The sequence below is a fragment of the Carassius carassius genome, chromosome 15 (genome assembly GCF_963082965.1).
Source record: "Carassius carassius chromosome 15, fCarCar2.1, whole genome shotgun sequence".
Lineage (NCBI taxonomy): Eukaryota > Metazoa > Chordata > Actinopteri > Cypriniformes > Cyprinidae > Carassius > Carassius carassius.
This window is the reverse complement of record NC_081769.1, coordinates 14425951-14714308: the sequence shown is the minus strand read 5'-3', so window position 1 is coordinate 14714308 and position 288358 is coordinate 14425951. Positions and strand designations below refer to the sequence as shown.

The window sequence follows — 288358 nt, the reverse complement described above, 5'->3', positions numbered from 1 at the left end:
TAGCTTTTACAGGATTTTAAGACACTGCATTCATTTTGTCATTCAGGTATTATCTGGTAGACCAACAATGCAACATATTTCATATGTATATCCCACTGCATATCGCTGTACCAGAGTTGCAACATAACACTGTTGTTTTTTTATTTTTATGTTTTGTAAAAAGAATTAAAACTTCTTCATTGGGTTAATTTGCTTATCAGTAATGAACCTTTTTAAATGCAACATTTAAAAAAAAAATTTGAGTGTTTGATAATGTCTTAATGTATAATAAAAAGCAAAACCTAAAAAATAAGCAGTTATGGCCAGCAATACTGTTTTGAGCAACTAGCTTTATTAAACATAGTTGCTCAAAACAGTATTGTTGGCCACTCTGGCATGGCGCCATCTCGGCCGGGGACTCTGGCGTGGCAGCCATCTTGTGTGAAGGCTCTAGCATGACGTAATCAGACTCAGAAATGGCAGCCATGTTGTGACTTAACTCTGGAATGAGTAACCAACCAATGAGTAAACATAACTGATAATCACATGACAAGACAATAAACCAATCAGAACATGACACAATGAACAAGAGGAACCAATAGCATGAAGACAAGAGGGCAAGGGAAGCATGACACAAATAATAACAAAATAAAAGACATGAAAACATGAACATGACAAAACCAAAACATGAAACAAAACCCACATTACAACTGCAAGAGTGGCAAAACTGCGGTAAACAAATTAAAACAGAAAGAACTAACAAAATCATGGAGACATAAAATTGTTCTTGTTTCAAAGTGTAACCCTCGCAGTAGAGCCTTTATACACAAGGATAAATTCAAGATATCTAGCGATTGTATTCTTACCAGGAACAAGACTATTGTGTGAAAGAGTTAGAACAAGCATTTGTGCTTGTGTTGTAAGGCTATATTGTGCTCATTGTCATTATAAATATTTGTACATTTAGATACATATCAATGTATTTATGAGACGCTGTTACAGAATTTTTCTTTGTGCCATACAATGAAATACACTCACCTAAAGGATTATTATGAACACCTGTTCAGTTACTCATTAATGCAATTATCTAATCAACCAATCACATGGCAGTTGCTTCAATGCATTTAGGGGTGTGGTCCTGGTCAAGACAATTTCCTGAACTCCAAACTGAATGTCAGAATGGGAAAGAAAGGTGATTTAAGCAATTTTGAGCGTGGCATTGTTGTTGGTGCCAGACGGGCCGGTCTGAGTATTTCACAATCTGCTCAGTTACTGGGATTTTCATGCACAACCATTTCTAGGGTTTACAAGAATGGTGTGAAAAGGGAAAAACATCTAGTATGCAGCAGTCCTGTGGGCGAAAATGCCTTGTTGATGCTAGAGGTCAGAGGAGAATGGGCCGACTGATTCAAGCTGATAGAAGAGCAACTTTGAAATAACCACTCTTTACAACCGAGGTATTCAGCAAAGCATTTGTGAAGCCACAACATGCACAACCTTGAGGCAGATGGGCTACAACAGCAGAAGACCCCACCGGGTACCACTCATCTCCACTACAAATAGGAAAAAAAGGCTACAATTTGCACGAGCTCACCAAAATTGGACAGTTGAAGACTGGAAAAATGTTGCCTGGTCTTATGAGTCTCAACCCAATAGAGCATTTTTGGGATGTGATGGAATAGGAGCTTCGTGCCCTGGATGTGCATCCCACAAATCTCCATCAACTGCAAAATGCTATCCTATCAATATGGGCCAACATTTCTAAAGAATGCTTTCAGCACCTCGTTTAATCAATGCCACGTAGAATTAAGGCAGTTCTGAAGGCGAAAGGGGTAGTGATGTGTGGTTCTTGAACGATTCGTTCATTTTGAATGAATCTTTAATGTGACTCGGGAAGAACGAGTCATCTCGGGGGGTGATTCGTTCAGTTGCGCATGCGCAATATTCTATAGGTTCTGTTCTGCTAGTAGTAATTCACCTGTGTCAGTCAATGCAGTCTTGAGCCGGAAAGAGAATTGATTAGTTCATATTTCGGGTCTATCGGGTTTTTGACTCGTTCCTTAATCACGTGACAGCCCCATACGCTAAACCTATGCAGTCTGAGCCGGAAAGAGAATTGATTAGTTCATAGTTTGGGTCTATCGGGTTTTTGACTCGTTCCTTAATCACGTGACGTGACAGTAATTGGTAATTAGTTAATTTACAACCTTCCTTGCAAATGAGTGCATAGTACGTATTATTATTTTTTTATTATAATTATTGGTTATGCTTTAAATTTTATCCATATGATGGTGAAATCACTTTGATAAAGAAGAGATTTTTTATGTTTTTTTTTTTTTTTTTTTTTTACAATGGATTTTAATCTGCAAAAATGACATGTATGATTTATGTCTTTTGAGTTCACCCTTCAGATTAGACTATAGAACTGTAGTGTTACTTGTTTAGGATTCAAAATATTATTTGCTTTTAATTTATGTCATTATGTCCTTTTTGAGCAATCTTCTTGTACATATATTAGATCAAAATGTCAAGTTTGCCTAGGAAAAGCAATTATTATACCAGCAAACTCAAAATTGGATTAAAAATGAACAAACTAGGCTATTAATACTTTGTATTGTAGGCTTGGATTATTATATTATTATATAGTCTAGTGTTTATTTACTTATAGACAGTCAAAAAGACAAATTCATCAATATTTTATTTATTACAGGGTTTTATTTATTTATAAAATAATAACACACCATAGATCCTGAAGAAACAGTAACAAAAACACAGTGACAGAAATGTCAGAACTAGCGAATGGGTCTGTCACGTGATTAAGGAATGACTCGACCCGAAAGACTCATGAGATGAACTAATCAATTCTCTTTCCAGCTCGGACTGCATGGTTTAGCGTATGGGGCTGTCACGTGATTAAGGAATGACTTGAACCCGAAGACTTGTCAGACAAGAGGTGAGGTGAGCTAATCACAGACTGAAGACCCAGGTAAAAAAATGAATTAATCTTTTCTGTATCTTATGGCATTTTAGTTTTGTATTTTTTGTAGTGTAATCAACGTTTGCATTGCGTTGAAGTACTAGATGTGCTGGGGAAGTAACATTGTAATTACATTTTGCTAAAATGAACGAAATGAATGAAATGACTCGAAAAAAGATTAGTTCATTTTGCTGAACGAGATTTAAAAGTCGGTTTAAGAGTCGGTAAAATGAGCCGAACTTCCCATCACTAGAAAGGCGGTCAAACACAATGTTAACAAACAATGGTATTTGTGTGATTTCATAATAAAAGCATCTAAATTGTAACAAACTATTATATTTTATATTAAAACTTGATGAAAAATTGTTTAATAAAAAACAGTTGTGTAAGACTCAAACCAAAACATCTCATTAATGTGATATCAGTCCTGTTACACATATTTTGTGTACTATCAATTCTATATTGTGCATGCAGATTATGCTTTAAAGTTGTTATCAATGAGTTTATTAGGATGCTTTATTCTTTCTATAGACTTATACTTTAGACATGTAGAACACATCTGCTTTTTTATAGGTTTAGGGGGAGCTACGGCAGACAACAACGCAATCCTTACGAAAATGAACATGATTCTACTATAAATCCTAAGACAATGGTTACTATTGTTAAACCATGGTAACCACAACTTAAAAATTAATTTTTAAATTAATCTATTTAAAAATAAATACAAATGGTAATAATAATACAAAAAAACATGGTTGATGTAGTTCTACTATAATAAAAGAATGGTTCATTTTTGTATGGGAAAAACATGACTCGTTCAGTTTTTGGATTTTTCTATAAAGATATTGTAGTGATGTACTAATTTTGACATGTAGGCTATTTAGAAAGTATAGTTCCTCTTCAGGAACCTGAGCTGCGTCAAGAACGAATGGGGAACGCATCCAGCGTGACGTCACTGAATAACGTGCATAATCAGTCCAATGGAAGGGCAAGACGTCATAGGCGGGTGACGTCAGAGACCAGGAAGCATAAAAGCATGAGCGGCGAAGCCGGTAATCAGCCTTTTGTCTTCAGCAAGCGCTCTGTGTGTGTGTCAGTCGCTATCTGTTTGTGAATCTTATTTAGTGTCGTTTGTCCACTGATAAACTCCATTGTCAAAGCTTCAATCAAGAGAAGTTTTGGGCGAGAACAGGCAGCGTTCAGGCTGTGTGTTTTCCCTGCCAAAGAAAAAAGGTAGGGACACACGCAGCTCGTGTGTTGTCTGCTTGAGAGTGAAGCGCGCAGTGTCAGCTCTCGAGGGAGTTGACGGCTGTGATGCGAGCCTTTGCTTAACTCTCAGAAGGCTCTCTTTGAGGAGAGAGCTTTCACTGGCGTTTCTCGCGATGCCAGCCCCGCTTTCGCCGAGGCGGAGTGTTGGTTGGTCTCGCGGGATTCGCTTTCGGATCTGCCGGAAGGAATGTAAGACGGGCAAGCCCCTATCTTCTTTCTTAGCCACCAGATCCAGCGTCCGCTCTTGGGGGTTCGGAAGCCCGCGTTTGCGGTACACAATATGTTACACAAACATATTATGCCTAATATTATAATAAGCAGCATTAATGAAGAGTGGAGCTCGCGCAGTCGACTCTCGGGGGGCTGATTGTGCTTTTCTCGCTGTTAAGCGCTCAGCTTTCGCCGGGCACTCTCCGAGGAGTATGTCCTTGCCTGCGATCTTGCGGTTGTGGTCGCGCTAGTGCTGGGGCACGGCGGTGACCGCGATAGCGGGAATCGCACATGATCTGGCGAATGGTTTGGAGATGGCTCGTCCTATTTCCACCCATGTTCACTAGATCTAGAGCTCGTTCTTGAGGCTTGGAAACCAGCGCTGTGGTTTCTTAGCCCTCTGAGACAGCTCGCTGCAGCTGCTGCATACTCTCTCGCCGGGCACACTCCGAGGTGTGTGTCCGTGCATGCGATCTTGCAGTTGCGGTCACGCTGTTGCTGTGGCATGAGGCAGAGGCAACACGTGTATTACTTTGTTTCATTTTATGTGAGTTTTTTCTACACCAGACCGTGTTGACTCGTCTGGTTGTTGACTACATTTAATTCTAAGGAATAAAATGACATATTTATCTGACTATGTGAAGTTAGATGTACAGGGGCTCTAGGGATGTAATTTCTTGTGTGAGAACACGTGTGTACCGTTCTTCCTCTGAGGAGGTTGAGGCGGTCAGGGGCTGCTGGGCGGAGCAGTCCCAACCGTGTTCCAGCCCCTCGTGCCGGGGGTGTCACTTTGTACTCCGCAGACGCTAGAGTCAGAGTGGCGCTCCCAGGCCGAAGGCTTCTAGCGGAAAGCAGTTCAACGGACCATTGTTTTCGCTGGATAGCCTTCATCATAACGTCCTGATGCCTAAGGCCAAGGACGTTTTGAGGGCCAGCTCCCTCTGGGGAAGAGTGGTTTACACCGCATTACACGGTGCCCGTCTCTCCTCAGTGCCCTCAGGAGATCGTTCTGCTAACCCTGCCGGTGTTCCAGGGCGCAGCGATCTCTGGCGAGTGCTTCTCTCAGTTACCGCCCGGAAACGTAGCGGTGCTGAGAGGCTCGCTACCTCTACGGAGGTCTCTAGAGCAGCTAGTATGGTCGTCCCCTGCCGGTCTGCCACTTCAGGGCACCGAGCTAGTGGCTCTAGGTGCACCAGAGGCCAGTCTCGCGAGACTGGTTCCCTTAGGAGGTCACATGGCGGTGTGGGAGCCCCTGCCAAGTGTACTTCACAGGGTCCTGCCCCGAGCAGGCTGTGGTCTAGTCTTCCTAGCAGACAATATGGGTCTGAGGACCGTCGTTTTTAGGAGACTTCAGCTACGAGAGTCCTGATGCTGCAGCTCAGGACCTCGGAGGGCAGGCCCCTCTGGGAAAGAGCGGTGTACATTGCATTACACGGTGCCCGTCTCTCCTCAGTGCCCTCAGGAGATCGATCTGCCAACCCTGCCGGTGTTCCAGGGCGCAGCGGTCTCCAGGACCGAGGAATGTCTTGGTTATGTATGTAACCCTCATACCCTGAAGGAGGGAACGGAGACATTACGAATGGGATCTCGCCCGAGAGCCCAATCACCTTTGAGTGGTACAAAACAAGCCAATGGTACACAAAGTACCTTGGTCTGCAGGATTTGCATCGCGAGCTCCGCCCCGCAGAGCGGGTATATAAGGAGCAACGCAAGCAACTCATATTCAAGTCTTGACACCGAGCAGGTCCTTACTGGCCCGAAGGGGCGAGTACCCGGGAGAACACGGGCTCTGCACGGAGATCATAAAATCTTTCGAATGTGTTAGGTGTCGCCCAGCCCGCTGCTCTACAGATGCCTGTTAGCGAGGCGCCATGCGCCAGCGCCCAGGAGGAAGCTACACTCCTAGTTGAGTGATATCTCACCCCTAGGGGGCATGGCAGGTCTTGAGCCTGATAAGCCAGGACAATAGCATCCACTATCCAGTGGAATAACCTCTGCTTGGAGGCAGCCTTTGCCTTCTGCTGGCCTCCGTAACAGACAAAGAGCTGGTCTGAGGTCCTAAGGCACTGAGTTCTGTCCACGTAGGTGAGGAACGCACGTACTGGACAGAGCAGTGCCAGGGCTGGGTCTGCCTCCTCCAGGGGCAGTGCTTGCAAGTTCACCACCTGATCCCTAAAAGGAGTGGTGGGAACTTTGGGCACGTACCCAGGCCGGGGTCTCAAGATAACGTGAGAGCTAGCCGGCCCGAATTCCAGACACGCTTCATCAACTGAAAGTGCCTGCAGGTCCCTGACCCTCTTCATGAAGCCAAAGCCGTCAGGAGTGCAATTTTCAAAGATAAAAACTTTAACTCTACTGAGAGCAAGGGTTCGAAGGGAGCTCTCTGCAGTGCCGACAGAACCACTGCGAGGTCCCAAGAGGGGACTTGCTGAGGGCGAGGCGGATTGAGCCTCCTTGCTCCTCTTAGGAACCTGATGATCAGATTGTGTCTTCCAATAGACTTACCTTCAACAGGGTCATGGTGAGCCGAAATGGCGGCCACATAGACCTTGAGGGTGGAAGGAGACAGCCTTCATTTCAACCCCTCCTGAAGAAAGGAAAGCACTGACCCAATCGGACATTTCCAGGGGTGAAGAACACCAAGTGACGAAGAGGTTCCACTTCAAAGCATAGGCGTGTCTGGTGGACACGGCTCTAGCTGAAGTGATGGTAGCTACCACCTGTGGTGGCAAGGTACATAAACCTTCCATGACCCATCCAAAACCCACACATATAGGTTCCACAGATCGCGACGTGGGTGCCAGAGGGTGCCCCGTCTGTGAGAAAGAAAGTAGTACAAGTTCGGGGAACCAGGTCCGGCCGGGCCAAAAAGGCGCAACCATGAGGACCTGCTCCTTGTCCTCCCTGATCTTGCACAACGTCTGTGCAAGAAGGCTCACTGGGGGAAACGCATACTTGTGCAGGCCCAGCGGCCAGCTGTGTGCCAGGGCGTCCATGCCGAGAATGCCCTCAGTCAGGGAGTAAAACAACTGGCAGTGGGAATTTTCTGGAGAGGCAAACAGTTCTACCTGAGCGTCTCCGAAGAGTCCCCGAATCAGCTGAACTGAATGGAGGTGGAGTCTCCATTCCTCGGGGCGAGACTACTGCCGTGAGAGCTCGTCGGCTGCACAGCCTGCCCGGAATATGAATGGCACGAAGCGACCTCAGATGCTTGTGACTCCACAAGAGGAGATGGCGAGCGAGTTGCGACATGCGGCGGGAGCGTAAACCAAACTGACGGTTGATGTAAGCTACGGTCGCAGTGTTGTCCGTACGGACCAGAATGTGCTTGTCCTTCAGCAGGGCCCTGAAGCAGTGTAGAGCAAGCCGTACTGCTAGCAACTCGAGGCAATTGACATGCCACTGAAGTCAGGGTGCTGTCCAGGAGCCCGACGCAGCATGCCCGTTGCACATGGCACCCCAGCCCGTGGCAGAGGCATCTGTTGACACAACAACACGTCTGGACACCGGTTCTAGGGGCACGTAGAAACGAGGGGTCCAACCACGGGGTGAAGTTTCGGCGCAGGCCGGAGTGATAATCACTTGGAGCGTGCCCTGTTGCCATGCCCATCTCGGGACTCGGTCGTGAAGCCAGTTCTGAAGCGGTCTCATATGGAGTAACCCGAGCGGTATGACCGCCGCCGCGGTCCCCATATGCCCCAGGAGCCTCTGAAACAGTTTCAGTGGAACCGCTCTTTTGCCCTCGAATTGTCTCAGGCAATTCAGCAGTGACTGAGCGCGCACATTCGTAAGACGCACGAAAATGGCGACCGAGTCTATTTCCATACTGAGAAAAGAGATCCTCTGCACAGGGGAGAGCTTGCTCTTTTCCCAGTTGACCTGAATACCCAGTCGGGTGAGGTGTCTGAGCACCAGATCCCTGTGCTCACATAACCGCTCTCGAGAGTGAGCTAGGATCAGCCAGTCGTCGAGGTAGATGAGGAATACGGACACCTTGTTCCCTGAGAGAAGCCAGGGCTCTCTCCACGACCTTTGTAAAGACGCGGGGAGACAGGGCCAACTTAAATGGGAGAACCTTGTACTGATATGCCTGCCCCTCAAAAGCAAACAGAAGAAACGGTCTGTGTCGAGGAAGAATGGAGACATGAAAGTACGCGTCCTTCAGGTCGATCGCTGCAAACCAATCCATCGGACGAATCCATTCGAAAATACGCTTGGGCGTTAGCATCTTGAACGGGAGTCTGTGCAGAGCTCGGTTCAAGGCACGCAAGTCCAGGATTGGCCGTAACCCACCTGTCTTCTTGGGTACTATGAAGTTAGGGCTGTAAAAGCCAGACTTCATGTCGGCTGGAGGGACCGGCTCTATCGCCCCCTTTGCCAGCAGGGTCGCGACCTCTGCGCGCATGACAGGGGCATCTTTGCCCACCATCGTCGAGCAGACACCACTAAACCTGGGGGGACGCGGGGTGAACTGAATCGCGTAGCCGAGCCTGAGCGTCGGGATGAGCCAGCAGGAAGGCCTGGGGAGCTCTAGGCTTAGGGGCCCTTCTGCGGCCATCTCCTCGCTGCGGCCGGGGTGAAGGCTGCTGCTGTGGCCGAGCGGGAGTGGAGGAGGCCGCACAGGGGCGCCCTCGGCAACGAGCAGGCTTAGGCAGCTGCGCCAGCGGCGGGGTGGAGGCAGCAGTGGGCCGCCGGGGCAGGATGTGTCTGATGGCCTCAGACTGCTTCTGGGCGGCAGAGAACTGCTGGGCAAAGCTCTCTACCGCGTCGCCGAAGAGGCCATCCTGGGAGACCATGGGAGTTGAGGAGCTGAGCCCGATCAGACTCCCTCATGTCTGCCAGGTTCAGCCATAGGTGGCGTTCCTGGACCACCAAAGTGGACATCACCTGACCCAAGGAGCACGCAGTGACCTTCGTCGCCCGGAGAGCGAGTTCGGTAGCAGTGCGCGCCTCCTGCAAAACCCCTGGGTCAGCACTGTCCTCGTGCAGCTGCCGGAGCAGCTTGGCCTGATAGACCTGAAGTGAGGCCATGGCATGCAGGGCAGAAGCGGCCCACAGCTCTGTAAGCCTTGGCCACAAGCGTGGATGAGAACTTACAGGCCTTGGAGGGCAGCTTGGGACCACCACGCCAAGCGGAGGCGCTCTGTGGACACCAGAACACTCCACCAGGGGCGATCGACATACGGTCCTCTTCGCGAGCCCCGAATGAGATGTCAGGAGCCTGAGAGGGTCCAGCAAACTCATCCGGAAACTCAACCGGCTGCGGCGTATGTGAGGGGGGTGTGGCCCGAGGAGGTTGGCTTGTCGGGGAAGCCCACACAGTAACCCTCAGATCACCCTGGCCACCAACCGAAGTAGCCCTCTTACGAGAACAGGGTGTGGCAGAGGGGACTCTATACCTTTTAAGGTAATCGAGTCTCGATCTCAACGCCGAGATGGTCATGTCCCCCGCAATGAGAACATGAGCCATCCACGAACGCAGACTCAGCGTGCTGGAAGCCCAGACACGTGACACAGCGATCGTGGCCATCACGAGGAGCGATATCAGATAGTGTGCCTATGGTTGCTAGGGAACCAGAGGCCTGTTCTGCCTTTTTTGGGGGAAGGGTCCATAGACCCTTTGATTAGATGAGGAGGTGTTAGATAATATTTGTTAAATACAACAAATAGTTGTGTGTCTTATTGGTCCAAATGCTACACTGGCATTGTTCATTGGTCAGGCATCGACCAATAAAATCTCTATCTTCACACCAAAGCCCGGCCCCCAGCTCTGCTCTCTCACATCTGCATATACAAGTGCACAAGTGAGTTTTGCAACAGGAATACTGCAAAAGGAGTAGCAAAAGTCAGAGCGCTAGGATATGAACTTGTACTGCCAGATCTGAGAGGTTGTAAATGTTGGCTTGACGTTATGCAGCGAAACTGAAGTAAAGTGCAAAAGTAAATATGTCGTAAAAATTTGTGTATGTCATTTTCTTTGTGTGAATGTCATTTTACACATTTGTGACTATTAATCTACAACTTCAAATTCAAAACACGGGTGTTTTGATCATTGTCTGTGTCTGTCTGTGTCAGCTTTTCACATCAGAGCTGTGAGTGTAAATTTCAACTTACAAATACAAATGTTAATAATGACAAGTTCTCACATTCAGATTTTCAACCTTTCAAATTATACTGCGTTCCAGGCAGGTTTTTGAGCCCGTAAGTCATGACTTCAAACCACGACTCACGACTTTGTAGCTTTCCATGCAAGTCATGCATAACTTCCTGAGCGCAAGGAATTGTAGCTAGATTATACATTTTATTGCAACGTTACATTGTCCTAAAACCATTTTTTCGACGTGTACCACTTGCATAAACACTGCATCCGTAGGCAATATTATCTATAGGGGCTGCCATAGATGTTTCGCGTGCTATGTGATGTCAGAGATCGGAACTGGTAGTGCATCGATCTAATACGAGTTCACGGGTGGGAAGTCATGGTTTTGACTGCTGTTCCAGTGCCCTTTCACGGGTAGAAGGTTGGAAAAAACCGGGGTAGAGGTTGCCTGGAACGTGGCATTAAGCTACTGATTTACCTCCATAGATTTATATGTGATGACTAATTCACACAAATGCAGTTAGGCCAATTGTAAAATTTGGAGAGTGGAGAGTTGGAGAGAGAGAGAGTGTGTGTGTGTGTGTGTGTGTGTGTGTGTGTGTGTGTGTGTGTGTGTGTGTGTGTGTGTGTCTGTCTGTCTGTGTGTTTGTTTGCGTGCCATGACTTTGTTACAGTTTAGCCACTGAGGTTTTTGTATTTATGTAATGTAATGTAATTCATTCATTTTTTGCAGAGTATTATCTTCATTAAAATGTTCTTCACAAATAATAGAAAAATAAAAATGTGCACAAACTGGAAATTATACATCTGTAATTTATTTCCAAAATTGATAAAGACACTCACTAGAAAATAACTCAAAATATGATAAAGCTAAACTATTTTAGTACATTATTACTAATGATTTTAAAATTATCACTGTCTTAACCCAATCCCTTATCCCCTTCACTCTTTTAAGAAAAAACTGATTTTGTTGTCTACATAGGATTTTTTTTATTTTTAATCTGGGAACAATAGCATTGAGACAGAATATCTGAGTTATCATTTTAGTTTCTCCTCCCCAAGTCCTCATCTTCCACCTCCGCCTCTTTCAGAGAGCAATAAAACCAGAGGCATGCATTCATTTCATCATTCTACTGTTTAACAAGAGCTTAACCTGAGACTCAGATAATCACTTCTCACTTTCCAACAAGGTAAGGTAATTACACACAATTCTACGTACTAACTAACTATACTACATAAAAACAAAAGTAATTTTACATTAAATAATTTAGTTAAGGCAAGAATATAAAAAAAATAGTAAATTCTATGTTAGTACTCAATTTAAGCTTGTATAAATTAAAGTTGGAATTCATAAGTATATTTTACTTGGAACTGTTTGTTATGTTTACAAGGATTCTTTAAGTAAATATTAAAGCTATGATCCCATATTTCCCATCATGCACTGGGGAATGAATAATTTAAAAAAAATTCAGTGTGTTCGAGTTGTATTTACACTGTTTTATGGTTGCTTTTGATGTTAGATTTAGTAACATACTGTACTTTTTGTGACATAAGAAGTTTATTTTCTACTCAAGATGACCTATTCATACTCAAACAATATTCACTGATTGTTACCATCACTGTGTGTGGTGTACCATGTATTGAGGTCTCTGTGTTCATTTGGCTATTCATTTTATAGTTTGAGCATATTATCTTAAAAGGATAACAGTCTGTCTACATGCTTACTTGCATGTTTGAAAGTAAACTACATGCTTTAAAAGCATGGTGGTTCTCTTACGAGAGTTCTCTCGTACTGCGATTTAGCTAAGATGCTACGGGAAAAGTCTCTTTTCACGAAATACTGAAGCAAAAAATTATCCTTAATTTAGAATTTATGTAAAGCGCATTTGCAGCAGGGACCTCCTCTCGCAGGCCAGGGGCTTGATTTGGCACCCTCAACCGGAGTTGTGGTCCCTCCATGTGTGGGCGCTCAGCGTTTACCCGTTACCCGCTGATCTCTCAGTGGGAGTGCTAAATACCATCACCCAGGCTAGAGCTCCGTCGACACGGCGGCTGTATGCCTCGAAGTGGTCGGTGTTCTCCAGCTGGTGCACGGCTCGGGGATGTTCTATAACCTGGAGGTTCCCGCCTTGCAAGCAAGGCTGCTGTCGGTATAGCCGAATCAGGGCCCTGATGGGAATTCTGAGTTCGTGAGCGTTATGCGCTGCCGACTGTTATATGGGCGGTATTGCGTAAGACCCGCATTGCCACATTGGTTAGGCCTTGCCTTGACTGTGTGATGATTGTATTGCCGCATCTACGGGTGCCGCTAGATATGGGACGGAGGGCTCCCCCCCTCTCCTGTCCTGGGTTCTCTGTGAGTCCCTCGGGTGACTGTGCACTGTAAATCCTGGGCGTTGCTTCAGGTTTATTGGTGTGTGATCCCTGCGCGCACGGCGTTTTACATGGGGTTCCCGTAGCGTCTTAGCTAAGACGCAGTACGAGAGATCTCTTGTAAGAGAACATACTCGGTTACTAACGTAACCTCGGTTCTCTCTAGAAGAGGGAACGAGTACTGCGTTCTCTGCCGTGCATACGATTCACTCTGGATCGCTTCGGCGATGAAATAAATCAGGTGAGTCAGCCTTTTCGAGCTCCTTTTATAAGTTGGGCCACACCCGTTTCGGCGGGAAGTGGCTTGAAGGGCGCGAAGCGCCCTTATTGGTCTGATATGGCATCAGCATGTGCTCGATAGGCTGTGCACTTGCCGCAGAAGCAGCCAATGAGCGAGCGAGCCGTCTCGCCTATGGCTGTGTACTGCTGCAAATGCGCTTTACAAAAATTCAAAATTAAGGATAATTTTTTGCTTCAGTATTTCGTGAAAAGAGACTTTTCCCGTAGCGTCTTAGCTAAGACGCAGTACTCGTTCCCTCTTCTAGAGAGAACCGAGGTTACGTTAGTAACCGAGTACGTTTTCCATTGTTACTTTGTTAAGGTTAATTTTATGAACTCAGATTTTATTTAATTAAATTATTATGTTTTACTTAAAACATATGAATGCAAAATTTGCAAAAGAAAGAAAAATTAAGTAAATCTTACTTTTTTTTTTTTTTTTTTACAGTGCAGTAAATTATTGATATTTAACAGCACACTTTTTTTTTACAGTGATAAGTATACAAACAAAGAGTCAACAAAATTAACTGGGAATTCCCAAGTAGACTTAACTTAAAAATGTCTGATTAAACCTACTTATAATTATGTTTAGGCTTTTACTTAAGCTTTTTTTTTCAAGTAAATCCTACTCCACATTTTTTTACAGTGTATAATAATCTTAACTGCAGATGTAAATACCGTAAATGTAGGTATTTTTAAAGGGGTTAAGAAATAGAAACACAAAATTTTCTTGATATTTATAAATATAGGAGGTTACTATATAGTAAAAACAAACTGCAAGTAGGCTATATTCTTTTCTACCTGTAGCAGGGCCATGTGTGGCCCAGTTAAATTAACAAAATACATTTAACCAAAATCCAGGGAAATATAATACTGAGAAATAATGCCTGACTACACCACCTTGGGAATCTCACCCAAAGATTCTAACTGTAAGACTTTGCACAGGTTCCCTGCCCAGTGGCAAGCAAAACATGGAGACACAGTTATCACTTAAAAAGTACAAAATCCTTTATTAGGAAAGTAAATAAAATTTCAATAAAGCGAGGGTGTGACACATCAACTCTGTGAAACACTTGCATTGACAAACCACTAATGGAGCTGCGGCCTAGATTAAAGGTAGACTCTTCAGTAATAAATGATCTCCTGACCTACACTGCACAATCACATGCAGGGAAAGAGACACTTTAACAACTAGTGTAACAGAAATAAATGCCACACAAACTAAGACAAACAATCAAAGCCTTTAGAGGCCAAACAATAACACAGAAAGAACAAGATTCTTTTGGCACATCTATACATGAAAAATAACAGAATTACTGGAATTAGCATGTACAGTATGAGGTAAGAACGCACTGACCGAAGAAGTCTGCTCAGGGCTATTAGTAATTATTATGCATCTTGTCTTTTTAAGAGCAACATGTCACTCAGAAGTTTACAAAAAAAAATATGATTTTGGAAACTAAATCACTTCTCCTCACCCAGGTGTCTTACCAGTTAAATGACAGAACACTGTTGCTCATGTGTACAGCACATTTGTGTATTTACTGGAAAAGTAATTCTAGTAAATTTACAGGAATTTACCAGGATCACTATGCGAAAGGGGCCACTAATGCATTTAATACTGTAAATTTGTTTGCTATTTCTATTTTAAATGCTATAAATTATGTGAGTTGACCAGAGTGCATTACAGACACAGGCAATAATTGTGCCAGTTACAACTAGTAGGCTATTCCAGTATGTTTCATATATATGCCTGAACTTGCTACTCCCCCTAATGAAAAATAAATGTACTTAATTGTATTTAAAATATATTTATTTCATGATAAGTAGACTAAAAATAGATGCAATACACTCTAAATGTAGTTATTTCATGCTTTCACCTAGGACAAACTTAGTGCAATTAATTTGTAAATAAATATCACACTTTTTACAAATGCATTTGGGGAAGGATGAAATATATACATTCATCCTTAAGAAAGTACATGGGATAGGTTATAAATTCCATCTACAACATGTTTAAAAAAAAAAAAAAGCTAAATATGACCTACGCACACACACCCATATGAAGTGAAGTGAAGTGACATTCAGCCAAGTATGGTGACCCATACTCAGAATTTGTGCTCTGCATTAAACCCATCCGAAGTGCACACACACAGAGCAGTGAACACACACACACACACACTGTGAGCACACACCCGGAGCAGTGGGCAGCCATTTATGCTGCGGCGCCCGGGGAGCAGTTGGGGGATCGATGCCTTGCTCAAGGGCACCTAAGTCGTGGTATTGAAGGTGGAGAGGGAACTGTACATTCACTCCCCCCACCCACAATTCCTGCTGGCCCGGGACTCGAACTCACAACCTTTCGATTGGCAGTCCGACTCTCTAACCATTAGGCCACGACTCCCCTATAAACCAACTGAAACCTTTGAAAGGGGATTCTCACTTCATAACCCCAAATTACATGTTCATGCTCATTCAGCCCAACAATTAGTTTCGGTAAGGGATTGATTGAAGCACTCATCTTATGATTCTGTACATGTATGAAGGCCATTTTAATGTATGTGGGGATTATTTGTACTGTATTTTGTCATATCATTAAGGCTGCTGTATGAGTTCTCACCTAAGACTTGACATTCTGTGTATTAAGACATTCTGTGTGATAAGTCGGTTTCTCCTCACCTAAATTTCACGAGCTGTTAAATTCACCAAGAATGTTTTTATTATTTATTATCATTTTCTTTTTTAACTTTTGCTAAATATCTGAACTCAACACTCTATTGTGAATCTGTGTTGCAGACTTGGCACATTTTTTTCAAAAGAATCCTTTAGATTCTAGAAACTCCTTCTAGCTAAAAGCACAAGTCTCACCATCTATTTCAAATCTGAGAATAATTAATGTATTTTAAAATGATGCAGTGTAATTATACTTGTTGAGTATAAAAAAGTATAGATAAAAATAAATGTTTTGAGTTGCAAATAATAATAATAATAATAATAATAATAAACTAATGTTTTGGCAGTCTATGCAATTGTTTCCTGCAGCGTTAATGACTGATCTGGTAAAAGTTTAGCAAAACAGATGATGTGCAGATTAGTTCTTATGTTGTTCCCACTGGCTTTAACAGCTTCAGGTTTAATGCACTTTCGTGTTCTCGGGCCATTTCAGGTTTATTTTCATGCACTGTTTACTACGCCTATAATAAGACTGCTCAGTAATTCACAGTCTTTAAATCCAAATAATATGTGATTTTGTCGATGGAAAATGTCTGTTTACCTATAGTTGTACTTGTAGCCATATGAAAAGTACACATAGGAACCACAGTTTTCTGTCTGCTTTGGTGGCGCAACCGGCAAAGCTTTGTGTGCTTGTGTTGCAGTGACCCGGATTTGAATCCAGTCTCAAACTTCTGTTTCAGTTAAATGTCTGTCCCCAGTGATGTTATTAATGAGCTGGGAAAGTTAATACAACTTGAATTGTAGAGCTGTGCCATAATTTATAAAGATTAATTAATATGAATAAGAAGCACACAATTTGATGCTAATAGAACACTTCAAGTTTATTTTGAATGTCATTGCAATGCATTTCAAAGTTACTAAAAGTAAAGGATAGTATGACCTCAGTTTGTTATTAGTATAATATTAATGTACAATTCAACACTCTTAAAGTGTAATTGTAATGTCAGCAAACTACACTTGAAGTTTATGCTGAGTGAATTCTGCATTTCAAAACTTAAATACAAGAAGGGATATTTAAGATGTACTTAAATATACATGAAATAGTTCCAATTTAGCACAAACAAGTATTTATTACAACTTTAATTGAACACTACTTTAGCACAGCTAACATGCATTTAGTACACAATTAGTTGTTTCAATTTAACAGACTTTAAATATACCAATTTATAGTGTGACACAAATTAATTTAGTTATACTAAAGTACATACAAATGAATTGTGCTTAAGTATACTATTTTTTTTTACTAGGGCCCGCCACCCACCACTTGTCGTTCTTTCATTCCTTGCAATGTTTTGCCAATATTTCTATAGCAATACTGAGCATTTTCTCTTGTTGGATTTATTCTGTGTTTTGATCCCTGCCTGTCTGCTTTGGATTTACATCTTGAGTTATTGTTCTTGGATGTATTATTTGGACTCACATTTTCATTCTCTAATATATCACACTAGGGTTCTGTCAATTAGTTCTCTTACGAGAGCTCTCTCGTACTGCGTCTTAGCTAAGACGCTACGGGAAAAGTCTCTTTTCACGAAATACTGAAGCAAAAAATTATCCTTAATTTTGTATTTTTGTAAAGCGCATTTGCAGCAGTACACAGCCATAGGCGAGACAACTCGTTCGCTCATTGGCTTGTTCTGCGGCAACTGCACAGCCTATCAAGCGCAGGCTGATGCAACAGCCTCGCGCCCTTCTTGCCACTTCCCGCCGAAACGGGTGTGGCCCAACCTATAAAAGGAGCTCGAAAAGGCTGACTCACCTGATTTTTCATCTCTTCAGCAAAGCTCACGCATCGCTGGATCACGAAGGAAGCAAGCGCCGTCTGAGAAGCATATCAGCGGGACCAGCCATTCTGAAACTGCTGGCCTTCGACGCCTTCCACTGCCGTTCCTACTGCGCTGTCCGGCGCCTATATCCTTTCAATTCTGTTATATCCAACTGTTCTTTATGTGTGTGTGTGTTCTCCCTGCGACACACACTCGTAAAAGAGCTTGCGTCTTTTTTAAGATGCCTTCCTGTGGCTCGTCAGAGCCCCACTCAGCGAGGGAGACCGGTACGTCATCTGTGTCACCTGCCTGGATGAAGATCATGCAGCGCTCGCGCTCACTGACGGCGGATGCCCTCACTGCGAGCTGTTGCCATGGTGACTCTGAGGACTCGCCTGGCCTTTTTCTCTGAGCCTGCATTCTCCGCTGCGCTGAGGCGCCGTAAAAGCGTTGCTTCCAGCGGATTCCGGAACCGTCTTCAGCTCAACCGAGCTCGCCGGTTCGCCCTGCTTCACCTGCCCCCCCTGCATCGCTTTCCGGTGGGCAGCGCCCGCTGTTTGCCGGCGCGTCATCCGAGGAAGTCGATCTCAGGGCCGCGTCGGGGGAAGAGGACACGCGCTCTCTGCTAGCTTCGGGCAGTGAGGGCTGGGCGAGCTCCGAGGATCTCGCGCCTTCTGCTCAGAAGCCCAGCAGACGAGCTGACATCGAGAAGGAGCCGGGGCGAGTGCTCACTTTGGCCACGACGAGTCTCGGCCGCGAGTGGTCTGCACCAGCGCCCCCCCTCTCGTTCCCGGCTGGATGGTATTTTCCTTTCGGATGAGCGTACTTCTCAAAGCCCGCCTCATTTCTTCCTGAGCTTCACGAAGAGGTGGCGAAGGCTTGGAACGCTCCTTATTCAGCGCGAACTCGTTCGTCTGTCTCACTAGCATTATCCACACTGGATGATGCTAAAAACAGGAACTACCAGTCACTTCCGCCGGTGGTTGCCATCTAAAGCCTGCTATGTGACGCTGCGGCTGCACTACTCGCGATGGCTGCTTCATCGAAGCGCAGGTGTACGAGTTCCGCTGTGGCCGAGCTCTCACCCAAGCGCGCCGCTGTTTCAGTTCCAGGAATTGTGACTGTCTCAGCGTTTTCTGCAACGCGCAAGCCTGCACAGTTGCCCGCTTGCCTGCACACAAAAGCCGTTATCACAACAGCTTCAGCAACGCAGCTCGTTACCCCCGTTCTCGCCCTACCGGCCGTCGCCCCGCGCCGCGGGGACCGCGGCAGAGGATTACGGTGAGGCCGGGACCCCCGAAGCCATCCTAGGAAAGCAATCTATGCCTGCTGCATGACGCTGCGTCTGCACTACACACGATGGCTGCTTCATCGAAGCGCCGGTGTACGAGTTCCGCTGTGGCCGGGCTCTCACCTAAGCGTGCCGCTGTTTCAGTTCCAGGGATTGTGACTGTTTCAGCGTCTTTTGCAATGCGCAAGCCTGTACGGTTGCCCGCTTGCCTGCACACAAAAACCGTTATCACGGCTACCGAGATATTTCCCGAAAAAGGTGTAATTTCTGGTGTCCCGGCCACGGCCGATGGTGCTATAAATGTAGTGACGATGCCCGCCGCTCAGTGCCCATCTCCACATATAAGCACAGCCCTTCACACAGGGCTCGCGACCATAAAAGCGACTCAAGTCGATCACGCGCACTACATAGTAAACGTGCCCACTCCTCAGTGCCCACAATCACTATGTGACACGCGTCATGTGGTTTCTGTAAAAACGAAACCCGTGCACGTTCGTCCGGCCACGGCCGATGGTGCTATAAATGTAGTGACGATGCCCACTCCTCAGTGCTCATCTCCACATGTAAGCACAGCCCTACACGCAGGGCCGGCGCCCATAAAAGCGACTCAAGTCGATCACGCGCACTACATAGTAAACGTGCCCACTCCTCAGTGCCCACAATCACTATGTCACACGCGTCATGTGGTTTCTGTAAAAACGAAACCCGTGCACGTTTGTCCGACCACGGCCGATGGTGCTATAAATGTAGTGGCGATGCCCACTCCTCAGTGCCCATCTCCACATGTAAGCACAGCCCTGCACACAGGGCTCGCGCACATAAGATCGGCTCAGATCGGTCACGCGCGCCACATAGTAAACGTGCCCACTCCTCAGTGCCCACATACACTATGTCACACACGGCGCGTGGTTTCTGTAAAAACGAAACCCATGCACGTACGCTCTGCCCAGGCAGACAGCGTGTCGAAAGTGGTAAATGTGCACGCTTGCAGCCCACAGTTACTCGCAGACATCACGAGTCCCACGGGACCCGCTCAGCCCTCCCCCAATCGGTTAAGCACCGGGATGGGGTCGAGGACTAGCGATCTGCCCGCTGTGATCAGCGCGCTCCCCACCTCAAATGCCACAGGCGTAACGCCCATGGTGCAGTGCACCCAAGCGCCGCCGTTGCCCAGTGAACAGAGCGCACTTTGCATCCAGGCTCTAGCCATTCATGCAGATGCATGGTCAGCGCTTCCAGGGGTTTTGGATTGGGTGCTAGGCATTATAAAGAGAGGCTACTCACTACAGTTTTTTTTTTCGACGTCCTCCGAGCTTTTTAGCGCGCGTCGAAACTACGGTCAAAACAGAAGTAGCACACATACTTCGGGCCGAAATATCAAAACTGTTGAGCAAAGGGGCTGTAGAGCCTGTGTCTCGAGCTCAAAGCGAGGGGGGGCTGTACAACAGATACTTTCTGGTGCCCAAGAGAGACGGGGGTCTCAGGCCCATACTGGATCTAAGACAGCTGAACAAGGCATTGATGAAACGCAGTTTCAGAATGCTTACGACCAGGAAGCTCCTCGCGCAGATTCGCAGAGGGGACTGGTTCATCTCAATAGATCTGAAGGACGCGTATTTTCAAATACAGATAGCGTCACAGGCGATATTTGAGATTGGGTAAAGTTCTGAACTCGTGTTCCATGACGGCACGGCTGTCACCACAGCGCGCGTTGGGCATTCAGCGCGCAGCGAGTTCTTTCCGCTGCGGCGCGACCGTTTCGCTCAAACACTGTCAGAAGGTGCTGGGCCTCATGGCCTCAGCATCTCCGGTTCTGCAGCTGGGCCTGCTCCGCATGCACCCCCTGCAGCTCTGGCTGAAGGCGCGGGTGCCGCGCAGAGCGTGGGTGTCTGGCCGACTGCGTCTCAAGGTCAATCAGAGCCCTGAAACCCTGGACAGCATACGGCTGGTACCAATCGGGTGTAAGCCTGGGGACTTCCCCGAATGTGAAGATGGTGTCGACGGACGCCTCCACTTCGGGATGGGGAGCGCTGCTCGAGGGCAGACCGTCCTTTGGCCCGTGGTCAGAACGGGAAAAGCTCTATCATATCAACTGTCTGGAAATGCTGGCAGTGGAGAATGCGCTGATGCGCTTTTGTCCCCAAATCAAGGACCAAATCAAGGACACCACATGCCTGTGGTGTCCTACATAAATCGCCAGGGCGGTCTCGGGCGCCGAAACCTGTACAGGCTGGCAGAACGCCTCCTGGTTTGGGCTCAGCGCAACGTGCGTTCGCTGAGGGCAGTGCATGTGCCTGGGCTACAGAATCTGGGTCCAGACAGGCTGTCCAGAGGCAATGTTCCTACGGGCTAATGGTATCTACACCCGCAAACAGTCCGGCTGTTGTGGGAGAGATTTGGCAGGGCGGAGGTGGACCTCTTCGCGTCCCACGAAAACGCTCACTGCCCCGCGTTCTTTTCCAAGAACAAAAGCGCACTGTCATGGAAATGGCCGTGCTGCCCGCTTTATGCTTTCCCTCCCGTCTCCCTCCTTCTGCAGGTGATGGAACGGGTGAGAGAAACGAGATGTTCAATACTGCTTGTAGCACCTCTTTGGAAGAACCAACCATGGTTACCAGATTTGATGCAGTTAGCAGATGACGCCCCGTGGCCAGTACCGTTGAGGAGGGACCTCCTCTCACAGGCCAGGGGTTCGATTTGGCACCCTCAACCGGAGTGGTGGTCCCTCCATGTGTGGGCGCTCAACGGTTACCTGCTGATCTCGCAGTGGGAGTGCTAAATACCATCACTCAGGCTAGAGCTCCGTCGACACGACGTCTGTATGCCTCGAAGTGGTCGGTGTTCTCCAGCTGGTGCACAGCTCGAGGATGTTCACCCCTTAGTTGTGAGGTGACGGAGGTTCTCTCCTTCCTACAGGAGCTGTTGGATAAGGGCAGAGCCCCATCCACGCTCAAAGTTTATGTGGCGGCCATCGCAGCGTTTTCTGAAACAGCGCTCGGTCAGTCAATAGGAAGGAATGATTTGGTCATCCGTTTCCTTAGAGGAGCTAGGAGGCTGAATCCTCCCAGACCTCCGTCAGTCCCTATGTGGGACCTCGCGGCGGTTTTGGAGGCCATGAAGGGTTCCCCTTTTGAGCCTATCCAATCAATTAGCCTTCAGCATCTGTCGTTCAAGACAGTATTCGTGTTGGCTCTCGCTTCAGTGAAGCGTGTGGGTGATCTGCACGCGCTCTCGGTGAGCCAGTCGTGCTTGGAGTTTGGGCCTAATGACTCAAAGGTCATACTCGAACCTAGGCACGGTTATGTGCCGAAATCCCTCAACACGCCATGTCTGGCTCAGGTTATTGCCCTGTCTGCCCTGCCGGTGTCAGGAGAGGATGGAGACTCGAGTCTTCTTTGCCCTGTCAGGGTTTTAAGAGCTTATGTGTCTCGCTCTGCTGCCTTTCGACAGACTGAGCAGCTGTTTGTCTCGTCCGGTGGACGTTCCAAGGGAATGGCTGTTTCGAGACAGACTCTATCCAGATGGATAGTTGACGCTATAGCGTTAGCTTACGCTTCCAGGGGCCTTCAGTGCCCGCTGGGCGTCAGAGCACACTCCACAAGGGGCGTCGCCTCGTCGTGGGCGTGGTCTACTGGGATCTCCTTGCAGGATATATGTATGGCGGCAGGTTGGGCCTCGCCGTCTACATTTATCAGGTTCTATAACCTGGAGGTTCCCGCCTTGCAAGCAAGGCTGCTGTCGGTATAGTCGAATCAGGGCCCTGAAGGGAACTCTGAGTTCGTGAGCGTTATGCGCTGCAGACTGTTATATGGGCAGTATTGTGTAAGACCCACATTGCCACATTGGTCAGGCCTTGCCTCGGCTGTGTGATGTCATATTGCCGCATCTACGGATGCTGCTAGATATGGGACGGAGGGCTTCCCACCTTCCTGTTCTGGACTCTCTGTGAGTCCCTCAGGTGACTGTGCACTGTAAATCCTGGGCGTTGCTTCAGGTTTATTGGTGTGTGATCCCTGCGCGCACAGCATTTTACATTGGGTTCCCGTAGTGTCTTAGCTAAGACGCAGTACGAGAGAGCTCTCGTAAGAGAACGTACTCGGTTACTAAACGTAACCTCGGTTCTCTCTAGAAGCGCGAACGAGTATTGCGTTCTCTGCCGTGCGTACGATTCACTCTGGTTCGCTTCGGCGATTAAATAAATCAGGTGAGTCAGCCTTTTCGAGCTCCTTTTATAGGTTGGGCGATACCCGTTTCGGCGGGAAGTGGCAAGAAGGGCGCGAAGCTGCGCTCGATAGGCTGTGCAGTTGCCGCAGAACAAGCCAATGAGCGAACGAGCCGTCTCGCCTATGGCTGTGTACTGCTGCAAATGGGCTTTACAAAAATACAAAATTAAGGATAATTTTTTGCTTCAGTATTTCGTGAAAAGAGACTTTTCCCGTAGCGTCTTAGCTAAGACGCAGTACTCGTTCGCTCTTCTAGAGAGAACCGAGGTTACGTTTAGTAACCGAGTACGTTTTCTCCAACTTACAAAAATAATCATTGGATATATTTATTTATTTTATTATTATTATTATTATTATTACATTTCATCTTTGTTTTGGGCAGGGACAGGAAAGTCATGGATTCTGCAATCTTAAAATCTACTCAAAATCTTTCTACTTCTGAGGAAATGAGGAACCAAACCAAACTTATAATGCAGCCTTATGCAAACTGGGAAGAGTATCTGACTCCAGCCCCTCTATCCATAGCCATCCTGGGAGAGTTGGTATTCATCTCGTCCTCAACAGATTTCTCTATCAATAAAAATCCCCCAAAAGATGGCTATAAATTCATCAAATACCCTGATTCCTTTCGTGCTTGCCTCATGCAAGTGTGTAACTCTGGCTGGTGGGCATTTAATGAAGCCCATAAGAACATGGATCAGATTCGCCTCTATACTGCCCAAGTTCCAGATTACATGAAAACTGCTGTGAAGATTCTGTTCCAAGGCAATGATGAAGTTGTCAAAGCTCATCTTCCTGATCAGCTGGAAAATATCCAAGACATTGCAAATGAATGTCTTGAGTTGTCTAATGCAGCTGAAAAACGTTTCACTGATGTCATCAATATCATTCAAGAACTGCTGGAAGCTTGTGTGAATGCAGAGCACTTTTATGGGGAAGAGTTGGAAGCAGTTAAGAAGAAGCTGGAAGAGAGCAAACTGAGGGAGCAGTCAGCTGAAGAGACCAAGAAAAGAACTAAGAAGGCAGTGAGTACCATGGAGAAGGAACTAGATCAGGCTCATGAGAGCTACAATGCAGCTCTCAAATCTCTCCCTGATGGTTGGGAAATGATTGGCATGGATGTTGTGGGTGGGATATCACAGAGTGTTACAGTCCTGGTTAATGGTCTGATAAACTATGCTACTCAGTCATCAATAATGATGTCTTTACCAGCATCTGCTATTGTTGACACTGCAAGCCACATTAATGTTCAAGAAAGGGCAAGAGATGTGGTAGCTGAAATAAACGCATATAGCAAGTCAATTGAAATTTTAAACTGTGCACAGACTATCCAGCAATTAATGAATGTAAATAGTACAGCTGATGACATTGACTGGATAAATATGTATGATCAGAAGAACAAAACTACAAAGACAGATTTCACAGCAAAACAGTTTGAAAGAATCAACGCAACTTTAAAGAAAATCTCTGACTGCCCGGCAAAGACAGAAGCTCAGGTGTTATGCAAAGATGGTATAGAAATATGCAACCAGCTTGTAAAATATGCCGCAGATGGCAAATGTGACAAAAGCACTGACATAATAAACAAGGTCTTGGGTCTGGTCAAGTTAGCTCATAGTTTTGATAGCAAAAGCAAAGCCATCACAAATTCTCCAGGCATTTTCCCAAAACCACCAATGATGCATAAAGAAGAAAACAAAGTAGATAGAGGAAGTATCTTACAGAAGGCCACAGAGAATGCACGATTCTCCATAGAGCAGACCCGAGCTCAGCTAAACAAGACAAGAGAAACTTATGAAAAGTGTTTGGAGAACCTAGAGAAGAACCAGAAGGAACTAACTGAAATCCTGGTCACTATGAGAAATTGTGAACTGAAAAAGATTGACTTCAATACTACCATAAAGATGCTGGTCAAAGGAATGGATGCCATGGGGAGAGTGAAGGAACAATGGGAGAAGATGGTTCCCAACATTGTGAAAACCAGCCTGAGCAAAACTCTCACAAACTTTGTCTCAACATCAGAGAAGACACAAGCCCTGACCTACAATGCAAAGCTCTTCTCAAAAGATCTGCTGTACACTCAAGCCTTCCAAGCCAGTAACATTGCTAGTCTGGTCCATATGATCTCTGCAACATACACAGATGTTTCCAGCAAGTACCTGATGGACCGCGTCAGTTCACTGGGCAAACTAATGGCCATGGATACAAGTAAGCCAGAATTCAAGCATGAGCGAAACCAGCTCCAGAACGGCTGTGATGAGGCACAGAAAGGCATCTTAAAGCTTGTCCTGAAGAATAAAGATGAGTATGACATCAAGAGCACCGCAAGACTAGAAAGGATTGATCGAGAATTGCTTGCAATTCTACCTGCTGCTCCTCCAGAAGAAATCAAAAGCATTCAAGAGGCAGTTCAAGCTGGATTCAATGAGGAAGATAAAGAAGCAGAACAGTACTATTAAAGGAAATGTATACCGATGTGTGTTTTTTTGTTTTACATTGGTAAGCACCAGATGATAGTATATAATTCAGACTGAAGCTTTGTAGTCATGATAAATCGTTTTAGACAATTACGTTTTAAAGCCATTTAAAAGATTTATCATATAATATGATTTGACATTCTGGATTTAAATAACTTTGTGTATTTCTCTTTAGAAAATATGTGACAAGAAAAAAGATTCATCTTTCAAAAGCAACAGCCATTCCTGTCAACGATGAACATCTGCATTTTTCTTTTTTTCTTTCTTTCTTTTTTTTTTACCAGATTAAGTGTGGAAAATTGGAAAAGATATAGGAGTATATGGGATTTAGTGGGATGGTGTTTGCTTATGGATTTCTCTTTGACTTTAGATATACATCTGTTTACTTTTCCATTAAGAGTGTATTTCTGATATTGACAATTGACAACATGTACTTTAGGCAAATATTTTAATATATAGGCATGTACTTTAGGCAAATATTTAAATATTTAGCCATGTACTTTGGGCAAATATTACTGACAATTTACAACATTTACAATTATTACATTAGTCCTGCTTTTTTCTTGCATTGTCATTCTGCTTCTTGATTTTAGTTACATACGTATAATGAACTCTTCTGCTTGCCAATTTTTGCTTCTTCCTAGTAACTGTACAATATGGTTTCATTAATTATGCAGAAATAAAGATAATGATATTTTTTATACAGCAGGACAATGTTTATGTTGGCACTTAATTTGTTGTTGGAAGTAGTAATGTACTGGATGCCTTTATCAAAACTGATCTACAGAAAATGTAAACCTGGAGCTTTCTTTGCTGAATTGCAAATAAATGGCTTATGATTCAGTCTTGATTATTAATTGAATAATTTAATTATTAATACATATTATATGGTAGAAATGTTTAAGCTCATATTGAGGCATTGTTATTAAGATCACTTCTGTAATTTAGAGGAGACAAATGTGAGAGTAATTTTATTTTATTTCTTAATCTATGTACATGTATTTTAATTGGTTATATTAATCATTGTTAACCATAACAGGCATTTAGTGATGAAAATACATAGGAATGAACAGAAGAATCAGCAGAACAGGATGTTATAATGATTAAACATAAAAAAAGTTCCTCTTTCAACAATTACTGCATTGAAGCTTCACAAAACTGCTCTTTTGCAACTATTTATGTTCAAGGCAACTTGAATATATATATATATATATATATATATATATATGTGTGTGTGTGTGTGTGTGTGAGTGAGAGAGAGAGATTGTGTCTGTGTGTGTACAACACAATAAAAATCTGTCTTTCAGTCGCTCCTCTTTTGTGGTTAGAACACATCAGTACATAACTGACAGATAAAATTAAGTCTTTCACTCTCTGGCCTCCCGACCCAACGGTGCCCTCCAGTGGACTCCATAGCTCCTGACAGCTCACACTCCTCATAACCATGTGGCCCATGACCAGGCGCCCAGTTCTGGTAGCAGCCCGCTTCTCTGTTCTTTATCCAGAACCAGAAGTGGAAGGTGCAGGTGTAACGGAGACCCAGCCATACATGAGAAGTGGAAGCCTGAGTGGCTTTTCTTGCTGCCCTGTTCTGAAGCTCCTCACTGTGAATGGAGACCAGGTCCACGTGGTGCTTTCTGCAGTAACTCGCAGCTTCGGTCCACGTCAGTTTCTCACGCACCAGAATCAGGTTATCTTTGGCACAGTTTGGCAAAAAAAGAGGAATGTTATAACAGTCCAGATAACCCACAACAAACATTTTATAAAAATTACTGAAAGAATGTTTGTTTAAATTTGAGTGAATTTTGCCAAAACATTTGGTAACAATTTATTTAGAAATTGTATTCTACTAACCTTAACACTAAGCTTACAGTTTACTAACACTCTGATGAGAGTTAGTTGACATTTACTGCAGTTGCAAAGGTAGTTATGGTCAACAGAATGCCTAAAGGGGACCATCAAAACGAAGTGTAACCAAACGTTAGCCAAAGCTCTGAGAACATTCCCTGTGAGCTGGGTTTATACACTATTTTACAGACTTTTGGAAAAATGTGTCTGCTCAGTACATAACACATCTAAGAGGTGCATTAAGGCAAGACACTGCAGGTGAATAGGGCAAAAAAACAAAAACTAATAGTTATCACCTTACTTACCCAGTTGATTGATTACATTGATTATTGCAAACATTTTTTGTATTACAAGTTTTCAAAAATGTTATGTTTAAATATGCAAATGAGGCATTATTTAATGAAATATGTGCTAATTTGCATAAATGTCTAGTACAAAAATCTGAACACTAGATGAAATCAGTTTCAAATTTTTTGTTTAATTTTTTTGACATATTTGAGTCAAATGTTTTTACAGAGGGAATTCTGGTTATCTTTTTTTGTCACTCCATAATTCAGAAAATACTTTGAACAGCCAGAAAACAATATATTTTCACAATTTTGGGGGGAATAAAATGTTGTAAATAATCAAGGAAAATATATATGAACAAATCCCTCTGTAAAAATCTTCAGAATATAGACAGGAATAAAAATGTCAAGTTTGGTGTGTGTAAGTGCTACTGAAGTGGAGATTTATGGCTCAGTGTTGAAGAAAAAACTCATTTTGAGAAAACGGGCTTTAAAAATATGTATTTTAATTGAAATCTCTTGACACAAACAGATAAAGTGCTATAAAAGAAACACTTAACAGTGTCTTTTGGATGTTTTCCTTCCACTAGTTTGAAAAAGCACTTTATGCAAAACCAAAAAGCCCAAAATCTCAAAATTGACAGGTGCTTGGAAAAACAGTGTTTTTGCCTGCAGTGTCTCACCTTAATACACTAAATGAGGCCTCAATAATAAGGATATGCGTTTCAGTACTGTTGACGGAACTGCCTTTCAGGCCAGATTCATTGTTCTTGTACATCCTTTTTTGCCACTGAAATGTAAATGTTTGGTTTTTCTGTTATGTATACATGGCCGTTTCAAATTCTGCTGATTTGAAATGTTATCTAGCAGGCTAATAATGCTTTGTAAAAATTGCTAAAGTTTATCATTTTTTTGTGAGGACAGTGGAATGTAATAATAAGTCCTATAAACAATGTAGGTCAACTTTTGCATAAATTCAAATAAGAAAAACTAACAAACATTCACAGTGAGCAAATCACTCACCTTGCTCTGCACCTGTAGTGAGTATTTGTGTTGTCTGACTGCTTGTATTTTCCACCTTGGTTGTATTTTGAAGTAGTTTGTACTGAGTTGTTGTTGATTCAGGAACAGCTGAGAACATTTGATTAATACACTGCATAAATATTATTTCTAGTGGAGACAGTGAAATACACTTAATTTCTTGTATTATGAACAATGTAAATATATGTATAAACAATCATAAATCTTTGCCTCAACATCATGCATTTACAATCCTTTAAACTGTTGATTATCCCTTACATGTAGAATGTTCTTTAAGAAGCTAAACAAAAAGATCAAATCTTTTCTTTTGTATTGAACTAGCTGCTGCGGATTTTATTGTTCTAGCCATTCTCATGTCACATTTTAGATTTATGAGGATGACAGTGAGGCAAATTACATTTGAGAGATGAACTTGGATTCTGTCTGGTTGTTGGTGCTGGTTTAGTGGTTGGTTTAAGATCTGTAAATGAGGCAGAATATAGAAATATTACATACATAGTTACAGTAATTTGAGTATGTCTTATCCATAGTCTTATTTTACAATTGATGAAAACCAAAATTCGTCATTTCGTGAATAATTAAGGACATTAATAATTAATTTAGCAAGAATAGACAGTTGGTTTGTATGTGATATATTCAAATGTAGTCTGTCACCATCTGTGTAGAATTAAATGCTATGACGCACCTCCATGGCAGATGAAGGGCAGAGTGGTGTTACACTGAACATCATTCCATCTCCCTGTTTGGTTCACCATCACTACAGTACAGTTGTGGAGTCTGTCAGTGGGTTTCATCAGGCTGAAATTCCAGAAACGAAATGAAATGTTGCTCTGATCTGACCACGACCAGAAGTCCTTAAATAGTCCAATCCATACGTCACCAACAGTATTGTTTGTGCAGGTTCTGCCATTGGCTAAATCTGTGTGGAAGGTTCTGCAATATTCTTGGGCCTCCCTCCAGGATTTGTTCTCCTCAATCAGTACATACTTTTTACTGGCTACAGACAAACAACAGTTAAAAATGGCATGTAATATTTATATGTGTAATGGCTGTTACAAAACCAGTGGCAAGAGTACGTCACAGAACTAATGTGTAATATATTTCATTCTTAATGCTAAATAGTTTCAATAGAAAATCTTACCATTAAAGCATACAAATTTTTTGGGGGAGTCACAGTCATCATTAAACCATTTCCGATTGTTGTCCATTGCAGCACAGCCCCCATTATTAGTTATATTCTTTCGGTTTTTGAATATCTCTTTATTGTAGAAACTGTCTGACAGGGTCCAGTGCCATTTGAATTTATCACTTCTATAAAGTCCAATATACACATCATATGAACCATCAGGTATGGTTTTGAGCAAGACATTCAACTCTTTTGCATTTTTCACAGGTGCCAGGTCAGTGTACATCTCACGGCAGAATCTCTGAGCCTCAGTCCAGTTCTTTCTGATATTTATGAAGTGATAATGCGGAGATATTTGGCTTGAAGAGAAGGACAAAAGCCCTGAGTAGAAAATAGGAGAAAAATGGATGAATTAACGGCTTGAAAAGAAACATAAGCAATATCCTTGTATATTATTGCAGTAAATTCAAAATTACAGAAGCAGTTGGTATTGAGGCGGTATTAAAAAAAAGCTTACCTAAGCCAGCAAGGAGTGTGAACAGCATGATGGTGCAGCATTCACGGAAATGACACCCTGTGTGTGTTAAAGCATATTACATTTCTCATTATAATCTTTCCCTTTAAAATAACAGATCTAGATATGCAAATGAAAACCACATTTGTGTACCTGCTGCTGAATGCAGGAAGGGCAAAAACTCAGATTTCTTTGATCCTCTATTTGTCAGACACAAGACAGGAACACAGACGTAGGTGAACGTTTAGCAGTATTTATTGTGACAGAGGTTTCAGACACAGGTGAAGTAACAGGAATGGTCTTGACACGAAGAAGGTTGGAACTTAACTCTGGTTGTGATGGAAGTAGATGACAGAATCGGAAGGCGGCACAGAGGAACTGACGATGAAGGAACAACGGGTATCCAGGGGAGCAACAATGATAGCGAGGGTTTAAGTAAGTACATGTGGGTCAATGCTAGATCAGACGAGGAGTGAGGGGAAATGATGGTCCTTATATGAGAGCCTGGTGATGATGGACAGGTGTTCAGAATTCTGGTAATTGGGAACGAGTAGGCGTGGCATGTGGAGAGGGTGTAGGCTGTGACTCCGTGACACTATTGAAAAAGTACCTAATTATAGCCTAAAATATTTGAATACTTGTCATTTGAATACTTACTGCCTGATAAATATACATTTGTGAGAAGGTCTAAAACCGCAGCTTTGACAGTGTCAGTTTTGACACGTTAGCATTATGCTGTGCAACAATCTTTTTGAGCAATTATTATATTTTATTTGTATAAGTACACCATTGTTGTACTTATACAAATAAAATATAATTATTGCTCAAGAAGTATATCTAAGTATATAAAAAAAATAACCCCCCAACCAAGATGGAAGAAGAAAACAAAACAACTAAATATCTATGCTGCTGCTATACAATAATGCAACGTGAATAATATGATTAAAATCATCTCTATTAAGGCAGAAGAAAAATAAAAGATAAAACGCCCCAGAACAAGGAGATCTATTGCCAAGAAACACTAACGCTAGTGAACTATGATGTGTGAACCTGATTGGTTGACCAGATAGCTTTAACTAGTTTAACTGAGTTAAATGTGTGTCTGGGCTAAAAGAGGCCAGATAAATTAACTTATGGCTTAGCAATGTGATCCTGGGTGCTGTACCCTTAGGTAAAATGTAAGTAATTACCTGAGTCAATAGCTCAAACTTTCCTAGGTATAAACACGCACAGTGTGTCATTAAAAACAGGAATCACTGTGGGCTGTTAGATGAAGTAACCCCCAGCAAACACCTGACTCAGGCTCAGGCTTGGACGGCCTAAACAAATAGTTTTAAATTTGTTATTCAAGAGCTGTCATTTTTTATTTTTTATTTTTTCCTGCCATTTATGTTCCAGTGACTGCCTACGTCACTGCCAAAGCTTCCTTTTACACAGTTGAATAATTTTCTCGGCCGGGGTCAGCTTCCTGTTAATAAACTGTATGGGATGTTCTTCACCTTCCAGTACTTGAGACAGAACGGCTCCCAATCCAATTTTGGAGGCATACGTTTGCAGTAGGAAGGAGCAGCTGAAGTCCGGGGCACGTAGGACCAGCTCGGAAGTGAGTGCCCGCTTCACCCCCTGGAAGGCCTTTTCAGTGTCCGTGTTCCTGGCTACTCATTCTGACTGCCCCTTTCTGGTCAGGTCTGCCAGAGGGGTGGCTAGAGAGGAGAAGTTAGGGATGAAGCAGCAATAATAGCCCGCCAACCCCAAGAAAGCTTGTACCGGAGTCCTTGCGCAGGGTCTCGGGGTGGCACGTACTCCCTCTACCTTTCTCTCCTGGGGTTTTATGAGGCCGTGCCCCACTTGAAAACCCAGGTACTTCGCCTCAAAGATGGCAGAGGCATCTGTTGAGACAACAACATGCCTGGACACTTGTATTTGGGGAACTCCTACCTGAAGAAAGGCAAGGTCTGAACATGGGCTGAAAGTCTGGTGGCAGGACGGGGAGACTGAGACCCGGTGAGTGCTGTGTTGCCATGCCCATCTTGGGATTAGGTCATGAAGCCAACACTGAAGCAGTCTCATATGAAGCAATCCGAGCAGCGTGACTGCGGCAGTGGATGTCATATGCCCCAGGAGCCTCTGAAACTGTTTCAGTGGGACCGCCCTCCTGCGCTGAAATGACTCAGGCAGTTCAGCATCTGCTGGGCATGCTCTACAGAGAGGCATGCTGTTAGATTGACTGAATCCAGTGTTTCTGCGTCAACATCCTGAACAGGAGCCTGTGAAGGGCTCGGTTCAGAACACGCAGGTCCAGGATTGCTCATAACCCACCGCCTTTCTTGGGTACAATGAAGTGAGGGCTGTACAACCCCATCTTCACATAGGCTGGAGGAACTGTTATGGTTTTGAAAAAAACTGTTCATCTCTTCTTAATTTTTCACAGTTGCCAGGTCAGTGTACATCTCACGGCAGAATCGGCAAATGAAAACCACACTTGTGTTTCCTGCTACTGAATGCAGAAAGGGGAACAAAACACAAAAGTTATTTGATCCTTCATTGTAAACTACCTCATAACAGTCCAAAATAAATTTATTTTGAGTATTCACTTCCTATGAAACATTTAAATGCTTCTGTGGGAAGGTTTAAAACCACAGCTTTGTCACAGAAGAGGCTTTACGCAAATATTTTACTCTAATTTTAGCAAAAGCTGGGGAGTTGACATGCTTGAACATAAGAGTGTACCTGTTTAGGAGGCAAGTTTGAAGGATAAAAATGGCATTTATAATTCAGGGTAAACGTTTAACATGCCTGTGATCCTGTCCAGTGTGTATGCACCTAAGTGGGACAACGTACAATTTTTCAGTGACTTCTTTTTGCTTTTACCTAGTCTTGACACATATAATCTAATTTTAGGATTATGTCCTACACCCAGTTTTGGACCACTCTAGCTCTACAATTAATCCAGCAATTAAGTCAGCGCCCTGTATCAACTTCTTTCTCCAGACATATGGTGTACGTGACCCCTGGAGATTCAAGTATCCATCATCCAAGCAGTTTTCCTTCCCTGGTGCATCAAACATATTCCAGGATGGACTATTTTCTCCTGGACAGGAAGCTACTGCCCTTAATGTCACAAGTGGAGTATGACAGCATTACTATTTCAGAGTTCTGAATTAGTAGTTTAATGCTTGTTTGGGGTAAGCTTACTGCTAAAATGTGCCTATTAGAGAACCCGGAGTCATGTATAGTGTTGGGAAGTACTAGTTACATTTAACGGTGTTACATAATTTAATTATAAAACGAATGTTACTGTAATCAGTTACAGTTACTAAGAAAGAAATGTGCAATTAAATTACTGTTACTTATTAAAATGTTAACGATTACAAAGAGGGCTACATTTGAAAATGTACACAAATCCACATACAGAATTTATATATTTATTTCCCAAATTGCACTGACTAGCTACTCTAAACTCGGACTGCTGGTTTGTAGAATCCAGTCATAAAAATGAAATTCCTATAACACAGAATGTCACGGAATATGCCAAGTTTTGGACAAATAAATCAAAAGTAGGTATGTACACTTGAATCAAAACTTGATGTGGACTAGCATCTGTGAATATTAAGCCAAAAATTAAATATACAATCAAACCAAAATTTATTCAGACACCTTCAACATTTCTCATTTTATCACAGTTTATTTGCTATAGTTTAAAAATGGTAATAAAATAAGAGAAGAACTCAAGAGTTAAACTGTATAAGAATAATAAAAAGTCAGATAACTTTAATAGGAAGGTATGTACTGGATTACAATCAACCAAAACTTCAGACAACTGAATGACAATATTTACACCACTCTCAATAATTTGTTGACAAATTACCAAGCAATGCTTAATTTTGTTCAGTCTGTGGTGTGAAAATATAAGCAAAACATGGTGAGGTTAAAGTGTCTGAAGAATTTGTGGTCCCAATTTTGTTTTAAATGTCTTTTTTTTATGACTTTCACTAGTAGTCCGTTGTATGAAGAATTTCTTGGGTATAATGTGTCACAGTTCATTTATTTTTACTTAAATAAATGAATTATAGTGTCCTGCACTTACTAGTAAAATACATCTGGTGTCTGAATAATTGTTGGTTTGAGTGTATTAATTCTTGTTAAAGCTACAATGTAATTCAGTTGAGAGCAGTGAGTGGTTTCCTTTCTTTCATTTTTTTTGGATTAACATTACAGCAGATAGTAGCTAAATTAGGTGTGGTCACTTTAAGAGACAATGAATGCATCCAATATAATACACATCCAATTTTTTGTTTACTTTTTACTTTCTGTTTACTTTAAGACTGTTTACTTTCACTTAAGACATAACCAACAGTTTTTTTTTCAAACATACTTTCCAAGATGGGTATTTTGACATATTTTATATGTATATGTCGGTACAATAACCAAAAGAAGCAAATTCGGTGTTCAAGCGTTTAGAGACGCATCTCTCTGCGTGAGCCCCGAACACCAGAACGCCGCGGGTGCTGAATTCTTTTTCGAAAAACAAAGCTTGGTTCAGTGTTGCTGTCTGTGAGACGCCGCTCTCTATGTGCTCACCGAACACACAACATGAGTAACCAATTACTAAGTTGAGCTTTTCCGAATCTTGTGTTTGAATGCTTTAAACTTTTGAATGTTTAAATTGGCAAGTGGCTCGCTCAGGCTTAAAAGCACATAAAAATGATAAGCTTTTGTGACGACACGCAGCAGTGGCCTGTCAACCGTCTTGGTCATCTTTTTAGGCTGGCATCTTATAGAAATACAGTTTTATAATTGAGCAGCATTAGTTAAGTAAGGCCACAGAGGCATAGGCTGCGACCAGCTGATGCAGTCAGCTGTCAAATAGCTCCAATCACTACCATTCTCCTATTAGACACGGGACATATATACGTGGCACTACTGCTCAGTAAGTATGTTCAAATGGCTCGCAAGGCTCAAACTGCTCGCAAGAGCTATCGCTTGCTCAGGAACTAATCAATGTTAAATAATTATGTTGGCAAACATGCTTCAGACATTGCTCATTGTCCAAGGCTAATTGTTTTGTTATGTTTGCTAGGCATGATATCATATTAACACACCGGTAACGGTTGTCAAGGCTGTCGATATGAACGGGCTGCTGCTTCAGGCTCATCTATTGGGGATGCTTTCATTAAACATCCAACTATTTACAACACACTGTGTTTAAATCAGTGATATGCTGTTGCTCAAGCTAACTAGTGTATCGATAAAGTGCTTGATACTTAAATGTACAGATCATAAATTTTGCTCGTATCAATGCTAAGCATTATCTGGACAAAGGCTAATGCTGTTTCCTAAATTCTAGTATTGACCACATGCTGTACTGCTTTAAAGGGGCATGTTGATCTTTTTAGCTGTTATAAAAGAGCACCCTTCGCTACTTCTGTTGTTCTGTAAGGGGATGCTGCCCATCATGGGACTGCTTCCTTGTTGAGGCTTATCTAGTGTCCAATATCATATTGTGCTAGACCTGCCATTGCATAAACGGGATTTATGCTTTCGACTGGCTCCACTTGCGAGCCTCCGCTGCGTGCGCATCTTCCCAAATGGTCAAGGTTTTATACTCGTTGCGTTCGCCGTCGTACAAAGTCATATGGGTGCTTGAAATCCTTGGAAATGCTCGAATTTTAGTGCAGTGTTTTCAAGGTTTAAAAAATAATTAAATAAAAAATGATTGGATTTAAATAAAGTAAGTAAGTACATTTTATTTATAAAGCACATTAAACATAGCAAAGCTATCCAAACAATGTAAAATAAAATTAAAAGAGAGAAGGAAACACAGAAAAGAAGAAAACAACCAGTGTTGGGAAGGTAACTTTGGAAATGTAATAGGTTACAGATTACAAGTTACCCTGTTTAAAATGTAATAGTAGTGTAACTTTTTCAATTACTTTATTAAAGTAATGTAACTAATTACTTTTGAGTACTTTTTGATTACTTTTCTAAATTTGTGAAAATTAAAGAATAATAAATGAAAGCATATACATCAACTTAAATACAGTTATCTAATAAGCATGTGACGTATTCTGTGTACTAAACTCCTGAAACATTGGTGTTTTTTTTTAAACTGCTGTCTCTTTGTATATGATGATAGTTTTCTCAAAATAAGTACAATGCACATGAAGTGACACAGAGCAGTTCTAGAAATTATGTTTATGTGCTCGTGTACTCCTATATTGAGATGGCAGAGGTTGAAAACACTGCGAGCTTCAGTAGGCCAATGTGTAGTAAATGAAACCATGTCTTTGCCATTAATTTACAGGAGGGGCGGACTGGGAAAAAAATTCTGAAAAATTCTAACTCATACAAACAAATTCATGGACAAAACTATTTTTTTGTATGGACCTGACATAAAAAAAGGTTTAAATCTTTAATTTGGGGACATGCAAAATAATTTAAAGTTCTCTCCTGAACTGCACCTTCACTTCCATTTTTCTCTTCAGTCTCTTTATTTTGACCTGTTATCCATCTCTCTCATGACTTCAATACTCAAGATTGAACAAAACTATACTTTACAATACAATACTCTACAATACTATAATATCTTTAAAGAAAAATCCTAATACTGTACACGAGTCATGTTTTTCCCTTACAAAAATTAACCATGCTTTTATTAGCCTATATAAAAGTAAAATAACATTGTTTTGTTTTTGTTTTTTTGCAAATGGATTTGTATTTATTTTTAAATAAATACATTTGTAAAATAATTTTACATTTTTGGTTACCATAGTTAAACAATAGTTACCATTTTCTCTGGATTTATAGTTAAATATTAAAATGTAAATTTTCGTAAGGGTTGTGTTGTTGTCTGTTGTAGCTCCCCCTAAACCTATAAAAAAATCTGAATTTATTTCAGCTAAATTACTGCTGTAACATTACAACAGATAATAATGATGTCCTTTATATAGTATTTTGAGTGATGACTGATGAGCAACGTGCTGCTGCTTGATTAAATAAATAAAAAAACAAAGACAAAAAAGCATCTTTACAGATGAAACTGACCTGAAACCCTGAACAGTAGTTCTGCTTCTCTGCTCCAGCTGTCCACTCTATTCTCATTCTCTCATTCTCTCATTCATTCTCTCTCTCTCTCTCTCTCTCTCTCTCTCTCTCTCTCTCATTCTCCCATTCATTCTCTCTCTCTCTCGCATTGATTACTCTGAGTCTGATCCAAACCGTTTGGCGGAGATGCGGAGAGCGTGCGAGTCATGACTAACACTTGATCGCTTTAGTATACAATAATGATATTAAATAGTGGGGCAAAATCGGCTGCCAGGCCACCGAGAATTGTCCCGGTTCTCCCGGTGTCCAGTCCGCGCCTGATTTCCACAGACAGGCAGAATGTGCAAGTCATATATTGCATTTTTGGGGCTTTATATTAACAGACACTAGTCGATGTCATGTTTTGATTCAAGTGTACTGACCTACTTTTGATTTAGTCATCCAAAATGTGGCATATTCCGTCCGCGTTAGGCATTTCGTTTTTATGACTGGATTCTACGAACCAGACTGTATTTCCGCATCCCGGAAATTATTAGGGCGGTATGTCTCAGAATAGTCAGTGCAATTTGGGAAAGAAATCAGTTAAATCTGTATGTGGATGTGTGTAAATATTCAAATGTAATCCCCTTTGTAATCGTTAAAAATTTCATAAGTAACTGTAATTTAATTACTCATTTTTTCGTAGTAACTGTAACTAATTACAACTGTAATTAGTAATTGTAGTAACTGTAACTAATTATTGTAATTAAATTACGTAACGCCGTTACATGTAACTAGTTACTCCCCAACACTGAAGATCTACTGGTAGAGGTGGTGGGGTTGCAATGGTTTTTAAAGAATCATATTCAATCAGTTTCTGTTCTAACTTTTTCATCGTTTGATGTACATTGTGTGGCATTACAGTCTAATGAGCCTGTCCTCCAACAAAAAACGACCATATAGGTCGTTTGTGCAACCTTATTACGACCTATATTTACGTTTTAAAGTTAAGCACCCTCTAGCGGGCGTAAAAATAATGACAGTATCGCGTTGCGTCTGTCGTCATGAAATGACGTATAACGTCATTACCAATCAAAACGCACGTTTATTTAAATGCAATGTTTGGGCTTTTTACACCGATCTCACAGTATTTCCTACATATTTTACTAGGTGGCTTATTCGTTCGAATGACCACACCTAACCCCACCCCTAAACCTAACCCTCACAGAAATCATGCTAAATTATGATTTATTGAGCATATACATTTTCGTGCACATCCGTTCCCTGGGATCGAACCCATGATAGCATGATTACCTATCAATGTATAGCGCAATAATCTACCAACTGAGCTACACGAAACGCAAATCAGAGTGCAAATAAAAGAGTACAAAACATTAATATGAAAACGATCTTTTGCCAATAGGGGCGCAATTGTAGTATACGCTCTGATGGGTCGTATTTCAGGGATTTGGACAAACGACCTATACGGGCGTATTGGTTGGAGGACAGGTTGAGTCCAATTCATCTCTGCTGTTCTGTGCTCTCATCTATAGGCCACCTAATTTTGGAAGTACTTTTACTAGTGAGTTTTCTGAATTTGTAACTTCTGTTGCCCCATTGTATGATCATATGTTGTTTCTAGGGATGTCCAGATCCGATCACGTGATCGGAAATCGGGCCCGATCGCGTGGTTTCAGACTCGATTGGAATCGGACGTTACCTCCCGATCAGGACTCGGATATATATATATATATATATATATATATATATATTCTCATTCATTTTTAACACATCTTTTGTTATGCGGTGGCACAGAGTTAGACCCTTTTGACTCCACACAGAAACAGCGACGCGTGCGGCATGACATCATTTTGTTTTCAAGAGCTGGTGTGAATAAATATAGATTCAAACTCAAAGAGAAATGATAGTTTGCGCATGACCTGATATTTCATTCGGACTCAGGATACGGCGAGATGAACATCACAGAGCGCTAAACTCTCATGCAGTGTGTGTTTCATTCATACTCGAAGCCGGAGCGCGCTCTCGCGCTGATATCAGGATATTCCTAATATGGACAAAAGCGTCCAGCTATGCTGTGGTGCGCACAGGAAAACAGAAACTTATGCAAACATGAAGACGTTAATATACGATCACGACAATAAATTGTTCTTCAAGTCATCTCCAGCAGGTGATAAATAAAGTATGAACAATGCAGTGCTGATTGACATAGTATTTATTACAGTATAGAAACTATTCTGCATTATTATGTGATAAACAGTGTTTGTAGTATATAAACAAATCATTATTATTTGTTATTGTCCAGAATTTATAGATTTCTAAGCCAATTAAAAGCTAGAAATTAGAGAAAAAATAAAGTTGCCTATACTACCAGTCAGAAGTTTTTGAACAGTAAGCTTGTTAAGGTTTTTTTTTTTTTTTTAAGAAGTCCCTTCTATTCACCAAGCCTGCATTTATTTGATCCAAAGCACAGCAAAACAGTAAGATTTTGAAGTATGTTTACTAGCCTATTTAAAATAGCTGTTTTATATTTGAATATATTTCAAAATGTAATTTATTGAACATCCTGGATCTGTTTTTTCGCTCTTCTTTATTCTTTTTTTATGTATTATAGAAGTATCGGATCGGGACTCGGTATCGGCAGATACTCAAAATCAAATGACTCGGACTCGGACTCGAGGACAAAAAAACCTGATCGGGACATCCCTAGTTGTTTCTGGGTGATTTTAATAAACATCGATTTGAACAGTTCACTCCACTTTGACGAATCTGTAAACGCAGAGGATCAGAAAAAATAGATGAGTGAAAATCCGGGGAAACCGGGAGATGTAAAGTATAATCCTGTGAACGTTGCGACAGGTGAAGACCCTCCAATCTCATACTATCCAGAGAAAACTCAATCGAAGACTGTATGGAAGATGCAATTGCCCTTCTGATTCTCAAACGAACACCACCACGATTACTTCTTTTCCTACGGTGCTTCCTTAAAGTGAGGAACACAGCATGGTAACCGGTGAGAACACTCCAGCGGAGGTTGTTGAACGAGGATTGAGAGTGAGATTGCAGAACAGGACACAATCCACAGTAATCTCCCATACAACTTTTGATATTAAAGCTTGGCGATCGTAGGTGAGCACTAAGACTGCATGCCGGGTTGGTTCATGAAATGCCAAAAGAATGCTTGAAAATGCTTTGCATTTGTTCAAAATAAATAATAGCTTTCTTACTATCATTGTTTTTCATCAAATAAGCAGCTCCGCTAGAGTCTACGTGTGTGGCAATAGTGTGCTCTTTATTAACAGGCGCCCTTCGATAGAGGAGAGAAAAAAAAAAAAAAAAAAAGAAAAAAAAAAGAAAAAAAACAATTCTTCCTGGAGGTTTCGGCTTCAGTCAGCAATGTCTCGAAAATGACAAATTATGGTTAAACCTGTCAATGTGAGACTTGGACTCAGTTGCAGGTGCCCAAAAAGGTCAGTTTATTTGACAGTCTTGAATTTCAAAAGGGAGAAAAAATATACAAACAAAAAACTCTCCAGGTACAGGGCAGTCCCGAGCAGATCCAAAAGAGCCTCCTGGACGAATTCCACTAGGAAAATCCACTAATGCAAGGCCCAGATAAACTGACAGAGAGGCGGGGAAAGCACACACAATAAGGGAAAAACAGACAGATCAGCCCGGGAATGTGACATTACCCCCCTCCTCAGGAGCGTCCCCTGGCGCTCCAGGGAAGGGACCTCCACGCTGCCGGTAGAAGTCCTCGATCAGTGACCGATCCAGAATATCCCGAGCCGGGACCCAACTCCTCTCATCCGGACCATATCCCTCCCAGTCCACCAGATACTGAAATCCCCGACCTTGACGTCTGACATCCAGCAACCTTCTGACAGTGAAGGCTGGGGAACCAGAAGGCCCTTGGTTGACAGCCATACTCTTGCAAGGAGTTATGGGCATATTCAATCCAATGGCAGCCTGAGATCTCCGAACCCCAGGATGACAGACTAACTTGGATGAATGCCCTCACTGGAGGACTTCAGGGCGCAGCACAGCCGGCACGAAAATCTACCCTCTGGGCACCCCCTTTTCCCCTCTCTCTCTCGTATGGCCTCCAGCACTCTCCTCTCCACATCCCAGGAGAGGGACCCCACCACAATTTCTCTAGGGATAATGGTTTCAGTCAATGCACCTGTTCTCTTAGTATCCCTGTAAAGACGGGAGAGGGCATCGGACTTTACACTTTTGGAGCGTGGGCGATACGAGAGAGAGAAGTTGAACCGGCCAAAGAAGAGTGAAGGGCTAACCAAGAAGGGCTGTACTGACCCCTCCAACCAGTGACACCAGTCACCCAAGGCCAGCCTGACCACCAACAGCTCCTGATTCCCTATGTCATAGTTCCGTTCTGCTGGGCTCAGGCGGTGAGAATAGTAGGCACATGTATGTACCTTCTCATCTCTGGGGGACCTCTGAGAAAGGACCGCACCTACTCCAATCTCAGAAGCATCCACCTCCACAATAAACTGACGTTCAGGGTCTGGAAACAAAAGAACAGGAGCAGAAATGAATTGGTACTTTAGGTCATTAAAGGCCTCTTGAGCTTTCAAATTCCACCTAATCGGTACCTTAGTGGAGGTAAGAGCTGTCAAGGCTGCAGCAACCTGACTAATGTTTCTGATGAAGCGCCTGTACAAGTTGGCAAATCCCAGAAACCGCTGCAGTGCCTTGCGTGAGTCTGGAGGTGGCCACGGCTACGGCCCTTACCTTAGCGGGATCTGCTTTGATTACCTCCGCCGAAATTATATAGCCCAGGAAGGGAACTGACTTGGAGTGGAAAATGCACTTCTCCGCTTTAACATATAGCTGGTTCTCCAGCAGCCATTGTAGGACCTGGTGCACGTGTTGGGTGTGTACCTAAAGTAAAGGAGAAAAAATGAGAATGTCATCAAGGTACACAAAGACAAACTTGTTAACCATGTTTCTCAACACGTCATTAACCAGGGCCTGGAAGACAGCTGGGGCATTGGTCAGGCCAAAGGGTAGCACCCGGTACTCATAATGTCCTGAAGGAGTGATGAATGCTGTCTCCCACTCATCCCCCTCTCGAATCCGAACCAGGTGATAAGCATTACGGTGGTCCAACTTACTGAAGACTTTGGCTCCCTGCAAAAGTTCAAAGGCAGATAACATTAAGGGCAGGGGGTACCTATTCTTAATGGTAATGTCATTCAAACCTCAGTAATCAATACAAGGGCGCAAGGAGTCATCCTTCGTCTTAACAAAGAAAAATCCTGCACCAGCAGGAGACGAGGAGGGATGGATGAGACCAGCATCAAAGGACTCTCGAATATTTTTGTCCATAGCCTCTCTTTCAGGGCCGAACAGGAGTGACTGGAACCTCCAAACTGAACACCCACAGGAAGGAGTGTGCGGGAAGAGTGGGGGAAATTAAGAGGAGATGTGCCCACCAGAATCCCCCTGGCTACTGATGGGCCCTGGCTTTGAACGGGCATTTTCCGACAAAGTGTCTGGCCCTCCCACAGTAGAAACATAAGCCCCGGGTGAGTCTCTCTTGCTTCTGCTGAGGAGTGAGACGCAGATGTCCCACCTGTCGAAGTCCTCAAAAGAGGAAAAGTGGGAGACAACGAGGCCTCCCGGGCCTCCCACACTGAAGTTCCGCAGTCACAGACCCTGCCTGTGAGGAGGGTTAAAACATAAGCCACCTTAGTCTCCTCCTGGGTGTACCGGCGGGGCTGGAGGGCAAAGATTAGGGACCACTGAGACAGGAAGGCTCTGCAGGAGTTAGGGTTCCCATCATAGGGAGGTGGGTTGTTGGCATGAGGCTCAGGGTCATGACAGGGAGAGGAAAGGCTAGTGGGGTCCTCCGTTCTGGCAGATGTCTGTCTTCGAAGTTCTTGGAGCTGGGCAGTCAGCTCAGACAACTGAGCATTAAGGAACTCAACCTCCCAGGACGTGGATGTTAGCTGGGAGGCATGCTGGCCCAAGAGAATGCCCTGCTTGGTGACTGCTGATCTGAGGGGATCTGCACCTGCTGAGTCAGATCTTTATGTCAATACGAGAATTGGACTCAGTTGCAGGTGCCCAAAAAGGTCAGTTTATTTGACAGGCTTGAATTTCAAAAGGGAGAAAAAATAAACAAACAAAAAACTATCCAGGTAGAGGGCAGTCTGGAGCAGAACCAAAAGAGCCTGCAGGACGAATTTCACTAGGAAAATCCCAGATAAACTGACAGAGAGGGATCGGTGATCACGAGCACGGGAAGGGCTGAAGAGTAGCGCTGCCTGAAAGTAGGAGGAAGAGGGCAAAAACAAAAATAAAGGATGAAAACAAAACTGGCACGATCTCTGTCCAGGCCAAACGTCACAAAATATGGACAGAGCTAAGACATAAACGAGTACAACACGTTGATCTGACAACAGACAGCACACATGAGGAGACTAAATAGAGAAGGAGTGATTAGGTGATAGTGGCCAATAACAAGACAATAATGAAACAAGAGGGCGGAGATGGGCACCACGGTGACACAGAAGCACATGGTAAGTGTAAACAACCACACAAAAGCACACACAATAAGGGAAAAACAGACAGATCAGCCCGGGGACATGACAAAATCGAGAAATAAATACTTCAGTAGCCCCCTGTTAAATTTGCTTGGTTTTGTTTTCCATGGGAGAGTGTGCACTTCGAGCATATAAAGGTAAACAAAAATACCCCTGCTCAGTTAAAGTAAAGACTTTTCACTTTAACTAAATCTGAAGACTCGCGATTAAAGTGAAAAGTGAAAATGACTGAAAAGTATTATTGTGGTTACATTTAAGATCGGCCCACAATGCATACAATCTTTATGCAGGGTTCCCCAGCATTAGGGTATGTATTATTGGCATTATAACTAATCACACACGGCGTCGAATGCTAATGTGTTCAGATCATGCGCTCACTGGACTTGACTCTCACAAAAAATTGTCATCATAAACAGCGGAAACGATGTAAACAAGGATTCATTCGTGGTGTAGTCCTTGAGATGCAGTGGAATCATCAGTCATTATCAGGAATGTTTGTTGCTCAGTTCCGTATGTTTAAATCCCGAATTAAATAACCATCTGGTTTCATGCTACTAAAATTACCTATTGAAGGATGTATGAATATGACATGTCATTCCCCCACCAAAAATATAATCGACATTAATCGTCATTGTCACTAAAATCTAAGGACATTCAAATGTAAAGGACATTCATACAAACTGTTTGTACCGGTCCAAATGCGCGGCCTGCTGGCAATTTGCCGATTTTGTTTAGAACAATGCAAATTGCTAATGTGCCTTAAAAAAATCCAAACGATTTACAAAGTAAGGTATATCTGTGTTTGTATCGTGTGTGTGTGCTTTAAACTTAGACAAGAGTATGTATGTAAACAGGTAATTTACCACAGTCGTAAATTGCTGGAAAATTTAAATGTCCTTGGAAGCACTTGAATTTACTTTGGAAGGTGTAAGAACCCTGGTGTACTATTCTCTGAAACAACAGGGGGCGACGAGGAGTAATTGTCCTCTCAAACCATCAGGAATCACCAGCGATAAGTTATTGGCTGCATCCGAAACTTTAGACAACTGACTCACTGTGTATTAGGCAATAGCCCCTTTCACAATGCGATTCCGGCAAATACACGGGTAATTTTTTCTGGCAATTGTTCCCGGGTTGCTAGATTTTGCACTTTCACACTGCCAGTGATTACCCGGAATATGTGCATGCATTTACACACTACCCGTAAAGACACGTGACATCAGGTCGTGACGTGTAATGTACCAGTCGAAAATGCTAGGCACGTTAACTTTCACTTTAGCTGGTGAACGATCTCAGCTTGGAACTAACTGATCTCTGCTTCATTAAAGGAGGAACTAACTGATCTCTGCTTCATTAAAGGAGGAACTAACTGATCTCTGCTTCATTAAAGTTTGCACATATTTTTTTGTTGCGAACGTTGATCTTCCTTCAAAACACCCAGTAAAAGAGTCGCGTGATAATGTGCATCATCACTAAGACACGGCATTAGTTCTGGCTTTTGTTCACACAGCGCTCGTTCCGGGACTGAACCCGGCAATGTTACTAGGTCCCCGACCTGGGACCAATCCCAGGACGTGTTTGCATTCACACAGAAGTCGACCCGGAAATATTCCGGGTCCAACGTACAGTGTGAAAGGGGCTAATGACTTGCAGGCAGCGTTGTTTGCACAGAAGGCACCTCATGAACTGATGTTGGACAGGCTTCTGAGGCAGAGTAATGGTGTACAGCATGATCTACAGCTAAATATAAAAAGTTTTAGTGATGACTAAGTGGATATTTCGTACAAAATGTACATTTACAAAAAACAAATAATAAAAATTACAATCGACTGCACCTGAGACGCCATTTTTATTTTGGGCTTAACAGTCACAGAATTGAATGCACAGGATTATGGGATATCAAAGGCAGCAAGGATACATCTATGCTGCCTTCAAAAAAAAAAAAAATCGGCCAGATGAAGGCATCTCAAGAGACAAGATCTGAATCTAACATTGAATTCGGAACTGCCTTGATGCCTTCCAACCTTGAGATGCATCTTCCGAAGGTAGTTTTTTTTAGTTCAGATGCAGCCTTCGGTTTCCCCACACCGCATCTCTCAGCCCTTAGAACGTTTCAACTCACGACATGTGGTATAGACCCCGTACTTTATACCAGCCATTCATTCCGCATAGGCGCGGCAACCACCGCAGCTTCAACAGTCTCCATGCTCAAGCAATGGGTTGATGGTCATCATCAGTGTATCAGCGATGCATTAGGCCTACAACTCAGGAGGTTATATTAGTGGCATAGTGTGAGTGGCATAGTGTGGTTTCTTCGGCCACTTATCAGGAGCGTGCAGAAGGAAGGATGGCCCTTTATGCCATCTGCTGGGTCCAGAAAGCTCTAGAAGCTTTTATCCTATTGTCAAGTCATAAGACGGGTTATTGAGTAAATTATTATAACGGCATGATCGCAGATTTGTTATCTCCTGTATTTCTGATACAAGAGTGAACACAAGTACTTTAAACTTGCATGATTCTGATTGTAGCAATTAAACAGTTAAACAGTTGTAGAGTTGAGACGGATCTGAGGTGTGGTAAGAATAAAGAATATTGCATCTGGTTGTATGTGGCATGATAAAACCCAAAAGTTCATAATGACTTGCTAATATCTTATAAAATGTATGCATTGTCCATGTCAAGTGCTTAATATATTGTTATCTGTCCTGGAATTCCAAAAGAGTCTGAATGTGGGCTCTTGAGGATCACACCAATTGTGTTCCAGCCACAGTTCCATGTCTCGAGATCTAGCATTAGTTAGTAACTGAGCTAGCAGTGCATGTTAGTAATCCACTCTAGTCTGGGCTGCTGCAGCTATAGGGTGGCTATCCCGATAATTGTTAACATAGAAACTGGATTCAACTGACTGGATTATGATAGTAGTGCTGCATGGGTGTTGTTTGATGTTGTTGATGAAATTGCAGCAAACCCCAAATGAGGAAAGGTCCAAGGCCTGGTCCTGGCAGGAGCTGTTCATTGAGAGAAGTGCCCTTTTATACAGGTACTGGTCATACAATTAGAATATAATCAAAAAGTTGATTTATTTCACTAATTCCATTCAAAAAGTGAAACTTGTATATCATATTCATTCATTACACACAGACTGATATATTTCAAATGTTTATTTATTTTACATTACATTATCTCAGAAAATTAGAATATTACTTAAAACTAAATCTTGGCCAACTGAAAAGTATGAACATGAAAAGTATGAGCATGTACAGGACTCAAAACTTAGTTGGGGCTCCTTTTGCATGAATTACTGCAGCAATACAGCGTGGCATGGAGTCGATCAGTCTGTGGCACTGCTCAGGTGTTATGAGAGCCCAGGTTGCTCTGATAGTGGCCTTCAGCTCTTCTGCATTGTTGGGTCTGGCATAACACATCTTCCTCTTCACAAAACCCCATAGATTTTCTGCTGGCCAATTAGGAACAGGGATACCATGGTCCTAAAACCAGGTACTGGTAGCTTTGGCACTGTCTGCAGGTGCCAAGTCCTGTTGGAAAATTAAATCTGCATCTCCATATAGTTGGTCAGCAGCAGGAAGCATGAAGTGCTCTAAAACGTCTTGGCATACGGCTGCGTTGACCTTGGACCTCAGAAAACACAGTGGACCAACACCAGCAGATGACATGGCACCCCAAACCATCACTGACTATTGAAACTTTACACTGGATCTCAAGCAACGTGGATTGTGTGCCTCTTCTCTCTTCCTCCAGACTCTGGGACTCTGATTTCCAAAGGAAATGCAAAATTTACTTTCATCAGAGAACATAACTTTGGACCACTCAGCAGCAGTCCAGTCCTTTTTGTCTTTAGCCCAGGTGAGATGCTTCTGACGCTGTCTGTTGTTCAAGAGTGGCTTGACACAAGGAATGCGACAGCTGAAACCCATGTCTTGCATACGTCTGTGCGTAGTGGTTCTTGAAGCACTGACTCCAGTTGCAGTTCACTCTTTGTGAATCTCCCCCACATTTTTTAATGGGTTTTGTTTCCCAATCCTATCCAGGGTGCGGTTATCCCTATTGCTTGTACACGTTTTTTCTACCACATCTTTAACTTCCTTTTGCCTCTCTATTAATGTGCTTGGACACAGAGCTCTGTGAACAGCCAGCCACTTTTGCAATGACATTTTGTGTCTTGCCCTCCTTGTGCAAGGTGTCAATGGTCGTCTTATGGACAACTGTCAAGTCAGCAGTCTTCCCCATGATTGTGTAGCCTACAGAACTAGACTGAGAGACCATTTAAAGGCCTTTGCAGGTGTTTTGGGTTAATTAGCTGATTAGAGTGTGGCACCAGGTGTCTTCAATATTGAACCTTTTCACAATATAAAATTTTCTGAGTTACTGAATTTGGGATTTTCCTTAGTTGTCAGTTATAATCATAAAATTAAAAGAAATAAAAACTGCAACTGGCCATACCTGACTGTCTACATGAACTGTCTTTACCACAGTGAAGCTTGTGCTATTATCTGAGCCAATCAACATCAGGGGATGAACATTCTTATATGACTGCAAGGGAATACCTCTTAAGTGGACATGCATTGAGGAGCCTTGACTGGGTAGTTCTGTTCCACAAGATATAAACCATCGACAGTGAAGGCATTTTGCATGTTGTATCTGACTCCTGGATTAATCTTTGAGGACACATCAAAGGTAACAACTGAGCCAGCTAGGATTGTGACATTGGGACAAATTGTGTGTAAGGCTACAGTAGAATTTCTTCTTTCCCTTCTAGCTGTAGCTTTTAAACAGCAGTAGGTAACAAAATGGTATGCTCAGCACTATCATCTAATATTGCAAAGGTCTCAATCATTCTCTTATTATGCAAAAGCACTGGCACTACTTTCAATAATATTTTACCCAAAGGGCTCGTAGTTGCAAGGTAGATCCTAATATTCAATGCAGTGGTTGGCATGATAACTGTTCGGCAACTCCATGGAGTGTATTACATGGGGTTTCTTTAAGTTACAGCTCTCTGGATGATGGGGAACGACTGCACTCCAGCATTGTTTTCCCTTTGCTACCCATTGCATGAGGTTTCCTGTTGATTGCTCATTTATTAATGAGCACTGTGTTATTTAAGACTCTTTTCTGTGACAGAACAAACAATGCACTATGGATTTCCTCCACTGAGAGGTCTGAGGTTCTTGCTAAGGAGCTCTAACACCTTGACGCTCTTTACCGTGGTAAACTGAAGTACTCTGTCCTATTGGTCGAGTTGAAGACTTACCATGAAATGTGGAGGAGAATTTCTCCTTCTGATAACATTCAGATAGTCTACTGGATAGACGCTGCTGTTGAGCTTTAATTTGCAGCCAACCAGAAAAAAGAAAGTGATGAAAATTATATTGGTTGAGGCTGGCAACATTCAACTTGCCTTGCATCAATAAAAACTCAACTGTGTCTCTGACACACTTTGGGAGTCTTCTGAGGTGCCTTTCTATGTGAACAGCAACTAAGCAACTAAGTTCAATGCCTCTTGGACCTTCCAAAGGACAACAGCTTACAAGAAGATGAACTCTTAAGGTGAATTACTAGAAACTATTAGAATCACCAACTTTCACATCTGGACACACTTTCACATTGAGTATAGCTGTTATTTCACTCTGCTCTAACTGATGAGGCTGTGGCAACTGTAGAGCCTGCATCGCTGAAAGAAAATGAAAGTGCAAATAAAAAGTGTAGCCACACTGGGTTGTACATTATAATTAACTCAAATTATATATTGGGAATTTTAATAATTAATCAGGAATATGATTAATATATATATCTCATATGACAGTTACATTAAATTTATTGAAGATGAAAAATAGGTCAATTGTACATATCAATAACTCATTACTCATAACTCATAGGGCACTGTAATTTACTCATTAATATGTCAATATTCCATTCTTCATATCAATTATAGTGATATCTCTTACTGTAAATTACCGCAAATCAAACAGTGGTTTGTCCAGCAAACGGTCGTAAGATTAACTTATAATTCAAGGAAAAATATTCTCTGGCCATGAAAACATTATCCTATCATTATGAAATTTCGGTTACTAAAAAGTAAAGAGCTTGTAGCTAAAGATCAGACATTTCATTGACTCGTGAGGTGAGCGTTTCAGACAGAGGCAATCATGAATATATATTGGTTTTTAATAATTGAACTAATAATACATCAAACTACAAATCACACAGAGTAAATACGCGTACGACAATACAGACAGTAACTTTGTACAAGACATAATGGAATCCAAATGAGGGAGAGAGAATGAGTGAGAGAGGGGATGAGAGAGAGAGGTGAGAGAATTAGGCGTGATCACAGAATTTTGCTCAGTTATGCAAACTCACAGACAGTAACCCTTGAAAGACAACAACGAATCAATGAAGTTGTCTCTGACACACTTTGGGAGTCTTCTGAGGTGCCTTTCTATGTGAACAGCAACTAAGCAACTAAGTTCAATGCCTCTTGGACCTTCCAAAGGACAACAGCTTACAAGAAGATGAACTCTTAAGGCGAATTACTAGAAACTATTAGAATCACCAACTTTCACATCTGGACACACTTTCACATTGAGTATAGCTGCTATTTCACTCTGCTCTAACTGATGAGGCTGTGGCAACTGTAGAGCCTGCATCGCTGAAAGAAAATGAAAGTGCAAATAAAAAGTGTAGCCGCACTGGGTTGTACATTATAATTAACTCAAATTATATATAGGGAATTTTAATCATTAATCAGGAATATGATTAATATATATATCTCATATGACAGTTACATTAAATTTATTGAAGATGAAAAATAGGTCAATTGTATATATCAATAACTCATTACTCAAAACTCATAGGGCACTGTAATTTACTCATTAATATGTCAATATTCCATTCTTCATATCAATTATAGTGATATCTCTTACTGTAAATTACCGCAAATCAAACAGTGGTTTGTCCAGCAAACGGTCGTAAGATTAACTTATAATTCAAGGAAAAATATTCTCTGGCCATGAAAACATTATCCTATCATTATGAAATTTCGGTTACTAAAAAGTAAAGAGCTTGTAGCTAAAGATCAGACATTTCATTGACTCGTGAGGTGAGCGTTTCAGACAGAGGCAATCATGAATATATATTGGTTTTTAATAATTGAACTAATAATACATCAAACTACAAATCACACAGAGTAAATACGCGTACGACAATACAGACAGTAACTTTGTACAAGACATAATGGAATCCAAATGAGGGAGAGAGAGAATGAGTGAGAGAGGGGATGAGAGAGAGAGGTGAGAGAATTAGGCGTGATCACAGAATCTTGCTCAGTTATGCAAACTCACAGACAGTAACCCTTGAAAGACAACAACGAATCAAATTACCTTGAAAAGGTAATAGACAAACTTTAAGCAGCATTTAAATCTCCATAGAGAATGATACTTGAATAGGTATTTGAAAGGTCCAACAAACATAATGATTCCAGAATTCGTCTTCCTCGTGTAGAGAGGAACTTAGTAAGTAAAAGAAATGAAAACAACGGAGATGAAAGCTCCCGCAGGAGCCATGAGAACGGCTGTTCTCTCAGCCGCCGTGCTGAGATCAAAGGCGATAGAAGAGCGGACCAAGAGCGCGAAGAAGAGCAAGAAGAACAAACAGAAGACTGGGAGGAACTTCCTGGGTCAGTTCTTATGGCTTGACTGGTTCACGCCTCTGTTTGCACGAATAACCAATGAAGGTCCGAGATCTGAAGCGGGAAAAACGTTCCTTTGTCTCTGGGGAACCACCCACTCTAATAAGTTATGGCTTATCAGATTTCAGCAGTGATATTCTAGCAAGTTCGTAATTCCAGATTAATACATTTTACACACCTTTCCTATAGGTGGATAGATTGGTCACAACATGACGATTCCACAGACACCAAAAATGACATATATAACTGATAGAAACACGACGTTACATTCATATGCAGATTTACACCCATTTAAAGTTTGATTAACACATGATAAAACGTACTCGGTTACTAACGTAACCTCGGTTCTCTCTAGAAGAGGGAACAAGTACTGCGTCTTAGCTAAGATGCTACGGGAAAAGTCTCTTTTCACAAAATACTGAAGCAAAAAATTATCCTTTATTTTGAATTATTGTAAAGCGCATTTGCAGCAGCACATAGCCATAGGCGAGACGGCTCGCTCACTCATATTGGCTGCTCTGCGGCAACTGCACAAGCCTATCGAGCTTCGCGCCCTCCATGCCACTTCCCGCCGAAATGGGTGTGGCCTAGCCCTATAAAGGGAGCTCGAAAAGGCTGACTCACCTGATTTATTTAATCGCCGAAGCGAACCAGAGTGAATCGTACGCACGGCAGAGAACGCAGTACTCGTTCCCTCTTCTAGAGAGAACCAAGGTTACGTTAGTAACCCAGTACGTTCTCTTACGAGAGTTCTCTCGTACTGCGTCTTAGCTAAGACGCTACGGGAACCCCATGTAAAGCGCCGTGCCCGCAGGGATCACACACCAACAAACCTGGAAGCAACGCCCAGGATTTACAGTGCACAGTCACCAGAGGGACTCACAGAGAGTCCAGGACAGGAGGGGGGAGGGGGACCCTCCATCCCATATCTAGCAGCGTCCGTAGATGTGGCAATATGACATCACACAGTCACGGCAAGGCCTGACCAATGTGGTAATGCGGGTCTTACGCAATACTGCCCATATAACAGTCGGCAGCGCCTAGCGCTTGCGATCTCAGAGTTCCAATCAGGGCCCTGATTCGACTATACCGACAGCAGCCCTGCTTGGGAACCTCCAGGTTATAGAACCTGATAAATGTAGACGGCAAGGCCCAACCTGCCGCCATACATACATCCTGCAAGGAGATCCCAGTAGACCACGCCCACGACGAGGCGACGCCTCTTGTGGAGTGTGCTCTGAAGCCCAGTGGGCACTGAAGACCCCTGGAAGCGTAAGCTAAGCTAGCTCTTAAAGCCCTAACGGGGCAAAATAGACTCGAGTCTCCATCCTCTCCTGACACCGACAGGGCAGACAGGGCAATAACCTGAGCCCGAAACGGCGTGTTGAGGGATTTCGGCACATAACTGTGCCTAGGTTTGAGTATGACCCTTGAGTCATTAGGCCCAAACTCCAAGCACGTCGGGCTCACCGAGAGCGCGTGCAGGTCACCCACACGCTTCACTGAAGCATTTATTTGATCAGAAATAGCTAACTCCACCTAACTCCAATCTTCAGTCATAATTTTTTTCCTCGATGAATAGAAATGTCTAGAGACTAGAATTGATTTGAAATAGAAATTTGAGCAAAAGTAATTATAGTATCATTTTAACATGTCAAAACTTATATAGATAAAACTTACATAGAATATCACATTATGCAGTATTTCTCTACAACAGGTACAATAGCAAAAGGAGATGTGTTGAAAGGAACCTTTCATGGCCTCCAAAACCGTCACGAGGTCCCATACAGGGACTGACGGAGGTCTGGGAGGATTCAGCCTCCTAGCTCCTCTAAGGAAGCGGATTACCAAATTGTTCCTTTCTATTGACTGACCGAGTGTTGTCTCAGAAAACGCTGCGATAGCCGCCACGTAAACTTTGAGCGTGGAGGGGGCTCTGCCCTCATCCAACAGCTCCTGTAGGAAGGAGAGAACCTCCGTCACCTCACAACTAAGGGGTGAACATCCCCGAGCTGTGCACCAGCTGGAGAACACCGACCACTTCGAGGCATACAGCCGTCGTGTCGACGGAGCTCTAGCCTGAGTGATGGTATTTAGCACTCCCACTGAGAGATCAGCGGGTAACCGTTGAGCGCCCACACATGGAGGGACCACAACTCCAGTTGAGGGTGCCAAATCGAGCACCTGGCCTGCGAGAGAAGATCCCTCCTCAACGGCACTGGCCACGGGGCAGTGTCTGCTAACTGCATCAAATCTGGAAACCATGGTTGGTTCTTCCAAAATGGTGCTACAAGCAGTTTTGAGCATCTCGTTTCCCTCACCCGTTCTATAACCTGCGGAAGGGGAGACAGGGGAGACAGGGGAGACGGGGAGACGGGGGGGGGGGAAGCATAGAGCGGGCAGCACGGCCACCTCCGTGACAGCGCGCTTTCGTTCTTGGAAAAGAACGCGGGGCAGTGAGCGTTTTCGTGTGACGCGAAGAGGTCCACTTCCGCCCTGCCAAATCTCTCCCACAACAGCTGGACTGTCTGTGGGTGTAGAGACCATTCGCCCGTGGGAATGTTGCTTCTGGACAGCCTGTCTGGACCCATATTCTGTAGCCCAGGCACATGAACTGCTCTCAGCGAGCGCAAGTTGCGCTGAGCCCAAACCAGGAGGCGTTCTGCCAACCTTTACAGGTTTCGGGACCAGAGACCGCCCTGGCGATTTATGTAGAATATGCGAATATGCGAGGAGTCTCCTGGTTGTAAGCATTTTGAAACTGCGTTTCGCCAATGCTTTGTTCAGCTGTCTTAGATCCAGTATGGGTCTGAGACCCCCGTCTTTCTTGGGCACTAGAAAGTATTTGCTGTACAGCCCCCCTTCGCTTTGAGCTTGAGATACAGGCTCCACAGCCCCTCTGCTCAACAGTTTTGATATTTCGGCTCGAAGTAGGTGTGCTACTCCTGTTTTGACCGTAGTTTCGACGCGCGCTAAAAAGCGCGGAGGGCGTCGGAAAAACTGTAGCGAGGAGCCTCCCTTTATAATGTCTAGCACCCAATCCGAAACCCCTGGAAGCGCTGACCATGCGTCTGCATGAATGGCTAGGGGTTGGATGCAAAGCGCGCTCTGTTGGCTGGGCAACGGCAGCGCTTTGATGTGCTCTAACATGGGCGTTAAGCCTGTGAGATTTGAGGCAGGGAGCGCGCTGATCTCAGCGGGCAGATCGCTCATCCTTGACCCCTCTACGGTGCTTAACCGAGTGAGGGAGGGCTGAACGGGTCCCGTGGGACTCGTGCTGTCTGTGAGTAATTGTGGGCTGTAAGCGTGCACATTTACTGCTTTAGACTCGCACATTTACTGCTTTAAACCTCTGCTAGGTTTTTTGTGTGCAGGCAAGCGGGCAACCGTGCAGGCTTGCGCATTGCAAAAGACGCTGAGACAGTCACAATCCCTGGAACTGAAACAGCGGCACGCTTGGGTGAGAGTTCGGCCGCGGCGGCTCGTACACCGGCGCTTTCCTAGGAATGCTAGGATGGCTTCGGGGCTTCCGGCCTCACGTAATCCTCTGCCGTGGTCCCCGCAGCACGGGGCGACGGCCGGTAGAGCGTGAACGGGGTCTCGAGCTGCGTTGCTGAACGCTGTTGTGATAACGGCTTTTGTGTTTAGGCAAGCGGGCAACTGTGCAGGCTTGCACGTTGCAGAAAACACTGAGACAGTCACAATTCCTGGAACTGAAACAGCGGCGCGCTTGGGTGAGAGCTCGGCCACAGCGGAACTCGTACACCGGCGCTTCGATGAAGCAGCAGGAGGCGGGTGGTGTGGCTGAGAGCTTTGTGGGGCCAGTCTAGCACGACTCGCTGCAGAACCGGAGCGCTTGCCATGTCTGAGAGCGTCAGCCATAGATGCCTTTCAGCCACCGTAGCGGAAGCCATAACTCGCCCCATGGCCTGTGCAGCGGATTTAGTAGCGAAGCACTCCTCAAATCCGCGAGACAGATAGCCTCAGGTCCCATCTCGTCCAGCTTACGGAGGAGATCACCCTGGAATATCTGCAGCCATCGTGTGTAGTGCAGACGCAGCCTGCCCAGCAGCAGAAAAGATTTGCGCGAGCAGAGATGACGTCATGCGGCAGGCTTCAGATGGCAACACCACTCAGGAAGAAATGAGGCGGGCTTTGAGTTCGTAGAAGTACGCTCATCCGAAAGGAAACTACCATCCAGCCGGGAACGAGAGGGGGGGCGCTGGTGCAGACCACTCGAGGCCGAGGCTCGTCGCGGCCAACGTGAGCACTCACATCGGCTCCTTCTCGATGTCAGCTCGTTTGCTGGGCTTCTGAGCAGAAGGCGCGAGATTCCCGGGGCTCGCCCAGCCCTCACTGCCCGAAGCTAGCAGAGAGCACGTGTCCTCTTCCCCCGACGCGGCCCTGAGATCGACTTCCTTGGAAGACGCGGCGGCAGACAGCGGGCGCTGACCATCGGGAAGCGATGCAGGGGAGGCCGGTGAAGCAGGGGGAACCGGCGAGCTCGGTTGAGCTGAAGACGGTTCCGGAATCCGCTGGAAGCGGCGCTTTTTACGGCGCCTCAGCGCAGTGGAGAATGCAGGCTCAGAGAAAAAAGCCAAGCGAGTCCTCAGACTCACCATTGGCAACAGCTCACAGTGAGGGCATCTGCCGTCAGCGAGCGCGAGCGCTGCATGATCTTCACCCAGGCAGGAGACACAGATGACGTAACGGTCTCCCTCGCTGAGTGGGGCTCTGCACGAGCCGCAAGAAGGCATCTTAAAAAAGACGCAAGCTCTTTTACGAGTGTGTGTCGCAGGGCAAACACACACACACACATAAAGAACAGTTGGATATAATAGAATTGAAAGGATATGGGCGCCGGAACGCGCAGCAGGAACGGCAGTGGAAGGCGGCGTTGGCCAGCCGCTTCAGGAATAGCTCGTCCCGCTGAGATGCTATCTGACGGAGCTTGCTTCTTCTCATGATCCAACGATGCGTGAGCTTCGCTGAAGAGATGAAAAATCAGGTGAGTCAGCCTTTTCGAGCTCCCTTTATAGGGCTAGGCCACACCCGTTTTGGCGGGAAGTGGCATGGAGGGCGCTAAGCGCTTCATTGGTCTGATGTTGCATCAGCCTGCGCTCGATAGGCTTGTGCAGTTGCTGCAGAGCAGCCAATGAGCGAGCGAGCCGTCTCGCCTATGGCTGTGTGCTGCTGCAAATGCGCTTTACAATAATTCAAAATTAAGGATAATTTTTTGCTTCAGTATTTCGTGTAAAGAGACTTTTCCCGTAGCGTCTTAGCTAAGACGCAGTACGAGAGAACTCTCGTAAGAGAACTGCAGATACTCCAATTTATATGGGGACACATCTACTGCACAAAAAGGCAATACTCAATACATTTGGAATACATTGAGAAAATAAAAGGGTACTGTTCTCTTTTCTAAGAGTTAGCTTAACTGTCCTGTTTTTCCAGTGGGATCATAAAGTTTTATGAGCTGGTCAGGAGTAGGGTTACCGAATCATGACTCTTATTTGAGAACCTTAAATTAGGAGAAGCATTTCCAATTTACAAGACAGCAATTTATAATCCTCGCATAACAGGATTAACCACTTATGCAACACACAATATATATTCAAAATACATATTATTAAGGACTTACATAAAGAGCGTAAATTGTGTGTGTGTGCTTATGTGTGTGTGTTGTGGAATGTGTTTCGTTTCTCTTTTGAGGCTGCTCATGTGACTCTGGAATTTCTGTCCAGAGTGTCGTAAATAATTTAAATCCAGCCAGGCTGGCGCCAGGCCAGGCATTTAGTTTAGAGAGAGTTGGGTTTATATGCCTGAATTCAAAATCTACAAGCTTTGGGTTTGCATTGTTTTAGATTCAACGAACCGTGATTCATTAGTTCAGAACCCATGAATCGATGAACTGCATATCCATTACAAAAGAAATCAAACCGGAATGACAGAAATCATGAATAAAATAAATACGATTGATCAGTTGCACTCAACATTATTGTAACCATACAAACTCTATGGTCACGGGAAGAAGGAGGCGGGAACTGGCGGACAATCAAAAAATAAACTTTAATTACAAAATAAAGACAAAACAGCGCGTCAGCCCCTCACAGACGACTGACGTGCACAAATAAAAAGCAAACACAAACTAAAGCCCAGGCCTGGTTCTCTCTCGTCATTCACTGTCGTCGCTCCGGTTTTATATCCCTCCATCTCCTCCGTGGGACTCGAGACCGGTGGGTCGAGCAGGTGTCGCTCATTTCCAATCACTCCACCGGCCTCGCTCCTGTTCCCACGTCTCTCGGCCCCACCCCACTCGTCACAGTTATTCTCCAAAAAAAAATAAAGTGCATAAGAAAAGACTCTTGCTTCAAGTGTGTTTTGGTGTGAAATTAGGGTGACCACCTGCTAATAAGCCCAAGGGGGGACAAGGGGTATGTTTCTGAGGGACAATGTGGGACACTGCCTTGCGCGGCGGTGCCCCCACCCCATGGGCAGACTCACTGATAGTGGTTTACCCATTTCTAGCACATACCACCTTACATGGTATATTAATAATGCCCTATTCCCTTAAACATGTGTAATTGCTGATGTATGCTCATGACAGAATTGACAGATGCACTTCCACTTACGATTTACTTTAGCTATTTTATTTATTTTTCATTTAAATTTATTCACTTTAAATAAATTATAATATAAAATTATAGGATTAAAATGAATTGTAGTTGCTCAACACCACAGGAACAGTTAAAAAAAACTCACAACTCCAGAGGTTCACGGAACGAGAAGGGGGAGAAAGGATGGTGAACTTGCATGTTAGTAAAGGCAGGCGCATGAAAAAAAAACAGTTTTAAACAGGACACACCTTCTCTTTTTTAATTGATGATGGCGGTGCCTCACTTTCTCCATTTTTCGAATTGGAAAGCATGCATCTAAAAGTTCCTTCCCAGTGTGTCTGGTATGCACGTGTGTGGGCTGTCATGACAACAACGAAAAAGTTGACAACAACCTAGTCAGCAGTTCAACTGAGGGGTTGGTGTGGCAACAGTAGTGTTCTGAACTGTCAAGTAATGTTCGTTTGGCTGCCTGGGGCTCGAGGATATAGAGCGACCAACTTTTTTTGAGCAAGCATTCATTATGCGTGACACAGTCTCAATTTGTGGGACGCATGAATTGGGCTTCAAACGCTGTGCGCACACGCGCTACGCGGGACGGGTGGTCACCCTATGTGAAATATGTCTAGTTAAGAAGAATGCTGTATATGTTTGTGTGGTTGTGATTGTTGTATAGCCTAATGATGAAAATCAATAAAATTATTTGGTTAATAATTAACATTGTGTTGTGCAACAAGCTTCTTGAACAAATATAATATTTAATTTGAATTTGCACAATGTTATCATTTCATTATATTAAAATTGTAAAAGTTATGATTCATATTAAAATATACAAAATGTATTATTACAAACATACAGCCATGTTCAGAATAAGCATATAACAATTAAAGTGTATAAAAGGAGCCTTAATCAGAAATGTGTTCTGATACAGATCACACATTTGCTGTTAATAATTATAATCAAAAGTGCTTTTTACATTATCTTATGAAATTAAATCACTATTTTGCCTTTTCTTCACATGGCAACTGTTCCCGTTGACCCATTTTAAATTTAAGACAAATAAAGAAGGAAAAATACATGATTTCATAGACCAGATGAAACATAATGTAACATTGTGTGTTTTGATTACAGTTTATGTTGGATATCATGTTTACATGGAATAACATGTAAATCTCACAGTATACTTTAAAATGTATAGGATTAAATAAAAGTGCAAGACAAGCAGTTTCTCTCTAACTGCTTCTTCATGGTGTAAGGGAAACAGGTCAATTTAGCTGAAAGGGAATCGTTTAAGATTTTAAAGGGAATTTGAACAGAATCACTGTTTCACAGCTGATCACTGAGACGCCCTGCGATTCACTGAACGAGCCGTTTAACATCAAATCTGCGATGGATATTAATATCCAAAGTATAGTGAAAACACTATCAATTAGCACAGTAACAAGATCGGCAGTTTAAGACATTAACTTGTAAGCACAAAACACAAGATACTTCTCTTGTCAATGTGAATAAGGCTTTATTAGATAAATCTAAGACATATAAACTAATCTAACACATGAACGCACGCACTCACACATTCACACAAGTTGCAGGAAGATTGAAAGTTAGGGAAAGAATAAGTTTAAAAGAATGGAAATGTGGAATCCCAAGTTTACAGCAATACGTTAAATTGCATAGACGTGATCAACCATCAATAACTTAATTAGCCCTCGCATTGAGTTCCTCAATGAGGTTAAAATTATATAAGATACACCAGTAGAGGTCACAGTCTGGAGGTAAAGTTACTTGCGTCTCCTGTGAAAAGGGAGTCCCCTTTGTTGTCGTTGAAAGGGGTTTCCTGATGTCGCTGATTGGCTGGAAGTTCAGTAGTTGCTGAAGTGACGTCTTGGGAAGCCCGTGGCTGGGCGTTGGCTGAAGACGCAGAGTTGTGTGGCTGGTTGAAGTTGAAACGGGCACTCGAGGTCAGACGTCGGAGACTCGATGTTACAAAACTTAACTCAGAACACGAAACTCTCAAACGGAAAAGAAAAGAAGTAAAGTTTGGCGAGACTAGGTGGTGTTTCTTCTCATCGTGGCTAAGTAGCAGCAGGCTTGCAGGCCGAAGCACGCTGGAACAGCGCTCAAAGAACAGTGATGACTAACAGCATGGCTAAAAGCTAAAGCTAAGAAGCAAAGCTAAAAGCTAAAAGCTAAAAGCATACTGATAGCAAAAGCAAAGCTAAAACTAAAAGCATACATGACTAATAGCAGAAGCATAGCTAAAAACTAAAAGCAAGATTTTATGGTGTCCTAAGTATTTAAACTGGCCTGTTGGCCACACCTCAAATGTTGTCTTGACCAATCAGATATTGTCTTGGCTCCGGGGTATCATAAATCATATGTTATCTTATCAAGCATGTGGTCCGTATTTTCTCGCTCTTGCAGGGTCTAATTTTGGACATGATTCCTATGACAAGAATATGATACATTTGACAAATAACTGATGGTCATGACTGTTTCAAGCTAACAGATTCAAACACGTACACACTAAACACGAATATGTATCTTTAAGCTATCCAATAGTTATTAAAAGACATACACAAAAAGTGATTATAACATGATAGTCAAATGTGTGGGTTACACATAAATGAATATGGAGTGAAGCGATGGACTGATATTCATTTATAAGTCCTTTTGAGTTCATTTTGGTCCATATATATGTAGAAAAGACAGTTATTATCTGACAAAGATTTCTGTGGAGACCAGAGGTTCAAAGCCCACCCCCGTTAGGAATTTCAGTCTGGTTCTGCTAGGTGGGGGAAGTGTTTAAGGATATGGTGTATAACTCTCATGGGTTTACATGTGATGTCCAGCGTTGCATTTCAATTACGAAAAACAAATTTGACAATCTCTTCTCCGAATTGAAATTGTCAATAATTGTTCTAGTGGTGTTAATGTTGAAAGCTGTTCTGTGAAAAAGTTGGTTGGTTGGTTGGTTATCTTGCTTGGGACTTGTGGCACAGAATGTTTTATGACCTCCGGTTGCCTCCCTGAGGAATTTGGCTCATGTTTCAACCACAGCCCTGATCGACTCTTTAATTTGTCTGGTTCGAGTCAGATTGGCTGCAATGGTTTTCCATTATTCTTTAAAGGTAGGCGATTTCGGAAAGGTTAGAAATAGCAAGTTAGCTTTGAAAACAAGATCCCCACCCTCCCTGCATAATAACTCTGCAAAGCCACGCATCCTCCAAGACGCATGGACATGCTCCATCAGAGCAGAAACTTACAGTACAAAGCATAATATTACAATAATAGCGCCTTTCTCACTGAAACGTGCTGATGACATATCAAACAGGGTGCTCAGAGGTATGCAAATACATATTTTGACAGGCAGGCAGGGCAGCCTATTGTAATGTTCAGACCGAACATTTTATGGTCCTACACCTTCCACAAACTACGTATAAATACATTTAGACCACTTAACTTAGTGGTTGCAATCAGGATGTGAAGAGACTTTCAACCAACATAACAAAAAAAATGTTTTAACCACATCACCTACCCTGCCTCTAAAATGCATTAGTACATATTTTGCAGATGAAATTGAGTCTTTCACTCTCTGGCCTCCCGACCCAACGGTGCCCTCCAGTGGACTCCATAGCTCCTGACAGCTCACACTCCTCATAACCATGTGGCCCATGACCAGGTGTCCAGTTCTGGTAGCAGCCCGCTTCACTGTTCTTTATCCAGAACCAGAAGTTGAAGGTGCAGGTGTAACGGAGACCCAGCCATACATGAGAAGTGGAAGCCTGAGTGGCTTTTCTTGCTGCCCTGTTCTGAAGCTCCTCACTGTGAATGGAGACCAGGTCCACGTGGTGCTTTCTGCAATAAGTCAGAGCTTCGGTCCACGTCAGTTTCTCATGGACCAGAATCAGGTTATCTTTGGGGTGATTTAGCAAAAATATGGATTATGAGTTGTAAGGGTGACAATAAGGAAAATGGTATGATACTCCATTATATTGTATAACATAAGACAATTAATTTAGGAATATTATTGATTCAACTGCATTGACTTCATTCTGCAACTTTAAAGCAAAATGTTATTTTCCTGTTTATTTCTGTGAAGATGCTTTGACAAAATGTGTATTATATTAAGTTCTAATATAATAAAATTTGACTTGATTTGGTAAATGGTAATAAAATAGTTAAGTTGGCTTGAAAAAGCCAACTTACTGATCTACTTTTTAATCGTATTATTATTTTATATGTACTATTTATTGAAGCTTGAAAATGTGCCTTCTCAGGGAAATTCAATTATTCTTTATAATAAAGGGTGCAAGCCTACTAATAAATAATATAACAATATTACACAAGCAAGTGTAAGGCCAAGCATGTCTCAGGGCAACAAATTAGTGGTGTTTGGTTCCTGAATGAATCTGTGTCTTTTAACAAATCAATTATTCATTTATAAAGATGATCATGTGTTCCTGTCTACTGGTATTATCTGCAGAAATTACACTGTAAAAAATTGCTGTAGTTTCTACAGCAAATTTCTACAGAATTTTACTGTATAAACATTTTACAAGATGCAGCTGTAATTCGCAATGCATTATAGGTCAAATAAGGTTTTACAGTTGTTAACAGTATATTTCCACATCAACTGTAATTCATTTACAAGAAGCAGGTGTTGTCACTGTAGTTCCTGCTTTTTACACTAATATAACTTATAATGTATAAGTGATATCATGTCACAATAGCCTCTGTAGGAGCCATTTGTGACATTTATGTTTAAGTTACTTTAATGACCCCTGCTGGTGAATTATGACTTTGCGGCCTTGGAAGGCCTTGGAACAGAAAGAGTTAAAATTGCACACCTGCGCCAATTAGTGGCATAGAGGTAGACAAAGGAGGAATCCTTGAGGTGTTGGAAAGTTTGGAATTGGATGTTGGAATTGCATGGACGCCAGCAGGCATATGGTTTTTCAATGTATTTACTTCTCGGTTTATTTTTTATTGCAAGTATTGGATGGGTGACGTCGTTCGTCATCCATATTTATGTTTTCGATTTTGAGTTTATTTTGAGAGAAACAAAGAATAAAACGAACAATCTATTGAAACTCCTGAGGCGTCCGAAGTGACTTACTGGAAGGCACTACATAGTTGAAAACCTCTGCTATTGGAAAGTGAAACCTGCTGCATTGGAACATTGAAAGTCACCTGCGTTTGGAAAGTTTGATTTACGGATTTACCCTTAGGATACTTGGAAGATTGGGAGCTGCATTCTCTAAAGTATGTGGATTATACACGTTTATGCTGATGACGTTAACCTTTATCTCCTTGGACGTTTGTGAGTAAAACGCTGAGTTGGAGTGAGCCGCTGCGCTCATACAATGACTTTGAATGTGAGCCGTCATGCTTACATCACAAACTGAACCTTTCATTTGCGTTTGTTTTCTCATTAATGTGTTGACTTTGAAATGCTATCGATTTTTTTGTGTTGAACTTTTGAGTTAATCTTTGAAAAAATGTCAGACAAAGAAGGGCCTGAAGAGCAGGATTTGTACGAAGAAAAAGAACTGTTTAAGTTAATTGCAACACGTAGGGGGAAGCTTGGTGTTTTAACACGCAAACGAAATGAAATCAATAGTCTTATTGAAGCTGGACAGGACAAAGAAACTGTTAGGAAACAAGTTAACTCGTTTGATGGATTTTTCGCTGAGTTTATTAGTTTGTCTATCCTGACATTTAGACAAGTGGCCTTGGTAACTTCTGTGCAGTAAACTGGGAATTGCTATAATAGCATACCATATTTTCCGGACTATAAGTCACACTTTTTTCATAGTTTGTCCTGCGACTTATAGTCAGGTGCGACTTATTTATCAAAATTAATTTGACATGAACCGAGAGAAATGAACCAAAAGAAAGCATAATGTTTACTCTTGGTTCTTGGTTCTAAATAAATGCGACTTATAGTCCAGTGCGACTTATATATGTTTTTTTCCTCATCATGACGTATTTTTGGACTGATGCGACTTATACTCAGGTGCGACTTATAGTCCGAAAAATACGGTAGTTACACAGCAAAATCCCCAGTGTTAATTTAACACTCTGAGTGTGGACACATATAAACACTGAAGCAGTGTTAAAAGTAACACTGAAGCAGAGTTGAAGTTAATGAGATAATTAAGAAGTTAATTGAGTTATGATTGACCATTATTGAAGACACCTGATGTTAACAAGCAGAATCACCAACCGAGAAAATCACAATTTGTGTATCACCATTATAGTGGTCAGTGTTTGCTTTAGTTGGTATCTTGCCTTGTAACTTCTTAATTTTCAGATTTGTGTGTCAAGCCAAGAGCAAAAATCATCGGGTGGTGATAATTATGTTTTAATGTAATTGTTGCTTGACCTTAATCATTGAACTCATTTACAGGCCCTTCTCTTATTATCGCTCATTATTGATTGTAACAGCTTTGATTCCACAACAAAAGAGTCTGTATTTTCTATACATTTTGTAAGCATCTCTTGTGATACTGTGATTTTTTTTTTCTTTTTATTGAAGAGTTTGAATTTTAGGCACACACAGATAACAAAAATCAGCATATGAATCTTAACAACGGTGACAAACAGCATATTCAGATAAACAGATCTACTCTGAACGTCACAAAACTAGATATTATAAAAGCTCATAATTTATTTATGCCGCAATGCATGATGGGAGCCATGGATGAGTTTTTATTGGCTACAACATGCTTTTTTGATGGTCACCGTTGTTGTGATGCTCACGCTGATTCTTGATGTCTGTGTGTCTAAACTAAAGAACTCTTTCTTTATGTAGAACTAACTTTTAAAAACATGTCATATTATGCCAGAAATGCTGGATCACTTTTTTATGCACCTAATTTATATACACAGTAAAGAAACCTGAACTCAGGCATTCAGGTAACTCCATGAAAATTAGTCCAAACCACAATCAAGTCCATAAGATCGCCTTGGCTCTGGTCTGTTTGTATGCTTCAACTCAGTTACCACAGCCACACAAAATCTCAAGTTAATAACTGAAGGGTCAAGACCAACTAAAGCAAACACTGACCACTATAATGGTGATACACAAATTGTGATTTTCTCGGTTGGTGATTCTGCTTGTTAACATCAGGTGTTATCAATAATGGTCAATCATAACTCAATTAAATTCTTAATTATCTCATTAACTTCAACTCTGCTTCAGTGTTACTTTTAACACTGCTTCAGTGTTTATATGTGTCCACACTCAGAGTGTTAAATTTTCGATTTTTGGAAGTTACATTTTCTTATTGAGAGGATTTAAAGTAGTGTTTACCTAACTTTTATCATAAAGCCCAATGCGAACGATTGTCATAGTAACTACTATCTGTCGAAATAACTGACGAACAGCAAAATATGTGAAATTTCATTTGTTTATATGTGTTCATTTGTTTATATGTGTTCAACTGTCCCATATTGGCGTGACGCCTTACTATAATAAGTGAAAGACATCTTTATATCCTCGACTGGACAAGTTAGCCTGATTTAAAAAAAAAAAAAAAAAAACACAGAAAAAAAAGACTGAGGAAGCATCGAAACGCAAGACTGATTCTGATTATATTAACGTTTCATTCAACATCAAAACAAGCTTCACGGCACACATAAACTCCCGGTTTTCATCCAGAATATCTTAAATTGTGTTCCGAAGACAAACGAAGCTTTTACGGGTTTGGAACGACATGGATGTAAGTGATTAATGGCAAGATTTTCATTTTGAGGTGGAGTAACTTTTTAAATACTGGTAAATGCTGATTGTATTGTATAAGTGGCATTTTGACATTTATTTTATTGAGCTAGTTTCATTTGATACATAACTTTATCCTGATGCTTTTGCTTGTTTTTATGTGCAGATGTTTTCTTGGAATCACAACACAAACAGGAATATTCTTAATTTAATAGAACATAAGCTCAAACAACAGAATTTGTGATTTAATGTTGATTCCAGCATTTTATTTTAATAATTTTCTTTAAAACATTTTTTTTTTTTTACAAAAAATATGCAAATTCTGTTGATTGACCTTCATTTTTATAGAAAGTTAATTTTCTACTCTGAGTATGGCTTATTTTTTTAACATGTATTTGTAGTTATTTGTGTTGCTGTGTTATTTTTATGATAAGATTTTAACTGTTGAAAGACTGACATTTTTATTTTACCAGTAAAAGCCTTGCAATGTCTTTCTGCCAGTTTTAATAAATACTTATTTGCAACATCATTGACTTTATTCATTTTTATTCATTTGTAAATGTATTAAGATAGAGCTCATGATAATGCATTTATATCAGTATTTTATAGTTTCCTGTTAAAATTATTCTTTAAAGCAGTTTCATTGTTAAATTATTACAACATCATATTGTATTTAGGGGTTTTTACAGGATTTTATTGGCAACTTTTTTGCCAGGTAAATACTGTACTTTAGTGAAATTACAAAATATTGCTGTAAAATATATTTACAGGACTTTGTTGGCAACTTTTTTGCCAGGTAAATACTGTACTTTAGTGAAATTACAAAATATTGCTGTAAAATAAACTACAAGTTAAATTCAACGTTACTGTAAAAAAAAATACTACAAACTACTGTATTTAACATACACTGTGCTTTGGACACAAACTTTCAATAATAAAAAAGTTATTTGACCCGTGTTATGGTTTTGTATTTATTTAGACTATTTGAGCAATATAAAGTTGTGGCCTAGTGGTTAGAGAGTTTGACTCCTAACCCTAGGGTTGTGGGTTTGAAACTCGGGCCGGCAATAACACGACTGATGTGTTTTTTTTTACAGTGTACAGCAATTAACTGTAATTTGCTTTGCAGTAATTTCCTTTAATCCATTTTACAGCAATTAACATCATTTTTACAGGATTTTATTGGCAACTTTTTGCCAGTAAAATCCTGTAAATTATACCGTACATTTTTTACAGTGTATGAATAAAAGCCCCACTAATAATACACAGATTATGAGAGTCTGTCTTGAACATGCACACAAGCGGAAACATGACACAAACCCTGAAAAGTCTTTGCCCAGCCAATCAAATTCAAGGACCCGAATTAACTGTTGTAGTAAACACAGGATCAGAAATATTCAGAGTGTCTTACCTTGCTCTGCACCTGTAGTGAGTATTTGCGTTGGTTGTGTGCTTCTGTTTCCCCCCTCAGTATCAGTAGTAGCTATATCAGTGAGAACATTTCAGTTAATAAATTGCATAGTTAATTCTTTAACTACTTTAAACGCGTTAAAAGGTTCAAAGGATAGTATGATTTTGACTGCAGTTTTAAATGATACTCCACCCAAATATGAAAATTCTGTCACCCTCATGTCAAACTTTATGCATTCTTTCTTCTGTGGAGCTTAAAAGAAGACAGTTTGAAAATATTTTTATTTATTTTTTAATTTTTAATTATTTAATTTTATTTTATTTTTTATGGGCTTCTATGCTGCATAATAACATTGTTCAAAATGCCTTCTCTTATTGCTCTGCAGGAGATAGAAATACAAACAGACTTAAATAAATGATTAAATAAAATATTTGTGCTATAAAAAAACTTAGTTACATTTCGTCCCCAAATTGTCCATCCCTATTTGGAACCAATTTTTTTTTTTTTGTGTGTACTATCCCTTTAATGTTGGTGTTGGCAATATACAGTACCTGGTTTAGTAGTTGATTGAGATTTCAGATCTGTAAAGGAGTCAGATTAGATGCATATTATACAGAGATGAAGGAAACTGAATTATTCTGTCTCATTTCTGAGCAATTTTTAAGACAAAGAAGAGAAAATGAGGAACGCACCACCATGACAGATGAAGGGCTGAGTGGTGTTACACTGAACGTCATTCCATTTCCCTGTTTGGTTCACCATCACTGTAACACAGTCGCGGTCTCTTCTGTTGTTACTTAACTGACTTGAATTCCAGAAACGGAAAGAAGAGCTGCTCTGATCCGACCACAACCAAGGGTCTTTAAATAGTCCAATCCATACATCTTTTTTTGCAGTCTTCTTGACATCTTGATTCTCTGAGGAGTTTCTGACATTCACTGGATCTGTGTGAAAAGTTCTGCAAAATTCTTGGGCCTCCCTCCAGGATTTGTTCTGCTCAATCAGGACATACGTTTTAGTGGCTGTAACAGACATATGACAAGAAAAAGACATGAAAATAAGTATATGAAACTGGAGCACCATTGTATCTTATATTAAATGAAGGTAATGCTGTAAACTACAGTATGTATAGTCACAATACAATGAACAGACAATAGTACAATAAAAAAATCTTACCATTAAAGCAAACAAATTGCCTTTGTGTATCACAGCTATCACTAAACCATTTCCCATTGGTGTCCATTGCAGCACAGCCCTCATTATTATTTTTATCTGGTTAATTTTCTTTCCAGTCTTGGAATGTCTTTTCGCTGTACACACTGTCTGGCAGGGTCCAGTGCCATCGGAACACTTCACCTCTATAAAGTCCAGTATACACATCATATGAATTATCAGTTATGGTTTTGAACAAGCTGTTCATCTCATCTTCATTATTCACAGTCGCCAGGTCAGTGTACATCTCATGGCAGAATCTCTGAGCCCCAGTCCAGTTCTTTCTGATATTTATGAAGTGATACTGGTGAGATATTTGACTTGATGTGAAGGACAAAAGTCCTGAGAAAAAAAATAAATAAAAAAATAACCATGCCTTTACAAAGAAATATACCAGCACATGTACCACACTGTAATTCATTGTAGGCCAAGCACGACAAACCTCTGAAAACATCCAGGCTACATGTGGAAATTTGAAAATTTAAAAATGTTTTTGAAAAGCTCACATTACAACAGAAAGAATAATTAATTTGTGTCCCTCTTTTTTTTTCAACAGGTCAAAAACAGGTAACATATAAATCCATGTTTTGCTTAAACACTTACCAAAGACAAGAAGGAGAAAGTAGACCATAATGTTGTAATTTCAGGAGCAACACTGAGCTCAGTGTGTGAGTATCACATGGTCCATACAGCCTTCTTTTCCTCCTTTTAAACACAATCTGACACCATCAAATCAAAATCACAAGTTGACATGGCACGTAATGTCATAGTTCTCAACTCAAGAAAAGTAAACTCTCTAAAATCCCAATTAAAGCATAACACTTACATGTGACAGGATATTTCAATCTGGAATGTAGAAATATAATACTTCCAACAGCTTAAAACGTCCTTACTCCTTGATTGTGTGATTGGAGTCTGACTGTTTTAAAAGCAGTCTATGTTTTAAGAATGTTGTTTAGCCTGTTTTCTACTCTACCCTTGAGAAATAAATGCTGTCATGTACTCCCACAATCTGTTGCAACATATTTCACTAGTTTAGAATGAAGCTGCTGCTTACAGTATTGAATGCCGAGTACATATTTTCAAAGATAATTATGAAGTTCCTGTGACAGTTGAAAACCGTTCATGCGGGCATGCATTCTGTGTGGGAATGAGGGTGAACAGGTCACGCTGAAGATCAGACTGAATGCAATTTCACAAATGAGGAATGTGTGTGGGCCTGGGCCCTAAACAGTCTAATAGATACTTTTTTTTTTCATAAGAAAAGGTGGCCCGTTCACCATATCTCCTCAGATGACCCTTCTGTCTAGGATTTAACAAAATGTGTGACTATTCAACCAAGCAATAGGGCAAAACATCATTGGGTTCTCAGAAACTGCTAAATACTCATTAAAAGAAATGTATGAGAAATTTGCTAAAATGTGGAAACCAATAAAATATGTGTTTTAAATGTATGTTAAGATATATGAAATAGGTACATATATTCATGTACATTTTTACTTAACCCTTTATGGGACTAATTGTGAATTCACAGCTTGAAAAAAAAAAAAAAAAAAACAATTGACTTAATATTTTGCATGTATTATTTAGGACAAAATATGTCTGAAATTTAAATTCAAATGCATGTTCACTATATGAAAAGAAGTGAAAGGGTCTTATTGTTTCCATTTCCTCCTGTGCTGCTTTATTTGATTTGTTTGAAAATGTTGAACAATTTAAATGCATTTAGATGCAATTTAACTGAAAGTGTTTCAAAGCATTAAAACATCTTCAGTGTCGTGTTTCATTACTATAAATTTATATAAATATATAATTTGTATTTAGCCTGGTGGTGCCTTGAGAGTATATGAGCTAACGTGCTAATATAACATGTGGAAAATATATTTTAAATTTACTGGTTAAAATGTTATGGGGATGTTATCTGACACTACTAAAATGAAATGTTATTGGCTCTACATTATTATTGTATTTTAAATGCAATTTTCTTAGCGCCATTTAGGCTACTACAATGTCCCATAGAGAGCTTGACTTTATATGATTTTTCTCCTTTGCACTATATGCAGTATATTTTCATGAGAAATAAAAGTGTCTTTCTATCATGCATGAATTTAATAATAATTAAAGAGAAAAAAGCAGAAACCTTTATTTGTTTATTCTAAAATAGGCCTAATATTTGTGAGGCGTTCAGACCAAATGACACATTTTAATAACCAAAAGAACATGTAGTAATTTCTGCGTGTATATTTATTTAATTATTTGTTTATTTATTTATTTGCTTGCATTTATTTCTTATGTGAACAGACTCTTAGTGTCCACTAGGAGGCTTGAATAACAAGGTATTTGTCTGGACGCAACATTTATGGAGTAAACTGTAAAATATAGATAAAACGATGCTTTAAAGAACACGAATCGTTGCTGTCGGAGAAATCGGCGTTTAATGGGTGAGACTGGAGTCGATATGCTCATATAAACTTTGCAAACTTCTGTAAAAATGACGGAAAAACAAACAAACACTTGGACGAGCTAAGCTAACGTTAAGCTAAGCTAAGACGGGCTTGGGCTGGCCGTATTATTTCGTCTGGCCATTTGTGTTTTAGAGTACAAGTGTTTGTATTTTTCAAAAAAATAAATTAAAATAATTATACTTCAATAGATTCTTTTGTGCGTTTTAAACAGGGTATCGCGAGTGAATGGGAGTGACCAAACGGTTTTCTTTTAATCATAAACAGTCCGTTAGCCGCCATTAGCATTTTAGCTAGGCTCCGTGCTAAATAATCCAAACGTTGTCAGGAGCATCAAAAAATCGCTTGTTATCGAGTTAAAATGCGCTTATAGAACATATTTTCCCGTTTTAGTTATATATTATCAATTACATATGGAGTTGGCAAACAAGCGCTGATAGTGTCAGTTTTGGTGGGGGTGATGGAACAAATTTGGGGTGCGCCTCAAAATCCAGTGAGCTCCCTACCAAGACAGCATTTTGGGCGACAAGGGCGTGTTCGAAGTTTCGAAACTAGTGAGCTAAGTTACCTATCTAGACTGCATTGTAGGCCATAATTACTGATCTATTATAGACCAGTGGTCATAACAGACTGTTATTAAAACGTTTGAACACTCATGATTCCCCAGTGTGCTGTCTAGGTAGGCAATTTCTGAGGTTTTGATACATACCCTTAGACATCGTCTAATCTGCAGCAGGGTTAATAGAGCAGTAAGCAGCAACAAAACGCCTTATTTTCTTTTTTTAATGTACACATCGCACTTTTTCCCCCCATATTTTCTGAGATACCCAAGAGGAAACACATTTGAAAAGGTGGATATTGTGAGTATGGCACCAGTTTTGCTTTCTTTTCCATTCTTCACTGAAATTACCATCTTGGGACTTTAATGACATATCTAGGAATATTACAGAAATCTTTCATTGCACTCAGTGTATTGTATCTAAATCCCTTTTTGTGTCCACTCTCTTTCAGTAGATTATCAACGATCAACAGTCCCCTCTCTATTGGCCAATTTAGTGTGCATCTATGAACTCCATACCACCCACTTCTGCCGTCAGTAGCCCTGTCAGCTCTGTAGATTCGCCACTGTCAGCTGTCAGCTCGTCCATCGGCTCTCCTGGCGTTCCAGGCACGCAATCCATTGGCTATGGACCCATCAGCTACTCTCAGGTGAGCCGCATGTTCAAGTACTTCTGGACTTATCCATATGATAACATGGCTGAATTGATTGTCTTTTACTGCGCTGATGACTTTGGTTTTCTCATCACTCCTTGTCTATTTACCTCATGCAGATAAACTCCTCAATGTCTGTGTCTGGGTTACATGCTGTCAGCAGCTCTGATGATGTGAAACCCCCTTTTGGCTTGAAGTCTGTCAGTGGCTCTGGGCCAATGCTATCCCAGAAATGCATGTGCGCCATTTGTGGGGATCGTTCCTCGGGTATGTACTAGAACATAGAGCTTTCAGATTGTTTATTAAGTGATGCACCCAGTTCTTTTTTTGCACCCACATTTATATTTAGTGTAAAACTCTGGTTTTGGTTTTGAAATGAAATTTAAGTGTGAAGATATTAATTAAATGTATATTTATTCTAGCATCATTTTTGGTCACAAAGATGTTTATTCACCAGGGCTCTTAATTTGATTCAGTTTGATATAGGGGTGGGCGATATATTTGCAATAACGATATTCATGACGATATAGAAAAAAACATGGAACATATCAAGATACAGGTGTTGGTTTTCCTGCTGGACATCACTGCCTGACGCACCTCCTCCAGTGCCTTTTGAACTGGTGTGCCGTGACACCTCACTGAACACTTCTGTAAGCCTGAGTGGGTCGTCAGCTGGGGACCACCACTCATCGACGTTTCGCTCCTTTAACCCCAGTACGTCTCATGGTGGCGGAGCGATGGCAGGGATCTCTCCCTGCCACCCCCTGCTGATGCCCTAGGTATTTACCCCCCAACCCTTCTCCTTCCTCCTTAGCCACAGCCAGAAGCTGCCTTTCTCTGCCTCCTCTGCCAGCTCTTTCATGGCTTTCCGATGCCTCGCTCCTGTGCATCCCATGCCACGGAGTAGGCGAGCGGTTGAGGAACCTACGAAGCCCCTACACCCCACTTCTACAGGGCATATAACGGCTTTCCAGCCCGCCTCCCTGCACTCTGCCGCCAGATCAGAGTACTTGGCTCGCTTCCGCTCATACGCAGCCTCCACCCCTCCCTCCCATGGTACAGTGAGTTCCACAAGGAGGACGGTCTTGCAAGCCTCTGACCACATGACGATGTCGGGCCGCAGGGATGTTTCCACTATCTCCCTGGGGAACTGGAGCTGCTTTCCCAAGTCGACCCTCATGGTCCACTCACTTCCCGGTGGGAGGAGCCTTGCTGTATCTCTCTGGCGGGAGGGTCTGACACTCTCTCCAGCCCTCGCGAACTGGATGGAATGTCGTCCTCGAGCGAAAGGTCTACTGTTCGCCTCCTTTCTGCATGACTCTGACACCTCTGCCAGCTTTTTCAGTACTTGGTCATGTCGCCACCTGTAGCGGCCTTGGGACAGTGCCGTCGTGCAGCCCGACAGGATGTGCTGGAGGCTTGCATTGCTGGTGTTGCAAAGGGGACAGGTCTTTTCAGCACCAAACCATTGGTGGAGGTTTCGGGGACAAGGCAAGGTGTCATAGGTTGCTCTGATCAGGAAGCTGAGCCTAGCTTGGGGGATCTTCCATAGGTCGGACCATGACATGGACCTGTCTGTGAGACCTTCCCATGACGTCCAACGTCCTTGCTGGCCCTGGGACACCGCTTTGATGTTAAGGCGTTCGTGCTCAGTTCTTGCCACTTCCGCCACCACCATGGCTTTCCGGTCTTCTTTGGAAGCCTTTGACCAGAACAAGGGAATATCGCCCCTCCCAAGGCCTGCTCGACCCTCCTGGACTCTGCCGACCACCTCGCGGTGCTTCAGCCTGCCGATTGCCATGTCGACCTCTTCTTGGGCTTTCCACTTTCTTCCCGTTCTTATCTGGGTGCCCGCTGCTCTCACCAGCTGGTCAGTGGTTTCCCTCAGCTCCAGCACCAGCCGAGCCTTCTCTTGCTTGTATCCCACGCTGATGGATCGCAGTGGTAGTTGTAGCGTGTTCCTCCCGAAGAGGCCTACCTCCGAGAAGCATCTTGGTAGACCCAGCCACTTCCTGATGAACGAGTTTGCCAGCCCGTCCATCTTGTTTACCACTGATGAGGGGATTTTACTCATCTTCAGTGGCCACATCACCCTTTGGTACAGTATGGCCTGGTAACACCAAACTTTGTACTTTCCGGGAAGTTGGCTTTGGTTGATCTTGGCCAGGCCATCTGAGAGCTGCTTCCTCACCGTCTCCCCCACCTGCCTGTCTGAGAGCTCTGCTGTGTAGGTACGACCCAGGCTACGGACAGGTTGATCTTTCAGCAACGGGATATTCTCACCGCCTGTTCTTGATCGACAAACTGCGTGACTTGGAGGGTTTGATCTTCATCCTCGCCCAGCCCACAAGCTCGTCGATCCTCTTGAGCAGCCTTGTTGTGCATGCTGCTGTCCGGAGTATGGTGGTAATATCGTCCATGTAACCTCTAACTGCTGGTAGCCTTTGTCCTGACGGCAGTTTCACTCCTCCGACCATCTTCCTAGCCCCTATGAGGATGATCTCAAAGGCTGTGATGAACAGGATGGGCGAGATTGAGCATCCCATGGCAATGCCTACTTCCAGCTGTTGCCAGCCTGTTGTGAAGTCCTGGTGGGTGCAGCACATCTGGAGGTCTCCAAAGTACTTGGCCACCAGGGCTCTTATGCCAACTGGGATGTGGAAGAAGTCCAAGGCGAACTCGATGAGTTGGTGGGGGACTGACCCGTATGCGTTAGCAAGATCGAGCCACACTACGTGCAGGTCACCTCTCTCTCTCTTTGCCCTTTGGATCTGCTCCCATATTACTGCTGAGTGTTCCACACACCCTGGGAAGCCTGGCACACCTGCCTTCTGACAGCTGGTGTCATTGTATCCGTTTCCTGTGAGGTAGCTGGTCAACCTCTTGGCTAGGATGGAGAAGAAGATCTTCCCTTCGACATTCAGGAGGGCGATACTCCTAAACTGGCCGATCGTACTGGAGTTTTTTGCTCCTTTGGGATGAAAACTGTGACAGCTCTCTGCCACTCTGACGGGATGACTTGGTTTTTCCAAGCCACTCTCAGCAGATTCCAGAGGTGTCTCAAGACCCCTGGGCAGTACTTGTACAGCTTGTATGGTATCCCGTTAGGGCCTGGGGCTGAGGCTGTTCTTGCCTTCCGGACCACCGCTGTTACCTCGCTGAGTTTGGGGAGGGCAGCATCAAAGAGGGAGGTTGGGGGAGCTGGGCAAGGAACATACCCAGGGGATCCCAGCGGAGTTAACAATGTTTTATTGGTCATTAAAGGGATAGTTCCCTTTCAAATTAAATGTTGGTATGTTTAAGCTTAACTCAAGGACATCCAAGATGCAGGGTTTTTTTTTTCGCAGTATTTCCCATTTTTATATTTTTAGGTCAAACCGTTCTTGTCTGTGACTCATATAATGGAGGTCTATGGTCACTAAATAAATTAAATTTAGATCAATTCTTGTTAAGACTAGTAGTTCAGTAATTCAGTAAAGAGCAGTGAGTGGTTTTCTCCCATTTCATTTCTTGGATTAACAGGACATTTCAAGGACATTGATAGTAGCCAGTAAATTAGTCACTTTAAGAGATAATATTTAGAATATGATATACATTCCATTTCCTTCACAACTGTTTACTTTCACTTAAGACATAACCGACCATTTTTTTCGAGGTGACAATTTTGTATGTATTTGTCATTTCAAGAGCAAGAAGAGACGAAACTTAGTTCAGTGTAAGAGCTGTAGACGCGGCTCTCTGCATGCACACTGTACGCACCGAACAGCACGCGGGTGCTGAATTAAGCTTTTCATGTCTTTTTGTGCTCGTATGTTTAAACTGGCGAGGTGTATTAGTTCGTTCAGGCATGGGAGGAAATGAAAAAGAGCTCGGTTTTGTGTTCGCACCGAACTCGGCACGTGATCTCTGTTGAGTTTTTCCCGCTTCTTCTGTTTGAATGCTTTAAACTGTTTTAAATGTGTAAATTGTCAAAGCAATTTAATAAGTTTTACAATTTTACAATTGATAAGCTTACATGACAATTCCCAGGCTGTCTTTTTACGCTGGCCTCAGGCAGTCTGTTGAAATCACCCCCCCCCCCCCCCTCCATGCTGCTTTACTAAAAATATGCTCCTCGCCAATTTTTCAAGGTAAGAGTGTGTGCTTGAATATGTTGTAGAACCCTTCTCGCGATACTTTGATGTCATACACCGATCATTCATTGCAGCGCTGCTTCAAGTCGAATACACCTATTGGGTTTGTGGTTATGTTGCTGTGCATGCTAGGGAACGTATATCCACAATACGTCATTGCGTCGATATGTCATTGACATCTTGATATGACACTTTTTTTTTTATCATGTAAAAATTTATACCGGTATTATCGTGGACATGATATGGCAAACCCCTAGTTTGATACCAGTTTCAGTTATGTATCAGGAATAGGACATGTCAGTTACTATTAAGAAAAAAATCACTTACCCCCATGTCGTTCCAAACCCGTAAAAACTTTGTTCGTCTTCGGAACACAATTTAAGATATTTTGGATGAAACCAGGATTGTGACTGTCCCATAGACTGCCAAGTAAATTACACTGTCAAGGTTCAGAAAAGTATGAAAAGCATCTTCAGAATAGTCCATCTGCCTTCAGTGGTTCAACCGTAACATTATGAAGCAAGGAGAACACTTTTTTTTTTTACATGAAGAAAAAAATAACGACTTTATTCAACAATTCGTCTTCTGTGTCAGCCGCGTCACAAGGATGATCATTTCCTGCTGCCACTTGAACTGAGGCGCTACAGCCATCTGTCATGCCACAGTAAAGATTGTCCATTTTGTGACTGTCCATTTATTGTTTGAATATCATGATAAAGTTGGCAAAATGTTAAAAAAATATAGATTAAAATTGAGAAAATGTTGACAACCCAGGCCAAGCATCCACACATGTGCATGAAATCGATGCTTACACAGAAAGCACCACCGAAGATGTGCTAATCAAAGGACATTTTCAGAGCAATTAAAGCCAAACCTGAAAAATAATTTTGTTTGCTGTCTCGGTTTTAATTGTGGTGCATCAATACTTTATATGGATATGTAAGGGTCAATGACATAATGCTTATTATTGCCTGGATCTAGTCAAATAATTTATTTATTTATTCATTAAACAATCATTCATTCATTTCTTAAGTATATTATGAATCTAAGTCATATTCACTTAGATCTCATCTGCAAACAGATGAAACAAAACAAAATTTAACAAAATCAATTTAGATATTTTTTGGAAGGTATAAGATCAAATATGCCAAGGTATTATGACTTTCCTGACTTATAATAATAATAATAATAATAATAATAAAGCCTCATTAAAAGAATTAAATTTCTTGAAAAGAAAACTGTACTAAGGAATCTCACATTTTCTATATATGTTTATTTCTTAATAATAAAAATATATTTGAACAAACTGCATAACCAGTTATTAACACAACTTATTGATAAATTGCTGAATATTTTTTAATAATCAAATAATGATTTACAATATATGATTATTACCTTTTACATTAAATATATATATATATATATAAGATCTTTAAACTCACATGCATTCAGAATGCAAGAAAAACACTAGTTACACCACATGAGATTTTTCATAAAGTTGAAACTTTTGCTTTAAACTGGACTTCTGTTGCATTTTTTTTTTTTTATTGCGAATGTTTGTATTTGCCATTGACCCTAGTAGGCCATTGTACTGGGGATGTTTTTTACAGTGAATATTTTGAAAAAATTATATTTCTTTGCAGCTCAGAGATAATATGGGGATGATTTGTGTGTGCAGGGAAGCATTATGGTGTGTACAGCTGCGAAGGCTGTAAGGGTTTCTTCAAGCGCACAGTCAGGAAGGACCTGAGCTATACCTGCAGGGACAACAAGGAGTGTCTGGTCGATAAACGACAGCGCAATCGCTGCCAGTACTGCCGCTATCAGAAGTGCCTGGCCATGGGAATGAAAAGAGAGGGTGGGTACCTGTCAGCCTTCCACTAAAGATATAGCACCTTAGTGTGAAGTAATATGTAAGCTGTACGTTCAGTAAAATATAGGCTAGATACTGTAGGTGGAGAATAAAGTCAGGTGAAATGCATTGTAGCAGCATTATGTAAGGCAACTGGTGTTCGAATGGGTTTAATGGTAGATCAGCATTATGTAATGCTAAGAGGAGCACAAAGATCATCTGGAGTTACAGTGACAGCGGCGGATTGATTGGGTTTTGCTAAACAATGTAAGAACAAATGGGTAATTAGTCCACAGCACCTGACAGCTGATGGAAAGCATGTCGTGTGTGGGTGGGGAACAACCAGCAGGACAAAAACTAGGGTTGGGAATCGAGAACCACGCATGATTTTCATGACATTTTGGTTCCATTTATAGCTCTTGAATATTTGTATTTAGTGCCTCACTCACTGAATCCTTTGTGTGGTCCATGAATTATTATCTGAAGAGCTGAGAACTATTGCTGTGGGTTAAAAGGTTGATGTGTAATTAATTAATGATTTTTTGACATGTACTTACTAAGTGTTTATAATGGTCAGCCATTAGGGATTTTAAATGGACAATACAGGAAAATTGTGCCCATGCACGCAACATTGCTACAATAACATGGATATTTATTTTACATAATATTTGCTCAAGTTAATATATATGTGACCGTGGACTGCAAAACCAGTCATAATATATTAGTAAAATATATAATTAATAAAAAAAAATACATAATATATATATTATAGTTGTCAAGGTACCAAAATTTCAGTATTCGGTACCAATACCATTGAAAATCCATGGTTCTCTGTACCAATTTCGGTACCAAAGCAAAACATGAAAACATGCTAATTAAAAAGAAATTGAGCGGCTAAAGAAATGGAAGTCTCACCCATAGGCTTACTTCCGCGTTGAGGAAAAAGGTGGATACATTCATTTAATCCAAACTGTCTTCATATTTAATTTTAAAGGGCTTTTGAAAACCTTCTAGAGTTATTCAGCCAAGAATAACGACTAAGTTAGCTAAAAAAAATTATAAAAATAAAAAAAGCCCAGAACTGCTTTTCTGACTGATATTACACAATGTTAACCATTTGTACATTCTCTAACACGCATCTTTTAGATTCACAATTCATTTAAAAGCCTCTGGTGTGTAAAAATAGTAAATAGCCTTTTCATCAACTAATAGTCATTGCTTTTAGTCATTACTTTTTAGTTAAATTGCAGTTACCAACATTTTTTTTGTAGCTATTTTATATTTAGTCTTTAAACAAAAATAGTTATTAGTTCTTCTCTCTATAGACAAAATCAAATAAGCTTATGAGAAATTTGAATCGAGTATTGAATTTGGGAAAACTTGATAACAATTTTCAGTTTAAAAGGAGCAACTTATTATTATTAATAATAAGTAATATTATTGTTATATTTGTTAATATATAATATAAATATAAGTTTTAAATATACATTTTTTATAAAGAAGAAGAAAAATACAAATAAGAAAGAAATACAAATTAAACTCATTTTTCAGATACAGTAGGTTTACTTAACATCTTTTGTTGGTTAATGTTAATGACACGGATAGGTACTTTTAGGTAGGTAATTAGGAATGCTGTCCCTTTAAGACGGAAGGCATGCATGTAACACTGACACACGTTCAGGTTTCACCCACCTGTTTACATTCACTTCATAACCGACTGTATTTACGTGAGAGACTCTACACATAGATAGATATTTGGACTGCTGTGTGTGCATTTGAGCACTGTGAACTGATAGAAGTATATCAGTATATCACGCTGTATATGAGAAGTGAAGAAGTGGAGAGTGCGCGAGAGAGAGCACTTCTATTAGTGCGATTCTACTTATCCCGCCTTCATTATCTTTAGTTAATCAACAACGAATTGGGATTCCTGGGAAAAACGGGACTTCTGCTCACCTTATTCCTACCCCTTCAGGTGCTGTGGCCATTGTTTCAGATTGCTCGTTCACATTTTTGGTAGCCTATCCATCCACTGTAACTGCCATACTGAGACTAGATATGCAAATGTCCCTTATCCGATTGCAATCCAATGACAGGAATGCACATTTTGAAGGACAAGAGACTAGCCTATAGGATGCATTTTGAATGTCTGGTAGTCCTCAAATAACATTAAAGTCCCATCTTGTCTCGTTCACGAAGACACAGCATAAATTTCATCATAGTATTTATAATCAGATATTAGTTTTAGCTTGTCAACGTCACAGAAAATGTTTTCGTTAACAAATATTTTTCGTTGACGTCTTCATTGACGAAATTAACACTGTTCTAGGGCAGATCTTGTACCACTAGGCAACATCACCCAGTGGCTATTTTACAGATGGCTGGGCTGATTCCTTGACATTTATGAGTTTCCCCTCATTCATTCTCCCCTAGCTGTTCAGGATGAGCGTCAAAAGAATAGGGAACGGGATGGAGACTATGAATGCAGCAGTTCGGCCAATGAGGAGATGCCTGTGGAGAAGATACTGGAGGCTGAGACAGCTGTAGAGCACAGATCAGATTTGCACTCGGATGCCACTGGTTCAGTGAGTATATTTACACACCACCCAGGGCTGTGTATTATCCTTGTTGTAATAGGGATTCAATGATAAATCGAAAAAAAAAAAAAAAATGAGTGAGAATTAAATAAACCTGCGAGATTAGAGGGTTAGATATAAAGATTTAGGAAAAGAAACAATCCCTTGTTTGTGGAAATTCGTGATTATCCAACAAACCAGAACAAAGCCACATAAATGTAGGCTATATGGGCTCGAACGGCATCCAAAATCATGGTCGTGATGTAACATTTTCCAGCTTACCAGTTATTCCTCTAATAAACAAAGCTTTTATACCACACTTTTCATAATCAGAGCTTATAATTTGTAAATAATTAATTGCTGAATTAAAAACAATTAAAAGGCGCTGTGACCGACACTGACAATACATTTTCACGGAGCATTCAGTGATGTCACTAAACGGTGCTGCCACAACTAAGAGCATAGTTTCTGCATGGACCTAACCAGCCTAGGACACAGGTTTTCAAGCCCTGGGACAAAATGGGATGCTTTAACGAAAATGTATAGCCTATTTAAGTAAAAAGGCAAAAGAAATAATAATAATATCTTAATTAAATAAATTATATATCTTACTAAAAGGGGTCATATGATGCGATTTCAAGTTTTCCTTTCTGTTTGTGGAGTGTTACAAGCTATTTGTGAATATGTAAGATCCCTAAAGCTGCAAAGACTAAAGTCTCAAACCCAAAGAGATATTCTTTATAAAAGTTAAGACTTGTCCACGCCCTCCTGAAACACCTTGTTTACACTCGCCCCCACATGTCTGTGTCACAGTGTGCATAACACCCAAATGTTTACGCAAAGAAAGAAAGCATAACTTTGATTCTCGTTGTAGTATTGTTGCCGCCGCCATGTCGTGGAGATGCTGTGTGTTTCATTTTGAAAGTGAAACTACTTTGTTTTGCCTTCCAAGTGAGGACACAACTAGAAATCAGTGGTTAAGTTGTATTAAAAACATTGTTCCAGAATAGTTTAAACCAGGGCTTCCCAACCTTTTTCAACTCTCGGCCCACACAACCACACACATATGTTTGTGCGGCTCACTTCAAAAAAATTAACTAACCCCGCTATTGCTGGGTTAATAACTTAGTACTCAGAAGCTAGATTGTTAACTGTATTTATTGAATGAACTAGGGCTATGCGATATGAAAAAAAACTATCGCGATTTCTTTGATCAATTTTGCGATTGTGACACATACCGATATGCTTTTACAGTCATAAATGCATACAGGATTAATTTGAAAAGTTGTAACGTCTCTAGAACAGACATAAGTCAAAATTATCACTATAGTAAAGATGTAACAAAATCTATAGACTTATGGCAAAAAAACAACCAAAAAAACATCCCGTGTACAGGGACTTTTCTTTTTTTCTTTTTTGCCATGCATTGTTCATAGAGCTCATTAATTGTAGCGGTGCCTCAGGTGTTTGCAGTGTGTATACAGTATGTGTATGCGGTCAGCAGCGAGAGCGCATAAATATAACGCGAAAGCACATTAAAATAATGCACAAGTGCGAATCTCTCTGTCTCAAAACCAGACGTGCTTGCTCAGATACACGCTGCTCTGCGCGGAGAGAGTGTGCGAACTTAAAATGTGTCTCCTCTCACTTAAACTTCGTCCTGTGCACTCACAATTCTCTCTATGCTCATGTGTTAGATATTAATTATTTTCGCACGTTTTTATTTCTAGCCTTTTACCGCGTGCAGTGTGAACGCTCTGATCCGTTAACATGGGCTTGGAAAAAAGGCGCATCACAGACAGTGTGTGAACCTGGAGTTAGGCATATGCCCAGTCTGTTCTGTTCTCGCGCTAGGCGCAATGCATTCTGATTGGATCAGATAGCATACCACGGGAGGTCAAGGAAAATCGTGCTATAAAGCGATTTAGAAATCGCGCATGATCAAATCGTGATTTTATGACTATTTCTTTTAATCGCACAGCCCTAGAATGGACTGGAAATGAACAGAAAATAATTGGTGGCACACCTGCAATACCACCGCGACCCACTAGGGGACCGTGGACCACAGGTTGAAAACCACTGGTATAAACCAAATATTTGTGTGTGTGCAACGCATTTTATAGAGGAATTTTTCTTGAACCTGTGGGAGTACCCTACAATGCTGGCGGTGACTCTCAGCCTGTAAGTAGGCCTATGTTTTCATATTTAAAGGATTTGCCACTGATGATTCAAACATGAGTTTTGAGCAGTGTAGAGTAGCACTTGTTTTTTTTTGATCCTCCGATCACAAAAGCAGACATGGTTTTATGTTTACGAGGCACAATTCAACGCAACACGTAAAAAGACAGTACAAGTCATTATAATGTGTATATATTATGTCTCCACTGGATGCTACAAATGCCTTGTTTGTCATGGGTTTTATTGGTTTTGTCTCATCTTGCCAGGACACAGCATCTCAATCGAACTGTAAGAAGAGAGAAAGCAATAGTGATCACGTAATGGAAACAGTTACTCACACTAGTGTTGCGACATTACTGTCGGATTCAGTGTAACCAGCACAGCATCATCTTTTAATTTTAATCTTTTTGAAACTGAAATTGTCCCTTGTTTGTAATGAATCTGTGGTAAAATTAAGTGAACATAGGACAAAGTTCTTACTGATGCAGTCTGGATCTTCATTAAAAATAAAGTTTATCCATGAGATAGCTGCGTCTGTGATACCAGGATGCACTAAGTGATTTTTGCTTAACGAAGTTGATATTTGAAAGCACCAAAACAAACATACCCATACCCCAACAGGATCTTGCCCCTGTGTTTATATCTCCGCCCCACACTTACGTACACAACCATGGCATAATGATGATCGCGGGAACAAGCGAAAATGAAACACAAGCATATTCAAGCAAAAGCCAAAACGGATAACTTGTGTAAACCAATGTAAAATCATTGTTACTCACCTATCAAAAAGAAAAGAGTTTCTCTCCACCACTGGAAAGCTGCTTAGATATTTATGCTGGTTCTACCTTGCCTAGTCATAACTCTTCTTTTTAATGTTTTGTTCCTCCAATATTTTTCTCTTTTTATCTTCCAGTTCTTTCTATCTATAGTCGATGTGCTAACATCTGTCCTGTGCACTCAAATTGAGCGCTCTCTTTTCTCTATCAGTACAAGACATACTCCTTACTGCTGATTGGCTACAAGTGTGTTTTGGGACTCTGAAAAAAATTGTTCCAGGCCTATATTTTTAGCTTTTACTGGTGTCCATGTAAACATGCTCATTGTCAGCTGTTGCCTTGTAATAAAATTTGGTTAAAAGGTTGTAACCGATTCATTTCCAAAGTTATGCCAAGCATTGATTTGTTTTCGACTGTTGCCAGGCAAAGTCAGGTTCCTGCTGGGTGAAAAACAGCCCTTATTTAAAGCTGTTTAAATGCTGGTATTCCCAGAGCTGGTTTAGAGATTAGGATCTTTTGAATTCTCAGTGTTTGGAGCTGAATGTCCCCATAGACAGACTGACAAAAATAAAGCACACAGACATTTAGCAGCTCTGAGATTCTCTTTTATTTGTATGCATTTGCTCTCACTTTCTCTTCTCCACTGACTCTGTGACTTCTCTGTTCTCCAGCCCAATGATCCAGTCACTAACATCTGCCAGGCTGCAGACAAACAGCTGTTCACTCTGGTGGAGTGGGCCAAGAGAATCCCTCACTTCTCTGAGCTACCCCTGGATGACCAAGTCATTCTGCTTAGGGCTGGTATGAGCATCTGACATTATCACACTCATTTTGTCGCTGTCTTTTTCTTTGATATTGTTTTGTATTGGAATGCAAATGTATAAATGTACACGAAAGCATTTTAATATGGATTGTAATATTTTTTTTACAGGATGGAATGAGCTCTTAATCGCTGCCTTCTCTCATCACTCCATCAGCATGAAGGATGAGATTCTGTTGGCCACAGGTCTACATGTATCCACAGACAGCGCTCACAACTTGGGCGTAGAGGCCTTTTTTGACAGGTCACAATGAACTCTGTGTTTATCATTTTAGTAATGTAGTCGATTTAGAGGCTTAACATGTTCAAAATGTGTTCATAATGTGCAGGGAAAGTGCACACAGTGCAGAGGTGGGAGCCTTATTTGACGGGTAATACATGATTCTCTTGTGTTTACTTCATACATGTGTAGATGTTTTGTGGGATAGGAACCCACCCTGCAATTCTGTCGTTTGGGTGATTTATGATTATTAGTCTCATTTTTTTTACACACCTGCAGGGTGCTGACTGAACTGGTCTATAAGATGCGTGATATGCAAATGGACAAAACTGAACTTGGTTGTCTGCGTGCCATAGTTCTGTTTAACCCAGGTAAAGCATTTGTTTAGGTTTGTCAGAAAATGATTTAGAAGCCAGAAGTCTAAAAGTTTGATTGACATTTCTGAATTTGACTTGTTTCTTTTTTAGTTGATTGATTGATTGTAATTTTTTCAAGGGATCGTTCTAAAATGTAAATTACATAATGTATTCATCCTTATGTTGTTACAAACATGTTTGACTTACTTTCTCCTGTGGAACCCAGAAGGAAGGTTTTTTTTTTTTTTTAACGTCTCAATATTTTTTGTCCATACAGTGAAAGTCAGTGGGGTCCAAATTCCAAAAAACTTGGGACACTGTACATATTGTGAATAAAAACAGAATGCAATGATGTGGAAGTTTCAAATTTCAATATTGTATTCAGAATACAACATAGATTATATATCAAATGTTTAAACTGAGAAAATTTATCATTTTAAGGGACAAATTTCATGGCATCAACACATCTCAAAAAAGATGGGACAAGGCCATGTTTACCACTGTGTGGCATCCCCTCTTCTTTTTATAACAGTCTGCAAATGTCTGGGAACGGAGGAGACAAGTTGCTCAAGTTTAGGAATATGAATGTTGTCCCATTCTTGTCTAATACAGGCTTTTAGTTTCTCAATTGCCTTAGGTCTTCTTTGTCGCATCTTCCTCTTTATGACGCGCCAAATGTTTTCTATGGGTGAAAGATCTGGACTGCAGGCTGGCCATTTCAGGACCTGGATCCTTGTTGGAAAATGCAAGGTCTTCCCTGAAAGAGATGATGTCTGGATGGGAGCATATGTTGTTCTAAAACTTGGATATACATTTCAGCATTGTTGGTGCCTTGCCCATGCCACATGCACTCATGCAACCCCATACCATTAGAGATGCAGGCTTCTGAACGGAGCGCTGATAACAACTTGGGTTGTCCTTGTCCTGTTTAGTCCGGATGACATGGCGTCCCAGTTTTCCAAAAAGAACTTCAAATTTTGATTCGCCTGACCACAGTACAGTTTTCCACTTTGCCACAGTCCATTTTAAATGAGCCTTAGCCCAGAAAAAAACGCCTGCGCTTCTGGATCATGTTTAGATATGGCTTCTTTTTTGACCTATAGAGTTTTAGCCGGCAACGGCGAATGGCACGGTGGATTGTGTTCACCAACAATGTTTTCTGAAAGTATTCCTGAGGCCATGTTGTGATTTCCATTACAGTATCATTCCTGTATGTAATGCAGTAATGTCTAAGGGCCAAAAGATCACGGACATCCAGCATGGTTTTCCGGCCTTAACCCTTACGCACAGAGATTGTTCCAGATCCTCTGAATCTTTGGATGATATTATGCACTGTAGATGATGATAACTTCAAACTCTTTGCAATTTTTCTCTGAGAAACTCCTTTCTGATATTGCTCCACTATTTTTCGCTGCAGCATTGGGGGAATTGGTGATCCTCTGCCCATCTTGACGTCTGAGAGACACTGCCACTCTGAGAGACTCTTTTTATACCCAATCATGTTGCCAACTGACCTAATAAGTTGCAAATTGGTCCTCCAGCTGTTCCTTATATGTACATTTAACTTTTCCGGCCTCTTATTGCTACCTGTCCCAACTTTTTTGGAATATGTAGCTCTTGTGAAATCCAAAATGAGGCAATATTTGGCATGACATTTCAAAATGTCTCACTTTCAACATTTGATATGCTATCTATATTTTATTGTGAATAAAATATACATTTATGAGATTTGTAAATTATTCCATTCCTTTTTTCCTCACAATTTGTAGAGTGTCCCAATTTTTTTGGAATCAGGTTTATACCTTAAACATTTCTATAATCAGGTTAAGGTAATAAACAGTTTAGGCAAAACCTGACTTGCACATCTTAATATTGGCCCATTACTTTAAACTGACTTTGCATGTAAACACCTTCACAGGCATCTTGGCGGAACATTATGCACACCTTTGAAATCAAAATTGGAGAAAAAATGAAAGAGTGGTGTATGTTTGTACCGAATATTTCCAATATTTCTTAGATGCCAAAGGTCTGACTAGCAGCAGTGAGGTGGAGCTTCTCAGAGAGAACGTGTATGCGTCCCTGGAGACCTACTGCAAACAAAAATACCCAGATCAGCAGGGGAGGTGAGTGTTCTGTACTGTTATGGGGTGAATTTCCTAGAAGTTTTATGTCTCTCTGACCCTCAGAATTAAACTTGTGTTGTGCCTTTAAATCTACTACATGTAAATGACCTCTTTTATGATTGACTGGCGTTATCGTCACATGTGGCTGTGAGAGTATGGAAGAGGCCAAAAAAATTCAAATAAATCAGCTTCCTTGCTAATTCACAGGTTTGCCAAGCTTCTCCTCCGACTTCCTGCATTGCGTTCCATTGGCCTTAAGTGTCTGGAGCACCTTTTCTTCTTTAAACTGATTGGAGACACCCCCATTGACACTTTCCTAATGGAGATGCTGGAGTCACCCCACTAGCTGTGGCAAAGGACAAATGGGAGATGGGGGTTTTCTACCCTAGGTCCTGGAGATAACTGTGACTGCACTTTTTCTTCCCAGGCGAATTACAACAATTGGTCAGCCTCGGGTCTGGGTTTTTTTTTTGTTTTGTTTTTTTGAGTTCGGATATTACTTTTCTTTTTCTCTTGACTATCTCTTAAGTGCACCATAGAATCTAGAGACCCAAAACTTGCCATAAAAAATTGTTGGTGCTACATTTCAACAGTAAGCTAATTCTTCATATATATATATATATAATATTGTAATGTATTAAAAAAAAAAACAAGTTTAAAACTTGTTACCTGGTTTAGAAAAGTGGGGTTTACATTTTGATAGAACCATTTGAGCATTTTAAAACACTGTGGATGATAAGCTTTAATCTTATGTAAGTGTGCTTCACCATCTCTTAAGTTTGGGTGCTTTCTTCCTGTACGGCTAATTTATTTTGCCACGACCTGTAAGGACTGGTCAAGTGGGTAGATGGATGAATGAATTCATTGGGTATTATAGGTTTAAATTGACATTTACTTTGCTAGTGTGAGAAATCTGGCAAATAAATCTATATGCAATGAAGCTTGAAATTATGCAAAACTAAAAAAAGCTTAGATGTTTAATCTCCAAAAAAGCAATTTATGTGATATTGTGCAATTTTAAGCCTAAATCCAGAGGTGGAGGTGAGGGAAATGCAAGCACTCTTTTTATAATCTCACGCACTCATTTTATTATCACATCATGAGTGCCTAACTGACATGCTTGATATGTTTTTTTTATTTAATGTTTGACAGAAGAAAGGACACATAAAAAGATACATTTCTGTTCATGTCATCAGCAGTCATCGTATGAAGCAGGATGATTTTCTTTCACTTTCTTTTAGTTTTGCCTGAAGTGTCCCAGGCTGAAATAGTCTTAAACCTTCATTGGTTTTACTAGTTAACTGTCAGTTAATAATACACTCTCTTCTCTTATCACATATCAGGTAACTGTGTAAGAGTGATAATTCCTTAAGTAAACTGCACTACACACAAAAAAAGTCATTCCTTTTTTTTTTTTTTTAATCATATTTTATATTTTATATATTTTATCATTGTTATAAAAAGTGCACATGTAAAACTGTAAAAAGGAAAAGTACAGCTGTCCATTGGTGTGGACTCGCTGTTTGTATTTGGAAAACCTTCCAACTTGAAATTTCTACAATTAATTTCTTCTAGTACTGTGCAGACCTTACATTGTGTAGGGACATTGTGTAGCTATTGTCTAGACATAGACAGACTAGGAATCAATATACATTCTCTTGCTTTTCACTTTCTTTAGTTTTCTAGTTGGCATACAACTTGCAGTAAAGACATAATTTGCACTGGATTTTACCATGAATCCTAGACTTTGGATTTTGTCTTTTATTTTCTTTCTGTGATCTGACGTTATTCGCTTTTCTTTTTGACCTACCATTGAAATTTTTATTTTTGCCTTTCCATTGCATCTTTCTGTCCTTGCTGAAAAAGTTATGGGGACAAATGCAAGCTCACTTTTGCCATAGATATATCTAACAAACAAACAAAAAACACAAGGTTGTTTTTGTATGGTCTTGTACAACCAACATCTTTACTGCATTAGGCATGTTACATGTCTGTTGTTGCACTAAAATTGTCATACAATTATGATTGTAATGAGATTCCATCAGTTTCGATGTTGTCACAGCTCATTTTAGAGGAGCTCTGTGACACTACAAAAGAACCATCTGCTGTACATGACCCTAAATAAAGGTGGTGATATGTCTAACATCTCTGTTCTTGGAGAGTTTATGTAAATTGCATGTGCTGTTCTTTTCAATTGATTTTATTTGTGTAATCTCACAATGTGACAATAAAAAACTGTTACTCTCTCGTAATTGCACATTTACATCCGATTTTGGCTACATTTAGACTACTGCTATTTTTTGCTATGGTTATGCCGGTTGTTTACATTACTCTGCCATTTTCTACCCTCGAAAACGGAGTCTTTTGCAAACGCGGCAGACTCTGCTTTAGTTTGAAAATTCCGGGGTTGCGTTTCAGTGTAAATGGACTAAAGCGGAGACTTTTGAAAACGATGGCATGGCTGCCCACATTCGCTCAGTCTGCATATCCTTGATGACCATGTAAACAATAACATCATGCTCGTTGTACCTACATGAATGGTCATGTGACATGCATTTTCAGTTGTGTAGTGTATAGGTACATCTCAATTAGAATGTCGTGGAAAAGTTCATTTATTTCAGCAATTCAACTCAAATTCTGAAACTTGTGTATTAAATAAATTCAGTGCACACAGACTGAAGTAGTTTAAGTCTTTGGTTCTTTTAATTGTGATGATTTTGGCTCACATTTAACAAAAACCCACCAATTCGCGCTCTCAACAAATTAGAATAATTCATAAGATCAATAAAAATAACAAATTTTAGTGAATGTTGGCCATCTGGAAAGTATGTTCATTTACTGTACATGTACTCAATAATTGGTAGGGGTTCCTTTTTCTTAAATTACTGCCTCAATTTGACTTGGTATGGAGGTGATCAGTTTGTGGCACTGCTGAGGTGGTATGGAAGCCCAGGTTTCTTTGACCGTGGCCTTCAGCTTATCTGCATTTTTTTTTATTTTCCTCTTGACAATACCCCATAGATTCTCTATGGGATTCAGGTCTGGTGAGTTTGCTGGCCAGTCAAACACACCAAAACCATGGTCATTTAACCAACTTTTGGTGATTTTGGCAGTGTGGGCAGGTGCCAAATCCTGCTGGAAAATGAAATCAGCATCTTCAAAAAAATGGTCAGGAGAAGGAAGCATGAAGTGCTCCAAAATTTCTTGGTAAACGGGTGCAGTGACTTTGGTTTTCAAAAAACTCAATGGACCAACACCAGCAGATGACTTTGCACCCTAAATCATCACAGACTCTGGAAACTTAACACTGGACTTCAAGCAACTTGGGCTATGAGCTTCTCCACCCTTTCTCCAGACTCTAGGACCTTGGTTTCCAAATGAAATACAAAACTTTCTCTCATCTGAAAAGAGGACTTTGGACCACTGGGAAACAGTCCAGTTCTTCTTCTCCCATATTTTTCTTCCACACTTTTTCCTTCAACTCAACTTTCTGTTTACTAGTTTGGATACAGCACTCTGAACAGCCAGCTTCTTTGGCAATGCATTTTGTGTGTCTTACCCTCATTGTGAAGGGTGTCAATGATTGTCTTCTGGACAACTGTCAGATCAGCAGTCTTCCCCAGGATTGTGTAGCCTAGTGAACCAAACTGAGAGACCATTTTTAAAGGCTCAGGAAACCTTCGCAGGTGTTTTGAGTTGATTGGCTGATTGGAACGTCACCATATTCTAATTGTTGAGATGAGTTGAGTGAATTGGTGGGTTTTTGTTAAATGTGAGCCAAAATTATCACAATGAAAAGAACCAAAGACTTAAACTACTTCAGTCCGTGTGCATTTAATGTATTTAATACACAAGTTTCACAGTTTGAGTTGTATTACTGAAATAAATGAAAAAAAAAACTTGGAAAAAACTTTTTCCATTCTAAATTTTTTGAGATGCACCTGTATGTGGACGGAGATCATTTTTGAAATGAAGTGAAAACTTGTGTAGATGAGGAGGATATTTTTTCATTGTAAAATTAAAATCCACTAGTGTAAACAGGGCCTTATCTGATATGACCATACCTCCCAGCTATAACTTTTTTTTTTGTAATAGCAACTTTACGTCTCGTGGTGTTAATCTGTGTTTCATTTTTTTTTTGTAATTGTGACTCACAATGAGTTTATATCTTGCACTGACATTATATCAAACTTTTACTTTTTTTTTATTGCTTGTAATTCTTATAAATTGTACAAATGCAATTACAAGAAACTCAATCTCACAGTGCTACTTTATACTTCACAAATGTGACTCCTCTCCAAATTGTGACTGTATTTCAAGTTCATATCAAGGAACTTAAAGGGATACTCCACCCCAAAATGAAAAGTTTTTCATTAATCACTTTACCACCATGTCGTTCCAAACCCATAAAAGCTTTGTTCATCTTCAGAACACAATTTAAGATATTTTGGATGAAAACCGAGAGGCTTGTGACTGTTCCATTGACTGCCTGAGTACATTACACTGTCAAGGTCCACAAAAGTATGAAAGACATCGTCAGAATAGTCCATCTGAGTCTGAGTGATGAGAATACTTTTTGTATGGGAAGAAAACAAAAATAACGACTTTATTCAACAATTTTCTCCTCTGTGTCTCTCCACATCACTGTAGCACTTTTTGGAGAATATCCACTGGACGCAAGCAGCTTACACTCTTCTGTATCAGCTGTGACACAATGTTTTCTATGTGTATTTACGCTTTGATTTGAATGAAAACAGCACATCCTAGAGCACAGCTGACACAGAATAGTGTACGCTGCTTGCCTCCAGCGGATATTCTCCAAAATGGCGCTTTTTGGTCTATGTATCTTTTAATTTCCCAGAATAATTTAGTTCAACAGAATCATGTTTTCAACTAAAAACCAATAACCGTTACCAAGAAAGAAAGAGTCCAAACCAGAGCTCTGGGTGTTGCTGTAAAAGCTTTTTATTGCAAAGTACAGTAAATGCTTTTCCTTTTGGAATTTTGGAAAGTCAGATTTTCACATTCTCAATCTTTTTTTTTTTTTTTTTTTTTTCAAAACCAACTTTTTATGGCACTTGAAGCAATGGGTGAAACTCTGTATGCGAGTGCAATAATATCAAAGGCCATTTGAGCAGGGCTGCTAGGTGCATGACAATGTTTCAAGTCTGTGCTGCGTAAACACATGAAACAAAATCTACGTTCACAGGGTATCGAGACATCACAGGCTCTATCCATTTAGCCACAAAATAAAGACATTGCCTGCTGAAATCGTTATTGTTTGAATCCATGCATGGCTTATTTTCTCTTAAATTAGAATTTTCACAGAATAACACTGCTTGTGACCTATAATACACAATTTTATACAAAACACAAACAAAACATGAACACAACAAAAAATAAAAACGTTGAAGTGACATTTACACAATTGTACAGCATCTGTCTCATGTTTAGCCTCTACATCAACGTTCTACTTTACACGTATCTAATCTCTTATCCACATAATACTCAGAGTAAAAATCTGAGGGGAAAAAGGTGAAAAAAGTCTCTATAATACTCAATTTTCCAATTCCTTTCGAAATTGCATGCTACACATAAGGTGCTGAATGGTATTACTATTATTGACAGTGGACGTGTCTCTAGTAAATCTGTTAAATCCCCCCCCCCTCCAAAAAAAAAAAGAAAAAAAGATGATTGATCAAATTTATTGCAGTGAGAAAAAAAAAAAACCTTAAAGATCGCATTGACTTTAATTACTACACCTTTGTAACATTCGGTAATTTACTCTGTCCAAATCAATATGACTGTTGTGGGTCTGTAGAAATGCTCGATATTTTGAAGAATTATTATGAAGCTCTTTTCCCTACATCCATGGACTTTGACCTATTGTTACGAAAAAGCAACAAAACAAGAAGTCCATATGACTTGTGGGCTATTATTTGAAGTCATAATATAATGTTCTGTGGCAAACAGAACAAGTTTTTAATCACTGATCACTAGAATGTTAACTTTTAACTCACAACTTGATCAAAATATTAAATTTATATCCCAAATATCCAGATTAGTTCAGAATGATAATATAATAACAGAACTGTAAGTTTTTGTGTCAACTATAAATACATTAAACTGCCCTAAAATATGTCCCTCTTCCTTCCTTTCCTGACCAAATAATCAAATTTTAACAAAAAAATTTCAAGGCACTCATTTTTATAATGCCATCTTTTAACCAAGTACGGCTAGAAGTCCTTTCATTTAAATGGGTCATTGCCTACTTGTCCATGTTGCAAGTTATGAAATGAATGCATTACTATAGAGATAACGTATGAGGAAATAACACAGCTGGAGGGAAAAGAGAAAGATGACTTTCTAGTTGATTTGCAGCTGTGTGCAAAGTAATTTGATCATCTGTTAAGCAATGTTAAGCACGTTTTGATCACACAAGGAGACTTCAGCAGAAAATAAAGAACCTTAACTCTTGCTCAACCTCAAACTATCTGAAAGTAATTGGACATGTAACATAAGAAGCCCTGCTTTTTTTAAAAGCAGGCAAAACAAACACATTTTACCACAGCAGTGAACCAGAGAAGAATCGCTGCTGATTTACATGAGATATGAATGCTGAAGGTGCTACTATCAATGCCACCTGAATTCAAACAAACAGCCAGTACAAACACAAATGGTGAGAGGGCATACAGTCAACTTCAAACACAGTTCTTTGGGATCATTCTGAAGGCCACAGCAGTAAGAGACAGACATTTGTCTCTGTACTGGAGAACTGGACAATCAGCATTCTGCAGGCTGTGTGTGTGTGTGTGTGTGTGTGTGTGTGTGTGTGTGTGTGTGTGTGTGTGTGTGTGTGTGTGTGTGTGTGTGTGAGCGAGCATCTATAAATGTTGTGCATTAGGAAGTTGCACTGCAACTGTGCTTGTTCTCTTTCAAATATGCATTAAAATGAATGTTTGTGATATCATTAATAGTCCGCAGGAACAGTGAACATGCACCTGAGTGGTTTCAATGATGCTCTTAGACCACCTTGGGACAAAATGCATAAGCTAGTAAATGGAGTAAGGTCTGACTACACGTCCCAGGATAAGTGAAGTATATTGGGTTAGTGATTATAGTCCCTTTCACCTGTGAGAATACAAATAGTCCACAGCAATAGCTGCTGTAAAACACAAACCCAGAAACATGCACCTGCTCCAGAGGAAAGCAAACTCGAGCTAAAGTGACCTGTTCCAGCACATTTGTGTTTGGATGTGTGTGTGCCGAGACCCTGAGCGGACTCTGTCTCACACTTGCATCTCAGAGCTGCTGGCCAATCCCAGTGCCTGCGCCTCCTCTGGAGTAAGACCGTTCTTCAGTGTTCTTCTTACTGTAGAGTAAACGAAGGGCCAACTTTAGTATAGGGACAAATTCTCAGTATATTCGCAAAAAAATCAACTTCACTTGATTTGTAGGAGATTTTTGAGTTTTCGCAACTTTTTGTTGTATAAACTGAAAACGAAGTTGAGGAAACTCAAATATCTCCTGAAGATGGTTACCTTAAACTTGAAAGTTTTCACAACTTTTATTTATTTATTTTTATTACTATTATTTTTATCATTTATAATTTTTTTTTTTTTTTTTTTTTTTTACAGTGTATTAACATAGTGGCTGTTTATTAGTACTTATAAAGCACATATTCTGCATGAGCATACTCTGCATCCCTAATATCTAAACTTAACAACTACAGTACCTTATTAACTATCAATAAGCAGCAAATTAGGAGTCTGAGACAAAAGTTGTAGTTAAAGGTTTGTTAATAGCGAGAGTTGGACCTTAAAATGGAAATGACTAAAAAGGAAATGAATGAGAGAATGAAGAACTGTTGAGACACAAACATACTAGAAAGAAGAGAGAGAGAATTTTAAATATTAACTTTTTTTAATTATAGTATTATCATCATATCAACATACCATCATTATCTGTTTTCAAAACAAGAAGGGTGATTACATAATATATATGATATCATATATATATATATATATATATATATATATATATATATATATATATATATATATATATATATATATATATATATATATATATGATATATATAGATGTTTTTCGTTTAAAGTCCATTTATTGTTTACATTTTAATTTAAAACTGTCATTATTTACAAAGATTCATAAAACAATTAATTACTACAGTATATATTATAGACTCATTTTTTTACTAATTATTTTATTCAGCAAGGATGTCTAAAATTGACCAAAAGGCAACATGTATAATGTTACAAAGATATATTATGTTGTTTTGAATTTTCTATATATCAAAAAATCCTGAAAAAAAAAGAGAGAAGGGATTAGGGCAGTTGTTTGTGGTTCCACAGACTCACAGGATTTGCGGTTGGCCCTGGAGCGTCTCCTCTCACGGGGCTGTGTGCACTGACTGGGGCCCTGAGTGGCTGATTTCACAATGCGTTCCATGATCTCATCCGCTGTATCATTTGTGCAATTAGAAGTGTCTTCATTTGCAGCAGACAAAAGTGCCGTATGGCCTGGAAATGAGAACATGGAGACATGAGAAGGAGAGAACTGGTTTCAATATTTTTGTGCCGACTACAGCTACTGCAAATCAGCATCTGTATCCTTGAACATATGAATATGAATACCTCGAGTGGCTCGAGTCCGTGTGCGGAGGCCGGGGAGTACAGAGGACGGACTATCGCCGCCCTGCAGGCTGGTGCGCAGTACTGCAGTCATCTGCTCATGTTCAGCGACGTCCTCCGTGTAGCCCAAACCCTGTGGCTGACTCTCCTGACCCTCCAGAGGAGATCCTGCAAACTTCCCACTCTGAGGACAGAAAAAATAAAGAAATGATTTCATCATGAATAAAAATTACACTAAGTAGGAGTAGTTGCAGTTGTATGCTTACTTTGTTTGGTTGTGCGAAACATTAGTTTATAGTTTTCCATATTATTTACATTTAGTCATTTAGCAGACGCATTTATCCAAGTGACAGAGGACAACAGAAGCAATCAAAACGAACAAAAGAGCAACAATATGTAAGTGCAAATGACAAGTCTCGGTTAGCCAAACGCAGTACACATGGCAAGGTATTAATTTTATTTACATTTTTTTTCTTACTATTAGTTTCACTTCAGACAAATATATTTTATATATATTTTTTCAATATATTGTTAAAAGTAATCTTATAAAAAATAAAAATAAATGCATATCACCCCAAAAACATCTTCATTCATAGTGGCTTAGTATATTATTCACACATTAGTCATTTGTTAGTGCATCAATTAAGACTTAAGTCAGTGTCACATAATCAGTGATACATCAATTATAGTTTAGAATTATTAATAGCAGACTTTTAATTCAAGAGTTGATTTTGAAATAGCTTTACTGCATCAGCGCTGTTCAACATCATGTTACATTTATAGTAGTTTAACATGCTCTTATCTTCTGTCCAAATCCACATGGAGGAACGCAATGAAATGCAAAGAAATTAATGGATATTGATCACTGAATCACTTATGGCCTCTAGATACAGTACAACTTGCATATTCTCTGGTAATGCATACAGGTCAGTAAAGTCACAAAAAATAAAACATGAAACCCATCCATGCACAAGGGTAGAAAAGCACACAGATACACGCATACCTCATCATCCTCTTCCTCATCACTCTACAGAGAAGAAATTAAAGAAGTCACATGGTGGAGAAGTTGAGCAGGAAATGTTGGGTTGAAAAACGTTTTTGGCATTTGGTTTCACACCTCAAGATTTCGAAAACAAATTCCAAAATGTACTATCCTGAACTTCATACTCTTTAGTTGGTGTTGTTTTTTTAATCTGCCAAAACTGTCCAGGTAATATATTACCCCAAATTTAAATAATAAAAAAGCAGCCATCAAGTTTTTTTGTACATTCTAATGACCATAAAATAAAACATATATACATGTGTGTGTGTGTCTGTATGTCTGTATGTCTGTATATATATATATATATATATATATATATATATATATATTTATATGCACACACTAAATGGTAAATTATGTATACACTGTGGCAATATTTATGCAATGTATTATTATTATTACTATGCAAAGATTTTGGGATAAAATGTGACCTAGATGTTTTTTTGCTGATTTATTTATTTATTTAAATGATATAAAAAATGATTAAAAAAAACAATAATTTAAACTTGTAAATGACAAAAATGCATTACAATAATGAGAAGTGTGTGTGTGTGTGGGGGGGGGTTTGCTTAACTGCCAATAAACAATGTCACAATGCAAAAATATTAGTTTACTTTATGTAGAATATGACTACTTTCCTCCTCTTTTGCTTGTGTTTTAAAATTACCTGTGCACATTGTAGTGAGATTCATCATATTACTGCATGTGTTAAAAACAACAACAAAAAAAAACACCTTTAACATAAGCACACAGTTACAAGGTGTTCTCAGAACGAGGTTTCAGAAATGTAAACACAAATCTCGTTTCTACATAATCCACTTGGGCTTATTGTTTTCCAGCAACATGTGGAACTGAACTTCCTCCTTTACCTAAGCTCTACCTCTACAGAGCCAGAGTGCATTCAGCACTCCTACAGGGACATCCAAAGGTTTGGACTTTCACACAGAGATTGAATTAGACACCCCTCTTAGACTGAGGAAGACCCCCGCCAAGCATAACATGCCATGAAGGGCTATCCTGGCCATGACATCCCCCATGAGAGGCATTAAATTGGCCTCCTGGAGTAACAAATACCCAGGGCAAGTCCAGAGCTGCAAAAACCCATGACAATAGACTGCTTGGTTTACAGTGTTTAATTATTGTCATGCAAGTGCTGAGAGTTTTGTGGCCATTCTGAGCACCCTGGGGCAGACTAAGAGAAAATGAACTTACACAGGATAAGAATCTGACCTCACTGGTCTCAAGTGTGAACGAGACACTGGAAACAACTGAAAGAATAATGACTCCCTCTTGTGGTGCAAAGATGAAGCACAGAAATTAAGCAGCTTGTTCACTCGGGAAACTAGAGGAAAAACAAGCTGAGAGCTGAGGGCATTTTCTGTACATTAATTATAGGACAAAAGTGTTAAGAAAATAGAAGAGTTTTCAAACCAAATAGTTAAACATTTAAGACCCCAAAGTACAAGATATTAGTTAAAATGAGAATAAAGGCATAGTTATTCTATGTTATTCCATTCTATCTATATTCTATTTTTTATAATAATCCACTGTGTCATCTGATGTATCAGTGGTGTTATTAGCAGAAATATTTGATTTATACTTCTAATAAAAATGGAAGTCAACAGCTACCATCTGTTTGGTTTTCTTCAGAATATCTTCTTCTGTGTTTTAGATGAAATAAAGTCATACAGGTTTGGAACAACACGAGGGTGAGTAAATTATGACAGAATTACATATTTTGGGAGGAGCTATCTGTATAAACGGATCCTTGTACGGAAATCTTGTGCCGCAAATGTTCACACTCACCTCTGTGATCATTTTGCCCCGGGTCTTGTTCCTCTCGCGGTGATTGGCTCGTTTCTGTTTCTGCTGCAGCACTCGCTCTCGGGTGGTGCGGTACTCAAGTGCAAATTCACTCAGAATCTTACTGAAGCGGTGGATGCTCACCTCTCGTATCGCATAAGGTGGGTGGCCCAGGAACAGCAGGAATGAGTGAAACCTGTAGATCAAACACACAGACTTTCAATTTCCCTGACCTTCAGGCATCTCTACAACACCATAGTACAGAGAGATGTTTTGGCATATAGATCATCTGAACAACAAAAAACGTCCCAAGGTTACGTATGTAACCCTAGTTCCTTGAAGGAACGAGACGCTGCGTCGAAACGCTTTTGGGGAACGTCCCTGACGAGACCGACTCTGAATATCGTGTGCAATCAGTCCATCGGAAAGGCGTGACGTCACGGGCGGGGTGACGTAGCGACCAGGAAGCTATAAAAGCACGTGCCGTGCAGCTGGCTTCAGCTTCGAGTAGGGAAGCAAGCGCCAGCAGGGGTGCCGGGAGTATGGCTCTGCGACGCAGCGTCTCGTTCCTTCAAGGAACTAGGGTTACATACGTAACCTTGGGACGTTCCTTTTCAGGAACTCGAGCTGCGTCGAAACGCTTTTGGGGAACGATGTGCCAACGCTGCCAGACTTCCAAATCCCTGCCTAGTGTGTAGTCAAAAGAGCACAGCTAAGACGAGAGGACAGAAGAGCCCGGCGTGGCTCGCATGTCAAGATCGTAAAATCGGACAAATGTGGAGGGCGTGGACCACCCCGCAGCGTTGCAGATGTCCAAGAGGGACACACCTGCTGAGAAGGCCTTGGAGGCCGCCATACTCCGAGTAGAGTGAGCCTTGGCCCCCAAAGGGGGGGGGAAGACCAGAGGACTCATAGGAGAGGTTGATAGCCTCGACTATCCAACGACTAAGGGTCTGCTTGGTGGCAGGAGAACCCTTGTTAGAAGGACCGTAGCAAACAAGCAATTGGTCTGATTTTCTCCACAGGGCAGCTCTGTGGACGTATGCGTCCAGTGCTCGCACTGGACACATACAGTTTAGCTTCTCTTGGTCGTGCTCCCGAAAGGGAGGAGGACAGAAGGCCTGCAGTACGATAGGCTGTGGTGTAACAGAGGGAACCTTCGGAACGTAACCCGCTCGAGGGTATAAAAATGCTTTGGCCATACCAGGGGCAAAGTCTAAGTAGGTAGGGGCCACCGAAAGGGCCTGAAGATCTCCAACTCTCTTTAGTGAGGTGATTGCCAGTAATAGGGCAGTTTTAAGTGTCAGATGTCTATCTGAGATATCTTGTATAGGCTCGAATGGAGCTTTACAAAGAGCCTCTAGAACCACAACCAAATCCCAGGGGGGAACACGGGATCGTACTGGAGGTCTCAGCCTCAGCGCACCGCGGAGGAAACGTGTAACTAGGGGGTGTCTACCCACTGACTGACCATTGAAAGGGACGTGGAAAGCAGCTATGGCCGCCACGTAAACCTTTAAGGTGGAGTGGGATAACCCCGCAGAGAGCCTGGCTTGTAAAAACTCCAGAACTGTACCAACTGGGCAGTCTGCTGGGTCAAGCTGGCGGTCTCTGCACCATGAAGTGAAGAGCTTCCACTTCAGGGCGTACAGTTTCCTCGTAGAGGGAGCTCTGGATTGGAGTAGGGTCTCAACAACCTCGGTTGAGAGACCGGCTGCTAACAGCTGTGCCCCCTCAGGGGCCACACCCACAGCCTCCACAACTCCGGGCGAGGGTGAATTATCGTGCCCTGCGCCTGTGAGAGTAGGTCTGTCCTGATCGGTATCTCCCACGGAGAGCCGTCGAGGAGCGAGACTAGATCTGAGAACCATACTCGGCCCGGCCAGAACGGGGCTACTAGTAGTAGACGGGCCCCGTCCCGGCGTACTCTCGCCAGAACTCCCGGGAGCAGAGCGATAGGGGGAAAAGCGTACAGACGAAGCCTCGGCCAGGTCTGTACCATAGCGTCCAGTCCCAGAGGAGCTGGATGAACTAGAGAGAACCAGAGGGGACATTGCGATGTCTCCTGAGTCGCAAAGAGGTCCACCTGGGCTGTCTCGACAGTATGTCTGCTCCCACATTCAATCTCCCAGGAATATACGCTGCTCTGATCGAGAGGAGCTTGCCCTGGGACCACAGAAGGATCTGGTGTGCCAGCTTGTACAAGGGGCGCGAACGCAGACCCCCGTGGTGATTGATATAAGAGACCACTGATGTGTTGTCGGTGCGCACCAACACATGGTGACCTCTCAGGTCTGGGAGGAAATATTTCAATGCTCGATAGACCGCTAGTATCTCTAGGCAATTGATGTGCCATGTTAGATGGCGACCACTCCACAGACCGCGGGCAGGGTGACCGCTCATGACCGCACCCCAACCGGTGAGGGACGCATCTGTCGCTAGCGTTACACGGCGACAAGGAACTCCCAGCACCGGGCCCTGATTCAAGAACCAAGGTTCTCTCCACATGTCTAAGGCACGAAGGCACCGCCGCGTGACCTTGATAACTCGACGTGGATTTCCCCTCGGGGAAAGCCCTTGGACTTGAGCCACCACTGTAGGGGTCTCATGTACAGCAGGCCAAAAGGTATCACGTTGGACGCAGCTGCCATCAGCCCTAACAATCTCTGGAATTGTTTGACAGTGAGTGACTGGCCTTCTTTGACTCTCTCGACTGATGTGAGGATCGACTCGATCCGAGCAGGAGACAAGCGTGCCTGCATCGTGGTCGAATTCCACACTACGCCTAGATAGGTGGTTCTCTGAACTGGAGAAAGCACACTCTTCTTGGCGTTTAGTCTCACACCCAGCTCCCCCATGTGTGCGAGAGCCGCATCCGCGCGGGCAGGGTGGCCACTCATGACCGCACCCCGACCGGTGAGGGACGCATCTGTCGCTAGCGTTACACGGCGACAAGGAACTCCCAGCACCGGGCCCTGATTCAAGAACCAAGGTTTCCTCCACATGTCTAAGGCACGAAGGCACCGCCGCGTGACCTTGATAACTCGAAGTGGATTTCCCCTCGGGGAAAAGCCCTTGGACTTGAGCCACCACTGTAGGGGTCTCATGTGCAGCAGGCCAAAAGGTATCACGTTGGACGCAGCTGCCATCAGCCCTAACAATCTCTGAAATTGTTTGACAGTGAGTGACTGGCCTTCTTTGACTCTCTCGACTGATGTGAGGATCGACTCGATCCGAGCAGGAGACAAGCGTGCCTGCATCGTGGTCGAATTCCACACTACGCCTAGATAGGTGGTTCTCTGAACTGGAGAAAGTACACTCTTCTTGGCGTTTAGTCTCAAACCCAGCTCCCCCAAGTGTGCGAGGACGACATCTCGATGTCGAACCGCAATCTGCTCTGATTGAGCTAGAATCAACCAATCGTCGATATAGTTCAGAATGCGGATGCCCTGCATACGGAGGGATACCAGAGCCGCATCTACACATTTCGTGAACGTGCGGGGTGAGAGTGCGAGGCCAAAGGGAAGTACTCAGTATTGGTAGGCTTTGCCCCCAAAAGCGAACCTCAGAAACTTCCTGTGTTGTGGAAGGATGGATATGGAAGTATGCGTCTTGAGATCTATTGTGACAAACCAGTCCTCGGATCTGATTTGAGCTACAATCTGTTTGACAGTGAGCATTTTGAACTTCAGTGACATTACTGAGAGGTTTAGATGACATAAGTCTAAGATCGAACGCAACTCCCCATCCTTCTTTGGAACTATGAAATACCGGCTATAAAACCCGGACTCCCTGACTAGAGGAGGGACCACCTCGATGGCCTCCTTCCTAAAAAGGGTATTCACTTTTTTTGTTCCATAACCAGAGCCTGCAGGAGGCCGACTATTGTCTTTCCACTGTGCGCAGGACCCATTGAGATACATTGGCAGTAGTTTCCACGCTGCTAGCTAATGTACTAAGGGAATCAGTCTCTCGAGACTGATCTCTGGAGTAAGAGGCCCCCGAAGGGGAGGCGAGTATCCCAGCTCCGCTACGCTCACGGGCGGAAATAACTGAGTAGTGCTCGCTGGAGGCCGCTGCACCCTGAAACTCCGGCAGGGTTGGCAGACCCACCTCCCGAGGGCACTGAAGTGAGCCGGGCACCGTGTAATGAGGTGGACACCGCTCTACCCCAGTAGGGGCTGCCCTCTGTAGTCGTGACTGTTTGTACGCGGAGGGGGCTGCTCCCGCCCAGCAGTCCCTCCAGTACATCTAACTTCATGAGTCAAATAACTGTCATTATATTCCTCAGAATTTAATGAAATCAAGCAATCAGACAAGTAAATACGGTCTGGATTGTGATACAATACACATTGAAGTGATATATTGAACTTCTCGAAGTTAGATAACAGTCGTTAGATTCCTCAGAATCTAATGCAATCCAAATTCCTCAGAATTTAGTGAAATCAAACAATCAGACAAGTAAACACGGTCTAGATTGTGATAAGGTACACATATAGTGATATATTGACTTCTCAGAGTCATATTCCTCAGAATTTAAAAATAATTAAACAATCAGACAAGTAAACACGGTCTAGATTGTGATAAAGTACACATTGAAGTGCTAGAACCAACTCCTCGTTTTTAAATGGAGTTAAAATAACCAGACACGCGGTCGGGTATGGAAAAATTCACATCAAAACTGAAAATGATGTAATACACGCGTTGCCTCGACAGCGCGCGAATAGCTTAGTCACACAAACAATATTAATCCCCTCGGAGATTAAATAGCTGCTCACTAACGCTGCCCGTATAATGACACAGTTTGTTTTATACTGTGCTTATGCAACTTTGTTTGTGCAACTACAAGCTCGCCGACGCTCTCCGTGTCAATCTCCCCGGAGAAAGAAAGGCGGAGCGTCAAGCCCGACGCTCGGGGGGAAGAGCCGAAGCTCGGGCTTCCAAACCCCGGAATCAGGCAGATCTGGTGGAAACGTAGGCGATAAGGACGTGCCCGTCTCCATACCTTCCAGCAGATCGATCTGCGAACCCAACGAATGCCGGCGCGGCTTCGCCTCGGCGAAAGCGGAACCGGCATCGCGAGGAACGCTTGCGAAGGCTCACTTCTCGAAGAGAGCCCTGCGGGATCGCCCTTCATATGTTAGGTCTTTTGCTTTTGTTTTGGCATATTAAGCTGTTTTAGCGATCTTTTAATGGCTAAGGGACAGACAACAATAAATAGGACCAACAGGACAGACTTTGACATGCACACACAGAGCGCTTGCTGACAGATTCGAAGCTGAAGCCAGCTGCACGGCACGTGCTTTTATAGCTTCCTGGTCGCTACGTCACCCCGCCCGTGACGTCACGCCTTTCCGATGGACTGATTGCACACGATATTCAGAGTCGGTCTCGTCAGGGACGTTCCCCAAAAGCGTTTCGACGCAGCTCGAGTTCCTGAAAAGGAACTAAAAATTCAAACCACATTTTTGCAAACCACATTCATAGGTGGTTTGAAATCTAATAAAAAGCTGATTAAAAAAGATTCTCATAGACTGTGCATGAAAAACAAATTCAATTTGTGCAAATAGCTTTAAAGGTCTCACCTGTTTATGATGCGGCGATGCACAATTTTAAGGATGATAATTCTCTCAGCACAGTCTTTAAGGAAGTCTGACATGCGCTGCTTAAGGGCTGGTTTCATTTCATGTTTGGCGATGACCTTCAGGTGGTCCCAGGATGCTTTGCAGCGGCGCTCCATCTGACATAGGTTTTCCTGCAGCTGGTCGAAGTCAACCTGAAGAAGAGGTGATCAACAAAGGTATCTCATGATTGGTCCGTTCACTTCAAAAGCAATGCTTCACTTTCAGTTACAACACATGGAATTGTGAAGCCTTGATTTCTTCTTTTGTACACGGCACACTGCCATTGTTTGTACACTGGGGTCCAAACGTCTGAGATGATATTGCAAATATGGGATTTAATATTGAATTTAAATCTGGAAATAAACTGATAGTTCTGATATATTTAAAACAAAGAAATGTAATAAAGATCAAATAAGATTCTGCACTATTTCTAGGTCACTGATCAAATAAGCGCATCTGTGACCTGAACATATGACTACAAAAGGTCAGGTGTTTTTTCAAGAAGCACAATTTTTTTTCTATACCATATTAAATATAATGAAAGGCCCAAATCTACATAAAAAAAAAAAAACATCAAAAGTCCACTAAAATCAAAGGTGATGGTACTGTGGTATTTAAGCTAACCTTAGCAGAGCGAGTGATGGCTCCAATCTCAGAGTAGAGGTCTGAACTCTCTGGAAACTTCTCCACGACGATGGAGCAGACGTGATGCAGTAGAGACTGTTTGTGAACGGTGTCCTTCACCTCAGGAACTTTCTCTAGGTAACTCAGCTCAAAGCCTTTAGCCTGAGAACAATCACATCAATAAAAAGACCATAAATAAATCCACACATTATAACTTATATTGATGACATATTGCTTGTTTGTTTTTAGGAAGACATATATTTATAAATTTTTTAAGCAATTCGATTTTTTATTCTAAATAATTACTTGATGTGCCTATTAATTAAAGGTGCAGTGTGTAGATTTTAGCGGCATCTAGCTGTGAGTTATTACCGCTTAATCAATGTTATTGCTAATGTTAATGTACTTGTACATCATTGTGTCAGTGTTTTATTCGCAAGAACAACAAAGTGACAAAATGCGCTCTGTAGAGCAGTTTGCCCGTTTAGGGCTACAACATGATGGCGACTTCCGTGTAAGGGGACCCACGGTGTATGTAGATAAAAATTGCTCAATTAAAACATAACGGCTCATTAAGTAAGGTCATTATACAACTCTGAAAACATAGTTATGTATATTATATTGCATTTCTGTAAATAGATCGTTGTAAACATTACACATTGCACCTTTAATCTAATTGCACATACTTTTTGGCTGAGAAACTACCCTTTAAAAGATCCTTTGTAATTTAGATCATTTAAAAATCATTAAACCATGGATTCATTCAGTAACAAAACACTGCTTTTTAACAAAACAATTTTGTTGATTATAACAGACAGTATTTAACACAATATTAACTTTTTTGAAAAATTCATATTTGAATTTATATAACTGCATTATAATGGGCTACATGTGTAAATTTTAAAACCAATTCACACCAAATTAGCACATTAATCATGCTATAATAAATAAATAATAAATGTATTCTAGAATGTTGTGATTTTTCTTTGCAATAAAAGTATTTTGACTTTTACTATGTGCTTTTTATTTATTTATTTTGCGTGTGATAATTATTATTTTTTATTACAATTACATATAGAGGCAAAATATTTACTTGCTTTGCACATTGTGACTTTTGGAATTTTAAACATTTTTCTGTTTATACATTATTTATATATACATTATATACTATATTTCAGTGTGATAGCTATGTTACTATACATTTCATATTTACTGAAAAACCGGTATCACTTAATTGCTTTAAATATGTGCAGTAAATTTGCCACAGTTGGTCTCAGGGGATAAAAAAGGGGGAAAAAAACTAAAAGTGTAATGTGTGCTGGAATAGCAAGGAATTTTTATATCAGATAAATTTGAATGTGTAAATATGCAGCGCTGATGTGGAAAATCACATGCACCTTGAGAGCATTAGTCACTCTGGATCTGGTCCATCATCAAATCATTTCCTAAAAAAAGGCCTCATTTTGACATTATTCTGATGTAGTTTTGTTGATTAGCATCAGTTGCATTAAGATAAAAGTGCTTTTTAACGTGCGCACAGTCTATGAGCAGCTCCCATGGTGATTCTGACCAATGCTTCATTAACATATGATTAACAGAATCTCAATCCTGTCTGCAAGTCTGCAAGGCACGACAGAGCTGGGAAAGGAGAAATCCCCACGGACGGGACATGACTCTCGTTGGCTTTGTTCTGCTGCCCACTCTCAATGGTTTACGGTAACAAAAGAAATTTCATGCCAAACTCATCACCTTATCAGATTTATCTCCATCAGCCTTTTTAACATTATTAAGATCTAAGCGAATACAGCAGACAGACATAAAGAAAGACAGATTGAGATGGAGAGATAAGGCTTTTGAAAGAAGAGCTGTAGTATTCACTGGCACTTACATTGGTCCCATTGAGAAAGTTGCCAATAGCTAGCAGAGTTGAAAGGATGCAGCGCAGGGTCTTATTCTTTTCTAATTGGTCCATGCCCTCTTTCAGGTCCTGTAGTGGCTCTGCTACTTCCTGAGAAAGAGAAAAAGAATGGTTTTGAAATAAATTGCCTCTTGGAAAAAAAAAATTGCAGACCAGCGGCTTTGCTTCAAGATCTGCTGTTGCAACAATAAAAAAATGGTTCATCTTATAATAAATAAAATACTCAAAAAGCCCAAACATTGTTCTAACAACAACAAAACATTGGAATGTGTTATTTATTAATGCTAATAACTGTATATACTGTAATGAAGTAAATTAATTAATACCGAATTACTTCGAAATTAATACTTTTTAATATTTTTATTCTACAAGGACACATCAAATTGAGCAAAAGTGACAGCAAAGACATCACGTTATAATAGCATATTTATAATATCAACAAAAATCCTGGGAAAAGTATGATGGTCTCCAGGAAATTAAGCAGCACAAATGTTTTTAACCTTGAAAATAATAAGAAATGTTTCCTGAGCACCAAATCAGCATATTAGAATCATTTCTGAAGGATCATGTGACACTGAATACTGGAGTAATGGCGGCTGAAAATTCAGCTTGGACAGAAGCAGAAATAAATTACGTTTTAAAATGTAATATTTCACATTATTAGTTTTAACTGTATCTTTAATCAAACAAATGCAGCATTGCTCAGTATGAGACACTTCTTTTAAAAAAACATATGTATGCCTGCCCCAAACCTTTATGTGTATTAATGTGTATTTTATGTGTATTTTTTTTTTTTCAAGAAAAGGTAAATAAACTCATGTTTCATGGTTTTTGAAGATAAGGACATATCAAGAAAACCGTATACAGTATGTCTGATCCAAATTACATGATTATATTAGTTAATTGCACTTTATTAATAACATTTAGCATTGATTTCTTTCTGCTATCCATCAGAACCGACCCGCCACAGCTTGGGCCACAGCCTACTAGTACTGACAATATAGTAAAGGAGAGGTCAAAAACAATTGACTTGAAACCACTATTATGTCATTTAATTTAAGTGTGGTAACAGAACATGAGGCCGACCTTCTCCAAAGCGTCATAGTCCATCTTAAAGGCCCAAAGCTGCAATCGGGCGGACAGCTCACTGATGGAGGACAGAATGAGGAGGAACTGCTCTGCGCTGCCCAGCGGAGTATCGGGGTTCGCCAGCTGGGCCTCCTGAATCTTCTGCGTCTCCTCCTCCGAAGGAATCATTGTCAGGATTTTCTACGAAAGAACATGAAACCCAGCAGGGAGTGTTAGTATTACTGTCAGAAACCATTGTATATGGGGATTCACCCCTAAAGGCATTCGCTCCATCAATCATGTGAGCGCTAATAATAATAACAACACCTGGAAAGACACGGCATTACACAAAAATGTGGGAAATGATGACTATTTCATTGCTATTATAGCTGCTACGGGCATATCCCGCTATTGCACAATTGAATAATTGAATAAAAATGTAATTTCTCCTGACCAGAACAAAATTTCTGATAAAATCTTGAGAAAAATAAATTGCGGTTGTCTGTGAGAATATAACGCTCTCTGTAGAGAAATAAAGGGTGGAGAGAAACACTGTAATCCATTTTTCCCATGACGAAAGATTAAAAATTACAGATTTTATGAGAAAATGGGAGCTCCATTATTCACATGTTGATATTGAGACATTTACCTCAGATCTGTATCATGGGCTGTAACAGCCTAAATGAAGCATTTTTCTAACCTTTAATCTTTGAGATGTATTATATGGCTGCTGCCAAAACTGTTTCAGTTTTTGCAGGAAATCCACATAATATTAAGAGTCGCCGGTCAAACCAACTTGCTAAACATTAGTTTTAAGGGTAAAATCTATTGGTTTTGCAGAAATCCAAAGTAAATGTACATGCGCTCAGGTCAAAGAGGTTGAGTTATTTTGGACACGAGCTTTGACTCGATGCTTTTGCTTTGCCAACTCGACTTCAGTCTGTATGTCTCTGTCTTGTTGAACACAGTTGTAGAAAACCCATGTATTTTGGTAAAAATATGCTTCATGATTCATGTAGCAGTGTGGGGATGATCATAAATGCCTGAATGATTGATGTAACGAGAAAAAGAAAGAGAAATAGAAAGAAAGAGCGAAAGTGAACCATAGAGGGGTTCAAGGAATATGTGACTCACGTGGACTTAAAACAAGGTTGGTATTAATTACAGATGTGTTTTCTGCATGGTAACCTGTCTGGCATTCTCAGGATTAAAGTGTAACCATGCATTGTACTAGCTTTATAACTGAAACGTATGTATTGAGTTTTACTGTAGCTTTTCTTAATAATTTCATTATTTTGAATTTGCTACATTAAATTCGTTTGATTTGGCATAATTAGCGAAACAGAATGTGATTTTAAACCGGTGCAGCATTACCTCTATGCCCTCTTTGCTCAAGGCGTACTCATCAAAGTTGAGGATGGCTGTTTTGATGGTGCGAGGAGGCGGCAGAACCGTCAGGCCAATGTTGATGGCGTTACTTCTTTTGGAATCCAGAACGATGATCTCCTGACGCTTCCCATCTGCTGCCGTTTTCTGAAATATGATATATAAACAGATCATCAGAGTTATTCATAGTGACTGTACTTTGAGTGGTTAAGACTTCACGAGACAAAATAGAACTGTATTCAGACAAAATGCATTGCAAAAAAAAATAAAAAATGCAGATAGTCTATGACTTTGCCCAGTGAATTTCTATTCTAACAATGTCAAATGTTTCACACACATGCATCACGGGAAAATCTTAAGATTTTAATGATTTTTAATACTAGATCACCATTCATATGTTTTGAAGGACAATATTTTGTGCTAAAAATGTGCCATTTAAAAACTTTTTTTTTAATTTGAAGAGCCCTAATATCATGTCTAACATTTTACACATAAGCTAAGTAATGTTATCTTTATGACACAAATAAATAATATCATTACACATTTTCTGTTTTGCTGAGAAGTCTTGCCAGCCATGAGATATTTTATGAGATTTATTTTACGGGTTTGAATCACTCCACTTACACCAAACCCACTATCATTTTACAAATACTACTTTTGTTTTTTTCACAGAATGAATTTCTAAGAGTTTTTAGGAAAGACTGTAGTTGTGTAAACTTCAAATATGCAGTTTATTAATAAAGGTGGCTCCTATTGAAAATTAGCTTTGACGTTTTTGAAAAGGATGCATTAATCTGATCAAAGAATTCCTTTAACAATCATATCACAGTTTCCACAAAAATATTAAGCAGTAGAAATGTTTTCAACTTTAATAATAATAAAATAAAAGTTTCTAGTTCCCACAACAAGCATGCTTAGCCTATCACGATACACATCTATTCTCCCACACCTAAAATTAAATACGTATACGTCTGTTCTTACGCTCATGCTGGCCACTGAGCTGAACAGGAAAGGCATTTCTTTAATGTGGATAATTACCCCAAAAATGGCTTCCTGAGATATGAACACAAAACCAGGATATATTTAATGTTTGCTTGCCAAAAAGGCACGCAAGCACCTGAGGGCTATTTTGGGACTTTGATGGAGAATATTTCTTGTGGAGCAGAGCCATGATGGTACTCCATCTGTTGCCAAAGAGGGGGAGTGGAGGAGCTCAGAGGAAAAAGGGAGGGAGAATGGGTTGAAAATGAAAAACAGCTGGAAAAGGTTGCTCAGAGCAGAGAGGAGAGGAAACCCCATGCAGTCCACATTTCTGAGACACCATCTTAGAGCAAACATGTCAAATAATGTGATAGATCTTCATTTAAGAACATCAATTCATCTCCAACACTTAAAACCTGTGATGGTGAAGATCAGTGTTCATTTTATCAGGCCAGGAATTTATCTCTGTACATAAAAAGGAATGTACATGAAAGAATAAAATTAACTTTGTTATACAAACTTGAATGACAGTGCAGTTCATGTTTCAGTGTATAGCACACATGCAAACACATCTCATAACAGGATGTACTGATTAGGTTAAGAATGTTTAAGCCAAGCTATGACTTGTGAATTGACTTTGTTTTGAGTGGCAGCTGGATTTATGGATCCCAGAAAGCAAATTTGATGAAGCTTTTAGGTAATACAAGGAATCCATCATAGCCAATTAACCAACCTATTATTATTCTGACCTACATTCTGCAGCTCTTTTTTAAACACGTGCAATCATGTCATAAGAAAGAGCTGTGCAGGCTGCAAATGAGCAACGGAAGGTGTCAGAATTCATACCATGTGTTGCAGAAAAAAGGCCCAGAAAAGATCAAAGTAACTTCCTTGGAGCTATAGCTTTTGTTCATATGCTGATAAAAGCCAGGTAAAACCACAGTGTAAGTTTGAGATGAATTAGTGTAAGTTTCTTCCATTTTAGTGAATATTTACAACATCTTTTATTCTTCCATTCATTGAAAATACACTTGAGTGCGTTGTGTTCAACCAACTCTCTATGTTTCTTGTACAGAACAACCTCCTGGACAGCAACCAATCTGGCTTCAAAAGTGGCCACTCAACTGAGACTGCCCTGCTCTCGGTTACTGAAGCCCTGCGACTGGCAAGAGCAGCTTTCAAATCCTCAGTACTCATCTTGCTGGATCTGTCTGCTGTTTTTTACACAGTTAATCACCAGATTCTACTGTCCACCCTCAGAAAGATGGGCATCTCTGGAACCGCACTCATGTGGTTCAAGTCCTACTGTACCTCTCAGATAGATCGTTCAGGGTGTCTTGGAGGGGTGAGGTTTCTAAGTCACAACTTCTAGCTACTGGGGTTCCTCAAGGCTCAGTGCTTGGACCACTTCTCTTCTCCATCTACATGACGTCATTAGGATCTGTCATTCAGAAGCATTGCTTTTCCTATCACTGCTATGCTGATGACACTCAACTCTACTTCTCATTCCAACCATACAGCTGGGTTCATTAACCATAATTTGTTCCAGGACTGAGCCAGAAACCTAGGAGTTGTGATCGATCTTCAGTTAAGCTTCACAGACCATATTGCTACAACGATATGCAGATTTGCCTTATACAACAATAGGAAGATTAGACCCTTCCTGTCAGAGCAAGCCACCCAACTTATTGTCCAAGCTCTTGTTCTCTCTAGACTGGACTATTGTAATGCCCTCCTGGCGGGCCTTCCTGCATGTACTATCAAGCCTCTGCAACTGATCCAGAATGCAGCAGCGAGGGTTGTCTTCAATGAGCCAAAAAAAGCTCACGTTATTCCTCTCCTCATCAGGTTACACTGGCTACCAGTAGCCGCTCGCATCAAATTCAAGCTACTGATGCTTGCCTACAAGACGACCACTGGCACGGCACCAATATACCTAAACTCACTAGTTCAAACTTATGCGCCCTCGAGAAGCTTGCACAAATTAAATACGTATACGTCTGTTCTTACGCTCACGCTGGCCACTGAGCTGAACAGGAAAGGCATTTCTTTAATGTGGATAATTACCCCAAAATTGGCTTCCTGAGATATGAACACAAAACCAGGATATATTTAATGTTTGCTTGCCAAAAAGGCACGCAAGCACCTGAGGGCTATTTTGGGACTTTGATGGAGAATATTTGCACAAGAAGTGAACAACGCCTTTTGGTGCCATCCCAAAGAGGCCCAAAATCCAAATCGGCATCCAAATATTTTTATAAAACATGGGATGGAAACCACTAATATTGAAATTAAACTTGTTTACTTTTTTAGAGAAAGAAAATGCAGGGGTGTCCAAACTCAGTCCTGGAGGGTCACTGTCCTGCAGAGTTTAGTTCCAACTTGCCTCAACACACCTGCCTGTAAGTTTCTAGTATGCCTAGTAAGACCACGATTAGCTGGTTCAGGTTTGTGTAATTAGGGTTGGAGCTAAACTCTGCTGGATAGTAGCCGTCCAGGAGCAGGATTGGACACCATGGCATAGTGTTACCTTTACATCCCATTTTAACTAAGACCATCCAAATGGCTAGTGCAACCCTACCCTGCTCTATACTTATGGATAAATCTGGATCTACCACTAACTATAATAACACTGATGAGGAAATAATTTGTGTAATATTAAGTAAACAAATAATCTTGAGTATAATAACAACAAAAAAGCAGACTTGATTACTAAAATTTGGAAGAGATACTGAAAAGAGGTAATTTAACAGTACCTTTGTTACTGGGAGCTCCTTGGATTTTGTCTCAAAGAGGTTTTCCAACTTGGCTGTGTCCAGTTTGACTGGATCAAGTTTAGACCACAGTGACTCCCTGCATCTCTTGTGGTTGCTGTACTGCCAGTCTATAGGTCTGACCTCATTCCAAAACAGCCGGATGGTCTTCTTCTTCTTCTGGAAGAGAGGAGACTCTCCTCGACTAAGCTGAGGAGATCCGAGATGTGGGGGAGGTACTGAAGCCAAAAAAGGTGGTGGAGGGGGCATCATCATGCCAGGGATAGGGGGAGGTGGAGGGCATCCAAATAAAGGTGGTGGGGGTGGAAGGCCAGGCAAGCAGGGAGGCGGGGGAGGAGGTGGGGTGTGGTCACTTGACCCGATCACATTGCCAACATCCAAAATGTCTACATCATCCTCCTCTCCTAAGTCCGTAAAGTCCAGCTCTTTAATACGTAGTTCCCGTGGTGTGGCCATCAGTTGGTCCCATATGTGGTCTGACTCCTTTTTAGGGGGTGTTGGTGAAGGAGCCGGCAGAGGTTTTCCCTGTGCTTGCTGCTTTTCCTTTCCAGAATGCTCCAACTCATGAGGCGATACCAGTCCTTTCACCAAATCTCCAAATTTCTCAGCCACAGCCCTTACGCTTCCCTGGTTATCCAGATGCTCCACTTCCAGTTTCTTCATGTTGTCGTCACAAGCTTGCCGTCGTGCTTCCAGAGTGGAGATGCGACAAGCAAGGCTGGTAACAGAGGAATCCTGACCTGGACACTCTTTCTCATTCTCCTTTTCTTTCTCATCTTCCTCTGCCTTCTTGTTTTGAGCATAAAGCATGTCCAACATGAAGTGTTTGCTGTTAAGAACTTTTTTGCAAGGATCGTTCACATCCGCTGTATTCATACAGTCTGCCCACCGGCCTAAGAGTACAAATTCAGAACAAGTTTCAACAATTTGTACAATTTTTAGAGTCCATCTATTTGTATGTTGTAACCTGTCACTGATAAAGGAAAAACAGAAATGCTGAAACTGAAATGGATTTTCACTGCTAAAAAAAATCATCTTACAATGAAAATGCAGCCACTTTCCAAAACTAATTGTCACACCTGCCAATGACAGGTAATATAGGGAACTATATGTTGTATCATTACATCTGCCAATGATGGGTAAAGTGGAAAAATAACCTTAAACTGGGACAGAAGAAGCCATAAATATTTCTTTCTGACCACGAAGCTGTTTGCATTATTATTCTTTTAAAAACAGATGTATAATTTGATGTTTGGCAAACCAATGTGAATAAAAACACCAGTTGGCTGTTAAATTTATTAACTGTAACATAAAAGATCACTTCTAATCACTCTGACTTATTCTTGCTGATGCAAGTGATGTGAATGCTTCAAATAAAAGACACATGTCTACTAAATGAAACATGTGACTCTTCTAACTTTTACAACATTTTGACCATCATAGGTTTATCTAGGATGATTTTCTCACAGAACTCCATTTCCACATATGTGAAATAATCCTCGCAAAATACCAAGGCACGAAATCAAAAATGCGAGGACAGTCACTATTGGTCTGCACCTTGTGACAGGTGCAGTTTTAGATGTAGACGCAAGTATGCAAGGAAAATGTCTTACATTTTATTTTGAAAGTCCACTTTAGACATTCTGCCAACTAAAAGTAACTTTGCAACTACATATAACATATACATATAAGTCTCATTAATATGCAACTACATGTTATCTACCTCTCAGTAGATTCAGTGTATTGTTAGTTTAGGGTTAGTAGAAAAAGTCATTAGAATGTTTTTGGAGGACCAGAAATAAAATAAAATATTAAATAAAATAAAGTTTCATGGTGGATAAGAAATACTTGGCAGAAAGAAATGTTTACTATAAACCCCCTGGTGAATGTTAGACCCTCTGTGTTGCACTCACTCACAGAATTTGACTTGTGTATGTGTTGTTCTCACCTGAGTCACTGTCACTGACATGCTTCGCTTCTCGTTCTTCTCTCTCCAGAGTGCTGCTGGCTGAGGAGATGCTGGAGGCAGAGCAGTTATCTTTCTCATTCAGTTCCTCATTCTGCCTCTCTTTCTCACTCAGGACGGCACTCTCCTCTACATCCCTCTCTAACATCTGCTCTCTCACACACTCTTCTGTACCCATTTGATTAGTCTCTTCCTCAAAGTTTCCTTCTGCCTCTTCATTCTTTTCATCTTTCATTCCACTCACTACCAGTTCTTCACACTCTTTGGCTTCAGCTTCCTCTGCTTTCTCCACTGTCTCAGGTCTCTCTGGCTCAGAGTTTGTTGGAGACAGAGCGAGCGTAATGTCTGATGGTTCCACAGGTCTCTGTTCCTCTGGTTTGGAAGGCGAGAGCAGTGAAGATGCTGAGGCAGAGGGAGGCTCTGAGGAAGGCCACGCAACTGCTGCCTGCACAGGATGGCTTGTTTCAGACTCAGTTCCTGAGGGGGGAGGAAAGATTGGCTTGGTACACATTCCAGATAAGAAGCCCAACTTCCATGGAGCTATTGATGAAACAAGGCCATTTTAAAATAAACTTGTGATGAAGAAACCTCCATCCAGTGACAATCCTAAAGGCCTTACAAGTTATACTAAACCATGTCCTGATATAAAGACTACAACAAAATGTTCTCTGGCCTGTGTTGACATAATTCCTATTGAAACAGGAAGTTTGAGAGGGATATAAAGGAGGTTAATCTGCATTTTTTAAATTGCCAGTAGGTTTTAGCTATGTGAAGATACTTTCTAGACACGTAAAGCACAATTATTGGGAGAGACATTCTTGGTGTAGAGAGCATCAATATATTTCTGTAATGACAGAGGGATCAGCATGGTAATTTAAATAACAATGTTAATGTGTTTGGTCTTGGATAGATCTGTTATGCTGTTGCTGCTGCGGCAGAGCAAGAATTGAGACTTGCTACTGGCAACATATCCACAAAATGCTGCTGTGAGCATGTAAGAAATACTGCTACTGTACATATAAATATACAAAATAACCCCCATATAGCATACACAAATCACCCCATAGCAGATCTATACAGGTGGAGCTGGGGAAGGTACTGTAGAGGGTTTCTGAAGTGCACTGTAACTGCTTCAGCAAGAACTAGCCAAGTATTTAAATGTTAAACAGCAAGCTTTTGGATGCTGATACAAAAACAACCAATCAGCTGTGCCATCTGATAATGATGTCATTATGTCAGATTGAGTTTGACCTATTGGACTGCGCCATCTACAGTGTCATGACAGAACTTTGGATGTGTGTGTGTGTGTCTGTGTGTTTGATTGTTTGTTTTTGAACACATTGGTTGAGTGAGTGATTCAGTAAAAAAAATTGCTTTCCAACTAATTTAATATTACTTTAAAGACCAAAAATCTGCTTAAGGAAGAGTGCACAAACTTTGCATGCTACAATGCACGCACCCCTCAGCCCTCAAGTGCAGTCTGCACATCCACATACCCCTCTCCCTGTGTCTGTGTTACGGTAACCCCCGTAACATTACCACATATACTACTCCACATTCAGAAAAGCAAATAAATACAGGAAATGTGATCCTGCAGGTGAATGGATAAAAACAAAACAAAATTCCACATGACCATACTATCAAAAATTTTACACAGGAAAAATATAAAAGCTGAATGACTGAGGGCTGTTAACTGTAAATGTTATTATGGAAAAATATTATGGATATAGTATACAATATATTACACTTTAATTATGAAAATATATTAAGTATATAGGAAGTGTAATGTTGATATACTGCTGAAATCGCGCACACACACACACACACAAACCTTTTCTCTTTATAATAAGTATTTTTTCTAGTTAATCTGTCCTGTATTTCCAATTTATACTCTGGGAGGAGCTCAGACCTCTGAAACCACAGTCAGATCCCCACTGCTATCCTTTTACACACGGCTGGTCATGCTTTCATTCACTGACCAGTGTGTGACCAAAGCTCTAGCCTTCAGAAACCACATGAATGTGATATAACTAGTGCCTCACTGAATGGACAACCTCAAACCATTCCATTCAATTATTATGTCACGGCTGATGGATGTGTTTCTTTCTCTCTGATTCTGTACTATAATCAAATATGACCCTGTTATTCTAGAAAATATTCTGTCACACCACCACATTGTTTTTTGTTGTTGTTCACAGATCAGTCTAGGGTTAAGTCTCTTGCTCAAAGCTCACATCCTGTATGGTTTAAACCTTTAACCTACTGGTTACAAACCATTTATTTTAAACGCTAACTCAGTTACACTGCCTCAAATATTCATGGAAAATACATAATTTTAAAAAAATTCCTAACTGTAATAAAAACATTTTAACTGGCAGTCATATTTGATGTATTTTATTAAATTAATTTTTTTCAAGTGGACTGTCCTTTTTTTTGGAAATTTTTTGAAGGTATAGTTTACAAAAACTGAAATTCTGTCATCTTTTACTGCTCCTAATGCCATTGCAAACCTGTATGACTGTAGGATTTACAGAAGGCTTATTGTCCACACAAAGTCCATGGGGTTGAATGCTGTTTTGTAGAACATCTGAAGCATTCTTTAAAATGTCTTCTTCTGCATTCCACAGAAAATATAAAGTCTTATGGGTTTGGAATGACATGAGAGTGAGCAAATAACTATAAACTATTACTTTAAAACTTTAAAAACATGAAAATAAATATAATCCCATTTGCACAGTTCAAATTGTATTGAGAATGGGGATTTTATTGGAAAAACTAGAACTAAGATTAAAAGGCTGCTAAAATTACAATTAAGTTTAGAAGATTGAAACATTGGGTATCCAGCTGTGCTATTCTCATGTGAATATGTGTGTCTTAAGCTAGTCGGAAACTCCACAGTGAGACTGAGTGATTGACCAGGCTCCAGTCGTTCAGCCCGTTCATACCAACTCCAGCCCCTCAGATTCAGATGTGGCTGTATATGAAAGGCTGACTGACCACTGACCCAATTTCTGAAATTTTGGTTAATATTTGAGGTCAATAAACCTCAAATAAATGCAGTTTTTCCTAATGGCTGACTGCCCCAGTGGCTTTACATTGTTTTCTTTACAAAACATTTGTGTGGTAACAGCTTGAGTCCACACTTTGGACAAAAGATTAGGACCAGAGATTTTTCCAGAAATGCCACACCGTATTACTGTAGACAGAGTAATCTCACCTCGTGCTGGATGTGGAAAAGAACGTTTATCCTCTTGAGCTTCTACAGTCAAAGGGGTGGCAGAACGAGACAAAGAGCTACTGGATGATCGTGAACTCAGGCTGAGGGTGATTTCTGTTCGCCCCCGTGTCGTCCTAGACCGGTCCCTTTCATTTTCCTCTGCTGCCAGCCGCTCCAATTGCTTATATCTGCACACATCACATAAAAAGATGAAACTCACTAAAAAACATTATTGTAATAATGTAACTTAATGTAAAAATTTTACTTCTCCATTAAATTACCTAAATAAACATATTCTATGATGAGTATGTTTTTAATTTCTGATTTAAAATTCACTTTGATACTTTGCTGATATCATTAAGAAAATCCTTGCGGAAAAAAAACATTATGACTAAAATAATATAATTTTAACAAAACAGCTTTAATTATTAATTTTTGCAATATTATGGTCTAACCAAAAGATAAATGAATGAATAAATACATAAAAGTTGCAAAATGTCATGTGTTGTCACTTCCCTAAAACTTATCGCATTTATTATTTATATTTATGGGGTGGTGTTGGTGCAGTGGATAAGACACATGCCTTCGGCGTGAGAGACCCGGGTTCGAATCCACTGTGTGACACCAATGTGTCCCTGAGCAAGACACTTAACCCCTAGTTGCTCCAGAGGTGTATGACCTCTGACATATATAGCAATTGTAAGTCGCTTTGGATAAAAGCGTCAGCTAAATGAATAAATGTAATGTTATGAATTAATAATTAATTCCTAAAAACACTTTTGAAAATAGTGATTAAGATATGCATACTCACAAGATTACATTTATATGGCATGTGTGTTTTAAACCAGATTTTGTAATGATTTTAATGATTTAATGGTTAATATTTGATAAATGAAACAGAGACAATTTAAGTGCAATCAGCATGCAAGAGAATATGGATTCCAATTTTGTATATAAACTTCACTTCCAAATTCTTCCACACCAAATCCTCCCACTATGTTACTTATAGTTCTCCCTAAACAGGTGTCAAAACAGATACTGTCTGCTCTCCTCCTGTCTTACCAACCCCCAAAAGTGTGCCAGTTCTAATATACAACATTTGCTAAAAACAATTTATTTTCATCCACTGAAGTTGGATTATCCTTTAATTCCATAACATCATTATACTATACTGTAAGGTTCACATTAAATTGAAGGAAAAAAAAAAAGTTTGGAAGACTGTGACTTTTGATAAGATCTTGAATAAATGCAAAGACATTTCCATTTGCCAGAATGCATGTTTTTAACATTTACTGTAAATGGAAAAAGCCCATGTCTAAAGTCAATTACACACCTTGTCCTGCCGTCTTTAAAGGTCTTAATCTAAAGCAGGCATAAAGGGGCCCTGATGCCCATATTTCACCTGCAGCACGTGCCGACACGCTTCCCATCTGTTGCTCTGAACAATAAATGTTTTTAAGGTATATTACTACCATTGTAATGATAATTGATATTAAACACGGCACAAGGCTTTATGACATAATTGCATTGGGCCACAGTAATTTATCCAATATGATAGAAATCTTCTGTGTTACTGTATGAGAAATAATTGTCTGATATAAGTAATTATAAAGAAAATAGAAAAAAATTCTGTCCATCATTACAATGTTAGAAACTTAAGGATTTTTTTTATGAAATACTTTAGCAACAAAACAACCATTGCAACAACATTACAATATGAATTTACTAAAATGACAAAGTAATACCAAAGTCCTCCAATTTAGTAGCTACTGTAAAAGTTTGAGTCACAAGATGAGAGACATGACAGGACAATAAGCAGCCATGAACAATAGCCAAATATACGCTACAGTTTGTTGTACACTATTCAAAAATATTTGATCAATGGCCGTTATATAATAATATATTATATTATCATAAAATTCTGTTTTTCTATTCATCAGATTCCTGAAAAATTTATCAGAGTTTCCAAAAAAAGCAGTACGTTTTAATTTGTGATAATAATAAGTAATAATAAAATGTTTATTGAAGAAGCACCAAATTTTTTAATAATCAGACAGCAGTAATGGCCGCCGAAATAATAAATTACATTTTTAAAAATGCTAAAGTATATATTTTTTTGAGTTGTAATAATATTTTACAATATTACTGTTTAACTGTATTAAAATTAAACATAAAAAAACCTTATTGCCCCCAAACTTTTACTACTATATTATATTATATTATATTATATTATATTATATTATATTATATTATATTATATTATATTATATTATATTATATTATATTATATTATATTATATTATATTGAGTAATTCTGGAATTTACCTTTCTTCTCGAGCTTGTTTGACTTCTTCTCTCTTGTCCACATAATCCCGACTGCAAAAAAGAAAATCAACATGAGCAAACATGTAAAAAAGTATTAAAGAATGCCTTTTATATGTCAAAAAAATACATTTGGAGTTCGTGGGGTTAAATATTGTTAACATATTTTTTTATTTAATTTTTTTTATGTTTATTGTTAATCAAGTAGTAACCATTCAAGTATGTTTTTTTTATTTTTCACAACAGAAGAGGCTGACTAAAAGACTTAGTATATGGTATGACTGACAAGCATAAAGAGAGAACACGCATTTGTCTTCCTGCAGCCCACCATGATAATCCACTGTCTGGTCTGAATGCAGTTTTCATTTGAATGACCATAATAAGAAGGAATAACTTGTCCAGTCAGGAAAACTCCCAGATATCTGATAAAATTTGGATGTATGCCTTGTTGCTTTTTTAAACTGCTGGACAAAATTTTTCTCATGGCTATCTCCAACATAAGAGATACTATATGACGTCAGAAACGCTGATGTATTTGTCATATTTATAAAAGAATGTAGCCTAGGGTGAAAACACACACTGCATCAGAATAAATGCTGAGAAAGGCCACAAACTTGAAACGGTTTCTCTCTTCTCTTTCAATGCGCTGAAGTCTCTCCTCTCTCTCCAGGCGCCTCCGCTCACGTTCTGCATTCAGAGACTCCTGATGTTGCCTATAGGAGGAGGTTAACAATCCACCTAGAGTAGGCCTGGTGAACCAAAGAAACCAAAGGGGAACAGAATTTCAGAACAACTATATCTCAATATACCAAGAATTATAATCTTGGGCATTTGATGAGTCCGAATTTAGCTTGCCGACAATGTAATGTAATGATATGAGGAGGTTTCCCAATCCTAGTAGAGGACAGCTTTTAAATGTTTTGAAAATTCTCAGATGTTATTTTTATAATCATAACCATTTTAGTCTCATAACTGTTACATTCAAAGATTCCTGTGCAGAACAGAGCCATATGCACTTCAAAGGAAACAGTGCCTCACCTGTCGGGCTTACTGTCTGCAGGTGGACCTCCTGGGGGGCCGAAGCGGTTGTATGGTGTGGATGGGGCATTGGACACCCCAGATGACCTGCCAGGATATGTACCTGCGTAGCCATTGCTAAAGGACAGAAAAAGAGAATTTAATTCAAAGTTAAGCCATTTATAACCAGTTTAATTTGTAGGAGTCTTTATCCTGAAGTTTCCTCTAAACAGCATAAAGCTGAAAATCTCGATTTATCCAATATAACAAATGACCATATTTCTCATTCACATCTCATTCTCATCACATTTCTCAAAAAAAAACAGAGGTGTTAATTATAGGACCTAAAAAGTCTGCTTGTAATAAACTAGAACACTGTCTAAGACTTGATGGTTGCTCTGTCAATTCTTCGTCATCAGTTAGGAACCTAGGTGTGCTATTTGATCGCAATCTTTCCTTAGAAAGCCACGTTTCTAGCATTTGTAAAACTGCATTTTTCCATCTCAAAAATATATCGAAATTACGGCCTATGCTCTCAATGTCAAATGCAGAAATGTTAATCCATGCAGGAAGTATGACCATATTAGCCCGGTCCTGTCAACACTGCACTGGCTCCCTATCAAGCATCGCATAGATTTTAAAATATTGCTTATTACTTATAAAGCCCTGAATGGTTTAGCACCTCAGTATTTGAATGAGCTCCTTTTACATTATAATCCTCTACGTCCGCTACGTTCTCAAAACTCAGGCAATTTGATAATACCTAGAATATCAAAATCAACTGCAGGCGGCAGATCCTTTTCCTATTTGGCGCCCAAACTCTGGAATAACCTACCTAACATTGTTCGGGAGGCAGACACACTCTTGCAGTTTAAATCTAGATTAAAGACCCATCTCTTTAACCTGGCATACACATAACATACTAATATGCTTTTATTATCCAAATCCGTTAAAGGATTTTTAGGCTGCATTAATTAGGTAAACCGGAACCGGAAACACTTCCCATAACACCCTATGTACTTGCTACATCATTAGAAGAATGGCATCTACGCTAATATTTGTCTGTTTCTCTCTTGTTCCGAGGTCAACGTGGCCACCAGATCCAGTTTGTGTCCAGATCAGAGGGTCACTGCAGTCACCCGGATCCAGTACGTATCCAGACCAGATGCTGGATCAGCACCTAGAAAGGACCTCTACATCCCTGAAAGACAGTGGAGACCAGGACAACTAGAGCCCCAGATACAGATCCCCTGTAAAGACCTTGTCTCAGAGGAGCACCAGGACAAGACCACAGGAAACAGATGATTCTTCTGCACAATCTGACTTTGCTGCAGCCTGGAATTGAACTACTGGTTTCGTCTGGTCAGAGGAGAACTGGCCCCCCAACTGAGCCTGGTTTCTCCCAAGGTTTTTTTCTCCTTTCTGTCACCGATGGAGTTTCGGTTCCTTGCCGCTGTCGCCTCTGGCTTGCTTAGTTGGGGACACTTCATCTACAGCGATATCGTTGACTTGATTGCAAATAAATGCACAGACACTATTTAACTGAACAGAGATGACATAACTGAATCCAATGATGAACTGCCTTTAACTATCATTTTTGCATTATTGACACTGTTTTCCTAATGAATGTTGTTCAGTTGCTTTGACGCAATGTATTTTGTTTAAAGCGCTATATAAATAAAGGTGACATTGACTTGATTTACCACACTTATCATCAACCAGTACACACAGCCAAGGGAGGAGGGGGGGGGGGGGGGGTTTGAAGCTCTGATTCCAAATGATGTCATGTATTTCCTCCATCAGGACCACAACAGACACTTGCTGTGAAGCCTCACTCGACTGCCCAAACAACCAAGGACACACACACACAGGTGCTCTGCTAAATCAAGCTTTCACACAAGTGAGTGACAAAATAAACTCTTTTCCCCAAATAAAGCTGCTTGCCAGTTCAGATCACTGGCTGCAGATGTACACGATATGACATTGTATTGGAAGATATGATTCAAGACATGCAGGGGCTTGTTTTTCTGTGCAGTCCCACATCTTTATTAAAAGAGGTCAGTGACATGCGGTCATTTGCTCCCTACACTTGTCTCTATGTTTGAGTCTGTTGTGATTCATTACACATATTATCGGAGTAAAAACTCTGAATCCTCACTTACTACCAATTAACTTGTTTTTGTAATTGATTACAAATATTAAAAAAATATATCAGTATATAAAATTGGTTAAATATGGCACACCTTTATGCTTTTAAAACTTTAAAACATTTTCATGTAAACACCAAGAGACGAACAAGAAAAGATGGGATGAAGTAGGAAATGACACAAGCCAGATTTGAACCCATATGACCTTTTCTTTTCAAACTTTATACCAAAGCTCACAAAGTTGCTTTGCTTCCAACATGTTCCCTTACCTGCCACATGAACTGCATGAGGTGTTTGAGTATCTAACATCTGACAGACTGCACAGAAGAGACAGAACATGAAAAGAAGTTAGTAATCTATACATAAATTACAGAAGGATTAGTCTGACTGACAACTGGGATAGAAAAAGAGAACAGCGAGACAAGTGCAGCCGAGAGACAAGTACAGTGACAATACAGATAGAAAGTGAATCAAAGCAGTATCTGTTTATTAATTTAAATATTAGCGACCTTGTTAAATAGCCAGCAAGGACAGCAGAAGGGGAAAATAAATGCAAAGTCACCTTTACGAGCCCACTAACAATAATAATAATATGTCAGTGTTATGAAATCCACTACAATAGATTAGCAATTTTAGCATATAAAAAATATCAAATACAAGGCTAGTTTTGAAAGGTCATCAATGGAGAAATATGCTTTTTGGTGTAGTTACAACACCTACCAGCAGGGGCAAAATTGACCATGCTAACCAATCAAATCTTCACCATTGCTTGCCATTGCTAGTCCATGGCAGGTAAGTCGGCTGTGTCATCAATGGTTACCCAGCTTTCCCAGAAGAGAAGATTTTGATGTCATGTTGACTTTAATAGCGTACTGTGCCATAAGCATAAGACTGCTGTGTATTAAATATTAAAGTGTCCACGTTTGCATAGAGCCAGCAGACTAAAATAAAACTGTCTTTGATCCACTTTATAATCCAGATGGGTTCCTCAAGCTGCCACAGTCTTAATGTCAGACAAACATGCACATGACATCGCAAAGCATTTTCAGCTTTATTCTCATGAAATGTGGACCCTTACAGGCACTGTTCAGGGTGAAATATAATTGCCTCTTTATATATGACTTAATTTAAAGGCTTCTCTTGGCTTTGTAGTAGTACAATGCACCAATGAAAGGCAGATGAGCTGTAAATGTCAGTATAAGTTAGAATCCTTTAGGGAGTGCACTACAGTGGCTAGTGCAAGTGAAAAAAGGAGACTTTAGTTTATAAAACGATCTGTCTTTTTGCATTCCATCAAATATAAAGGAAGCAACATAAAGCCCAGAGAGTATAATGATTTACCAGGCTCTGATCATACTGGTATACATTTCTTCTTTTATTGGTCTAAAGATTTGATATATAAGACAGGATAAGCCACATATTGCACATGATTATAAGTTAAGACACAGTGAGCGTAGCACTTTTTATGAGGGTGCAATTTTTGGAAGATACAGGAAGTTTTACAGTGTTCTCTTGGAAGCAGATACAAAGGGATAGGGTGATGATCCACTGGGTGAGGGTCTGACTCTTTTCAGAGGTGGGCTTGATGGAACAGGCAAAACAATAAACCCTCGCCATTCACAGGAGATCCAGAGATCAAGCGAATCCCATGCCACACTTCCTTCTTATTAAAGGATGAAAGTTCCACAAATACTGTGGTTGTAGTGTTTGTGAGACTTGAATCCGTAAAAACAGACATAAGTTCATCTCTCAGGGATCTCATAGCTTGACTTACAGTATGTGGGAGTGAAAGTCATTCTCTGAATATGACATGCAGCTTTGAATGGCTCTATTCCAAACTTAACTTTACATAAGTGTCTCTCTTTCAAGACAAAAACCCAGTAGAATATGACTTGAAACACTTTACATAGGCAGATATATTTTGTGACTATATTAACCCCAAGGAGTACTTGAGAAGTTGCCTTAAAATTGGGCAAACCTTTCCTGCCTACCCTCAGCTGGAACAGATGTTGTGTAAAACAAAACAATCTGATTGCATAAGATCCCTAACTACGCAGGTAGCTCACTAAGGTTTGGAACAGAGCCCATCTGCACATGCATGGAAGGTATTCTGTGAGTGGCGAGAATCTACTGCATCTATCTGCACTACCTGCAGTGTTTGTCTGGGTCTCGAGCCTGCGGAGTGCCCACAGACAACTCGTCTAAATCCACTGGGCAAGTAGGAAGAAGTGTGGAAGAGAGTAGAGGAAGGGCAGGGGACAGGGAGTCGTCGCTTGGGGAGGTGGAGGTTGAGGAGGTGACAGAGGAACCCTGGGACGGGAGGGCCCCCAAGGACCTGACCGAAGCCCAAGAAGACAGTCTGGGTGATATCGGGGGGCCAAAATCTGGGGTAAAAGGAGGGGAGGACACTGGGGCCTTTCGGATAACCTTGATCCCAGACCTGTCCCGGAGGTTTTCCTCATTGTCTGTATCAGCGGCATTGGGAATGAAGTTGACCATGCACTTTAAAGGCAAACAAAAGCTAGAAGCTTCATCTACTGTTGATGGCATCCAGCTACGAACAACAAAATAACAGCAGAAGATCTAGTAAATGATGGTGAACACCATGATATGTTGGGAGACGTTTATGTTAGTCAAGTCGGGGAAGAGATAGCATCAGAAAATGGATAAGGATCTACAATCTGGTTTCTAGCTCTAAGACTTTACACCCTGAAATACTATTCCGCTGAAATACCTTTCGGATGCCTGTCTAGAGAGCTCTGTTTTCTGAAGCTCCTCATCCTTTTCCTCCTCTTCCTCCTCTCTGTGACAAAAAGGAGGGATTGAGGGTTTGAAGGAAGGATGAGCAAAGAAAGGAGAGGAAGAACAAATGAAAGGAGAGGACAAGAACAATAACCTTCACCCCATGCTCTGACGGCAAACAATATGACACAGGTGATCACAACACAAAAGTTTTTAGGAAAAGTCATGTTATGTTACTTGGTCAAACTTTATGCCACATCAACACAATATGCAGGAAACCACTGCGAATGTCGGAATAATCATACAAATTAGTTTCCTAGACCAGGGCTAGGCAAGGTTGGTCCTAGAGAGTCACTCTCCTGCAGAGTTTAGCTCCAACTCTGAAAACAAACAAAGGTGGCAGACCTCTACCTGACAGTCAAATCGGCATTACGCCATGAAAGTGTGGACTCAGAGGAAGATCCCAGGGTTTAGGGTGAGATTTGCAGGCCTCTGCAGGACAGTGGCTCTCTAGGACTGAACATGCCTACCCCTGCCCTACAGGAAAATTGGACACACATGGCTTCTCAAGTCGTATTTATGACTGAGAAACCCAAGAGATAATTTTGATACTGCATTTATGACTTTGGGGCGTAAAGTATAAAACATGGAGGAGGAACAAACCATTGCTGTAATGACTGCTATGTTTTGTCCATTTTTCCTCTATATTGCTATAAATTTTGCCCTCGATATTATTATCTATATTGCATTGTCATCATTACAGTCACATAACATACATATTGTAGGATGAAAATAGCATTTATTTGACCGAAATTATGGAATTGTGATTCCAAGATGATTATCTAGATTCGACAAGTAACAATTATCAACTCTTTGTCAGTGGTGAATCCGGGCAATGTTTATATGGTTACCAGAAAATGGGATAATTCACCTCAAAGATTTGTTGGATATTGACTAAATATTTTCTATCAAGTTTGGCTTTAATAAGCCTTTCCCCAAGATAAAGGCAATAATGAACTTGGTGTCCTCCGTGTTTCCTATTCTTTCACACAACAAAGCACTTGAACGTAACAAGTTTGTAATTACGACTTCGGAAGTGGGAAGTAGGAAATCACTGATAGCACATGAAAGCAGCATGAATCTATAGACCAAAATAGACAACATGATCAGTGTAGTTATTTATGATCCAATCCTTTTTCGTCAATCAAAAGCATACAGTGAGTGCATTTACATGCACACTCTTAAACTGATTATGCTTACTAAGACAACAACTTCTATGGTTATGTAAATGGGTTAAACTGTTTTCATTTATCGGCATAAGGTCATAAAAAAAACATCACAACTCACAGAACAAATGGAATACTCTGTGTAGAATTCATGGTTGTTTATTTTCTGATGTAACCTCTGGGAAATAAGCAGATTTTTTGATTAAAATATAGTTTACTTGCTTTGCCAGGTTATTTATATTTAAGGTTATCATTATGTTGGTCAACTCTTATGAGTCAGTTCTTTTTAATGAATCAAGCACATATAAAAAAGGCTGCAAGGTATTGCCACTAAGAAGAGCATGAAAGGTCATTTATTTTGCGGGAATCATTTTAAATGTATCATTTGGAAATTGTAATTGGATCGAATCTTTCAGAATATTTAATTTATCACAATTCCCATCGTCAAAACAGAACAATAACTGATTTTTTTGGGCCACGACCAACCAGTTGAGACCCACTGAGTCACACAGCAGTCAATACAGCAAAGGATTAAGACCTTTAGGGGGAAGAGAAGAAGTCCTGTGCCTCACTGCTTAAGGGTCTCACTCTTTCTCTCCATCTCCCAGTAGACTGGTATTTATTACTAATATGGAAAACACCACACTTCAAAGGTCCTTCTAATTTCCTGTGGTGGGTTAGCTAACAGACGTCAGGATCAGATGACTGACTGAGATTAATTCAACTATCTGTCAACCAAACCACTCAAAGAAAAATAACCCATGAAGCCCATCACTAACAGCAGATCCTGTCATCAATAATCAAAAGCACAAGAAGTCTGTTCAGCTCAACAAAAGTAGGAGAGTGATGTGAGATATAAAGAGATAGTGACAGGAGTATCGCTGGGTCTCAAACATATTCTTGCTTTTCTGGCCACTATTTGACTGCAGGTACTGAGCGGCTTTTAGACAGACACAAGTTCATAGCAACAGTTTTGTTAGCAGTTACAGTTTACAGATGTCGCTTGGCGATAATTATTTAGTATTGTGATGCCAAGGCTGAATTTTCAGCAGCCAATACTCCAGTCTTCAGTGTCACATGATCCTTCAGAAATAACTATATGCTGATCTGGTGCTTGTGAAATATTTCTTATTAATACCAATGTTGAAAACAGATGTGTTGCTTAATATTTTTGTGGAAACTGTGATACACTTTTTGTCTATAATGTCTTTTTTCTTTTTTTTTCTCAACTTTTGAACATCATTGATAAAAACATTTTATTCTTGCAATGTCTGTTTTTATTATATTATGTTACATTTATGTATACTTGCATTTTCTTCCTTTTTTTAAAAGGATTTTATGGTGTTTAAACACTTAAGAAGTTGTGATTAGATCTCTACTCTTGATTACAGGACTCACAGTGCGTTCTAATTACTCAAATGTGTAGGCAGGCACAGTAATTCAATATCACCTCTATAAGATCCTCTCAGAGACATAGAATACATCCAGACTCCTCAAAAATCCACTAACAGAGAGCGGCTGAACTGGCCTGTACTCTCTCTCTCTCTCTACCGCCTTATGTGACCTTACCATGTCCCTTCTTACGATTGACTCACTGGAAGAGAGAAAAACCATATTTTTCGGTGGCTGATATACTACTGTGTTTCACGGTTTGGATATCTATGCATTCACCTTTGTCCTTTGAAACATTCAAAGGATACGGATTAAGTTGTATTATTATAGTTTACAAAAAAATATACAAGGACAAGATCGAGCACCTCATGCTGTGCTACAGCCCTGAGAAGTATGCATTGCTCGAACCTCCATATTTCAGTAACTTCCTATTTCCTCTCAGCCTCACAGGTTCCCACCACCTCCCTCGTGTACATATGATTAATATGAATGTCTGTGCACTAGCAAGTGCTCTCTGTCTCTCCCTCGGAGCATTATTAAATTCTCCATCTTCTTTTGGGACTTAAAAACTGTCATGTCAAAAGTAACGTGACAGAACACCCAATATAAAACTGCTTCCTGTTCTTTAAAAATCAGTACATCCTGAACAACACAAAGTGTTTTATGGCTGAAAATGAATACATGTGGTCAGGGGAGGGTAAAAAATGGCTTAGTGTAAGGGTTTTCACTTTCACTTTTCCATAGATGCCGCAAAACAACAATTGAAAGTGTCACATATCATTAGTTTTACATTTTCATAATCTGTATATTGTTTAGTTGTCCAGTAAAAATATCTACACATACAAGATAAATGTACTTCAGAAGCAAAATTATCTAGTAGATACTTAATTTGTCAACTCTTCAAAATAGTCTAAATAAATAAACTGTCTAAATAAATAAATACACTGTCTAAACAAACAAACAAACAAATAAAAACTTTAAAATTGAAAGATTTTGAAAAAATAATCACACATAAAGTTGCTTCTCAAGTAAATGCATTTAATCTTTTGTATCATTTTTGTTATTTAAAATAAGTTATTCTAAGAAATTAAAAACTTTGATAAGTAATAAAAATAATACTTATTCCACAAAAAATAAATAATAATAATAATAAATGTACTATAGACACAATATAAATTCTTCAAGTGACCTTCTATCTCTCTTTTTCTCTCTTCTCACCTTTCGCTGATATCGTCTATCCTCTGGCCATTGAGGGGCAGGATGTTGGGCGTGTGGCTGTGACAGGGGGAAGAAGGAGCAGAGGTGTGGCCTTTCCCGTTTTGGAGTGAATGTCTTCGGCTGCGGCGACGTTCCAAACCCCGCCTCTCAGGTGTGGCTCCTACACTAGCACGACGCCGACTTTTGTGTCCGGATGGAGGAGGCTGAGTCTCATCATCACCGTCTTCATGACGTAGAGTTGACTTTGAATAAACATGACTATTAGACTAACAGCAAACAGCAAATATTGCATCTTTAATAAAAAAAACGGCACCGTTTTTTCAGAATTCCACTATGCTCTTCCCTCAACTTAGACGAGTTGGTACATACCTCTCCCGTCTTAGTGTGTGCACTCAATCACTGTAACGCGTGGTACCACTATGCTAGCATTTAGCTTTGCACCATTAATTCCCTATAGGATCCAAACAGTGATGAATTTAGAAGCTACCAAACACTTCCATGTTTTCCCTATTTAAAGACGGTTACATGAGTAGTTACACGAGTAAGTATGGTGACACAAAATAAAACGTGTGTCACCATACTTACACCATACTCACCATACATACATACATACTCGTGTAACTACTCATGTAACGGTCAATTAAATGCATGCACTGAGACGGGAGAGGTACGTTTCAACTCATCTAAGTTGAGAGAAGAACATAGTAGAAAATGGAAAAATGGTGGCATTTTCCTTTAAGGATTTATATATCAAGTATAACGTCTTGTTAATAAAATTCTTCATACATTTTAGTTTTGGTGCAAAAAAAACAAAACAAAACAATACAAAAAAAAAAGTCATAAAAAGCAAACTGAGCACATGCTAACCTCATAGATATTGAACTGTTCAACTAGGTCCAAATCTGTGCCCTTCCTATTAATGTGCCTCTGGGCCACAGCCTCCATGCCCTGCTCCTCCAGACTGTCAACCACATCATAGAACGTGTCCTGGTCAGGAAGACCAGCTAATGTCTGAAGGAATACCAGAGATACATGAGAATAAAAGTGCTAATGTAACTTTATATATAACACCACTTGACTGACCTTGTTGATAAGGGTCATGGCGTAAACCAACAGCTCTGTGTCCATTCCATCTTTTTCATCCAAGATTTCCATGGCATTAGACCAGGGCTTACAGTCTGTATACACGTAAATGAAAGGGTCAATGAAGATCAATGACACATAAGAGAGTATACATTTTTTAAGGTAAAGTGTATGCAAATATGCACAAATATCATTAATCATTCATTTATAAATATCACCACATGACATTTAATTTTAAAACCAAAGATCAAATAACCAGATATTTAATCATTATGTTTTGTAACAGTAATGACATATTAAATAATTTCCTGTTTTATGTTGTGTTTAGTTTTTTTAGTTTTGTTTTATTCTACAAAACTTTGTATTGCAAGCACTTCCTACAGTATGTTTTTTTGCCTCTTTATGATGAATCGCTTCTTGTATTCCTCGATTGCAAGTCGCTTTGGATAAAAGTGTCTGCTAAATGAATACATGTAAATATAACGTTTTGTTGTGTTTTGTTTTGTTTTGATGTGTTGTGTTTTTTATTGAGTCTTGTGCCACATGGCTTTTATTTGGCAGACAAAAGCTGTCTTTAAAAAAAAAAGGGGAAAAAAACCCTTACTGAAGACGTATTGAAACAAATGAATTGAATTCAAAGGAACTGTGGTTTAATAAACTTCTAAGGGTATTTGAAGTGAATTGGTTGAAATATGGCTGGTTCAGAGAGAAATGAGCAGCATTAGTTTGAGGAGAAAATGTCTGATATGTAGATTAATAGCAGGAGACGTTCTGCTTCATCTGCCAGCCTGTCTGTCTCTCACTGGGAGACCAGAGACAGCGTTCTCTCTACTTATGTAACAGTATTAATCTTTCATTCTAGCTGTCCTGTCTTAGTAGCTCTTGTCCTAATAGCCACTTATTTTTTTTCCATTCCATTCATCTTGATTTACTCTGCAGGCTATCAAAATTTGTCCACTGCCAATGTAGGGGCCGATAATATGAACAATTACGTTAAAAATATCTTAAAAAGCGTCAAGAACAATTTGTTAACTGTCATCTGCTTTTTATCTTCTAGGTAACCAAACCTCATCACCAAACCCCCCCCCCCCCCCCCCCCCCCCCCATACACACACACAGTAACATCCAGAGCTCAGCTTGGCCTCACATACAGAGATTGAGAGTTGAAAATGGATTTCCAGAGACACTTTGTGTGTGTGTGTGTGTGTGTGTTTAATGTGTGTTTGTTACCTTGCTTGGTGTCCACAGTGTTGATGGCCTGGATGAGGAGAGGTGCGTTGGTCTCGGTGTATTCCACAAAAACCAGCAGCAGCTTCAGAGCAGTTTTAACAACTAACCGGAACTGCACACATGTACACAGAGAATATCTTGACACATTTTCTTGAATTCGGTACCATGGAGGATATTGATAACAGCCTCTGACACATGACTGCACACTTACAGATGGAACTATTTTAAATGTCCTGCAAGTAGCCTGCAGTGTAAGCCTTGTATCCTGTCTGTTCTCTGTTCTCCTGGATTTGTAGTCCCCTTAGACATCTTAGTTTTAGATTTTGCAAAACTTTATGCCCATTATGTAAACCAGTATAATTTTATTTAAACATCAATTAAATAGTGGTGGTGTCACTGAAACACCCTCAAAACAAAACAAAACAAGACTTTATTTATTATATTTATTCTATATTTAAAAAAAAAAGATATTGTTACAGGAAAACAAAAAATACATTTTTAAAAATGATTAAAAAAAAAAATTTTTTTTGCTTTTGCAGAATTTTACATGATTTCTTAAATGCATTAGACATGGAAATATTGAGACATTGTATTTCTCTGATAAGGAAACTGTCAAAAAAAGAAGAACCACGGAAATCCAACAGACCAAAAAAAAAAAGAAAACAGGGTCAAGCATGTGAATGTGTAGATGGAGTGGAGAATGGGTGGAGAAACGAGAAACAGATCTGTTTAATAAACTAAGAGCTGCTCTATCAAACCATACTGCATCTTTCATATGTGCCATATAACAGAAAGAGAGAGAAGAAGAAATGCATTTACAAATGGCTGCACCCAGCAGAGAGCTGCATACTAATTTCTGTTGATGTGGTGATCACAAACATCCATTCATATCCAACCTCTTACACACACATACACATCAATGTGTCCTCATTATATGTGCTCATATTACCACTAGAGGGTTGGACAAGACTGAGAGAGGAAATCGGTCAAGAACATTTGATCGTGCCGTGCAAAACCGTTCCACACTTTGTGTGCTGGCACACCTCGAAGCTGCCCTGCTGAGTTAAAGCATACTTTACAAACACTGGCTTAAAAGAACATAAATACAGGGAGAAAACAGGAAAGTCAGTCATGAACACTGCGTGCAAAACTACGCCACCCTATGAGAATTGTTCAAGTTGGCACACCTGGAAGCTGCCCTAACTTAAAACATTTGCAAACATTGGCAAAAAGAACATGAATACAAGAAACAGTACCTTTCGGGCCTTATTGAATTCATTACGTCTGAACAAAATAATAGATCTGGATATTCAAAGCAAGAGTTTCTCATTTACTTTAGATTTTTGACTAGTTTTTAAAACCATTGTATTAACATTATATTGAAGTGCATAGGCCCAGCAATACGCAAAATTATACACACGCCATAGGCTAAATAAATAAATTTGCATTTCATTTTTATTTGAAATGTATTTATATAATTCATGCTATTATATAGATGGTTTCATCGGGCGCACACGCCTGGCCCTAAGTTAACGTCCGGTCTGTGTTGTGTATATCGGTCTGGCTAGCGGTGCCGTCTATTAAGGTGATGAGTATACTGCAGTTGGGCTCAGGTGGTTGTGCTGTGGGATGTGTTTCCCTTGTGGAGACGCGCCACGATTTTAAAACCGATCGATTTTCCAAAAGGCTTCGTTGAATAAACGTGAGTACGTACTGCACTTTTAATAATAATTATAATAATAATAATAATTCCTTACATTTATAAGTTTAAATATCAAAACGAGGCACAGGTGTTTTATATCTGAAGGAAGACTTGCATGTTATATGCCTGATAAAGCATCATTTGTGAGCGTAGCTCTGCTTTGCTTACAGCTGTTACTGGGGAAACCTCTATTTCTCGCGCATTAAAGCATTTCCTGCTGGCAAAGAATGAATTTGCATTTTCATTAAGTCCGCCCGATTTAGGCTGCAAACATATTCTGTCTTATTATATTATCTACTCTAGAGGGACTGTTGTTATTGATTCTATTTGGAAGTCTACCGGAAGTTAAGTTAGGGCCACAAAAGTGCGCATGCTCAGTAACGTTTGTTTATGTTGTTGCCGTTGAAACCGTCTATACATCAAGCATTATAAGTAAGGACGCACCGATATGATTGAAATTCTGGCCAATACCAATAAGCCAATTATTTTCATGTTATGGCTTCTATTTTGTTTAAATAATTTAAGAGTGAAACACCAACAAATAAAATCAACAGTTTTTTAATAAACTGTTTCAGCTTTTTTACTCTACAAGTGAATTTAGGCACCAAAACATGATAATCTATGTGAAAAAGTCATATTCCTTTTGAGGTTTGCTTAAAAATGACATTTAATGGTGTTATTCAATTATAAATGTTTTTGCATTAACGTTAAGTTAGAGACTTAATTAGAGATTAGAGATTTAATATTTCATTTTAGCTGATATATGTATCAATCCTTGCTATATATATATATATATATATATATATATATATATATATATATATATATATATATATATATATATATATATATATATATATACTGTATTTATTGAAAATAACTGATAACCAACATGGTACCATTATATCATGTATCACTTGACCCACTAGAAAGCTGGAAAATTTCAGAAATGTCACAAAGTGAAATACACACTCATTGATAATGTTCATAGTCAAATGTATTTTACCTTTGATCCGACCAGTGTGTAAAGCCACTGTACAGTTTCATTGTGTCCAATAAGCCCATTCATTCCATCCACATACAGCATGATTTGTCCAAGAGCTAAAAGAGGGAAGGAAAAAGAAATATATAAATATATTTACATCTCAGCAGTTTGACAAGTCCGACAACCCCACTACCAAAACTCCTAAATATTCAAGTCTTTTGTTATAGCTAGGATTCCAGTGTTCAAACCCCTATAAAAATACAGATAAAACAATATTAAATTATCTTTGAATAATTAAAAAAATAAAATAATAATGTAATGTTATTTTTTAAAATAAAATAATAATACAAAAAGTTGAATTATTGCTCTGAGTGCCTTGATGGACTGTTTACCATGTTTTATTCATTAGTTGCAATAGGCAGTAGGTTATAGGTTATAAGTTTTTTTTAGTTTTTATTATTATTATTTATGGATTTGGTCAACACCTTAATCCATATTAAATTCGAGACAAATTTTATCAGCTCAAGCATTTCTTGGGAATTGAACCCATGACCTTGCTGTTGCTAGTGCCATGTTATAATGTTTGAGCCACAGGAACACAATGAATAGATCACTGCTTTGAAGCCAAGTTAATCAATTACATCTACTGGATTACAATGAAATTTTAATTTAATTACAAAAGGATAACTTCATGCATGTTAGCGTGGATTTGAACCCAGGAGCATGAATTCAACCTCTGGCCCACCTCACCATTGCATAGTTCTTTTATTGCACTAGAAAATTAAGAAACTGTAAGTTCTTTAAGTTTTAAGTATTTAATATTCCTTAAGCAAAACTGTGTGTTTTAAAGATGATTGATTTTCACTTATACGCAACAATGAAGCAAAATTGTCTTGTTCCACTGATGTGCGTGAGCATGTGTGTGTGTCTTTGTATGTACACAGCAGTGATACAGCAGTGTGGTCAGTGTTTCCACTGTCTTCATAAAACATCATTGGCTCTCCTTAGCAACTCAGGGGAGGTCTTCTGGGGAGGGAAGTGTCGTGAAAGAGCCTGAACCCTAAAGAAAATGCTTCACACACCAATGAACTCTCACACATGTGTGCAAAGTTTAAAGCAATCAGAGTACAAACAGATACAGTGATCTATATGTGAAGAGCAGGATTTCGCTCTGATCAAAGAGAAAAGTGTCAATGAGATCCATCTGGAGCTGTCTGAATCACATCTCTGCTGCAAAGAGTTATTGTATTATACACACACACAGGGGAGCACTGCCTGAGACAGCATTATACAAGAAGATTAAACACACATAACTCACATGCTCCCTGGAAGATATAAGCTGTAACAGGTGAACCGTTATCAAATAAACAACTGAACTGTTACACTTTGAGACTTCACACAAACACACCAACTCAAAACCACATTTATAGGTTAATGCATTCAAGTTGCATTAAATCACAACATACGTGTTCTGGAACTAAATAATGATGGTGGAAGCAAGCATTACCAAGCAATCCTACTTTAACTGTTGATCATCATTTCCCCAGTGAGTGTTTATATAGTTTTACACTAAACGTATCTACATTTTGCAATTTAATGCGTATGCTACTAAATTAATGTCACTTAATTTAAGTATTAATCATCACAAATGGTTACTGAAAGATGTGGATAGTAACTCATAGTTTCATAGAGAATGTGTTATAGAAACATTAGGAACAGTTCTGTTCACATAAACAAATCTTATTACTCAAAATTGTGATTTGCAGTTATAACTGAAAAAAAAATCTTAAATTAGTTATAGCAGATTAGATTTACAGTACAATGTCATTCCAGCCGCATGTAACAAAACCATTCAGTGAGCAACTTTATGAGCGTATTTGACTGAAGTTCATCCTACAGTTCTACAGTTCATTTCTCTGGTGTTTTCTTTAAAACTTGACTGAGTAGAACAGCAAAAAATTAGTTCTGATTACAAGTTATAATGGTAAATGTTTACTGTAAAGCTTAGTTTCTACACATTTTAGAACCTGTTAATGAAAAACAGTATTATGTTATTAACTTTATGGGGTGACAGGCATAGTAAAATACATAGTATTTTTGCTCTTCTTTTCATTACACAAAAACTGCTATCTATCTGGGTCAAGTGACATTACCCATGTATCCATTTGATCCAAAATGACTTGAATGCACATCACAATTAAGATTTCCAAACTTTAAAAGTCAGAACTTCTGAAGAGGGGAAGGTAGCATATTTTCAAGCTGAGAGTCTCCATGGACAGGCAGGAGTCATAACAAACAGCTTCGCACGCACACATAGAGCAGTTTAAATATTGTTCTTGAAGCCTGAAATCTCAGCCTGTGTGGCAGTGCAGTGGGGAAAACATCTGAGCAGGCTGATCCACCCAAGCGTAACATGACTTCCATTTGTTGCAGGACACATAAAGTGGGTCATAACAAGAGCTCAGGGAACTCCATAGGAGGCCACTAAAATCACGGAGCTTCAATTTGACAGAAAAAACTAGAGGAAGAAATAAAACCGAGAGCTCTGACAAAGACACAAGCAACAAGAGGTGAAGGTCAATTTTACTTTCTGAGCTGTAGTCCAGCTGAAGAAAATTTTCTGGCTCCACTGTATTCAGGCAAATCTGCACTCATACATGCACTCTATGAAAAATGCCTGGCTTGCTTTTTTGGATGGATGAATGGATGGACGGACGGACAGATAGATAGATAGGGCATTTAAGGATCAAAAATGCTGCTTGACTTGAGACTGACACACTGTCTTCATTTCAGATCACTAAAAGAAAGATGAGCCCTACTGGACTCTATACTCACACAGTGAGGTTGTTTGATAAATAGCATACCTAAAACATGACTATATGTGTATACATGGACACAGGCTTTAATATGGAGTTCAGACTGCCTCCACATGCTCATACACTCTGCATTTTCAATCAAATCTGACAACAATAGCATTCTTAATGACTAAAAACTTGTATAACAGGCACTTCTCATGTTTATTGCACTTTTATGATGAATCACATGTTGTTTTCCTCAACTGTAAGTTGCTTTGGAGAAAAGCATCTGCCAAATGAATAAATGTAAATTTAAATAATGTAGGCTTTTATTTTATTAATAAAATTCACCTGGCAGCACTGACAACAAGTTTTTGTGTGCATGCAGCTCAATCTATGCTCTCTTACCTCTCTCTCTCTCTCTGTGTGTGTGTGTGCCTGTGTGCATCAATTAAAGCAGTGCATTAAAATAGAACGATGATTTAACTGACTTGGAACTACCTGAGCATTTAACTGGTTTAATGTATACCTACCAGTTAATCAGAATTGAAATTTAGAACTTAAATATTAAAAATGTTCTTTATAATAACAACGTCAGGGTGGTGCAACTTAGGACAATTAATATTGACCCAAAAGAATTACTAAAGGTTTACAATTACTAAAAGTTACAGTTACCCAGTTTCGCTACGAGTGGCCTGTCTGCTCCTCCTCATACTGTCTCAGTTCATCCAAAGCTAAAAAAGGATTTCGTTTTGGTCTGGCTTTGATGAAAAAAGTTCATTTATATCTCCTGACCCAACTGTGACACTAAAACCCATTTAGCAACACTGCTAAACGTTACTGTTTCCTGGCGCCATCTGCAGCATACAGCCCCGGCTTGTACCTGAAACGATTCCTCTTAGCTGGAGCAGAGCCTGCAGGACAAATGCTGCCAGATTCCCATAGCGAGGAAGAGAGAGAAAGACCGAAGGAGAGCAGAGCGGGGACCAGGCTGAACTCTGTCTACTGCGTCTCCACATGGGAGAATGAGGAGTTATGAATGCACCACACACAGGCCAAGATTCCCAGGTGCAGCCGTCTGGTGTTTGTGGCTGCTGGCTGCGGGACTGACGCTTCATCTTTTATCAATCAAGGCTAATTACTCAAAACATGTCAGTGACAACATTCCACATGGGTTTTTTTCTATTCGCACACAGATGCAAGACTACCGGAATGACATGCAGGGTCATTCCTACAGTTTGGTGGATTCTGGATTGAACAGGTCTGCTGAAAAGGGGTACAAATATTAATAATTATTTTCCTATCCAAGGGTTAAAGGGTTAGTTCACCCAATAATCAAAATGATGTAATTAATAACTCACCCTCATGTCGTTCCAAACCAGTGAGACCTCCGTTTATCTTCGGAACACATTTTAAGATACTTTAGATTTAGTCTGAGAGCTCTCAGTCCCTCCATTGAAACTGTGTGTACGGTCTACTGTCCATGTCCAGAAAGGTAAGAAAAACATCATCAAAGTAGTCCATGTGACATCAGAGGGTCAGTTAGAATTTTTTGAAGCATCGAAAATACATTTTGGTCCAAAAATAGCACAAACTACGACTTTATTCATCATTGTCTTCTCTTCCGTGTCTGTTGTGAGAGAGTTCAAAACAAAGCAGTTTGTGATATCCGGATCGCGAACGAATCATTCGATGTAACCGGATCTTTTTGAACCAGTTCACCAAATCGAACTGAATCATTTTAAATGGTTCACGTCTCCAATATGCATTAATCCACAAATGACTTAAGCGGTTAACTTTTTTAATGTGGCTGACACTCCCTCTGAGTTCAAACAAACCAATATCCCAAAGTAATTCATTTACTCAAACAGTACACTGACTGAACTGCTGTGAAGAGAGAACTGAAGATGAACACCGAGCCGAGCCAGATAATGAACGAAAGACTGACTCGATCTCGAGTCAAGAACCGTTTCTGTCAGACGCGTCCAATTCGAGAACCGAGGAGCTGATGATACTGTGCATGTGTGATTCAGCGTGAAGCAGACCGACACACAGAGCGTCTGAACTAAACTGATTCTTTTGGTGATTGATTCTGAACTGATTCTGTGCTAATTTTATGAGCCCAGGTAAACCGAAGGCTTGAATCAAGGGCAATCATCGCCAATGACGCCATTACGTCGAGTGCAAAAGAACCGGTGAACTGTTTTCTTCAACCGGTTTATTGAATTGAACTGTCCGAAAGAACTACTGGTAATCCGAAAACCGATGCAACCGGTTCTTGACTCGTGAACGAGTCAATGTTTTGTTCATTATCTGGCTTGGCTCGGTGTTTATCTTCAGTTTTCTCTTCAAAGCAGTTCAGTCAGTGTACTGTTTGAGTAAATGAATTAATCCGGGATATTGGTTTGTTTGAACTCAGAGGGAGTGTCAGCCACACTAAAAAAGTTAACAGCTTAAGTCATTTGTGGATTAATGCATATTGGAGACGCGAAACGTTTAAAACGATTCAGTTTGATTTGGTGAACTGGTTCAAAAAGATCCGGTTACATCGAATGATTCACTCGCGAACCGGATATCACAAACTGTTGTGTTTGAACTCTCTCACAACAGACACGGAAGAGAAGACAATGCTGAATAAAGTCGTAGTTTTTGCTATTTTTGGACCAAAATGTATTTTCGATGCTTCAAAAAATTCTTACTGACCCTCTGATGTCACACGGACTACTTTGATGATGTTTTTCTTACCTTTCTGGACATGGACAGTAGACCGTACACACAAGTTTCAATGGAGGGACTGAGAGCTCTCGGACTAAATCTAAAATATCTTAAACTGTGTTCCGAAGATAAACGGAGGTCTCACTGGTTTGGAACGACATGAGGGTGAGTTATTAATTACATCATTTTGATTATTGGGTGAACTAACCCATTAAAACACCTGTCTAACAGGAAACACACTTCTCAAGCTCATGCTATTGGACATAATAATCCTGACCAAATATTTCACTTGTGGTCTACAGGGAATTTGGTTGATGATCAAAACATTATATTTTTGCAGTGTGTAACAGGGTGGATATTTTATGCTAAAGAAGCTCATTACCAGCTAGGAAAGAAATGTTGAAATGTTTATATGTTGCTTTCCCTCCAATGAAATCATGTCACTTCCACCAAGTCATGTGATTTAGGGCATTTGCTTAAAATTTTAAAGGGCAAGTAGCACTAATTTAACAGGGTGGACTGGAGTGAGAGACAAAATAATTGAATGATTTTACACATTAAAAAGAAAAAAATATGTATCACAGTAAATTGCATTTGTATTACAAAAAGAATAAGTAAATGTATAAACTAGGGCTGGGCAAGTTAACGCATTATTATCATGTTAATGCATTAATTTATCAACGTCGACAACTATTTTATCGCGCATTAACAGTTTTTTTTTTATTTTTTATTATTTTAAAAGTCCATTGCTCACTGGCTCTGAATACACATTGGAAAGATGCCTGTTATGATGTTATGATCGAGGTTCTGGACCCTGAGCATAATTTGTTTTTCTATAACAAGCTATAAAATATTCTCTATAAAAATGTTAATGCCCTGGCAGTGGCAAATAGCTATGGTCATATTTAATTTGATTAAATCAACGTTTAAGTTGAGATTTACAATAAATATTTAAACTGCTACTATGCAAAAGGAATACTGCTGTAAAACAAACAAACTAACAAAAAAAGAAAATGCTTGTGTTTAAAGAGTTTTCAAACAAAATGTTATTGCACTTTTGTTCATATAGTATGTATATGCAGTATTTATAAATTAAAAAGTGTTTAATACACTACTTTTGAATTCATTATTGATTTTTTTTTCATAACATGCGATTAATCTCAGATAAATCATGCTATTAATCGCGATTCAAAATTTTAATCATTGCCCAGAACTAGTTTAAACTAATACTCAAAATTGCTAATTTAAATAAATATACAGTATATTAAACCTTATATATAACCTTTATTTCAAAAGCTGTTAATTATGCTTTGTTACTAAGACACACATCTATTTGCAATTAATAATAATCCTTTATTATTATTATTTAAATAGATTCTAAAAATGTAACAAATTAATAAATACATATAAATTAATATATTGAAATGTAGTACATTTTAATCATTTTAATTTCTATAATTATAATTATAATTATTATATGACATCACAACCTAATGGTTAGAGATTCGAGTCTAGGGCCGGCAGGAATTGTAGGTGGGGGGAGTGAATACCGTGATCTCGTCACCTTCAATACCACAACTGGGGTCCCCTTGAGCAAGGCATCGAACCCCCAACTGCTCCCTGGGCGCTGCAGCATAAATGGCTGCCCACTGCTCCGGGTGTGTGTTCACGATGTGTGTGTGTGTTCACTGCTGTGTGTGTGCACTTTGGATGGGTTAAATGCAGAGCACAAATTCCAAATATAGGTCACCATACTTGGCTACTGTATATGTCACGTCACTTTCAGCAATTACAGTACTTATATTATTACAAAAATATAACATGTTTGAAGCATACTTCATTTTTTAAATGCAAAGGAACACAGTGCAGTACTTCACTATCAAACAAGCAGTGCATCAGATTATATATTTATATAATTACAATGCAGACTTCCGTGATTTGATAATTGGGCTAAAACATATTGTGTTCTTGAATGTTGTTTCACAAACTTGCCAACGATGATTTCTGCTTGCATTTGGCACTTAATAAGTGTTAATTTTAGGGTACATCCATACATGAAAAATCATGGGCATGAAAGTTGATAACATATTGTTTCATGGTGGACATACAATCCAACTGTAGGAAGACCTTGCAAATAGTCGCTTGTTCATGGGATGCTGAAATGTCTCCATTGAGCAGAACAAAAGCACATTTTGTAATGAAGCAGACCACAGATTGTTTTTAAAGACCAGATTGATCCTGCAGACAGACACCAGGGCGTTCAGTGAGAGAGCTGCTGAGAGACAGGCAAGAGATATAATGAGTTGCTCTTCATATGCTTCATGGACCAGAACATTCCAGAAATCTCCCGACAGCATCACTCTAGCACACCAGCACTGAAGGATGGCGAACGAGCTTTAATCTGGGGCTAATGGGAGCTAAATCGAACTGATTCACATCTAAAAGATATGTTTGGATAGGACATTTAAAGGTCAAGTGTGAAACTTCTGCAGTGCTATTTTCACTAAATGTAACTGTAAAATATATTGCTTGTTTTCCATTTGTTGGGGGACAGCATTTCACAAGCTCAATTAACAGCACTTATGGCATAACATTGGTTACTGCGAAATTAATTTGGATTTTTCCTTCTCTAACCCAAAAAATTGGGTTACAGTGAAACAATTACAATGTTAATGAGGCCAATACTTACTATTTCAGTAGTATAGCTACAAAATAAAAAATCACATCTACCAAAACAACATAACACATAAAATACCGTAAATAACTTTACAGATCAAATAATACACTGGTTTTAATAGAAGAATAAATGTAAGTTTCACATTTCTGCTTTTCAATCCTCTAAAATTGGTCTCATTTACTTTTATTGTACATGCTTCCCAGTGAACGTGTTTTTTTATTATCCTTTTTTGTAAAGACAATGAGGGATGAGTCAAAATTATTGTTTATAATACTCAACATTATGCCACAAATGATTGGCATTAAATAGCATAAACAAATAAAAATATATAATTATCATGATTATTGGCTAAAATAGTACAATTAGAATTGAATAAAATAAGATAAAATTCCCTTAATTACATTAGCAATCCATGTCGCTATAGCTGAACGGCATTTTGGCATTGCCAGATTCCGTGAAGGATATACAATCACACTCATAGATGTTAGGTTTCTTAAGAGAAATAAGATATTTATTTATTTCTGAGGGATAATGTGACACTGAAGTATTTTTGATCAAATAACTTATTTTAAAGCCCCTTAAACGGTTAGTTCACCCAGATAGCAAATTTATGTAATTAATAACTTACCCTGATGTTGTTTCAAACCCGTAAAACCTCCAGTTATCTTTGGAACACAGTTTAAGATATTTTAGATTTAGTCCGAGAGCTTTCATGTCCCTCCATTGAAGCTGTGTGTACGGTATACTGTCCATGTCCAGAAAGGTAAGAAAAACATCATCAAAGTAGTCCATGTGACATCAGAGGGTCAGTTAGAATTTTTTGAAGCATCGAAAATACATTTTGTTCCAAAAATAGCAAGAACGATGACTTTATTCAGCATTGTCTTCTCTTCCGTGTCTGTTGTGAGAGAGAGTTCAAAACAAAGCAGCTGGATATCCGGTTCGCGAACGATTCATTCAGTTCACCAAATCGAAATGAATCATTTTAAACGGTTCGCATCTCTAATACGCATTAATCCACAAATGACTTTAGCTGTTAACTTTTTTTTAATGTGGCTGACACTCCCTCTGAGTTCAAACAAACCAATATCCCGGAGTAATGCATGCACTCAAACAGTACACTGACTGAACTGCTGTGAAGAGAGAACTTAAGATGAACACCGAGCCGAGCCAGATAGCGAACAATAGACTGACTCGTTTACGAGTGAAGAACCGGTTGCATCGGTTTTCGGATTACCAGTAGTTCTTTCGGACAGTTCGATTCAATAAACCGGTTGAAGAAAACTGTTCACCGGTTCTTTTGCGATCGACGTATAATGGCGTCATTTGCGATGATTGCCCTTGATTCAAGCCTTCGGTTTACCCGCGCTCATAACACTAGCACAGAATCAGTTCAGAATCAATCACCAAAAGAATCAGTTCAGTTCAGACACCCTGTGTGTCGGTCTGCTTCACGCTGAATCACACATGCGCAGTATCATCTGACAGAAACGGTTCTTGACTCGTGAACGAATCAATGTTTTGTTCATTATCTGGCTCAGCTCGGTGTTCATCTTCAGTTCTCTCTTCACAGCAGTTCAGTCAGTGTACTGTTTGAGTACATGAATTGCTACGGGATATTGGTTTATTTGAACTCAGAGGGAGTGTCAGCCACATTAAAAAGGTTAACAGCTTAAGTCATTTGTGGATTAATGCGTATTAGAGATGTGAACCATTTAAAATGATTCAGTTCGATTTGGTGAACTGAATGATTCGTTCGCGAACCGGATATCCAGACTGCTTTGTTTTGAACTCTCTCTCACAACAGACACGGAAGAGAAGACAATGCTGAATAAAGTCGTCGTTTTTGTTATTTTTGGACCAAAATGTATTTTCGATGCTTCAAAATATTCTAACTGACCCTCTGATGTCACATGGACTACTTTGATGATGTTTTTCTTACCTTTCTGGACATGGACAGTATACCGTACACACAGCTTCAATGGAGGGACTGAGAGCTCTCAGACTAAATCTAAAATATCTTAAACTGTGTTCCAAAGATAAACGGAGGTCTTATGGGTTTGAAACAACATGAGGGTAAGTTATTAATTACATAAATTTGCTATCTGGGTGAACTAACCCTTTAACTTTTAAAACGGTAGTGTACATAATGTTTTTGACTTTTTCTGTTAAGGAAAAGATAAGAGACTTACATTTTAGGGAACCTAATTTTTGTCAATGACTGAGGTACAAATGCACATAGGAGACAAATATCAAGTCAGATGTGCAGCTGAGTATGAGTATGAGTATGAGTTGTCAACTAGTAGGACGCTGCCTTGAGATGCCGTTACTGTCAGGGGTGTTTCACAGCTCTGATGGGGTGCAGGTATTCTGATCACATGTGCAAAGTGATTATTGTGGATGGGTGGAAGTAGAGGTTAAAATCTGGCTTTCAAAAGCCCTCTTTAATCCTATAATCATGACCAGCTCCATATTTGGGGATGCCCTGTCTGATTCTCAAGACTTTTGTTACTCTCTGTCCACATTCTTAACTATTATTTACCACCACATCCCAGATTTAATGTGCAGTGGCCAGAATTTGGCAACAATCTGCTTTCTCTTTCTAACTCCTCATGGTCTTTTCTTCTGCACCCCTCATTTGTTTCATTTACATTTTAAATTTACCCTAGAACTGGGTCAGCCAAAAATTGGACCTGTCTGTCAATGTGCTACATTTATTTTCATAGGGCCACAGGCCTTCTCTCAAGGTCTTGCTCTCCACAAAAAGCAAGGGAACTTTTAGTGCACTCAACACATTTCTTAATCCAGCGAAACAAAGTCTGGCACAGTTATCGGTGCTGTTAAAGTCAGGTATATTTCTTTTGTTAAACCACAAAGTAGAAACACACTGCAAATGTTTTTCTCCAACACCGGACATGACAGACTGGTTGTGCTTTTGGGGCAAACTGATGACGAAGAACTTTTTCCTGTAAACTTTAACTTATTCTGACTTCCTTTCTTGTCTGATTGGGTTTTGATTTAACCTCCCTGTTTCCTAATGAGACAGCTTTATTACCGGTGCCCATTAAATTTCCATTAGGAGCAGTTTCTGGATGTTGTAAATTCAGAAGGAGCTCATCATTACGCAATCAGCCGACCCCTCTGCAAAGCACTTGTGTCCTGTTCTTGTGGTACTGCCTTGCTCGTTCACAGCTAGAAGGTAAATCAAGGGGACACTGATTCAATCAGGCATACTACTTTAAGTAAACAAACCCAAAGTGCCCCAAACCTCTGATTTAAATTTATGTGCACCTGTGTATAGTGTGTGATGTAAACAAAATGTATTTAAAAAGGTTACAATTATGAATTATACAGTAGGGTCACAATTGTGTGAGAGATAAAAGTTACAGTTGAGTTGATGATAAAGTTGAATTGTATGATAAATAAAGTAGCAATTACGAGAAACAATTGCTTTGTAAAAAGAAAAAGAAAAAAATAATCAAAATCTAATGGAAATAAAATCAAGTCTCAACCAAAAGAGATTGCTGAGAAGTTTCATTTTATGAGAAATAATGTAGTAAATGTATGACATAAAGATACAGTTGTGAGAAATAAAGTCATAGCTGAGATGTAAAGTTACATTTTATGAGAAATAAAGTCATTTTTAAGCAATATAGCCAAAGCTGAAATGTAGTTGAATTTTACAAAAACTAAAATAGAAGTTATAAAAAAATAAAGACAACTGTGAAAAGTAAAGCTGAATTTGAAAAAACAATTGATAATTTGAGGGAAAAAAAAATCAAATTGCGAAATAAAGTGGCGGTGGAGACGTAATATTGAATTTTACAAGAAATAAAGTTGCAATTACAAGAAATAAAGTAACAATTATGAGAATCAAACGCACAGGTGTGAGAAATAAAGTTGTGGTTGAGATACAACATTAATTTGAGAAGAAATAAGTAGCAATTACAAGAAATAAAATCTCTATTGCTAGAAATAAAGTCAAGGTGGAGACGTAATACTGAATTTTACAAGAAATAAAGTAATAATTATGAGAAACTCACAGGTGTGAGAAATAAAGTCAAGGTTGAGATACAACATTAGTTTTAGAAGAAATAAGTGGCAATTACAATAAATAAAGTTAATTAAAATTAATTTAATTAAAATTATATTTTATATATTTTTACGATCACTCAGTATAATTTTAAATTCAGTGTAAACACCAGTGATTTTTTTGAGAAGTGATCAAAACATGAGCCATATTTCTTGGAATGTTTTTATGGATAATTATGCTTTGGCACACTTAATAAAATGGAAAAACTAAGCAATCAGCAATAAGAAAGACATCTATTCCAAGTAAACACTAAATGCTGTAGATCTGCAGGAGCAAACTGCTGAAGGATGAGCCTTGGTGAATTGTTACGACACTACAGAGGATGCTTACGATGCTTCGCGTCGCACGCCATATGATGAAACTGCACTCGGTAAAAGGTTGCAGTGTCTATTAGTCATTAGTGATATAGTTCAGCGCTAACATGGACAGTTCTAAACGGTTTGCAGCCATAAATCAAGCTTTGTATTCTCACCCTGAATCATTCCAACAATAGATTGATCTTCCATAAAGTGGCTGACTTCAAGTTTTGGGCCAGACCCAATTGCTCTCTTTGTGATTTATGTACATGCACAAATGTACGATTTTAGCCCAGGATGCATACATGCAAACATATGTATCTAAACACATGTGAGGTCAAGGTTTAAATTATTGGCTTCAAAGTGGTGACATGTAATTATTACTACACCTCCGAGACCTTACATCAGTGGCCTACAGTGGGGAAGATGAGAAACGTGAGACATCTGATGAAGGCCAAAGTGTTAGTGTGTATTTAGCATAGCCTAATCCTTGTGGTGCAAATAATCAGAGGGCAGGAAACACCACACATTCTTCTGCTTTAACACCTGCACATGGTGAAAAGCTAAATTTGAAATCTAAATGTATGCAACACACTATATGGTTTGTACAGTTATTGCATTGCGATGTGTGTTGACTAGCTGTTTGAAAACCGCCAATTATCAGGGCCAGATATATCCTGTCAATCAAAACGAGGTGGAAAAAATGAAGAGTTACAAGTTACAAGCTTGTGCGGTAAAAAACAGCAGCATGGAAAACAAAACTGTTATTCAAATCTTGAATAAATTATACACCAAGTTAACAATTCGACAATATTAGAACGCTCCCGTTTCATTATAATCACTCAAACTGCCACTCGTGCGACTGTTTACAATCATGTCGCATTCTACAGGGCACAATAAATGTTTTATTTGTACTGGATCTGGGAACTTGTTGATTATAATGTGAACATTCTGGTTTAGTTGTGTCACTAGTTACACATCGAAAACCGCAAACGAGCACTTTATCTTCCACATCACAGCGGGATAGTAGTTTCATAAAAATGCAGTTTTTTTTTTTTTTTTTCAACAAATATCAAGAATTCATAAGGCCCTGCACATGAAATGGAAAAAGATGCTATGAATTAAGAATTTGTTCCAACAATTAAGGTAAATTATGGCTGAGATTTAACCAAAACAAGGGAATAGAATTAATACAGTGTGGCCACAACTACCTCCAATTAGGGAACAAATTAAATGATGTGGGAATTAATTAAAAAGAAAAAAAAAAGTAATATTCATTGAGAAATGTAATTATTAGTTAATTCATATAATAGGTATATTCAAGTTACTGTAAACGTGAATTACATTTAACTATATTTTGGAACTAGGTTGACCATACAAATATCCTCTTTTTCCCAGAGATTTTATGGCTGGAATTTCTATATTTCATAAATGTCTGTTTTTTTATTTTTTTATTTTTATTTCATTGACATGCTCTCTACAATCCCCAAACTATTTATACCCACATATTTGCATTGCTTTGACGACATTAGATCCCACCTTCTCACATGATTGGTCATTTATGTACAATGCACGCATGCTATTGGTCAGACTACTTTTCAGTCATTATCTTCACAGCAAGTAAGAAAACAATAGAAAAACAAAACCGCAACATTTTAGGCAATTTACTGTTTTAATCCCAGTCAGGACATGTCATGAACAGATTCAGACCAAAAGTATTTAATGACATTGACCCTTAAAACAAGGTAGCAAAAAACCACCAACAATAGCGTCACTTGCTTGCTTTACCAGTATAATACAATGATTGGCCATTGTTACTGGCTCACAGATTTTGTAGCTAGCGATCACTCTCAAAAACTCTGAGCTGAACTATACAGGGAATCTCCAGTGGGCTGCTATGAATCGCTGGCTCAAAAAATGTTGTATATCTGGCTCAGACAGCAGCTGAGGGAGAAAACAGAACAACATCTGTTGAAAAGGAGCTTCACTTCATGTTTTCTTGCGTGTTGCAGCCAGCCAGAAGATTAAAGTCTGTATTGAAGAGCATGCGAATGGAAATATTTGGGTTTCCTCAGACAACTAAACTAGCAAGCTGTAATTATCAATCACCACAAATCGTTTTCTGTAAAACTGAGGGAAAAAGTTTTCTTAAAATTATGAAAATGTTAAATAGGTACAACCATATTCTGCAGAGTTTTCTTTTCTTTTCTTTTTTTTTTACCTAATTTTGGTCCGAAATTCTTGAAAAACCACGCTAAGATGTACTAAACAGCAGAATAATCAAATCAGCCAAAATATTAACAATATTTCTGCGTGCACAGATACTGTGTGGGCCTGATGTTAAGGAAAATTTTGCACATATGCTAACACTGTGTCGTGCAACGTTAAGGAAACTTTCAGGCACTTGGTGTGGGTCCGTCTGGAGCAGGTCCGTCAGAATGTAGGTCAGTCAGGTGGGGACAAAAACAAAGCTAAACTGAGGCTAAACTTCACAGCTGTGACAGAGGCTCTGGATCTAAAGTGTTCCCAACAGAGTAAACAGACTCCAACAGATGCTAACAAAAGCGCTAGTGCCACACACAGTCCAGAGAGTGTCACATGCCCTCCTGTTCCAGATATATGTTTCCAATCACCACGCTCTCTTTCATCAAATCAGGAAGTTAATGGCTTCACGGGATCATTAGAACAAACTCACGTTGAAAGAAAACAAAAGGATAAGAGAGGAAGTCTTATTTATTTTGACTCTACACAGCTTTTCTGGGTTGCTCATGCTTGGCAAGAGCTTATGTGTAATTAAATCTAATGGTAAAAATAGAAAACACTTTTTACAGAAATGAACTCAACCCGTGTTATTCATCACAATAATATACACAAGGCGGAAGTCCTTAATGACTAAAGACTGTTTCTGCTTTGATGCTCTGGGTATTTTCCTATCGATTCACGCTATCCCATCTAAACCACAAAGACTGACGAAAAAGTGAAAAGAAAGAACCCAGGATGTTTTTTTTTTTTGGTGTTTTTTTTTATGTTTCAATAAGACAAGAAAGGATACTCAGAACCCATTGGGAAGACTGTTTTAAAGAGGCATTTGAAATATTGATATCTTTTATGCAATTACAATTAAAGGGGAGTTTGCAGTTTTTAATATTCAAATAAAGATTCAAATATAAAATAGTTATCTTGAATTGTAAAAATGTTTCATAATATTACTGATTTTTGATTGCATAAATGCAGCATTAGTGAGCATGACTTAAAATCATTAAAAACATACCTAACCGACCTCAAACTTTTGAATGGTAGTGTATGAATTACATTTTAATGATTTTGTTTTAAATAAATAAATACATAGATTCAGACAGAACTGGTTGAACCACCAGGACCAGTATCAGTAAATGTTATTTTTACATTCAAGTTTATGTATTTTAATTTGTGAATGAATTCAGACTTGTTTCTGTGAACCGGATGAACAATTCTTTCAAAAGAATGATTCATTCACAAATTAAACTTTGCTACCGTGCTCCTAAGGGGACAATGTGATTGAAAAAAATGAGATGGGGAGGAAAAGATTTTTCCATGACAAAAGTTTAGTAAACTAATGCAAAGGAGAGCGCAGACATCTTGTAAGTACATGCAAAGTCTTTCAAGAGAACGCAAAGAGTAAGTGAAAAAAGTGAAAAAAAATTTCCGTCTGTCCTTATTCTGAGAAAAAAAAACCTAAATTTATGTCTAATTCTAAAAAAAAAAAAAAAAAAAAAAACCCACTATAGTATACTTTTGAAGACTTAGTAAATAGTGCACAAGTAATGAGGAAAACATTTATGACACTTTATGGTGCTTTTGTGAAATTGTTGCAACTTGAAAATTATAGTTCACTTTTTATTGTTGTTGTTGTTTGTATCTGCAAAAAAACTGACAAATATATATTTTTTTTTCACCAAAAAAAGAAAATCAAACTGGTTTGAGAAGACATAAGGGTGAGTAAATGTCTAAATTTTCATTTTTGAGTGTACTGTTCCTTTATGAAGTGTTTGAAATGCGATTTGAACCTTGAAACCATTAAGTCACGTGTTCTGTGAGCAGTAGAGAATTTGCAGTGGTTTGCTGTGTTTGGCAGCTGCCCAACAGGTCTTGTTTCGTCTGTGCTTTGGCTGTGTGATTCTAAGTCTTGGAGAGTGGGGTAAACCCTTCAGTAAGGCTCAGAGGAGGCCTGGTGCAAGGGCTGGACTGCACTATTTAGGATCCCCTCCCATATATTGACATTGACCTCATGAGGTCATCATTTCTCAAGAAAATATCATCTCTACCAAGAACTGGGAAAGCCTTCATCGGACACCTAAAGCATAACATTAAAACTTGCCTATCTCTGTAAACAGACACTAGAATATAGAACAAATAAATACGGATCCAAGTGACCTTGAAATTAGAGGGAGATTCTTAAAATTTGCTATAAAGAAAAAAAAAGTGTCTTATTCAATGGGAAAGTGGAAAGTTCTTGAAAGCTGTAGGCTGTAGAGTTTATGTGGAAAATATGTGCTCTTTTTCTCCTGGGAACTTGTTATGAGAACATGGCACTGGGTTCTGTTGTTGCACTTGTGCCAGTTCTGGAGATTCCCTCCTGGAACACCGTCTAGACTACTGCATGAGGAAAAACCTCCACCTTTCCGATTAACCGTACAGCATAAGTACATGACAATAGAGATGATGGTTAAAAAAACGGATTCATCCAGTTCACCAAAAAGAACCAGTTTAAAAGAATGATTCATTTGCGAACCAGACATCATTCTGGATTGTCTGAGATAATTTAATAATGTTGTAAATAAGGTTCAGTTTCTTGCACACACAGCATGTTTTGCTTCATAAGAACTCAATATATTGTCAGGAGCCATGGGTATTATATTTGGGTGAACTATTCCTTTAAAGGGACAATAAGTAACTTTTTAGGTATTTTATTATCTAAAATCAATATTTTTATTCATAAATATGCCCTCAATGGTGTACAAATACCTATGCCAATGTTTAAACTAATCCTCGTGAATGAAGAATTTATTATCTTTATATACATGGGACGGATAGGTCGACGGAGGCTTCCATGTAGTTCCGCCATCTTGCAAAACTATAATAGCAGAGAGGGACAAAAAGTACTAAGCCAACGCGTTTTCGGTCAGAGCCAGAAACGCAGGTGCAGAGCAGTGAGAGGCGCTTGAAACTGCACCGGCAAGTTTAAAAGTCTGGATTGCATTCTTATTATGGACCATACATATGCCACGCCACAGGAGAAGAAAACATCGTCGCCAAAACGAAGTGCTATTAGAAGACATCCTGTCAAAGCTTTTTGGTACATATCGCCTACCGTAGATGCAACGCGCATCTAGTTTGCAAAATACAATTTCACCACTAGATGGGACTAATTCCTACTTACAGTCCCTTTAATGCAGAGCCAACTAAAACTTATATTACAAAATTGATAGTTCCATTTCTTGATTATAATTGGCTAAGCCACATTCAAAGCCACTATAAAATACTCATGCTGTGTTGTTGAAGTACATTGCTGGGATTAAAAATTTAAATTATTATTATTTATTTATTTTTGCGTTTAAATGATTAAATGTTATAATATCTGAATTATTGAGTCTGTCTCTTTTTCTCAATTTCTTTGTTTAACATTAATTAAATGGTTGTGTAACTAAATTTACATTCCATTTCAGTCAGACTGAAATTAATGAATATGGCATGACAAAATACTGCCTAGATTCAAAGGATATTTCTGCCAAAATGCCAAAACCATGACTAAAGCAAAGTAATTGTAAAAATTCACACTGGCGGTCAATTGTTTGCAATAAATCATATTGTGTTAAACACACTGTACTATGTAAACAGAAATAAAATTTAAAGTCGAAATGTAGCTACTTACAGTGCTGTGCCATCTTTCAAACAATACACCATACACAAATATCATCAGCATGAATCTCTTTTCCATAAACATCTCTGTGATCACTGGAGAGGGTGAGGGAGACTTAGGGCTGGTAAGGGAGCAGTTCTCTGGCCCTCACATGATTTAAAATCAACAAGAGTCATGGCCTGATTCATCTCTGTCTCTCTCGGCCAGGTTCAGGCTACAAGACAGCCTCAGTTATTTTAGTGTACTACAGGCATGTCACAAGGACTGGTCTGGTTTGAGGAGTGGTGTTTGGTTTGGTTCAGTGTGGTTATTCTTAATAAAATATACAAACTTAAACTTAATAAAACATTTGGAAAAATTAAAATGTTGACTTGGCAAATAAGTGAAAAAAAATTATTACAGATATTGCTATTTCTATATATACTACGTACTATGTATGTAATGTCTTGCAAACACCTGTGCATAACAGGATTAAAAATCATATAGCAGCATGTTTACTTGAAGATTCAAGTGACGTACAATTTTTTTTTAGTGTTATCGTAATTATGAGCACAATGTCGGTATATTTGAATCTCATCTAAGAGAATGTAAGATAACCTTGTTCCAAACATGTATGACTCTCTTTTTTTTCTGTGGATCACAAAAACATTTTGAAGAAGGTTTAAACTATTTTTTTTTTTGTCCAAACAATGAAAGTCAATAAGGGTCCAACACAACACTTGAAACATTCTTCAAAATATATTTTGTGTTTCACAAAAGAAAGAAAGTCCATCAGGTTTGGAACGTCATTAGGGTGAGCAAATGCTGATATTATTTATTTATTTTATTTTTGGGGGGGACGGGGGGGGGGGTGAAACATCACTTCAAGTGTTTCTAATTTAGATGTTTTGCACCACCCAGACACATTACATAAGGCTCTTTGCACACTATTACACATTTTACAAGAAAGCTTTTACATGGACACTTAAAATCAATTTAATAGCATATCTATCTGTAAATCTGGTGATTTGAGGGCAGAACTGGCGGTCAGGGACTCTAGGGAGTTAGAAAGATTGCCATTGATGTTAACTGCTTACTAGTGCACTTCGTAACTCTGTCATCAGAAATGGAGTGATAAACATTCTCATGCTCTCTTCCTGCGAATTTCACCTTCCTCCGTTCACTCATAAAATTTATCTGGGCTGATCTGCTGCTTTGGTGGAGTCCAGATGGTTGTGGGACCCCAGGCACAGAAACTATGATGGGGTTATGGGGGAAAAGCTCCCTCAGGTCTCGGAACGGACAGCAGCCACTGAGAGGCCTCTTGCCCTGAGGCGCACGTGCTGTGAGGGGCCTCAATCACAGGGCCGAATTCAGCTCACAGAGGGACACTAAACGGGGAGAATGAGTGTGTGTTTTAGCAGGGATTTTATATGGGAACTGAAGGTTCTGACACTTCATATCCGTGATCAATATCTGCTAAAATTTTTAATGTGAGGAGCACATTTTAGTGAATCACAAAAATGCACCACCAATATTAAATGCACAACATTGGACACATTCCCATTCTGTGTGACTACTACTGAAAGTAGTAAAAATACTATTATCAAAGTAATAATTTTATATAAATAAATAAATGTATAAATTTGCTGTATAAAATGTCACGTTTGGATAAAAGCATCTGCTAAATGACTAAATGTAACTGTATAAATATATACCGCTGGCAGCCATATCACCCTGGAGCCCAAGACCGGTTTCCCACTGAAGCTAAGCAGGGCTGAGCTGGTCAGTACCTGGATGGGAGACCTCTTGAGAAAACTAGGTTGCTGCTGGAAGAGGTGCTAGTGAGGCCAGCAGGGGGTGCTCACCCTGAGGTCTGTATGGGTCCTAGCGCCCCAGTGTAGTGATGGGGACACTATACTGTCAACAAGCACCGTCCTTCGGATGAGACGTTAAACCGAGGTCCTCACTCTCTGTGGTCATTAAAAATCCCAGGATGTCTTTCGAAAAGAGTAGAGGTGTGACCTCGGCATCCTGGCTAAATTCGCCCATTGGCATCTGACCATCATGGCCTCCTAACAATCCCCATATCTGCTGATTGTCTCCTCTCCACAAGTAAGCTTGTGTGTGCTGGGTGTTCTGGCGCAATATGGCTGCCGTCTCATCATCCAGGTGGATGCTGCACACTGGTGGTGGATGAGGAGATACCCCCTGACTATGTAAAGCACTTTTAGTGCCTAGAAAAGCGCTATATAAATGTAATGAATTATTATTAATTATTATACATACCTAAATATGTAAATAAGTATTCAATCAATCAAACACTGCTGTTCAGAAGTTTAAGGTTGGTTTTTGAAAGTCACTAATGCTCAATCTTGCTTTTATCTGATCAAAAAATGCAGTATAAATACAGTACAGAAATCTTCAGAAATCATTATTTTATGCTGATTTGGTGCTAAAGAAACTTTTCTTATTATTATCAATGTTGAAAACAATTGTGTTGCATCATATTTTTGTGGAATCCATAATACTTTTTGTCTTGTCAGGATTCTTTGATGAACAGAAACTTCAACAGAACAGAATTAATTATTGTATAATAATAATAATGTAAAAGTATCGATTTCTTTTGTGATTATACTGTATATATTTGTTTTATATTTTTATAACAGTTTACAGATTTTCTAAGTGGCCTTACTGGACCACACTGTATATACCTGGCTAACACTTTAAATTCAATCTGTCATGTCGATCTATAAAGTTGAATGTATTCGGCTGACTTGATTTTTCATGGACAGAGCAAAATAGGATCACAAGCATGTAAATGTGTTGGACAGAACACAGAGTGTGTTAAGAGAGAAGGTGTAAACCCAGATTTACACTGTGGCACTGACCCAACATCTCCATGTGTTTTCATGCGCTTGGCTTGGAGTGATGGCGCTGAAATCTCAGGCCTCTAGTATTCCTATCAACGATCCCCCAGGTGCTCAAAGCAGCCAACACGAGCGGCCCAGCAGAAGAGCAGCCTTATCTCACCATGATATGACATATTTCCAAGAGAACATGTGCATCTGCATAGGCAAATGCATGTCTGAATAAAATGATAAAATGTGTGTGTGTGTGTGTATATATATATATATATATATATATATATATATGTGTGTGTGTGTGTGTGTGTGTGTGTGTGATATCTGAACAGAGTTGAAAACACTGGCATCATTCTTTTGCAGACTTGAAAATGGTTACAGAGAAAACTTATCATCTTACACTAAATGACTGAGGATCACACACTACCAAACATTCAAGTTCCAAACACAACAAATAAATGAAGAAAAATGCGCTTAACTGCTACGTAACACATGACAAACTGAAACAATATGTGTGCTAAATTGGCTCAAAATATCACACATTTGATATCTTCCAAAGTGAATGGAATCATAGGTCTGAAAAACGTGACATTTGCAAATTCTGTCAACTCCAACTTCGGGAAATTTGCATACTGACTTTGACATTTGACAACTATCGTCAACTTTTTCAAACTGTAAATAGTGAGAAGAATTTGGGTAAAAGCTGTGTAATGTATTCCAGCCTTAAAAGTGGCTACAATTTTCTGTTTTATTCTACGTGGACCCGGGTGCCTCACTGAGGGCAGTCATTTTGAGATCATATGATCATTTGAAAGCTTGCTTTATTCTTAAAGGTTCAGTTCACTGAAAAATATGACAATTCTGCCATTAATCACTCACCTTCATCTCATTCCAAACACGTGAGATCTTTATTCATCTTTGAAACACAAACTAAAGGCAGGGTAGGTGATCTGGTTCAAAAATATTTTTTGTTATACTGGTTGAAGTTCTCTTCACATCCCGATAGCAATCACTAAGTTATGTGGTCTAAATTTAATTATATGCATTTATTTATATGTATTCTCATAGCTTCATAAAATTAGGGTTGAACCAATGATGTCACATGGACTTTTAAATGTCCTTACTACCTTTCTGGGCCTTGAACGTATCAGTTGTGTTGCTGCTTTGCAGAGTCAGAAAGCTTTCGGATTTCATCAAAAATATCTTAATTTGTGTTACAAAGATGAAAGAAGGTCTTACGGGTTTGGAACAACATAAGTGTGAGTAATTAATGAATTCTTTTTTACAAAAGTGTCTCACATTGCTCACATTGCACATTGTAGCGAACTGATGCATTTTTGTAAGAAAATATCCATATTCAATATGTAATAATCACTTTAATCTAGCTTGTGCTCACAGTTGTAAATGAAGCAGTTCTGGGAAATGACGTATGTGGTCAGCTTTGCGCATGTGCCGCCCAGAAGTGACACACACAGTAACGCAGCGGAGAGATCAAAACAAAAAAGTTTTCCTTTGCTAAAGTAAGGAAACTTTGCTTCCTTTGCTCCTGTTAACAAACGTTGGTTTTCACGAGACTCACCAGCGCATGCACAACACTGACCTCATACGTCATTTCCTGGAACTGCTTCCTTTTAACAACAGTGAGCGCAATCTGGATTAAAGTGATCATAACGCTTTAAATACGGATATTTTTCTTACAAAACGCATTGATTCGCTACCCCCCGGAGCCGTGTGAGACACCTTTTTTAATGGATGCGTCGCTTTTTATTAAACTTCTCATGGACCGATGCAGTGCAACACCCGCTGAGTGGCATCAAACAACTTGAAAGATCAAAGACAATTTTTTAAATAACTCTCACTGGATTCGTATGAAAGAAGAAAGTCATATACACCTAGGATGACTTCAAGGTGAAGAATTTATGGGCTAATTTTCTTTTTTGGGTGAAGTAACCCTTTAAATGTCACCAAAACTTTCAGTCTAGAAACCATTATGGTTATTTTCAGATTCAGATGAAAAAATAACACATTTTCAGTGTGGTCTGCAGTGTACATGTGTGCATGTTCCCCAAAAGAACATTGCAAAAAAAAAAAAAAAGATCACCGCAGCGTGTGTTTCTTCTTCTGGTCATGAGAAACTAGGTCATCTGTGAGCCAGGTTGCAACCATGCTGCAGAGAGGAGAGGCTACAACAGCAGCTCTTTCCCACAACCAGACCGATCTATTCCAAACAAACAACCAACTTGCACAAAAACACCAAAAACAGAGACAAATTAAGTAAACAAAGTGCAAATGAGCGGGAATGAATTGAAGCTATCATTTAGACAGCTTGTCATCATCATCATCATCATCATCCTCTTGATCTCTCTCACTGTATCTCTCATTCTCTTTCAGTTTCGCTGTCCCAGATGGGAGTTTGGCATTTGGCGTCTTAATCAAGTGGGTTGTTTGTCTCAATGTGGGTTCCAACCTATAACTAGGGCACAAGCACTGATTGCAAGTAAACACACTGAAATCAGCTCCCACCAGGACAATGCAACTTTATTTCAACTGTGTGTTTTATATCGAAACTAATTTAACTGTAAACATAAGGACACACGACAAACCTTTAGAGGAGCATGAATGCTCAGTTTGAGATAATTATGGTATCCTGTTACCCAAAGGTGTGCTGAGACTTACTGAGAGACCATAAAAGCATAGCAGCAGCATGAATCATATGGGTGTGGAAACTAGGAAATAAAATGTGGAACTCTAAAAAGGAATAGGCACACTGTTACTGCCTATTTCAATGTATAAAACACCTGAAAAACTTTCACACTGAGAAAAAATATTTTGATGTTCGAAATTGAAGGTCTAGCATAACTATTGTACCAGTCATTCCTTCAAATGCACAAAATGTATTTCCATTTTGGGCTAGCTGAAATATTATACTGTGGGGAGCAATGTGTAGCTTTGTTTTTGTGTTACAGAAATCCGCTGTCATTGCGGACAGGCTTTAAATCGTACAGACTGCCAGTAAGTCTCAACATGCGGATTTAGTGTTTAGGTGTCTGTCGTCAGTCCCTGACCCTGTAAATCCAACTGCTTTGACTATAAACAAGCAGCAGCCAGTAAAGAAATCACTTTGAGCTCTCCCACAGAGCATGAAGACTGAATCCATGTAGCTTTTTGCTCCAACAAACAATCAAAACACATAAACAGCCATTTAAAACTTTGGGGTCAAAAAACTTTGTTTCTGAAAAAAAAAAAAAAAAAAAAACTTTTCTTTCAGGCCCACTATCGTCAAAATTATTAACACTTAGCATAGAGTTTGGATTGGCAGTGTGGTTCTGTTCTGGGTAAAAACTCTGCCCATACCTGCAGCACTTGAATGATTTAGGGTAAACCAAACTAGGGGTGACCCCGAATAGTCGACGAATCGATGCTTTGATTCGAGGAGCCTGATTCGACTACCAATCTAACAGTCGAATATTAGCGGGGTGTTACTGATTATGCCATTTTGACTATATGGGGGAGCTCAAACATCTGATTTCACATAGAACTACCGGTTTTCTCCCAATAAGTTAATGTACAGCCTATTATGATAAAGCTGTAAGAATCTGAAAAGAAAGAAGCTTCAAATTAATATTTGAAAGTGCGTGAATAAATCCAACCACCCCTATAGATTTATGTTTCACTTTCCATAATCCGTGACAGAGGAGCATCTTGGTGGCAGGGATTTAAAACTTATACCAAGACTCAAACTGACACAGGCAGAGACTGGATTTTTCTAAAAGGTAGGGTACAAGTGATTTCAAAACATTTCAGCTGGTGTATATATCGTGGTTATATTATTTACCTGATATAAGATGCATTTGGTTTTGAGTTAAGCGCTTCATTGTAGTACTACGGTGATATCTCTTCAGTGCACAGCGCGAGCATGTCAAACTACAATGCAGAATATTAATAACTATTACTGGGACTGTTATATACATACTATTATAATGAGAAGACCATTATACTAAAATGCTATGAATTTTTAAAGTTTAGCTGCCATGTTTCTGCACATTGTTTCATGAAGAACGCGTTCACAAAAGGAGTTCACATTCAGAGCCCCGCAGATATGTTCATGTGCATTCGGGCCCTTTTTGCAAATAGCCTACAAGTCTTAATATTAAAGTTATGTTGTATAAAGAATGAAGCGTATTCTATATGAAAATATGAGTTGAATCCCATTGATTAAAAACTTGCTATCAAATGCGTCACTCTACTGGTCATCTTGTTAATGTATTTTGCCCCGCCCCCAAACATATGATTTGACTATCAGTCAAATATCGGCAAGATTCGAAAATTCCGATTCGACTATGAAAATCCTTATTCAGGGACACCCCTAAACCAAACAGAACAAAAACATATCATTATTTTAGTATAACAACATCATTCAAGATAAAAAGGAGTCTGATTCGGGAAAACAAGGAATATCAGAAAATCAAGTCCTTACTGAGATGCAAGGTGGAGCTAGGGATGGAGGAGGTTAATTAGCTCAGAAGTAAGCGATAAAGCTTCTGAATAATACTGAATAGACCTTACCTGGTAATGCTGTAATAGACATTGTATTCCTTTAGGAAGGCGTGGATCAGCTAAGAGTCAACTGATGCAAAATTGACTCGCATGATCTGGCAGAACTATTGCTTGCTTTCTTCAGTAATAATGCACATTTACAATATGACAAATGATTTCTAGTTATATTTCTGAACAAATTCTCTTCTTTTGAAATTTCCTTTTAGCTAGGAATCCTGGTTTAAGTATCTAAGTATCATGGTTCCCACAAAAATATAAAGCAGCATGACTGTTTTTAACATTAATAATGATAAGAAATGTTTACTCTTATTAAGAACCATTATAAGTTTTATAATTTGCTTTTCAGATCCACAGAAATTCAAGAAAACTATTTTCATTTTGCACTTATAAAAATCACTTCCAACAATAAAGTTCATAAAAACTAAGATCCACTCTTTTTAAAAAAGGTGAAACTTACTGGTCATTGAGGAACATTTGTTTCCCACACGGAAAAAGACTTGCATGTGAAGTCTTTACCATAAAATTGGCATAGTGGAGCTGAAATTTAAATAATTGCTGGGTAACCATACATCCCATCAATCCCATAATTACACCACATCCAACTAGCCACATAACCTTTATGCATTCAAATTCTGGGAATTTTTTTTCTTACTATAGCGAAAAAAAGTTATAGCTATTCAAAGTGAGAAATAAAAATAATAACACGCCAGAGCAGCTTACACTAGATTCCTAACAATGCATTCAGTAAATACAGTACGTCATACGGCTCTAATGTAATGTTCTGCTTTTGTGTATTTGTGTACACATTTGTATACACACAGACGCCCCGCCACCCACATGCACAAACAAGCTTTTAAAAAGGGAAGCTGATACTCTCAAGCTTAAACATACGAGTATGCCACACAAATATGCTTCAGATGCCCAGATGTAACCACGTCACATTCGCGAACAACACAAGCACAGAAATGCACAATCACGCACACCATTCATTGAACCCAATAATTGCCATTAACAATCGCGTTGCTCCTGGTTGCCCTGGCTAATTAATTCTCTCCATGCATGTGAGGTGAAAGGTCAGGCATGTTAACAGGCCGCTAAGAGCTTTGCCTGCCAGGAGATGAGGTTGGAAACCAATGGGGAGGTCTAAAGGGGGCTGGAAACCCTCCCCAAGAGGTCATCCGTATTTCACAGCAAACTGCAAGAGGGCAGGGCAACCACATGCTTAAGCGCCCAATAAAAAGGCATGGCAGGATGTTGCAGATCGTAAACTGAATTTCAACAACCCCCCCGCCACCCCTCCCTCCGAGGAAAAGAAGACATTCTGATGCTTTATTGCCAATTAATAGAGTTGGGTGGAAAATGTTTGGTGCCTAACTTTTATTGTGTTGTAGTTATTTAACTCCTTGTGATGTGGTTTGGATGTATAGGTTCTCGGTACTGTGGTATAGTGTTAGTGGTTTGTAGTCACATCGCTGGGAGTTATGATGTGGTATAATGTAAAGACAGTCACAACAATCATTTCAGTCAACACTAATTCTAAACCAGATAGTTAAAAGCATTTACAATTATCATTTTAAAGGGGTCATATGATGCGATTTCAAGTTTGATTTCAAGTTTCCCTTCCTTTTTTGGGGTGTGAAACTGCATTTATTTGACAATTTACTGTCACTGCTGATCCGTTAATGCATCATTGAAGAATTAATGTATTAATTTATAAAAAAAAAAAAAAAAAAATTGACACCAACATTTTGAACATCTAAAGTGCTTGTTTTATATGTTTAGTAGTTAACGAATCACATATATTCATGTGTGGTGATGTGGTACCTCTGAGGATGTAGTTCTGGTAGTTTTGGTCAGCCTCAGCTCCCACTTTAATAAGACACGTGAGTCCTTCGGCCATCACAAACTCATGCACCAGATCTTTATCATCCTGCAAGAGAAACACAAGCAGTAGAAACTCAATCCGTTTACGAAATACCCAGAAGAAACACATAATCTACACAGACACAAAACAGGTTGTGGAGAAAAAATACTGATGTAGCTCAAAATTCAAACATCCAACAAAAATCAAGAAAATCACACCAAATAATGTCAACAGAAATATTGTTTTATTGCAACACACTTTCAGGGTGATCAAAGTAAATTGCAGAAAGGCCCTGTTGTGTTTTCATAAATGGGCTTGATTTCAACCTGACACAGCCCATACTGAAGCTTATGAATTCCCATCTGTCAAAAGCTCTGTCAGCATTTTCTCTACGCTCCCTAAAGGTTCCCCCTCCTACACCAACACATGTTGCATTGTTCTGCAAACTCTCTGTCCTCCAGGTGCTGGGAACGTCTTAAAATAACCTGAAAAGGAGCCCAACGTGCTTTCATGAACAACTGAAAGGTCAAATAAGAATAAGAAGAAAAGAAAAGAAAACAATTCATTAAAAAGCTTTTTAAATTTAAACTTCAGATGAAATATACAATTTCTTATGCAATTCCAATACAGCATTTATCTAAAATTCATATAAAATATAGCCATTTAATATAATACAATTATTTTACAGTATATTTCATATAATTACTGAATTTTATAAAACCTACTTTATGATATATTTTAAAGCTAAGATGCAGAGATATTTTAACACTTTTCTGCAGAGTGTTGTTTTATAGAGCAGTCTTGATCTCATCCCTGTAGAGTTCCTCCAGATCTCCCTCACTGAGCACTTACAGTTTTAAATCCTTTTCACTTCCTACCCATGGAAACCCTTTTTGTTTGGGCTTGAGTAAGTTTGGGTTGCTAAGTGCTGATCGACTGCTTTCCTGCAGTAAAGAACCCATTAAACACACTGTAGAAGAGGTGTGAGGAGCAGTACGTGTCTCCACTTGATTTATGGCACTCACACGCACACAGGCCCACGGCTGGGCACACTTCACTAATTCTCTGATTACAGCAAGCATCCTTCCTCTGTCCTGTGTGTCATGTGTGGATGTGAACCAGGCTCCTGCTTATTCCTTCTGCTTTGGGATTCGCAGGGACACACCCTATTGGCTGATCTGAAAATGATTAGGGGTGTTGGATTTGTGGAATTTATTTTGGCACAGCCAGTCTATAATGACACAGTATGCCCACGTCTGGAGAAATGCACTTTACGGCACATGCAAAATATACTTAAACTCACGACAGCATGAAAAATGCTATTCTTACCACAATTCTTCCTGAGTCGAGTGATCAATCAGATAACTGCTCACACATAATGTTCTCAAGTGATTCATACATCTTAGATTAAAATGCAGGGGGATTATGAGGATTATGAGATCGGTTTCAATAAATGGAACTGCTGAACTGGAATTCTGTCCAAGTCCTGGCTCTGTGTGTGTGTGTGTGTGTGTGTGTGTGTCAGTGTTGTGGGAGTGGCTAACTATAAGTAGCACTGCTATTAAACTAAACTACAACTAAGCAGCAGCTGTTTTTTAAAACAGAGTAGCTTAAACAGTAGCAAACTAATTTTTCAAAGAATGGCTGCACAACACTGCTAATTTAAATATATGTATGTTTTTGTATTAGAATTGTGATTTTAATTCCCCACAACTGCAACTATATATCTCACAAACTGACTTTATTATATGTCTCAAACATTTTTAACTTTCTTTCTTGTAATTGTGCCTTTTTGTAGTTGTGACTTACACTACCTCACAGTTTGACTGTATATTTCACAAATTTAATTTCACAACTTTAACTTTGTTTCCTCTAATTGTAACTTCATGTCTCATAATTATGACTTTAAATCTATCTATTGCAGGTAACAATTGCAACTTTGTATTTTACAGTTTGACATTGTCACTTTTTTACTTTGTTTCTCATTATTGTGACTATATCACTCAAAATCTAAAGATTGCAACTTTGTATCTCACCTTTTTAATTTAGTGTTTTACAATAGACCCAAGTTCACTGAATTTTCATAGTCAAATGTCTAGTGAGTGATGCAAAAGGTGCTTAAAACATCCTTATCTGGTTGTAAACATCGCTGTAATTTTAAAATTAAATGCCCGATGAGAAGCGTTAAAGGGTTAAGGTTCTCTCAGACTTGAAATGACATACCATCTACATTAAACCCTTCCTATGAAATTAAAAGCATTTTATAAAGTAACCATCTAAAAAAAAAAAGGTGCTTTAAGGACATAACAGTATTGTGGAAAGAACTGTGGGAATACAAGTCTTTATTAATCGTGATCTGTCATGTGATCTGTTTTTTGTTTGTTTGTTTGTTTTTTTGTCAGAGAAACTGCAAATAATTTTAAGTATATTTTAGTGTTGTCAAAATTAGAAGATTAATAAAATATGGAAATTTTTCTTACAAAAACTACAGAAGGCCTTTATTCACCCCCCAGAGCTGTGTGAGGCACATTTTAATATAGATGGATGTGGTTTATTTGACTACTTTTGGACTGTTGAACAAAAACACCCGTCTATGCCATTATAAAGCTTGGAAGAGCAAGGATAATTTTTAATATAACTCCGATTGGATTCGTCTGAAAGACAAAAGTATATTTTTTCCAGTTTAATGATGTTAAAAATATTTAACGCAGGGGCAGAGCTAGGATTTGCCACCCCACCCAGAGCTGCTGCTTTGGTCTCTTTTTTATTGAAAAAATTGTGTCTATTTACATGTGCAGAACATCTTTATGCGCACATCAAACGGGAGACTTTTCAGACACGCACCAAGCAAGAGTCAAACGAGCACAGAAATGGTTGACGAGGAGCTTCAGTAGAACAACTGAACTAAACTGTGGTCAGATGAGATGTTGTCATGCCATATGTCAGTAAATACGAATCTTCATTTCCTGTCTGCCATTACACTGTGCTTGTAACACGTGCTCTGTACACTGTGCTTGTAACACGTGCTCTTGTAACACATGCTCTGTTTATACTGTAATGTTGAATGGCTACAATCATCATATATCAGTAGTATTGGTATCAGTGATACTCGCCTTCAGTTATAAAAAAGATGCCACTAGACAAATCGTTAAAAAATATACTGTATTTGTGTTCTTTGTACATTCATCAAAATAATAATGACTTTATTATTTATAGTTTTATCTTACAATGACCTTTAATACTATTATTATTATGTTTTATTTTGATGTAGAAAAACAGGCTCCTATAGTTTTGTGACTCCATTATTAAGACAAATACAGTAGTGTGCATGTAATAATTGTTCAATTCCATTTATTGGCAAATTTTGTTCAGATTTAACATTATTACACAATTAATTCATTCAAAATACCCGTTTTGTACCAGCACTAATTAAATTCTAAATCATATACGTAGCTTCATATGTAGTTAGCTATTTTTGTTACCATTTTGTATTGTAGCTAATTAGTTTTTAGCGTTAAAAGGTTAGCTTCACTGTTGTTTAACTATGAATTATGAGTAGTTTGTGTATATATGCTTCAACAAGGCTAGCATGTATGTTTATGTTTGTTTCTGTTCCAGAGTATTTGTGTGTGTTTATGCGTAGCCTCTGGCAGGTTTAAATTACACACTTGTTGACAGGTGTGAAAGTTTCAGGTGCTTTTGCCATTAAAAATGCTAAAACGTTAGTGGAAAGACATTTAATCTCATACACACACACACACACACAATGCGGTGGTCAGACATGGTTTCTCTAGAGGAAAAACAGTAGCTTCCAGCACAGCTTTAAAATCAATCAATGATGAAGACTCCAGCTTTGGTATATGGCAATTTCTGTGCAGCGAGAGAAATTCCAGCATAGCCGTACAGCTGAAACATGCATGAAAACACAGATACACACTCACACACATGTGCTGCTGACAAAAAGACATTAGCAGGTGTTCCGCCCCTAAAGCTAAGTCTAAGTGGGAAAGCTTACCTGAAAGATTTGCTTGAGAGAGAACAGCGCTCTTCGCAGCTCACGTCCGGTCGAATTGTAGAGCTTTTCTGCAGGAGAAAACAGGGAAAAGATATTTGAGTTGATCTCCATGTGCTTTACTTTCTAACATTTGCAAGTTTAGATGGAGCCTTTGAGCTATTTTAATATATTAAGGGAACATATGCTCAATAACTCAAGCACTTTGGAGCCCAGATAAAGAACTGTGCTTGTGTCATTGTGTTTACTGTTCAAACTGCAGTGCTTCAGTCTGCCAGTGTGTGGCAGGGTTGAGCAGAGTAATGTCTGTGTGTATTAGTGCAGTAGCCAAAGACAGACTCAGCCTCTGACTCAGCACTTACATGAAATAATGGGCATGCATCTCTATCTCTCTCTTCCCTCAGTATCCTTGATTATCTCTTTATCGATGGCTCTGAGGAGTTGTATACTGAAACCACAGGCCGAAGCTCACAACATACTGTGCTCTCTCCATTTTTCTTTCTCAATGTGTCCCCATAGAGAACTCTCATTAACATTCCGACCTCAATATTGGCAGCCTGAGAGTCCAATTTAATCATGCCTACTGCTGAGTGTGTGTTTGTGAATGTCAGTCTCTCTCTCTCTCTCTCTCTCTCTCTGTGTGTGTGTGTGTCAGTGCAAGCTTTTGCATGCGTACATTATTATACGCATGTGAGAAGGAACACTAGTCTATTAAATAGCAAATATACTGTAATACCAAAGTAATGTCATCTACACCTTATGTAAGGAAGGTACGGAAATGTTTTGTCACAACTGCCAATGGAACTTTGCATTAACTGAATAAAATGCATAATATATAGTGGACACATAACATGTAAGCCTATGTAAGGCAATTTGTCTCACATTTGGCTCTTATTGATTGAATTCTGGTCTCGGTATGGAGGAAATAACTTCTAGTTTAATTCTCTAAATCCCCAATCGTTAAGACAGGAAGAGATTAAACTGCTAACATGTTTCATTGCTAATAATTACAGAAATACAATACTCCATACAGGAGCACCATATCCACCCATTTAATAAATATTCTCAAGTATTTCAACTGAAGTCTTGCGTTTATGTGCCAGAGAGGAATTTTTCTTCCGGTTTGGCTTTATAATTGGCCGGCACATTTCCAGAGCTTGTTTTCATATATTGTGACGGCAGGGTTTTGCGTTGGGTTTGACAGGACCACACCACTGTGATTTACCTCAGGCATATGTTTCTGTTGTGGGCCTCAACAAATCATGTGGAGCAAAGACAAGAACCGCATGAACCAAAGCCAGCCATCTTACTTTTCAACCAATGTGTCAGAACTTTAATCTGGCTTTACTCAGATGTAAATCAAAGCCACCTCTAGGGAGAAAAGACCTCTGGCACACCTGTACACCTCAGGATCCAGATTATAAACAACAAAACAATTATTTAAGTTAAACAAGTCTCTTTGAAACAACTTGTCAAAAGAATCCCAGAAAAAAGTCAAACTGAACATTGAAAGATTACCCAATCATTTTACTAATGTAAACATTCTGAATCCTGTTCAGATTCAGAACTTTTCATTCCAACTTTCATCTAAATATTTGTAAATATTGCAAAGACTACACAGTAAAATTCCCAACAGTGATGATTAGCAAAAATAACAGTTAATAAATAGACACTTTTCCATGATATTTCCCTATCAAATGCCAGTATGTAGAATGCAGGGCTCATCAAACAGATATTAAGTCCCACTCTGGGAAGTCGTGGCCTAGTGGTTAGAGAGTTTGACTCCTAACCCTAGGGTTGTGGGTTTGAATCTTGGACCGGCAATAAAACGTCTTAGGTGCCCTTGAGCAAGGCATCGAACCCCCAATTGCTCCCCGGGCACTGCAGCATAAATGGGCTGCCCACTGCTCCGGGTGTGTGTTCACTGCTCTGTGTGTGTGCACTTTGGATGGGTTAAATGCAGAGCATGAATTCTGAGTATGGGTCACCATACTTGGCTGAATGTCACTTCACTTTTAAAGATGAAGAGTGCCACTAACGGCATTAATGGTGATAATTTGATAGAGCATTAACCTTAGTGTCACCACTAATGTAATAAAATAATGCACAAATATATTAAAGGAATACGATTATTGTGATGATTTTATCAGCTATTTCGACTTGCTGCAGAGGATCCACTGATGAGCAAAAATGCTAAATTTCTCCTAATCTTTTCAAATGCAGGGAATCAAAAATGGTGTATTTGCAGCATTAGGATGCACAGTTTACACTTTTAACTCTTCATAACACAATACCTTTTGAATTGTGGACATACAGGCTGAAAGACTTGTGGAATGATCTGCAGACCTCAGCAGCATCTGGTGACAATTTGTTCTCTTCCTCACATTTAATGCCATGTCTTGTAAAATTACTCTCAGAATCAACATAAACAACAATAAAAGCACATTCTGTTCAAGCAAACCTTAGACTCCAAACTTCCTCCAACTCCTGCTGTCAAGAGCCTTGAAACCATCTCTGCTAAAGCCTCCATCCATCCTTTCCCCTCTCTCATTTGAGGAGACCAGAAAAAAGGACTGGAAACATTACTCAGGAACTTCCATATTTGGCCCTCACTTTCTCTCTTTTCTCTTTTTTTCATTTTCTCATTCAGAACTCAGTGTTCTTAAGAGTCAGCATTTTCTCTCTCTAACTCTACCTCTGATTCACCAAACTGGATTTCAACAAAACTAGCATTTTCAAGACTACTGACAAGAGCTTGCTAGTTCCCTTTCAAGGGAACTTCGAACTGCGTCCTCTAGGGGGTATTTTGGGGATCACCTCGTCGTGACCCTTGTCTGAAGAATACTTTGAAAAACACCAACGCGCTGCGCTGTCTGGTGACAGCCTCTGACTTCACTACCTGTGCGACTATAAATAAGCGCCCGGAGAGCACGTCATTTATCTTCTTCGTCTTCATTGACTGTTTTGTTTGAAGCGTGCATCTGAGAAACGACCACGGTAAGAGCGATCTTTCTCTGTTTATCATGGCATCCACTAGCAAGGCGTTTAAACAATGTGTACATCCGTGTCGCCGTTATTTGACACCTGATGACACACACAGTCTTTGCGTCTCTTGTTTGGGCGAAGGTCCCCTCGATGAGCGTTATTTTTCTGACCATAGCCCTCCAGCTCAGGTGAGCCTTCCATTCTTGCCTGATTTACATGCAGAAGTCGAAAAAGAATGGAAGAGGCTGTTTTCTTCTCTCATCCATCGGTTCAGCATACGAGTTATGCTAACATCGAGGGTATGTGCGAAAACGGCTATGAGAAGATGCCCCCTGTAGAAGAGACGCTGGCTAGCTATCTCTCTGTGGGGGAAACATCCTCTCTTAAATCTCCCTCTTTGCTATGCATCCGGCCTAAATGGCAGAGCATATGCAGCAGCAGGTCAGCCTGATAGGCCTGAAGCACTGTCATCGTGTGCAATGAAGCCAAAGCCTGATTCACTATAAAGAATTGACTCATAAGAGTCTTTCATTTAGGAATCACCTGGATTGGTAGAGCTTTATGCTTTTAATTCAAAAGAATCACTTCATTAGAGTCATCAAACGCATTCATTTGAGAATCAAACTGTTTGTACATTCATGTTCCTGTTCTATTTTCTCACTATTGTACCACCGACGTAATCACTGTCTCTCACGTTACCCAGAATTCCTCCTCAAACCACTCCACACTCACCCCAGACCTCCATCCTTTAAGCCAGTAAACTGGCAGGCTGGCAGCAGAGCTCTGTGATCACTGGCGGATGAAGGGTAATGAAGAGGAGGGTTGAGCGTGGGATCATTTCTCACGGACCCTCTTATACTGCCACACGGCCCAACGGAGACAGAGAGCTTCAGCGATCCGCAATCAGACACGCGCTGATTCAGCTAATCTCCAGTTCCTCTCTGCGGTTTCTGGATGAGTCTCATGAATGTGATTATCACAAAGATCACAGTGACAAAAACATTCGATCTCTCCACAGTCATAAAACCACAGTCACGACACGGATCTTGTTGTATCATGCAATGAATCTGTCTCTTGGAATGTGTGTGTGAGACCGGCTCAGTAATTTTGCTATTGTGTTTGCGTGATCTCTCTATATGTCGGGTCAGACAGCCTACTGTAATTCAGCCTTTCTCCAATAAACCTGTCAAAGAGTTATTCCCGCCTGTCATACAGTCATGCATATCTGCAGACCGACACACACACACACACACACACACACACTTACATTTACAGACACACACACAGCACAGGGAGAGTGAGGCCCTACTTTAATGAGAAATATTTCAGCTTTGATTAGTTCCATACCAGCTGGCAGGGATAAGTACCCGCAGTACTGTCCTCTGTCTCATCACGTTCAGGATGAAAAATAATAATAATGGACCGAGAGAAAGAGAGACAAAGGAGCCAGTCATACAGTGTGAGACAGAGAAAGCAAGGAAAGAGATGTACATATTTATAGCTCAGATATTTGCAGTGGTCCTAAATGTATTTGAACACTAAATAAAATAAAATAAAATAAAAATAAAATAACAGTACATTTAACAGTGTATATCAACTCATAAACTTTGCTGAAAATAAGTCTCTTTCATTCAAATTCAATTTAAACTCATTTATTTACATATTGCTCCAGCAATTATTATCCTGTAAACAGATTTATTTTATATAAAATACATAAATAAAAAATATATATATTCATAGCACTGTCCACTTGTATGTTCCAGGCAATTTTTAATTATTATTATTATCTGTTACAATTATGCAACATAAGTAAATGTTGTGTAAAGGCATAGAGTGCATGCTAACGTAATTTGCAAAACTCAAAACTTTTTTTTATTTTTTTTTTTTATTTTTTTTACAAGAGTACAAACCAGGAACACACTGTATTTCTATCCCTCACAGCCTTGTTTTCACTTCAGTCAAAAATTAAAAAGACCAATTTGCCAACTTACATTAAACACTAAAAAGAATTATAAATAATGCGGAACATAAAAGAAGATACATTATTATTTGATATTTTGTACATTCAGAGAAAATGGGGCCAATGATGTTGTTTTTTACCTCTTTTACCTCAAAAGATTTTGATATAATTTTGGGGTGAATTAACCCTTTAAGAGTGAAAGTGTGTGGGTCACATGTGACCTGAGCAGTGCAGTTCAAATATTATCATACCCATGCACCTGCCGCCCCTCAGCAGCCCTTATAAAAGCTAAAGGAAGGGAATGCAAGGATGAAAACATGAATCAGCATTTACAACTTTACACTCTTTTTCAGCGCTTTCAAGGTCATGTCTCCTCTGAAACAGTGTGTGAACGCCTCCGTCTGATGATGATAATAATAATAATAATTATCCGGTAATAAAAGTAGGAGCAGTAATTTTGCTGCCTCTCAGTTGCCGCAGGGGCTGCGGGGAAGCAATACATGGAATCTGAATGGAAAAATCTGAAAACACACACATACTCATGAGTGAAGTCTTCATAAATTAATGAAAATGTTCACTTTCATTGTCAGAACTCGTTCAAGCTTAGTAATAGGTTGTACAAGAATCATTCTTTTGAGTCAGATCGTTTCAGTGAATACTGATCTGGTTAAAGAAACCAGTTTGATTGATTCATTCACAAATGATTCATATTTGATTCAATTAATGACTGATTTAGTTCTTATGGACTCACAGCTGTTAACAGCTTAATTAAATGGAAGATTATCAGTGAATAATATCCTTAATTTTTTTTGTTTATATCTCATGTCAAGTTACTGTATGATTTCAGAAGACTTTCAGAAGACTTTGAATACAGCGTTTGAGTTGTGTGGATCACTTTTATAATATTTTAATAGTGCTTTTGCATTTATTTTGAAGCTTGACAGCTCCACTCTCCATTCATTGCATTCAGATGTAAAAGAACAGATGTAAGTAAGTCATATAGGTTTGGAATGACATGAGGGTTACTAAATGATGTCAAAATTTTATATTTGGGTGAATAACTCCTTTAGTAAACATGAAATTCTAAACTTATTGCTCTTACTTTTAACAATTCATCCATTTTTCATAATCTTTTCTTGTAATATTTATAGAATGATACACAGAACCAAGTTCTCACACCACCCCACAGGTTTTTTTTTTCCATAATCCATTCTATTTGGATTTCCTTAAAAACATGGAGGAAAAGATTTGACGCTACTTCCGCTGCATCGCAACTTTAAGACAAAACAAACAAGACTCTTCAGACCACCTGCATTAGTTCCTCTCTCTCCACCAATTTTGCTCTGTTCTTCATTTATGGAGAGAAAACAGGAGTTATTACAGTGAAAACCTCCCAAACATTAGTGTGGGCTCGTAACATGTCGCTTTATGGCCTGACAGGCTTCTCTGCTTTCATCCTCTCTGTCGGTCCAAACATGGAGTGGGTGATGGGTCAGAAAACACAGATAAACACAGGCAGGTGGGAAACATTAGGCAAAAATTCAGGTAATGATGAGATCACTCAAAAGCGGTGGAAACCAAAACTGGAGAGGACTTTCTGGGTGGGGCAGCGAGGGAAATAAACAGCTGTGTGTGCGAATGAAGATTTTAAAGAGGACGTTCAATGTGCATTTGTATGTGGATGTGCATAATGTGAACTAGACAGCTTCTCAAAACAGTGAGTATGGAAGCCCGGCAACTTTTTAATTAATTTGTTCCTGCCATTGAAGTTTGTTCAGATGAACGCTTTGCTTTGATGAGCACCAGATGGAAGTCTGGTACTTGATGTTTGATTAGCTTTAGCGTAGCATGGGCCACACAGGCAGAAAACAGCCCAACCGGCCATGGCTTCCACAGACTGTGTGCCATCACCTACCCAGAAGGTCATGCTCTCTTCCTGTCAGAAAACAAGAGAAAATAAGTAACAAAGAGGACAGCCATTCTTCAGTCCATTATTCATCAGCAACAGAGGCTGACAAGAAAGGCTCTCTCTTTTTATGGGAAACCTTTTGACTGGGAACAGAAGGCTTTGTGAAGGATTCATGATCAAAACGCCACCACGCCTGAATTTAAATAAAGCGTGAATTTGAAAACAACTCATAAAACATTTAAAACGGGGTGGATAAAAGACTTGGAACCACATATATATATATTCACAGTGTGCAGTGATTTATAAAAAACAACTGGCTAATTTTAAGTATCTTTGATGTACGGTATATGGTAGGGGTGGATGATCAGCAAAAAATCAGGATCTATTACAAATGTCAAACCAAAAAACAACATTTTATTTAAGTAGTTTAAGTCACAGTCATGAGCATTGCCAATTATTACACACACACACACACTTCCTTTTGATTTCTTCAGTTCTGAAGCATTATAACTTCTGATCACACTTTAAGGTCCAATTCTTGTTGTTAACAAACAATAAACTATATCTACTGCCTCAATAAACTCCTAATTTGCTGCTTATTAATAGTTAGTAAGGTAGTTGTTATATTTATGTATTAGGATTAGGATGTGCTTTATAAGTACTAATAACCAGCCAATATGTTAATAATAGGCATGCTAATAAGCAACATGTTAATAGTGTGAATTGGTCTCTATACTAAAGTGATTCCAAACTTGTTTATGTATAATATTTAAAACTCTACTATATGACAACAGATATTAATAATACCAGAGGTAATCCAGTCAATGTGATGACTTCCGCACACCAATGACAACAATTGAAGTTTTAAGAATCTTCAGGTAAGAAAATTTCTGAGACGGATATCAGTGAGCAAGGTTTGAGTGATTCATTAAAAATAACCAGGTTACAGAGTCATCTATTTAATCAATTCAAATTCAGATCAATCAATTCAAATCTTGTTCATATATATATAAAAAAGATACTCTAAAATGTCATCCACCCCAGTATTTAACACAGCCTCCAACATGACTTATTCCATTAAACAAAGATCCCTTGTGATTTTGGTGCTGAATCCAGTTCTTGCATTAGAGTCTGGAGAGTCTGTTTTATGACCAGCAGACTCAGCTGTAGGATGCAGTTACCAGACAAATGCACCATGCTGATACATGCTGACTCAACTGCACTTGTGTACAACATATTTCTCTTCCACTCCTCTGTATGCCAGAGAGGACTGTGGAATATGGACCCCCTGCTGAATAAGCCAGAGCTGATCACCTTTCCCTATTCCGATATCTTACCCTGGGATTGTTCTCGTTCGGCATACCTTTGCGAGGTTCCCATCAGACTGTGAAAAACCCTCTACTACAAGCTACCATTGTCTCTGCAGGAAACCCGAGACACCCATTATTTGTGTGTTAATAGATCAAGTATATTGTAAAAGCCCTTCCCAAGTGACTTACTGTAAAAAGGGCAGGGGAGAGTGCAGTAATCTTAATTGTTACTAGGTCAAAGATGGAGCTGCTTGTAATAAAACAGACATCCACAGGATCCCACCAAGATTTGTGGTAAGGTACAGTATGACCTCCTAAAGACTGCAGCTTTGGAGCTTCAAAAAAAGACACAAACATTTGAGTGTGGATCTTCAAAATGTTGTAGAGTTTGGATCTTCAATAAGGACACAAAAATATATAAATGTGTAATAAATGTAGTAACGCACTATATTCTGAGTCTCCTGAAGCCAATCCATAGCTTTGTGTGAGAAACAGACATAATTTATGAAAAGTTGGGAGGGAAAGACAATAATTAGAGGTTTTGAATTCAGTAAATATTATGACAAATAAATATTAATTTAATTGCTGCAATGTGGTAAATGCGTTATGAACTTATTTAATTTAATTAAATTGAAATGAACACATTTATTAAGTAGGATTCATAAAATTGATCAAAAGTAACGGTGAAGATATTTATAATAAAAAGAAAATGATATACATTTGAAGATTCTTTCCATAAAATAACGACATGCGTCATGGTTTCCGCAAATATTTTAAGCAGCACAACAATTTTCCACATATATAAGAAAAATAAATAAATGTGTCTGACCAATAAATCCTATTAGAACCATTTCTGAAAGATCACATGACACTAAAGACTGGAATAATGGCTGTTGAAAATACAGCTTTGCCATCAGAGAAATAACAATATTTTTTTAATCAAATAAATGCAGCCTTGGTGAGCAGAAGGCAGTTATTTATTAATAATAATTATAATAATGATAATTGAACACTCGTGTATACTGTATGACCATACAAAATTCACCCAAAAATTGGGCCCTCTGATCTCCGGGCCCTCAAAAATTTGTAAGCAACAGTGTAATGCAGTAACCCACAGATGCAACGACAGGCAAAGCAAGTACATACACACACATAACAGCATTAGATTTCCTTCCCCGTAAACATGTACCAGGATATGAAAGCACATGGGCAGCGAATAGACTTTAGTTCGAGTGTATGTTTAAGAGTGTCATTCAAGAACAACAGATCCACAGGGTTCTGCATCAAACGTCTGGAGCGCGGCCAGTCAGAAAGAACCTTTGGCAGCTCCTCAGTCATCCTCAAAAGCTGTAGCGCTTTTGTTGCAATAACAGATGCTGAAAGTGCTTAATTGTATTTCAAAGCCCTGCGGTGCATGGCCCACTCCTGCATGCACTTATTTTCATAGCAGGAGCCTCGTAAAGTGCCGCTGTCCCCAAAAAAAGCAGGTGCTCCCAGCCACAAAATGGAGATTGATCATAGAGAGGCTCTGAGATCGGGTCAACGAGCTGTTAAGAGTAACATCAACCTGTTTTCTCTCTCTGTCGTTTGATCAGACTGTGCTTAAAAAAGCACATTTGATGGACAGATTTCTGTCACTGAATGTGAATTGCAGTGTGGTGGTTTCTTAGAGTTTAAAGGAATGAGTTATAAGGCAGCACAACATCAGGAAATTGGCTAAAATGGAGATACACACATGCCACGGTTTGTATCGGAAAACAGATGGGGATTTTATACACACACACACACTCCAGCACATAAATATACACACAAGCCGAGAGAGTCATGTATTTAAGACACCTGGTGATACTGGAGAATCGTCCAAAAGTTTGCTCCAGTTTTCCAGTACGTAACTGTCAAAACGCTGCAGATCTGAACCAAAATCAAGTCTACAATTTCTGGGTGACTTATCTGGAACTTGCACTCAAGGCACCGATTCCCTCTTTTCCCTAGAAGATGTCATAATGGAACATAAGTTCTTCCAAGAGGAAAATAGTTCTGATAAGCTTCAAAGATCCTTTTAACACACAGATCCACTGACACAGTGCCAAGAAACCAGCGTTGCTCTGAACATTATTATATTGGTTGGTGTGTTACACAAATATCTGCATACATGGTTGTGCAATGTGACAGTTTTGCTCACATTTGCAATTAAAAATGTATATTTCAAAAAGAAACATTAATTTTAAATAAGAAATATGCAGGAAAAAAATGGATGTATTGCTACAGGGAACAATCAAAGCGATGCAAATATGCGCACGTTTTTGTTCGTTCATTTGACTTATGATAAAAAAAGATAAAAAAAGACATCAAAGTAGGTGCGAGAGCGATTCAAAAGCATAAGGTGCCGCCTGCTCTGCTCTCTATAGCTCTCATGAATGTCACATAATGATCGACATGCACCGTGCAAAAACGTGTCATGTATGAACGGCGCAGATGGCCACCCTAGCAATCTGTTAAATAGATGTGCTAGTTTTGTACCTCTCTAAGCTCTCTTTATTCTCATAAAATAAAATATTTCAATTCGAATCTATCATGTCCACAACCATTAAGATGTCTGCGGTCGTTTTTTAAATGTTTTCAATGTTTTCATTCCGCAAAATAAACCCCTCCAGGGTGTATCTGAGTCCTAATAATGCATTATATTGACAAGCTAACCATACAATACTCTTTCAGTAGATCAAGCTATTTGAGAAAAATACAGTCTATTCAACCTGACACCATACTATAAGAGACCCACATTGTGTCAGCATACACATCTCCCCTCTCATAGAGACCCAAGATAATGCATTCCACCTGCAGGATTCACTGATTCATCCAGCATCTCCTGTTCACTGATACAGATCTGCACTATGGAAGGCAGGAAAAGTCCAATTCGGAGCATTCATTCATTCTTCTGAAGGGTTTCACAAGTCAACCGTTGATCAAAAACATCTTTTGCACTGTCTACAGTATCTGCAAAGCAACAAAACTCAACCCACCCCCTCACCAAAAGCAGTCCTACCATAAATCACATGAGCAGTCTCTGTTTTACACAGAACAATACAGGACAGTAACTCTGTAATCTGGGCAGGGTTTTTGAGCAAGAATGCAAATCCTTTAAAATGGGACTCTGGGATCAAACACGGTCATAAATGGGGTACATCTGCATCTCAGGCCATGGGAGGGTCCCGGTTTCCATTGGGAATCCGCAGAGGAATAAACAAAGACACATGATTGACGACCCTGGCTTGTTGCGATTGGACATACCTAGCTGAGCACGTGCAGTAGACACAAAAACTTCTAGACTTCCCTGCTCTTGTTCAGTTGGCGAGAGAACTTTCACCTGTCAGAAAAAAGGTCTCCAACTTTCCAGAAATGGAATAATGTGAAGGAGATAAGATCTTTAGACAAAAGAACTTGTCGGCTCGACGACGTTCCAAGAGAGAAAAAGTTCCTGTGTCGTTCTTCAGCACAAACATTCAATGGTAGGACTGGGAATTGTTTGAAAAAATAATTCATTCCACCACTCGAGAATCGAGTCCAAAGTTTGGAATCGATTCAATCAAAGAGAATTGACTTCTCTTTAATAGAGTTTTTGATTTCAGTAGTTAGATCATTAATTCGTCTCTTGGTTGTTTGCTTATAGTGATGGACCGATTCATTTCCCAAATTGGTTCTTTAAAAAGGTTAATGCAGCCGATCTTTTATCTGTATTGTTAACAACTTTGTGTAATATTATATTACACTGAAACATTCACATAAAACCATATGTGTGAACGCATATTGCTTATTATTACCTTTCATTTACTTAAGTTAATGAGGTTTGCTTTCTCTGATGTGTTCCTGTTTGTCAAATATATTTATAAAAAATACTGATTAGTCTACACTTTGGACAAAGTTTTGCACTGAAGGAAAAAAATTATGCATAAACGCAGAACTGTTCTAGGTGTCTAAAGTATATAAATAGAATAAACTATTCTAATAAATTTCATGATTTACCTTAAAGGGTGAAACTGCCTTATTCTGTTGTCTACAATGGAAAGTTCTGAGCATCATTCCGGCCTCCAGAGATAACTGATATTAATCAGTGAATATTAAGGAAGGAGGCAAGTCTTCATATTATTTAGTCACAACAAATTTAGGTTTAATTTTACTCTAGTTTTTAAACAAAAAACAAAAATAATATCAAAAACAATCGAAAACAAACAGTGATGAATCAATTCCTCAATCAAATCCAGTTGATTCCAGAACCAGCCTACTCAAACACTAAACATTGTCTCTAAATATATTAAATGCAACTAAAAAGCAGACAATTAATGGAGGTAAACACTGCAAAATAATACAACTTTTTTTTCCCCAGACTAATTAAAACACTCTTTTTTCCACATCCTTGCAACTCTTGGCGAACTTTGATGCCTGGTCGGCCAAACATAAGACCCACAGAAGAAAAGTTGTTTCGGAATGTCTAATTGTTAATAAATAAGCATGAACCATGCTGCTCGTCAACTAAAGAAGCATCTGTCTTGAGACAAAGCTCTGGAATTGGCCGTGAGCCTGTGCTGACACACAGCAAGGGTACCATCAATACTACAGAGTCCTTCAGCCAGCGCTGCTGAAAGCCCTGTGAGGACACAGGGGCACACATGACTAACTGCCTTTCCAGTTCCCAGGCTGGATTTACAACCATGCAGCAAATCAAGCAAGATTCAAAATAAATCTGTCACAAATGAGGAAACGAAGGATCATACGGATTGCAGAGGGACAAGACAGTAATAACCGTATATTAGTTGCATTCCAAAAGTGGGTGATTCTCATGAAATCCAGATATAGAAGGTGTCTACCATCAGAATTTTTAAAATGCCCTTGAAGCCAATTTTCTTTTTGCACATATAAGATTGAGGTCTGAACTTACTATAACCATTATTTTTAGAAGATTTAAAAAAATATTTCCTATATAACTCTTACATTTTTTTAGATGAAGTCCATAAAAAATTATCATTACCGCAACATGACATTACATTAAATATATGGTTAAAAATTTGTATTTTTGGCTAATGTTAAAGTAGACCCTTATTACTCATGCTCAAAGCTATGTAAAACTCTGGAAAGATTACTTTTTCATATTTATTATTTTTTGTAATTTCCTTATTTTCTCTCATTACCGAAACATGCGTGATGATTTACAATTTCTTTTATTTAATTGTTTTACTAAAAGATACCGTACACATTTGTCATGTAGCAGACCTTAAATAAGCAGTGTTGTATAATATGTATATACATTTTAAAACAAAGTATGATTATCTAATTATTGCTTAATTTGTAAAAAAATATACATGTTGCGGTAATGAAAATGCCATTTCGGTAATGAGGATCAATGTTTCGGAAATGATATTTAGCTCACACATTCACTGTTGACAAAGGAGTTTGATGCTTAAACCTATTTTACATATTTAAAACTCATACAATTTTTAAAAGAACATTTATTTCATAAACAGTGTTTAATTTTCTCATTTATCGTAATCATCGCAGTACCATGCCTTGTGTTAACAAGTTACAATCTTATGCTCTTCTTAAGAATCATGTCATGTAGCCTACACTGAAGTACTAATAATTATACAACCATTAGTATACATTTTATCATTCTAGTTAAACATACAACCATGTGATGAGAACTTTTTCAATGTAACATATCGTCATGTGGTCCTGAGAACATTTAAATATAACAGCATCATGTGCTCTTGTAAAAATAATTTAGTTTAGCTAAAACACTTTGAATAGCAGCAACTCGATTTATGAGTTGGTCAAACAACTAAAACAAACAACTGGAACGACTGCTCTGTACCAATCACGTTTTCCCTCAACTGTAACTCATTCATGAGCATTTCTTGTGTTTTGCCCATATGTCAGGTAAAATGCAGAAATGTCTAGCAGAGGAGGTGACAGGAAGTGGTTCTGGGATTATGTCCCGTATGTCCTGACGATAGTACCAGACCCTTTCTCCTGGAAATCTGATGCTTGGTACATAGAAGCGGTTCTCCCCGGCACAATTCATGGTGTCGACTTCATACTGCCCTTCAGCAATCTGTTTTAAAAACATTTGTATAGCCTCTAGCCTCTTTTGACTGGACAGCATGTACTGTAATATAATGTAACTGAGAAATATTGACACATTAACAGAAATCTTGAAATTAAATTCACCTGTGTGACTGTACCAGGAAACAAGTCACCATCGTATTCAACCAGGACCCACTTTCCAACCTCTATGGTGGCCTCTGTTCTGTCAGGGTCCTCATCTCTTCCCTCAGAGAACATGTGGCAATTTGTAGAAAAGCACTGGCAATTTTTTCCACAAAAGCATGACACCTCCCGTGTATTTATGACTCCTGGTTTTGTGGATGTCAGCTGTTAGGGTTGAATTGAAAAAGACACAATAACTCAGTTACATTATTTTATGAGATTATTTCAGATACTGGTGTGGTCTGCTTTCCATGTTAATTACATGGAGAATTTAACTTATTTATTTAACTTCTGTAACTACATACTACTTAACTACATTTACCTATTAAACTACATTTCTTCATATTTAATCATATAATTACATAAATGTTGACTCACTTGGTGTATTTTCAGTGTCCCAGGAACTGCTTTCAGGTTGGGGGGAACCAATTCGCAGCTGGCCTTTATTTTCTCCTCTGATACTTTGTACAGAGTCACTGATGAATTGTTCTTCAGCTGCTCATACAGAGAGTCTGCATCAGGAATACTGGTCCCATAAGAAACAATTCTGTCCGCAAGATTCTTCAAGGCCCCACCAACTCCATCTGGTGCACCTTTGCCATGTGATGCCTCAGTATAGTTCCAGGTCACCCATTCAAATCCATGCATAAAGGGCACAGTGGAGGCTAGATAGAAAGATGTTTTGTTTCTATACTGGGAAGTTGGGCCATCTGAAATGAAATGTAGGTTGTGGACTTCAGGATACTTTCCTCGTATGTATCTCAGCACTGGGTCAAGATGAGCCCAGGTTGCCACTGCATCGTGCTGTAGAGATGATGAGAGGGATGCGAAGGCTTCCACTCTGCCCCTACTGAGATAGAGTACCCCGGTGTGGAGGGTTACCTGATCATTCCCAGTTCCAAAATGGGTGTCCTTGATTTCTTTGGCATATTTGCAGCTGTAATTTTCGCTGTAATCCACATGTACAGCAACAGCATCATCTGTCAGGGTATCTTTCATTGCTTTCAATGACAAATATTGGTTCTTGACATTAAACATGTGAATGGCAAAACCTGGAAGGTGTTCTGTTGTTAGGGCCAGCAACCGCTCAATGGATGAGGTACGTTTTTCAAGGACCGTTTTCTTTGTCTGCCTTTCCTCTGTAGATCCATCCTTGAGGGTCTTTGTTACAGTGACAGACCTTGTGACCCACTCTTGCCAGATGACAGTGTTCCCCTGAGTGAGAGGATCTAAGGATGTGGGAAAGGTCTTTTCAATGCATTTTTGACATCTGCTGTACATGCAGGACATGTTGCCAGTGTCACACACACTGGACTGCACAAGATCCTCTGGGCTTGATGTTTCAATGATACCCAGTTGCTGCATTCTTTTTAATTTAAAGCCAATGTTCTCATGTATTTTACATGCACACGTCTCTCTGTCTTTAACTTTAGGCCTAATAATCCAAAATGGCCTCAATCTAAAGAACTGAGCTTTGGACACTGTTTGCTCAGGATGTTCAACAAGGAAGCGTTGATGGAGTTTTGCCAAGGTGTCTGTGAGTGCTCTTTTTCTATAAATTTGTCCCTTGCGACGAATCTCTCCAGACTTGCCATTTATGATAGTTGAGACATCATCCCGATGTAGGAACATGCTCACAACCTTGTCAAGTTGTTTGCGCCTGCTATTGATCATCAGTCCCTTTTTAGCCTCTCTGATACTGACCCCCTGTGAAATATTTGCTGGTAGCATTGCACTTTTTGTTCTATTAGCCGCCAGCCTTCTAATTTTTCTGTTTAGTGTCAGCAGTTGTGTTTTCTTTGCCCTAAGTTTCTCTTCAACATACCTTAGTTTTGCTCTTAATTTGGCCACAGTCCTTGATGCCCGCTCTCTTTTTTTAATGACTGGCCGTGTTCTCTGGGGGGTGGATGCCTCAATTGGCCCTTTCAGGTCTAAACTTTCTTTTGCTGGTGTTCTGTTCAGACTTTCATTATTTGTGTCTAGTTCCTGTCTGTTATTTTCTTCATTTCCAAAGGAATTTTCTGTCTCACTTAATGAAGATGTTGGGGTTAGATCTAGAAGTGCTTGCTCTTGCTTTTTTTTTCTGTAATATTTTGCCGAATTTTTCTTCCACATTTTTTTTTTTCTCTCATGCTGTCTACTTGTGAGGTCCTGAGTAGTCTTAATTTTACCATTTTCTTTACGTTTCCGATACCTGAAAAAGAAAAAATAATGAAAGGTGAAATGCAGTAAGCACTGACATAAATACAAACTTTGGACACAATTTGCACACAATTTTTCATTTATGAATGGTAGGTGTGTGTGTGTGTGTGTGCATGCGTGTGTGATATTAGTGAAAGAGAGTGTGTGTATCTACAATATAGTGTATACTGTACAATTATGTCAGCCTTCACATTTGCATGTCAACAACTGTGTGTTTGTGTGTGTGTGTGTGTGTGTGTACTTATGTTTCTGTGCGCGTACATGTGTCTGTGTGGGAATGAGTGCAAGTGTTGGTCAAAACAATTAATCCAAGTTATATTTGCTCCCTATTATCGCCCTGTCCCCTGACCTTTCTCTCTCCTTTCTTCTGTACTCCTCAAGTAACACTGGATTACTATATATTTTTTCCCTATGCTTTGCAAGCCTGTCTTTCGCTGATGCCCTTTTCTTTTCAACTGATGCTTGCCTGTAACAAAATATACAATATCCATCTTGATTGAATGTAACATTTTATAAAAAAGACATAGAAATACATTGTTTTACAGTAAAATATTAAATAATTAAATTAAATATTACATTTATAGTAGGTGGCTATACTGCATTCATACTCCTTTTTGTGGAAGCACTTCATAAAAATGAAAAATTAGTGAGCCTTGCTGGGGGGGTTGTAATAGCTATTTTGTTTACGCAATCTGTTCAAGAAGTGTTTAAGGCAAATATCAAGTTATATTGAAATTAGCAAGAGTTATAGTGCACGTTCCTCCTTCATAAGTCTTTTTCTCATTACTGAAACATTGAGTATCTCCACCGCAACAGGCCTTCAATTGTTGCGGTGAATGATAATGGTGTTGCGGAGGATGAGCGACCTTAAACATTTTTGCTTACTGTGGAAGCTAAATGAGGGTTAGCTAAACTTTCCCTCTCTTTTTATATTTAGACCATAATGGGGTATATAGTAATCAAAAATTTAAACTGGCAACATTTTTTAAAACTTCACAAACTCATGTTTCGGTAATGAGAACTAAAATGTTGTGTAGGTACTTTGACAAACAAAATTTTAACTTTTATCTGGAGAAAAAAAATAAGAACTGCTTACCTGGTAGCCATCTTGAGTGTCACAGTCAATTATGTCCCTTCCAGCAAAACTCCTTGAAAATGTTAGTTCCTTGAGGACTTAAACAACGATTGAAAATTGTTGCGGAGGATGAGAAAATTGGTCTTGGACACATTTATATTCCTTATTATTTTTACTACATTTACCACTGATCACCAAATACCACATGTTTATTTACTGTAAATGTTTATAGTACAACATGCACTGAAGCTTTTTATTTTTTATATTTTTTAATTATAAAAAATTCCACCTCAAAGAACCCAAATCCAGTCATGGACACGTTGCGGTAATGAGAAATTTTCCCTTAAATGTGAAAAAAATAAATAAATTGGTATTTATGATGTAATTTGAAATCATGTGCAAAATAGTAGATGAAGAGATGTTTATAACTGTATCTTTCTTATTTTGATAGCATTTACTTTTATCATCAAAATGTTTCATGACACCTCATAAGTCTAATTTCGCGAGAATCACCCAAGTATGTCCAAATGCGAATGTCTTTCGAGTTGGAAATGTCTCTTTTGAAGAGACTGCACAGTCTACTTCAACATTTGAATGTAGTCTCAGTCCCAGACAGCTTGACCTTGAATCATCTCATGCAGATTTTGCAAATAAAATGCATGATTGGATGGATGCTATAAGTAGGGATGCACTGTTTTTTATAATTCTGCTTGGAAACAATGTAGCAGTTTAAAACTACTACAGGTACCTGGAAAGAATTAGTTGCTTCATTTTCAAGCTTAAAGTGAAAAAAGTGACACGACATACAGCCAAGTATGGTGACCCATACTCAGAATTCATGCTCTGCTTTTAACCCAGCCACTGCTCCGGGTGTGTGCTCACAGTGTGTGTGTGTGTTCACTGCTCTGTGTGTGTGCATTTCGGATGGGTTAAATGCAGAGCACAAATTCTGAGTATGGGTAACCATACTTGGCTGAATGTCACTTCACATCATTTATAGTTATGTAATTAAATATAAATAAAATTATTCACAACAAATAAATATAAAATATTTATATATTTATATATATTTATATAAAAATATCAATGTAAGAATCAGAATGCAGTCAATGTAAAGAGATAATCTGGAAGAACTGTACTCCAAAAAGTCAAGGCACACAGCTGTCATTTATGTATATATAATAAAAGCAAAACATATCCTAAAGCCCCTCATTAGTCCCTCCACTGAGGCTCCATGTCTTTTGGGAGTCACTGAGGTGAGATAATCTATTGGCTTCTAAAACTCCATGTGACACCAGCCCACCTACAGCTTTGACAAGCAACTCCCAGTGAATTCAAGCAATATATATTATCAGTCCCATTCAGAGCCATTTGAGAAGAGGGCGATTTTACTAGCGATACACACAGCCAACTGGCATCTAATAATGCCAAAGGCCTTTACAAGTTTCTGACAGCCAATTAGGCCAAAAAGCTTTGCTATTAACAACAGTAATCAATTTCCTCTTTGACAAAATAAATACAGCAATGGAGAAGGTGTTACAGCAGTCCTCAGGGAACCTCAAACGCCCTGGTCTGAGCCAAACTGCATATTGAGGTGCTGATAACAGTGCCATTCAGAAGAGCTTTGCTTGCGGAATAGGCTGCTTTATTTCATGATGTCACTAAAATGGACATAATGCACTCTTGGCAAAGACACTTGGCCAACACTCAATGGGCCTTTGTCTTCCTGAAGATAGTTTGCCCATTTGGAACAGATTCACATCCAGTGTGCCAGTCTGTATTGCGTCTGAAGGCCTCACACTCTCGCATCAACACAACTGAGAACAACTCTCATGGGAGGGTACATTGCATCAATTTCATACTTGGTAAATAACTTTATATTTGATATTTATTCACTTAAAGGGTTAGTTCACCCAGATAGCAAATGTATGTAATTAATAACTTACCCTCATGTTGTTTCAAACCAGTAAGACCTCCGTTTATCGTTGGAACACAGTTTAAGATATTTTAGATTTAGTCCGAGAGCTCTCAGTCCCTCCATTGAAGCTGTGTGTACGGTATACTGTCCATGTCCAGAAAGGTAAAAAAAAACATCATCAAAGTAGTCCATGTGACATTAGAGGGTCAGTTAGAATTTTTTGAAGCATCGAAAATACATTTTGCTCCAAAAATAGCAAAACTACGACTTTATTCAGCATTGTCTTCTCTTCCGTGTCTGTTGTGAGAGAGAGTTCAAATCAAAGCAGTCTGGATATCCGGTTCGTGAACGAATCATTCAGTTCACCAAATCGAACTGAATCGTTTTAAATGGTTCGCATTTCTAATACGCATTAATCCACAAATGACTTAATGTGGCTGACACTCCCTCTGAGTTCAAACAAACCAATATCCCGGAGTAATTCATGTACTCAAACAGTACACTGACTGAACTGCTGTGAAGAGAGAACTGTAGATGAACACCGAGCCGAGCCAGATAACGAACAAAACATTGACTCATTCACGAGTCAAGAACCGATTCGTGAACCGAGGAGCTGATGATACTGCGTATGTGTGATTCAGCGTGAAGCAGACCGACACACAGGGCGTCTGAACTGAACTGATTCTTTTGGTGATTGATTCTGAACTGATTCTGTGCTAGTGTTATGAGCGCGGGTAAACCGAAGGCTTGAATCAAGGGCAATCATCGCAAATGACGCCATTATACGTCGAGCGCAAAAGAACCGGTGAACCGTTTTCTTCAACCGGTTTATTGAATCGAACTGTCCGAAAGAACTACTGGTGATCCGAAAACCGATGCAACCGGTTCTTCACTCGTGAACGAGTCAGTCTATTGTTCGCTATCTGGCTCGGCTCAGTGTTCATCTTCAGTTCTCTCTTCACAGCAGTTCAGTCAGTGTACTGTTTGAGTGCATGCATTACTCCGGGATTTTGGTTTGTTTGAACTCAGAGGGAGTGTCAGCCACATTAAAAAAAAGTTAACAGCTAAAGTCATTTGTGGATTAATGCGTATTAGAGATGCGAACCGTTTAAAATGATTCAGTTTGATTTGGTGGACTGAATGATTCGTTCGCGAACCGGATATCCAGCTGCTTTGTTTTGAACTCTCTATCACAACAGACACGGAAGAGAAATCAATGCTGAATAAAGTCGCGTTTTTGCTATTTTTGGACCAAAATGTATTTTTGATGCTTCAAAAAATTCTAACCGACCCTCTGATGTCACATATGGACTACTTTGATGATGTTTTTCTTACCTTTCTGGACAAGGACAGTATACCGTTCACACAGCTTCAATGGAGGGACTGAGAGCTCTCGGACTATATCTAAAATATCTTAAACTGTGTTCCAAAGATAAACGGAGGTTTTACGGGTTTGAAACAACATCAGGGTAAGTTATTAATTACATAAATTTGCTATCTGGGTGAACTAACCCTTTAACTGTTAAGTAATTATGTATTTTTTTCTGGAAATCATCAGATATAATAGAGATTACAGAAATAAACCAGCTCTTCCTGTTATATATACTGATTATTTAACCAGGTTAAACACTTTTTAAACAATATACATTCATTGTGTGTTAACACTTTAATCAAGTTCGTAATGTCATGCTTAATCTTAAAGGACCAAGTCAATTGGCTAACTAAAGGTAAATGCACTAGCTGATATGGTGGTTATCTTTGACTTGTATACTGACATCTAGTGGTGTGGATGCAGCATGTGAAAATCTTCTGATATTACCAATTTGTGAAATTGGGATCACATAGATAAAATCAGAATTTTTTGTCTAGTCCTGTGACTTCAACATGGCTGCACACTCCATTTAAAATAATAAAGCTTTTAATAGGTCACCGATATGAGTTTTTAACTAATTTGAGTGCACATTATTTTAAACTGATTTTAAATGTAGTATTTAGAAAAATGTCTTGAGGAAATAAGTTAATTGCATTATACTGAAAAATAAAATTCTGTGATTAATGTTAGTGATTAATATTTAACGCATTAAAAAGTAATGCAATGGATCTGTTAAAACATTAATTTAAAGATTCTGCATTACTGTTTAACACATTTAATGTCTCTAATATTTCATGCATTCGTCATTCAATTCATTTTATTAGCTATACTTTGATATCGTGACAATTGCAATAAAATGAGTAATCACAGAAAACTGCAGTTAATTCAGTGTAATTAGTACACCTTTTTTAAATTTCACATCCCTAAGTAACACACAACAGTATATTGTGAAGAATTCCTACAAAACATTTAAAGGGAAAAAAAATCTGTATGAAATAATCTGAAACAGAATCACCGTTTATCACTGTAGCTGACAGGTACTGTTCCACTCAATCATTTTTCTTATACATAAAAAAAAAAGACTTACCAAGCCTGTTTGCCACAGGGCTTTTGTTCCTGCCAGCAATCACTCGCTACAGACTGCATTTAGTATGATGAAAAAGCTCCAGAAACAATAGGCCATTTCTCAGAGAGAGAGAGAGAGAGAATCTAAACAAGTCTACTGTATTAGTACATTCTCAGACTGATTGAACGCTGTAGTTAAAACAATATGTTCCCATCATCTTCATCCTCCATTCCCTATGTATTCCAGTTGTATTGGCTCAGATGGCAGCACTTCCGTAAGCACTTGTTGCAATACGCAGCAAAGAGGCTGTGAAACTACTATACGAGTCTCCTGCACAATAACTGCCCTCAAAGAGAGAGATGGGGGGGGAGGGGTCGGGCTGATGGGAAAACAGTGGAAAGGAATGAATGCAATCATGATGGATAAAGTTGAGAAAAATAACCCAGAAGACTGGAAAGAATCCTACCATGGCTAAAACCCATTCATCTCTCAAAGAAACTTTCTTTTGCCTAAAAGAAATTTCTTTCTAAACCCTGAGATTATCTTTAGACTTAAAACACTATCCTCCTCGGCTGAAAATATGCATAATGTCAGTTTTTAGACCAAGAATTTCTTTCAGAATTCATAACCAAAAGATCTTCCACTAAGAAGCCATTGCTTATTTTCACAGAGATATCCTTCAACAATCCCCTTTTTTTCTTCTATGTTCCAAAAACAAGTGAGCTACCAATGGAGGCAGCATTTTAAGACATCATAGGCTTGTTCCTGAGGTGCAAGCTGTTACAAAAAGAAGGTGATGCTACCCTCTAACTCAAGTATCCTTTAAAAAAGAAGCCAATCCAAGAAGGCTTTGTTACAAGTTCGATAAAATAACAAAACTACCCTTTTGAAAAAACAGCATATGCTGGTAGGTATGTTTTATAGCATGGGAGCTGGTCATAAACTGGTTTAAGATGGTCATGTGCTGGTCCTAAGCTGGTCCTAGTAACTAGCTCCTATTCAGGACCAGTATAGTCTGTTTATGACCAGCTCAGGACCAGCTTAATCCTGTCCATGACCAGCTAAGGACCATTTTAAACCAGCTCAAACCAGCTGTCATGCTTCAAAACATACCTAACCAGCATATTTTGTTTAGTTTTTTTTTTCAATAGGGGTGTTAACCACAAAACCTTATTTCAGGCATTTAACCTTTACCGTTTCTGTCCTTTTTGTTTTCATATTCTAAAATATCAGTAAAATCAACGTCCTAAACTGGAAACCCACTTTGGCAAACCGTAGTGAGGGCCTGAAAGTGCTAATGGTCTGGATTAGGAGATTGTTTTGGATTGAGGGACAAAAGGCACTGAGATGAAAAGAGAAGGTTTTGAACCAGCTGGGAAGGATGGGTTGAGAGGGCTGAGGTCTGCATCCTGTGTCCCAGTACAGATCTGCTACTCTGGGTTTATTTGGTTTAAAGATGAATAAACACAGGCCCAGGAGAGGTCTCCAAACCCAAACCACCAGACCAGCAGTGATGAAGAGTATCCATCAAAGCCCTGTCACATGTGTACATGGCGTAAAAAGACTGCAGAGCAGCAAGCACATATTATCTTTTCTCTGACTGTTTCTGGTGATGTGGATAAATATCTTGACTGGTAATTTAAAGGTATCAAATTTGAATGCACAAATTAGCATCACTGTTTCTCTAAACAAGTAGCCTAAAAATGAAAATTCTGTCATTGTTTACTCAGCTTCATGTAATTTCTTCTGGAAATGAAAGCTTTAGCCTAAGTTCTGCCAGGAAGACTCAATCACTTCGTCACTAATTACCTTCATCATTATCCAATCACGTCTTTATACTTTGGTATAAAAGATCGGTACTTACACATGTTTGAGTTCGCAGATGCCGACGCGATAACAACCGCAGATGCCGACGCGATTGTTCCTTGCTCAAGCTGTTGCGTTTATTGATTTACTCGCTATAGTTAAGTTTGTGTCCTGCAAACTATCGCGAGTTTGACGTTCCTCTCAAGATGCACACGGGATCGTTGGCTTTGCTCGGTGTCGCGGTGACTATCTGCGGTCGTTCGTGTCGGATGATATACAGGCCTTCGGCTTTTCTCGGCAGAGGATGTGAAACATTGGCGGAGTTCCGTGTGCTTTCCAGGGTTGCCAGGTTCTCTCAAAACCGCCAATTACTACTAAAAACTAGCGCAATCGCGTTCAAAAGTGGTTTCCCAGTAGAATTCACATTCTAGGAGCTAAACAGGAAAAGCAACCCGCAGCAAAAAAATAAAATAAATAAAACCCGGTCTTGGCAACGCCGGTGCTTTCTGTGATGTCGCGTCAGCGCTGCTTGGGTCTCAATCAACAAATATTTCATCTGTACGCTCACGTGAACCTGCACGAATGAAGTCTCTCCGGACCAGCAGACAGAATCAAGGTTGCCGGTCTCTTTCGGCATCTCGCCTCCATCACTTCATCAGTCTACAGCATTATAAGTATCATTTTTGTTCTATGCACTCGTGGCGCTTCGGCATTAATTTTATTCTCTGCAAGGTTTTATACGCACACGTTCAAGATAAAGCACTGGGCGTTTCGTGCTTGTTTATCTAGCAGAATCCCACTGCATAATTAAGATGTTGATCATATTGCATGCAATGTTTTGAATAACTCTTTCGTAATGAGGCATTTAAGGCTCGTAATAAAAGCTACAATCTTTTATACTGATAAAGATTGTTGTTCGCATTATTAATTTCCCTAAAAATATGCTTTGTCTAGCACACTTAAGATATTTGTTGTCTTAATCCTATGCTTTAATCTTTGTTTACTCAGTCATTGTTCATTTGCGTCTATTCCTGAATGCTTCGTACTGGAATGGGATTCTATGGCTGCATATGCAGAGAACCGTTGCTCTCACCTCATCTTTACACGGCTTGGTCTTGGACTGGCGCTATTATGAACACTGGATCCATCAACCTGACATATATATGGACCCTTTCATTTGAGTCGTAGTCGTTGCGCTCCTGGTCTCCGTCTCACTCATAGCAAACTAACGGCTGGAGGGGTGTGTTTAAGGATGTTCTGCACATGCTGTCAACTGACGTTATCAGAAAACAATGCATTACAGAGTGGAAATAAATGTTCAGATTTTGATTAAAGATCACGAAGACAAACAATGATTAATTGTTTACATCAAGATTAGCAATGCATGCTAGTAAGTTTAAGTCAATTTCGATTTATGCGGACTTTAAGCTACAATCAAGGCTTGTTTATTTCGCGCATCTACTGGTGTTGGTTCATTCTGTCTCTCATACCTATCGACTTCTGTCTTACTTGGCTGTTGCGGCCTTCACATTACATGCACTGTGTGGCACCTTGCATAACTCCTACCATGTGGTCTATCAGGTAAGTTTGTCCAATTACTGTTCATGAAACTCGGCCTATCTTGGCCTTCACATATTATAGTCTATCGAGATATTCGCTTAACATTTGAGTTTTTTTTTTTTTTTTTTTTTAATGGTCTTGCTGATCTGGCTCATTTTCTATTTTGGGAGGGAATCTGTTTCTTCTGCGGATTCTCTCAGTTAGATGGAGTTCTATCAAGCGTGCACAGGAGTCTAGCCTAAGGAATGTTATGTATCTGTATGCTCTTAAGTCACTGCTAGGACCCTAATTCTACCTCTATCATTTAACCTAAACTAATGGCCTCTCTCACTCAATGCGGTGGTTTCGAATTATCATAATCTGCATCAATTGCTATGTACATGATCATCCCCACCATATTTCTGTCAAGATTAGTTTCTAAACTATTTCACATAAAACTCAAGGTACAGTTTAATACCCTTCGCAAACTAATGGTGGTGGTCCTTTTCACATGCTCCTCATGTTAAGTCAATCACGGTCTTCACATACAATGGCCTATCGTGGTCATATACACACGGGGCTTTCACATCACAGTCCATCGGGCCTCACTTTACATGGCCTAACGAGGCTTCACATTACTCACCCTAAAGCAGCTTTTGCTCATTTGACCTATCGTAAGTGAATTGTTTACAACTGTCTATTAATGTCCTTTGCAAAATTTGCCAGTGATGGTTTTCTCGGCCTAGCTAGGCTTTTCCTAAAGCCTATTGGGGCCGTTCCATCTTCTGTGGCCCGCCGGTGCCATTCCCACTGCGTCCTCTCTTGGCCCATATTACTGTTGTGGCCTGCCGGGGCTGTTTCTGTGGCCTATCGTGGCCTGCATCACTGCTCTGGCCTATCGTGGCCCCTATCACTGCTCTGGCCTATCGTGGCCCATCTTCTCTACTCTATAAGCTAAATCCTTTTAAGATATAATCCAATATAAAAACACGCCGCTCTTTATTTTACCTAATGGAGCACCCCTTTCCAAGGCTTGTTTTAGAACACACTTAACCACTGTATCAAAAGCTGCAGTTTTTCCCCCTCTCTATACCGGCCATTCATTCAGAATTGGGACAGCTACTACAGCAGCTGAACGAGGAATCTCTACGTCAGCTATTACCATCATAGGCAGATGGTCTTCCTCAGTATTTGAATCATACATCAGACTTGATTCAAAACCATTCTCAAAGCTCAGCAAGCTCTCCAGTAACAAATCAGGTAAATTTTCATGCAATTACTGGTGGTGGTTTTACTGGCGGTATATAAAAAAAAAAAATTATATCTGTATGGTCTATCGAGGCCTGTATATATCTGGCCTATTGTGGCTATATCTGTGCGGTCTCGAGGCCTGTTTATGTCTGGCCTATCGTAGCTATTCCTGCATGATCTATCAAGGCTGCTTATGTCTGGCTAATGTGGCTAATTAATAAAAAAAATAAAAAAATTCAATTAAACATAGGCATATGAGGTTTAATCTAACGTTATCATACTGATTATGTTAACTCTCTTTATATCTTCCAGGAACCTTAGGATTCACAACCGGTGTGTATACCTTCATCTACTTATTTTGGGGGGAAGGCTGGCCCCGTCTAGTGGTTTCACAATCCACCTATTTTTGGGGGTCGGCTGCGCCCCTGCCTTCGTCTTCAGGCAGGAAATGCTGGTCCGCTACCCTCGGATTACGAACTATGGACGGGGCCTTCTGCCAAAGAAATTTATAATAATGCTTGCTGATTTGTTAATAAATGTATGCCTCATACATTTTATCTCCCGAGTCTTTCTGGTAGAAATGAAAGCTTTAGCCTAAGTTCTGCCAGGAAGACTCAATCACTTCGTCACTAATTACCTTCATCATTATCCAATCACGTCTTTATACTTTGGTATAAAAGATCGGTGCTTACACATGTTTGAGTTCGAAGATGCCGACGCAATAACAACCTCCACCCTCCCCACCACCACCAGGATGGTCCTGTCCTTACCTTCCAGGGTCGGCTGCGCCCCTGCCTTCGTCTTCAGGCAGGAAATGCTGGTCCGCTACCCTTGGATTACGAACTATGGACGGGGCCTTCTGCCAAAGAAATTTATAATAATGCTTGCTGATTTGTTAATGTATGCTTCGTACATTTTATCTCCCGAGTCTTTCTGGTAGAACACAAATACAATTTTTTTTTTATGCATACAATGAAACTGAATGGTTTCAGTTCAGTGCTTCTGTGCACACTGTGACAATTACCTGTATATAATAAAACGATAAAACAATATAGGTTGGACCAACCTTACAATCACATAATAGTAAATTAATTTATGGCATCAAACCTTAGTAAATTCTCTCTTTTGCTGTTTCATTACGCAACATTTCCATCCATCTACAAAAAGTAATTACTAAAAATTTGCAGCAAACATATGAACAGGATGTGGGAAAACAGCATTTAGCATACAGTATGTGCTCCTGCGATGAGTGATAGAAAAAGAAAATCTCAAAAATCTGCATGTTCTGCACTTTTGAAATGTGTTTTCCTCCATGTAAACTCTCAAATTAGAATTAATAAAGTTTTCCAGCCAATTTCACAAGTATGTTAAGAAAAAAAAGGCTCTTTGATTAATTCCAATACTCCTGTTTACTCAAGAGGGACTTCTTCGTGTCGGCTTTGGCCTTTCCCTCCTTTCCCGTCCCAGTGATGTTCATCCAACATAAAGTTTCCGGGTAGATCTTTCAATAACAAAGTGAATTTCTCAGCATAGCTTGGTAAGAAACGATGTCAGATGACAAGAGATACCTAATTAGTAGTCATCTCAGACAAACAAATGAAAACAAATCACTGTGTACTTTCCTTGGTCCAATCCCCTCATGAACAGGTCCCAAGGGAAATGTTTTCTCAACAAAAACAAACTTGTCTTAATGCTAACCTCTATGACCAAAATATTGTATCCTCTTAGAGTTATCGTTACCTTTATATATAGAATAATACGACTTGAAATAAACCACATATTTTACTGAATTATTCTGAGAATTTAAAGGACATGTTTTGCTGAATATGCTCACAGAAATAGATCATACAAAATTAGCTACAGATTAGCTCAAACTTTAGCAAATTTTAGTCTTCTTCAGGGAAACCATAGCATGGTTCTTTGTTCTTCTAACTGAGTTACCCAAACAGGACACATACCTCTGTCAACATCCTTGAACACATTCCAATCAGCCAATACTGTAGCACTATCCTTAACCAAACCCTTGCCCTAAATCTACACCATATAAAGGGCAACCATAACATTGTTCCTGGCTCTCACCCTAACACTTCCTTAAGAGTTTGAGCCCACTGATTGCTCGATGAGTATGTTATTCTAGGACCAACAAGGATGTTAATATTGTGTAACACTGTGTCCTAACCAGACGTGACAAATTAACAAGCACTCAAACCTTGGGAATTCTGATTCGTTGTAATTAATTGGTTTGTTTGGACACTTTGTATAAATAAACCCATTACAAAGGTGATTCATTTGAAAGCCTGTGCAGAAGTCCCTGTGCGGCATTTAGTCTTTATTACAGCAAAATATTTAGTTTAATACTGCTGTTTATCAGTGTATTTGACTTTGTTATATAAATTAATATGTTTCTAGTTTATGAGTTGTATTTTATGTGAATTTATCTGTAATCTGCTGCTGCCAACCTAATTATAATCCTCCTTATTTTTGCAACAGAAAAAAAAAATCCTTATTTTCAGTAGCTTTTAGTGTAGCTAACAAAATTTATATACATGACTACTACCATTTAAAAGTATGGGGTCAGTATATATATATATATATATATATATATATATATATATATATATATATATATATATATATATATATATATATATATATATATATATATATATATTATAAATTAATACTTTTATTCTGGATAGATTTATTGAACTGATCAACAATGAAAATAAAGACTTCCTATTTAAAATAATGTTCTTTTGAACGTTCTATTCTTCAAAGAATCTTGGAAAAAACTGGATCATGCTTTACACAGAATTTTAAAACAAGTTCCTTGAACAGCAAATCAGCATATTATAATTATTTCTGAAAGATAATTGAAAACTGGAATAATGGCTGCTGGAAATTCAGCTTTGGATCAAAGGAATAAATTAAATTTTATTGCATGTGTCAAATAAATTGTAATAATATTTCACAATATTAATTTTCTTCTGTATTTTTGATCAAATAAATGAAATCTAAGCAAAAGAAGATTGTTTCAAAATATTTAAACAAACAGATTTAATAAGAGGTTTAACTACAATAAATATCTGTTTTGACTGACTTGACTTGAAGTGCAGAACAGGAACATAAGTGGTGATGTTTAAAAAGAAGATATAAAATACCTTGGTTGTGGAAAGCATAACCTACCTGGCTTTCAACAGCACATATGCTTAAATGGAGAGGTCTGTAAAGAATATCATTAGCAACAGACTCGCTAGGAGTTGACACACAACAGCGTCAAGGTGGGGAAAGATGAGCTTCAAGCACCACTGACCGTTACGAGTTTCCGAGCATTAAGGAATCATTAAGACATTGCTTAGAGCTCAGCTTTTTTCCTGAAGATAATCGCAACATAAAGCTAAAGAGTGAGAGAGATGGACGATGATTAGTCTGCACTGACCGCAACGAGTATTGTTTCACTGCAGAGATTTATGAGCAAAACCAGGGTGCTGTGTGAAATTCCTCCTTCCTCGCCACACAAGGAGAATACCAGAGGCATCCATTATGATGGCAGATGCAAGTCTCTGGCTTGAGCTTCGGTTACAGTATCTTAGAATGGGGAGCAGACCCAGCAGTCACTAATCTCTACGTTTATGAAGACAGATCTTCCTGAGCGCACACCCCACCTTCACACAATCCACCGTAGAGCGCTTGAATCTCAGGGAAGGAATTCTCTCTCATAAAAGTGCCAAACATGAGAGGAAACAGGGCGAGCCATCCTGTGGTGGTTCTGCCCTTCCTACCTCCTCGCCACAGCCTTCTATTCCAAAACAAACCGCCCCTCTCCGCCCTGGTTGGCCACAAAACTCACAAACTGGGATAAGAAGCTTAAATATCACCATCGGCCCATTAGCATGACCACCATGGTAAGTGTAAAACAATTTGAAAGAGTTTGACTAGTATGTTGTTATGTCAATGAAACATGAACTTTTCTTTTCTGCTGAAATGACCAGGGGTACTTTTGTATAAACTAGCATTACAAGTTAGTCTGGTTTTTTTCACATTGAGACGGGCCAGCTTCATGAACTAGACCATGTCTTAAGAGCTAGCTCAACTAAATAGCAGTTAACCAAGCGGTAATTAATCTTTTCGGATTCTGATTAAATCAATCTGAAGATTCAAGATTTTTTTTTTATTCACAGTTATATAGAGCATATATAACCAGCAGTGAAAGAAGAATACAACATAAATATAAAAGAAATACATAAATATAGCTATGAAAGAATGAAATAAAGTAAACAATAAAAATATAAGAATAAAAAAAAAAATATATATATATAAAAGATATATAAATAAAAGATGTATACTGTAGAATTAAATATAGAATGGAAAATAATGTGCATGAAAGTACACTGTATTCTTAAATATTCAGATAACCAGGGATGTACAAGAGGCTATGTGCATTATACTGTAGTCTTAAATATTAAGTTACACTGGAATGTACAAGAGGCAAATGTGCAAACAGGTTGACACTTTCAGTATGTCAATGTGAAGTAGTGAATGATGAATATCTTACTGCTAAGGTGAATATTAAGTGGAGACAAGTGGATGTTAAGAGGCTGGTTTTGAGTTTAGGAGCCTGATGGCCTGAGGGAAGAAACTCCTCCTGAGTCTCTCGGTTTTTGCCTTCAGACTACGGAAGTGCTTACCAGATGGCAGCAAAGTGAAAAGATGGTTACTGGGGTGGATGGAGTCCTTGATGATTTTAATAGCTCTGCTTTTGCAGCGTTTGAGGTAGATGTCCTGCAGAGAGGGGAGAGCAGACCCGGAGATGCGCTCAGCTAAGCGCACAACTCTCTGCAGGGCTTTGCAGTCTTGACTGGTCTACTGTTTTATGTAAAAATAAAAAATACAAATAGATGGCTAACTTTTAAAGGGATAGTTCACCCAAAAATCTAAATCGTCCCATGAATTATTCACACTCAAATCATTCGAAGTGTATATGACTTTCTCTCTTCAGACAAATGCAGTCAGAGTTAAAAATGTCCTGGCTCTTCCAAACTTATAAGCTTTAAAGACAGTAATCGAGGTTTAAGGCACAAAAAACTGCATCCATACATTTCAAAAAGTACTCCACACTGCTCCGAGGAATTAATTAAGGCCTTCTAAAGTGAATCTATGCATTTGTGTAAGAAAAATATCCATGTTTAAAACTTATAAACCATAGCCTCAAGCTTCCACTTACAGTCATACACACGTTCATAAGTGAGTGGTGTTCAAGCCTTTATTTATTTATCAGGCATTCTAGAAAGCTTTTATTAACCCCCCGGAGCAGTGTGGAGGACTTTTTATGATGTATGGACACATTTTTTGAAAAGCTTGAAAGAGCCAGGACATTTCATAATATACAGTAATTCTGATTGTATTAGTCTGAAAGAAGACAGTCATATACACCTAGGATTGCTTCAGGGTGATTAATCCGGTGCTATCCCATGATAAATTGATTATAAATAACATTTAGAAACATATATATGTTTTTCTCAGAGGACACACACACACATAAAAAAATATACATTAGATACATTAAAAATAAATAAATAATTAAATAAATAGTCACCTTTTAATTTACATTGAAAATTTAAGTAAATTGCAAAATCTACAATTGCTAAAATTACATCCAGAAATATTGTCACTTTTTTTTGTATAGTGAATTACAGTAGAGAAAAAGAACATTCTAAATTCTAAAGTTTAATTGATATTTGCTAAATGTTCACTATTATCTCTAGAAGAATATGGTATTATAAGGTATGGTGAAGCTGTCCAAACTTTATTCTAGACTATCTGCTCAGTTGATGAATGATGAAGAGCTTTTATCATTAAGCCCCTGGCTTTCTTTAAAAGGCAGGAATGAACAAATTGCCTGAAATTAGACCTCATTTTACTGAAGAGACAGATTTCCTTATCATAACCATCTGTGGGCAGAAAGGAAAAAGAAAACACAATGTGCGCCCAGATGATAAACATGAAATATGAAAAGAGAAAAGAACATTAGGAACGTAAAAAACACACCGGGGCTGGCCAAACACAGCGACTCTCCTTGTCAGCCATTTTAAGGTCATTTGAATTAACGTTGGCTATGGTTTGACAGCTCAGTTTCCATATTTATCCATTCTTTTGTCTCCGTCTGTGTCATTATAAGCTGGAAGGGTAATATTCAAGACCATTAGATATGATTTACCTTACAAGATTCACATTTACACCAAATCGATTTTCAAAGGATATGTCTCGACCACAGATATTTGGCTGAAGTATCTCAGATAAAATGATTATCTATGTTGACTTACAGTCATATTTACACAGGCTCATAACCTGAGCAGAGCTCCAGAATGTTCATAACACTTACCGACCTGAGAAAGAAATAAGAGAGCGAGACAAATGTATACAGATGTATAGGAAATGTACTTAGTCCCCTACATCATTTAAAGGCAAAGCTTCTTGTAATGTTTGGAAATAAATAACTTCCCTTGCTGGCCTCTGGGTGTCACTACATAGAGCTGGTTCAAGGCCAGATAAGAAGTGTGGAGAGTTCAGTTAAGGCCCAGCTTGCCATCAAATACTAATTTCACATTGCTATATGTAGAAGATAAATTGCAAAAAATGTGGACTGTATAAATTCAATAAACAAATATAGACATTGATTAATATTTTCTCTAATTAAATATAGCAGAGAATAATTTACTTAAGTAACATCCTTAAGTTTTTTTTTACAATAAAATTTAGTGATGTTTGTGCCAAAAGCAATAGCCAATAAGGTAGCAAAAAAAAACTTTCATAAAAAAAAAAAATAATAATATAATATAATATAATATAATATAATATAATTTAGATTTTTTTTTTTTTTTTAATTATTTTAGACAGAAAAATACTTGGTTAAGAAAATTAATTTGACTTGGCCCCATACAAAACCTCTGTACAATAATTAACCATCACTACCCCTTTAGTTAGAGTTTTCTGTAGATGTGTTAATTGATAACTAGTGATGTAGTTATTTCTGTAAGGAGTAACCATGTACAACTGGACCTCTGCATGTGGTGGCGCTGAACAAAATGCTATAAAACTGCCGAATGAGAGGGAACGGATTCTTAATCCCAATATCGGAATGATTTATGACTGTTCAAATCCATAAGTTCTACAAGACTTATATAACAGTGGGGAACTTTCATTTAAAGCACCACACACTGAGACAGGAAAGACTTGCTGTTACTCAATAAAAAGGCTCAGATTATTACAGCTTTTCCTCAATAGATGGGGGTGGGAGAGAGAGAGAGAGAGAGAGAGAGGGGTTATTACAACATGCAGCAAGTGTTTTTTGGTGTGTCTTTGATGCCACAAAGAATTTCACAGCGTCGCTGGGAATCCACTGTGGCTTTCCTGACGCCTCGGTGTATATAGACTATCTGTTATGTATTATCAAACACAAACACACATTATTTGTTGCCTCATTCTTGAGAATCAAACAAATTACTCCATCACATAGCCCCATAGCCAGAGAGATTGTAAACCCTTGAGGAGATGCTGAATAAAAAATGGCCCAGTTATTCTCATACAACCATCACACAACAAATAAAGTCCTCACATCACAAATACATTACTCACTGCATTCAGCATTTGCAGTGTAACACTTTAAATCTGTTCAAATATGTGTGTATTTATGGTAAACCATGCCAGAAAAGCTGTTTTCGTACTATTGTGTTTGGACTGGTTGAGTCCAATAATCAAGTGTTTTAGCAATAACAGATCTACCCTTGCAACATAGTCTCATTGGAAAATGTGGGTACCTCAGAGTTCGTATGTATCACCACCTTGGTGGATACCTGCCTTCTGTAAGTCCTCCCACGGGCAGGCAGCGTGCTAGCATATGTCCCGCTGGAATATGCTACCCAGTGTATTCTGTGTGAGCTATAGGCCCTCACTCGTGCTGGCCTTACGACAGGGTGCTATCACTCACACGGGTCGCTAGAAGACAGCCATGTGGCGTTTTGTAAGGGACCCCATTCGTAACGTCGAACGTGACCGACTGAAAGGGAATGTCTTGGTTACGTATGTAACCCTCATTCCCTGAAGGAGGGAACGGAGACGTTACGTCCCCTTGCCACCTTGCTGTTCCGCTGAATGGCCGGGTCACTGGCTCGGCTCCTCAGCGAAGACTTGAATGCGAGTTGCTCGCGTTGCTCCTTTTATACCCGCTCTGCGGGGCGGAGCTCGCAATATAAATCCCGCAGACCAAGGTACTTTGTGTACCATTGGCTTATTTTGTACCACTTGAAGGTGATTGGGCTCTCGGGCGAGATCCCATTCGTAACGTCTCCATTCCCTCCTTCAGGGAACGAGGGTTACATACATAACCAAGACGTTCTTTGTAGTTATATAACCTCAAAAAGATTTTGAGCACAGTGCAAAATTTGTAAAGTAATGCATTTTGCCATTTTTCATCACATAACCAGCTCCATATGTATGCTTTTCTGATTCAGTAAACTTGCTCGACAGCTCACCCGGTACAGCACTGCACTTGAGATGCAGAGCGCTCATGTAAGACTCCAGTGAAACAATACGAGTTACAATAAGAGAGATCAAAGACTTGGCATGGTTGCTTCAGCAAATGTGTTTTTATCTTTCGTTAACTTAGCTATTGGTTAGGTTTGGCTATAGTTTAGTGTTTGTGGCACATTTAGTTTCGGAAACAGATTTGCTTTATCCATTGACAACTGGACTGTGAAAAGTAGGCATTTCATTCTGTACCAGAATGGACAATCATCGCTAGCTGAGAATGATTTCTGTATGAATAGGAGAACTTGTCCTTGATGACATCACCCAAAATGGAAAGTTTTTTCAGTGGTGGAGAGGGTTATTATATTTTTAGCAAAGATTCTGAACAAAGTCATTTTTCTTTGAAATAACATGCACAATATGACTAGGAATGTGTATTTATGAAGTAACTAGGGTCAATTTATTTTGATTTCATGTAGATTTCCCTCCAAATCAGTTCAGAAAAGACCTAGCAATGAACAAATAATCACATTATGACTACTGCGACTCCTTCCTTTCCAGGTTACCGGCACGTTATACCCTTGAGTGCATCCAGAACGCTGCTGCTCGACTTGCCTTTAACCTCTGGAAATACTCTCAGATTACACATCTGCTCAGGTCCTGTTACTGGCTGCCAGTATCTGGTATAATTCAATTCCAGACACTGTTTCCTGGTCTATGAAGCCATAAATGGCCTAGCCCCCAACTTTACTTTCAATCCTTCATCAAGCTGTTCACCCCAACCCGGCCACTTTGATCAACCACCTATGGTCTCAATGCCCTCCTTCACTGCACTCAAAAGTACCCATTTGAAACTTCTCTATCTTTGTTGTTTTTGACTTTTGACTCATCTTGGCTATGATGTTGCTACCTCATGCCTGCTTAACCTTTTAAGGCCTAGCTATCTTAGAAAATGTTGTGTATTCTTAGCGTCTTGTTCTCGGCTTTGATAAAATAACATGTAAACACCTGGCTAGTAAACATCCTGCACAATCTCACTTCAAACCAGTTAAATGCTAACACACTGTTCCATAATATTCCCAGTTGATGTTTATTTTTCTCTGTTGTTTTTTTTTTTTTCACTATCCATACACACACTGGCCTCTTTTCCCACCAGAGGCCCCCTTCACCTCCCACCACCTTGTGTCACTCACACCGCTAGCTTTTCAGCCCACCTGCTAATGGTTAAGCTCAATCACATCCCAATGTCAAAACTGCAGCCAGCAAACCCCAATACTGAACTCTACAGGGCGCACAGTGAGTTCAGCAGGACGTTTTACTCACAAACACAACTACCAAAGCCATGAAATCACTGAGCTACCAGTGTTTTGAGGAAAACTAAGAGATGTGAGACTAGCTAGCATTAGCTACAAAAGCAAGCTAAGCATGTTTTGTTTTAATGCATTTAGACCAAACCAAAATGTTGGGAAGCAGCTTGCATGATACATTTGCCGTGAATGATTCAATCCTGCAAAACTTAACAGGAGACATAGTCAGAATGAAACTGAGCCCACGTGGACTAGGCAGTCCTCCAGATTTAGATCATTTAGCTCTGCTGGTAGAAGTTTCTCTTCCAGCTGCTAAATCAAAGACTCGATGCTGGTTGCAATAGCGTCGATTCGGAGCACATTTCATGCCTCAGTGGCAGAAAACACATCCACATCAGAGCTCGATGTGTACAATTGATCCGCTTGCTTGTGATTCTCAGCTAGCAATACAGTAAGTGGTCTGTATCAGGGACTAATGGTTTTTATGAAGCATGCTGTGTAAAAGAAAGAAAAACGTCTTATATAGATATTTCAAACAGTCAGAGACAAGGCCTGTTGGGTAGCGCACATGATCTGATGTATTGTACGGTGGCAAGTTAAAAAATACAACTTGTGTAATGTGATTCTATGAAGCGACAGATGGATTTGTGGCAAAATATTGCAGAGTTTTATAGAATGTCTAGCATTTGACAAACAACAAAATGTATGTGAAGAAAAAAAAAAAAAAAAAAGGAAATTAAGTTGCTTTTATTAGATGCTTGTAATTCGGCCCTGTCCTAATAAGGAAAAATTCTATCTAAAAAATCTAAAATCTAAAAAGAAAGAAGGAAAACATAAAATAAATAAAGGATCAAATATTTGATTGTGCTGATTAATTGTTTATATTTTTAAATTACATTTTTATTCTCCGGTAACTTCAGAAGGACTTCGAAATGAATGAATGAATGAATAAATAAAGATTTAATTGTACTTATTATTCTCAATTAATGAAGTAAACAGGGAAAATTTATTTTGATTGTATGTATATTTAGAAATAAAAATAGATCAATTACAGATTTAATTGTACTTATTATTCTGTATAATGTTATTTTTATTATTTTTTTTAAATACTGTTGATTTAAATATAATTTTTAATAAACATTAAAAATCATAATAACATTTAAAATAAAATTAAAAATACAACTTGTTTGTACCAATTTTTTATATATTTGATTTAGATCTTAAAATGTTAAATTACTTTAAAAGTTGTAAAAAAAAAAAAAGTAAAAACTTTTTCTACAATACTTTTTTATATTTAACTTAGATAAAACTTAACATAAAAAAATTAAAATAAAAGTAAATATACAATATTATTGTCTCTATTCATTTTTATAAAACTTAAAAAATATAATTGCAGGATTTATTTATTTATTTATTTATTTTTTTTGTTAATTCTCTGAAAACATTAAAACATCACATAAGAAATGCAAGAAAATCAATAACAATGCAAAATAATTTAGCTGAAAAACAAATATCAAATTCAGCATTTAAAGACTGAAACATTAGCATTACCATGACATTGCGAGGCATGAGATTATTACTACAACTCATGATTCCCTGGAGTTACACTAGTGCATCTATGCAGCTGGAATACATAAAGGCCACAGAGGGGAACAATCTTCCCCTGCAGGATTTACAGTGCTGCCCGCTCAACACACCCCCGATTTTAAATGATTAAAAACAAAGGAGACTCAATTGGCAGGGCCAGAGTAAACTTCACAATTAGAAACCTGTGTGATATGAGCTTTTTTTGCACAAAGTACAGTGGCTGTCAAATAACATAATGTGATTTGCATACAATAAAACTGCGGGGAAGATGGAAGAGAGAAATTAATGAGTAAAACAAACATGGTCAGGCTCACCGGGGCAGTGAAGAAGCATTGTTTGTTTAGAATGTCAAACCGAAGACTAAAGAGCCATTTTATCCACTTCATCTGATTACATATGCAGTCAAATTTAATTTAGCATAATGACATATTGGACCTTACAATAGTGTGTTGCATATGTTTTACTTTAAATAAGGTACATAGAAATATACAAATCATAAATGCAATAAATATTTAAAACACAAATGTAAATGTTAGATCATCATGATTGGAAATGACCGATCAGATTGGGAAGATTCTTTAGGCTGGTTAAAAAAAGTTCAATAAACAGAGCTTGAATGACATCCCTCTATCTTTTCACACAGTTTATACACATCCTCTGCATGACTTCTTTTGCCAGGCACTTAATGTATTAATTCAAAATGGCTGGATTCCTCCCAAAACAAGGTTTTCTGTCAGAGCGAATGCATATGATTTAGTCGTTCTGGTCAAAGTATTGCTGTTTTTGTGTAACAGGCTGGTAATAAGTTGTTTTTTCAGCATGATAGCCCCTGAGGAAGAACACAAAGCTCTCCAAAAGGATTTAAGCATGTAGCAGGACCACAAAACAAGCACACTCGCATTCCATGATCTGAAGCAAAGATTTCATCACGTCAGATGACCTAGCACCATGACAAAATTAAGAAACTCAAAGATTCTCAAAAATCTTTAATCAACATCAGCTCCTGCCATCTGGTCTTCATTTCACAAGTTGCGCCCACAAATACGAAAAACTAGGCTAATGTGTTCGCCCTCAGAAGCACAGCTCGTATCGCTGCCTCCATCTTCAAACTATGACCTACGTGACCCCTGACCCCAAACGGATCAACAGCTCTCACAAAATGCTTAATCAGAGGCTGACTGTTCCCCTGGAGGACGGGGCGGGCAATAAGACATCCCTGTAGACTCATCTGGAGATTTCCAGGACTGTTGACAGTCGTGTCAGATGATATTTTCATCCTTCCATTCAATGGTTATACAATGGAGACCCTGGTAGAGCGGCTTTGATCAAGCTTCTGTTGAAAGTTTGAGGTTTCCTTTCTGTCCCTCCTGCCAGACCACTCAAAACACTGCAGGAGCAGAGGATCTGCGTGGAGCGCCTGCCAGCATACTGATGCCATTCTACAATGTCTGTTGTAAACTTCACACTTGCAAATGAGAAAATGAAACCTCTGTCGACTGGAACAGTTTAGCTGGATTTTAGAAAGTGACAAAGCGCTAAAAATGGAGAATGTACCTCAACCACCGAGGACTTGCTCTTTTTTTCTTGTCTCTACGCTGAATTGTGAAAAACAAATGTTTGAGGAAAAGTTCAATGCTCTTATTTAATTACAGGTTAAAGGTTGTTAACTTTTCAAGTTAAAAAAATTCACTGACAGTTTACGTGCATAGGAATATTCCAATATTAATCAAAATGAATTAAAATTAACCAAAAATGCGAACTGAATATAATGCTTTCAGACACTTGCAATTAAATGAAAATATAGTCATTTATATACGATGCTAAAAATAACATTATTTGGTGTAATGCAATGTGTTTACATGGTTTACGGTTAAAAAAATAATTATTTTCCACATACTGTACATTATAACTGCTCCTCACTGTCCTGCCTTTCTGAAACACGTTGATTTTTACAAATCTCATCGTTCTGAAATGCGCGGTGTGCTCTGATTGGCCAGCTATCCAGTGCATTGTGATTGGTCGAATACCTCAAGTGTGTGACGGAAATGTTATGCCCCTTACCATTTTTGGAAACACACAGCGTCTCCACGACATGGCGATGGTGGCCACCGGCAATGGGGACCAGCAACTGAAGGTAAACTGTCCCTTTAAGTGGCTTTTATTTCATTAATATTATATTATCTACAAGTAAGATTTGAAGTACACTACACGTTCACAGGTGCATACCTTGATAAGTGGGATGTGTATGTGCATAAACTGTCATTATTATATTTCCAGACATTATAAATATTAAAAAGGCTCTCAAATTCGAAGTACCAGCCTGGATTTGAACCTGCAGTCTGCGCACCAGTCTTTGGTTTAACCACTGCACCACACAGGCTCTTTCTACCCAGCTCACATGGTATCACATCCACACATACTGTACTAACATCAGAGCTTTGAATGTTTGACTTGTGGTGAACTAGCCTCTAGTTAGCATGTCGTTTTTAGACCCCCTGGTTTTTAATATGCTGCATGACTTGTGTTCAAAGATCAGAGTGTTCTGGCATGTGGACTGTGTGTCACTACAAACCCATAAGCTAGTTGTTGTGGTGCTTGAGCACACATTATAATCAGGCCTTGTGTTTTATCGGCTTCGTCTCAATTTTTTGTCTGGGCTAAACATGCTAGCCCACAATGACATGGGTAAGCCTATTTATACGCACAAGACTCATGCAAAATAACAAGTTAAAATGTGTGTGACACAGTGGACAACTACTTTTAAAATTGAAAACTCTGTTAAAGTTTGTGGGACAATTTCTTCAGTTATGCCAGTGCTAAGATTATATGTTAGCAATTGTAGCACACAGTGACACTAATTCAGTCTTATTGAACTTCAACTTGTGTCTGTGTGTGTGTGTGTGTGTGTGTGTGGAGGATTTTGTATATGGTAGAGTTTGACCAACATACAGCCTCAAGAAAATACATGTCTTAATTCATTCCATTTTCACACAAAAAATTATAATTACAGAGACAGATTATTTATTAATAACAATTATTTTGTTTGTGTTCCCTGTGCAATACTATGCCATAACCTCAAACACTTTTATGATAGCCTAGGATCTATAAACCAATACATTTAGACTTTTGCATCACATAACCAGCTCCATAAGAATGGCTTTTTTGAACAAGCAAGCGTGCTTGGTAGCTCACCTGGTACAGCATTCTATTTGCAATGTAAAGCACTTGGAAAAATATTTCTCAAAAATGGCATGGTTGCTTCAAAAAATACATTTTTCTCTCACGTTTGCTATTGGTTAGATTTATGCAGGACAGGTGGTACATTATTTTCAAACACAATACAGCATTAACCTTTTAGACCCCCTGTATTAGAACCCCCCAATTTCATATCCAAACTCCTTTGATAAATGAAAAACAACTCAAATAACAAAAGCTTTAAGATCACAGTGTCCCAAATTAACAGATTAAAAGAAATAAAGCTGTAGATTGGTTTAGGGGTGGTATCACATATGAATTAAAGGTCTGGCATGGTAAGTGAAAGCTTTCTGGTTCGAACCGATCCATGAATTTCCATCCTGAGCAATACAGATCCTTTACAAGTGGCCCCTGCGGTCTGATAAACTGATGTTTTCGGGAACAAAATTTCGTAAAGCCCGTACAACTGGTCAACATCGATCGTGGCTCTTTAGCCAACCAACAGCACATGGAAATCACTCTGACAGCTTGTATGAGAAAACAGATGAGGTGGAAAATCAAAGTATGATCCATTACCAAAGTGAGAGGCTTAAGCAAAACATGGGCTGATGAGTTAAGCACTTGTGCTGGGCTGCTATCACATTGCCCTGTTGAAATGTCTCGGGTCCTTCTCAGACATGTATTTCCTTTCCCTGCATTTTCCTTGATTCACTGTATTCCAAACTTTTGGGGATGTAGACCATTCATGTATCCCATCGGTGTCAAACTTAAGAACCTGTCATATGAACATGCTTCTGGTAGTAAGGACTAAGTCTGATCTCTACAGACACATTTTTTTTTGTAGCCCACTATGAAAAAACAGTGAATGGGAAGCACAACCACAAAACAAAAGTTGACTCAAAAATTAAAATGCTCTTTAACATTTACTCACCCTAATGTCCTTCCAAACAAAAAATAAAGTGATTTCTAGGTTATTACATTATGTATTTTATTTTTCTTTTAATCACTGCCAAAAATTATAGAATTATTATCAGGAGTAGGTCACGGGAAAGATGACAAACTTGATCATTATAAAATCTAATTACAGTTAAGAGGAGGACCACATTTACCTCCAAATGGTCATTAATCTACATGGAACGGAACCCAAAACCCAAAATGTTGCTATAAACTGCTGAAATCATCTGGATTCAGTCAGATTTACTTAATGGAAACTGCTGTTTGTGTTTCTGTCAGTATGTGTGAAACTTTCAGTTATCTGTTTCCAAACAGTGGGTGAGTAGATCTATTATTCTATGCTGCTTCGTATAAAAGCTGGTTCTAATAAAATACTACTAAAACTAAAAGTTAAATAAAAATAAATGAAAGCTAAACAGAAATCTTACAAAAAAGTAAAAATGATAAATGCTGAAAATTACTAAAGTTTAGACTGAGATTAAAACGAAAAACAGAATAGAAAAATACAAGGCATTTCAAAATATTAATACAGTACACTATCATAGTAAATAATACAGTGCCTCCAGGATTTAGTGATTTTGCGATCGCTGAATTTAATCGCAAAATTAAGCAAACTCCGCAATTTTCATAATTGCCACAAATTTTCTGCATAGTTTGGGCTTAGAAGCTTCCTGTGACGTCATCGCAATGCACATTCGGTCAAAGAAAGGCCTTGCGTTCTCATCAGGACCGATTTACAAGAGCTACATTGGATAAACAAACCGAAAGCGGAATGAATCCACGCTACTAGTTCGGGCTGCGCAGACCGTTTATCTGCTCGAGGCGGAGCCGCGGGCTAATCTCGATCACACGACACCGTTATACACAGCACTGGGATATACAGTGAAGAAAGCAGTCGAATTCACCACAGAATCAATAACATCTGAGTGAAATCTTGTGAGAAGCATTCGAATTTAGCGAAGAATTCTGTTAAAGCTGATATCAGAACAAACGCCACTGATGTGCTTTCCCAGCACTTCAATGCTTTAAGTATTACCGAATTTGAAATTTATTTTTAATGTGAGGATATTTGTTCATCCTTAATAGGTTTCCCCAATTTATGAAACTAAAAGTTTTATAATGTAGCAAGCACTTATTTAAAAAATAATATATATTAAAAAAATATATATTAAATGACCACTAGTAGATGGCGGCAGAGAAGTACTTATAGGCCATTTCCACTCCCTAATATAGCCTATATATTTTTGTATTGATTAAATTATATTTAGACATTATGAATGACAGTAATAAAAGTACATTTTATCAGATGAAATATAATCTGCTAAAGATCTGGGAATAATTTGCTGTGTACTCTGATAAAGGTCTCACAAGCAGTTTTACATGCATTCTAATAAATGTCTGTTTGACATCTGACAGGAAACATCTTAGAGATGTATTGCAGATGAACAAGCACTCTTTAAAATACATCTTGCATATGTAAATGCAGACATCAAATAGACATCTCTGAGATGTATATGTGTGATTAGAGTTAGTGCTTTACAGTCAGGTGCTGGAGACACCTTCTGTAGATCTTAATGGCACTAGTGCTGGTGTCGTCAAACGTTAGTCTGGAGACCTACAGTGGTTCTCGAAGTCGGAAAAGTCATAACAGTGTTAGAAGAATGTTGACTGAGGTGTATTTTCACTGCAAAACAATTAGAAGTGCCGCAAATATCATCTCAAATTTTGAGAAAAGACGCAGCAAAATCAGTCATTTTGATCACAAAATAACAAACATTTAAAAAAATGAAACATTTAAAAAATGGAGAAATCCTGGAGGGACTGATAATAATATTTTAATACTAAAATAACATTGTTCCTTCTGTGTCTAAGAAAAGGTTATTCAGGTCTGGAATAATATAAGGGGGAGTAAACGATGACAGAATTCACATTGTTGGGTGAACTATTATAAAATGTGGGAGAACTAATATAAAATGTTTGGTCCCTAGCCTCCAGTCTATACATAATAACATATGAAGGTTAATACATTTTCCTAGATGTTTATTCAATACTGAAATACTGAATCATTTTGCATTGCATTTTTATAAAAAGTACATGTATAAGTTTATGCATAGGTCAAAATGAATTCATACTATCTGTTGCACACATGGATCCAGACATTTTAAGTAAAGAGAAGCGGAAAAACTTGAGTAGGCCACAGAACCATCTGCAATTGGGATCTAAGGGATCCAGAATAGATTATGGAAGGAACTAAATATATTTATACCTGCAACCTGAATCCACCAGTGACACAAATGAGTGAAATTTGTGTCAGTAGACCTTCCTGGCTAACTAGAAAAATAAACCCTATCCATTACTTCTAACACACTAATAGAAGCCAGGGGAAGATGAGTCGAGCTAAATTTAATTAAGAGTGTAAGTACAGTAGCTTCTGCTAAATATATTACCCTGCATATGGCTAATGTAAAGCACAGAACAGCTGGTTTGAAACGGTTTAAAGATATTACATTTCTTACAAGCATGCAGTCTGTAGTTCTTTCAGTGTTTTGGCTTTTTGCTTGTTAAAATAATAATTCTCCGAATTGAAAATAATTATATTTTCACAATCTTCTGTACAGGCTTGAGGAAACCGTTTTTGCCAGCGAGAAGAAATGAGTCAGTCACAAGTGGCTTTGTTAAAGTGGATATAACAAAAGTATTCACATTCCTGCGGGAGTTTACGAGTCTTGGAAGCACGAGAAGTAAACACCTCCCATTTCTGAGCATCTCAGGACACTGGGCAACAGACTCAACATGACTAAAAATAAATCTGAAAGTACTGAGGAAAAACAAAATAAAATTCGCTTTGAAACGCTGAATCATACTGTCAGCAAACTTCAATGGTGCTCTTACCGGCGGAGACTGTTTAGTGGTTAGTGAGAGCTTAAAGGTATAGTTCAGCCACAAATTAAACGTTTGTCATTGTTTACTGACTCTTGAGACATTTCTAAACCTGTATAGCTGTATTTCTTCCATAAACCACAAAAGAAGATAGTTTCAGTGTTTCAGAAAAATGTATGAAATTATCCATTGGACCACACTGACTGGACAAAAACAACGAATAAATTATGTCAGAATGTTCATTTTTGGGTGAACTATCCCTTTAAAAACCTTCAAGCCGCAAAAACAAACTTATATTTTGCACAAAATCTGGTCAAGCTGAGAGACTTCCCCTCGACTGAACACTGCTTTATGTTGCCGGAACCCTCCGTCTTGCTGTTTCAAAGAAACGGATGGCCATGCAACTTTCCACTTCGCCCAAGTGCTAATTTGTCATGCACCACACAACTTGCAAAAACCATAAAAACTACAGTGTCTATCGGGCATCCAAATCCTGAGGGTCCTTCCAGCCGGATAACTGGTGTAATAAAACACGACACACAGATGAGGATGAAAAGGAATGAATTCCTGCATTAACGGAATGAGGTTCTCACTGCAGGCTCTTGGGTCGCATTCAGCTCCCACATCACCACATGGAGGGCCCTCACTTCCTCTCTTTCTCTCTTTTTTCTTTCCCACTCTCTCTCTCACTCTTTGTTAAAATTCAGACTCAGCAACAAACAGTTTATGTTGAAGTAAGAAAAGCTCTGAGTGCTGGGAGATGTCTGTTTGGTTAAGTGATCTGTTGGAACAACAAGATGTGAGAAGCAGAAACAAAAGATGTCTTTTTTGTTTGTAGTGTGCGACTGACTCCAGTAATGATAAAACATTTATAATCTAGTACCAGATTAAACCAGTCGGCTATGAGAGGCAGACTAAACACACTGTTCAAACTGTGAACTTTGAACAATGAAGGATTAGGATAGAAATAAATTATGGTGAATCCATGGTTTTAAAGGAAAAGTTTAACCTAGAATGAATATTCATTTTTAACTCACCCGCCCTCATGTTGAAATTTTGTGTGGAACAAAAAAGTATAAATCTCAAGATGCAATAATGACAATAACACACCATAATATTAGTCTATTTTTGAATTTTTTTTTAAAGACTACCAAATTCAAGACCCAAAAAGGTAGTAAGGACATCATTAAAATAGTTTATGTGTCACCGGTGGTTTAACCTTAATTCTACGAAGCTACGAAAACACTTATTGTGGGCACAAATTCAATACTTAGTTTTTATCTAAAATGCATCAGATGTGTTAAAGACATTTACCCTAACCCAACAAAATCTTAAAAATCTTACATTTTTGGGGGATTTAAGATGGGTTTGAGGCTATCCTAAATTTAAGAGGTTATTTACAGTAACTTTTAAGAATTTTTTTGAATACTTATTGAGCTTTTTTTGTCAAGGAAAAAGCAAAGACTTCTTAAGACTTATTTTCAGATATCCAAAATATTCCTAATTTTTATATTCAGTAATTTTTATTTTCTGTCTTTGGTCATAAAGTGTCATTTTATTGCAAGAGCTACACATACTGTAGATTATTTATAATGACAATTTTAAAGCTAAAAACATTCTTAAGACTTTCCAGGTATCCAAAATATTTATTACTTTTACCTTAAGTTAGAAAATAAGAGAAAAACAAAGTAGTACAAAAGAATTTAATCTTAATGTAGTCTGTTTTTGTTCAATATAAAGTATAATTTTATTGCAAGAGCTACGTACAGATTTTTTATAATGACTAGTTTTCAATCTACATAAAAGGCAACAGAATAATGGTTTGGAACAGCATGATGGTGAAAATTGTATTTTTTTAGGTGAACTGTATTGTTAAAGTTAATCAAGCTAAAAGTACAGAATTCCTTCGATTTATTCAGTCTGACTTCAGCCTGTTTTTATCTACTTTGCATCTTCTCTTTTCCCTGATGGCTATCTGTGCCCCTTTCTCTCTGTCTCTCACTATTCACTGTGTTGGTGCACAGGAAGCTTGTCTATAATACTAACTCTGTGTGCCTTCTGAACAGACAGACTACACTCTGCTCCTGAGGTTTAGTCTTGTCAACACTTTCCAAAGATAACACCCTGGACCTCACCGCCAGGCTGAGGCCCCGCAGTGCAGCCCTCATATGGCCAAACCCCACAACCATGCAGGTCTGAGATCAGTGATGTTTAATATACGAGAGGCCTGCAGAATGCTTAAAATACGACCCTGTTCTGGCTGCACTGATATAGAAGGGATTGAAGAATGTGTAGCAAGAAAAAAGCTTAAATAAGCACTTCAAGTAGTTTCATTGAACCCACACGGTATATGTTGATATGTTCTTATTTTAGTAAATCAATGTGGCTCCCACTCAAATGCTCCAGAATTGTATATCAAGGAAATTGGAGCAACCTTCTCAAGAATTTCCTCCTTGGTCTTTATGAATAGCTGAACTCCAAAAGATCACCATCCTGGTTTACTTTAGAAGGTAAATTGAGATTTCCAGGAAACAAAGCTAGGCAGGCGCAGTATTCAGAGAAGTAATGAGAAATCTGCCATGGAAGTATGCGGGATCGCACACCGCATGACGCCTGTGCTAGAGAACATTCCTTGTGCTTTCATTTAGGTTCTTGCTTCCTGAAAGCCCATCTTTTCACTCAGTGAGGTTGCTGGGAAAGAGGGGGACATTTGAAAGCTACAGGGTCACCAAGTTAATGTAAAAGTTAGGCTATAAAATGTCACCGGTGTGAGTAAGACAGAAGGCTTCTGGGAGTAAGACAGACAACAGATGAAAAATCATTCTTCGGGGTCAGGAACTTCCCACAGGACACGTGAAGTCGAATTCCACTTTACAAGCTTTGGCTGCTGTACCACAGAAATCGTCATCTTGAGATTCAAGCCATTCACAAAAATAGGTCTCATTTCGGAAATAAAAGGTGTTTTCCGAAGAACCTGGACCAGAAATATATGCTTAAATCAGGCTACATTCACACAGTAGCACAATTTGGATGTCAATTCTGTTTTAGAAAGCTGAATATAGTTACGTTCACACACATTTTTTTAATCCATAAATATAATTACATTTTAGGGAGGTGTACCATATGATGTATTAAAACTAGGGCTGGTAATTCTTAACGCTTTCATTAAATTAATTACAGAGAAAAGTAAAATTATTAATGCATTTAATGCACTTGCCCCGCCCCAGACCTATGTGGGTCATCTGACATTTCATACAGTTGATTGATGACAAATATGAGGCAGTGCAACAACTTATTGTGTGATGGAGCCTAGTGAACGTTTTTAAAATCTCCCTTAAATTCAAGATTTGAGTTTTTTTCTCATATTTACACCATATAGTCATATATAAAGAACCATTTACTTCACTCCTGAATGAATCAGCCATTTGAACAAATCAAATGAATAAATAGATGACTTGATGACTTAATCATTAAGACATTAACCACCTACTGGCAGTTTTAGTTTATTATTTAGTGTATCATTTCATTAAAGAAATAATTTCATATTTCCATAGTAATGATAATAAAATGTTATGGTTTTATGCAACCAAAGATGACAACTGTGTCATCATTTACTCACCCTAATGGTCCAAAAGAGTATGTCTAATACATTTTTATAAAATAGGAATGTTTATAACGGAGGAGGTCAATTCAATACTGTATGTCTGAATATGCATTTGAATGTATTTTTTATTATAAAAACTAAGTTTTAATAAATAAAAAATGCAGTTAATTAATTGCTGTTGCAAGAAATGAAATGTATGAACAGTACAATTTGAGAGTCACACCTGTTCAATCTGACTGCGTGAACAAATCCAAAGACCTTTATGCTGCAAATACCAGTGTTGCTCTGAGCTAGCAACTTTGAGCATCTTCTCTTAATAGGAATCACATCAGCTACCCTGCTAATCATCAGCCATGTTAAGTCTGATTTTTAAGAGCTGCTATAAATGGCACGATAAAAATACAGTCCATATTTTAATCCTAGAATGTGAACTGCTCATATTTCAGTAGATGTACAAAAATAATCCAGACTTCTTTTCATCTACATCCCCCGCACAAGCGCCAATGTCATGAGCGGCGGCCAAAACTCACACCGGCCCAGTCTGCATCTCTTTTCAGCCACTGTGGGATAATCTCAAAGCTCTTTAACATGATCAACTCTATTCAGAGAGTCCAGGTCTCCCCGAAAAAAGCGAGGGAGCACAGGACCAAGAAAGCGCTTACAGTGTTCACAGGACATGAGATTGTTTCTTGGGACCATCAATCAGGACGGGGTTGACAGGAGGGGTCCACCCCCTCCATCAGAGCCAGTCTGAGGGGGTTCGGTGGGGTCAGTGTGGAATGACAGCACGTCCCTCTGCTGGTCAATGGGACAATGGAGGAGCACCCAGCTCTGCCAGAGACCACAGTGCACAGCAAAGCTCTTTCATCAGCACAACACCCCCAGCCCACATTCACCGTGATATAAGAAAGCCTTCAAACACACTCGGACGTGTTCCAGGACCCCTGGAGAGAGAAACCATGTGTGTATGGGACAGTTTCGCCTTTTTGAAACAGTGTAAATGTGAGTTTTTTTGTGAATGTGGGTAGCTCCGGGTGTGTGTTCACAGTGTGTGTGTGTGTGCGCTTTTTGAATGGGTTAAATGCAGAGCATGAATTCTAAGTATGGGTCACCATACTTGGCTGTATGTAATGTCACTTTTCACTTTTTAAAACATTTTACTTTATGATTTTCAACTATTCTTATTTTATTGTTACAATGTTTGTCCATGTTTGGATGGGATGGAATGATCAATGAATGGATAGATGGATGGATGGATTTTTTCCCCTCAATTAAAACCATTCATCATAGAATATGTACATTGTATGTTCATCTCATATGAATTAAAATACATTTTAATACATTTTTACATTTAAATGAATAAATAAATGAATAATGTCAAAATACTTAATTTTTTTCTTCCCAACAATTCCATTTCATTTGACTTTTTCTAAATTATGATTTTAGGAAAGATGTATCACCCTGACATTTTTTTGTTTTTCACTTGTATATAAAAATGACTATATATGTATTTAATTAATCAATTAAAACCATTCGTAATATATTTATTGAATTATAAAAATAAATAAATCTGATTCACCTTACTAAAAGAATATGAAAATAAATCAATCTGATTCACCTTTCTAAAACAATGTAAATGTGAGTTTTGGTGGAAATTCTTACAACTATAGAATCTGACGGTCTTATTTCTAACTCTTTTAAGTCATTAAACATGGGAACAGTCAGCAAAAAAGTTAGCAAAGTAAACAAATGGGGGAAACACTTTCTGATGTTAAGCCGCGTTTCAACCGCAGGAACTTTACCTAGGAACTAGGGACTTTGGGCCAGTACTAAATATCAGGTAAAAAAATGCCCCTCAGAAAGTCCCTGCTGGCGAGGTAGTACTATTTCAAAGTTCCAGAACTTTTGGGGGCGGGATTTGGGCGCTAAACATCCTGGTTGGTTGAGTTCACGCAGCACTGTGAGTTCAACCACCATTTATCCTGATCATTTTCAAAATATTACTGTTATTGTGTCATGAAATGTAATTTTAAAAGTATTTCAGGTGAGAATGTGGTTGTCTGTGTCAAATCTGTAGTTGTCAAATCTGTGGTTTATTTATAAAGACAGTGCCTATTTAAAAATGTGTTTCGCTGATCTTGGAGACGGTGAGCTCCACGCGATCAGCGGGAGCTCAGTCCTCATGTATCCGCCGAGAGCAGCCTCACCTCGGCTAGACCTTCTGATATGTACCGCTGGATCTGATGTCTCTTTAGTGGTTAAACATAAAATATAATTTGTTTTGGGTGAATCTAACAGGTAATCTTTGGTCTGTATTCAATTTATCTATATGTTAAAATGAAAATAAAAAAGGCAAATTGATATAATATTTCGTTTCATTGTAATGGCTGTATATATACACATTTCTCTGAACTAAGTAAATTTCTGCAGCTATTCTTATGTTTAAATGAAATGAAAGGAGGCAGTGGTATTTGATATCCTATTTCGTTTTATTGTAAATATACAGTGAGGAAAAGTGCAGTAGCAAAGGCGAGCTGACTGATGTTATCAAGTACGCTGCTGTTTCGTCGCGCACATCACACTCCCGAGTCGAATGCGCAAAGTCCAAACTACCGAGGATGCACGTCCAAAATCAGCGTAGCCTACTTTGTATTGAGAAATGCGGCCAGACCTATGTCACCAGTCTATTTACCTAATCTTCCCAGTACTTAAGACCGCAGTGGAAACCCAGAAAGCAACAGGTCTGGGGGGAAAAAAGCTCCTTGGAAAAAATGTTCCGGGTAATGTCGGTGGAAACGCGGCATAAGTTCACTGTGAGCATGACAAACTGGGTTGCAGGACCCTCTGTGATTGTTTATATGCTTGAGTGTGTCTGCCTGTGAGTATGTATGTGTGTGTGTGTGTGTGTGTGTGTTTCACATCCTCTCCACAGCACATTCTGTAAAATTATAAGGCAGTGTTTGGAGGTGAAAGGGTATAACCTTAAAGGATCATGGCTGTCATTCAGAGAAGATCCACCTGTGACTTCTGACAAAAAAGCAAAAAAAGAGTAGGCTAAACAATTATTTCTAAACAACAAAGAAACCAACCAAGCCACCCTAGGCTTGAAGTCAGAGTAATGTAATCTCCATATGCAATAATGAAGGTTAAAATCAGTGGTGAAGGTACTGAAGATAAACAAATTTTTGGAGCCTGGTCTCATGAAAATGTGTATAAATAGTACAGCAAATAAAAACAAAAACTTGCATCTACCACACAACCCTAACCCTACCATTTGCATAGCACATGCATGCCAAAGTCAATTTTTGCATATGAATACCATGAGATTGAGATTGTGTTGATATTTCCCTGACACAATGAGGAAAATGTAAGTTGTAATGTTTATTTTCATCATACATTATATTTTATATTTAATAATGCATATACAATAAATTATGATAAATTACAAATAATAATAAAGAAATCATTATTTATGCTATTCAAAGTTTCAGCCTAAATTTATTCTGTAATACTATCCTCTCTAACACTTATACATTAAACTTGTGCAGTATATGTTGTATTTTTTGCATAAATATGTGTGCATGCGTATTATTATTATCATTATTATTATTAGTATTAGTGAATGGTTTCTTTATTGATTCTTTGTTTATATGTTCAACTCATATTCTATCCCAAAAGGAAGAAGAAAATATATATATTTATTTTTTTATTTACCTTGTTTACTTGCTTATTTATTAACATGACAAAGTCTCATAAGAATAATTAATTGTTATTTTACATCACTCAATTCCCTTTTAGTGTCTCCCCTGTAGTCTGAGTACTGCCATTTGTTGATGCTAAATTTGACATCAAAATGAACACCATAGTACATTTACAAGAAAAACATTCCTCATTTTTGCACATTCATTACTTCAGTGTATAAGGCTGACAGAAACAGTCAAAACAGCTCCTGCCACATGTCGACGGCACAGCACCTGCATGCCAACAAAACCTCAGGCCTCCCTGGGAGTCTTCAGACGTGGACACTGTGGCCTGAGACACATGGCCCAGAGATTCAGACATGCTATTTTAAGAGGTTCTGCAGATCCTACAGCAGCTGACTACAGAAAGGTCACCAGCAGTCTCTTTCATCTCTCACTCTTTTCTGTCTGTCCTGCATTCTGACACAAACATTGAGAGGTAATTCCATTGTTTGAAATTAATTTAATTTTCAATTGATTGAATTAATTCCATTGGAAAATCGGTCGCTTTTGACGTCACGTAGATAATGACTGATGAATTGGGATCTCGCTTAGAGGCAGTCTCTGGGTTCCCGGAGGGGACGGGGAGTTGAAGACGGGCCGGTCTCGGATCACACTCAACTTCCTCTCTCGCCAGTGAGCAGCTGTGGGCGGTTTGAGAGTACGATCAAACGTACTACTCATGCACCCTCTGCCCGAACGCAGGTAAATGCTGGACACACGCAGACCCCGCTTCGGACCGGTACGAGATGCCCGGGCTAGGTCCCTGCAGTCCTCTTCACTGCCCCACTACGGGTATGTCAATGGTTCCATTGGGGTCACTTGTACGGTGTCTGGGAGCCTGGCTAACGCTGACTCCTTCCAACCATTAGACTCGGCTATGCGATTCAGTTCGTCTGGCGTCCTCCCAAGTTCAGGGGTGTCTACTTCACTTCAGTGAAGGCTGCATATGCCGTTGTCTTGCGTGCAGAGATCGCAGTCCTACTGGCGAAGGATGCGATAGAGTCGGTCCCTCCAGTCGATATGAAGACAGGGTTTTACAGCCCTTACTTCACTGTACCCAAGACAGGTGGTGGGTTACAACCAACCTTGGATCTGCACGTTTTGAACTGAGCTACCATTCAAGATGCTCACACAAAAGTGCATCTTCGGGTGCATCCATCCCCAAGTTTGCAGTGATTGACCTGAAGGACACATACTTTCATGTTTCAATCCTTCCGCGCCAAAGACCCTTTGGGCTGTCCCTGTCACTTCGTGTCTTCACGAAAGTTGCGCCAACTAATCACCCATTATTTATTTTAATTTTTTTAAATGCAAGGGATTGATCGATGTCATACAGTACGCGTGATAATACCCCCAAGCACTTGAAATGAGCCTTAATGCCAAATTTATTATTTATATAAAAAAATATATATATAGTTTACTGTGTATTATATTCAGTTAATTGTTATAATGTAATGTTTGTTCACACTGCTTCCAGCTCAAAACACAGTTTAGAAACCTCAGCAGGATTCCCTGCCGTCGAAATTCCCAACAGCAAATAGATTCCCTGTTCTTTTGCTGTCTTAGTCCAAGTTCTTTACAACGGCCGCTTATGCTTCATGCAGTCGCCTTGGTATAATGTTGTGCCGCGTCGCATCCAGTGTAGGAAATATCACTGATTATAATCAATACGCTCTACTGTTTTTTTTTTTCACTCATGTCCTGTGTAGAAACGGTAGCATACTTATTTCACACCAAATATACTTTAAAACAAGAGACCAGAGACCATTTAGACAAATGTTTCACCTGCTGAGAATGCTAACCTAACATACAGTATAAGTATTTAAACCATAAATGTTTAAGAATCATTTATGCTACCTCTGGGTGATTCATGATCAGGCAGATCTTGAACCACACGCTCATGCCAGAAAAACACCAAAATGCATCATTTGACTTTTCGGAGATCATCTACTCTTCCCTGTGGATTACCTCTCACCTACTTACTGTACAATCTGAATTTCTGTGTATGAGCACATTAAAGAACAAAGACGCAGCCAGATAATTTCCATAATGATCAGTGCAATCTACCAAGAGCAGCGTGAATTACCACCTGCTTTAAGACATGCTTTTTATTGCCATTAAATAATGGCACAAATACCACTAATTTGACGAGCGCAAATGTTAGTAAATCGATTTGTGTAATTCATTTTTAACCTTTCCACCCCTAAATTTTGTGTCTGAAAGGAAAACTCCTACAAATGCATATTCAGTAATGTCAGACGCAAAAATAACTGTGTCTATGCCTTTTAAGTGCAAATTCTTCACTGCGCATTTTCAGTAAATCCTGATAGTACTATTTTAATGCCAGAAGACAGTTTGCGCTGGCATAAGCTGTTAGTAAATCTGGCCCTTACAGTCATAGAAGACAGCTGTCCTTGTGGGCAGTAGGAAGTGAGACAGCTCCCAAGGTTTCGACTGAAAAAGTGGAGGTTTAAGCTTAATGATTTCTTCACTGTGAAGAGGAGAGTTGAAACAGTTGTTGCAGTGGTAAGCAGCCAGGGCCGGAAGATGCTATCTGAGAAACTGCAATTCAGTCTCTATCTTCAGCTGGTGAACTCAATGCCACAGGAGTTACCCACAACAAGGTCAATAAGTTCAGTTTGGGGAGTCAGTACAGAGAATTGACATTGACGTTAAAAAAGATTAGATATATTCCTCTTTTCTAAAGAAGAATATTTTGCACATTTGTAAGGAGGGTTTCTTATTGGCACATTTTAACAGATAAGAGAGAAGACACTGGAAATCATAGGTGAGAAGGGAAATGGGACAGGACACTTGCTGGAAGCAAATTACTGGATGTCTCCCACATGAGCACAACAGCCTCGTGTGTCTGGAAAATGAAAACCCACTGTGACAAATCATTTCTGACGGGCACTACACAAGCTGTACATATGTTTAGTATGTGTGTCTGGGTGGAGGTGAGTTACTGGTCGTTACTGTCACCCAGCAGTATGAAAGCAACACACGGCACAAGGCAGAGCGTACACAGGTTAGTTTAACACAGCCCAGACCTGCTTTATGACCCACTCCTGAATTACACTCTTTCAGGCTTCACATTTAATCTGGATCAAAAGTATTTTTATTTCAGTAGGAGCTTGACTAGTTAAGTTGCTAATCTTTATTGTTGCATTGGAAAGAATAGTTTGAAATATATCCACTCTGAATAATTATAGGGAAATAATTTTTGAGCTTGGGTGAACTAACTTTTTAAGGAAACTGAAAATGTTACACTGCCCAAAAAAAAAAAAAAAAAAAAAAAAAAAAGGAAAAAAAAATCTTTTTTTTTTTTTTACATTTGACAATGACATCTATAAGTACTCACAAACATGCTTCCAAAATCCTTTTTTTAAAGTGGAACACTTGATATGCAATAACATTTCAAGTCATTGTCAAAAAAAAAAAAAAAAAAAACAATATAAAAGGTATAATATATGCACACTATATTGGTACCATATTGTTGTTGTTTTTTTGGCCAAAGAATATATACTTTTTCATTTATTAGTATTGGCCAACCTTGTATATTTAATTACTCATGCTCACAATTTCATTATTTTTACATTTTAAATGGCATTTATAGTCACACAAAAAACTTTAACCATATTAATAAAAGAGTATCAACTTCAATATATATATATATATATATAATACAGTAGTATACAGTATATTATATTGCTTTGATGCTGATAATGAATTAATTTGTGGCATTTGAATTACTGAATTTTTTACTTTTTTTTACGACAAAATAATGTACAATATTAATAGCAGCCATGTACTGGCTTATATTTAATGGACAATTATTGGCTTATCAGCTAAAAAGATAAATACTGGTGCATTTTATTCATAAAAATATAATAAAAGTAGTCCAAAAACTCCTTTATTTGAAGTATTCTGAAGCTATGCAATTGTAAATGGCACAAACAAAACATTTATTGACAGCAAAGCAATGTTTAGCTGAGGTGAAGATTACCAGTGAATAATGATGGAAATTTAAGGCGTTCATCACACAAAACTATCATATGACTTTAATAGAATTGAAATATAGTGTTGTTTTAGGGACAAGAACTGACTGTTTTAAGTTTTTTTGTTGTTGTTGTTTGTTTGTTTTTGTTGTTTGTTTGTTTGTTTGTTTTTAAACCTTTTGTTATTTGGTAAAAGCTGTGACATTATTCTACAAAAATAAGTTTAGTGTTCAATGAAAAAATTAACAGTATACAGGTTTGAAACAACAAGAGTGAGTTTTTTTAAAGTCTCATTTTTGTGTGAACTATTCATGTAAGGTGTCTTTATACAGCCATATCGCTGGGATTTCTCAAGGCTCAGTGAAATGGAACGATAGAACATCTGTTCAGAGGCTGTGAAGCTCAATTTTTTTATGTTTGACAACAGATCTTTACTGTAATGTCTACTGAGTGACAATGTTTGTGTGACTGAGCTGTAGTTGTTCTGCTTTGATACTCTAAAAGCCACAAATCCATAAATATATGATGCGGATGTCAGTATTCCAAAATTGTTGTTTAAAAAAGAACATCTTGTGGATTTGCCTCTCGGTACCAAACTCTAGCGTGGAAAAGTTTAAAATGATGATGCCACTGTGGCCAATTTTGGTAAACAGTGATTGTGTGCATTTTACCATTGTTTACTTAAACAAACAAAAGAATTATGGCTGCACTGAATAAAAAGTGTATTGTAACTTGACTTGGAAAACATTTTTATGTCCATAATGTATCCTGTCTTACCACAACCACAATATAAAACAACACAACAGATCCATGACCACAATGAAAAAACACTTGCTACATTGGCTAAGTGATGAGAAATGGTTTGCCTCAGGCGTCTGTTTCATCTCCAATTCATGCTGACAGTTCAGTCATTATTCGATGTACGCAAACATGCTCTTTTAAAACTTCTTCTGTCAAGTCATACAAATGACGCTTTCTATCAGTTTTTAGATTAGTTCACCAAAAAAAAATTAATTCTGTCATCTGACTGTTTCTTCCATTGAACACAAAAGGATAAAGAGGATGCTAAGCCATAAAATATTGTAACAGTAGTCCATACAACTTGTGCCATATATTACCGATAAAGTATTGTGAATCATTAATAAGAATCATTCTGTATTTTTTAATCAACTAAGGAAGCACAATTTTTAAATTCTTGTCCGTCAACCAATACATTTCAGATATTAAAATTCTATACTATTTTGTCTAAATAAATAAAAGAAATGTATTTAGACAAAATACTGTCATTTAATTAAGAAAACAACAAGAATCAATTGTACCATATATTATATAAATATATATATATATACACATAAACTATAAATTATAAAAACTGGATATGCAATGCATGAATCTGGTTGAAAACTAAATATAGACTATAACAAATATAGTTCTTGAAGGAATAATCTGTTTATGAAACTGTCATTGATACTTCTCTCATGAACTCACCAAACAATTTTTTTTTTATGAAAAATAACTACAATTTTAGTCTGTACTTTAGTGATAATACGGTTCTAGAACACTTGGAATTTATGCAAAAAAAAAATAACTTGAATTATACTTTAATAGTACTTTTGTGTCCTTTATAAAGAAATACTGAGCCACCATTAATTAAAACTCCAATGATCTACAAAATAAGTAAATGATACAGGTCTGGAATGAAATAATGACAGAATTTTCTTCTTTGGGTGAACAAATCCTTTAAAATGTAAACTAGTGGCAACAAAACAGGATTTTCCCCAATGAAATAGAAACAGGCTCTTTGCTTCCTCAAGTACTGTGGTACAAAGTAAAGCGATGGGCTCTCATGATGCCTTTATTGCTTGTGGATCCGTGCGGGGAGCAATGAAGTGATTTCTGAACAATGACCCGGCAGATTAAATGTGCCTCTTATCCATCATTCTCACAGGGCTGGGGCCTTTCTACACCCACCATCCTTTTCTTCTCACTAGTGAGAGTTAACAAAGCTTTCTCAATTTTCTGCCACTTGGGCAACACCAAGAAAATTTTCAAAAGCAGGGGTTGGAGGAGGAGGGATCCGCTACACAGGAAAGGCCTTTATGAAGACCGAGTGCTTATACCACACTCAAAAACAGAAGAGTAAGAACAGATAGAGAGATTGTGTGTGTCAGCTTCAATAGGTTACTGATCTTACAGCCTTGAGAACACGATACAAGACACCTTTGTATGGGCGCAGAAGGGCGTGCTGATTCACAGACTTATATTCATGATCTAAAGAAAACGGAAAACCTTTCCATAATCTACTTTAAAATGAGACAAGGTCTTGAAATGTATTCATGTTTGTTTAATACGTTTCTAAACAACTTCGATGCCATTTTCAAGAAAAAGCTTTACTTAATGGTCTAAATGTCATGTGGTGTAACCATCAATAAAATGTAATAATAAACTGTCATTAAAATTTCAATACATATGAGTATATAGTACATATCATTCTTTTCAATAAAGTTTTTAAATCTATTTTTCAAGGTAAATGCATTTTCATATGCTTTTGGGGAGTCACATGTGACGTTTTACAAGCTGAACTTCCCCTGTTTTGTCATAAAACAAAAGTATATACATTTTATTCAAATATACCCCTCTGAATTTTTTTTATTATTGATGTCAGTGTTTAATATTATTTTTATATCATTGTAGTATTTATTATTATTTTTAATTAGCTTATATTTTCATACATTCAGTTTTCATTTGAATTTTAGTTTAAGTTTCAGTATTTTTTAAATTCCCTTACGTATTTTTGTCATTTTGTATATATTTTTTTAACTTTAATTTATTTTTGTTTTAGTATTTTAGTACTTCAACATACTTATTTCAGTTTTAAATTTTGTTAGAAATTGTGTATTCTATTTTCTTTGTTGTTGTTGTTTGTCCAGTTTTCATCAATTTTCTTTCTAAATTATTTTCTATTTTGTGTTAGCTTCAATTTATCTACCCAAAACAATTTTTAAAAATGGCATTGTAATTTCTTTGCTTCTTGTTTGTTAATTTTAATTTGTTTGTTATTTTGATGCTTAAGTTTTTATTTAAAAAAAATATATATTTTTTTCTATTTTATTTTAGGGTCAACTCATTTTCTTAAAACATTTTTTTTTCTTTTTAGCTTTAGTTAATGATAATAACAGTAATTCATGCCCAAAAACACACACACTCACAAAAAAAAAAATAAATAAATAAATAAATCAAATTGACTTTTACTTTAGAAATTACTAATCATACTAAACATACTAAATCACAGAAGACTAGTTTTCAAGTGACTGTACATTATGTATTTAATGTATTAACAAAAAAAGTACAAAAAATAAAAGGTCGCCACTGATTCATCTAATTTGTCTTTGTCACCACATCCCAAAATAATTTTTCAGGTTATATTTAAACCGTGCCAATATAGACTGAGAATGTGAGGGGACTGACGCATTTCAGCTCTAAGTATAAACTCAGACCAATTACATCAAGCCTAAAATCAGCAGCCTGGCCTTCAACACAACCATTTCTGATAAATGGACACCCAATGGCTGAGTAATGGCTACAGTGTAGCCCACCACCTTACACCACTGCCTGCTGCGTGTCAGTAGTGTCATCATAAAGTTACTCATGCCAAGTTAGAATTTTCAAAAAGAGTTTTAAAATGGAAGTCAGAAATATTGCAGTGTGATTATTCATAATTCTTTGTTTCTTCACCTTAGGTCATTTATTTCACATTTGTTTAAATAAGAACTATTCATTTTGGTTTTCTAAAGTTGTTAAAACAATTACCAGAACAAATTTTTCAAGAACCTTTATTCTTTGTGTTATTTTGCTGTATGTTCTTTGGTGTGAAAAGGCCTTTACTGTTTGAGTGTAGCCCAACCTTTGAGAGGTAAATGAAGGCAATGCCTAGTGACCAAAGCAAAGGAGAATTTTCTCATTCTATCTTTCTGCCAAGTGCCTTGGGCAAAGAATTTGTTTGGCTTGACAATGAAGCAACAGGAAATCAATATAACTCTCCAATTACCTAAAGAAACCCACTGTGCTGCCTAAGCCAGGTATGGTTAACAGAGATCAAACTATCAACACACATATGGCATCTATAATGATTCAAATATAACAGTTCATTGATTAATTCAAAAATACAAGAATTTGAATTTGAACATTCAGGTAAGACAGCTGCCACATGTGAAGGCCATATGCCCACCAGCACTTTGTCCAACATATTTTGGCCAAATGACAGTATTTTCATAGTGTCTCCAGCTGCTGCGGAGTCTCTAATGTAGTGGCATTTCAACATTATTAATGTAAAGGAAGATTTGACTTCCAGTAAGAGGCTTGAAACATTAGAGGGGGAATAAATTGCTGCAGAAAAGTAAGTTAAAGTTAATTCAGCAGGTTGAGGATCTTTGAACAACTTCATGAGGAATCCAAGTTTTTGGGTTAATCGTGGAAAATTTGATTTCAAATGTCAGGATAATTAGGCTAATGCTGCAGCAGTGGGTGATTTTACCTTGGTGAACAGCCAACGACAAGATGTCTACACCTGTGAAAGCCCAGATAGGAATTGCTGTAATTGCTGTTCATTTATCATTTACTGGAACAGCAGGGGAATTTATAAAGAACAAATAGCATTCGTCGTGTCATCAAAAACATTCAAAGTCGGCATTGCGATAAAGAGTCAGTGGAAAATACGCTTTTTTTAAACACTGAACTTTTTCAGTCAGAGTTTGAAAGAAAATAATACTTTTCTTCAGCAAAGGATGCATTAAATTATTCAGAAGTGAGAGGCTACATGATATATTGCTTGCTTAGGTCTATTTTTGTTACCACAAAAAAAATTAAAAGAAAAAATAATGGAATGGTGACAATTTAGTGTGAGGACCGATTCTCACTATTCACTGTCACGGTTGGTAAAACCTCATCCTCATCCTCCTTTACATTAGATTAACTAGTTGCTTATTAGCAAGCTTATTATTAACATATTGGCTGTTTATTTATTAAGCACATATTTTGCATGACCATATTCTACATCCTTAATCCTACCCAATACCTAAACTTAAAAAAAACCTTACTAACTTATTAATAAGCATCAAATTAGGAGTTTACTGAGGCAAAAGTCATGGACATTAATTGGATATTAAAATAAAGTGTGACCAAATTCATTATAATTATCCGATTACTCGATTAATCGTCAGAATAATCAGCCGATTACTCAAATACCAAAATAATCTTTGGTGACAGCCCTAATATTACCTTTTAAAAATGTTTGAACTTGAAATTTCCAATATAATATATAAAACGCATATATGATTTTTTATTTATTTACTTTTTCAGATGATCAATGAGGCCCTACATTATGACATTAATTCATTATGCCAAAATTCAGACAGATTGAGACTTCCATTTCAAGGACCTTATTTGACATTCATCAAGTGAAGGCTGGGAAACGGGCACTTTTGACCATTTCTAAAGCCTTTAATATCCTGCTTCCTTCTTGGAATTGGGAATTGGACATGAACCTCTAGCTCTATTTTTCTTGCAATTGTCTTTTTTAGGTCAGGGTCGGACAAAAAGAATTACAATTAGTGTTAAGAAGGCTTAATGAGAGGATCTAAACTACCAGGCCTGAACTACAAGAAACTGAGGAAGAGAGAGAGAAAGAAAAAAAAAACAGTGTGAGAACTTGAGTAAGAGAACGACAGAGAAAACATGAGATGGGATGGAGACCAGTGAGACAAACAGAGTCAGGTTACTGCTGAACGCTCAGATAAAAATACCTCCACGGATGAACATGTAGACAGTTTTAATCTTTTCCTCTTTTGAGCAGTGAGGGACGTAGAGGGGGTTACAATGGAAACCAGATGGTTTGGTGGAGATGCTGTGAATGTGTCTGGACAAATGCGTTTTTATGTGTGGATAGGCTGGGTATGTCATGTGTCTGTCATCGTTTAACTGTTTGTAAGTCTCTGTTTCCCATGTCTGCGCTCTCTGAAAGCACATAATCCAGCCATTGTTACACATGCTGAGGCTAAAAATCTGTGGTCATCAACCAGGCAGTCGAATCTTTAAAAACATTCACTTTCAAGTCACTTTCAAAAGGTCAGTGTAAGAGTAATAATAATAAAAAACTACACTGTATATTTTCATACATATAGACCCATACCTATATATATCACAACATACAATTCAAACAATCCCCACAGACATACATTATATGGACTTCATACAGGTACAGGATCATGAGATGAGTTGTTTATGAAATGGCGTCCTCTTTTAAAGGTTCCAGTTAGTTTATATGGGTATGTATGTGTGAAAAGCACATTTAACAGCGCCTATAAGACCCAGTGACGTCGAAAGCGACCTCTTATGCTGCGTTCACACCAAATGCGAATAGAGCATCTGGCGTGAATGATTCAAAGTTTAAGTCAATGTAAAGATGCGTTTACGTGCGTCTGGAGGTCTCGCGGCGCGGTAGACGCGAATTCGCCTCATTCGCGCATCTAGTTATAGGAGATTCTGAGTTAAGAAAAAGGACCATTGCAAGCTGACAGCGACCGGCTTTTGTGATGGAAAATTGGCAGTAATACCCCCACCTTGCGCAGCTGTACCTGAGTGTCCCTGGGACATCAGTGCGGTCGGAGCATGTCTTCTCAACAGCTGGACATATAGTGAATAAAAAACGCTCTGCTCCGGACCCCGAAAATGTTGATCCAACTTGTTTTCCTGTCCAATAAATTTGTAATGGCCCTAGCCTTTTTGCGCATTTCATTATGCCTGCCTAGTGCCGCCTAGCCTAAGTGTCGGTTACGTTCAATAAAAAAAACACACATGGCCTGTTCTCAAGTCCATTTAAAGTTTCATTTTTTTGAACAGTTGTTTGAAATGGATTGAATCATTATTTAAAATAATCTTGGAGATTTTTGAATTGCTTAAATCATAAATGCAGCTGGGTTAAAAGGCTGCAGTGATGGTTTTTCTTTTGTTATGGCAGCCGTCCCCTCTGCATATATATTTTTTCGAGAATGTTGCACTCCTGTTGCTGTTTGTTATTCTGCACGAAACTTCATGCCGATAAATAAGAAATATTGCTGTCTTGTGCGTTTCCAGCGCTCTCTTTACGTTCGTCCGTTATTTGATGTTGAAAAAGGAAACATCTTTTTTATTAGACATGGAAAATAGATTTTGCAATCGATTCAATGAACACTTATGTCTTGAAAATCGAAAATTCTTATTTCACAAAAGTGACAGCCCTAGTCACAAGCCTCCCGGTTTTCATCCAAAATATCTCAAATTGTTTTCCGAAGACAAACAAAGCTTCAACGGGTTTGGAACAATATGGGGGTAAGTGATTAATGACAAAATTTTCATTTTGGGGTGGAGTTTCCCTTTAATTTCAATATTCATGGCACAGCGCTGTTTCAACATTTCACACCTGTTTGAACTAGATTGCGAGTGAAAAAAAACGGGTTTACACTGAAATACGGTTCAACTGAATTCACCCTTTACACTTTGTTCTTTAGCACACACACACACACACACTTCCACATGTACATCCATCCATCTCAATGAAAAATATATTTTATCAACCCTAATCACACACATACAGCATCCAGATGTCTATTCGGTGTGTTTACATCTGGAAGATGTCATTTTTAGAGCATATTCTCATTTGCAATACATCTCTGAAAAGTTCCCTGTCAGATGCTCGAATGATATTCAGCAGATGTTTTCATGGTTCATAATTTAAAATCCGCTCTTTTGAAGATGTTTATCAGATAGCAGTTAGCAATAAACTATATCTCAGGGATAATGTGTTCTTTAAAGACTTATGTGTACTTGAAATTACTTCAATTAGTGAAACAATTCATTCTCGTTTCTGCAGTGAGAGTTCAGAGTTGGGTCAGAGTTACTGACTTCATCAGCTGTAGGATTCAGCTGTCTGGAAGTGAATATTTTTTAGCAGTCTGAGGCTGTCAGAAAACAGAAATCTAGCCCAGGCAGAGAAGCATCAGTTATGAGGCTTCTGTATTCCCTCTTTACTTGAAGTGTATTTGACAAGTGTATTTTACTTATATGCAATTGACAATGCCAAGGATATTAATCTGACTACGATAAGGAAAGTTTGTGAAAGATTGGACATGAATGCCTTTCATTATCTCTCATGCTTTAACATCTGGTGAGTGGAAACATTACCACAGAATTTATAGCTGATAATGACCCCAGAAGACATCTGTCCATGGTGACTACTGTTTCCTGCAGATTTTAAACTGTGGACAGCTATCTGCTGTATATTTGCACATCGTTTTGAGGAGAACATTGGGAAAAGATATGGAACACGTTTTTTTCAATTCAAAAAAAAAAGAAGAAGAATTCAAGGCCTAGGAACTTCATTTGAGTGCTAAGACTAATAAGGCCTGATTCCTGGAAAAAATTACACTTGAAGACAAATTTTTCAGGTGTTTTCACAATTTTAATCTACCATCTCAAACACATACTCAAGACTCAACACAACCATACTTATATGACAATTCTGGAAAGAAAAACCAAAAATTAAAATAGCAAAGGAAAACTAAACAGAGCAATGCAACGTAATTAAAAAACAGTTAGGGCAACGACTGATCCAAGAATGGTGAACTCAGTTTAGGTCTTTAGATTGTGCCGATTTTTCCTGCTCTAACATTGTTTACTGCTTGGAAAAGCACTAGGAATTACTGAAAATTTACAACTCTGAGAGTCTGCTCACACACACAATTGTTTTCTTTAAGAGTGTTTCAAAGTGTCAAAAAATAAGCCAAAAGCGACACATTCATCATGTAAAGTTTTAAAGGATTATAAATCACAACTCAAAGTGAAAGCAGTTATTTCCACAACAGCTCATTTAAAGAGACAAAAATCTATAAGAGCTTGTCAGTTGTAGGTTAGGCTGTTACTCTATGATGTTCATGGGTCATTTCTTGAACATCAGCCTGTCCTGACTGACCACAGTATGTGTCCACAGTAAAAAAGCAGAAGTTCTGAAAGAGTATAGAGTGATGGTCATTTGGGGACGTGAACAAAGAGTGGGCGGATGACGTGATCTCATTTGGTGCAATAACTGTAACTGTATGAAAGACGTAAGTGCTGATAAAATAATTGTAATGTTTCATTGTTAACAGAAGGAGGAATTCACTACAATTATTTGTGGCTTTTTATAGCATGTCTGTGTTGTGTTGTTTAAGAATTCGATTGATCAAAAGAATCTTGCAAATCCCCAAAACAAAACAAAACAAACGTAATGGCACAAAACAAAACAAAAAAACATATACACATAAAAAACATAATTAAGCAAAAAATAATGGTGCAAACAAAACAAAACCATCAAAACTATAATTATGTTTAAAAAATATATAAATAAATAAATAAATAAGAAGAAACAAAACATAATAAAAATTGAAACAGATATATGATAGTTAATGCTACAAATATGGCCAAATAGAGACAGACAGACATATTGTATATTATACAAGCATAAAAACGTTAAAAATTATACTAAAATATAGTTTGCACCTTTTAATTTTGGTGTAAACAATTTATTTGTGTCTCATTTATTAACTTTATATTTTATTAACTGAAAACATAGAATATCTAAATTTACCTCTCTAAATATTGACATCAACCATTGAGAAAAAAAAAACACACATCGTTTAGACAGTAATGCACCCATGTACTGTATCATACTAGGCATGGTGCATTCTATGGCTAAAGAAGCACTTACTCCACTGTATTCTGTACATTATACAAAACCCAGACCTAATTTAGTAATTTACTCTGGAAGCTCACAAAACCCAGGAAACAATTCCAACCTCCACTGACTTGTATGTCTATAATTTGGCCATAACCGCAATGTGCTTTTAAATATTACTCTTGGGTGGGGATTGGGGCAAGTTGCTAGTGAAAATTTCCCGCTCAAGTCACCTCACAATCAGGTCTGTTTAGGGTTCTGCTTGTTACTAATGCCCCCAGAACCCAGTGCGAGACCATTACCTCAGATTTATTTCACATGTTTGAAAATTCATTATGTCTTTATTTGCAGTGAGGGCTAATGGTAATAAACGGAGACCAGTTTTATTGGGACCACACGTTGGCATCGTTGAGTTTAATCAGGAGTCTGGCCTCGTTTTCACATTATAATGCCCTGACTCCCAGACACGTTGATTATGGCAAATCAGCGTCAAGATCTACACCGAGCCTGCAAACCTTAATAAACCATTAGCTCATCCGGCAGAAAAAAACCAAGTGCACAAGAGCTCAAGCTTTCCATCATCCCAACAAAAGCATCTCCTCTGCAGCCAAATGTTTGTGCGAGTAAATGACTGTGATTAAGGCATCTGGATTATGCCCCGTCGGAAAGCCACGGTTTACTCGCAGGCAGCACGGGGGTTTCTGGGCTCTGAAAATTAGCCATCTGATGGTGATTGGTGCTTTTCACGACTGCTGCTGCAACCATGAGCTATGTTGTATACATTACCACACCGCTAAATCTCATTCCCATTGACCGCTGAGGTTCTCCGCAAACGCGCTAAATGACAGGCATTGCATATAAGAGCCTAAAAGACTCATCATTCATGTTTATGAATAAACAGCTTATTTATATGCAACTTCCTCTGATGTTAACACTTGGACTTTCAAGTCACCACATTCAGGAAGTCCTGTTTAAATTTGGATGATCATATGGTTGCAATTTGGAAAAAAAAGGTAAATAACCATTTTCATCGGTTGCGAAGTGCTGTTCACTAAACTCTAAGACACTTTTTTTGTGCAGTATTTCGGCACTAACCACACACAATCCAGTTCAATCAAATGCACTGAAATAGCCTAAGAAAAAAGTACATTTTCAGCAAATTTTCCATTTTAAAAATGGCAGATGAAGTAAATGCAACATATGCATACAATAAGCATAATGTTATCACCTGTTGGGGGAGATGCTACAAAAGGTTATCATAACAGTTATCATTCTATTATCACCTGAAAAAAAAGCAGGTGACAAAAGGAATTTAATTTCAAATAGACTTTAAAGTACATTTTGAAAAGCCGATTTAGGTGCTATACAGTCCTAGTAAAGTGTGCTAGATCACAGTAGTCTGCTGCAACGGAAACAAACTGCCAGTACGCGAACTGTGCCATGCAAATCTCATTAAACACATATTTAATGAGTGCATTTGAGATGATTTGCATAATACCCAAAAAGACACTGTTATCAGAGGGTATAATTAAAATTCAAAGTCAAATCTTCTCTAATGGATTATCAAGATGCTGACTGTCACTCCACAGTAGTTTCAGATTTTATTAATTAGAAAGACAGACTTTACAGTTGTGTTCGTTTTACCATGGCATTTCCCACAGGAAACATTCCAGTCAAAGTTCATCTTTTCCCGCTTCAGAAGTACCAATGTCAAGATTCTTCATTTTAACATGAGGCACAATAAACTGGAACGGAGCCACAGATGCCAGGCTGCTAACTCAAATCAAATGTGGCCAGAGCTTTTTATTGGTGAAATTATGGGTGTGATGAGTGTATTAGCAGCGTTTGACTGTTACATAATCACTAATTGAAAGAACATAGACCCTGGACACCTTTTTCAACATCTGTATCCAGCTTACACAAAAAGAGTAATGATGAAAACCAGGAACATATTTTCATCACACCAGAGGCCAAAAACTTACAACTGTCTTTACATTTTCAGAATGGGACCACTCACAAGGGATGCCCTATACATTAGGGGGTCCTTGGCACCAAAACTTTTTAAAAACCCCTGGTCAAGAACCCATTAGACTCACGATTACAGTTGACCCATGTAACTTCCCATAATAATAATAATGATAGACAGTCAAAACATTGAGGTCATAGAGCCCATACTGGGCACAGCAGTAGCAAAACACTCCTGTCATTTAATGAAGCGGTCAGCATGGACATGGAAAATATAAATCAGGCTTAAATGCACAAGTGCAAAGGTTTTGCTAATGAGCCCAGACAAGTGCAAGAAAATAGGTCTCATGGCGTTGTGTCATCAGGTCTGTTGACAGCCTACTCTGGGAAGTTGATTTATGACAGTGTGCTGTGTAAAGTCCTGCTATGAATAGCAGCAGCAAAGTGGTTTTGAGTTCATTCCTTTCATTAAACTCAAGATAAAGGGCCTGGAATGAGCGATCAAAAGCATGGCCACACGTCACTGAAGATGGGCAATGCTTATGGGAAATACATGCATCTACCCATACATAAAATTACTGTTACAAATAAATGTTTGCCATAGACACTTTGGATTTTTATTTTTTATTTTTCCTGGAAAGAGCTGGATTAGATTAGTTCTTCATTTGACCAAAAAAAAATGCTGTGTATTGGGTAAAATTGGTCTTCTATCTGGATCAAATAATTTGGCACAAATTATGATGAAACATAATTAACAATACATGACTGACATCACATAAAACCTGCATTCATCAACTTGATTAAAATAAAAAATGAATTAAAATTGGTTTTAACTCTTAAAGTTCAAATGCAGTGACAAATATAAGGCCGTAATTGGAAGAAAACTTCCAAAATTGTTTCAGGACTTATTTTAGCACCGCCTCGGTGCATACTAGTTCTTTGATAAAGAATGTGTAAAAATCATGCCAAATGGATTAATTTAATCTTTGAATTTATTTTGAACGCAATATGCATCAGGTGTTTACATTAGTCTACCATACCAAATTTAAATCCAAAAGTGAAATTCCCAATTTCAGTGCAACAACAAAATCTAATATGATTTGAATACGTTCAGGTTTAAACTATTTCAACATTAATGTGGATTAATAATTATAAATAATTAATAAATGAAAACAAATTTTCAATTAAGTAAACACTGCTTCAAAAAGACAATAGTCAGTAAAAAGTGGCTGATAAATTCGGAAGTTAAAACATTCAAAAACAATGTTAACCACAAAGCATGATTTTTTAAATATTTTATAAACATTAATCACTATTGTTATTGTTAACCAAATCTAAAACTATTTTTAAAAATGTCCTAAAACAATAAATTAAATTAAATAAACAATTAAAATATGAAATATTGCATTGGCAACTAACTGAAATAAAATAGGTTTAAGTACTAAAATTAAATAAAAAACTGAAATAAAAATGAAGCATAATTAAACAAAATGAAAAAATGAATTAAAAGAAAAAAAAAAATCACAAAATGTCACTTAAACAAACTAAAAATAAAATGAAAACTGCAAATATACAACAAAACTCAAATTTAAAATAGTCGTCCTACTCTTTCATTAACACAAAAACTGAGAGACACATTAAGCCTGAAGAGCAGCAGCTGTCATCTTGGGTCATCCGCTTAGAGAGCGAGAGAGAGTCTTACCCAGCCCTTACCTCCCCCACACAGGACCCACCTTTGACCCAAATAGGCCTTCAATAACACAAGCACACAGCTGGTCAGAAAAGCGATCCCATCATTGCTACAAGGAATGCAGCGTGGTTTAGGACAGGTCCCGGGACAGAGGATAGAATGGCAGGAAAATATTCAACAAGGGAGGCAAGGCAACATCTGCAGAGCATAGTGGTTCTCTTATCAAGCTGCTCTTTCCATACGGGTTTAAATCATAGATACGGAACATTGATTCCACAGAGACAAACAACGTAGTAATTCAAAGCACGTTATCAAGACAAATCAACAAGCAAACGCTCAGAGCAGTTGATAGGAAGCTTCTCGAAAGGGTTTGCTACAAGAGGAACTTGTGCTAAGCTGCTGCCCTCTTTCATGGTTCACAAATTGCATAGAACGAAAGGCAAAATGACTCTGGGGCAGGTGTCTGAGCAAGTCTGGTTCGTAAAATCTCTCTCAACAAATTCTCAGACCTTGCCAGGAGTTTCAGCAACTTTATTTTTGGACCAAAACACCCCTAGCAGAACAGCTTTGGAGTTTCCAAATGGTGCTGCAATCCATCAGGCACGCAGGATTGGCAAATTGAGCTGACCGTGAGAGATAACTGCACTTCTTTCATGGGGCAATTTTTGTCCTTGGTACCCTTAAATAACACTTTTGCGAAACGTACAAATTAAAATCTGACAGTTCTAAGCTTAATGGCTTTTGCAGGCTGACGGATATATTTTCCCCTGCAGTCTGGAGAGGGAAAACCGTATGAGCCACGTGTGCTTGGCTGCAGTGCAGCACGCCACAGACACACACTTGTCTTAAACACCGACTACCAGTTCCTGTAGACAACGGCAGTGAATCACTTAAACGTTTGACTGTCGGCATGAAGTCTGGTCCACATTGCGCTTTATTTCAGCCAAAAACCGCCCGTTTAGACTTGAAAAAGCCAGCTGACTAACTTGTAAAGCAGCCAACCGCAGTTGTAGAGGATGTTTAAGGGTGGGTAAATATGAAATCAGATCATTTTAAAAGTTTAAAATAAAGGTGTGCTAGTATCTTAAAACAAAATGTTGAACTTTTTAAATGTCATAAAATTTGAGTTCAGAATTTCAGTAATACTTTAAAATAAGGTTCCATTTGATAACATTACTACAACCCGAATTCCGGAAAAGTTGGGACGTTTTTTAAATTTTAATAAAATGAAAACTAAAAGACTTTCAAATCACATGAGCCAATATTTTATTCACAATAGAACATAGATAACATAGCAAATGTTTAAACTGAGAAAGTTTACAATTTTATGCACAAAATGAGCTCATTTCAATTTTGATTTCTGCTACAGGTCTCAGAATAGTTGGGACGGGGCATGTTTACCATGGTGTAGCATCTCCTTTTCTTTTCAAAACAGTTTGAAGACGTCTGGGCATTGAGGCTATGAGTTGCTGGAGTTTTGCTGTTGGAATTTGGTCCCATTCTTGCCTTATATAGATTTCCAGCTGCTGAAGAGTTCGTGGTCGTCTTTGACGTATTTTTCGTTTAATGATGCGCCAAATGTTCTTTATAGGTGAAAGATCTGGACTGCAGGCAGGCCAGGTTAGCACCCGGACTCTTCTACAACGAAGCCATGCTGTTGTTATAGCTGCAGTATGTGGTTTTGCATTGTCCTGCTGAAATAAACAAGGCCTTCCCTGAAATAGACGTTGTTTGGAGGGAAGCATATGTTGCTCTAAAACCTTTATATACCTTTCAGCATTCACAGAGCCTTCCAAAACATGTAAACTGCCCATACCGTATGCACTTATGCACCCCCATACCATCAGAGATGCTGGCTTTTGAACTGAACGCTGATAACATGCTGGAAGGTCTCCCTCCTCTTTAGCCCGGAGGACACGGCGTCCGTGATTTCCAACAAGAATGTCAAATTTGGACTCGTCTGACCATAAAACACTATTCCACTTTGAAATAGTCCATTTTAAATGAGCCTTGGCCCACAGGACACGACGGCGCTTCTGGACCATGTTCATATATGGCTTCCTTTTTGCATGATAGAGCTTTAGTTGGCATCTGCTGATGGCACGGCGGATTGTGTTTACCGACAGTGGTTTCTGAAAGTATTCCTGGGCCCATTTAGTAATGTCATTGACACAATCATGCCGATGAGTGATGCAGTGTCGTCTGAGAGCCCGAAGACCACGGGCATCCAATAAAGGTCTCCGGCCTTGTCCCTTACGCACAGAGATTTCTCCAGTTTCTCTGAATCTTTTGATGATGTTATGCACTGTAGATGATGAGATTTGCAAAGCCTTTGCAATTTGACGTTGAGGAACATTGTTTTTAAAGTTTTCCACAATTTTTTTACGCAGTCTTTCACAGATTGGAGAGCCTCTGCCCATCTTTACTTCTGAGAGACTCTGCTTCTCTAAGACAAAGCTTTTATAGCTAATCATGTTACAGACCTGATATCAATTAACTTAATTAATCACTAGATGTTCTCCCAGCTGAATCTTTTCAAAACTGCTTGCTTTTTTAGCCATTTGTTGCCCCCGTGCTAACTTTTTTGAGAACTGTAGCAGGCATTAAATTTTAAATGAGCTAATTAAGTGGATAAAAGTGTAAAATTTCTCAGTTTAAACATTTGCTACGTTATCTATGTTCTATTGTGAATAAAATATTGGCTCATGTGATTTGAAATTCCTTTAGTTTTCATTTTATTAAAATTTAAAAAACGTCCCAACTTTTCCGGAATTCGGGTTGTACATTAATACTACATTCCATTACTTAAATGACTACATTCCATTTGTTAACTAACTACATTAGTTAACATGAACTAAAAATGAAAAATTATTGTAAAGCATTTGTTAATCTCAGTTCATAGTTAAACAGAAATTAAAATTAAATTAAACAAAAGTACAACAGTTGACAAAGTTAACAAAGATTAATAGATTAATAAATACTGTAACAAAACTATCTATATATCTACTGTATCTATCTAGTTGGACAATTGCAATGCTCTCTTGGCATGTCTTCCAGCAAGTTCTATCAAACCTTAATCCAAAACAAGGAAGCACCATTACTATTTTCTAATGAGCCAAAAAAAATGCACATCACACCTCTGTTTATCAATTTGCACTGGCACCCCTTTACCCAAATTCATTACTTCAGACTTATGTGCAATCTAGAAGCTTGTGTTCTGCAAGTGAACGTTGTTTTATTGTGAAGCACAAAATCACTTTAACAGACTTTTAAATGAAATGTTCCCTTCTGGTGAAATGACCTGCACAACTCAATCCGAGCATCTTCAGGAATCGGCTAAAAAAACACATATTTTATTTGATCCTCTAACTCTAGCACTTTATATTCTAATTCTATTCTTTGAAAAATAATAAAAATCATCCCTTTTAGACTTGCACTCATTTATTGATTGTTTTTGTTAAAAAAAAAACTAACACTAGCTTTTTTAATCTTTTTGTATTCTATGTTTTCTTTTTAATTATTATACAATTAACAAAAGCAAAAAAGGCCTAACACTAGCTTGCTCTATTATTTTCTATTCTACGTTTTCTTTTTATTTAAACAAAAAAAAATAAAAATAACGTGTACTACGTTAAGTTAACTGGGACTTGTTATAGCACTTGTATATATCATTTGTAAGTCTGCTAAATGACTAAATATATATATATATATATATATATATATATATATATATCTTTTTTTCATTTACATTTTGTAAGTTTTCTGCATAAAAAAAATTCAGCTATAAAATTATACAGTTTTTAACTCCACAAATTAATCAACACACAACAGTAGCATACAATGGGATACTGAGACATCACACCATTATTGGAATATCACAAATTTTGTGATATTCTAAAATAAAATAAAAAAATAAATAAAAAAAACACAACAGATGGAAACCCAGCTATTGTGGCAGCCTGGTAACTTGTAAAACATAACTTCCAAGCACACTGGTAAAAGCCATTTTTATGTCCAGTGAGCATCAGACTGTCCATATACTGTATGTTTTGTGGGTGTGCTGTCTGAGACTAAGAGTCCCATGGGTAACATAAGCCTCTGAAGTTAGTTACATGAATACTACACTTCCAAAGAAACGGCATGGTTTATATGCTTAATGGGTTTTGAGGGTGCTGTCTGTGACACTTAATCCTTCGTGATACAGAGATAGCCATAGCCGTCCTGCTTCCACACACTGACACAGATGTTAATCTGGGATAAGGCTTACAGAGGTAATGAAGCCTGATTCTGTCAACAGGGTTCACGGACATAAGATAAACAACGAGATTGTGAAGAATTATACAGTAACTATAACTATATATATATATATATATATATTCTGGCAGGAAGATGTTACAATGGCATATTTGTGAGTGTTTTTAAAACTAAACGTATAATTTACACATCTGTCATTCAACAAGCAACAAAAGAGAAAATAATTCCTAAACAATCTAATGCAGCCAGAATCTGCTGACTGAGCCAGACATTTTAAAGGGTGAAGATTGAGTACAACATGTTTTTCTCACCATTTATAGTTTATTTGAAGAGCAACGGCATCTTGTTACTCACCTATGCAGGCATGGACTTTGACAGACAGCTGTGTTCTCAGGATAATACTGTACTTTTTTCCTCTCCTAAAGAAATAAAAACACAAAACAAGAGATCATCATGCTGAAAATCGAATATAAATGTTAAAATAATTTTCTATTCTTATTTTAAGTGTTCATTTTAGGCTCTTGTGATTAATGTAAAATAAACGATAAAAAGAAGACTATTTTGTGTGTGCGGATCATGGTCTCAGACTACTATTAAAAATAATGTTTAATAAACAAAGGGGGCGGGGCCACAAATCTGTGAGTTTACAAATCAGAGGGAACAGACTGTGAAAGCGTGTGCGCAGATTATGAATCTGTGGGTACGGACTCAAAAACCGAAGGTACAGTTTACAAAATCTGAGCGCACAGATTGGAAATTCGTGGGTACGGTTTATTAATCTGCAGGCACAATTTGTTAAACCGAGTGAACAGTTTAAGAATTTGTAAGTACGGTTTATAAACGGAGGGGTCGGATTGCAAAACTGTCAGTACGGTTTTCTCTCCTACAAGTGACTTTTCGGGCTCCATACAATACAAAGTAAAAGCAAAAGCGAAAATCAAAAAAAAAAAAAAAAAAGTAAAATTATACAAAGCAAAGCAAAACCAAACAAAACAAAAACACACAGTTTAGTAACGAACTGAAATCCAGTAAATTGTGAATTAAATGCTAGATAAATTATCACAGGAGTACAGAAAGTTAAACAACCTTGTGTTATGACAGATCAATATACAAACAAGCTTCTCCCAAACGTTCATTTAGAACTCCATATAAGGAGAGCATTTTAACATGACACAAAGCAACCAGTCTTATTTATATACACTTGTGAAGGTGAATTAATATTCCACAGCACATCTGTTTACACCAGAAGCCTGATTCTGTGTTGCATCTGCTCTTACTATATATTTAGGTCAGGTGAATTAAGCTTCTAAAGTCTTGAGAGACTAAAACCATGTGTGGCCTTGGGCTTCAAAAGACAGTAAAAATCCAACTGACTTCCTGTGCCTTACTACTAAATGCCAAGTGACTAGTGGGAGGGAGAAACTGGACAGACTGAGTGGGTGAAGAGAGGCGTGTTGTGAAAAAAGGGTCAGATATTGTCCGGAATCCCCCTGACCTGGAGAGCAGAGGTGGCTGTGGGGATGACATGTAGGTCACGCCATCCATATAAAGTGTGACAGATGAGTATGGGCACAGACCCAACCCCCATCTCTTCCACAGATTATCAGGCCTGATGAACGGGGGATCTGTCTGTCTCATGAATAACTGGAAGTAAACACATAATGGAATGAAATGCAGCTGCGTTTGAGTTGGAGGAGATGGACGGATGCTTAACGTTTAACTTTAGAATAAGTTGACCAACCGCAATCCGGATCGCCAATGAGTAATATCCGTGTTGGCTGAATCCTCCATTTACCAGACATGAGATAAACACATAAGATGGACAAGAAGCAACACAGTAAAAAAATGCAGACAAAACAGAATCTCGAGGAGATTGGAGAAAAGATATTTTTCTTCAAAAAGATTGACTTCTTAAAACCTGCAGAACATGATACCGCAGGTTTGCTTCCCGAAAGCAGGACAGCAACACAGAGACCTGTAAACAAATGCAGCATTGTGCAAGTTAAACAATGAAAGTTTGATGTCTGGTCTTGTCGGCAACATGCCACAGATCGGAGCATCTCCATACAGTAAGTGACAACCTAACTTCAGCAGTCTCCAAAACGACCAGTTATTTACAAAAATAAATATTATTTTAAATTAAATTATATATTGTGATGGGAGGAGCACAAGACAGACACAGTGGGCGTGGCGTCAGGCCTCGGAGAGGCTTTTATTAACAGAAATCAGAAGAGTTTCCAAAATAAACAGGGAATCTGGTGTCCTCGTCGTGCTGCGGGGTTCGTGTGGGTCGGGCAGTGTTCATGGAGGAAGGGTCCAGGCAAGGGGCGGAGTCCGGGGGCCGCACGCGTTCCCCTCTTCGGTCCGGGGCGCGAGGGGCAGTGGCTTCCTCTAGCGACACATCACTCTCGTTGGCCGTGGCACTGGCAGGGGATGGACGGCCCGGCATCCTGGCCCGACGGCCGTGTAAACGGGTGCGGTTCCCATCCGGATCGCGGGTCCGGCAGCTCACGTCTCTGGTGGCGCGGGAGTCCCTCAACACACCCTTCCTGGACCCACGAGGACACCAGTGTGCATGCACGGGGAAGAGACCGGTCTCCCGAGTAGAGGCGCGTTGGGCTTTTAAACAGCGGCGGTGATGAGGCTCCATTTCCTTCAGGTGTGCCCCATCAAACGCCGCCAGCCCTGACTCGTCCAGCGCCCCTCCCCTCACACACCCACTCCAGTCGGGAGCCTGGTGAAGGGCGGCGATTTAGGATGGGGTGCCGGTGACAATCAGGGAGGAGGCAGCTGACTCGTCACAATATGTAGAAGAATTTAAATTTAATTTATTCTGGTGTTTTTTAGTTTAGTTTAGTTTAGTTTAGTTTAGTTTAGTTATCAAGGGGCTGGTTCATAAAATACGTTTACCAAATAATCCAGGCTTTTTTAAGTTAGTCTGATTTATTGTCACTTGTTTTGGTTTCATAAAGCATATTTACCACAGCTCAAGCCCAGTCACTGTGGCAATTTATGCTGGGAAACTAATCTGGTCAGGAGCAGACGCTGACACAGACCAATAGGAATGCAATGACTCTCACACATGCCATTATTGGACTTTATTATCAGTCCAAAAATAAAAGTATACAGAAAATGCAACTTTATAAATAAAAATATAGGCTACCATCAAAATCGAGCGCAGCGTTAGTATAGTCAGGCCATGGAGGTAAGGTTGTGAACAGCTGATGCGGTCAGCTGACAAATTGCTCCAATCACTACCACTCTCCTATTAGACAGGGGACCTATATACGTGGCACTACTGCTCGGTAAATATGCTCAACGGCTCGCAACCCTCCCTCCCCATTATAAGCATGAGCACATTACTGTGCACCTATTGGCTGTCGTCTTCTTTGTTTCAGATCACTAAGGCTTCCAAAATCTTACCTGGTATGGACCTCACTGCGGAGAGACACCCATCTTCATAACCAGGCTACAGGATAGACGTCCCACTGCCACATCTACATGATTATCACCGTTTGGTTTAAAGACTTTATTAAAAGTCTTAATTGTTATGTATTTCTAAACTCATGTTTCCAGGGGGTTAATGTTAAAGCTCTTGTATGTTCAATTATTCTGGGAGCAAGTTAATGGGACTTCATGGCACTGAATTAAAAAGTTAAAATGAAATAAATTATACAGGTTAACTGGTAAGAGGAATACGCAAGTAATTTGAACTATAGCAATTAGAGCTGTATTAGCTAGCTTACATTTGATTTGCAGTTACTCCTAATATAAAACATACACTTATATGTAGGTTTAAAATTCTACATGTGATAAATTCAATGTCCAACAACAAATATTTTCCCAGAATGTTATTGCACTACAGTATTATTCCATTGCGCGCAGCAGTGCTTGCTCACTCACTTAAGCCTCGCCCACGCCTGACAACAAAATTGATATATTTGCATAACCTTTTTTAACATTTACAGATGGAGAATATACCTGTGACTTTCAGGTCAGGCCCATTGCTATAGGTCAGAGACACATAAAAATCAACAGACACATACAGCATCTTTCTGCACAACTTACAAAAGCAACTTGAAACCCTTGCCACTTAATCTTTCTGCCATTAAAGCTAATGAGTAACTGGATATATTTCATAATGAACTTGCGCTTTCCTCGCCAGTAACATTAGCCTGGCTACTAACCATAACCGTACCCTACAGCGCCCTACATGCTCATTATCATATTAAATGTTGAGTCTAAGAATACGCATGAGATACCCAGAGAAATCAAATTTTTGTATTTCTGGAGAGATACGGAGAAACATGCAGGAGAACTGGATTCTGAGGGTGAAGCTGTATGTCTTGGCTTGATACTGTGAGAATTTCTGCATGTGGGTGCCTGCCAAGCGACTACATGGCTGTGGACGGTCTAGCACATACGGTACGGCTGACATAGCATGTATCATCCTGCACTGCTGTCCACGCCATTTCCCAGAGCGCAGCTCCGCTGGAGAGAAGATCTGCAGCCGGATGACTCAGTCTTTTTCCACAGCTCACGGCCCAATGATTTGAGTTACCCAGACAAACGTGCCCAGCTTTGTGAAACAGAATAGCCCGTGCAACCTGAGAACTGTTTGGGGCCAAAAGGAGAAAGTGTCTCTAACATCAGCCCCGTAACACCACCAAAAGACACAGACAGCCTCATTATGCTTATCCAAGACAAATTATCCTGACGTTATAATTTCACAAGCATGAAGAGACCTTTCACAGCAGCTCTGTTACATAAGAAGACAAATAAAGCACTGATAGTAGATGTAAATAGGTAGTCTAAAAACCAGTCGATAGGAATTTGTTAATTTGGCATTAATAATCTGGCGTTAACAATCTGCAATAGAGTTCTTCAAAATTAAATTAAACTGGCAACTGGAAAGTTTTAGCCAAAATAACTTACAGTGCATTCAAGAAAAGCGTCTCAGGTTACGACTGTAACCTATGTTCCCTGAGAACAGGGAACGAGACACTACGTCAGAATGACGCTTTGGGGAACGCCTCAGGCGTGACAGGTGTCTGAAATCACTATCAAATCACGGCAATCATAATGACCGGCGACAGCCCGTGAATCATTAACGTGAATGATTAACGTGCGACCTGCAAGTATAAAAGGGAGCCTTGCAAACATGACAAACATCCTATCGTCTGAAGGGACTGTTGCAGGCAGGCCCCGAGGCATGGCAGGAAGACGTAGTGTCTCGTTCCCTGTTCTCAGGGAACATAGGTTACAGTCGTAACCTGAGACGTTCCCTTTCGAAAGGGAACTCTACACTACGTCAGAATGACGCTTTGGGGAACGATATACCAACGCCACCATGCTAAGGGGAGTGCCTGCCAAGCGGCAGTGACAACTGACAGAACTAGCAAATTCAAATGAAACGCTAGAACCACTCACCCTCAGGTCACACTGGGCTTTCAGTGACAGCACTCCCTACGGTCATAGCCCAAGCTATATGATACCACAGAAAAACCTCCATAAACATAGTTTTAGTGAAAGGTCTACCTGGGCCTGCTCAAGGGCCTAGGACCACACTTCAACTTCTTAGAAGGGGTCCCTTCTAGGGAATGTGGCTAGGGAACCTGAGGGAACCCCAGCCAGTCACTATTCAGGGGAACGTGCCACCTGAAATGCCACCAGGCAGGCCTGACCTGGTGTCACCATACAAGACACTATAGTCTGGCCACTTCCTGTCTGTCCGAAGACAGAGCCTCTGGACACTTGCCTTTAGGAAGGCATCCAACCCGAGGGACTGCGAAGCAGGCAGTGAACCACTCGGACCGGATCTCAGAGACGGGATATCCTGGAGAGTATGACTCAGCATAGTGCATTACAACCCTTGCCAGCGAGGGGAGTTTCTCTACTCGATCCACGGATCAACCCAGTGTTTGTGTTTCAAAACACTAAGGAGGCCTGTGAGGGCCTAAGGACTGATCTAACTGGGAGGCCTCATGAGAGGCCTACGACCGACTGATCAGACTCAGGAGACCACATACTCATACTGACCCTCAGTGAGGGGAGCATTAGATCTACCTGGTAGGCAACCAGGCTGTAGCAAGATAAAGAGGTTCCAGGAGGGAACCCGTAGCAGAGAATAAAAACTTGAGTCGAGCCAGGGCGCAAGCTCACCTTTGGTAGCTGCCTGATAAGGTCTGCTAAACTGAAAGTAAGCGGCCACTAGCTTACAAAACCCAGCACCACTGTGAAACTACTCAGGGAGACCTGGAGAGGCCTACTACCTGACAACCACAGTATGTGGGAGCTCACCATCAGAGAGGCCTGGTGCAGCCTACTATCTGATAACCATAAAACGTGAGAGCTCACTTTCAGAGAGGCCTGGAGAGGCCTACTACCTGAAAAACCATGCTCAGTGGAACACACAGTAAGTGGGAGCTAACCTTCCAAGGAGGCCTGGAGAGGCCTACTACATGATAACCACAGTATGTGGGAGCTCAACTTCAGGGAGGCCTAGTGAGGCCTACTACCTGATAACCACAGCGCATGGGAGTTCACTTACAGAGAGGCCTGGAGAGGCCTACTACCCATTACCAGAAAACCCACATTAAGTGGAAACTCAAAGTATGTTGGAACTCAACTCCAGGGAGGCCTGATGAGGCCTACTACCAGAGAACCATGACATGAAGGAGCTTACTTTCAGGGAGGCCTGGAGAGGCCTACTACCTGAAAACCACAGCTGACAGTGGGCCAGACTGGCAGTCCAGTTGACTGTCTATGGGGCTTTGCCTTCAGGGAGGCCTTATGAGGCCTACTACCTGATAGTTCAACCTCAGGGCCACTTAGTACCACAGTATGAGGGATTCAGCCCTCAGGGAGGCCTAGTAAAGCCTACTACCTGATCTCCACAAAAAATGTGGGAGCCCATCTTCAGGGAGGCCTGAAGAGGCCTACTTCCTGAAACGGTCTAATCAGCTGGATGTGTACTGCTGCTGGGGACTCGCCTAACAGGGAGGCCCGGTCGAGCCTACTAGCTGATAGCGAGTCTTTCTGCTACTTTAATGAACACTGCTGGAACCATACTAATAAAAAACTTTCCTAAAGTTTTGACCTAGTGTATGCTCCACAATGTTGTGACCCACCTCCGAGGAGGCCTGTTAAGACCTACTACTCGGTAGTGAGTCTTCTGCCCAAACTACCAGGGCCAACCACCAAAGGTGAGCTGGCCTAGGAGCCCTATCTTAGGGGTTACCCAGTCAAGGAGGCCTGCTGGGGCCTACTACCTAACTGTGCAGCCTTCAAGGCAGAAAAACTGTTACTACAGCGCTTACAGCATCCTGGTACCTAATCACATTGCCAAAGGCAGTGTACTCAGCAAAAAGCAATACCCTCATAGCAGGGGAGTACAACATACGCCACTCTGCCTAGTGGAGGCCCCATTTTAAGGGCCTACCTACTAAATGCAAGGGCATCAGCTCATGGCAATGCTCTGGCTTCAAGGGAGCGGAGTTCAAATACCGGAATGAAATGTAGTTAGAACTCCCTGCTCAACCGGAGCCATCATGGTGTGAGGTAGATAATACAGAGCTGAGAATGGATTACTCAAAACTACCCTGCGTTAGCGGGGGAGTAACACCATATGCCCCTGAAATGTTAGACAGGGAGCGGGCCTGCAAGTGGCTCCAAAGGGTGACAGGGATTTGTCCTGTGCCCAGCCTGGGGGAGCGGAGCTTGCTTGCAAGCCAACCAACTTTCACCCATCGTCCGAGCGGTTCAGCTCAACGGGCTGAGTGGAGCCAGCTCTAGAGGCCTAATAACAAGTAGCTCTGTTCGGCAGGGTCTGGCAAACTATCACATCGCAGAGCGAAAGACAGCCTGACCCGCCTGAAGGATCATACCTCAACTACCACCCTGCATTACTCTATCACCCCTGAATGCAGTGAAAGGGGCGGGCTTTGGCCAACAACTCCCATTTAAGGGAGGAGGCTGAAATCTCGGGGAGGAAGCCTACACATAATAAAATGCGGCAGCTATACTTAGCAAAATGCCTCCAACATCCCAAACATAGCCTAGGCCAGCTACAGAGGCGGCCCGGGTTAGGGCCGACCTACAAGCATAGATCTACCTGAGGGCTCGGAGGAGCCACAGCCTACTTGATTGAGAGGCTGTGAAACACTCAACCTACTGCCAGGGGAGCGAAGTACTCAGGATACCAATGTCACAAACCGAAAGGTAGGACATAAGATCTATCTGAAGCGCCAGCGTCAGTCTAAACCTAAAGTAAAAAAGTTTTTTTTTTTTTTTTTTTAGGAAGACCAACTACTCTACCCCTAGGCGGCTTAAAGCCCTGAGGCTAACATAGAAATGAGTGGTGGCCCACCACGCATAAAAATGTCATGACAGGAAGGCCATCACCTACTCACACGGGAGTCAAATCTTTTTTTGAGCTTCTCCCTAAATCGTTCTAGCCACAAGCTGGGGGGGGGCTTCAGGGCCCTGAAGTTCCAATACCTTACCTCATTGCTCCTCTAAGAATGACTCCCTAGGTCTATACAGGGAACAAGGTCAGAGAGTTCTCTATGAACCTGGGGGCCATCACTTTACATGCCTGAAAGAGGCGCTCTCACCAACCAAGCCGAGGCGGGCCATCAGAACCTTGTTCTCATCCTAGACCTAGCCCCAGGCCTGGTGTAAGAAACGCCTGGGGAGTCGGGAAAAAGAGGAGAGGGCTAGGATAGTAACAGCCCTCCAGGAGATGATCCATCACTAACGCTGTGATCGTTTGTACTGGATCACCTCCCTCAGATCCTTCTTTTTCCTGCGGGAGTCACGCCTCCTCTGTGACCTGCTCCTACATGGAGGGGGTGCACGAGAGGCGACACTAGCTCTCTGGCCCTGTCTACGGCCCTCAGGTCGTGAAGGGCCAGGCTCTCCCGCCTGTCTGGGCTCGGATCCGGATCTCAGCGGTATACAGGTCTTAAACGCCGCTGAGCGCGCCTTCGCCTCCCTGAACTTTCCAACCACCGCCTCCACGGAGGTGCCAAAAAGTTCAGAGGGCGAAACCGGGGCATTAAGGAGAAAGGCCTTCTCTTTCTCCCCGATGCCAGCCAGGTTCAACCACAGATGCCTCTCCGTGGCCACCATTGCCGCCATCGATCGACCGATCGAAGCGGCAGTCTGTTTAGTGGCCCGGAGAGCAAGATCTGTGGTGCGGCGCAGCTCAGCCACCGCCTCAGGGGACAGCCCTGCCCCCTGGTCGAGATCCCCCAGCAGGTCGGCCTGGTACGCCTGCAACACCGCCATAGTGTGCAGGGCAGCACCGGCCTGACCCGCTGCCGTGTATGCTCTGCCATTCAAACGCGCTGTGGTCTTGAGCGGTTTGGATGGCAGGGCTGGAGCACTCAGTGTCGACGCCCGCCCAGACACGAGATGGTTCGCAAACGTCTCGTCAATGGGCGGCATCGACACATACCCATACTCGCCGATCCCCTCAACATCAGCGAAACTAGCCCGCTGATGTCGGTGGATCCGAGCAGAGTATGGGTTCTTCCATGCCCTCTCGATCTCAGTATGGAGATCAGGAAGAAATGGAAGGCTCGCCTGAGCTGGTGGTCTATGGCCGGGGAGAAATCGATCGTCCAGCCTGCCACGAACAACTTCTCCCCTAACGCGCCGCCATGGCAGTTGCAACCTGTCAGTGGCGCGTTCCATTACATCCAGCAGCTCAGCATACACGGGGCAGGGTGGCTGAGAGGGTTCAGGGTCCACCTGAATGACCTCCTCCTCATCCATCACCTGCCCGTCCTGAAGAGCATCTGTTGCAGGAACAGTAGGAGAAAAATCCTCTTCGTCATCCACCTGCAACTCACCCTCGTCATCCGCCGAATCATCTGAGAGGTTAACACCCCTCTCAAGACGATCGGCGAGATCCCTCTGGGAACCCCATGACGCGAGTCGCCGCTCTGCCTCAGCGCGAGCGGGACCTGAGCCACGAGGTACAGATGGTGAGCCCTCCTCACTCGAGAAGAAGGCTAGACGAGAGCGGAGCGTTTTCAAAGCAAAACGCTCACAGTTTGCACAGACAGCTCCCTCAAGAGCCGCCTGTGCATGCTCTTTGCCCAGACAGAGAACGCACAGTTCGTGTGAATCACCCGGCGTCAAATACCTTGGGCACGGATCCGCACACTTCCTGAAGCTTTCAGCCTTCTCCGTGCGTTTCATTTTTTTTTTTTGCCGACTTTTCCAGCGATATCAAACAGACAGTCCCTGAAGACGAAAAGGGTGTTTGTCATGTTTGCAAGGCTCCCTTTTATACTTGCAGGTCGCACGTTAATCATTCACGTTAATGATTCACGGGCTGTCGCCGGTCATTATGATTGCCGTGATTTGATAGTGATTTCAGACACCTGTCACGCCTGAGGCGTTCCCCAAAGCGTCATTCTGACGTAGTGTAGAGTTCCCTTTCGAAAGGGAACATGTTATCAGCATGTTAGCATCAGCATCAGTTTACTGCATGGGATTCAAACCCACAAGATATCCATTTAGGAAATGTACCCACTCAAAACAAAATATTTTGTTACAATACAAATTATTCTTCCATATTTATATATCTAGTGGCAAGCTGTAACTTCATGCCTGCTATTAAAGATACAACAATATTGAGTAATGCAAAGATTTCATATTAGGTAGAAGGTAATACTATGGTTAGAGGACAACATTTAGTCGAAAGCTATGGCTTGAAGTTAAAAAGTCTTAATAATAGAATTTGTTTCCTACAAACACAGTTTTCCACTTCACAAGACATTAATCGGTCAAATTGATTACTTTTGGATTATTGGATTATTTGGATGTTTTTATCAGCTGCTTGGACTCATTCTGACGGCACCCATTCACTGCAGAGGATCCACTGGTGAGCAAGTAATGTAATGCTAAATTTCTCCAAATCTGTTCTGATAAATGAAATAATAATTCTTCTACATCTACATTGCCAGAGGGTGAGAAATTTTTCAGCAATTTTTAATTTCTTGGTGAACTATACCTTTAAAATTAATAAAAAATCTAAATTTTGGTGCCAAGGTTTCAGTCTGAGGTAAAGTTCACTGGACTTTTGACCAATTTTAGATGTTGAAAATCATGTTATAGAAAAATCAACACATATAGATACTGTATTTAGGCTAAATGATGCATCAGTTAAGACAAAGTACCACTCAATTTTTCGAAATAACCAAGATTGTCTCCAAATCATAGGGCTCCTCCACTGCCCAAATGCAAAATTTACTTTTACGTCAATCCCGCACAGCCTTTAGATGTAAATTCATAAACAATTAAATACTGTATAGTGTCTATCATGACTAAAGTCTTTGTGAGAGAGAGTGAGCAAGGGATACTGTATTCAGAACTTTACTCTGGCAAATGAATGAACCTCTGCAGGTTAATCATCACAACCCCTGAACAGAGCATCATAACAAATCTTTGTCAGTGGGGAAAGTTGAAGTTTAAAGCAGACTCAGATCTCTGAGATGAGCTAGCACAACGTTCTGCTCTTTATTTACTCCCAAACGCCTTATAAACCATGATCCTGGCCCCATGCAGTCTCTCCTGGGTCTGTGGAGTCATGCCAGGCGCGCTCGAACCAACTTTGACTCCTCACTACCCACATGTTTATGGAATATCACACTATGAAGTCCCATAAAGGCACAAAAGGAGGGAAAATGGAGAGGGAGAAAATTATAGAGAGAAGACCCATTGCCAACAGGTAACGTTTACCTCCTGCATACTTGGACCCGGTTCAAAAACAACCATTTGCCTATAGTGCAATTAACAGCAGACTATACAAGTCTTGCTGGAGCAGATATGACTCGGCAAATAAGCTAGAAATTAAGTTTCTGAGCACCTGGTTTATTTATGGACCAGCACTTCTCAAGTATTTCTCAAGAAAAAAGGAATAGTTTACAAAAAATACAGAATCTGACATCATTTACTTTCTCTTACTCTTCTTTTTTCTTTTCCATGGAAAACAAAATGTAGCATTTTGAAGGCATTTGTTTGTGCACTTTTCCATGCAATTACAATTATTGTCTGAGGCTTTGATCTTAAAAAAGGACACAATGGCAGTATAGATTTATCATACAGTCCGTACAAAGGTTTAAAACAGCACAGAAAACCAAACGTTTAAGACATAAAAACATATTTACATTGATGAAAAAATGTAAAGTACAGTGATAAGAAAGATGGTCTGAATGATTTACTTACAAATCACACTCATCTGGTTTGTTTTGGGCATGCAATATAGGCTCAACTTGCCCAAGTTGGAAAGGAAACCTGTTTGAAAACAGTTATTTCTGCAGTTTCATTTTGTGCCACTGGTGGTGCTGAGATTCCACAGAGCCTTTTTATATATTATTCAAATAAACTATATTTAGGTTGAAGCACCCTAAATTTGAAAAATCTGCAGAAGTACTATCACTTGTCAATCTATTCATAAGACTCTCTAAAAACAGAGATCATAGTAACACATACATGGCACCTCAGTGTTTCCACACTTTTGACCACAGCTAATCTGCCTGCCATTTACTTCAGCAATAAAGGACAAATCCAGCAGTCCAGCTGAGCAGCCTCCTACCCCTCTATCCATGTAATCTGCACAAATATTTGAAGCGTTCCCATTAAAAGAACTAGGCGTTTCTCCAGGGCCAGAGGCTAACAGAGTCCGACGACAGCTCCTCCGGCACATTAGCCAGGAAAAAAAACGAGTTCAAGAAAAATATAAGACGAGAGAGAAAGCAAGAGAGACAGAGAATAGGAGAGGTTTCAATATTTAAAGAAAGTGAGATTTTGGGCACATTTATTTATTAATGTTAACAGCTTTCTTCAAAGTAAAAGAGAGTTCTTGGCTTGAGGGCCAGTGATATGAAAGAGTTTTGAGTTTTTCGAAAGAATTGTAATCTTCTCCCAGTGTTATGTTATCATTATATGTTCTACATTCTTTTACCAATGTGCATATGTTTTAGGTCTTGTATACATTTTACATAACTTTTATTTATACTTTTATATAACTTTTTTAGATCTTGTAAACATATTTTAGTATTATTTATATATTATTATAGTATGTAATTGTACAAATTAGCATTTTTATATTTTAAATTTGTTTATTTTATATTTTAATCATGTGATTTTGACATTTTAAGCTTTTATTTTATTCCAATTTTATTTTTAATAATTTTAGCACTTTGTAATGACTGGGTGAAGGAGTGGCAGGAAGCAAGTGCGAGATTAATGAGATTTAATGAAAACAATGAGACAATACAAAACTGAGACACAAATAACGCTGGGAGGAATGCACAGTCCAAGATGGCCTCTAAGAACGCCTCCTGGAGTTCCCAGAAGGGCCTACCTGGTGATTGTAATCATCAATAAGGGAGTGATCCAGTATGTCCCTAGCAGGTACCCAACTCCTCTCCTCCGGACCGTAACCTTCCCAGTCCACCAAGTACTGGAATCCTTGTCCCCTCTGTCTCGAGTCCAGAATACGATTAACCGAATAGGTCGGTTCCCCATCTACGAGACGCGGCGGTGGGGGAACCGGGGTATGCGGATTAATACTTGAATAAAACACGGGTTTAATTTTGGACACATGGAAGGCGGGATGTATCCTCCTGTACGCTGGAGGTAGTGTGAGGCGGACTGTCACCGGACTAATGATCTTTGTGATAGTAAACGGGCCAATGAATTTGGGAGCTAATTTGTTAGAAATGGAACGGAGAGGAATATTGTTCGTAGAAAGCCACACCTTTTGACCCACGACGTAAACGGGAGGCTTTGACTGGTGGCGACATTCTCTCGCAACATTCTCTCTAAATCTTGGTTGGCTCGCTCAGACTGCACGTTACTCTGGGGGTGATAACCCGAAAACAGGCTAACCGTCGCTCCTAGCAACTTACAAAATTCTTTCCAAAATTTGGATATGAATTGGGATCCCCTGTCAGAAACCACGTCTACCGGGAGGCCATGTATCCGAAAGACGTGATCTAGGACAGTGACCGCTGTCTCCTTTGCTGTTGGTAATTTGGGCAAGGGAATGAAATGTGCCACCTTCGAGAACCGGTCCACTACGGTCAAAACGACCGTCATGCCATTGGAGGGTGGGAGGGCGGTAACAAAATCTAGTGCGATATGTGACCAGGGTCTCGAAGGGACAGACAGTGGTTGAAGAAGCTCATCAGGAGGCCGGTTAGATGACTTACCAATGGCGCAAACTGAGCAAGCCAAAACAAAATCGTGGACGTCACGAGCCATAAGTGGCCACCAGAATCGTTGTTTAATGAACCCCTTGGTTCGGCTTATCCCTGGATGAAAAGCAACGTTAGAGCAGTGACCCCCACTGAATAACTTCGGACCGTAACTCTTCCGGCACAAATAAACGATTCGGTGGGCAACCGGACGGAGGCGTTACCCCTTCTAAGGCCGTCTTGACCTTCGATTCGACCTCCCATACGAGTGCTGAGACGACTATTTTCTCAGGTAAGATACACTCGGGAGTCACCGGGTGGGCAGAGGGATCAAAAAGACGTGACAAAGAATCGGGTTTGACATTTTTGGCACCCGGGCGGTACGACAGAGTAAAATCAAAACCACAGAAAAAAAGTGCCCACCGAGCCTGCCTGGAATTGAGTCTTTTGGTAGTTCTAATGTACTCTAAATTCTTGTTATCGGTCCAAACAATGAAAGGTACCCCTGAACCTTCCAACCAGTGACGCCACTCCTCTAAAGCTAATTTGACGGCCAACAATTCTCTGTTACCAATGTCATAATTGCGTTCAGCAGGAGATAACTGATGAGAGAAAAACGCGCAGGGATGCATCTTATCGTCCGAGGCAGCACGTTGGGAAAGAACTGCTCCTACCCCCACCTCTGATGCGTCGACCTCCACCACGAACCACCGTGTGGGATCAGGGGCTACAAGGATGGGAGCTGAAATGAAGCGGCTCTTGAGGTTGGTAAATGCCGTTTTGGCTGCATCTGACCACCTGAACGGAGTACTGGGGGAGGTCAAGGCCGTCAGAGGTGAGACTAGTTGGCTGAAATTACGAATGGAACGTCGACAGAAATTGGCGAACCCCAGAAACCGCTGTAGGGCCTTACGGGAATCTGGAGATGGCCAATCTATCTCAGCCTTAACTTTGTCAGGATCCATACGTATTCCCTCAGACGAGACAATATACCCTAGGAAGGGAACAGACTGTGCATGGAATACGCATTTCTCCGCCTTGACAAAAAGCCCATTCTCGAGTAATCTCTGGAGCACTCATCTGACGTGTTGAACATGTTCCTGGAGAGATGAAGAAAAAATGTGTAGGACTGACTTTTCTACCCAGGCGGTTAATCCGAGCGTCAACCCGAAGGGCCAGGTCGATTAGGCCATTGAGCGATGGGGGCAGCTCGAGGAGGTAGATCTCCTTCTGAACACGGTCGGACAGCCCATGCAGGAATCGATCCCACTGCGCCACCTCGTTCCACTGGCACGCGGCCGCCAGGGTGCGGAACTGAATGGAATAGTCCGCCACTGATGATTTTCCTTGTTTCAGGTCCGAGAGCTGGTGAGCGGCCTCCCTGCCGGCCGCGGCTCGATCGAAGACCCGTTTCATCATGGAACGAGGCGCAACACGGATGTTGATTCTCCCACACCGCCGTCCCCCATAAGGCGGCCCTGCCAGAGAGTAGGGTAAGAGCAAACGCAACCTTGGACTCCTCTGTCGCGAAGGTGCGGGGCTGCAATGCAAAATGCATGGAACATTTGTTAAGGAAAGTCTTGCAAAAGTTTGGCTCACCGGAGTAACTCTCTGGTGCCGGAAGTCGCGGCTCTGGCCGGAAGTGGTCCTGGGAGGTCTCCCGGGGGACGGGCGGCGCAGGCGGTGCGGTGGGCGCAGTGGGAGAGGTGAGTTGATAAATCTGCTGGGTGAGCTTGGACACCTGTATCACCAGCGCTTGGATCGCGCGTCCGGTGTCCACGATGCTCTCCTGCTGCTGATCCATGCGGTTGACGCTGTGGTGAATGAATTCAGACAGTGAAGTGGTGCTCACTGCTTCCATGGTTGGTGAGAGTGTTCTGTAACGACTGGGTAAAGGAGTGGCAGGAAGCAAGTGCGAAATTAATGAGATTTACTGAAGACAATGAGATAATACAAAACTGAGACACAAATAACGCTGGGAGGAATGCACAGTCCAAGATGCTGGTGAGGAATGACGAATCCGGAAGGTGGAGGTGAGTTGGCAGCAGGAGAGGGTGACACAGGAACTGCGGGGAAGCGAGCCGAAGGTAAGTGGTGTTGCTTGGTGGTGGGTTGCGTAAAGTGGACTGGGTTCCGGGGAGACACGGACATCCAACGCAGAAACACACAAGAAAGCAAGGCATAGGTTACAAACATGAAACAACGCTCTCACGAACACAAGACGCTAGACAAGCCAATATATAGGGATGAGTAATGAGTGACAGCTGTTGCTGATGACAATTAACGGAGACGCTCACAAACTAATCAGTGCTGACGCGTAACACACAGACTTCCCCCACAAAGCGCAAAACCCAGAGATCACAGTTTACCAACCGTGACACACTTTGATATAACAATTTTCAATCAGAAATTGCTAGTTAATTTCACAAATAATTACAAAGAAACAGCCACATTCAATGGAAGTAAAATTTGAAGTAAAAAGCATTTCGAAAAAGTATTTTATTGTCAAACATACTCCAATAATCTTTTTATTTTCAACTTTCATATAAATAATATATTCTCTGATAAATATTTTTTACAGTGTAGCTGCCATGACAACATATATATTTATATTTTATTTTTTCCCACTTTTAAAAGTTTAGAAACTATAAAACTTACTTTAAAACTACAGAGTTAAACTTGTAATTTTAACTTGTTGGGTAACATTTTGTTGAAATTGCAACTTGTAATAATCTTGGAAGCATATAAACTTATAAATTATGTTACTAATTTATAAACTTAAAAAAATATATCAACTTATAACTACTATATATATATATATATATATAGTACAGACCAAAAGTTTGGACACACCTTCTCATTCAAAGAGTTTTCTTTATTTTCATGACTATGAAAATTGTAGATTCATACTGAAGGCATCAAACCTATGAATTAACACATGTGGAATTATATACATAACAAAAAAGTGTGAAACAACTGAAAATATGTCATATTCTAGGTTCTTCAAAGTAGCCACCTTTTGCTTTGATTACTGCTTTGCACACTCTTGGCATTCTCTTGATGAGCTTCAAGAGGTAGTCACCTGAAATGGTCTTCCAACAGTCTTGAAGGAGTTCCCAGAGAGATGCTTAGCACTTGTTGGCCCTTTTGCCTTCAGTCTGCGGTCCAGCTCACCCCTAAACCATCTCAATTGGGTTCAGGTCCGGTGACTGTGGAGGCCAGGTCATCTGGCGCAGCACCCCATCACTCTCCTTCAAATAGTGGTCAAATAGCCCTTGATGCCTTCAGTGCGACTCTACAATTTTATAGTCATGAAAATAAAGAAAACTCTTTGAATGAGAAGGTGTGTCCAAACTTTTGGTATATATATATATATATATATATATATATATATATTTATTTATTTACTTATTTATTTTTTGAAACATTAAACAAGTAAATATTTTAAAACATATTTATAGTTTTTGTGGTAGGGCCAATAAAAATGTTGGCAAGACAAGTAAAAATCTAAAATAAAATGGCCCACAAAAACAATCCTTACTGTTGAGCCCTGGTTTAAGAGAGAAATTCTGTTGGTAGTTTGCCAAAACTGAGGGTCCGTACTAACAGCATTGTGGGATTAAATTTGAGGCCCCTGGTCAGGCTCCGACAGCTTTTTCTGCATGAGGTGGTGTGGTAATGATTAGAATGGTTTAGCCACTATGACATAGAGATATCCACCTAACAAAATGAGGCGTTAGAGGATCATTTCTCAATCAGAGCGCAAAGTGACTTCATATGGCTGAAGCACCTGTGGAATGCAACTTGTAATCTGTATCCATTTCTGATTGTCCCTTTGGAATCCCATCACAGGCCTGTAGGTTCCACATTGAGAAAGAAACCTTTAAGGACATCAATGAGCAACTAAAATAAGTCACATTTGTATATAATAACGCTATTCAACAATGTGCACCAAAGCAATGAAGGAAATGTACTATCAAATTTCTCAGAACTGTTAATCTCGGTTTGAAAAGAACTGAACACCAAGAGAAGGAACGAAAGAGAATTAAGCAGCGTTTGGTAATTCATTCCAGGCCTAATGTAAAAAGTAAGAAGATACAGTAGCAACAATGAGGCAGCAACAAAAGGATCTCCAATTATTCCTTGAGCCAATTAGTCAACTTTTTTAAGTGTTTTCAGCAATTGAAGAAATGTAGGTCAGACACATCACATGAAGCAAGATAGAAAACCACAAAACAGAGAAGGAGGAGGAGAAATGGGTTCAGTTTTAATCACATACTTCGGCCAAGGTTTTTAGACCCCATAATAAAGCACAACTGCAGTAAATGGAGGGGGCTGTGAACTCCAGCCCATCCAGGCAATAAAAGCCCACTGTGCTGAATTACCCTGTTATTAACAGTAATGTAGTCCTCCATTCCTGCTCTCCACATCCCACTCAGACACTCTGCATGGGTCTAATAATGCACACTCTTGATAGCCTCTTGGGAAGTGGTGGTGGGGGGGTCATGAAGACAGACAGAAGAGCGGAACAGCATGCCAGTTGGCGCTACCATTCATTTCTCAGAGACCTAAAGAAGTGTCCCTTCAGCCTCTCACTCATCCAAAAGACATCCATTCACTACTATGTCTTCAACTGTAGTTAAAATTTGAGCCCAATCCAGTGGAAATAAAATGGCACTAGACCTGCCTCCACATTGACACAAATACATCCCTAAATATTTGTGGCCTTGTCCAATAATGGCCTCAAATGCCAAAATCTAGCATTCAGTCACTGGTGTTTGGCAGATTCAGGAAGCTATATCAACTCAGTGGCTAGAAAAGATAGCAGTGTTGTATAATAAAACTGTGAGTCAAAAACCATTAATTGGGGTCAAAGAAAAACATGTTTGTTTTATTTGGTATGTTTAAAATGGTTTGCACCAGTATCTGATCCATTTGATGTGAGAGTCCATGTCCACTGTGAGCACTAATTTATGGATGCTTACTCTTGCATCAGTTTTGAAAAATAAAAAGGCAATTGTGGGATAAAGTTTGAAATAAGAAAAGTCATACTGTGATAAATATACAAAATCTCAAGAAAAAAATCAAAATTAAAAGAAATAAGATTATAAATTGTTTATAAATCATATAAAAATATAAATCAAGTTATAAATTGTGACTTATGACTTTGTATGAAATAATATTGCATTTATGGGAAAGTTGCATTGAGAGAAGAAAAGTTGAAATTCTAACAAATAAAACCAATTATAAGATAAAAAAGTAAAATTTTGAGTGATAAAGTTGCAATTACAACCACATATAAAGCCAGATAAAGCCACATTGTGAGAAATAAAATAACAATTATGATAAACAAAGTGAAAAAGCTGGAATTAAGAGTAATAAATTAAAGTCACAATTGTAACAGTCAGAATTCGGGATCGAAGGTCACAGTTGTGCAATATAAAATTATTTTGTGAATGTTAAAGTTGCAGTTTTGAGAAATAAAGTCAATTCTGATATTTAAAAGTAACATTGAGAGATTTATAATCACAATTATAAGGAGCCAAGCTGCAATAAATAATAATAAATTCGCAATTGCAACAAAGTCACAATTGTTAGATCTGAAGTCACATTGTGAGATATAAAGTGACAATTACGAGAAAAAGTCACAATTATGAGATATAAAGTCACTTTGTGAGTGATAAAATTGCAGTTATGCAAAATAAATTCATAATTACGAGAAATAGTTACAAGTTATTAAGTCATAACAACAATACAAAGTCACAATGCAAGGGATAAAGTTGCAAGTATGGGAAATAAAGACAACCGTGAGATATAAAAGTAACACAGAGTTACAAAGTAAAAATTACAAGAAACAGAATTGCAATTGCACAAAAAAAAAGGTCGGAAACAGGCTTTCAGACAAATGCCATGCATATAAAACTGCAAACTCAACAGATTTTGTGGGTTAAATTAGTATTTTATACCTTAATCAATTTTAAAAGAAGCATATACTCCTGGAATTTGCTTAAGACAATTAACACTGTATCTTGCCAGCTTTCTTAAGACCAGAGGCTGACATCATCTGTGCCCTTGCCAACCAGTCAGGAATTTTGAGGGCTGGCTGAATAGATGCCTGTCATAGAACGTCTGAGATATGCGCTGAAGATAAAAGAACATGTGCTGTGAGATTTTAAGGTCTTTCTGATAGCTTTAGATGGAATGTTTTATGGAATGCACGTGACAGGATTGTGCTTATAGTTGCTTCCAATGTAACAAGATGTGAATACAGACCAAAATGTAGGTATTAAGAAAATAGTCACCCAGAGGCTATTGAGAATCAAGCCAACACCTTTAACCTTTTACCTTCTAACATTCTAACATCTTCCAAGACAATAAAGGTTTTTAAGGAGATGTGAGTAATTTCTTCATATATTGGCCCTCTGATCTACAAGCAAAGCAAGACTTTTCTCAATGTGAATGGAAGGAGACCAGGAGAAATGACCACTCCAACTGATGAGCAATCTAGACTAACAATTACAAAATGAAATTAAACCGTATAAGACGACAAAAAAAGAAAACACCACAACAGCATATTGCATATAAACATGATCATCATGAGATATTTTATCTTTAGAAGTGATTTGTGATTCAGGCTTAGTGATTAAAACTGGCATAGCAACTATTAGTATACAGGTAATATGTATTTGTGTATTGTAATATTAAACTTTACACACACATGCTAAAAGGGTGAGGCTTAAGTGATTTTAAGGTTTTTTTTTTTTTTTTTTTTTTTTTGACAGTTTGTAAATCAGAACATGGAAATAATTAAAGGAATAATTTAGCCAAAAATGAAAATCTGTAATTATTTATTTATCTTCATGTCGTTCCACACCAGAATGCTGTAATTATATTTTTCATTGAACATAAAACAAAAATCTTCAGGCAGCTCTAAATCTCCAAAAATGACAAAAATAAATAAATAATAATAATAAATACCATAAACAGACTGAACTTTAAGAGAGCCAATGCAACTTGATTAGTGAATAAATCATACTTTTGAGCAGTTTCTTTTTAAAGGGGTTATGAACTTTCAGCGTACTATAAAACATGCCATAAGTTTCAGAACTCAAATCTTTCTCTTGAGTTCAAAAACACCTTTTATTGAAACCAAGCTGAAAAATTACTTATTTTGGAATTTGTCACATTATGACATCATAGTGTGACAAAAGACCACCTTTGCAGAACAAAATCAATGCCTACTTCTATATTATTGCCTTTTTAGCCCCCACTACTGACTCATGCATGTAGTAGGAGGAGAGGAAATACTAGAGAGATGCAAACACAAGATTACTCCATCAACGAAACCACAGAGATCCTATGAGAATTACAAGTAAGTTGTGAAAAAAAGGTCTTTGAATTGCCTTCTTTGCCATTCTAACACTATCTACATCGGCTGTTGCATTGCATTGTGAATCCACTTCTCTTTTCGTTTCAGAAAAGCAAGTGCTTGGAGTACATATGAAATAGAACAGAATATCACTTTACTCTTGGGGATTTGTCATGTCAATCTGCACCACAGACAAAATCGCTTATTATATTGGGTTCTGTTGTCTTTAATGGCGGCGTGCCACTCGTTTATGGTGTAGACACTGGGTAAACATTAGAAAAGAGCTCCAGATCTTGTCATTGAAACACTTTTTGTTTACTTTACTCCAGATTCATTTTTAAACAGTTCAACTGAAGCTTTTCAGAGAGACTGAAGGTAAAAGATAAGTCTGACTATATTGGATGCAACAGTCGCAATACATAAGTGTGAGTAACCATATTTTACCACTATTGCATTGTCTGTTCCAGATAGTTTGATATATAATGAGTATTTATACATTTTTTTAACCAGAATAACCCATATTCCCTTTCAGTCGGTCACTGTCGGCGTCACGTCGGTGGCTGACGAATTGGGCTATCACTTCGATAGACCACTCTACTTCGAGTGTAAACTAAATGAGCCAATGCACATTGGTATGTAATTATTGCATCCAGCTGCAGCTGATCACAGCGCGAGTATAATAAGGCAACAGGTGCAATGCATACCTGCCTTTTGCTGAGGAGCTTAGCAACAACATCATTCTGCTCCATCCAAGTGTCTTCAGTGAGCTACGAGTTAAACGCTCTTTGAAGCTTTTGGTGTTGACGGTACGGCGCTTCAGCAGTGGTAGTTCCTGTGTCGAGTTGATTGTGCACTTCAGGTTGCACTACCCTCTGTTGTGCTGCAAGTGGCCATTCCCCTGTGCGCCTCGGCACATAAAAGAGCATTTCCCTAAAAGAGCAATTTCTCTAGGAGAGCAATAAACTAGTGAGTCTTTGTAAAAACGTCTGGCGTCCGACAGATGAGAACCACTTCCAGCAATAGCACGGGCAGTTTGAGTGTTACAGTGGTGGCAAGCCCACAACAGTAACCTGTGAGTTGGACCTTACAGAGAAATGGGCGCGGCCAGTGCTAGCCTGCTTGAATACGTTCAAGGGCAGGACAGCCATCTCACTGAAACTTTTTCAGAGGCTCCTGGGGCATATGGCGGTCACAGCGGCACTGGCTATATGGCGAGTCCTAAGGTGGCCACTCACCGGGTCCAAGTTACACCGGCCTTTCACCAAACCCTCACCCCGTGGTCAGATCTTAAATTACTCCAGGCAGGGGTGCCCCTAGAATAGATCTTCAGGCATGCTGTGGTTTACATGGATGCCTCCACCACCAGCTGGGGGGCCATGTACAAAGGGCATACAGTCTCGAGTTTGGACAGCCCCGCAGCTGCATTGGCACATCAACTGCCTAGAGTTGTTAGCAGTACGCCTTGCCTTGAATTGTCTCAAATGGCGCTTACAAGGCAAGCATGTGCTGGTCTAAACAGACAACTTGGCGACCATTGCGTACATCAATTGACAAGGTGGTCTGCACTCCGGTCGCATGTTGCAACTTGCCTGCTACCTCCTCCTGGAGTCAGAAGGTTCTGAGGTCACTTCATGCTGTTCACATTCTGGGCCTGCTCAACCGTACAGCCGACGAGCTGTCTCGAGCAATTCTCCCGGGAGAATGGTGACTCCATCCCAGACAGTCCAGCTAACTTTAAGATGTTTCAGAGCTTCAGCGAGAGCACCGTTTACGAGACACGCTTATGCCTTAAAGTGAAACCTGTTTGTGGAGTGGTGTTCTTCTCGCCGAGGAGACCCCCGGAGATGCCCGATTGTAGATTGTAGGAGATTGCTCCTGCTTCCGCTGTCCTCCATTAAGAGGGTAAGGGACCTGCATTCATTTTCGGTCGACGATTCATGCCTAGAGTTTGGGCCGGTTGACTCCCAGGTAATCCTGAGGCCCCAGCCAGGCTACTAGCCCAAGTTTCGCACTACTCCCTTCAAAGACGAAGTGGTAAACCTTCAAGCGCTGCTCTCGGATGAGGCAGACCCAGCCCTGGCTTTGCTCAGTCCTGTCCGAGCATTAAGATGCTACGTAGACCGGACACAAAGCTTCAGGACCTCAGATCAGCTCTTTGTCTGTTACGGAGGCCGGCAGAAGGGGAATGCCGTCTCTAAGCAGAGAATGGCCCAATGGATTGTGGATGCCATCAACCTGATTTATCAGGCACAGGGTGTGCCCTGTCCGTTCAGGTAAAGTGAAAGTGACGTGACATTCAGCCAAGTATGGTGACCCATACTCAGAATTCGCGCTCTGCATTTAACCCATCCAAAGTGCACACACACAGAGCAGTGAACACACACACACACTGTGAACACACACCCGGAGCAGTGGGCAGCCATTTATGCTGCGGCGCCCGGGGAGCAGTTGGGGGTTCAATGCCTTGCTCAGGGGCACCTAAGTCGTGGTATTGAAGGTGGAGAGAGAACGTACATGCACTACCCCCACCTATAATTCCTGCCGGCCAGAGACTCGAACTCACAACCTTTTGATTGCAAGTCCGACTCTCTAACCATTAGGCCACGACTTCCCCTAAGGTTGCGAGCTCACTCAACTAGGAGTGTTGCATCCTCCTGGGCGCTGGCTCATGGTGCCTCGCTGACATATCTGTAGAGCTGCGGGCTGGGTGACCCCTGACATGTCTGCTAGATTCTATAGCTTTTGTGTAGAGCCGGTATCCTCTTGTGTTCTAACCTCAAACGGTGGCACCGAGAGACAGTTAGTGTCGGCTTGCTAAAACTGCTCCAGAGTGTCCTTACTGTAGACCTGTACTGTAGACTATGTGTATAGTCCATGGTATAGCCTTAGAGCCTGTGTTTCCCCAACAGACTTCTGCCTTCCAAATGGGTTACAATCACCTCAAATTTCTCCATATACACCTAAATACCTATATATGTATTTGCTTCCGAAAACTCCTTCAGGAAGGATGGGGCTTCTGCAGCATCCCTGTTCCCAGTGGAATGGGTACGTTTTCCTAGTGTTATCCAATATCACTCAGTGTGATAGTGCTTTGACAATGGTGAGTGGAACTACTTGTTCTGAGCCCTGGCCTACACTTAAATAGGGGCGCAGGCGGCTCACACAGGGTACTGGAAGGGGCAGCACCCATGACGCTTTGGTAGGGATCCCAATTCATTGGTCACCATCCAATGTTGTTTTTAGAGTACATCACAGCACTGTCCATCTACTATTTTAACCCTCTGGAGTCGATTAACGCGGATACGCGTTATGAGTCATTTTCTCCTGATAACCCTGAAAAGAACTTAAATTACACTTTCAGTTTTAATCGTACAGATAAGAGCAATACATCAATCGAATCTGTAAAGGGTCTACTTTTTTTTGGATACAGACATAATAACAACAAAACTTTGTGCACTTATAAAATAAAGATAACAAACAAGGTGTGCTGTCTGCAGCCTTTGTCTGCTCTGATCTTCATTTACAAACACGTCATTAAAATGAACTGTAAGTGCTGCCGAAAACAGATATTCTGTGTTAAAGTAATCCATATGGAAACAACGTGATGTCCATTTTTCATGTCTCCCTTCATTATATCTAATGTGACCACGCCCCCGCGCTGAACGCTCTATTCAGATTCAAACTGAAGCGCGCGGCTTGAATACGCCCACACAGAAGAAAAAGCAGCGAGACTGTTCTTCAAGTTCTTTTATTTTACTGTTTGCTTCGCGATGAGAGGAATAAGACATAATTAACCCCCGAAAAGATGTGATGTGGTTGAGGATTTGAGAAATGGATTTCCTCAGAAATCAGCAGAGATCATAAACATGAGTAAGTCTCTTTTTATTTATTTATATACTTGTACTAGTTTTCACATAACGTGTAAACATTTTACTAGTTAGACTTTTTCCAAAGACTTTTTCCAAACTATAATTCCTGACTAAATGTATAATCAAGTGAAACATTATGAAGTTTCAATAACAATATACAATATATACCATTCAAAAGCTTGATGTAAATAATATAAATGTAACAAATAAATGTAACCGTAACTAAAAGAACATCATTTTTTGTTACATTTATTTATCCCCCCTAAAAAACCTGAAAAAATATTCTCCGCTCTTTTCAACATTAATAATAATAATAATAATAATGATAATAATAATAACAATACATTTTTTTGTAGAAAATAAGATTGTTAAAAGGATTTCTGAAGGATTGTGTGACTGGAGTAATGATCCAAAAAATTTGTTTGAAAGTCAGCTTTGATTGTTCCTAATAAACTGTTTAACTGCTCCCCCAAGTGGATATTAAATTATATTCTGGTATAATTACATATATTATAAATAAACTACAAACATAAAATTATATACATTTATTTTGTCTTCACATTCTTTCTTGTAACTCCCAGTGGCACAGATGACTGAATGGCTCATTATGCAGCTCATTATGCAGGCCTTTGTCTTCTAAATCACAATGATATTCATGATAGTTGACGCCTACTCGCATATGACTTTTACCAACAAAAAAGTCATGACAAAACTTCTCCAGGCCCCTTAGCCAATCATAGCAGAGGGCGTTTACTTCAGAGCCTATAAAAATTACTTTTATGGTGCTTTTTGTTGTTTTTTGTGTCATTTTTGGAGATGAACAGTTGTTGTATAGAAAATAGTTGTGTGAAGATTCTTTAAATAGAATATAAAAGAAGAAAGTCTACTGGTTGTGGAACTACGTGAAGGTGAATTTTTTTTTTTGCTGTTGCTTACCCTCCATCTTCCTGAAAGCCTTCAAGTTCATCTCTCTGCTCAGCCAAGGTGGACTCCAAGTCCAGATAACTGCCATTATGAGACAACTGTAAAGCACAGTCATCGAGCTAAGAGAGGGACAAAAAAAAAAATCATATGCATTGAGTTTCAAAATAACTTCTTAAAACAAATAAATTATTATGGAACATTACATCTTAAATACATAAATATATAATCGGGTAAACCATCAGTAATGCCAGTGCATTGGAAATGCATGACATCATGCTGAGCCTTGACATGTCAGCTATGTGCTTTACAGGAATGCACCAATATTTTTTTTATTCATAACATCACACAGCTTCATAATCAGTGACATACCACACGTAAGTGGTCCTTTCATGCTTGAATTAATATTTCACTTCAATATCAACTCATTGACATAGATACTGTATAAAACTAGGTGTTACTAAAGCTTAAATGTTCTTAAAGTCATTATGTTGTCATGTTTCTACACTACCTTCATTGATAGCCACATTTTGCCAGAACATTATTTCAAAACATGTCAGAATCATATCAATATCGCAACTGAGAGGAGTCAAACAACTTTTTCAAAGTATTCAGACTGATTTATAGAAGTGTTGTGAGAAGCCCATCCACACCATTTGGAGATATGCAGCAGTCTTTAGAGGTCGGCTCTGTTGGAGGCCTGCCTGTTTGTTGACACTCAATTACAGCCCAGTGATGGGATTTGAAACCTCCCAGGGGGCCATTGCCGGGCAGTAGCGTGAACTGTCAATCAACGTGTGAGCAGGGTCACCAGCGACTCTAAACAAGCTAATTACACGCACTGTTCCCAGTTGATCAGGCCTTTAATCCCCTGCCTGGCTTACCAAGCCACATCCAGCCCCTGGGACAGGTAAGAATATCCTTCATGCTTGGACACCAAGAGGAGTTTACTTTTGCCAGCATGTCTAGAATACCAAAAGGGTCTTTGCTGAAAGTCTCTGTCCTCACCTGTAAGATCTTTGGAATCCTAGTAGTTTTGATTTGCATCGTTATGAAAACACATACTTAGAGAACTGATTTAGCTACAATTACCATGAAGCTACCTCAGGAGTACTATGTGTGAGAGTTAGAGGTAAAAGTCTTAAATGTCAAAGTTAAATATGGGGCATGAGATACCATTTGGGCCAAATATATTTGGGTCAACAAAAACATAGAGTATATATGATATATATGAAGACAACACAAAATACTCTTTAAAAAAACTGTTTAATACATGTTAAGTTCTTAAAATGTACTCTTGTACAATTTTTATATGAAATACCATTATTTAGAAAGTTTACGATCCATGCCTTAAATGCCTCTGTGGTGTAACTATTTAATAAAATCATTATTCCCAAACAGGTTTTATTTATATATTTATTTATTATTTTTAAAGATAAAAAGCTATTTTTTTTTAAATATTATAAATAAATAAATTACTTTTTGTGAGAGTCGCACCACATGACATTGCCTCGCGATTAAAAAGTCAATCCAATATTTTGGATTTTTTATTTATCTTTTTTTAGATTTTGTTTTTATTTTTGACTTTTTTTTCAGGTAAAAAGCTATATCTTCACATATTATACATTAAAATGTGTTGCTAAAATGTATTTCTGGAAGAGTCACACCACATGAAATTACCTTGTTATTAAAAAGTCAAAAAGAACATTTTAGGATTTATTTTTAGATTTTTTTTTTTTTTTTTTTTTTTTTTAGATTTTCTAGATTTTTTTGATTCAGGTAAAAAGTACTTTTTAGGGAACTTGCTACCCTGAATGGAGCACCTTGACCAAATCTGTTATTAATAATAAACAGAAGTTGTAATTGTAATAATTACAACTTCTGAGCATGATTAATCCAGTCTAGAATTTTGGGCTGTGTTTACCATAAAGCCACTGCCTCTATTTCTTCCTCTATCTTTGGCAGAACTGAGATAAAGACGACAGACTTTCGAGCAGATCGCAAGAGGCATGGTAACAGGATTACCACTCTTCTCCACCAACCAACACCTTTGACTGCCTGTCTGCTGCGAATTACACACCAGTCAACACCATTAGGTGTGGCAGCTAGAAACCTTAAGCCTCTTCCCACAGAAATTCTGGAAAAGTAGCTCAGCCAACTGTTCCGATAGGATTCGTTCATTCACACTGTCAGAGCTTCCGCGTTTTCTGTACTTGCAAATTTGAAAGGAATAAATGTCAAACATAGCTAACAATAAAAGTAATTGGAGAAAAGTCTGTATAGAAAACTGCAAAAAAGACAACACTAGCTGCAAACTAGAGTGATTTTCTGCTAAAATGTCTGGAGTCAAATCTCAGTTCAATTGTCCAGGGATGGAGTCAAGTAAACTACAACAGATTATTTAAGTGTTTTTTTACAGAATGTCTGAGCAATTTTAAAATTTTAACCTGAATTGAACATTACTTGAACATGGATGTGTTTCTTATAGAAGCGTTTACATAAGACATCTTGACGAAGCAAAATAGAATGGAACTGAATGTTCAAGGCTTGTTTTTAAAACTTAAATTATTTTTAACTTGACAACACGTGGCAAGATGCTCGAAAAACATGCAATGTTATGCAAAGGCATCTAAACTTGTATGGCTATTGCGACAGTGCTTTATAGAGAAATTAAAGAGCTGTACTTTTCCAAAAGGGTTTTATCATGAAAACTGACTAACAAGTCAACCATCAGCACACTAATTATCAAAGGTAATATCAAACCTAAAAATATAGGGAAACAAAGTTGTAATTGCTTACTAAGTAGATGCTGTGTGCAGGTTTGTCATTGAAATTCTATGCAGAGTAGAAATTTTAACAGTAGAGACCATTTGAGAAAACATTGCATCATAACATGTCCTAACATTATTCATTAACAGGCTCTGTCATTCAATTTCCTGCCACAAGTTACAGTAATTTAATTAAAGGTTTACAAAAAGATTGAACGGAACAGACAGAATGAGTAAGGATGCTACTGTAACTGGTAAAGGCATTAAGGCCAGAAAAGCTTTGATCTCGTGGCTATTCTATTTCTTTCAAAGAGCTAGTGGCGCCCAAACACCATGTCACGTCAGGGAAAAAAAAAAACACACAACGTGTTCAGCCATGGCAACGATGACTGCACCATTTCATTTTTCAAGGGTCTACATTTCTCATCAATCCGTAAAATCCAACAACAAGTTCAGTGAAGCATGATGTAGGGCAGGGGACTAGAAGGAAAAAGATAAGGGCAATTACAAATAGAGAGAGTTTAATCTAACATGTCCTTAATATAGAAAGAGTGCTACACAAGATTACAGCCCAGATCCGAAGCTGACAGGCAATCCAGACACGAAAGCCAAAGTCGGACTATATTTAGGGCACATGGACCTGGTTGAGACATGTCTGCTAGAGGTACAGGATGGGTTTGATGTGAAAGTAATCATGAAAAAAAAATGAAAAACAAGGAAGTTCTACTCATTCTCATTCCATTTACACATTGAATTATTAACAAACATTTAAAGTAAATGATGATTGAAAGGAATAGATTTTCAAGGATATTTATTTTTAATATAATTTATATAATTTTATTGAATTTCTTTTTATCTTGATGGCTACAGGAGGACAAATTTGTCAATAAATTAAAAATTGTTATACTGTTACCTTTTTCAACTAGGCACATGTATGTGTCATGGTACTTTCGTGCATGGCGGCGGATTGACCCAGAAAAGAAGAAATCATTAAAACAAAGTTGTTATTTATATATTCTTTGAACACAAAAACTATTCTCGTAGCTTCATAAAATACAGTTTGAACCACTGATGTCACTTGGACAATTTTAAAGATGTCCATACTACCTTTCTGGGCCTTGAATGTGCTACTGTAGTTCCCTGACTGTCTATGGAGGGTCAGAAAGCTCTCGGATTTCATCAAAAATATCTTAATTTGTGTTCTGAAGATGAAAGGTCTTACGGGGAGAAATTAATGACAGAATTATCATTTTGGGGGTGAACTATACCTTTTACTAAAAGATTATTTAGCTTCTTATTCATTGGGAAAAACTAAAAATTAATCAGGGTCAATGAAAATATATTATGTTCAATACACAGTTAAGTGGAACAGGATTTGGGGCCAATGAGATTTCAGTGTGGACAGGGATATTTATGGAAAGATGATAAATTCTAAAAAAGTTTCTAAAAAAAATGTTCTATTGCACAATACTACTGTTTGTCATGGCAAGTTGGGAAAAACTAAGATTAACAGAACCGATGTCACAGGTTTATTACTTCCAGCTTATCCTGACCTGAATGTTTTGTCACAGGAAATACCAAGAATGCAGTTCAGATTGGATCATAGAAGGATTATCACCCAAAAATGAAAATTGTGTCATTATTTATTCATCCATATATTAATTTAATCACCCACAAGCCATTCAATTAGGTGGCTTTAATCCACATCATTGTTTGGGGCTTTAATAATATAATTGTGTACATGTGACCGAAAGACCTCAATATATCATCAGAAGACATGGGAATTAACTTTGTTTTGCTTGTATTTGCTTTTTTTGACGCTCAAAGTTCTGGTAGCAGTTGACTTGCATTTTATAAATCAAAGACCACAGTTACAGCTAAAAATGTTCTTTACTGCACCAATGAAGAAAAAAAGTCACCTATTTGGGGTGAACTATCTCCTTACAATAACAAGAACTTATCCTGAATCATTTCATAACTTCAGGCTCTGTTAGCTTAAAATAACTCAGACTTAGATCTAAGACTAAACTCTTCCTTTTAAAACATAGCAAACATTAAAGTGTCTGATACCGCGGGATATAAATCTTCAGGCAAACATTATATATAGCCCATTATGTTGTTATAAGACCCTTATGTTAGACCCTTAAACTAAAGTGTTGCACTTCGTTCACGAGCCAGAACTCCCTTGTCTTGGCTCAAGAGTTGTAATGTATTTACAACTTCAAGAGGCAGAACGTAGATTGCTTCCTAAAAACTTGGCAGGGCAATTGAGTGGGGGAAAACATTTTTGGTTCATTTTTTCCTCCTTCTTGCGGTCTACAGCTGTGCTCCATCTTTCTCAGATTGACCCAGATATCTCACTGCAAGAGACCCCGTGCAGATACTTCAGATTAGTCACCCGGCCGGGAGCGAGGCAGGGACTCTGATAAGCATCAGACGGATGCTCGCTTCAGTCGGTGCTGGAGTTCCAGCGGTGGGCTCCGTTCCATGTGCTTTCATGTCAGCTGTACCATAGGATCAATCAGACTGCAGTAGTGAACAGCATTCTGCTACATTACTATCAACAGACAGTGAAAAGGTGAGGGGTGGTTTCAACCAAAATGTGCTGGGTTTTGGTGGGAAAGGAGTGCCCTTTCAATGGTCTTCATCAAGTAAATTCTACAACCTCAGTCTCTATGTGTTCTTCATCAAATTCTAACTGGAGGAAGTGTTTCATAAGGCTCTCAGGGATGGTGTGAGATTCACCATCCTCTTCTGAGAATGACATCAGCCTTTTTAATGGTGAGGTGACTGTATATGAAATCTCATTTTCACTTGTTTACCACCCTTGTGGCAAGGCATAGGCAAGCCATTAAAAAAAACAAATAATGCATGAATTGCTATTAAAACTCAGAAAAAATAAAAAATAAAAATAGTATATTTAGCATTATGGTTAGTATACGAAGTTCTAAGCGGCCATGCATTATCATTTTTTTCCTTCTTGTTTTCACGTTATAAAGACTTAATTTACTCGTTATCTCAACATAACATGAAACATACGACATAACGTGAAAACAAGGAAAAAAATTATAATGCACGGCCGTTTGTAAATACTTAACTGTTTACATGTATTATTTATAATAGTAGTATTAAATAGTAATATTAAATTGTCGAAGTTGATTCTTTTAAATAAATAAATAAATGTATGCTATTTCATTAACAACACTTTTTTTGTTTTAATATTGAATTTATATATATATATATATATATATTTATTAGTGGTGGGCCGTTATCGGCGTTAACGTGCTGCGTTAACGTGAGACTCTTATCCGGCTATAAAAAAAATATTGCCGTTAATCTATTCTCAAAGTTGGGTTGGGAGCTGGGTCTATACTAAGCAAGCTATGATGACTTTCACCTTGATATTTTATATAACCGACTGGCTGAGGCCAGCCTAAAAAGATGCTCAGGACAGTTGACGGGCCGCTGTTGCGCATTGTCATGAAAGCTTATCTTTTTCATGTGTTTTTAAGTCTTACCGCTTGTCGATTTAAACATTAAAGCATCCAAACACAAGACGCGGAAAAGCTGAACGGAGTAGCTGGTTACTCGCGCGCTGTGTTCGGTGCGCACGAGAGAGATCGAGAGCCGCGTATCACAGACAGCGACACTGAACCGAGCTCTCTTCTGCGAAGTTCTCCTCGAAGTCCCTCCTGCACCTGAACGAACAAATACAAATCGCAGTTTGAACGAACAAAAAGATGTGAAAGAGCCCAATTCAGTTCCTGCAGTGTTCTGGTGTTCAGGGCTCACGCAGAGAAAGGCGTCTCAAAACACTTGAACATCGAATTTGCTTATTGCTCTTGTGCCGACAAATACATACAAAATATGTCAAAATATCCACCTTGGAAATTATGCTCGAAAAAACTGTCAGTTATTTCTTAAGTGAAAGTAAACAGTTGAGGAAAAAAATGGGAGGTGTATTATATTGGATGCGTTCATCCTCTCTTAAAGTGACCGCGCCTAATTTAGCTACTGGCTGCTGCAATGTTAATCCAAGAAAATGAAAATCACTCACTGCTCTTGACTGAATTACTTTGTAGTTTTAACAGTCAAACCAAAAGTTATTCAGACACCAGATATAATTTTTGATATATATATATATAGCAAAACTGAAATAATGTGAGAAATGTTGAAGGTGTCTGAATAAATGTAGGTTTAATTGTATATTTCATTTTTACATTGAAGACTATCCAGTGCTATTTTACATTTAATTATTTGGTTTCTGTACCTTGACACCTACAAACTTGAAAAACATTGTGTAAATAGTACAAATAAATAAAAATAAACGAACATACAAATTAAACAATTTCAAACAGGGCCCACTGGTACAACCTTCACCGGGCTACGGCCCTGCTCACACCTGTTTCACACATACTGCGTCTGCAGTGCGTATCCAGTCCATGTGCGTATACGTATGTGGTGCAGCACGGACTCGATGTGCTTTCACACAGGACGCGTTTGCAGTTCGCTACTCTGTACGTAAACGATTGCTGCACTGCTGCAGACGCAACACTCCTGGAATGCAACTGGAATCCGTTAACATGTGTGCATAAAAAAAATATGCAACGCATACCTCTGCAGACGGAGTATGTGTGAAACAGGCTTAAAGTTGTTTGCACCTTGTGCAATGTGGATTTAGTTTACAGCTTTTTCAAGCACTTTGTGATGCATTTTGGAAACAGGAGATGAGCCCCTTTCCTAAGCACCACCTAGTTTGATAAACCCCTTCTCAAAGACTTACTGTTTGTCAATTTGATTTTATAACACACATATTCTGAATGCCTCGGCAGAATTCGAATGAGCCATTTTAATCTAGATTAATTTCAAGAACACAGTGAGATTAAAAAAATTAATCTATGCCCACCACTAATATATATATATATATATATATATATATATATATATATATATATATATTAGGGGTGTAACGGTACGTGTATTCGTACTGGACCGTTTCGGTACAGGGCTTTCGGTACGGTGCACGTGTGTACCGAATGACCGAATGCAATATTTTGTGTGCGGAACATACAGTAGGTACCTTTTCGTGTTTCCAAACGAACATTAAGTGGCGGAAGTCTCCGCGTTCAGCGTAAATCCCGCCCTGCAGCTGATTCTAAGGCCGGTGACACACTGGCTGCGTGGCGTGAGCGTGGCGTTTCTGCTGCGTGTCAGTTGCGTGACGGCTGCTTCGCGTTTTCTGTGTCTTTACACACCAGAATCGTGCCTGACACGGCGCTAGCGCGCTGCTGCTACTGTAGGTGACATAGAGGGAGACCGCCGACAGACCAGGATCTTGTCTTCACGACAACAATATCTATACTTCATGTTGAGCATAAATATAAAGCCTACTGATAAAGGACACCGTCAACAGTATTGACGGCAAAATAGACTATGTTTGACAGGTGCAATATGCCAGTGTGTCACCGGCCTAAGGTTTTCAAAAGGCATCACACGAGTGTGAACATCACTACAACTAGGAAAAAAACGATTGTAATTCAAACACAGCTCCCATCGGCATTTAAACAGACCTTTGCTCTTAATTCCGATCGGTCCAACGCAATAACGAAATCTGAGCAGGTCTAAAAACTGAAACTGTTGATGCTGCAACTTTACACTTTGGAAAAGTTATATATATTTTTTAAATATGACTAGGGCTACAAGCTGGGATTGGTAATGCTGCACTGTAATCATAGTTTGAGACTGAGAGTATTTTATTTAGTGGAGAACTTTGCAGCAGTATTTTATTTCTTATTCTTTTTTTTATTTTATATATATTTTATTAAAAAGTATTTTTTAAAAAGTATAAGTGTAAACAAATTGTAAAAAAAAGTTTATAGTAATAAACAACCTGCAGTTTAATGTTTGCATTTCTTTCCCTTACTGTACCGAAAATGAACCGAACCGTGACTTTAAAACCGAGGTACGTACCGAACCGTGATTTTTTGCGTACCGTTACACCCCTAAGAGATAGATATATATATATATATATATATATATATAACTACTTATTATTTGCATTTCTTTTTCATTAAATGTATATTTTTTTTATAAAGAAATTTCTTCAGTTATAATTGGAATTTTACCGTCAATTGCACACAAAGCTCCAAGACAGGCATATATTTATAAATAACTTTTTGAAGTAAAATTAAGACATAGATGGCAAAAAAGACTAAAAAATTGTAATTTTCAAAACATTGTCATTAAAAAACCTAAATTAATAATTTATGTTATAATTTACTTTTATCTGCAAATTTAGCTTATTTTAACTAAGATGACTAACAAAAATTCCACATTAATGAAATCAAGAATGTAAAATGTAGCGACTGTTCTGTCATTTGTCCAATCACATTGCATACATACCAACACATGTTAAAAAGAGTTATTGTGTGCACATCCCACCTTCTGGCAGGTGCTGGACGAAAAAGGACTACTGAAGTGAAGAAATGTGATGTCCGCAACACTGCTAACTCCCATAATTTATTAAAAAAACAAGCAACGTTTCGACCCTCAGGTCTTCATCAGGCTTAATATCAATGTGAAGTGAAATCACCTTTAAATAGACACAGGTGATCACCTTAATTAGACACACACAAATACAAGTCATGTGACAATTACAAGTCATAATAACCCCACTCATTACTCAATTAAGGGAACAGTTGTATGGAGAAAACAATCAACATACATAGCCTACATGCAGAAACACAAATGCACTCATTGTAAGCATGGCTCGAACACAAATGTACTCATAAGAATGGCTTTATGTCAAAATCTTCATTAAGACCATAAGGAGATAATGTGTTTAAATAGTAAATCCAAAAAGTTTCCCGTTGGAGAAGCTTTTTACCATGATCACCTCCTCTAAACGGTTTGTTGACCCGCTCCACCCCAATATATCTAAGGGCGCTGACATTATGCCCAGCTAATTTAAAATGAGCAGCAACAGGACTACGTTCATCTCCTGTTCTGATGGTGCTTCTGTGCTCACTGATCCTAGTCCGTAGCGCTCTCGTTGTTTTACCGACATATGATAAGCCACATGGGCAACTGATTAAATAAATAACATGTGTGGTACTACATGTAATGGTGCCGCAAATAGATAGTGTCTTACCGGTGTGTGGATGATTAAAATTTTTACATTTATGCGTATACGAGCACTGGGCACAACTTCCACATCTATAATTACCCTCTGGCATGTTAAAAAAAGGAGTTGTAAGTTGTGGACGTACCAACATACATACCAACACACACAAAATGCAGAAGTGAACTCTACTACATGGAACCAAAGAAAAAAGTTAAAACATACAGGTAGGACTAAATAGACAAGCTCCAGAATCAACAGTAGTGCAAAAGATAAGTGCGTTAGCAAAGGCTGCAGGTCCAGGAGAGCTGCTAATCTGAGCACAGGTCTCCTGGATTAACTGTATAACTGACGGTTCCCCACCCAGCCACTGACCCCATGACCCTGTGGTCATGGGGATGGAAAGCCAGGCCTGGACTTCCTCTTCCAACCACAGAATACAGCACTGGCAAGCGAGTACAGATATGGTGATGCTCTAAAAATAAGAGCACACTGGGAACTAGCGTCACACTCCAAATCCACACGCAAAATTTCATCCATTTCATTCAACTCCAAGCTCAGTTTTAAGGGAAGAAACTTTTCTCATTCAGAAAAGTTGCTCCGTTTCAGTCGCCATATACACCCTGGACTCCTCAGGTCATGGCTGATAAAATATAAAACAACATTCTGCTAACCACAGTGTAGCATATTAACCAAGCTGCTTTTATTAAATCTGTGAACTATGAAACTGATAGCAGTTTGCGAGTTCTAAAAAGTCTAGTTCTACATCAAAGGCGTGATTAAATGACATAACAATATGCAGCGGCTGAATGAATCACTTGTTGACACGCTTCAGCTACTTGAAGTGTAAGCAATAAGTATTTCTGTGTTTGTTTCCATTATATAAATATAACATTGTCTGTGGTTGCTCTCTAAATATGCAGCGCGCAATTAGCAAACATGTTAAAAAGGGTTTGTCACATGTATTGTGACCACAACAGCAATCATTTGCGTTTCAAAGGCGTGTGAAGCCAACGTGGAGCTTTTTTCTGCAGACGGTGCCGAAAAATACAGAGGAAAAGTCACTGGGCTGCAAAAACCTCAACTCTGCATAACAATGTGTAAGGCTAATCCAGAATTCAGCCACACATGTGAAGGGCTAACCTATATTTTACAGCATTTAGCATAACTTCTCATTACCAGACTCTGTAATTTCGGCAAAATTCATGCGCAAACAGAAAAGGCTTCCCGAAAAAAGTAACCCAGTGAAGGGCCGCATCCATCAAGAGTAAAAGTGAGAGATGTGTGCGTGTGCAAGTGTGTGTTTGTGCATGTGTGTGTGTGTGTGTGTGTGTGTGTGAGAGAGAGAGAGAGAGAGAGAGAGAGAGAGAGATGAAACAGAAAGCAAAAAAATGTATTTTTACCAGATTAATGAAAAATAATATAATGGAAAAATAAAGATGGAAATAAATCAAGTTTCTATACTTTTCACAGCCATTCACCTTATTGTCAAATAATTTAACCATTAAAAACACCTCAAATCATTATCATGAAAGCAAAGCAACTTTTACTTATGTAATGCATCATATTCTGGAGTGAATAATTGTATTTCTGAAGTAAAAAATAATAATTGGTGGGACTATTTCATCTGAAAAATAGGTCTTACATACCAAAACAATGCCTGAGTAGCTTTTTGGTTGTAGGTTTAAATTAAACAATGACCTGTCTGGCCCAAGTGACATTGGCAGAAAGTTAAAGTCATTTCAGATGAAGAGCAAGTTACCACATTTTGATTAATTATTACAAATAAATTTGTTTATTTTTAAATCCTTTGGAACAGCATGCAGCAATAAATCATTCACAATAGGGGTGTCGCAATACCCCGGTATTGCCGGTATCCGTGATATTCAAAGCAACAATTATCAATATCATGTTAATTTAGTGTGTGACAATATACCGGCATTAGAGATAACCGCAATATATATAATGAACAGTTCTCTTACGATAAGACCACATGTAAATAACCAGTACCTGGTTGAGCTCCCAGGTGGCAGTATTGTGCCTTAACACTGACTCCTGTCACTCAAGAAGAAGACGCAGCGCTCGCAGCTACTCTGAGGCTGCATCCGAAAACTTAGGGAGGTGACTTGCTGCCTTGCTGTCTAATCAGGCAATGACTTTGCAGGCAGCGTTTTTGCTCGAAGGCACCTCATGAAACAGATTTCGGACAGGCTTCTGAGGCTGAGTAATGGTTTAATGATCTACAGTAAAAAATATAGACAGCTTTGGTAATAACTAAGTGGATATTTAATTACTTCAATATTAATTTCTCACTAGAAATTACATAAAAAGTTGAAATCGTTGTTCAGAAACATACATTTACACACAAACTGACCACCGACCACAGCTTTAAGGCGCCATCTTTATTTTTTGGCTTAACTGTCACAGAATGGAATGCACCGGATTGTGGGATATCAATACAGCGAAGGATACATATATGCTGCCTTCAAAAACCGGCCAAATGAATGCCTCTCAGGATACAGGAAATGAAGCTGACATAGATTTCAGACGTGCCTTGATGCCTTCCTGCCTTGGAATGCGACCTCCGAAGGCATCATTTTTCAGTTTTCGGATGCAGCCGTGTTTGTCAGAGTAAGTTACCATAATTTTACTAGTCATAGAATGGGAAACGTTATATTAACCTGTTAACAGCAGTTTTCTGTGTTCATATATTTAAGTAAAGTTGATCACAAGTTGTGTTTCTAAACATTAATGCACTGTGAACTAACATGAACAATGAACGACTCTATTTTTATTAACATTAACAAAGATTAATAAATTGTGTAAAAAATGTATTGTTCATTTTTCATTCGTGTTAATACATTAATGTTAACAAATGCCAACTTATTGTAAAGTGTTACAATTAATATTTATTCATCATACTGTTGAACTTAACCGTATTTTCTCTCTTGTTATTTCATAGGAGCTGCAAAGAAGAAGGAGAAAGCCAGAGTCTTCTGCCCTGTGTTTATCAGCATCCTTATGTTCATTGGGTGAAAAAGAAAAACTCAATAAACAATAGGGGTGTAACGGTACGCAAAAATCACGGTTCGGTACGTACCTCGGTTTTAAAGTCACAGTTCGGTTCATTTTCGGTACAGTAAGGGAAAGAAATTCAAACATTAAACTGCAGGTTGTTTATTACTTTAAACTTTTTTTAACAATTTGTTTGTCTTTTTTTTAAACACTTTAATAATATATATATATATATATATATATATATATATATATATATATATATATATATATATATATATATATATATATATAATAAAAATGAATAAGAAATAAAATAATGCTGCAAAGTTCTCCACTCTATAAAAGAAAAAATAAAATACTCTCAGTCTCAAACCAATATCACATAATAAAATATAATGAAAAATATAAATAAATAACTATGATTACAGTGCAGCATTACCAATCCCAGCTTGTAGGCCTGCTCATATTTAAAAAATATATATATAACTTTTCCAAAGTGTAAAGTGAAGCAACAACAGTTTCAGTTTTTAGACCTGCTCAGATTTCGTTGGCCCGATCGGAATTAAGAGCCAAGGTCTGTTTAATGCAGACAGGAGCTGCGTTTGAATTACGGTCGTTTTTTTCGTAGTTGTAGTGATGTTCACACTCATGTGATGCCTTTTGAAAACTTTATAATCAGCTGCAGGGCGGGATTTGTGCTGAACGCGGATACTTCCGCCACTTAATATGTTCATGTGGAAACACACGAAAATGTACCTATGTTCCGCACACAAAATATTGCATTTGGTCATTCGGTGCACGCGTGCACCTTACCGAAAGCCCTGTACCGAAACGGTCCGGTACGAATACACGTACCGTTACACCCCTGATAAACAAAGTAAAAAAATTATTTGAAAGATATCTTTTCCCCCCCAAGGTTTCTATAGATATCACGATATATCGATATCGTGAATTCTTAAGGCCACAATAACCATGATATGAAAAATTAATATCGTGACAGCCCTATTTCACAATAACGACAAGAATGTGTAATTTTTATTTCATGTTGATTTTAAGGTTTAAGGATACATGCTCCATATCACTACATCAGTCTGGTGGATATTTTAGTAACATCTGGCCCAGAGGTTTCACGGGGGGGGGGGGGGGGGGGGGGTAAATCACTCGCATATGCGACTTCATCTTCATTCTGGCAACTAAATGATGTCTAATATTAGCCAATGGCTAATAAATTCTCAGATTTTCCTCGCCAGTGTGTTAATTGGAGGCTAAGCATAAGTTTAGCACAGATATATTTTCACTCGCAAAAACTCTGACTCTGACTGAGGGCTTCAGAGTTTCACTCTCCGTCAAGCGATCTGTGATATTTCTCAGTTCCTCTCAATGGATACGCAGCACACCTGTATTTGATGTACCGTAAACTACGAGAGAATTGACGTGGTACATTTAAACTATATTCTTTTTTGTATATTCCTGTCAAAATAACAGCATTCCTATGTAAGTTTTCAGCTTTTAAGAACAGTTGGGTTTTCTGGTAGTGGGTGCGTTAATGCGCAAACGGCAATCCCATTGGCTGGCGCTCACCTATTATCGTCCCTGTTTTGATTTCAGGCAAATCAGTTCGAGCGAACCCACAAAACCTGATTAATATTCATGAATCCAGCAGCTCATTAATCCTTAGTAATACTTAGTGTGTTTTATAGTTCTTATTATTAGAATTCGTATCATTATTATCTCGATCAGTCTGGCGAGTAAACTAAAATATTTACTAGCCAATGGCGATTCAATTGCCAAGGTGTCCGTAGAGGGTTGCAAAGATTTGAATGACAGTTTATAAAGTGACCCTCTGATGTCCTACAGAAACATTAGGCTACTTGTCTTCTCAGTTTAGCAATAATGGCTCACCCAAGTGACTCCAACTAATCAAAACCAACACCATATGGTTCATGTTTCTCAGCCAAGATCAATTTCACTACCCGCTGCATCCTGGATAAACAATGTATATTGCTGCTAAACATGTCTGTGTATCTTACATATAAATATTAGAATTCCTCTTTATTTTATTCAAGTACGAACAGACAAATAGGTCCCAAGCATTTTATAACCAAGTTCCAAACTCCTGATGGAATTGTTTGACAGTATTAAAATACTCTACTAATGCACTTTTTGATTAATGACATAAAAGTTACGACATCCGTGTATGACACCCTGGACACATAATAAAGCACGTCACGTCTGTTAGTCTTGCTGTAAATGAAAATAACAATCAAGACAAAGATGGACTGTGTTCAACTGAATGAATCCAACTGGCCCATTTGCAGGCTGATGTTAAATAACATGCCTGCTCATCACATCCTCTTTCCTCACTTTCTTTCTCTCTCTCTCTGTATCAATGGTCACCATATACAGCTTTTTACTTCACTGACACTCTCTGTGTTTCCTTATACTAACTGCTTCATTGTGAAATCGGGAAAAACAAACTGTTGGCTCAAAGAGAATTTGAATCATATCTCATGTTGCTAAGCTGCCAACAACTGATTGTTTTAAACTGTGAATTGTGTGGAGGAAGTCGAAAGCTTTGCTGGGAACTCCTGATGCACTGGAGAAATGATGCCCTTGAGGATTCATCCCAAGCTGGATAAAAGCAACTCAGAAATCAAAATAAAGGATTTATAATGGTGCTCACAAGTTCCAATGGATGCTGTTTACTGGAAGAATCCTTCAGATCTGGTGCCTTCAGAAGTGAACCAGATCTTACATGATAGGACATGTTTGCATGAAAGTCATTTCAAAATACAGCTATCAACTCCAATTTTAATTATGCATGTTTAGATCTGTAGTTCAGAGACATAAATGAATGCTAAATGAAGCAAATTTTATACAGAAGTGACTTTCATATCAAGCTACTTTCTGTTGGTCAATGCAGCAAAACCATGTGACCAACCTGAACAAAGATCTTTCGTCCCCAGTCTTTCCCATTAAAATGGATGGAATTTGTCCATGAAAATGCACCTTAAGTATTTAATAAATCATTTCTCTCAAACTCTGATGATTGGCATATACGTACGTACATGGCACAAAGACAAAGACATTCTATTTTGGTGTCCACAAAAGTAATTTTTTATACATATAAAGTAATGGAAAATGTCAAAATATGGGTGAAATAATGTTCCATCATCATTCAGCATAACAGATATATTTATCTAAAAGTGAAACAACAAACTTATTCTGACTTGTACTTATTACAATATATAAAAGGAAAAAGTGATAATACTGACATTTTTAAAATTAAAATTAAGTTAAGTGAATAAAAACTTCCTTACAAATGGGTAAAGCCAAACGTATGAAGGATAGTGTTAAGGATTGATAAAGATTTAAAATGACTTTTTGATTTAAAGTCTTTTAATGACATCTTATTATTCTGGTTCTAAATATGCCTGACATTTGGTTGCATGGAATGACACTTTAGTGGGCATTTTCTGTAAATCATGGTAAAAATGTTAGACATTATTGTTTGTTCAGAATCCTTGAATTGAGCTTAGAAAAATCTAATTATATCATTCTTTAAAAATGTTGAACCATTTGTGGACTACAGTGTTAACAGATGTGTTTCACAGAAAATATGTCATTAGGGTCATCGGAGAGTATAAAGTCATACAAAATTCTAATTCTAAAACAAAAATCAAATAACTAATGAGCATCTGGACTTATTTATCCATCTGCTGAAAATGTTTCATCACTCATTCAAATGATTTAAGGAACCGTCTTAATGATGGGGACTGAGTTGCAGAAATACTTCCATGCATGTTTTTTTTGGAACGGTCAGTGCTTTTCAAATCACAGTAATGATCCACTCATAATAAAGCATCTGTAATGCACTAAAAGTTACATCGATGACTGGTAGTGCATGAGTCATATTAACTTTTACCTAGCGAACAATTGCAAGCCAACTAATGGTAACACAGAGTTGACATGTTTGGAAACTACCTCTGAGAACACAAGAATACAGTACTGTTCCTATACAAACAATGAATAAGCTATACACAAAACAGGGCAGTTTTGCCCCCTCGAGGACCGTTTTATGTGGACGGTCATCACTGACAGTCCCAATGACAGCTGTAGAATCCTGAGTATGTGAACATGGCATGTTCAAGCATTCAGTCCACCCAAGTATGGCACTCAGCTGCTGTGCATTCCTCTAAGACCACAATAACAGCACTCCTAAAACCTGCTTAAAGGATAACACTGTTTATGTGGTGGAAATGAACCAAGTTTAAGACAACAATTATATCTTACACAGTTGGAGAAGAACCTCAGTTGTTTTGGGTCATGCCTGTAATGAAGGAGAGCTGGGTAATTTAGACGTGAGGTTTATTACAGTCTCAAAAAGAGACAGGATGTGAATATCTACACTATCAACACCAGTTACCTGTCATTCCTATTATGTTATAAGAAAATTGATTGCTTACAAACAATGCCGCTATAATAGTTTATCGGCTGTATTTAAATAGGACAGCATTAGCTAAATATCTGAATCTGAAAGCAATGACAATAACAAACCACCCCCTGTGTGCACAGGACAGTGCAGACTTTGGTGCAGTGCAGCCCACGATGCACTGAAGTATCCTGACATCATATCACTTCTCTCTAACAGTGCATTGGTACTGCATAGATGCTATGGCAAGCCAATTTAACATTAATTCTTTTACACTGTTACTTGTGCATATTTCTAATTATACTGAAAACTGTAACCTTAAAATGTCATCATCTGGTTTTAATCAAGTCAATAAATACATTCATATATATATATATATATATATATATATATATATATATATATTAGTACTGATTGCCAACAGCAACCAGTCTATTTCAGTTAGTCACTAGTAAGTTTCCTTGTATTTCTAGTCACTATCCCAGTAGTGACAAGAATTAACTATACTTATACATGTGTCCATTCCAAGTACTTATTAAACAGATTACTTTATTATATTACTTATTATATTACTACCTATATATTTCAATTATTTCTTTCCAAACTGCTTTTAGAAACATTTCCTTTGTTAAAATTAGTTAGAATTGGTGTTTACAAATTATTAGTCAGAACAGCTACTTTAAATTACACTAGTTTGCTAGACTGGTATAGAACTTCTGTCAACCATATACCAGTGTCTAATCAATTAGAAAACTGAAACAGATAACTAATGAAAAAGAATTTGTTTCTAATGACACTGTAGCACTTTATTTTTACAGTCGTGTTCCACATATGCATACTTATTATAGTTACTCCAAACCTAAGCTTAACAAATTTACATTATATTACCAGTACTTTTTTTAAGTAAGTACACAGTAAGTGTGCAACCAATGAAACATTAACATACTAGTCACTATTTAAGCATTTAATAGTAAACTGAAAATAAGAACTAATGGCATAAATATAAATGCTAGATCTAAGTTTTAGACAATAACTGTTAAAAAGGCTTGCCATATAACTGCATGATGCCCTCCAGAATTACTGCAATAACAAAACATTTGTGCCACTGCAGCAGATATAGATGTAAATACCTCTAATAAACACAGTCATTTACAGAGAGTGGATAAAATGATGTCTGCGTTAGAGGTGTCTGTCATACCTTGTGTGGGGCTTTCAGAAGTCTGTGAACTCCAGCGATCTGATTGATGAGCGGAATATCCTCTCTGAATGTGAAATGTGGGGGTCTGGTCGGCTCAGGAAAATTTGTGCTATTAAATGGATCAGTATCATCTAAGAACTGCACCCTGCATGCAAACGTAGCCATGATACATCCATACACGTCGATTTGGGAAAAGTCGGTACAACAACAAAAAAGTATAGACCGACTAAAAAATCCTTTAGATCAGACGCAGTGTAAAAGTGTCAAGAACCCAGGTACGTTACGCTCCGTCCTACTGCGATGTCCTCTGTTAGTGTTTAGTGGTTTCTATACTTCTACAGTAGTTTCTCGCAGGAGGAGGGCCGGTAATATCCAAGGGCATGTCGGGCAGGCAAGGTGCTGAGGCAGACTGCTGCAGACGGGACGGGACGGGAGTCACGGGACATCTACAGTCTGTCTGATGACAAGCGATGCAGTACGTGAGCGGGATTGGGGGACTCCCTCCAGTCACAACAGTGACGATATGAGGACAAGAGCCGGAGCTCTCGCGACACCCAGTGGTGAAATTTATACTGGTCATATCCTAGCATTACATTTTTTATAAGTAGCCTACTTAGGAAAATAACAGGCTTAAAAACTTACTTAAGGACAAACTAAATGTAGCCTAATGTTTCTAGATAAATGCATGTAATTAACAAAATAAATAAATCAATGTATTATAGCTTACATTTAAACTTTTTGCTATATTATCTGCAATCATGCCTACATTTTCCTTTTCCTTTTTTTTACTTGTAGATAATTACAAGTGCACATCCAATATGATTAACAACAACAACAATAATTTCACGACAAACTGCAAAGTTAATATTGAAACCAGAATAAAATACGGTATTTAGGCTAGCTGTAGTCTGTGGATATGCATTTTCCATCAAATATGATGTCTCTGCAAGACATACGCAAAAATAACGTTCAACCCTATGATGACCCTAATAACAGGCAGCGAGATGTTTCCAACCCAGTGAGTGCGCTTTTCTTCCCATATTTTATTCATTGTTGGACTATAACAGCACACTTTGCTGTTTATGTGAAAGTCGAGTTTTTCTTTGCATAGCAGATTGGGTTTATTTACTAAACGCTGGATTTGTTTGATGAATATTGGCACAAAATGCGCTCCTTAACCTGCTAATCAGTTTTAAAGTGGTTATTGTGTTGCCGCTAGTTATCGCTAGGGGGCAGTGTAAACGAACAGAAATATTGTTAACGGATATACTGACAGAAGAATAGAACAGCCCTCGATTTAACACTCAAAAGTCGTAGTACACGTATCTTATCTAAATTAACTGCATGTACTGTAGTTTACAGTTTTTGCACATTCACCTAAATTCCATTTCTGTTCATCAAATGCCTTTGAAACGTTTAGTTTCAGTTGTTTAACAAATATTTACAATTTGCTAGAAATAAAAGCAGGTGAAAGTGAGAGGAGGTTTCTTTATATAGGCCTACATCTTAACAGTTAATATATACAGTATATATACATATATGTAGCTGGTTTATGGTTAATCTTTCTGTATTTCTTTGCCATTTTATCTAATTGGTAACTTATCTACAGCAGATATTTGATTATTTGCATTATACTAATGCTTAATCATTACTCAAACAATGTCTTTAGCAAATATTTGATAAGAGCTCCTTAAAAAAACACCTTTGGCCTAAACGGATTTGCAGAAGGTTCAGTAAACTTTCTATAAATGTAATTTGTCTTCAACTGTGTAAAACAATCAAAAAAATCAGATCAAGTCACCACAGCAATTCCAAAACTTCCAGAAAATGGTTTAAAAAATAAGGAATTGTAAGATTAGTTAATTATTATTTACACTGTCTGGGGTGAAAAAAACTGTAGAAAAAAGTTTATGGTTATTTTCTGGCATAAGTTCTCGGGCATTTAGCTTAACCTTATCATACAACACAATGCAAAAACAGGTAAAACATTT

At 39.2% G+C, this 288358-nt stretch overlaps 7 protein-coding genes across 13 annotated transcripts; 2 read left to right on the top strand and 5 right to left on the bottom strand.

Annotated features, from left to right (window-relative positions):
• Positions 1-23595: 23595 nt before the first annotated feature.
• Positions 23596-25659, top strand: LOC132157713 (uncharacterized). The gene has a single exon (XM_059567014.1). The coding sequence runs from the start codon at positions 23596-23598 to the stop codon at positions 25657-25659; it is 2064 nt and encodes a 687-aa protein (XP_059422997.1).
• A 1342-nt stretch (positions 25660-27001) lies between these two features.
• On the bottom strand, positions 27002-30554 carry LOC132158196 (C-type mannose receptor 2-like). The gene is made up of 6 exons (XM_059567522.1): positions 30497-30554; positions 29995-30360; positions 29539-29850; positions 29251-29313; positions 28836-28943; positions 27002-27372 (listed from the first exon to the last, which is right to left on the bottom strand). The coding sequence occupies exons 1-6, from the start codon at positions 30522-30524 to the stop codon at positions 27002-27004; spliced, it is 1248 nt and encodes a 415-aa protein (XP_059423505.1). The 5' UTR covers positions 30525-30554.
• Positions 30555-61696: 31142 nt separating this feature from the next.
• Positions 61697-70924, bottom strand: LOC132158197 (C-type mannose receptor 2-like). The gene is made up of 6 exons (XM_059567523.1): positions 69381-70924; positions 68742-69119; positions 68258-68587; positions 68117-68146; positions 67566-67637; positions 61697-62344 (listed from the first exon to the last, which is right to left on the bottom strand). Exons 2-6 carry the CDS (start codon positions 68806-68808, stop codon positions 61974-61976), a joined length of 870 nt encoding a protein of 289 aa, XP_059423506.1. The 5' UTR covers positions 68809-69119; positions 69381-70924; the 3' UTR covers positions 61697-61973.
• Positions 70925-70989: 65 nt separating this feature from the next.
• On the top strand, positions 70990-87987 carry LOC132158194 (retinoic acid receptor RXR-beta-B-like). 5 transcript variants are annotated; one of them, XM_059567517.1, is made up of 12 exons: positions 71096-71113; positions 72063-72099; positions 72251-72448; positions 72571-72718; positions 78263-78442; positions 80870-81021; positions 84638-84767; positions 84898-85030; positions 85116-85157; positions 85286-85377; positions 87380-87485; positions 87693-87987. In XM_059567517.1, exons 3-12 carry the CDS (start codon positions 72305-72307, stop codon positions 87829-87831), a joined length of 1266 nt encoding a protein of 421 aa, XP_059423500.1. In that variant the 5' UTR covers positions 71096-71113; positions 72063-72099; positions 72251-72304; the 3' UTR covers positions 87832-87987. The 5 variants fall into 5 exon arrangements, with proteins under 5 accessions (XP_059423504.1, XP_059423503.1, XP_059423500.1 ...); XM_059567521.1 differs by lacking the exon at positions 72063-72099 and having other exon boundaries at positions 70990-71113; positions 72296-72448; XM_059567520.1 differs by lacking the exon at positions 72063-72099 and having other exon boundaries at positions 71018-71218; positions 72296-72448.
• Positions 87988-94334: 6347 nt separating this feature from the next.
• Positions 94335-286857, bottom strand: fhod3b (formin homology 2 domain containing 3b). Of its 3 annotated transcripts, XM_059567514.1 has the most exons (28): positions 286368-286857; positions 267847-267953; positions 241811-241875; positions 167361-167428; positions 163306-163411; positions 135628-135722; positions 132920-133031; positions 131690-131784; positions 131474-131617; positions 130607-130848; positions 126763-126831; positions 124298-124345; positions 121903-122019; positions 121479-121613; positions 120868-120918; positions 118543-118730; positions 115308-115802; positions 113342-114252; positions 109593-109751; positions 108237-108419; positions 107121-107240; positions 105233-105394; positions 104570-104760; positions 98988-99180; positions 97143-97166; positions 96143-96323; positions 95867-96028; positions 94335-94857 (listed from the first exon to the last, which is right to left on the bottom strand). In XM_059567514.1, the coding sequence occupies exons 1-28, from the start codon at positions 286530-286532 to the stop codon at positions 94775-94777; spliced, it is 4671 nt and encodes a 1556-aa protein (XP_059423497.1). In that variant the 5' UTR covers positions 286533-286857; the 3' UTR covers positions 94335-94774. The 3 variants fall into 3 exon arrangements, with proteins under 3 accessions (XP_059423497.1, XP_059423498.1, XP_059423499.1); XM_059567515.1 differs by lacking the exon at positions 97143-97166 and having other exon boundaries at positions 286368-286856; XM_059567516.1 differs by lacking the exons at positions 124298-124345; positions 126763-126831 and having other exon boundaries at positions 286368-286856.
• LOC132157712 (uncharacterized) lies at positions 181415-182730 on the bottom strand. Its single transcript, XM_059567013.1, has 3 exons — positions 182158-182730; positions 181741-181944; positions 181415-181624 (listed from the first exon to the last, which is right to left on the bottom strand). The coding sequence occupies exons 1-3, from the start codon at positions 182425-182427 to the stop codon at positions 181415-181417; spliced, it is 684 nt and encodes a 227-aa protein (XP_059422996.1). The 5' UTR covers positions 182428-182730.
• Positions 182552-185564, bottom strand: LOC132158986 (uncharacterized). The gene is made up of 3 exons (XM_059568632.1): positions 185078-185564; positions 182662-183973; positions 182552-182626 (listed from the first exon to the last, which is right to left on the bottom strand). Exons 1-3 carry the CDS (start codon positions 185086-185088, stop codon positions 182552-182554), a joined length of 1398 nt encoding a protein of 465 aa, XP_059424615.1. The 5' UTR covers positions 185089-185564.
• Positions 286858-288358: the final 1501 nt, after the last annotated feature.

Bases quoted from the DNA above. Each gene is read 5' to 3' on its own strand.
- LOC132157713 (XM_059567014.1), top strand. From the start codon at position 23,596: ATGGATTCTGCAATCTTAAAATCTACTCAAAATCTTTCTACTTCTGAG.
- LOC132158196 (XM_059567522.1), bottom strand. From the start codon at position 30,524: ATGCTGTTCACACTCCTTGCTGGCTTAG. The intron at 28,944-29,250 runs GTAATTTGCCTC...AAATGTTCTCAG, and splicing joins TCCAAGTTCATCTCTCAAAT to CTGTTCCTGAATCAACAACA. The intron at 27,373-28,835 runs GTGAGTGATTTG...ACTGTGCCAAAG, and splicing joins CACTACAGGTGCAGAGCAAG to ATAACCTGATTCTGGTGCGT.
- LOC132158197 (XM_059567523.1), bottom strand. From the start codon at position 68,808: ATGGACACCAATGGGAAATGGTTTAGTGATAGCTGTGATACACAAAGG. The intron at 68,147-68,257 runs GTGCGTTCCTCA...ACTCCTTTACAG, and splicing joins GCCCTTCATCTGTCATGGTG to ATCTGAAATCTCAATCAACT. The intron at 62,345-67,565 runs GTAAGACACTCT...ATCACCCCAAAG, and splicing joins CACTACAGGTGCAGAGCAAG to ATAACCTGATTCTGGTCCAT.
- LOC132158194 (XM_059567521.1), top strand. From the start codon at position 72,305: ATGAACTCCATACCACCCACTTCTGCCGTCAGTAGCCCTGTCAGCTCT. The intron at 72,449-72,570 runs GTGAGCCGCATG...TACCTCATGCAG, and splicing joins GACCCATCAGCTACTCTCAG to ATAAACTCCTCAATGTCTGT. The intron at 85,158-85,285 runs GTAATACATGAT...ACACACCTGCAG, and splicing joins GTGGGAGCCTTATTTGACGG to GGTGCTGACTGAACTGGTCT.
- LOC132157712 (XM_059567013.1), bottom strand. From the start codon at position 182,427: ATGCATGGATTTGAATGGGTGACCTGGAACTATACTGAGGCATCACAT. The intron at 181,945-182,157 runs GTGAGTCAACAT...CAACCCTAACAG, and splicing joins GGACACTGAAAATACACCAA to CTGACATCCACAAAACCAGG. The intron at 181,625-181,740 runs GTGAATTTAATT...TTTTTAAAACAG, and splicing joins TTCCTGGTACAGTCACACAG to ATTGCTGAAGGGCAGTATGA.
- LOC132158986 (XM_059568632.1), bottom strand. The intron at 182,627-182,661 runs GTAACCCTCCAC...CTATCTCAGTAG, and splicing joins TTGGAACTGGGAATGATCAG to GGGCAGAGTGGAAGCCTTCG.
- fhod3b (XM_059567514.1), bottom strand. From the start codon at position 286,532: ATGGCTACGTTTGCATGCAGGGTGCAGTTCTTAGATGATACTGATCCA. The intron at 133,032-135,627 runs GTAAAATACATT...ACATGTGTGCAG, and splicing joins ACACACTGGTCGGATCAAAG to TTCCGGTTAGTTGTTAAAAC. The intron at 96,324-97,142 runs GTATGCGTGTAT...TTCTGTCCTCAG, and splicing joins ATGAGGAAGAGGATGATGAG to AGTGGGAAGTTTGCAGGATC.